Source organism: Lissotriton vulgaris, chromosome 7 (assembly GCF_964263255.1).
Source record: "Lissotriton vulgaris chromosome 7, aLisVul1.2, whole genome shotgun sequence".
Lineage (NCBI taxonomy): Eukaryota > Metazoa > Chordata > Amphibia > Caudata > Salamandridae > Lissotriton > Lissotriton vulgaris.
In genome coordinates, this window is record NC_141695.1 from 1,563,754,501 (window position 1) to 1,564,042,858 (window position 288,358).

General features: G+C 46.3%; 1 protein-coding gene across 1 annotated transcript; it reads left to right on the forward strand.

Moving 5' to 3' along the window:
* The first annotated feature begins 20,371 nt into the window (after positions 1-20,371).
* On the forward strand, positions 20,372-188,124 carry ADNP (activity dependent neuroprotector homeobox). The gene is made up of 4 exons (XM_086932458.1): positions 20,372-20,797; positions 115,922-116,038; positions 163,122-163,214; positions 183,818-188,124. The coding sequence occupies exons 2-4, from the start codon at positions 115,931-115,933 to the stop codon at positions 187,166-187,168; spliced, it is 3,552 nt and encodes a 1,183-aa protein (XP_086788584.1). The 5' UTR covers positions 20,372-20,797; positions 115,922-115,930; the 3' UTR covers positions 187,169-188,124.
* Positions 188,125-288,358: the final 100,234 nt, after the last annotated feature.

Consider the following 288,358-nt stretch of genomic DNA (forward strand, 5'->3'; position numbering starts at 1 on the left):
CCTCCCGCCGAAAGCGGGACGAGTCGCAAAGCAATTCTCGGCGGCGGGTTAGCAAAGTTCTAGCAGCAATATCTGTCCACACAGGGACTCAATAACAGGCTTGTCCCCCACTTGTGCTCCCGATCTGCCAGTATGAGCGTGCCGAAAAGCGGCCGTTCTTTGCCACTCCGGAGCCGACCGGCCCCTCCCAGCCACCGGCGGCCGCTGTTGTGCACTCGGTGACCAGCCTCACAATATGGTCGAGTCCCCGGTCTTAGGGCTGCTGCGGGCCGCGAACGTCGTTGCCTGTTTCTCGCCTCAGCAAGCAGGCACGAACCTCGGGATTGCGCCCTCGACGAACGGACGTGTTCATGTCCCCATGCACTCCGTTGTGCTGCAGGATTTCACGCAGGATGTGGTTCCGGGAGGAGATGATACTCGGAGCCGAGGGACTAGGCGGCCATCGCGGTCGCGGCTCCTCCCCCCCGAATTTGTCTTTTGACCAGTGTGCGTGCTGCAAGAAATTTGGACATTGGATTTCTGACTGTCCAGTGCTGCGTGCTCAGCAGTGTCCACGTGGTCGGACAAATGAGAAATCGTTCAGGATATCCAGGGCCTAGAGGAAGCACGAATGATCGTGCTAGGTTTGATGCTAATACATGTGGGCAGGATGGGCTTAACACTTTTGACAGAGGGACCCAATATCAAATGTCCGACTATGTGCAGTTTGATGATTTTCAAAATTCTGCTTATGCATAGGATTGCCTAGGATGGGGTAAGGAATCAGTTGAAGTTCCAGTAGATCAGAGGAGTCCCTATGTTACAGCACATGTTTTGTGTTCTACTGATCAGTTTCTGGTTGATACAGGAGCTACTCGTAGCGCCTTATTTAAACAATTAGTTCCAAGGGCTCCGCTGTATGGCTCGACCATTACATCAATAGGGTTCGATGGAACGCCTTCCCTTAGCCCACTGTCACAACCACTCGCATTCCATGTTGATAAGTTTACTGTTCCATGTCCATTTTTGCTCTCTCCGAACACACCAGACAATATTGTGGGTCTTGAAATGCTCAAGTATTTCAGGGCTACGATACGATGTTCTCCAGAAGGAGTACGGGTTATATTAAATGACAATTACCCCGTGATAGAGCGATCCTGCATTGTTAAAGAGGACATTGCATTAGCTTCACTCCCTAGTACTTTGTGGGCTACTTCAGACACCGATGTGGAGCAAATGGTTATTCCGCCAGTACATATTAGTGTCAAGGAGGGTGCTTCTTTGCCAAGACTGCCTCAGTATAAAATTTCTAGAGAAGGAGAAGAAGCACTTACACGCATTGTTCATGATTTGATGAAAGTGGGGGTTGTGTAAGAAATTCCTTACAATGTTTGCAATAGTCCTATTCTTCCTATTTTGAAAAAACTACACTAGGGTTTACAGATTCATCATTGATTTGAGGGAAGTTAACAAGATTGTAGTACCGCAGTACCCTGTGGTTTCTGACATAACGACATTACTTACCTTAGTCCCTCCAACAGCGACTACATTTTCTGTGATCGATTTGAAGAATGCTTTCTTCTCGATTCCTATTCATCCTGAGAGCCGATATTTGTTCGGTTTCACTTTGAATAATCGATCATACAGATTTTGTAGCGTTCCTCAAGGGTACACTGAGAGTCTGAGTATTTATAGTCAAGCCTTAAAACGACAACTTGATTCCTTTATTTTACCTGAAGGAGTGGCTCTCATACAATATGTCGATGACACCTTGTTGGCAGCCGATACGCCTGAACTATGTGAAGGGTGTACTTTGTCTCTACTTTCTTTTCTTGCTACACACCATCATAAGGTATCACGGAAGAAATTGCAATATTGTAGACCGAAGGTAACCTACTTAGGTCACCTTCTGTCTAAGGAGGGCCGTGCACTTACACCAGATCGCATACAAGCAATTTTAGACACACCAGTACCTTCCACCCAGAAAGATGTACTTGCATTCATTGGGTTGACTTCTTTTTGTAGGCAATGGATATTGGGTTTTTCACACGTTGTTAAACCCCTGCTAACCTTTTGACGAAAGACACTCCGATCTGGACAGATGAATGTCAAAATGCTTTTCGTCAGTTAACACCTTAGATGCGGCGCAAATATCCCTCCCCAGTGCTGCGCTGTCCATTGGAACTAGTGCTGAATGGACGTCCAATGGTCGTGCGCAGCACTGGGGAGGTAGTGCTGCCGTCGGCCAATGCCCCGACGCAGCACTTAAGAGGTTAAGACAAGCTCTTTATTCTGCACCAGCGTTAGGCACACCAGATTACACGAAAGGCTTTTACACTCTATGTACATGAGAAAGATGGATGTGCAGTATCAGTTTTAGTGCAGACACACAGTGACAAGCAGCGCCCCTGTGCATATTTTTCAGCCGTCCTTGATACTGTTGCTCGTGTTGCTCGTGCATTGCCTGGGTGTTTTCGTTCAGTCGCAGCAACAGCTGTGTCCATACGTCAGAGTGAAGGGATAGTTTTGTCACACAAACTGTTGGTGCTAGTACCCCATGCAGTAGATGCCCTTTTGAATCGACCAAGACACAACACTTAACTAGTGCCCGTTTGACAGGATACGAATTGACACTGTTAGTACCTCATATTACCTTGAAGAGATGCGCGACACTAAACCCAGCCACTTTGTTGCCATATCCTGCGACTCAGTCTTAGTCAAAGGAGCCTCACAATTGTATATTCCTTACTGAGGAACAGACAAAGAGTTGCATCGATTTGCAAGATACGCCCCTTCCAGATGTAGATGGGGAACTGTGGGTTGATGGGTCCTGTTTGAAGTTACCAGATGGCACGACCTCAGCTGCATATGCAATCACAACACTTGAGACAGTAGTGGAAACAGTTTGCATACCACAGAAGTCGGCTCAAGCAGCTGAATTAATAGCTTTGACCCGAGCGTGTGTACTTAGCACTGACTTGTGTGTGAACATCTACACGGATAGCCGCTATGCTTTTGGGGTGGTTCCTGATTTTGGCCTAATCTGGAAGGAAAGAGGCTTTCTTACATCCCACAGGATGCAGATAATGCACGGAGAATTAGTACATAATCTCTTGACTGCACTTACATACCCAAAGAAAATTGCTATTATGAAGTGTAGCGCACACAAGAAAATCATTGACAAAATAGGACAAGGCAATGCCTTTGCAGACCGCGTAGCCTGTGAGACTGCGATGCAACGAAGCACTACATCCATACGCATAGTGAAATCACAAGCTGAGCGTTGGCATGATGCTAGAGAGGAAGTATTGGATATACAGAGATCTGCCTCTGTGAAAGAACTTGAGCAATTCTCTAAAGAAGGAATGTTAGATGATGAGGGCTGTTGGCGTAACCAAGAAATGAATAAGTCGAAATTGCCTGCTGCTTATTTACAACCTATGGTTCCAATGGCACATGGGCTGGCACATGTTGGAGCTCTAGCAATAACTAAATTGCTTACGCAAGTTTGGGAGCATCCTGAAATTGCCAGCACAGCTAAAAGAGTAGTACAGTCCTGCTTGATCTGTTGGCAGTATAATCCTGGTAAAGGGACACAGACTTCTACAGCAGGGTTTGCTACACCAACCACACCTTTTGAAGTTTTGCAGATGGATTACATCCAACTTGAACGCTGCAATAATCTGAAATACGTCCTAGTGGTGGTATGTGCCTTCAGTAAATGGATAGAGGCATACCCTACAAAGAATAATACTGCTCTCACCACAGCGAAGGTGCTTCTAAAGGAGTTTTTCCCTAGATATGGTGTTTGTAAACTTTTGTGGAGTGACAATGGACCTCATTTTAGTGGGCAAGTTGTTGAGCATGTCCTAAAAGGATTAGGGATCAAACAGAAATTTCATGCAGTCTTCCACCCACAATCAGCAGGATTAGTGGAGAGGTACAACACCACTTTGCAACTAAAGTTGGTGAAAATACTGGCTTCCACGTCTTTGAAGTGGCTCGATGTACTACCCTTGGCATTGTTGTCCATAAGATCAGTGCCACATTCACGATCCGGCCTTACGCCCTATGAGGTGGTATTTGGGAGACCGTTGAACATTTGAGGAGTTCCTAAGCCACACCCCATACATGATGTACCTTGTGTTCTGATGAATGATTATTTGGCACAGTTAACCAACAGTTTGATCTCTATTCATCAACAGGTTCGAGAAGCTCTTCCTGACAGATCTACAGGTGAGGCCCACGAACTCCGACCTGGTGACCAGGTTATGATAAAGGTCTTCGACAGATCAAACACCTTTGGCAGAGGTGGCGAGGACCAGAGCAAGTGCTCCTTGTGACTAGGACTGCAGTTCGAGTGACAAACAGAAAGAACTGGATCCATAGCACACACTGCAAACGTGTGTCGCCTACCTTGGTGGAACCTGCTGTGTTGACCGACCATCGAGAGATCCTGGAAAAGGAGAAAGGCCAAGCAATTTCACCTGCCGAATCTGAAGGAGTCTTCCCGGACCACACGATCGCTGGAGAATCCCGATATCAGCTGAGACCAAGGAAAGAATCTGCTTTGCCGAAAAAGACTGGTTGAGCTACCACCCTGGGTTAGTGAAACGGAACGCTGATGTGTCAAGGGGGGGATCAGTCCTACGTAGTGTAGTGACACCCATCTTGGCCCGTGGTGAAGAAATCAATGGTTGCCCAGGGATAAGAGCTCCAACGATTATTTTAAACGACGAAGTGATCATGGCTACGGAAAGATCAGTTGTTGCCAGGATCTGTAGTAATAGGATAATTTGTGCTGTAGGGTTTGCTGTTGCTCTGGTGGTTATGGCAATAATCACCTGGTTTGTTGAGAAAGTGGCTCCTGCTCGACAGCTTTTTGTTGGCACTACTACAGTACCAATGGAACATCACTACTTCACGCTTCCCTATCACGAGCAAAAGCATCGACAATCCTACTTAAACTACACTTTTATTCAAATGTTGCTTCATACACATAATGCCACGAATACCACCAACTGTTGGGTGGGTGGGATGATACCTGCTCACCAGAAAAAGGGAGGAACACCTTTCATTCCTCTTCCATTCTTGCACAATGGTTCTTGTCAAGCTTGGTATGTGCTTTTGTTTGCATCTGGAAAGCCTTCAGTAGGTGGGATTAACTTTCACCTCAATAAAGTATGCTACCAAGATAAAGAAGGGTATCCACAGGCTAAAGTGACTAAATGGAATGAGAAGAGTATCAACCTGACAATATTTCGACATCATATGTCTTTACGAACATGAGAAATATCAAGAACAATGGACCTTTTGTAATTTCTGTGACAAGAGCAAGCAGATATGTGTATAAGCAGTGTTGGGAGAATTCCAGTGGGACGGAGTGAATGTATTTTGACACTGACTATTGAAGGAGCTAATAATAGTAGTTTCACATCTTCGCACAATACCTATATTGTTTGTGGTAATAAAGGATACTATCAATTACCTGCTGGGTGGTCTGGGGTATGTTACTTATCATTTTTGTTACCACCTGTGTTCTTAGCACCTCCATCGTATCATCAGGATTTTAAATTATACAACGATATCTCTAAAAACAGATATAAACGAACAATAAGTACTGACGAGGTTGATCAGTCTGATACCACTTTGCAACAATAGGTCGATTTTAATTTGGGTTTGTTCGTCTTCGTGGTTGTTGCATTAAACAGTAGGAAAATAAGGAGACTCACTCGTGTTGTGGAAGCTGTTACCAATCAGACAGCAATGGCACTTGGGAACATTACCGAGGAACTGCAAATTGCAAGGATTGTAGCACTCCAAAACAGAATGGTGCTTGATGTGATTTTGGCTAATCAAGGTGGTGCATGTCGCATCATCGGTAGCAGTTTTTATACCAGATCACTCACCTTCAGTATACGACGCAATATCAAAACTGCATACGATTGCTGCAGAGATTCACTCAGAGACTGGTGCATTGACATTTTCGAACTGGATATGGACACTCTTTATCACTTGGGACTGGAAGTTACTGACTATCTTATGTATACTATTGATGATACTATTCACATGCTGTACTTGTATACAATGTGATCCTATGCATTGCTCTATTTGCATTACTGCTTGTACACCTGCCAAAAGAAATGTTGCAGAAATGAAAGCCCAACAAATGCTAACTAAAGAGATCACTGAACTAATGAGCATCGAGGTACAGGATGCATGTCTAGATTACCCCAGATAAACAAATGTCTTCAGCTAACGCTAAAAGGGTTGTCTGTTGTAAATTGGCAGCGATCAGGTTAGCATTAGCAGAAGCCATCCTGTATTTAGAGACTATCTTGTCCGTTTTGTGGAATCCATTTTGTATTTCTGTCAGCCATTTTGTTTGCCATATGCTACCATGTGCTCGCCATGTGCTCTGTCCTACCTTTCTGTTAACTGCTCTTGAAATCTGCCTAGTGACAAGGTACATGTAGCCTCTTCTGCTTCGCACATGCTGAGCTTGCAGCTGTCCTTGCAGCTGCTGTTAGTCTGTAACTGTCAGGATGTGTTCACCAGAATTAGCAACAACTAGCTCCTCCCACTTGTTGACTGTGCATTTTCTATATGACCTTATATGTACCTAAAACCAGCATTTTGTACTTGTACCACCTTCTTTTGAGCCCCTGTGTGGGTATAAAAGGACCAACCTCATCCAATCAGTGTGCTTCTTCCTGCATTACTGAAGGGTGCTGTGTGAATGTAGTTCCACCTCATGAGGTTTAATAAATCTTCTATTTTCTATTCCAGTTTCTGTGACAACTTCTATTCTATGGTCTGAGGACTCTGTGCAGAGAAGGGCGAACCCCTTGCACTGGTAGGCCTTGCTGAGGTATGTTGTTGACTTTGTTGAGTCGTAATCGCACTCAAGGTTGAATGATGTTGCTGTATGTTTACTTGTGTGGGTGGTGCTATCGAAGTGCAGCCCACTGTGCTCTGGGCGTTATAATGGTTAAAAAGCGGCAATTCCCTCAGGAGTGACGTCCCTTCGATGCACACTAAAATCAATTATTCATCTCATTCATTCAATAATGTTTCTTCAAAGGTATTTTTGATGCTTAATTCTGTTTTATTTCATTTGTCTTTGATGCGCGTTATTCCTTCATAAAGCTTTTAAAGCATTCATCGCGATTGTGCCCAATGCATTTCGGGCATGTGCCCTTCATCAGGGGACTTTTTAGTCCAGTGGCTTGTGCTTGGTATAACGCGTCTTTATCCTGTTCACACTCGAAGTTCAAATCGTTCTGAGTGCAAGCGTGTTCGTTTTCGGGTTCGGGTTCCGATCATGGTGCCTTGCTGAGGCTCACCACTATACCCGGCTGATGAGCACATAACTAGGGTGAAAACGGTCCTGGTTTGCCTGTGTTCTGGTTCAGGGAGGGCTGGCAGATCGGGCTGGACTGTTCCGACTGGAGTAGGGTGAAGACTGAATAAAAAATTAGCTAGCTATCGCGCCAAGAATTTTCAATTCTATTAAGGACACGGAGGCGAGGATTATGCTTCTCTTTCATTTATTGCTACGGACCGCAGCCAATGAAACTTAGTATTTGTATATCAAAAACGACATTTCCCATGATGCACACAACACATCACATCCTGAAACAGCCCATAAGAGCCAGTCAATACCGGATATCCTCCTCTTTTTTTGCTTCGCACAGTAAAAGTCCAGTAATAACTCCAGTCCAACAATAACATCCTCCAACGTGGAAGAACATCCAACTGGAAAGAAACTCTTCTTAACCGGAAACATAATTAGTCCATCTTCTTGTCAGAACCTGGAAGAATGAAAAATAGAACCTGTAACTTCTGCATAAACAGATCATAAACACACGGGTGGGTAAAACATAACAATACTTGTAATATAACCGGGTGGGATAATTCTTGCCTCCGTGTCCTTAATACAATTAAAAATTCTTGGCGCAATAGCTAGCTAATTCTTTATTCTATTACAGGACCGGAGGCTTCGTATTATGCTAGTTTAACGCTGATGAAACACTACGGAGGAAATATCACCCACTAATAATAAAACTGTTTAAAAGTAGATTCTGAAGACCAATCAGTAGAATGCATAATGTCTTGAACAGTAGATCCTAACATAAAACATTTTGAGGCCATGGCACCACGAACAGAATGTGCCCCAAACACCTGGGTATCAATACATGACATGACATATTTCAACCATCTGGCAATTGTGGCTGCAGTAACCGGTTTGAAAGTTTTCTGCAAAGCAATCAACAATTGCACAACACCAGAAGGCCTGATGGACTTGGTACATTCCTCTTAGGCCTTAAGACATTGCACTACACAAAGCTTAGCATTACTAGGAAAATCATGGTAATCAATACATCGAGACATTGTCTTAGTTCTAGACGTAATTTTAAAAGAAACACCTTCCGGAGTAAATACTCTACCTGCTATGTCCAAGGCCTTAACATCAGATGAACGTCTACATGGCGCAAGACATAAAAGCATGGCCAATTTGGCTGAAAGTTGTTTCCTAGTTAACATGTCATTATGTGGCCATTGATTAAACAGGGAAAGAACTAGAGAGAAATCCCATAATGAAGTATATTTAGGTTTAGGCGGATTCGCTACCCTAATACCTTTCAAAAGTTTACATATTAACGGATGCATACCTACCGGTTTGCCCTCAATCTGGGAATGACCCGCCGAGATGGCGGAACGGAAATTATTAATGGAACGATATGCTAATCCCTAAGAGGCCTTCTGGGAAAGAAAATTCACAATGCAGGATAATCCTTCCCCCACAGGATCCACATGTTGTTCCACGCACCAGCGAACCCAGCCCTTCCAGGCTGAAGCATATCTCTTTCTGGTAGATGGGGCCCAAGCCTGAGTAATAAAGGCTAAAGCTTGCTCCGAAAATCCTGGCATTTGCCAGTATTGCCGGAAAGTCTCCAGGCCATCAGGGACAATTGCCCCAACACTACCATCGGGTGCATCTCTCCATGAGGGCCCTGGAGCATCCTCGGGGACTCTGGAATCCTCCTGGAGAAGTCACAGCTCACCTCCAGGAGACTTGGGAACCAAGGCTGCGACTTCCATTGGGGAGTCACTAAGATCACTTCCTCCATTTGACGCGTTACCTGTGTGTACACTCGAGGAACCAATATGAACGGGGAAAGGCATAATTTAGAGACTGAGACCAGTCCTGAGTGAAGGCATCCGTCGCAAGAGATAACGGATCCGGTCTCCAGCTGAAGAACTTAGGCATTTGCCGATTCAGTCGGGACGCAAAAAGATCGATCTGGCATGGACCCCAGATCGTCTGTAACCACTGAACTACTTAAGGTTGGAGTTGCCAATCGCTGTAGTCCTTGAGATGTCAGGAGTGCCAGTCCGCCACTATGTTTGACTGGCCCGGAATATATTAGGCTATGACTGAAATCTGATGACTTAGGCAATAGTGCCAAAAGTCCTTCGCTATCTCTACTAACATGGAGGATCTTGTGCCTCCCAGTTTGTTTATGTAGCGCACTGCCGATATGTTGTCCATCCGGAGGAGGATGCAACAAGACTTTTCTGGGCGAGAGAATCCTAATCGTAAATGAGCCGGCGAGCAACTCTAGGCAATTAATGTGGAGATCTAGTTCTTGAAGAGACCATCGTCCTCCTGTGGAAATATTTCCGCAACGCTCCCCTCAGCCCCAACAGCTGGCGTCGGACTCCAGAACAACTTCTGGAATGGAGCCGAAGATCGCTCGGCCGTTCCACGCTTCTACGTGGGCTAGCCACCACTGAAGTTCCTCTCGGAACTCTGCAGACAGAGGAACCAGGTCTGTGTACGAGAGAACCTTCTGCAGATGTTGAATCTTTAATCTCTGAAGGGCCCGATAGTGAAGGGGACCTGGGAAGATCGCTTGAATGGATGACGCCAGGAGATCCACTATCCTGGCAATGACTCTCAATGATACTATCTGTTTGGACAACAGGGAGCACAGCTCCCTCTGTATGTCCCGGAGTTTGGAACGAGGGAGACTCAGTCGAGCCGTCTGAGAATGTATCACGAAGCCTAGAAAGTCTATCTGTTGTGACGGACACAGAACAGATTTGGCTTTGTTGACCACAAATCCGAGATTTTGCAACATAGCAATGGTCATGCGCAAGTGTTGCACCGCTATCTCCGGCGTCTGTGCCATGATCAATATATCATCTAAATACACTATCATGCGTACCCCTTGTTCCCTGAGGTAGGCTATCACTGACTTCAACACCTTGGTGAAGCACCATGGTGCTGAGGAAAGTCCGAAAGGAAGGACCAAATATTCGTACCAACGGTCTTTCCACTGGAATTGTAAGAATCTCCGATGTAGAGGAAATATTGGAATGGACAGATAGGCGTCTTTCAGGTCCAACCGGACCATTCAGTCTCCCTGTTTCAGAAGATCCGCCAAGAGATGGATACCCTCCATCTTGAAATGTTTGTATATCATGTAGTGATTGAAATCTCTTAAATTGAATACCAACCTGTAACCTCCGCCTTTCTTCTGAACTAGAAAAATATTGCTGCAGAAGCCGCGAGGGCCCTCGTCGCAATGCGCTATTGCGTGCTTCTGCAGCAATCCTTCGATTTCTGAATCTATAAAAGTGCATTCTGTTTGGGAAAAAGACAGCTGCCTGGGCTGTATGTCCTGATAGGGAACCTGAAAGAAATCTAGATGAAACCCCTGAACTGTCTGTATTATCCAAGCATCCTGAGACAATTGAACCCAATTGTGAAAGAAAACTCGAGTACGACCCCCCAAAGGAAGTAGGAAGGTGTCCGGAGCACTCACCTGAAGACTCTGGGGCCTGGAAGCCACCTCGATATGCTCCCCTACTGAAGCGACTTCTGTTGAAACACTGCCTGGTAGGGTAGAACGTCCCCCCACGGGTGTAATCCCAATCGCCTCTGCCTCGGCCAAAGTCACCCTGGTGAGGACCTTGGGAGGACTGATGGCCAAACGAGCGTCCCGGCCTCGTTCGGCCCTGTTAAAAACACCAGCCTGAAAGACTCGCTTGATCCCTGACTGGGCCTTATCTAGGGTCGTGAAGGTGCCCACGTACTTGGCCATGTCCTTAACAAAGTGGTCACCAAACAAATTGCCGTCCGCCAGGGGACCCGGTTCCGCCGCTGCCAACTCGGTATGGTTGGAATCCATCCTCACAAGGAGGGACTTCCTGCGCTCCGTGGATATGGCACAATTTGCGTTGCCCAAAAGGCATATCGCCCTCTAGGTCCAACCTGCCAAAACATGCGGATCCATCGCCGCACCAGACTCCTGCGCTTCCAGAGCCATCTCCAATATCTTCGCCAAGGGCCCCACTATATCCAGGAGCTTGTCCTGGCACCCCCGCCAGGCGCGATCAATGCCCTTCTTAGGGTCTTTGGCAATTTTTTTCAGGAACGTCAGCAGGCTGGAGTCTAAGGGGCAGATGTATCAACAACCAGATTTGCGAATCTCAAATAGCGATTTTTTAGAAATCACTATTTGAGATTTGCAAATTGGTATGTATGTAGAAATTCACATTTTTTTGCGATTTCTTAAAATTCCTTAATTGCGATTAGCAAATTGCGAATCACAATTAAGGAATAATTTCCTATTCATTTCTATGGGCCAGGAGGCCCATAGGAATGAATGTGAAGTTATTCTCAATTTGCGATTCGCAATTTGCTACTCGCAAATTGAGAATAATTTCAAGGGTGCAAGGGTGTCTTAAGGACACCCTGCTGCACCCCTGAAATTTACATGTGTGTGCATATGGCAAATATACATGCCGTAAGGCACCTTTGCATTTGTAAAAGAAATCGCAAATTACCACCAACTACAAGTTGGTGGTAATTTGCAATTTCTTAGTGTGAATTCGCAAAACTTGATTGCTTCTTACATAGCATTTAAGGAACCGCAATTTGCGATTCCTTAAATGCTCACGCAATATTAAGGAATCGCAAAATGTGTGATTCCTTAATATTGCGATGCGTTTTAAATGATACATAGCATTTTCCTATTTTTTTGTCGCAAACGCTGTTTTTTAGCGAATAGCAGCGTTTGCGACAAAAAAATCAGTTCATACATCTGCCCCTATGTCAGGAGTTTTTGCAACCTTATCTGCGATGTCCGGTCTAGGGCACTCAGAACGGAGCCTATTCCTCACCTCTTTATCGAAACTTTTGCATAGGTTGTCATGTAAATATGCAGCAACCTCCGGGGCCAGGAGCCAATCGGAAGATCTTGGATCGGCAATGTCTGTGGGATTTAAGGTAAAGGGGGTAGAAACAGGCGGGAGGCTCCACATTCTTGGACTTCCTAGCCCTCCTCCTAGGAGGAGACTCATCAGGGATGTCCGTAGACGTAGTGTCTGTAGCGGTATCAGTGTCTGGAGCCTTGGACTTGCTAGCGTCAGGGGCAGGCAATGAGGACAAGGTATAGGAATGTGGCCAGGACGTAGTCTGAGAGTCAGAGGGAACCAAGTCCTTCGGAGGGACCATCGGAGCAGTGAAGCCATTGCGCTTAGCAAATTTCTCTAACTGTTTAGTGATAGGCTTCAAGGCAGTAGCCAGCGCCTGTTGCACAGTTCCTGGAACTGTCTTTTCAAGGGCCTTGTTGACAGAATCCTGGACCGAAGCGTCCAGGACCTCAACAATGTTGTCCTCAATGGAAGGGTTATTCACTTCCTCCTTGTACAGGTGGTCATCTTCCTCATAGGTAACCCAGTCATCCTTGGTAGCGCCAAATTTGTACATAGATTTGCTCATGAGGCAAAGGTCAAAGAGGAGTAATTGGGGGAGCCAGCCCACAGCACAGAAGTCAAATTTACCAGGTACCTAGCTCCTCAGCCAAAGGCTGTATCAACAGTTCTTCCAGCCCTCAGGGCGTCGACGGAGCAAAGAGCAGTCTCAGATATGTAGGCGGTGTGCTCCCTCCAGGCTCAAGGGTTTCTTTTCAGCCAGCCAGGCGTAGGGGTGCTGCTCCAGGGAAAATTCGAGCCTAACTGAGTGAAAAACGCATAAAAATGGGCAGTAGCGATGTGCGTAGCCCAATCCTACCAAAAAACAGCCCAATTGGGCTACGCACATCGAAACCTTAAAGAAGGAAAGTGAAAGTACTCTGTGCGCCCTCAGCTTATGAGGGGAGCCTCTGCGCGCTTAAAACAATGTCAAAAAACCCTGCCGTCGGCGGGTCGGTACCAGTAAGTCAAATTCACATTTACGACCGAGTCGCGGCTGTACACACACCCGGTCCTGAAGCGGGAAGGTTAACACTGCTCTGTGCGCTACCGCGCACACAACCAAAGCCGCCGGCGCAGCAGAGGGGCTGAAAACACTTGCGCTAGTGCACGCGCACAATGAGACACAAAATCCCTTTGTCGGGCGCCCCCCCGCAGAGCCTGCGTCCTCCGAAAATATCAGGAGGAAGCGGCACATGAACACAAACTAGCACAAGGCTCGCAAACCAAATTAAACAGCAATGCACATGAAATATAACAAGCGCACTAAGGGCATATCAAATAACTTATAATTAAAGCATGAAACATCCAAGTATAAGTGACAATGGTAAAAGCACTTAACTGGCTGCGTGAGCAGCAAAGAAATAGGAGGATATCCGATATTGACTGGCTCTTATGGGCTGTGACAGGATGTGATGTGTTGTGTGCATCATGGGAAATGTAGTTTTTGATATACAAATACTAAGTTTCATTGGCTGCTGTGTGTAGCAATACATGAAAGAGAAGCATAATACGAAGCCTCCGGTCCTGTAATAGAATTGCATATAGCTAGGTCCAATCTGAGGTGGCATGGTGTGCAGAATAACTATGGATGCGATGCGGCCTGAGTGATTACCAGTGGTTGCGATTAGTTCAAGCATTCCAACCATTACTGTTTTGTATGCTAATTGTGTCACCCTAGTTGGGATGGGTATGTCCAGACATGGGTCCCATGCACACTGTATCACTGGAACCAAGCTGTACCAGGCAGATGAGCCCGTAACTAGGGTAATTGGTCCTGGGTTGCTTATGTTCCGGTTCAGAGAGGACGTGGCTTTGCAGATCGAGCTGGACTGTTTCGATTGGAGCAGGGTCAAGACTGATTGGCATATAGCGGAGTCTAAACTGAGATGGCATGGTGTGCGGAATAACAATGGATTAGGATGCGGCCCGAATGATTACCAGTGGATCAGATTAATTCAAGCATTCCAACCATCACTATTTTTATACTAATTAACCAGTATAACCAAAGCAAAGATGTGAAAAGTACCATGAGAGTTTTGGTAAAGGTTATGTACTCCGGTTGTGAACATGTTGGGTGGTTTACGTGGTGGTGTATGAAGTTGGTCAATGGTAGTCTTAAACGTTGCCTTGCATGAAAAGATGAGTGATGATGCGAGTGCTGCAAGAGGTGTATGACAATGACGAGGATTTATCCATGGGAAGTGTGGTCATGGTGGGGTGTTAGGCAATAGAGTTAAGAGTACGAGAGACTGTGTCCATCATAGAAGAAAAGGTGACTGTTAGGTGAATTATATAAGATAATAATGTGCTTTTAGCTTTAGTGTTAAGGAGCGTGTCAGGATGTGCCCCAGCCATCTGATCTTCATGTACATCCACAGTACCCGCACCAACTTAGCATTCAGTTTGATCCACACATTGTACTACTCCTTAGAAGATGCCTTGCATCTATGGTAAACCTGGGTGCTCCAAAACACATCAAGGTACACAAATACCCCTTACAATTGTTTCCTTCCCTACTTAGGAACTGCCCAATCAGATGCCTTTGCCAGACTACACTATTTAACTAGGGGGCTGGGTCCAGTAGAAGGGTGGGACCTCAAACACACAGGGCAAGCATATAGACTAGGGCATGAGGGTGGTTGTTTAACCCTGCTGCCAATCACTGTGGAAAGTTCAGCGCTGGTGCCATCACTCAGAGATGCTCATCACCTGTGCTAGTCGCTAGAGGATGCTGTGAGGTGCTACCCAACACTCAATAATATTCTGTACAGCATCTCTTCAAGGAGGAGCGTTCCGGGGTCATATCAATTGATAGATGGTCATCAGTGCTTCTTACCACAAGAAGTTGTGCAGTGTCCTTTCCGGGATATGCTGATTTGTGTGGTCACTCAACGGAAGGTGCTTGATAATGCTGACTAGCAATGGAGGAGTGCTCTGGAGTGCTACCAGCCAATTGTTGATGATAAGCAGCGCAGTTCCAACAGTGCTGGGACAATCAATGCTACCCTCATGGGAGAATGCTGAGCAGTGCTGCATATCATGCAAGGCAATCAACTGCATCACCTCAGTAGATGCAGCTCGGTACCCTCATGGGAGAATGCTGAGCAGTGCTGCACATCACGCAAGGCCATCAACTGCATCACCTCAGTAGATGCCGCTCCGTACCCTCATGGGAGACTACTGAGCAGTGCTACATATCACGCAATGCCATGAACTGCATCACCTCAGTCGATGCCCCTCGGTACCCTCATGGGAGAATGCTGAGCAGTTCTGCGCATCACGCAAGGCCATCAACTGCATCACCTCAGTAGATGCCGCTCCGTACCCTCATGGGAGACTGCTGAGCAGTGATGCACATCATGCAAGGCCATCAACTGCATCACCTCAGGAGATGCCGCTCCGTACCCTCATGGGAGAATGCTGAGCAGTGCTGCACATCATGCAAGGCCAACAACTGCATCACCTCAGGAGATGCCACTCGGTACCCTCATGGGAGAGTGCTGCACATCATGCAAGGCCAACAACTGCATCACCTCAGGAGATACTGCTCGGTACCCTCATGGGAGAATGCTGAGCAGTGCTGCACATCACGCAAGGCCATCAACTGCATCACCTCAGGAGATGTTGCTCGGTACCATCATGGGAGAATGCTGAGCAGTACTGCACATCACGCAAGGCCATCAACTGCATCCCCTCAGTAGATGCTGCTCCGTACACTCATGGGAGAATGCTGAGCAGTGCTGCACATCACGCAAGGCCATCAACTGCATCACCTCAGTAGATGCCGCTTGGTACCCTCATGGGAGAATGCTGAGCAAATCTGCGCATCACGCAAGGCCATCAACTGCATCACCTCAGTAGATGCCGCTCCGTACCCTCATGGGAGACTGCTGAGCAGTGCTGCACATCATGCAAGGCCATCAACTGCATCAGCTCAGGAGATGCCGCTCCGTACCCTCATGGGAGAATGCTGAGCAGTGCTGCACATCATGCAAGGCCAACAACTGCATCACCTCAGGAGACGCCGCTCTGTACCCTTATGGGAGAATGCTGAGCAGTGCTGCACATCACGCAAGGCCATCAACTGCATCACCTCAGGAGATGCTGCTCGGTACCATCATGGGAGAATGCTGAGCAGTGCTGCACATCACGCAAGACCATCAACTGCATCACCTCAGTAGATGCTGCTCCGTACACGCATGGGAGAATGCTGAGCAGTGCTGCACATCACGCAAGGCCATCAACTGCATCACCTCAGTAGATGTCGCTCAGTACCCTCATGGGAGAATGCTGAGCAGTGCTGCACATCATGCAAGGCCATCAACTGCATCACCTCAGGAGATGCTGCTCGGTACCCTCGTGGGAGAAGGCTGAGCAGTGCTGCACATCACACAGGGCCATCAACTGCATCACCTCAGTAGATGCTGCTCGGTACCCTCATGGGAGAATGCTGAGCAGTGCTGCACATCATGCAAGGCCATCAACTGCATCACCTCAGGAGATGCCGCTGGGTACCCTCATGGAAGAATGCTGAGCAGTGCTGCACATCACGCAAGGCCATCAACTGCATCACCTCAGTAGATGCTGCTCTGTACCATCATGGGAGAATGCTGAGCAGTACTGCACATCACGCAAGGCCATCAACTGCATCACCTCAGTAGATGCTGCTCCGTACATTCATGGGAGAATGCTGAGCAGTGCTGCACATCATGCAAGGCAATCAACTGCATCACCTCAGGAGATGTCGCTCAGTACCCTCATGGGAGAATGCTGAGCAGTGCTGCACATCATGCAAGGCCATCAACTGCATCACCTCAGGAGATGCCGCTGGGTACCCTCATGGGAGAATGCTGAGCAGTGCTGCACATCATGTAAGGCCATCAACTGCATCACCTCAGGAGATGCTGCTCGGTACCATCATGGGAGAATGCTGAGCAGTGATGCACATCACGCAAGACCATCAACTGCATCACCTCAGTAGATGCTGCTCCGTACACTCATGGGAGAATGCTGAGCAGTGCTGCACATCACGCAAGGCCATCAACTGCATCACCTCAGTAGATGTCGCTCAGTACCCTCATGGGAGAATGCTGAGCAGTGCTGCACATCATGCAAGGCCATCAACTGCATCACCTCAGGAGATGCCGCTGGGTACCCTCATGGGAGAATGCTGAGCAGTGCTGCATATCATGCAAGGCCACCAACTGCATCACCTCAGGAGATGCTGCTCGGTACCCTCATGGGAGAATGCTGAGCAGTGCTGCACATCATGCAAGGCCATCAACTGCATCACCTCAGGAGATGCCACTGGGAACCCTTATGGGAGAATGCGGAGCAGTGCTGCACATCATGCAAGGCCATCAACTGCAGCACCTCAGTAGATGCTGCTCTGTACCATCATGGGAGAATGCTGAGCAGTACTGCACATCACGCAAGGCCATCAACTGCATCACCTCAGTAGATGCTGCTCCGTACATTCATGGGAGAATGCTGAGCAGTGCTGCACATCATGCAAGGCAATGAACTGCATCACCTCAGGAGATGTCGCTCAGTACCCTCATGGGAGAATGCTGAGCAGTGCTGCACATCATGCAAGGCCATCAACTGCATCACCTCAGGAGATGCCGCTGGGTACCCTCATGGGAGAATGCTGAGCAGTGCTGCACATCATGTAAGGCCATCAACTGCATCACCTCAGGAGATGCTGCTCGGTACCCTCATTGGAGAATGCTGAGCAGTGCTGCACATCACGCAAGGCCATCAACTGCATCACCTCAGTAGATGTCGCTCAGTACCCTCATGGGAGAATGCTGAGCAGTGCTGCACATCATGCAAGGCCATCAACTTCCTCACCTCAGGAGCTGCCGCTGGGTACCCTCATGGGAGAATGCTGAGCGTTGCTGCACATCATGCAAGGCCATCAACTTCATCACCTCAGGAGATGCCGCTGGGTACCCTCATGGGAGAATGCTGAGCAGTGCTGCACATCACGCAAGGCCATCAACTGCATCACCTCAGTAGATGCTGCTCGGTACCCTCATGGGAGAATGCTGAGCAGTGCTGCACATCACGCAAGGCCATCAACTGCATCACCTCAGGAGATGCCGCTTGGTAGAGCTTGTCATCACTGAAGGATGTTCAGCAGCCCTCAGCATCACTGGACACGGACAGGGAGTTTTGCTCTAAACCAGCTACTCCTCAGTGATACAACGTCCAGCAGGGCTGCCCATCACAGAGGATAATTGGCAGAGCAGCTCGTCAATGGAGGAGGCGCTGCAGTTCACCTCACTGAAGGATTGTTAGCAGTGCTGCAATCGTTGAAGGTGTTCAGCGATAGTGCCAATCTCTGAACGGTACTCAGTAGTGCCAACCATCACTAGAGTGTGCTCACGTGTTCTGTCCATAATCGAAGGGTGCAGTGCACGTTTGCCATCCACTTGAGTGATGCCCATTACTGGAATCATTGCTAAACAACACTGGATGAGGCTAAGCAGTGCTGCTCATCCTTGGATGGAGAGCAGTGATGTACATAATGGTGGGATGTTATGCGGAACTAGCCATTATAGGAACATTTTCAGGAGTGTTACCCATAACAAGGGGATGCCGAGCAATACTGCCCCCAACTGGGGCTATGCTGGGCAATACTGCCCATCTCGAGAGGATGTTCAGTAGTGTTGCTCGTCATTAAAGGATGCTTAACCGTGCTGCCCATCGCTGGAGAATACGTCAGATCACCGGAGCATGCGGAAGCGGGCCAAACAACATCGCTGGATGCCGAGCAGTGCTGTCCATCTTCGTGGGATGCTACGTAATGGTCAGTGCTGCTGATTATCACTGAAGGATGCTCAACAGTGCTGATATTCCCTGTAGGATGCTGAGCAGCGCTAGCAAACACGGAATGATGCTGATCAGTGCTGGCCAGTACAAGGCGAAGCTGAGCAGTTCCGCCCATCACTGGAAGGTGCTTAGCAGAGTTCCTAATTGTTGCAGGGTGTTGAGAAGTGTTGTCCATCACGGAAGGGTGCTGAATGGTCCTACCATCACTAGATGAAGCTCAGTAGTTCTGAAAAGTGCCGTACATTACTGGGAGATGATGAGCCGTGCTAACCATCACTGGAAGATATATCATGCTGACCTTCGCTGGAGTATGCTGAACATGCTGCCAAAGAGGTGGAGCAACGCCTTCTCTACAATTGAGTATGTTGAGCGTAGTAGGTCGTCATTGGACAACGCTTAGCACTATTACCAATCGCTGGAAGATGCTTACTCAGCATTAGTGCCAATCACTGGAAGGTCCACCACTAGTGCCAATCAATTAACGATGCTGAGCAGAAATGCCCATTGGTGGAAGATGCTCAGCAGCGCTTCCTACCACAAGAGGTTGCTCAGTAGTGCCGTCAGTCATTGTAAGATTATTAGCAGTGCTGTCCCCCATCAGTGGAGAATGGTTAAGTGTCAAACAATATCACTGAAGGATGCTGAACAGTGCGGGTCATCACTGACTGATGCTCAAGTATACTGCCACTCACTGGAAGATGCTGACCATCACTTGATGATGCTAAGCCCTACTGACAGTCACTGGGAGATGCTCAGCAGTGCTGCCCCTCGCTATGGGAAGCTCTGCAGTGCAGCTGGCAAGGCCTGCTCAGTGCTGCCTGCAACAGGCCTACCACATGGCTACTGCAGCACCCCACGTGACACACCCTCAGACACAAGTAGTCCCGGCCCCGTGTGTAGGGCCCAGCGCACTGATTCTGCACGATCCGCATGACGGAGACGGCGGCACGGTGCTCGAGCTCTGTATACGTCCGCCTGGCGGCAGGGGAAGGCGCCAGCAGCTGCTGCGCCACAGAGCCCAGCCCGCCAGTGCTCTGCGGCGCCTCCTAGCGGTCAACAGGGCGCAGTACAAGCTGGATGCGGGGGAGTCATCCTCTTGAAACCATCCCAACTCTCCAGGAGCTACCCGCAAGCCGACTTAGGGGCTCCGAGGACCCAGACAACCAAGAGGGATCTGGACGACACCGGACCAGCTCGTCCGCTGCCGGTCTCCCTTCAGACCGGCTCCCCGGCACCGACAATGAGTCCCTCTATGCTAATGAGGGGCTCACGTCACTTCCGCTTTCTCTCGGACGCCATTTTGGCCGGGGCAGGTTGGGGACCGTGGGTATTGTCTGTTCTGGGATCGGTTTGAGCTGAGCCCGCGCCCCCCCTGCAGCCTCCCTCCGGTGACTGTTCTCCCTCCCACCCCCACCCCCTGAGTCCACCCCTGGAGCGGCGCCGCCCGAGTCCCGGCGCTCCCGCGTGTGCTGGAGCCCCGGGCTGTCCGCGCCTCCCCCTGCCGGCCAGCGGCGGCAGCTCCGGTGGAGCCGAGCGGCAGCCAGAGAAGTAGAGGCCATTGTGCGTCCTCCCTCCTGGTGGCAGCGACCGGCCAAAGCCCTCGCCGGTCCCTGGGAGCCCCCAGGAGCCTTGGAAACAGCAGCCCCGACACAGCCACAGGAGCGCTGGCCCCCGCCCTGCAGCAGCCGCAGAGCAACACCGGCACCCGCAGGTAGGCGCCAGGCCCACTGGGGTGAGGGTGTGTGAAGGAAGGGGTTGTGTCTGACAGCCTGATGCTACCTCTCATCCCGACTGCCCCAGGGGGTGGGGTCTCTTCCTGTTACTTTTATGCTTGGGAACGCGGGGTTGGATGCTGCAGGAACTGTTGATGGGGTGGTCCGAGGGTTTGAAAAGTGTATTCAGGCCTTGCTTTTAAGAGTGGTGGGAGTGACACAAGATGCAGAGGTGGCTAGTTCTATCCTACCGCCGATGGGATGCTGAGCCAAGCAGCTGTAGGGTCAGAGTGCAGTAACGCGAGGGCAGCTGTCATCGAGGGGCTCATCCCCCTTTTCGTGCGGTGTTTTGGAATAGAGGGATAAAGCCCTCAATACTGCCTAGTAACGCAAGGTGTTTAGGCACAGTGGCCCACCCCTGTCAATGATTCGTCGGACCCTCTGTGTACCGCTCTCTGCTGGTGATGCTGTGCACTGCGTCTCTTTTTTGGTGCACGATCCCTGATGCCGGCTGAGTGCAGTGATCGAGGGGTGCACAGTAGACAGTTGCTGCGGTGGAGAAAGCGACATAGCTGTTAGATCGGATTCCCACAACCCATCTTAAAGCGACTTGCACCACCTATATTCCCTTGCTCATCACACACAAAGTGTAGTTCTGCTCTTCCAAGGCCCTACTTCTTCAATGGTTGCAGTAGGATGCCGGTATGGATTTGTGATATATTTCTCCAGTGATTGCGGGATTCTGGGCCTGTGATAGAACCCGCCACCGCCCCCTCCCTTTTTGCTTTGCAGTCTGCAAACGCGGTGCAGCTCCGCGCATGGACCTGTAGGGGGCGCGCTCTGGCCCTGACTGCTGCCAAGCACACACCGTTTCCTACAGGGTATGTGCAGGCCGAGCCCAGCTCGCCTGCTGCACAATGAAGCATGCAAGCGACCATGTGACCATCTACCGGCCTGGGATCTCGGCGGGCTCTGCTTTGCTGCGCTCGCACGCTCGTGGAGCTGCTTCATACTTAAAAGCATCACTTAAGCCTAAACTCACCAAACTGCTACACTGAGACCCGAGTACTCGTTGCATGTGGTCTATACTCTCTATGAAGATGGACCATCAGTTCCTTTTTGGTACTCCGGCTTCACTTCACCATTACATAGAAAGTGACGTTTTTGACAGCTGAAGTCCAGTTTTTGACAGCTGAAGTCCAGCACGTGTTTATTGATCAACATTTCAGGCGCACTCCTCTAGGGGTAGGATTTGATAGAATGCTACTGCTCCGAGTGTAATCTTGATTTTGCTGCTGCACTGAAGATCGTTTCTAGTGCAGAGCTAGCAGGTGATATGCAATATTACGTTTAAGGGTCTTATTTTCATTTACTTGGTTATTTTAATAATTCGGCTGACACGTAGAGGTTCTGTAGCAATATTAGACTCTAATTGTTAAGATTGAAGTTTTGTGTGATTTGTTTTCCTCACTTTAGAGTGCGCTGTGAAACCAGGTGCTTTCTATATGGGTTGTGCCATTATATTTTTTAGTACATCTCACGGTGAGCAAATAAAGTAGTTTGAGGGATCACCGCCACATTGCTCTTGTTTCTAGAAAGCAAGGGGTTGTCTTTTTCTTATGACTTTCAGTTTGTTTTCATAAAACCATTTGTGCTCACCTTTAAGTTAATCTTTTTTTAGATGTCTGTTATTGCTCTGCCGAATGCAATGAATGTCAACAGAAAATATCCACACTTGTATCAGTAGTACATTTGATCAAGTTAGTGACAATAATGCTAGATGAGAAAACTTTTTTGGTCTCACAGGCGGAACGTTAGACTCTTGGCAGTTAACTTTGAATTATTGTCCAACTAAAATATATTTTGTTTTCTCGAAACAATCTTGGGAGTTTCTCATTGTTGTTAGTAGTGTTCGTTTTTGTCTGTGCAGTATAACCTGGGACTGAACACTTTTTAGTTTTAATGTACAGAATTGTCAATGTCTGAGTCAACATGGCGCCAAGACATTGCAAGGGCTGTAAACGCAACTTGGAGTTCATGTAGGATTCGCAGTTTCACAGAGCATTCTGAAAGTATTCGTTTCACTATCCTGTTATGTTCGAATAAACTTGAGGCTGGAATGTCTTCGTTTTTTACCACACACGTGTTGGGGATCGTATACTTCCATAATCCTCTGCAGCGAAAGCCAAAATCCTTAAATGCTAATTTTTTATACACCGTACAGTTTAACTTTCAGAGTTCTCTACGTTTTTAATAACTTAAGTTGCTACCACTAGTGGTATTGGAGACCGCAACTTGTAATTGGTGCAGCAGCAAGCTGTTGGAGCATAAATGTTAACCCGAACATAGTTGGAAACTGTAACTGTTCCTCCTCCTCTGGTTGCAACTTGGTGTTGTGAACGAAGACGAGGCTCCTTGCATTTGGCATCGTCCACACCGTTTGTTTGTTTGTTTGTTTCTTAAAGAGTTTTATATAGCGCTGGCTAGACCGGGAGGTATCGGAGCGCTTTACATGAGAACAGTTGAACAAAGTTACATCAGTTACCATAGCATAAAATAAAACAGATACGTCTGTTGCATGATTGTTTTTTCAGTGTTTTAGATCATAAAGCTATAACTATATTGACCGACAATGTGCATGGTTAGAATAGAAGGCTGCAGAACTGTGCGGCAGCACCCATGTGATTTAGATCACTGTTCATTTGTAGCCGTTTTAAACGCACAAAAACCCGCCCTCTCGAGATCTCCCTCTAATTAAACAGCCCTTCTTTCTGTAGTGGCTGTACTTTTTCAGCGTTAACTTGGTTCTTGGAGGGCAGTCTATGCAAATCTGTCTGCCTCTTATTTCTGAATATCTTTTCAGTTGTTCGATGTGCCCAAGTTACCTATAAAATTGTCCCCCTAGGTATCTCCACCTGCACACCCCTTGATGTTTATCTGCTGGTATTTTACCCATGCCTTTGCAGGATAGCTTGATCTATAATTTTCTCTTTGTGATGTTTGTTCCTACATTGGTTACATACACATTCTTTGGGCTCCTATATATCTGTGATATGATTTACTTAACATAGGCGTTTTGCTCTCGGGTGGCATCTTCAAGGTGCCTTTATTCTGGCCATTAAGGCTGTGCTAAAAAGTTTTGACGGCTTTGTGCTCGTACAACCCTTTGATGGTACGACTTTTTTTTCTCCTGTTAGGTCCCTGACAGTCTCCACATGCTCCTTCAATCATTATTTCTGACAGTTAACCCTTACGCAAAAAGAGGACCTATTAGTGAACTTCTTGCGCATCTTAAAGCTGTATATCCCCAAATAAATATTTTTCTCATCCACATATTATTAAAGTAATAGCTTAGTGGGTAGAAGGAAAATTGGAACTACTTTTGCTTTTTTGTCTTAGTTTTGCATGTAAGTAAGGATTGTATTCTACCCATGTTTGTAGGTGAAATGGGCTTTCAAATTTGTAGAGCTCTATGGCGAAAACCATCGGAGTCTAAATATTCTACATAGAGAAAGTAAGTTTACCATATTTAATTTAACAATACAGATCTCACGACCTAAGGTGCAGCAGCAGATCTGAAATAACCACCCAGTCTCCAGTAAGATTTCACTATTGTTCTTCAGACACACACCTAAAACAAACCCTTTTATAGGCGCAAAGCCTTGTGCTCCTCTACATGGTCTTCTACTTGGACCCAACTCTCTTGCCTTTCTAGGATTCATGAAGACTAGGTTCTCAGTTCTTAATGACCTACACCCAATTTTTTTCTCAGAGCAAACCATTGTTGACGTACAAGGGCTGATTTCTGCTTTGTACCCGTGAACATATGATCAACTGTGGCACCTTGACTGTCTGCAACCATCATTTACATCCCACACAGCCATGTCATACCTGTTTCCATGTGTTTGTGTCTGGCAAATTATTTTAACGCTTGTTTTTAGACTGTGTTCCTTTATTCTTTCTATGCATAGATATTTGGAGAACCCATCTCGTTATTAAATCAATGAATGATCTGTTTCCTAGGAATGGCCTTGCTAAATTAAGAACTGGCAATTTTAATCTGAGTTCCAAACATTCTTTGGGTAGTTAGCCACTGCATTTTTAAATATCCCAGTTTCTTCAGTGAGCAGCTTTGCTTTTTCTCCTTCCAGATACTTTACATTTTGTGAATATTCCATTGTGGAAGTTTCCTTACCACCAGCCATTTTTCTTTCTGCTGCCTTCCTCTCTTTATAGTTCCTATATAAACAAAATTGCTAATGCCACAGTTAATCCGATTATGCTTTCTTCCACCTTTTTGTAATGCATCTCCCAATTGCTCTGATCTCACTTTCAGTCTCCTGCTCAGTGCGCGCCATGGCTCGTCCCATTGGTTGTTCTGTCTGTTTTCTGGACATTGATTGTCGTGTCTTTTTTTGGAATGACTGTCTGCTGAGCCAATATTTGTATCTCTAGCTAAAACCTTAAGTAACTGATTAACATGCCTCTTTACCTGTGTGTGGTAGCCAGCGTATTTGATAGTCGGCTTAGAAAAAGAGATTCTTAAAATAAATAATGAACGCCTGTTAGAGCTTGTATTTTTGTTGTTGCAAAAATGCAGCTCCTGGTACATACATTTGTCCTGTGTTCAACTATTTGATCAATGCTTTTATTGTTTAAAGTTTGTACGTAACTTCTCGATGCTCGGCTCCAAATTCTTAGTGACCAAAGCAATAATGCACAACTAAGTACATGTTTGTTTATGACCTTCTGCCCGTGTAATAGTCGAACTCCTCTTCCGTGTGGCTTGTTTTTATGCAGCTCAACATTGGTGCCTTTGCTTCATAGTTACTTTGACTGTGAAGCATAATTTACATACTCTGAATATGAAATTCACTTTATGACTTCAACCTAGGATGCCTCTTGTTTTCATTTATTGTTGATTTAGTCGACGTTTTCATTTTCTTTGTTTATGGGGAAATGTGTGTAATTTTAGTTTTGTTTCAGGAGAAGGACTATTTGAATGAAAACGGGAATCTGTCAGGGTTCAGTGAACCTTGCTCAGCTTAGATGCTGTGATGGGAAATCATGACGTCCTGCAGAAGGTTGTAACACTCTATTTGTACCACAAGGGTGCAGTTGGTATTCAATGCTGAACATACAGATTTAATAAAGTTGCCTGCTTTTGTCGCCCATGTTAGCTAAACAATTTAGATGACATTGGAAAAAAGTGAATTTTGCGTTAATGGTTAAAAAACAAAGAGTAACCTGGTTTCATATTTTTTGCCTGATGCTTGTGTTTAAATATATCGGCAACCTCCATTGAAAAGGAACTGGGGAACGGACGGGTCTCAGGCTTGCACTTTATAGAGCAGGTTGTAAGACAGGTAATATTGTATGTTCATGCGTAACAGTTTTTAGGTAAATAATGCCACAGCAATGTTATAACATTTGCTATCGGACGCTCAAAAAGTAGCGCACTACTGGCTGAAAAAGCGCTTCAACGCCCTATCAAGGGTACACAACGCTATATAAATGCAAACCTTTTTAGGTCTCGCGTGTAGGGTTCTAGCGCAATGCGCTGCTCGCTCTGCAAGAACTCTTGTGATGAAGGAGATTTCAGAAGGGGGCTTTAAGCCCCACCCCTCATTTCTATTGGCTGGCGTCGTCGTTTATGCTAAACGGTGGCTTGCCATTGGAATTGAGGGTTTTTGGTGGACCTCCTTTGACCTCCGATCCGGACTCAGTGGCCTCTGTGAAGGAGGGGGCCGTCTACGTCGCCCCCACCGCTCCCTCGGTGACAAAAGGACCCGCACACAGCGCATCCTTTACAAAGACCCTATGCAGGCGGGGCTGGGTGCCTCTTCCCTGGACCTATCGCAGCACTTGCAGATTTTCACGCCTAAATTATTGTCTGCAAAATGTCTAAGAATGAAGCTTTGGGGAAATCATTCCTGGAGACGTCACCGCGGAGACATAAGGACCACACGAAGTGAAATGACAAAAATACTATTACGATCTAAATTGATATATGAATGAAAGGACAGCCGAACTTGTGTTACACGAGCAATTTGTTTTTTAAAAAACGTTTATTCTAATGTTTTCTCAAGGAGGACTGATGTTTCTACACTTTTATGACATGTGTATCATTATCTGGGATGACTGCATGGATAGGCTTTATTTTATGTGAGGTTATTTTGGGAGATCGATGGAGGGCATTATGGGAGATGGAGTCTTTCTTCAAACGGCATATATAAACTACAAGTAGGGGTGGTGGCTTGTAGCTACATCGCTCACAGGTGTGAGTCTTTTTCTCGTATATAATGAACTGCGCTTGAGGGTAACACTTCTAGAATGTCTGTCACAGAGAGAGTGAAACGAGGCTATGACGCCGAGCGCGACGCCGAGCGCGACGCTGAAAAGGTAAACTAACGAAGAGGGTGGTTAAGATCGTAGCGGGAATTGTATAGCAGGGAGTGAGTCAGGCCGCATTGTACACATCAAGATTAATGTTGATTGTAAACTCGGGAGAGGGGAGTGTCTAGAGAGCCACGGGATGTGTCATCACTTGTAGTCATAACTCGGGTATGGTTGAGGGTAAATCTAAAATTATCAGCAATTTGAGTTCAGCATAATTTCGAGTAGCTAGGTTAACTGTTTTTATCACTTCATTTTCAGTTAAACCCCTGACGAAGAATTTAACAATTCGAAATGCATTGGGAACATATGGCCGTCATTTTAACAGTGCTGAAATGTTTGTTTACACACACCCTCGTAAAAGCCTAGAATGGCAACGTCTGGTATTTGAAAATGATGAATAAACAAGTTAATGCACAGATATAAAGTCTCCGCAGTGATGTATTTAAGGAAGATATGAGAGCCAAAAGGTTGGATTAATAATGTTAAATGGAATAAAGTGACTCGATAAGTAAAGTTAAACACAGGAATGATTTCCCCAAACGCAGTGCGACCGAAAGGGCACAGGAGTTCAGTGTCCCACCAGACTTTGTTTAAAACGTAGCCGTGAAGAGGCTTGACACGGTTTCCGTTCGCACGCACTTCATGTTCAAATTGAGTACAAGTGTAAAAGACTAAGAGAATGAGTGCAACCCGCTCAAACACTTTGAATTGCTTAAGAATGAAGCTTGACAGCAAATTTACAAACCCACACCGAGAAACTAGCCAAAAGAGCGCTTCTCTAACTCAAACTTCTAAAAAAAAAAATGCAACCCTTCTGACACCAAATATCCGAAAAGTGTCGCCCAATCCTGTGTTTTCTAGTGCCTCGACCCTGACAATTCGATTTAAAAAAACATGTTTATGGATCAAAAGTTACTAAAAACGCTGCATCTTGTTGCTGCGCAGTTAAGCCATTCACAAATGTCCGCTTTCAGAAATGTATTACTGTATTCGAGTTTTAAACTGTTACTAATTAGGGATAACCTTTGACAGGACTGTGTAAAAAAAAAAAAGGCAAAATAATGCAGCGATCCGGTCACAAAATATGCAGCTTCAAGTCTCTTAATTTGCGTTTTCTTGCCGCATAATTTAGCAAACCCTGCCCCATAAATATGTACTCCCGTCACATAATTCCATCCTTCTGGGATTTCTTGGCACTTTACCTATTCATTTGAAGTACTACATAGTGGACCATGGGGTGATCCAGACCCACTCCCTTTCACTATCAATAAGTGGTGAACTCCAACAGTTAGTAAGGGCTGCTCCTTCCGACATCTTTTGCCCTTCCAAGACACCCCCCCCCCCCCCCTTTGCGACATCTCCAACCCCCACAAGCCTCAGATATTGTAATCTGGTTATTTACCATGACCGCCCTCTGCCCCACACCCCAAGACCAGCAGTCTGAAGTGGTGGTGGTAATGTGATCTGGTTATTTGCCAAACTCCTCCACTCCCCATGATCAGCTGTCTGAAGGTGGAAATGTGTTACCGACCCAGCTCTCTTCTACTTAAGGGCTGCGACAATCGGGAAAATTCATCCCTTTATGGCAAACCCCACAGCAAGTGCCGTCAGCATGGAAGTAACTTGTGATTGTAAGTAAAGCACTCGGGTCGCCAGGCGATGGCTTCGGAGGGCTGAGGAAGCCAAGGCGGGGGCAACTAAACGCGGGCAGAGAGGCCTGGCGGGAGTGGCGCAGAGGGGTCGGATGGGGACGGTCCCACTAGGGCAATAAGGGAGAAGAGACGGGGGTATATCAGCCTGGTGGGCGCTGGGCCGACGAGAAGGGGGGGGGGGAACTCATCTGCCACCTGCGTAGTCCTCTGAAAAAGCAGCTTTTGTGTCAGCAAAGAGCTCGGAAGATGCGTGAAATTCCACGGGTCAGCAGTCACTGAAGGGGTGAATATGCCATGTCAGGCGCACAAAGACACCGCTGGCATCTTACCCACTGGAATTCCACCGCGCCCCCCCTAGGCCGGACCTGCATGGCATGCCTGCGTTGTACCCAGCCTCTATGCCGGGACTGCCCGTGCCCATGACTTTATGCCATCCTGCTCCTATGCAAGAACTGCACCCTATGCCAATGTCTAGATTCTTCCCCGCCCCCTAGGCCGGACCTGCACGGCAAGGCTGCATTGTTTGCTGCCTCTATGCCGTGACTGCCTTGTGCCCATGTCTGTATTCCATTGTACCCATATTCAAGTACTGCACTACATGCCAGAAATGCACCCTATGCCAATGCTGCAACTGAACGGGGTCCTCATGTCTGCACTCTGCCCGTCCGCCCCCTATGCTGCAACTGCACAAGGTCCCTATGGCTGCGTTCCACCCCATTCCCTATGCTGGACCATCACCCGGTCCTTATGTCTGCATCGCGCCCTATGCTGGAACTGCACCCAGCCCGTATGTCTGCATCGCACTCCATCCCCTATGTTGCGCCTGCACCCAGGCTTGTGTCTGCTTCGCACCCCATCGCTTATGCTGAACCTAAACCCGGTCCCCATATCTGCATTGCGCCCTATGCTGGACCTCCATCGGATCCTTATGTCTGCATTGCACCCCATTGCCTATGCTTCACCGGCACCCTGTCAATATGTCCGCATTCTATCCCTTTCCTGTTTTGGAAGTGCACCAGCCATGTCTTCAACAAGTCCTGTCCACCATATGTTGGAACAGCCAACCACTTTCTATTGTAGTGTAGTTCCTATATTCCCAATAGGCTCTAAGCATTGGAATAATATATCCTATAGGTAGGACCTAGGTCAGTAGGTTTCTATCGAATATACTAAACTTAATTGTGAGTGCCAGCTAGCTCAGAGGTCACTAGAAACGTTCTCTCATTCACAAGAAGGGATTAGTTTTTGACAACCGCATAAACTTGACAACTTTGTTTCCCTAGAACTGGAAAATATCTTCAGTCGTAGAAACAATAGATAAGTATTTCACTCAGTCAATCGTGCATGCTTCTTTTCTGCAGAGTTATAGAGAAATAGAGAGACTGGCGTTTTCAATAAAAGGTTTATTGAACAGTCTTCTTTCTCATGCAAGAAGCAAGAGAGGTGTACTGCTACAATCGTTAGACAGAATGCAAAGTATAATGCGTACAGCGAGATTAGTATTATGAAATAATACTGTAATAGCATTGTATGGTTTCTAAGCCATATAAAAATACATACATAAATAAAACGGGCTAATATACTCAACTGGTGCTTATAAAATATTCCTACCCCAATGTCCCTAACCTTAGGTCTAGTACGAGGGAAGAAGTAAGTATGGTCTAGGTTTAGTTTTCAGGAATCTACCTTAGAATGAAGGAGGTCTGGTATCTCTGTTTCGGGACTCTATTTCCCAACACCCGCAAGGGGAGTCGAACACTGGAGCTGGAGTCTTGGCAGGAGAGGGCAGCTTCCTGATCAGTGTGTCAACTGGAGACTCCGCTTTCTTTGGCACTTGCTGTAGCGAGCTGCTTCGTGCAAGTAGGTCGTCCAACTGCTCCGAATTACCATGCTTTGCTATAGCAAGTGAAGGTATATTTATACCTCGAAGGTGTTTAGGAATGCCATGTTTGACGTAAAGTTGGGCATATCAACATCCTGAATGAACCCCTAAGGAATAGTTGTTCATTGTAAAACCAACTGAGTTCTTGGAGAAATCAATATTCAAGCCAGGGGAAGTCCTTAACGGCTTAAGCTGGTTCTTCAAGAAACTGTTGTGACGTTTGGTGAACGAATGGAAGTAGCCATGCCTGTATTTGGGTTGCTTGGGCTATGCCTAAATAAGGGCTTGATTTCTATGCCTATATAAGGGCAACGTGAATTGTACCTATATAAGGACATGAATCGTGAAAATCCATTCGGAATCTAAAATGCCATACAACACCCACTCCACTTTCTTATGTACGACATTACTAAGTTCTAAACACGTTAAACATATCTAAACATGATGTGTTTAAAAACTCACCCAAAATGCATAAAAATGCAATGGTACTGGTTGTACATAAAAGCCCATTGGTGCTGTACGCATTCAAAGCAGTGTCTTGTTGTAAGCATAAAGTTCACATTTGTAAATGCTGTCTGAATGAATCACAAATACATTTATGAAATGGCTTGTTAATACAGAATAAAAAGGGGCCGAAACCATTTCATGTCATATATATATATATATACGAATGTATGTCTGTCTGTCTGTTTGTCCTTAATGCATTACTACACCATTCATCTGATCGGCATGAAACTTTGGGAAGTTGTTGAGTACACTCCCGCAAAGGTTTCTGGCAAAAAGATAAAATAAATGCATTTGTTAAAAGTAGTTGAGTACACTCCCACAAAGGTTTCTGGCAATAAAAATAAATACATTTGTTAAAAGTAGTTGAGTACACTCCCACAAAGGTTTCTGGCAATAAAAAAATAAAAAAAATTGTTAAATATCTGCACCCCAAGGCCCCTAATCTTTCCAATACTGAATGTTTATAGTTTCCGGTGCGACTCGCTCTTGCAATGACCATCAACAAAGCACAAGGACAATCGCTGCTACTGTGTGGACTAGATTTGGAGAATCCGTGCTTCTCACATGGATGTGGCCAGCTCACGCGTCGGAAAACCTTCTGATTTATTCGTGTACGCACCAGACCGAAAAACAAAAAATACCATGTATCCACAAGCACTCGAATAAATAAACACAATTAAAACAACACTTTAAAATGTTTTCCATAATAAAATGAACACATTTCAATAACAAGCATTTACAATGCAATGGTTTCGCCTTTGTTAAAGTTAGAGCTATTGGCATTGCTCTTGACATTATTTTTATTTATGTATTTTTTAACATAAATAAATGGCATTGTCATTTACAATGCCACTAGCTTTATCTCTCGCAAATGACACACACAGAGCCCCCCCCACACACACAGCCACACAAAGCTCCCCACACACACAGCCGCACAAAGCTCCCCACACACACAGCCGCACAAAGCTCCCCACACACACAGCCACACAAAGCTCCCCACACACACAGCCACACAGAGCCCTCCACACACACCCACATGGCACAAGCAGGCAACAGGGGCACACTGAGGCACAAGCAGGCAACAGGGGCACACGGACGCACAAGCAGGCAACAGGGGCACACTGAGGCACAAGCAGGCAACAGGGGCACACGGAGGCACAAGCAGGCAACAGGGGCACACGGAGGCACAAGCAGGCAACAGGGGCACAAGCAGGCAACAAGGGCACACGGAGGCACAAGCAGGCAACAGGGGCACACGGAGGCACAAGCAGGCAACAGGGGCGCACAAGCAGGCAACAGGGGCACGAAAACTGAGGCACAAGCAGGCGACAGGGGCACACGGAGGCACAAGCAGGCAACAGGGGCACACGGAGGCACAAGCAGGCAACAGGGGCCCACATGTCAGCTGTTGGTTTATATAGCTGGATGCAAGAACAGAAAGCACAGCAAAAACCAAAATACTGGTTGGGTGATACAACCCCCCGCCCCCCAACCTCCAACTATAGAGATAAATATTTGAAGGTGCATCCTACACATATAACATACAGATATTGTAGTGTCTCCTGCATGGTTTACACACCCAGTCATGTCTAGGCACTCACTGTATGGAGGGACTGATACGGTCTACGTCTCATATGAAATCAGACTCACGTAACTTACCGAGGTTGTAGTGCCTCATGCTTCGGCTACATAACAAATCACATCAAGGCACTAGTATTGTAGGCATGTACCACAGCCACTTAGAAACGTGAGTTGTCGCCGCATAATGGGTGCCCATTTGCACTGCGCTACGGACAGGCATCTCTTGACGGTTTGACCCAGGGACTACACACATACACGAGCAGGTAAAGCAGTGTACACAGACACATTCTTGGAGGAACAGCGAAGTGTGCGTGCGCGGAAGGGGGGTGCTCACACGCCGCTGCCGGTAAATGCTGTATGTCCGGATGAAGCTGTGAGTGGGGAATTTAAACTGCATCCCTGACCTTTAGAACGTGCCACCTTCCAGGAAGGGAAGCCAGTCTCGAGTCATGGGCAGTACGGCAAGAAGGGTTTGTGGGACTGGGGTCACAGTACACAAAGTCGGGTACAATGCCACTACTCACTATGCAGCGATCACCTACACTAAAGGCACACACGGAAGCTGATGGCATTCGGCCACCATCCAGGCATTACTAATGCCCATCCAGGGGCTGGCAGCCCAGCTCTGCGTCAGTATGGTGGTACCTCACCGGCGGCACAAGGCAGGGGGCACTGCTCCTACTGTAGGACCAGTCGAAAACATTTCAGTCCTTAGCTTATGGCTGGGAGTAATGCCCCAGGGCACGAAGTTTATCCCTTCAACATGTTCCAGCTGGCATCAATGTGCCGCTCCCTTGGTCTGGGGCTCCTAAGCCGGTCCCCCTCGATCGGGCTGTTGTTCCCACCCTCAGTGCGGATCCGAGTCGTTACCCCTCTTCAAACTATATGGCTGGCTTGCCCCGAAGACCGCTGTAGGGGTGGCCTCCTCGCCATCCCTGCCCCACAGGTAGTATTACTGCCCCCTCCGTAGGGGTTACCTGGCGCTCCGAAGTATGTGTGTAGTTGTTATGAAGTGTCACTCACACGGTGTAGATCTCTCACCACTCACTGCCCCCTCCCGCCCTCGGATCTCTACCTGCCCCGGCTCACCTTGTCCTGCTTGGCCGGCTCCGGAGGGGGCGACGTCGGGGTCGTCTTGTTGGCTGCTGCGGGGCCAGGTGATGGGGCCCCAGGGGACACCGGGGGTGCCGCCTTCTCCGCCTCCACTTTAATGAGCCGGCGGTTGGGGGACAGGAACCTGCCGTCCGGGGCCCCCCCGGGGGCGGACGGGTCGGCGCGCCCCCCCGGAGCGCTGCTGTAAGGGTCCTCAAAGTCCCGCTCCTTCTGCAGCTTGTAGGCGCTGACGATGTCCGGCTGCGGGGCGGGGGTGACGACGGCGGGCTCGCGGGGGCCCCCCGGGAGCGGCTGTCGGTAGTCCGGACGGGGCGGCGCCGGGGGCACGGGTTTGGCGCTAACTGTTTATCAGACACAAAACTCGGCAGAATTAGAGACTGGCCACGTAACCGAATGAGCTCAGGAGCCAAACGCAATCACAGCGCCTCCCGTGACCGCGGCGGCCATTTTGTAGTAGGGAACCCTTTATCTGTCCGAGACAATCAGCCATCAGTCGGCGGAGGCCCCGGTAACTCCATTTTTGCACGGCGTGAAAGTTTGGGACCCAGTATGGACCGCTGCAACAGTGGGAAGGAGGGAGGGAGGGGGAGAAAGGGAGGGAAGGTCACTCACCCGTCCCGAGCAGCAAGGGAGGTGCCGGCAATGCCGGACCAGACACGGGGGCGTTCCCGGCGTCCCGTGACGTCGGCAAAAGCCAAAGAATGTCGGGAACGCCCCCGTGTCTGGTCCGGCATTGACGGACAGGCCCCTCGTCCAATGGCAAGGCTCCGTTTACGGAGCCAGCCAATCAAGGACGAGGGCCGAACAAAAGCCACACTACTCTTCTCAACAGGATTTCGCATGCGCGGAAAAGCTGCGCAGAGCGCAGCTTCCGCTAGGCGAAACCTAAAAATGACACAATTTAAATTGAATGTTGTCATAACAAGTTTCCTTAAATTTCCTTTCTTTTGAGATCGCAGCAACGCGCGAGGGGTAAGCTAGTATTGCATATAACTGGGGGTATGAGGACCAGGTCAAATATTGTGCCTGGAAGTTTTTCAAAGAATTCTAGTTCTCTATGAATAGTTCTACTTTAAGCAGATTACTTGGTGGCAAAAAATGAAAAATACAAATTTGGAAAAATTTATAATAACCCTTAGAAAAAAAAAGTTTCAAAGTTAGAACTTTGTTTTGAAAAAATGAAGGTCGAATTCAGAGTCTCTCAGAACACTGTGTGCCAAATCAAGTCAGTGTTAGTGTTTGGAGAAAACATCAAATCTTCTAAGTCTGTGAAGAATTTGTCTACCATTGTAGGTGAAGTTGTATTACCTCATTAAGATCAACTGCACATAGATGTGAAGCATCGCCGTCAGCATTGGTCGCATTATCAATGTTCGTAATAGATGGTACTGTTTACTCTTGTACCTCACCGTCCGCATTTTGCGTCTGTGAGATCTCAACGAATGCCATCATCAGAATTGGTTGCCGCTGTGGACAACACAGTGCATGGGCTGTTACTGTTTCAAGCAAAGTATCAACATCCGTTGGCATGACTGGGAGTGTCAGACGTGTCTAGCACGCATTCTTTTCCGCATAGCAGGCAGCGTAGAACAGGTAAGATGCAATCTTGCCAAATTGGTCTGAATGATAGAAACCATGTGGTATTCATTTCTCTTAGGCGAGGTAGTCCCAACATTTGGACGATGCGCTCACACAACTTCATCGCCAGTAGAGTTGTCTCCATGGTGAACTGGGTGTTGCTTGTGGTTTGACTTGCCATATCGCAGCAGTAGGAGCAAAAATAGTATCCCTGCAGCAAGTCCCAAAATGAGAGGCAATCCGCCAAACACGGAGTGCACGAAGTTTGGAAATATTCCTAGGACTACTTCAAAGGTGCTAACAGTCTAGAAAATACTGTCTTAAATACATGTACAATACCCCCGTATCAGAAATTTTAAGATACGACTTAACATTTCTGAGAAATGTATAGGGCAATTTGTAGTTAAGAGGGCATGTATCTCTGCAGAAGTCCTTGCGACTTGCAGATCATAGGTTTCTTTGGCCGAGGTCAGTGGCACAGTTTTCTGCAAAAAAATGGCTTTCATACTGCTTAAAGTATCTCTTCGTATAGAAGAGATGTTCAGTGAAGGCCATAAAGGCCACTCCCTGTCTGTATTGGGTTTTTTAAACAATACTTCCATACATCAAGTGACCCTGGCTGACAGTTACTAGATAGGGTAAACCTGGCAACATGCCACAGCAGCTGTGATCGTTCAACATGAGAACTTCCATTAGTAAGCTGTCCAAAAATTGGACCAATCACCGCAGCTGGTGAACCTTGCAGGTGGCTGGATAAGTTGTTAGAGGAACCATTGCAGGCCCTGTGTAAATTAATAACCCGACAAAGGAGAGAAACGCTTAGTGCGTTTTCACAATTTTTACCTCTATGAAACACTTCTTTTCCCCCCACTCCAACATCTATGTGTGTACGGTAATTCCCAGAATGTCTTGATGTATTCTTTACCCAACCTTTCTTATGTGCCTGCTGGTATATGTTTTAGGCAATATTGAAAATGGAAAATTGTAACAGGCAGAGTGATTGTTCTATCTATAATCCATTCTGTGGCTGGTTTTCAGCGACAGTTAATGGCAATCTTTCCAGTTTTTCAATGCTCAGCACAGTATAGTCTGCTCACCTCTGTGCCAGTTTGATCTGTTTATCAGTGAGATGGAATTCTGAAAACCGGGACATAGAATTGATTAAACGCCAAGGCACATAGCCCAAACGTAGGTTTTGCAACGTCCAGCCTAATAGCGTGCTAGAATGTAATTGCGACTGACCATGTTGCAACATGACCAAGTCCTGTTCCATGATGTCTATGGCAGAGGATACTATGCTGTCCAGAGAATATATCCTGGATAACAGTTGTTAACCTATTGTCAACTACAGAGAGAGTATTTTCTAAGTTAATACAATCAATTTCTCGTATTCTTTCTGGAGTCTCTGCTTGCGTAATCTTCCATGCTTCATTATAGGCAGAATAGATACCGGCATATATAAAACGTTTATAACACGGTTTTCTTGGTCCTAGCAAGAATTCCCTAAGATCAGAGCCATCTTTAAGTAAAGATAAGTGTTATTTAACATCCCGAAGTGTAGAACTATGCAGCCATTCAAGGCACAGTTTCCTCACACTGTATGTTGTTACTATTCCTGGATGCTGTCTCCGAACATATCTAATGAATGTGAACCCCCGTGTTTTATTCAGGAATCTATCTTGACAGGTGTTTGTGGGCCAGATTAACCATATTTTCCAATCTGGATCTGTTCTGTTGTGATGCAAAATAGTATGTAGTCGACCTCCCCCTCTGAAGTGTTATCACTAGCAGGTGTAGGTGTAGGTATGGACGGATTGTTCAGTTCTTTTATCTTGGCTAATCCAAGACAAGATGTCTGTTGGACAGTGTCATTCAAAAACATAATTTGCTCTGGGATGTTGCAGGCTCTAAATAAAGCTTTCATCCCCTGCACTTGCCAATCTTTTGTGCCCCAGAAAGTTTTTGACTCAATTTTGTCTTTTCAAAAGTCGAAACCTAGTGAAGACAGCTGAGCATAAATGCTGCAGAATACATTTGCTTGGTATTTGTTAATATACTTTTCATTCCTGTCTTATTAACATTTTTAAAGTAAAATGATACTGGATTGGAAACATTAAAACCTGAAAACTATGGACAGTTTCCCCCAAAAATTTTTGAGCTATCCTTTGGTGGCGTAGGACAATGTTCCCATTGGTTATGCCAATACATTTCTAGGGTTTGCAGATTTGTGCAAGAAATGATGACCATAGTGATTATAAAAATACATTTGTTCATAATCTGATGAACCTTCTAAGTATTCATGATTTGTAAAAATAGCAGACATTTCTAAGTCTGACATCATATTATTAACAGTCTCGAAGTCCCAATCATCAGAAAAGGTACTAGATGAAACAGCCATACAAGGAAATCTTGAACTGGCATGGAATCTTGAACAGCTCCGCAGGGCCAAAAATGTCATTGTCAGTTCTGTTTGGGACAGGTTGTGATGTTCACTGATGACAAGTCTCTTTGTTCACGATGAGATGATTTGTGTGTCTTGAGTAGTAAGTTGATCTTACTTTCTGTGTCTTTTTAAAACATTTTTTTTTTACATATCTTCCATTCATCAGCATTCCCAAAGTTATTGGCAGAGTCAACCAAAGTAGAAGAAAAAGCACACCCAACACAATCCAAAGTTCAATCCATGGTGAAACCAGATAAGTCTTATCCAAGTGATGAAAAAGGTCTGTTACTTGTTCTTTCAAAGTTCTTTTTGATGGCGTTGTTAAAGGTTCGCTGGGATCCTCATCAAACGTATCAAAGTTAATGAAGTAGCCAGAGGCAGTTCTGTCAGTTGTTGGGATTGCATCAGGATTCGTTAAAATCGCTGGAACCATCAGGATCACTTGTTACATTTGTGTAGTCTGATGCTACTTTGTTGTAGACAGGTGTTTCTTGACAAACTGTTATTTGGGCCTCGAGCTACCCATTCCATAGCTTTGTTGCTTAGTCCTTCATTTCGCACTGCAGATTCTTCAAAGGTAATGAGTCTCTCAGTTTGAACCTCTTGGATTGTAGCCAGAGCTAGGCGTCTGCTACATTGGCGGAGTCCACTTGGCCTACTGCTTATGATCGGCCACATGATGTGGTTTGACCAGGTCGATGGACACGAACCTGCTCTCCTTTTTACCAGCAAGGGGTGGCAGTAATACTGTTCTTGATCTGTGGATTGCTAGGACAGGTTTTGTTTGTCTGTAAGAAGGCCCAAATTCCTTCTTGTCTGCGATCTTCTCTCTGACTAGATCCCCAAGCTTAGGAATCCAGACAGGCCTGGCTGGGACTGTTGGTTTCTCTTCAGTGGTGGTTGGCTTCAGGAACACGTTACTTTGGTTTCGTTCTTATGTCATTTAAGTCCTGTAAAACAGCCAAACGGTCTTTCATATTAAAGGGTTTTTGGCCTACCACTGAAGTCTGACAATCTAGGTCCGATACTAACATTCTGGTCCCAAAAAGGACTACATATGGAGTGATACCCTAAAGAATGTCTTGGCAGATATTAAGACTACGTTGGACACTTATTAGATGTTTGACCCACCCGTCACCCGAGCCTAATACCCTAGCTCTTATAGATTGCTTTATGTCCCGTTTTTTTTCTCTCCTCTACCGCATTTCCCTCAGGATGGATTGGACTAGAGTCCCGCAATGCAACTCCCAGTTTGGCCATGGCCTCCTTGTAAGCTCAAGAGCTAAACGCAGGACCCTGGTCAGAATGTAGCTTGCTGACTGCGTATGTGCCGATAAAGACTCACAAATCTTTTAAAACCGTTCGAGCGTCAGCCGAGCGCTGAGGCCACATCCAAATGAATCGTTAACACAAATCCACTGCGACCATGATATATTTATAGTTACCATCCCTCTGTAAGGTACTGCAGTGATCTAGGTAAACGCAAGATAATGGTTTATCTGAAAGTAACAGGGGCGTCTGCGCAGGACGTTCACTGTAGAAACTTTCATCTTTTGGCAGGTTTCACATTCCAAAACATAGTTTCTGGTCTGTTTTCTCCTGTGGGCCACCAGTATCTCTGTTTTAATAATGACACTGTGGCGGAAACACCTACATGTGCCGAGGCGAGCCCTTCATGTGCTGCTAAGATTAGTCCTAATCTAGGTTCCATGTTTGGAATTACCCTATTCCCCACTCCAGGGATTCGAGCAAACTGAACATTGTTTGTATCAGTTATATACGAGTATTTGAGTGGAAACCTTTTCGGTAATGTTTTACCACTGTCTTTGCTGGAAGCATTGACAGCTAGCATTATTTCGCCGTCTATTTTCGTTTTTGAACAAGTGATTGCAGCTACGGAAGCTGTTTGCACAGCCGCCTTCGCGGCTTCACCAGCCAATGAATTCCCTGCAACGTGAATGCCATCATGTTGATGACCCCGCGTATGTATCACATGAGTGTTTTGTAGTCCTTGTAGTAACTGAACTACTTGTTCCCAAAGCAATTTATGCTTGATTGTGCCACCTTTTGCATCTTTGTAACCGTTTTGAATCCAGTTTTGCAAGTTTTCATTGTAAGATTGAACACAATAATAGGAATCGCACACTGAGTATGGGGAATTCGCGATCTGTATTCTCAAGCGCCATCTTGAATGCTTGTAGTCTCCTAGAGATTGTGTTTTAGTGACAATTGGTTGGAATTTGCCATCGCGCCAACGACCTTTAACGATAGCGCACGCCGCACTATAGGCTTGTTTACCCCCTCTTAGCGGGTTGAGCTGATCCGTCAGTATAAATTATACATTCATACTGCTCTAGAGGCAGAATTTCAGTAGGCAGAGGACATTCTTGTTGGTATTGTAGAAATGCTTGTGTCTTCAAATAAGGGTCAAAAACATATTCAACGTCTGTTGCAGCAAGAGAATTAATCCATTGTCTCCATCTCGGATGTAAAACTTTAGCATTTGGAATGCTCACTTTCGTCACTGCCTCTAAGGCAGGTACAGGTGTAACGACCATAATGCGTTTACCCTGTGCAAGGGCTCTCTTTTGCTACTGCAGTTTGAACCGCTGTCAGAATTTTTTCTGTTGAAGGAACTTCATTTCTGCTTGTGTGTACAAGTGTGATTTGCAAGCTATTGGTACTTTCTCACCTTCGTTAAAAGTCAAGTATGTGAATCCGCATTGTCCTCGAATGATTCGGATCACTAAGTTGCGTACGTTTGTGTGTGTGCAAATGCTTAGTTGCTAACATGTCTGTTTGCAATGAACGCAAAATTTCTGTGTGTTTTTGTGTCCAATTTACTGTTTTGAAATCAGGTTTGATTAATTCGTAGAGAGGTTTAATCCTTTCTGCGTAGTTTAGAGTGTACATTCTTCCGAAATTTAGGAAACCTAGAATCGATTGTAGGGTTTTCAGCATATTTGGAGGTTTGAGCAGCACTCCCTTCTCTAGAAAGTTTGCTGCCAGGCTATTGCCTTCACTTGAAAGTTCATACCCTAGAAAGAGGACTTTTAAATGGGCAATTCTAGATTTTTTAAAATTGAATTTGTACCCTTCAGAGGCGAATCCCAATATAATTGTATTCACCCTATTCAAGTGCCTATTCAAGCCATCATCTGTTAGATCGATGTCATCGACATATGATAAGGCTTCATCATCATATGTCTGTAGTAACTCTGTTACCCTTGCTGAGAATAACCCAGAACTATTCTTGAATCCCCGTGGGAGACGTCAGAAGTGACGCAGTGTCCCCATAATTGAGAAAGCGATCAAATACCTACTTTCTGGTGCAATGCTTTGACAGGAGAACCCGTTGGAAATATCTAATGTGGTTTTGTATTTTTTACGCACAATGTTATTCATTAATGCTGCACTATGTGCATTTTGTACTGCAAAAGTTTTGCAACAAGAATTTAGATGTCTGTAATCCAATACTAGACGATACGTATTGTCTGGTTTGGAGACAGGAAACAAAGAATTGTTCATTAACGAGGTGCATATTTCAATCACCCCTTGGTATTCAAGTTGATCTAATATCCACCTGACCTGTTTTTTTAGCTTCTTGCTTAACTGGGTACTAACTTTGTGCAGTTGGCTGATTATTTTTAATTTGGATTTTACGGTGAGGAGAATCCTCATCCCATCATACATGATTTTTATATAAAGCAGGAACTTGGGCGACTGTCCATTTCCTGGTATAAGTATATTTTAAATGAATTGGAATGTGGTTGTAGAAAGCTGGCATAATGATGTCTTCGCCATGTGGGCAATCCCTGACAAATTGTGGTGGCCAGTCTTGTTCAGCGAGAAGGATGTCATAACCCTTAGAAAGTCGCTCCCAAAAGAGTGCTTATTTTTCTTGGTATGCCCCCCTCCAAACGGAGTGTTATTTCATATAACTTCTGTGGACAACTAACCCTGGTATCTGCAGTTTCAACTTGAATGAATTCATTCACGTCCACTGTCTCCAGCTGATCCTTCAAGTTCTTGCGAGCTATGGTGACTTCTGCTGCGCTGTCCAACATTGTCTGAGCCCATTCCCTGTTGTTGAGTTGTGTCCTCAAGATCCTCAGCATGTCGGATTTTTAGACCTTCTACCTTCTTTTTTGTATATTGAGGTTTCTTGTTTTTCTGAACATGTTGATTGTCTTTGGACTTCACACGTTCTTCCTTGTTTTCTGACCGTCCTCTTCTTGCGGATTTCTGTGACGAAGTCTGAAAGGTGCGAGAAGAACATGTATCAGTATCTTGATATCTAACAGGTTTTCTCAAATTATCCCTATTCCTGAGGTTATACCTCCTTTCAGAGGGCTCCTTTTTGAGGAGACCTACCTCTGGATTGAGAACTCTTCTCTTTAGAAGTTTGTTTAGTATTTTACCACTTCTTTTTAATAGGAGTGTTTAGTAAAGACCTTTTCATGACTTTCTGACAGTTGGGGTTTAACTGGTGTCCCATCCAAACTGTCTCTGCCTAATTCTTCATAGGATTTTTCAATTATTCTGGCCAGTTCTTGTGGTTGCTCAGTTACATCAAATTCCCAACTTTTGACGGATCGCCATAGATGCTACTTCACCTTTTAATATTAGCTAATATTATTGTTGAGACCGTTTTGAGATCTTTCAGTAATTTCATACCTAAATTTAAAGCAGGCTCTGCCCCGTATTCATTTTGAATTTGTTTCAGAACGTCTGGTATTACCGCCATAGACGGAACACAGTGTGTTTTAGTGTAGATTGCAGCAAAGACTGTACCCCAAGTCTCGCAGTCCTCCAGATGTGGTGTGATCCCCATTGGCAAACAGATTGTTAACATTCTGTGTTTCTCATGAGGGCAAGTATTCGGAAATACAGCCTCGCTTTGAGTAATGTTTTGAGCTATCCAGAATGGAATTTGTTCCCGTTTTGCAGTTAATTTACCAACGACCGAATGTAGAGTCTGTGGTGTAATTTTATTTGTGTTCCCCTGGTGAGGGGGATGCTGTGGAATCATTATTGCAGGTTGGACTGTAAGAGTCCGCATGACATATTGAACCAATTATCTATAGATTTTGATTAGCTTTTAGTTGCGTTCGTAGTTCCACATCTGTCATTTTAATTTATTACAGGATGTGGAGTATAGCTGGCTAACACCGGCCATATTGCTCTGGTCTACCTAGTGGACCGAGCCTGTTAATGTGATTTATATGTTTTAGGGCGCCTTTAAACCAGACCCCATGCTCCTGGTATGTTAGTGGAATTTCCATATCCTCGAAATGAATGTATTCCGTTGGTGGTTCATCTTCTTTGTAAAAGTGAAACACCTGTGTTACTGGATTTGCTTCAGGGAAGACTATCCATGAATAGAATACCTCTGTCTGTTGATATTCATGTGCCTCGATCACAAAAACTGCCCTACCACCTCTTGATGTTAGGCCATGTTTTATAGTGATGGCTTTGCTTAAATTTAGCGGAATGCTTATAGCTTCCTCGTCGGTTTCTTGGAAACCTGGGATGTTAAAAGCTGCATCGGCTTGATCAGCCGCAGCTCCACCGGTTTCGGTGTTGTTGCAGTTATTCGACATTGTTTAATGAGAAATTGCAGAGCAAGTTTCAAGGAAACAAAGATAAGGTGCACAATATTTTGGAACACTGTATCCTTCAATGTTGATCAAACCAAAAACGAATACATAGGATTTTCCGTCCTACTCAGCTTATGGCAGATAATATCCTTTTACCCACTCCAGACGTCTATTGGAGTATTACGGAAAACGTAGTCTCTGAGAAAAGCACGACTGAGTTACTTTAGTATCTAGCGTTAAATTAGTGCCTTACCAAGCGCTGGGAGCCATGTAGTGTAGTTCCTATGTTCCCAATAGGCTTTGCGCATTAGAATAATATATCCTATAGATATGACGTAGGAACTAAGGTCAGTAGGTCTCTATCGAATATACTAAACTTAATTGTGAGTGCCAGCTAGCTCAGAGGTCATTAGAAACTTTCTCGAATTCATAAGAAGGGATTCGTTTGACAACCGCATAAACATGACCACTTTGTTTCCCTAGGACTGGAGAATATCTTCAGAGTCGTAGAAACAGTCGATAAATATTTCACTCAGTCATTCATGCATACTTCGTTTCTGAACAGGTTTATTGAACAGTCTTCTTTCTCATGCCAGAGAGGTGAACTGCTACAATCGTGAGACAGAATGTAAAGTATAATGCGTACAACAAGAATAGTATTATGAAATAATACTGCAATAACAGTGTATGGTTTCTAAGCCATATAAAAATACATACATAAATAACACAGGCTAAAATACTCAACTGGTGCTTCTAAAATACGCCTACCCCAATGTACCTAACCTAGTACGAAGGAAGAAGTAAGTATGGTCTTTTGCATAGGTTTAGTTTTTGCCAAGAATCTACCAAAGGTTTCTCTAGGTGCTTATCAGCTCCATACCTTAGAATGAAGGAGGTCTGGTATCTCTGTCTAGGGACTCGATTTCCCAACACCCCTCAAGGGGAGTCAAACGCTAGAGTCTCTGCAGGAGAGGGTAGCTTCCTGATCAGTACGTCAACTGGGGAGTCTGCTTCCTTCGGCACTTGCTGTAGCGAGCTGTGTCAGGCAAGTAGGTCGTCTAACTGCTCCGAACCACTGTGCTTTGCTATAGTTAGTGAAGGTATATTTATACCTTGAAGGTGTTTAGGAATGCCATGTTTGACGTAAAGTTGGGCATATGAACGTCATAAAAGAACCCCTAAGGAATAGTTGTTCATTGTAAAACTGAGTTCTTAGAGAAATCAATATTCAAGGGAAATCCCTAACTGCTTAAGCTGGTTTTCCAAGAAATCGTTGTGAGGGTTGGTGAACGGATGGAAGTAGCCATGCCTGTATTTGGGTTGCATGGGCTATACCTAAATAAGGGTTTGATTTCTATGCCTATATAAGGGCAACGTGAATTGTACTTATATAAGGGCATGAATCGGGAAAATCAATTTGGAATCTAAAACGCCATACAACACTAAGTCTACATTTCATCCTGCCCCGTCTATATTCACCCTCCCCTTAAATGACCCTTCCGCCTACATTCATGTAGGTTAATCTCTCTTCCGCTGCTTCGTGGCGGAATCTGCTATTTCCTGTTTATCTGCGTGGGCAACCCTAAAGCACCTTGCACTTTTAATAGCCAATAGTATGGCAGATGGTATCAGATCTTTGCTCTCCGCCTTATTCATAGTGTCTGCCTCTTATCTTAACAAGGGGTGGGCAGAATATTTTATCCCGCCCATGGAATTGGCAGAATTTGGCAACTCTTTCAGTCTTTAGCATGGAGTCCTGGCCCAATTCCACTAATTCCTGCGTGGCAGAGTTTTTCCCCCACGAGGCTCCAAAATGGGAGCAGGTTTTAGCGAGGTCTGGGTTACTCGGGTGCAATTTTCTAACGCAGGTGGTCGTGGTAGATTTTCTACTCAAGTTGCAGCAAAAGCAACTCAAATGGCAGCGCGCTTTGTGCACCATGTGGTGCCTTTTGCTCTTCTGGCGCTAAATTGCAACATACGTAGCGCGACATGCATATTTCTGCCTGTTGGGTGAACTCTGTGGAATCTCTTGGAGTTTTTATGTAACTGCAAGTTCCACACTATCGCAGCCTCTCTCACTCTGGGTAGGCTCACTATAATGCACTCTGTTCTTGTAACAGTAATGTAATGTAATGGTGCTTTTGTATAGCGCGGCTATCACCCCAGGGAGCATCTTGGCGCTGAGAAACCAGACGGATGGGAGGCGCTGGATCAACTGCTCATCTAGGTGGATCCGTCATTTCAGATTAAACCTTTACACAGTGTGTCTCCAAGCTATAGATCCAGGTTTTTAATGATTTCCTAAATACTAATTCAGAGGTTGTTTGAGGAAGGGGCAGGGGAAGTTTGTTCCAAGCCCGTGAACCCAAAACCGCCAGAGCTTTCCCTCCCTTGGTTTTTAGTCTAAAGGTTGGAATGTTCAGCAGGTTTGCGTTTGAGGATCTCAGATTTCGTGATGGGAGGTATCGCTCAAAACTCCTCTGAAGGTATTTGGGTCCTCGCAAATGAAAGGCCCTAAAAGTGATCAGTAGGACTTTGAACAGTACCCGCTTGTGAATCGGTAGCCAGTGGAGGGCATCCATCGCCGCTGTGGCCGATGATCTCCTAGGCCACCTCAGCACCAGTCTGGCTGCTGCATGTTGGACCATCTGCAGCTTGTGCACAACCACATTTTTGTGGCTGAGAGGGGTAGTAGGTCAAAAAATGTTCTCGGGCCTTTTATGATGCTAAAACAGGTACCTGCCACGGCCAGGGCCTGTTGTTTGAAGGACAAAGCAGCATCGAACTTGATCCCTAGATTCCTGACTACATTGATTGTGTTTGGGGGAACGGTGGCATCTTCAGGCCACCACTACTTGGGACTGAAATAATTATATTGGCCAAAAGGCAGAATTTCCGTTTTCCTGAGTTACACCTCAGGTGATTCTTGCTCATCCATTTAAAGGTGGCTGAGAAGCAGTTTTTTAAAATTTTCTTCAGCTCCGTTGTATCATCATCCAGCACTAGGATGAGCTCCGCGTATAACGAAATCTTGTGCTCCCTATTCCCCATCCAGATCCCGGTGACCGTGGGGAGCTGCCGGACTCCTTCATAGAAATGCTCCATATTTAGCGCGAACAGAAACAATCTGGAAGGGACCAGAGACCACCCATGTACCCGGGTGTGGGCCTCTGGGCCCTGGTAGACACAGTGCACCCATTTACAGAATCTCTCCCCTGCCCCAAACCGACGAAGGACCTGGTGCAAGTAAGGCCAGTGGCCACAGGCGAAGGCCTTTTTGGCGTCCACCGATAGGAGCATCGCCGGGGTCTGGGTGCATTGCGCCTTATCTAGGAGATGACACAGTCGTCTGGTCTTATCTCCACAGTTGTGTTCCGGGATAAAACCTGACTGGTCCAGGTCCACGTCCACCAGGCCTTGCCTATGGGGGGCGAACCGGGAAGCCAAAATACTAGTGAAGATCTTCAGATCCACATGGAGTAAAGATATGGGGCAGTAGGAAGCACACTCTTGTGGGTCCGGCTTGGGAATGACCACCACCTCTGCTGTGGACCTCGATGGGGCAAGTTGTGCTAAAGGTGTTGAACATGCGCGCCAGTAGTGGGGAAATGTCCGAAGCGAAGATTTTATAGTAGTCTGGAAAGACTCACTCGCCTGGGGCCTTCCCAACTGAAAGTCCCTGGATGGCCCGCAAGACTTAGTCAGGTCTGATATCCGCGTCCAAGCTAGACACGGCTGATTCCAACAGCGGAGTCACCGGCGCTATCGAACCATTTAGACCTAAGCCTCTTCCAGTCGGCCCGCAAGAGGTGGGTCTCTTGTAAGAGACCGATCTCGCATTTAGCATCTCTCAACAGGGCAAGAAGCTCTCGCAGCTTTACCGGGGAGTTAAGACCCCTAACATTGAAGCTGTCGATGACTACTTTAAGTTGTGTCATAGGATGTGGTGGGAGTGTATGCCTGCGCACTTATCGAGCACCTTGTGCACAAAGCCAGCAGCACCATGGTACAAATCCCCCCCCCCAGTTTGCATCCCGCCAGTGGACAGTCTCCCATTCACTCCATCCTCACCCCGTGGCTCCACACTGCATCCCCCTATCACTATGGAGCAGACCTCATAAGTGCGTGGGTAGGTAGGTCTCGGGCTCCAGGCCGAACAATCATCATTACCCTCCAGGGAAAGAGCAGACCAAGCACGCAGCCAGTGCGCGACCAGTGATTGCAGCGGCCTCGTCCCCCAACCATATGATGCCCTACCTCTCCAGCCCCCGCTTGCCTTCCCTTGCCACCCGTATCAAAGGTTCACCCCACCTACCTGTAGGAAGCCTGCAGATCTCTCATGGGTAGCGAAGAAAGAGAGAAAAAGTAAAAGAAGAGAGAAGATGGATCATATAAGTAGACTTCAATGTCATGTTCCAACTGTAACAAATCGCACCGACGCGCAGGGGTCCATGTGTCGGACGGTTGGTCATCACCATTCTGCGGGCGGGCCTTCCCCCACCAAGATATCTCAAACCGCTTGGCTTGGACCATTTTTCCTACCACCTGATCTCAGTAGCACGACGGCAAGGATAATTAAATGGCCTGGTCAGCAGTACCCTCTCAGTCCTGCATCTGTCGCAGCAGGGCTTCCCGCTCCATCTGGCGTACCTCCCCGGAAGGTTGCATCTGGGCACCCCTCCTAGGGCCCGTCTCCTGCCCAATCTCTGCGGCTTCCCCGAAGCTGGGCTTCCCTACGTCTGATCTGAGTTGTCGGCCACTGTCAGGGAGCTCCCAAGTACGGCCTTCGCCTCCTGCAGGTTCCGCACCCCATGCATTTCTTTATTCCAGACGAAAGAAAGTAGGAACGGATGCCCCCACCTGTAGCGTATTTCCTGCTCGAGGAGGAAGGTTGTGGCTGGTCATAGCTTTTTGCGCCTCTGAAGGGTGAGGGGCGAGAGGTCTTGGAAACCCCCCACATGGAGACACTCAAATTCCACTGTTGGACAGTCATGCTCAGGCCCGGACTGGCCGTTGCGAGCACCGGGCAATCCCCGGTGCGCCACAATGGTGGAGGCCGGTTTTGGGCCCCTGAGGGCCGTTTTTGTTACAGTGCCGTTGCAGAAACGGTCCAGTAACAAATTTGGCCGAAAACCGGCCCTGCCAAAGAGTGCAGTCGCACCCCCAACCCCCAACCCCCTCCCCGGGGTGAGTGGAGGGGTGTGGGGGGCCGGCCGAGCACTTTGCCAGGGCAGGTTTTGGTTCCCAGTCCAGCCCTGGTCACGCTTGGTAGCCATAATAATCTCCTTCTGCCTGTAGGAGTGTAGGTAAACCAGGGTGTCTTGTGGCTGGCGGGGCCTGGGGTAGGGCCCCCAGCGCGGTGAGTGCGAACCAACGTGACCTCCTTATCGCTCAGCTCACGAGCCATGTGCTTTAAGAGGCGAAGAACGCAGTCTTCTAGCTTGCCGCCGTCCCCCTGAAGTGGCACGCCTTTGATGCGAGTGTTGGAGTGCAACAAGCGTTTTTCCAGGTCTTCCAGCTTGAAATATATCTCCCCATTCCGCTCTCAGAGGTCGATTAGTTCCTGAGCCTGTTCAGTGAGCTCTTCCTCTCGCCTATCCCATTACGCTCCAGTGTGTCACTCGCCTGACCCAGCTCCGCTCTGAGCTGCTTAATATTGGAGGCCATCTCGTCGCAGTCCAGCAAAATCATCCCGTAGCTTACTAAATAGCTGTTCCATTAACTCTTTCGTGACTGTCTCAGCAGCATGTCCTGTGGCTGAATCAGTCGTTGCGTCGCCGGGCTGAGACCCATGGGGTCAGTACAGAGCCGCCCCAGTTTTCTTCCCGCTTGGTTACTGAAGTAGGTCCTTAATGGAGGATTCCTTACACATGTTGTCTATTTTGGCTCATTGGGAGGCCATAGATGTGGTCAATGAGGCACAGGGCAAGTAGGCTCACTTCCAGCTTATTCGCAGATGGGAGACCCGTGCTCATTCAGCTGCCACTGGTCCCAGTTGCTAGGGGTGCCGCTGACTCTCTGTGGGGGTGATTCCCCTGGCCTGTCGCACCTCCGGGATGGCCGTTAAGAAAGTCACTCTGGGCGGGCCAGGTCTCGTCCCCCACTCTGGTTGTGAGAGGGGGTTCCCACGCTGGAGAAATCGATAAGAGCGGTAACCTGCTGCCACTTGGGAGCCCCCAGCTCTTCACCCACGAACCAAGCACAGTTGCTTGACCTCAGGGGGCCGTCTTCACCTCGCTTTCCCCATTATGGCGGTTATGAGGGCTCCAGGTGTCTGAGGCCTCAGAGGTATAAGGCACGCGTTGCAAGGCCGATTTCATGCAGGGCCCTCTAGGGCACCACACTGCGCCTCCCTCCGCAGCTGCTGTGGCAACTCAGCGCATCCTGTTGCGGCGGTGACCACACTTGTCCCGCAGGCCCTCACTGCTCCGCACAAGGCCCAGCCACCGAACCCAGCCTCAGGGGGCTTTGCGCCACTGTGCCCCGCGCTCCTTCGCTGTGGGGCTGCCAAATTTGCCAGTACGGGGGGGGAGAGGCCAGGCCGCATCCCACCCCCTTCACCACCTTTCCGATACTGCCTCCTGAGTCCGAGTCCAGCACCGGCTCCCCGCAGAGACACACCTGGGGGATCCGACGTTTCTCATTGTTAGGGCCTCCCTGCGGCTCCACAGACGGTGTCGGCAGCCTGAAACAAGGGCACCGTGCCCCTCCCCCCTCCTGTGGGTGCCGTACTGCAGCCTCCGCGCTGTCACCGTTGCAAAGGTAAGGCTGCCTCGTAACGCTGGAGTCCACACTTGACTTCGGGATTGCAAGGCCCTCCTGTATTCCGGACGTCCTGGGGTCTCTTTCAGCGAATTATAGGGCTCAGGGCTGCAGTTGGATGCCAGTTTACAGGCCTCTGCGAGCGGAGCCCCAGAGAGGCGGTGCTACTCCGCCGCCATCTTGGCCATGCCCCCCAAACCAATACTTAAGATGGCTACAGTAATAAATGTGGTACCAGCACCACTTTTAAAAAAAAAACAATTTCTTCAAAACAGTAAGAGGGAAAATGAAAGCCCTAAATATCGAATGGGCTTTTTGAAAACCTAGAAATTAGTAGCTGATCTCTAAGGATGGGTACCTTCAGCAAAAAAAAAAGAGAAAAAACCCAGAACGTAGACCCAGACACAATCTGCATGCCATCGGCATACGGTGCAGCCTGTAGCTCAAAAGAGCGGATACGTTTGGCCCGGGAGGAAGACCTGTAGGTTGAACAGCTTAGGACTCAGTGAAGATCCTTAAGGTACCCCACATGGCAAGGAGAAAGGATCAGATTTAAATTAATTTACGGTCACCATCTGGGATCTATCCGTGAGAAAGAAGTTTCAGAGAGCCATATCCTATACCCAGAGCCTGTAGTTGTTCATTGAGTAGGGTAGGGAAGATGGTGTCCAAGACCGCGGACAGATGGCTGATGCTTGATGCAAAGAATATTTATGCTAAAGTCCACTTCCCTTATAGTCATTCATTCTCCCTTGCCCCAAAATTATTTTCAAACTATGAAATAGCATCCTAGGCCAAGATAAGTTGAAGGAGCATGCAGCAAGAATAGTGTTTCTCCTCTGACCTAAAAAACCATCAGACGCTCGGTGTACTAAGTCCACAGGCCTTAACTTCTAAGGCGTACCAATCTGACTGACTCTTGAATTAAAACTGTAAATTCACCTTGTATGGTGCAAAGCCACAGTCTTACAGAATGAATGAGCGTCACTGCGACTTTTTATTTTTACTTTTTATTTTTAGATTTTTTTATTTGTTTATTTTTTTATTGGCAGGAGTGTTTGCGAATGAATGACACAGAAGTTTCATTAATGTTCAACACACACTAGTGTGGGAGAGATGACAGTATGCGACAAAATGCTGCCACTACACAGGTAGAACACAGATTGGAGTGTGGTGTAGATATACACAAGTGCATCACACACACACCTGTAAAATTTACTGAATATTGTCCTGTCACCTTTGGAGTATCTATTCACGGGGGTAGCAGCACGACCCACAATGCGCAAAATATTGAGCAATATGAACAAAAAAATTACAATGGTGGTTTTGTTGTTGTTTTGTCTTTCTACAGCTGGAGTGATCAAAATAACAAACTATTTAGTCACAATTAAGGACCAGCTTTCTGCCCTTATCATATACGTCGAGCCCACCCTGACTTGAGCGTCAGGGTGTCCCAATGATGAAGCATGACACCACTAGGGTGTGTGAGGGACTATTAAACAAAAGGACGTGCCTCCTTTCCCACCTCCTACTGACGCATCATCCACAGCTTCGCATAGGGGCATTCCACCATTGTCAGTTCAGGATCTTTCCTAAACATTTAACCAGTACAAACAGTTAAGTAATCAGGGGAGTTCTTTTTGTGAAACAGTGTTACAACACTGGAGGGTGCACTCCCCACTTGAGTTCCTCTCGACCCTTCAAAGAGAGAATATTTGTGTATCACGTTTTGAGCAGCTCACAGCTGTGGGGCGTCCCATTATAAAATTGGTTCAGAATTTGGAACCTGTAAAATAGTGACCGTGTATCTGTTGACTTTTTCATTGTTGTTCGCTCGCCACACACTGTAAATTTTCTGTTGCCTAACCTTTCTACATCCTGTTTACTTTTAACAATGAGTACACCAGGATCACTGACTACACCGCAGACCCTTGGATTATGGTACTCTGATGAAAATGCATCTGCCGTTTTTGGCTGGCCCATCATTATTACCAGACTCTAATAAATCAAAGTTTGAGCCAAGCACAAAATTGTGACCAGCTAAAAGAGCTTAAACGAGCTCAGATAAAGATCCTGCTTCACGGGGCAATTTTAACTGAATATCTACGGGGCAATGCAGAACCTGAGGGTCTTCTAGTTACTAACACCCCAAAGATTTTTCTGGATGACCCACAGTTCAAAAAAGAATGGTCGCTGATCGCGTGGCGATGTACACGTGATTGACTGATCCTTATTAATAACGCAAAACGTCTCTTAGAAGCCATTATTGTCCAGTCCAAAACCAGTGATGACGCACTGATGACCGAAATAAAGATCACAATCTACAAGAAAAAACTAGAGGAGGTGAATAAAGAGATCAGTGAACACCAGGACTTTCTAATGCAAAGTAAGGTTAACAAGGTACAAAAAGACCTAAAAAAGTTTGCCAATGAACAAGTGTATCCCTACATAAAAGACGACTACAAAGGTTAAGATAATACAGAATCGGGCTCTTCATACCAAGGTGACTCTAGCAACTCCGAATCAGAACGGGAGGGCTGGTCTAGTGATGGTTCGAGCAAGAGCTTGAGAGGCAGACCCAGGAGACCAAGACGGGGGAACTACAATCAAGGTTATCATCCACCCCAGATGTACCCTTGGCCCAGTCAGTTTTCGCCCATCCCCTTACTACATACCACCCCCATTTAATAGACAACCAGATAGGGCCATTCTTCCAGCCCAACTACAATCAAAACTGTTATTTAGGACAGGACAGGGCGGAAGGAGAGGAAGACGTGGCAGAAGGAACAACACGAACAAACAAGTACAATGGGAAGACAACAGCACACCAGTGAGCACTCGGAGCATGACGAAGGGCCCAACAGCAGGCACAACTGCAACCCTGGACTAATGGTGAATCTGACAGACTGTACCCTGAGTACTAAAGAAATTGCCGTCCTCGACAAGGGCCTTTGATTCGTACCGACTGCATTTTTGGACAAGTTCCAGATACGTTGTGAGTTGAGTGAATTCTTCCCAAAAATACGGATAAAAACATTCTTCATGGACAAGAAGTCCCCAGCAGAGGACAATACCCACACTACCTTACGTTTGAAATCCAACTTTTTCCCGCCAACATCCTTGAGGCCCCCAGAGGTGATTGCCTTTGAGGAGGGCATATCTAAGGAGGATGAGTAATTACCCATCGGGAGAGGCACATATGATCACCTCAGCAAAAAAGAGAGAGAGGCCTTAAAAACTTTGAGCACAGGAACTGACATCACCATCAAGCCAGCAGACAAAGGAGAAGCCACAGTAATACAGAGCTCCACAGCATACAGAACTGCCTGTATAAGCCTGTTGGCTGATACTAGATACTACAAACAAATCAATACAGATCCCACTGCACGGCTCAAGAAAACTATAAATACACTGACCACTGAAGCACTGGACAGAGAATGGACTACTAAAAAAAGAACATGAATTTCTGTACCCTGATGATCTGAGAGTTTTACATGATATCTAAAATACATACGGGCAAAATACCACCTCCAGGCAGACCTATTGTGTCGGGGATAGGGTCCCTCTTAGAACCCCTTTCCAAATATACTGATTGGTTCCTATGCGCTCTAGTGACCCGAATCAGGTTATATGTATAGGATACAAAACATCTGCTGAATTTACTAACAGACGTTACAAATGACCCTGCCCTTAACATCTTGGTGTGCTTAGAGGTTGAAGCACTTTACACTAGTATCCTGCAAGAGGAAAGCATCTGGGTCATTGAAAATCTTCTCAAACAGGAAAATTGTACCTGGGACGCCCCAGTGAGCTGGGTGATTACATTGATGCGCCTAGCCCTCACGGAAAATTTCTTTAGGTTTCAGGACCAGTTATCTGCAGGTCCACAGTACATCAAAGGGCAGCACGTTTACACCCAGCATAGCATATCTGTATGTTGGCCAATTAGAAGAATAGCTTATTTGGCCCCCAAACCCTCACTCCAATAACTTCAGAGTGTGGTGACGCTACATAGATTATATCTTGGTGATATGGGAAGGGGATGCTGTCACTCTTGGAAATTTCTGTGATTTAGCTGAACCAATTAAACCCACACTTAAAATTTACCATGACTTACAACAACAAACAAGTTTCCTTCCTAGATGTAAAAATCAGCGCCAGAGATGAGGGCGTGTTCAGTTCCCTCTACACGAAACTAACTGACAAAAACAGCCAGTTACATTTCGAGAGCGCTCATCCCCGGGCCCTCGGCGAAAATTTACCTGTAGGGCAGTTCTTGCGTATCCGCAGGAACTGTCGCTGACCTCAATGATTACAAAGTAGAAGAACAAACTTTAAAGACTCCTAGAGAGAACAAAAAAGAGATCTCTTAATATCCCATCGGAGGCACTGCTAGAGTCAAAAGAGGAGAAAGATACACTTATATGCGAAACAACATATAATGCTTCATCAAATGAAATCAAAAAAATGTACAAAAAGTCGTCAGTTCTGACTTCTAATAAACCCAAGTTCGAAAAACCAATGTTTTCATTCAAGCGAAATAGGAGCCTCCGAGATTCCTTGATGCACACGGATTTCCAAAGATCAAAAACAACCCACCAATTAACACTCTGAAACCAGCTGGCAGTTACTGGCCATTATACGTGTGGTTTATGTGTGGTATGTCCCCTTATGGTACACACAAAAGAAATATACCTTGGTATGCCCCAAGCATGGGAGCAACGGTCACACACTAATTGCAAGAGTGACAAAGTAATTTATTTGATCAAGTGCCCATGCCAATTTATGTATGTGGACATGACAGGGAGCAAAAATAAAGGTGCGTATAAGTAATATAGAAGCTTGATTAGGAGGGCAATCTCAGCAACCAGGCTGACAGCCCACTATAAGGAGACAAAAAACATACTGACACGGACCTGTGGTGGACAGTAATTGAGAAAGTCAAGGGTGATGGTGACATCACTAAAACACTATTGGAACGTGAACGATGGCTTTATAGATTGAAAACCCATATAACACGATCGAATGATTCCATACCATGGAATCAACTCAGCAGGAACAGGTGAATCCGTATATATGACAGCACACATGAAAGAAACTCCTAGATTATCATAGAGGGCGCATACAGACGATAGTTGCCTCCCTAAACGGAGATACGATATGGAAACTACATTTCCCATGACTCCCTTAATATCAACTACAGGTCCCAACAGGTAGTATGACTATGGAAATACATTGAGCACAGGAATTAAATTTCCCTACGTGTGCATAACAGCCACAATTACATCTAGCTTAGGACAGTACTCAAACACCTCAAGATCAATACCCAGAGAACGTGCGGTCACTCCAGGAGGCTCCCTACTACAATTCCCATCAACCCCCGGGTGAACGTTAACAAAATAGCGTCGCACATTTCCAAAGAAAACAGGTTCCTTTAAAAACAGCGGAGTCTGGCCACTGATTGCTCCAAGCCGTTGGGACCCACACTAAATAGGACATACCGCGGGGCAGGACCCATGATGGCGTGAGTAATTTTGGGAAAACAGCAGCAAAGATGTACGAGTGAATTCTACTCCATGATGGAGCAGTCCTGCAACCAAGCCTCACCTTCTTATCTTTTTCTGTTTGCTTTTGTTTTCCACCTTATGCTTCAAACTACGAACTCATGTGGGCTTTGTGCACTATCACGACAAAACAGTGTTTGACTACAGGGCTACCCCATATGTGAGGTCCCACATGGAGTATAAGCTCTCCAGTAAGGCATGCTAGTTCTCAATACAGATTGAATGAGCGTCAAAGAGATTTTTTATTTTTTTATTTTTATTGGCAGGAGTATACGCGAAAGAATGGCACAGAAGTTTCATTAACGTTTACACACTAGTGTAAGATAGATGAGAGTATGCAACAAATTGCCACCACTACACAGGTAGAACACCGATTGCAGTCTGGTCTAGATATACACAAGTGCATCACAAACACACACCTGTAAAGATTTACCTAACGTTTGTCATGTCACCATCTGAGTATCTATTCACAGGGGTTGCAGCACGACCCACAATGCGCAAAATATTGAGCAATATGAACATAAAATTACAATGGTTGTTTTGTTGATGTTTTGTCTTTTCTACAGATGGAGTGATCAAAAAAACAAAAAATGTAGTCACAATTAAGGAGCAGCTATATGCCCTTATCATAAATAGTGTAGGGTAATTACCGTATTACGCCATTTCCAGGGGGTTACAGCCATCACCCTGAAGAAAGTCCAGCACCTTCATGGGTTACAAGTGGGCTGAAACATGTTGGCAATAGGGTCTTAGGACCATAATATCCCATATGACCCAGTTCCTTTCTTATTAATATCCCTGTCAGATCCAAGAATAAAGGGAAACTGGGATCTGACAGTGGACTTTTAATCTTTATCCCCCCTGGCCAAAACTTCTTTCTAAGAGCTCCCTGAAATACGGTCGAGCCCACCCTGACTTCTAGGCGTCAGGGTGTCCCAATGATGAAGCCTGAAACCACTAGGATGCGTGAGGGAATATAAAGCTAAAGGACGTGCCTCCTTTCCCACCTCCTAGTAGCGCATCATCCACAGGTTCGCATAAGGGCATTCCACCATTGTCAGTTCAGGATCTGTCCTAAACATTTAACTGGTCCAAACGGTTAAGTAATCCGGGGCGTACTTTTTGTGAAACAGCTAAGCCACAGTCGTAGTCTTCAGAAAAAAGTTTGCATTCCACTTTACAAGGGCATTGTATCAAATTGGGTTATTGGTTGATGGGATTGGAAGCCCAGCTCGGCCAACAGCCACAATCCTGGTCGCGGTGAACCATAAAAGTCACTAATTTAATCAGTGCTTAACCCTCTGGTAGCTCAGCACAAAGTATTTATGCAGTGTAAAAACGTCAATAAAGTAAAAGTTAAATCCGTTAAAAATTTAGAAAAATTGAGTGAATTTTTATAAGTAAAATGTTTCCAGAATGACAAAAATTCAATCAGGAGAACAAGAGATATGCAATTAAATTTTTTTAAAGTTAAATATAAGGGTTCCAAAGCACAAAGCGTCACTTGCATCTGGTTGTTCTGACGGAGGAAAAGCCGCAAGCTAAGACCGACTGTGATGGACCCCGGGCCAAATACAAGGACCAGGTTAGTCCAGCTGGAAAAGTTAGCATCTTAAGGACCAGTGCAAAGAGTTCCCTTCGCAGTGGAAGACTCTTGAGGAACAGGGAGAGTGCTGTGGATGGTCGTCCCTGTATTGCGAAAAGCTGGCCGGGCATCAAGTGTTGGTCGATGCTGGAGGTTTTCGATGAGTGTCACCGCAGGCTGTTGAAACTGTAGCGTGAACTGCTATCTCGCATTGCTGAGGAGTCGCTGTAGCGTAAAGAGTCAGGTTCTGCGGAGCTGCGCATTGGCAGATGTCGTAGGCGGCAGTCTCTGTGCAAACAGGTCCCTTCGCAGTCTCAAAGAGCACAAAGTTTCAGGGTTTCGCCTTTCTTTGCAGGATAAACTCAACTGATGCCAGCCAAGCGTCCAGTACTTGGGGGAGTATCTCTTGGGGATTAAAACTCACTCCAGCAGAGGCCTGCAGGGTTTAGGCAGGTCCAGTGCAATAGGTGATTTGTACAGTTTCAGAGAGTTCTATTGAACTTGTTGTGTCCCTGTCAGCCAATCAGTTAATCCACCGACCCTTGGAGTCACTCAGGTTGCCTGGGATGAAGGGAGGAGGTCCAGACACCTCGGAGAGTGAGGCTGTCCTCTGGGGAGGTCAAAGAGTGTACTAATGAGTGGCTATGAAGCTCCAATATTTATACCTCATGTCAAGCTTAAGCGGGAGGATTCCCTATACCCCCCCCCCCGCTTGCGCACGCACGCACATTTTGTTCTGGAAAGTTCCTCACTTCCCATGTTAAGGCTCTAATAAGCCGGGGGTGACCAGACTTGTGTTCACTTACTTTGTGTGTGCATGAGGCAAAGCCCATTGAAATGTAAGTGGGGCTGGGTACAGCTCCACCACCAACCGTCCTGGCCACACGCTAACCTCTTTTGTGTTACTCTCTGGAAGGATTACACAATTCAGTTGTGTGACCTAGAATACTGTCACAAGGCACAAATGTTTAGGACAAGGAAATGTCAACTTTCTGCAAGTGAAATTTTCAGGATTGTGGTTTTAATATCTAACTTTATCAAGAAGATTTTAAATCACAATTCGTTTAAGTCTAAACAGCATATCACTATCTGCTCTCAATCACAAGTTATCACTTATTAAATGTAATAACGTTACCCTATGTTAATCAATAGCAGAGATTGGCCTCACAGTAATAACCAGCATTGCCATAGCCAATAGGTCTCACTCTTATTATTATTAATATTATTATTATTAAATTTAATTTATAGGGCACGCAGCTACCCAGTGGTTTTCCGGCGCCAAGGACACAAACATCAGAAGTCAGAATTACTGGTTGAATAGCCAGGTTTTAAGGCTTTTACGGAAACTGGAATGGTTCAATTCATGATGAAGAGAGATAGGGAGGGTGTTCCTCAGTACAGGTGCCAGGTAAGAGGAGCGGCCTCCCATATGTACAGATTTGAATCTTGGGACAGAGTATTTGGCCTGTGAAGATGATCTAAGCGGGCGTGTAGGGAGATAGGGCTGGACTAAGGAACCTAAGTAGTGAGGAGCTATACCAAGTTTAATTTTGTGCATAAAGCATAAGGCTTTAAATTTGGTTCGATTTTCAATTCTCAGCCAGTGAAGGTCTCGAAGGGTGCCCGAGATGGATGATGTTTTCGGGATGCGACAAAGCAGTCTCGCCGCAGAGTTCTGTACAGTCTGTAATCTCTGGATTATTGCTTTGTTAGCTACTAGGTACAGGATATTGCTGTAGTCCAATCTCGAGATTATCAATGCTTGGATTACTGTTCTGAGTCGAACTTGGCTGCATCCATAATATCTTCGTAAGTCACCTCAAAATGACAAAGCATATAGAAGCAGTTTTAGTAGCCTGTTGCCTCATGGAAAGTTGATCATCAATCATTACACCCAGATTACGGGCGGACCATATAAATCTTTAGCCAGAGATATTGACTCTGCCTATGTTTTTAAGCTTTGCTGTATATCAGTTTGCAGCATGCTGAAAAGTTATAATAAAGAAGTTTCCAAAGCATTTTTATTACCTTATATATGACCAAAAAAGCATTATGTACAAGTGAAATACCATATTAAACAAGCATTTGCAATGCAATAGGTCTCACATTTACTTGAGTTTGAGCTATTAGCATTGTAAATAACAATGCCTTTTATTTACTTGTTGATTTTTAAAACATAAATAAAAAGCATTCTTATTTACAATGTCAATAGCTTAAACTCTCTCAAATGCGAAACCTATTGTATATGGTCAGGTCAAAACTGGGGTGGCTTGGTGAGCAAAAGAATGATGGATTTAACCCAAATCTCTGGGGGTGAATGTTTTGTTTTGCATTCTGTCCATCAATTGTGTGTCTTTTGCTAGTGAGTAGAGAACTTTGTGTCTGATATTCATACAGCTCCTCCTGTAGTGAACAGAGAGACCATGCTTTTGTTGGATTCTCATAGTGCTTGCACTAGTGAGTAGAGAAACCTTGCGTCATACAGCTCCTCCGGTAGTGAGGGGAGAGATTGTGCTTTTTTGGACGCTCACAGCCTTTGCACTAGTGAGTAGAGGCATTGTGTCTGATATTCGTACAGCTCCTTGAGGAAGAAGAAATTGTGTAGCTAAGCGTTCACTTGGAAAGATGTGTTTTTGTGTTTATTACGGAAAAAGAACATACTGTGATTTAAGCTGTAAATGATGTTCTCCCGCACAAAGCGAACAATTAAATTCCAACAAAACGCACACAACATGATTCAGTCACTTTCCATGACTCTTTTCCCTAATTCAGGAACACCAAAGCAAAAAGCGCGTTAGGCTTTAGGCTCTAAGACTGGGATAAGAAGGGGATGACTCTAAATGTAATTGAAGCCAATCTTTCCGCTTTCCTAGCTCCAGTGCCTTTGTCAGTGCTAACACGCTTTAAAAGAGACACAGGGAGGCTAGATATTCAAAACAAAAACCCAGGACATGACAAAGAAATAGAAATAAAGCTAAACAGTGCACTATAGCATGGATGCAGAAAGACTCGAGTGTTCAACAGAGGTGCGCAGGTGTACCTTGCTTACACACCCTGCAGATCTGGCACGGAAGCAGCTCTCCTGGCCATACGTTGGGCACTCACAGCACATACTCATGTAAAATGGCTAAACTGAAACGGACTATGAAACAGTCTGGATATATTTAAAGAATAGCAGAGGCTGTGTGCTTTATTCCATCTCAGAAGGCTTTCAGAAGCCCAACAAAGAAAGAAGGTGTTGAAGGGTTTCCCAAATTAAAATGATTTGCATTTCTTATGCAGGGAACAAAAAACAGTGCTCCTTTCCCAGTCTTACTACTACAGCCCTTACAAAGAAATGCCTGAAGAAACACGCAAAAGAAAAAAACTGAAAAGTAATGTTTTTTTTTTTTTATTGAAGACCCCTTTAACCCATCCATCCCGAAAGCTCCTGGGCATTCTCTAGTCCTTCACGGCAGACACTGAAACAAATTCACCCCTCATTAACCCCCTGATCATCAGCATGCGAGAGGCGAAGCAGCACAGCGGGAGTATTTCAAGCAAGTATCTTTTTGTCCGCAGTGTAATGCAAATGAGAGGCCACCAGTGGACATATTAACTGGTACGCTCAACCGGCCTTCTAAAAAACGGGGACATTTATTTAACACAGTGACGGGAACCTCATGACGTCAGGATTTTTGTTAGATTGTTGGATAAACTCTTATCAGTTTTCACTTCACTTGCCATTTTGAACTCACAATTCTAGCGCTCTCGTTTTGCCAAACTGCGGAAGCCAAAAACAGAGTGCAGTTTACGCCGTGTCCTCAAGTGAGTTTTCACTGGGCTCACCGAAGCACTTTTATAGCACATGTTGTCTCCAAGATGAAACAAGCTTGTGCGCTGTGCGGGCTTCTCTGCCAAAGGCAAACAGGAAGTGGCACGCGTGGACAGGAGATGTGCACACTGTCCGTATGCGTGCACATCTCCTGTCCGCGCGTGCCACCTCCTGTCTCCCTTTGGCACAGAGAGCAACAACAATAGACTTGCTAGCGAAACCGCGCATGCGCTGCGTTCGCACGCAAGACCTAAAAAGTAGTACCCATAAATGTGTTGAGTGAATTTTGTCCTTTGAATGCTGGCAATTTGTTTCTGCTTGTGCCAATGCTGGCTTGATATGGGTTTTTTTGTTATGAGGCCACCGAGAGAATTCTAATTTTGATCACTGTCAGTAGTGCCCAATCAGGTGGTTTCTGAAGCTTTTCCCAGCAACACACCTTGGTCCTGTCTGTTGCGCACTGCACACTGCACTTGGACCACATATTTTGCTCAGGCTTGAAGTTCACAGGTTTTGTGGAGCCAGGAAATCAGGCTCTTTATTTATACTTATTCTTAGGAAATGCCAGGTCTTTGCTACCCTTCTGAACTTAAGCTGGTATGCCACGCTTTGCGTCTTTGGTAGCAGTTGGTTCAAAAGCTATGGAGTCTGCACTGACCCTGCTCTTCAGTCAATGTTCTTCTTAACCCCTTCAATAAGACTGTCGGCCAACGGCCGTCGCAAGCACCACCTCCATAGTGCTGCGCACGCCGTTGGCCGACGCGGCCCCCCCAGTCAATAAAACAGCCGCACTGCGGCGGAATTGCCGCCGCAGTTAAGCGGTTATAGCAGGGATTTTTGCACTTTGCCCGCCCTAGCCTTGAGTGAAGTGTTTTGTTGTGGGCAGCTCTGTGGAATTCAGCTTGTAGTTTAGGCACTGACGTCACTAAGCTCCCCTCGTCACTTCTGAGATGCGACTCTCATCAGCATCCTTGTCTGCTTTGAGATGCCAGCCCCAGGATCTGCCCTCAATGATGGCCGGTTAGCACATCTCAACAAACGCCCCTGCCCCTCCCCCGAATAATGAATGACGGTGACCGGAAAGGCACCAGGGTGTGCACGTCAGCTACAACAGTGCCAACGTCCAGGCGCTGAAGCCTGCTTTCCCTCTAGGCCATGAGACTCCTACGTTCACCTACATCATGAACTTTGAATGTTCATAAGGAAACAAGTGCCCTATTACTAACCAGCACTTTAATGAGAATAATAATTTGTGAGTGATTCCTTCAGAGCAAAGACATCATGAAACCCGTCTTTCTTGGAACAAACCTTCCCCCTTTTCCCCCAGGATACACGCATAGCTGGAAAAAGAAGAAATTTAGCAATGGTGCCTACCTTTCAATGTGTGTGCCACAAACGCCCACGGAGGCCTGAAACCAGCCACATCACGATTTTGGTGTGTAAAAACTTCCTGGAGCAGTTTTAAGCTCGGCCACTAGGTGGCAGAGTACCCACAGATTGGAAATATGAGAAAGCTAGGTAATAAAAGCTCGAGGTGATGCCAACCCAAATTTGCTTTATCTAGGAAGCTTTTAAAGGATCAATATATTAATTTGAACAAAAGAGAACTACCGGTATGTGCTCAGCACAACATGTTGTATTTTATTTGTGAATAAAAATGGTTTTCTCCAAGTCTGTTATTTGGTTTAATTTATTATTGAAGCGATGTTAAAGCATTTTTTTTTTCTAATGGATCGCCATCTCCATCCTGACGTCACTGTCTTGTGCACAAAATACTCTTCTCCTGAAACATACAATTTATAAGTGCCACTAGGCTTAATAAAATATGAAGACAGACTGAACAAAGTGGAGAGCATGTGAAAGGTTTGCATGCAGTGTCTGCAGTGGTCACGAGTGCCTCATACTGGCAACCACCCTTTTCATACCTCATGATCAAGGACACAACAATTATGCAGTGCTGTGCCCGCAAAGTTTTCGTACTAAACACGGACTTATTGCACTTAATTGAATCATAAACCACAATTTTCTGAATTACTTGCAGACGCGAACAAAGAGTAGTTGCTCGTCAAATGGGTCAAAAGTTACAAAGAAAAGGTGGAGTGTGTTGCGCATTGGCATGCATTTTTCCAAGGTTAATTATGTCCTCTCTTCAGGTTTATAGCACCAACTAAAGAAGAGAAAGTTTTGCTCGGACAATTAATGAGTTAAAATGACAAGCGGCAAAATAAGATTGCCCAGGAATATGCCATTTAATTTAGACTGAACGGAGAGAGGGAAAGACGAGAAGCGCGAGCAAAAAGAAGGCCGAGCGAGTGAGTGGCCAGGACATGTGGGCGAGGTGAGAGGCACGCGAGCTTGGGAGAGCAGTCTGCTCATTTTCAAGCACTGCACTCGTGCCTGTGGCGCTCCCCTGCTCGCTCCCGCAAGGTGGATGCTGCCACAAGTAAGAGTGTGTGCCTGAAACTGAGCAGAGCGACGGCTAAAGGCCCTCCTATGTAGCGCATGCGCGCTGCGCTGCGTAAGCGAGACCTAAAAAAATGAATTGAGCAGTTTTTCACTACTATGATATGTAAAACTTAAACCCACATATCCTACTTAAAAACAACCAAAAAAAGAAACACAAGGCACTCTGCACTATGAGCTTTTACGGCCTAACTTAGGAGTGACGTATGTTTATATTTATTAAAAAGGAAGCGTAAGCCTGGCAAAAGGTTTGTTTCCAGTTTGAAATGGCAGTCTACAACTACACTACAGGCTGCAGTGGCAGGCCTGAGATGTTTTAAAAGGCTACTTTAATGGGAGGGACAGAGTTTGCCGCAGGCCCACTAGTAGGATTTAATTTACAGTCCTTGGGTACATATAGTACAATTTATTAGGAACCTGTAAGTAAACTAAATGTGCCAATTGGGTGCAAGCCAATTGTACCATGTTTTAGGAATGGAGCACAAGCAATTTAGCACTGGTTAGCAGTTGTAAAGTGCAGAGTTATAATGCCAACAAACATGGATTCTGCAACAGAAGGCACGCTTCTAGGGGAGACCCTCCAAAAAGGGCCAGATCTAGCCTCCATGACCAAAGACCCGTGACAGAAGCAATTCTATTTCTGAAATGCTTAATACAAATATTAATGTTTACACTATCCTGTATTTTTATCTTGTTTCAGCCCTGTATTTTCCAAAATGGAGACTTTCTTGCGAAGTTTATCAGCTGCAAAAAAGAATCTTGGAATTATTGAAATGTGATGAGGATGTTCTTTGATATATATATATATATCAATATAATATATATATATATATATAAATATATATATATATAACAACTTTGTTACTCCACCCACAGAAACTCTCCTAAAAATCTGCAGATCTGTAAAGTCAGGTTCCCCACGGGACCCTACCACTCCCAAACGCCTAAAAGACAGCCTGGGGGCCTTGGAGCCCTACATTAGGCATCTACTGGATGTGTCTTTTATGACAAAAACGGTGCCTAAAGAATGGAAAAAAGCGGTGGTCCTTCCTCTCAGGAAAAAACCTACCATCAGCTTTGATAAATTAGACAATTTGCGGCCCATCTCTCTCTTACCATATCTGGCCAAGGTAGCAGAAAAAACGGTCAATATCCAACTTATGGATTTCATAGACAAAGCTGCCTTACTGCACGACACCCAATTTGGCTTCCGCCCCCGCCATTCTACGGAATCGGCACTACTGACGGCTGTGGAATCCCTACGACAGGGGGTGGATGAAGGTCACACTATGGCCCTTATCCTATTGGACCTGAGTGCGGCATTCGACACTGTGGCTCACTCCACCTTGCTACAGTGTCTGAATGATGGAGGTATAACTGGAGCCGCACTCCAATGGATCCAATCCTTCCTAACGGGGAGAAGTTTCCAGGTCCGTCAAGGGGACCACTATTCCCGAGACATAGAATTGGGTCAGGGCGTTCCTCAGGGATCGTCCCTGAGCCCAACTCTTTTCAATCTCTATGTCTCCCCAGTGGCTCCAATTGTAGTGGGACACGGACTACAAATTGTTACCTATGCCGACGACACACAGTTGGTTGTATCCCTCTCGCGTACACCCGGCCTTGCTATGGACAGTTTCAGGGCATGCATGCAAGATCTTGCAACCTGGATGTCCACTAATTGCCTGAAATTAAATGGCAACAAGACCGAGGTGCTCGTGGTGGGAGGCAGCCCATCTGTCTGGACGTCGGCATGGTGGCCACCATGTTTAGGTGAGGCCCCCACACCTCGGAAAGAAGTCAGAAATCTCGGGGTCTGGCTAGATACTGACCTGTCTTTCGGACCACAGATCAACAGGGTGACGGGCATTTGCTTCAGCATTTTAAAAACTCTGCGGAAGGTCCTTATTCTCCTTCCTACGGCCGCCCGCAGAACACTGGTGCATGCCCTAGTCACCTCACGCTTAGACTTTGGCAACCTACTTTATTTGGGAGCTACCTGTAAAGCGATAAACCGACTTCAGGTGCTACAGAATGCGGCAGCCCGACTTATCTTAAACCTCCCTAAAAGATCGAACTCCAAGGCCGCCCTCCAGTCACTCCATTGGCTGCCGGTGAGGAGCAGAGTTGAATTTAAGTCCCTCTGCACCTGCCACCGTATCCTCGCTAAGAAGGCGCCAGTACCACTCCAGAACCTTATTACAAGGTATGCACCAACTCGTGCATTGCGCTCCTCGCAAGGAGGCTTGCTTAAGGTCCCTAGGGTGAAAAAGGCCCGTATGGGAGGTAGATCCTTCCGATATCTGGCGGCAAAAAGCTGGAATAATTTACCTCTCAACCTCCGACTGGACCCCTCCGAATCTAGTTTCCGGAGGAAATTAAAAACTTACCTCTTCTCAAAATAGTGGGCTCCTCCCCTACTTCTCTTTCAGAGTGCTTCAGTTCAGCGCGGGGACACGCATTCTGCGTAACCAGGCGCTCTATAAATGCCCCTTAATAATAATAATAATATATATATATCAATGTGTATATATATATATATATATATATATGTGTATATATATATATGTGTGTGTGTATATATATATATGTAATTATATCTTAAGAGAACATATATTCCAGAGCAAGAATTGCTGTTACTGGAAGATGCATATAGTCCATTTACCTCTGCAGTCAATGTAACTAAACCCCCTACGGATAACTTCTGTAAATCAGAGCTCTGATTTCGTCTTCCAGGGAATTTCTGTTCAAATTTCCTGTGTTGTGTTTAGTGGCTGCTACTCCTATAATCATAAGTGGATAAAACATTGCTACTTTACTACTTGTCATGTGTTGGTTTGCTTTAACAATGAAAACATAAGGAACAAGCTCCATTCTATTGCTGATAATACGACACAGATGAACATTTTAGGTCTGAGTTAACAGCTCCGCTTTCAAACAGACCTATAGTTGACCATATATGAAGTGGGCTTTTAGGCTGCCCCTCTCATCTGCTGGCTTTCTTCAACCAACGTAAGCTGTTAGCTTGGCACTTTGTCAATCACGTATTGTCTAAGTCCAGTTGAATGTTCATATCCCACGTAATACTGTTCACTGGGAGTATCCTTTCGCCTTCAGTTCTTGAATTGAAGCACATGAACTGCTACTTTACAGTGAACCATGTCTTCGTTTGCTGCTGCTGGCTTCCTCCTGTGTTTCTTGCTTTAATGTGGTAATGTTATGTGTAGGTACATTACACCCAAACCTATTGTCTTTGCCAGTTCTGCTTTTTGACATCTTTTGGTCAATTCAGTGCTGCCTCAGACTGAATATACTGCAGACATGGTTTAGTTAGTTAAATGCTCTCTGCCACCATCTAGTGAACTACAGGTCACAAGCTCAAATCCTAGTATGGCCAGCTTTTCCATGTCTCTTTCAGAGGTCACACATGTTGTATCTATGCTTTGAGTATTGGGAAGAAATGCCAGAGGTGGGATTTGATAGTAGAGTATTGGGTACTATATACAAAAATGTATATCCTTTATTAACATTGATTGTTTTACTTTTTGGCTGCTTCACCCCACTTAGCCGTGTGCAATCTCATGGACCTTTACACAGAGAAGTGCATCTCTGTTCCACCTCTTGACCTCACCACCATCCTTCTATTCGTTCAGGTTTATATAAAGCCACTTGTGCTGTGCTCTATGTATACGTGTGCTGATTGCCTTCTAAAAATTATCTGAGCACCGGTAGGATAATCTTATAACCGTCAGATGTTTGTTTCTACAATTTGTAGATTCCTGGGTTGGATCATTGGAATTGCGTGAAGGAGATTGCCAAATTATGTTGCAGGAGCGATTTTATTTTGTGGCAAGAAAATGCGATTCTGGGGCATGTTTTCTTGTTGTCTTTCATGTTATTTAGGAAGGGAAACTTACACACAATCGGCAGCTCCTTGCCTCTGACTCCCAGAGAATATTCGTACGTGTAAACCATACAGTTCACTTTAAGTACTTTATTCGGTTTTAGTAACAAACCATAAAAGCATACAGATGACAACAAATATAATTTGGATCATGGACACCAGCAATCGTAAAATATGTACAGTGTAGTTCATCTCGAAATACAAGTCCATTAAAGTGCTTTAGTACATACAAAGTAAAAACATCTAAAGCATTTCACCTAAACAGTATTAAAACAGGCAAGCGTCAAATAATTCATCCTTATTTCCCAACTAATTTCTTGTTTCGTTACCCATGCAATAAATCTATATACCGTTACACAAACTTGCTCAGTGTGGAGCAGTTGTCGATTCCCTAAAGCCTCTTTGCACTTTCTAATGTTAAGAATGCTCATAAGGGACTTTAGAATCCGAATTCTCGGTTCTTTATAAAGCTTTCAGGAAAAACAAACGTGCATTTAAGATTGGAGGCGTAACCGAATTGTATAGGCACGGTGCCAAATCTTTCTCTGCAAAAACATTGGACAGGTAGGACCCCCAAAAAGGGGGCATGACCAAGTCTAAACTGCAACAGAAGAAATCTGACTGGGTACCCATCAGCAGATATGGCTCTATGCTAGATGTAGTTCACAAAGGAAAATGCATCCTCACCAAACACATCTTCTGCTCGCCCTCCCACTCCCTTTTTATCAGTAATCTGGTCTGGCGGTCGATGGACATCAGATCAGTAAACAACTATATCCTACCTATTGATCGAAACTCGTTCTACACATAGTTCAGCCCCTTGATCCTGTGGGCCCCTGATAAATTTATTCAATTAGTCGATCAGTGACTGTCAATGCCACCTCAGATTTTGACCAGACTGAAAGCCAAAGTAACAAGTGCCATCCTTACTTTGTCCCCCAAATACTGCAATGCTAATTCCTCATACGTTATTGACAAGGGAGTGCTGCTAGGAGGGACAAAAGCTTACGCCACATTTTTTTGTTTGGTGCTTATCTGTAATGGTGAATAGTCTCTTGTACCCCTAAGCACCATAAGTAGATATTGCTATGGGCCAAGCTGTATACATGGTGAGGGCTGCAATTAAAGGCATAAACCCTAGTTTAGAGCCCAATATAAAAAGCATTGGAATAGCCAATCGGTCTCACCTTTGGGACCTTATAAGTGTTTAGCCATGCAATACTTGATGTTGTTGCACCAAGGATATTGTGCTGCATAACTAAGCACTTATAATTTCCCAAAGGCGAGACCTATTGGCTATGCCAATGCTTGTTAGTATTGACCACACAAACCTAATCAAACAGGAACTAATACCCCAAGGTGCTCCTTTACTTATTATATGTAAAACTGCTCAACACTATACTCCAAGAGAAATGCTGTCACTTTTATATAAAATATACACCTTTTTAAGTACAACACAGACTCCTGATCTAATATCCTGGCATCCATAGGGTGATAACATGGCTCCTCACCGCTGCGAACCGTGCTAGCCCTTTTAGTACAATTACAAAGAGACTACGACTCCGAAAACACACTTTGTCAAATGGATCAGAGGACTGCAAAAGGGGTGCCCAGTGGCATCTGGTCACTTCAGACATGCACTCAGCTGCCCATTCACATGTATTTAGCCAAACAGACCCATAGGCACCACACACGGAATGAATAAAATCAGACTTTAGACAAATCCCAACAGTGCCATGTGCTCCAACCTACATGGTAAATGATTGTAGATTATAGGCATAGGCACAGAAGCACCATTAGAATAGGAGGGTATCAAGTTTAAGGCGGCCTTATGAAAGGCTCCGGCTCTTTTTCTAAACCGGCACACGCCTGGGGTTTTGCAAGTCTAGTCCAGCTCCTAGTCTACATCAGCTTATTGAATCTAGCCTAAATATCTAAAGCAGCTACTGAAGATCTCGCTTGACCCTGAATCTCTGGAGCATAACACATGATCAAGGATCTCCGACCCATTCTGATGTTCCTGTGTTTTTGCATGTGGGTATTTTCACTTGGCCATGGTATCTACGGTTCTGTAGTAGGGGATCTCTGTGTGTAGTCATAATCTAGTGAATAGTCCCGCTCATTAGTGTGGACCCCGGAGCAATCAAAAATAATCTCTGAAATTGTCAAAAAATGCAGACCTGCACAGACACTTAAGAGAGAATTTAAAGACAGATAATGCAGCCTATATCCACAGGCTACATTGTCCAGTACTTCAACTAGAAATTCCACCAAAAACCACAAACAGCACAGCCTGTCCAGCTTTCCCTCACAGAGAAAACTTCCCTTTTCTCACAAATGCCTTTGGAATGATAGAGATGAATGGGGTGGACAGACAAGCCCCATAGGCTGCCATTATGTGTCTCAGACAGGGATACTGTGCTTTTAAGAAAACTTTCCAGAACTCTCTCAGTATCCCAGAATGCACAGCAGGTCCCTTTTTACTTTCAGTTTTTTTTCCGGCTCCGGCTAGCAGGAACCTGGAGCATTGAGCTCTCCTTTTTTAGGTTTATTTTCAGAATTTTTGCACTTTTGAATGTTTAAGTGTTTTCACACTACGTGTTTTGGTGCCCTCTTCCTTTGTCTAACATCTGAGCACTCTATTTTGATCAAATATGCCTGCATTATTTGATAAATGCCCAAAGTGCTCCAGGAAGAAGGCCAAGTCGGACCCACATGAACTGTGTATCCTGTGTCTCCCTTCTTCTCATTTACCGGAGAAGTGTGAGATCTGCCAGTCTTTCTCCTCCAGGACCCTGAAATGATGAAATGAAAGAAGTCTTATAATGCGCAACTAAGCCCGAAGGCATCAAGGCGCCTAGAGAAACAGAAGGAAGATCAGGCTCCAAGGACTGGATGAATGAAAGGCTGCAGAGTCAAGGTGTGTCTGGAAAGGCTGGATCTGCCTCCTCTGCATGTGCTAAGGCCTCTGGGGGGCTCCCCAGCGTCAAGAAGGCCAGAAAGCGTTGCTGTTCTCCGTCGACGTCGATAGCATAGACGACGGCGTCGAGAGGCATGACGGCGGTCTGTTCCCCTTCTCCCCAGGGCTCTGGGTCGAGACGACGTCGACGCTCGACGTCGAGGGGACTGACAAGACCACTGTCTAGGTCGCCGCCGAAGACAGTATCGTCTTCGTTGTCGTCATCTTCGGCGTCGAGGATTCCAGACGGCGTCGCCGCTCGCCATCGACGTCGACTCGTAGGTCGGCGTCGAGAAGGAGGTCACAGACGTCGAAGCGGAGAAGACTTTCGACAAGACGGTTATCAGCGTCGAGACGGCGAAGTCAAGGAGGCGTTCTTCGGCACCGAGGAGGCGATCAGCCCATAAGAGGAAGAGATCTTCCTCCAGGAGGCGTTCTGGAGCCAGGAGTCCTTCCAGGTCATCTGGGGCAAGACGGCGACGTAGTTCGCCGACAGGGGGCGCTTCTTCTCGATTGCCTACACCCAGGAAGAAGAAGACAGAGTCACCGGGCTCGGTGTAATCTGAGGTGTACTCACCTCCTAAGCCGAGGTCGCCTACTCCTCCTCCTTCTCCACTGCCGAAAGACCCGCCGTCGCTCACTCCTTCACCTCCTCCTCTTCCACCACAGTTGCCACCTCCAATGCCTCCACGTACAGCACCACCAAGGCCTCCGAGGTCGACTTCACTGCCGCACCTTCCAACGTCGCCTAAGGGGGTACCTTGGCCGAGGTCCCCGGTCAGGCCGCTGCCGCAGGTTCCGGAAACGGCTGCTCCTCAGGCACCCGCGCAACGCCCACGGCCTAGAAGACCCAGATCTCGCTCCGAATGGAGAGAGAGGTCTAGGAGTCTCCGTCGATTGTCGACTAGATCCAGAGGATGCCATAGGAGTGGGTCAGTCTCGGTACAGCACAGGATCGTCCAGTACGAGGGAATATTCTCCGACATCTGAATCCCCTCAGACAAGGGTATCCCCGGTGGACGATGTGGTGTCCTTTCAGGAGGTTTTGCTGAGGGGTACTAACAAGCTGTGCATCACGTTGACAGTGCCCACGCCCACGCCCTTCGTCATCTTTGAGACTCTTCACAAGAAGCACCTGTCTCGGCCTCTATTTCCCTTGGTTCCAGGGTTAGTTGAACCTGCACTGGATCTCTTTCTCACTCCGGCAGTGGCGAAGGCAGTCCCCTCGAGTCTGCAGAAGAAGTACAAGGCACCTGATACGGACCCGGCTTTCCTCCGGATGTATCCCATTCCAGATTCCGTGATAGTGACTACGGCGAGAAAGCAGCACGCCACCACTCCATCGTCGCATGTGCCTCCGGACAAGGAGAGTCGCCGGTTGGACTCAGTGGGCAGGAAGGTATGCAGGACGGCTGCTACCTCCATTAAGGCTGCCAGTGCATCAGCACTGTTGGGGCGCTATGATCGGGCTCTGTGGGAGTCCCTCCAACAGTTCACAGACCTCCTCCCTCCTTAAGCCCAACAGAGGGTGGCCAATCTGCCCTTCTCGGGAAAGACCCTCTTCGGGAAGCACACTGACGACGAGATGGCCCGCATGAAGGCGGAGGCCAAGACTGACAACGGTGGGCTTGGAGAAGCCCAAGGATCAGAAGAAAAACTACCGCCCGTTCCAAAGAAAGTACGGGGCACAAGGTAGAGGGCAAGGACAACAGTCTGGACAGCAACAACATCAGCAGTTCCACAGGAAGCACTTCCAGAAGCGTCAGAAGGGCAGGGGTGGTCAACAATCTGCCACCGCGTCCAAAGGCCCGGCTGGGTCTCAGCCCTGAGCGGTTACTTCCCCGTCATCCGTTACCCACTCCGGTGGGGGGAAGCGTTCATTTTTTTTTGGCAGAGTGGAGAAAAATTACTCCGGACAAGTGGGTGCTGAATATTGTTTGCAATGGATACAGTCTCGGTTCACCAGCCCGCCTCCAGCAATTCCACCGGTCAGCTCGCAGTTTCAGCTGCGCGAGCTCCAGGCGGAGGCTGATACCCTGTTAAGGAGAAGGGCTACAGAAGACGTCCCTCTGTCTCAAAGGGGAAGAGGTCTGTACTCGCGGTTCTTTTTGGTTCGCAAGAGGGACAAGAACGAGTTCAGGCCCATTCTGAATTTGCGACAAGCAAACAAGTGGATTCGCAGAGAGAAATTTCGAACGCTGTTGTTGCATTAGATTTACCCTCAGCTGCAACGGGGAGACTTGCTTTGTGCTATAGACCTACAGGATGCGTACTTCCATGTGCCCATTGCACAGAAACACAGGAAGGTCCTGCGATTCCAAGTCGGCCCCAATCATTATCAGTACACAGTACTGCCAGTCGGGCTGAAGTCTGCGCCCAGGAGGTTTTCAAAGTGTATGGCAGTGGTAGCGGCACACCTGAGGAAGAACAAGGTGTTTGTCTACCCGTACCTGGACGATTGGTTGATCAAGGCCTCCTCCTTCTCGGAAGCTCAAGCGCACTTCCGGAGGACGTGCGTTCTCTTGAACAAACTGGAGTTGCACATCAACATGTCCAAGTCTGTCCTGACTCCGGTCCAGTGCATTCAGTACTTGGGAGCCTCCATCAACACGCTGTCTGCAAGCATGTCTCCTTCGGAGGAAAGACGATTATCACTCCTTCGGAAGGCTCAGGCTCTTATGACCGCTCCATATAAAACAGTGAGGACGGTGTCTTCTCTACTGGGGTCGATGGCCTCTTGTATGTTCCTCACGCCACACGCAAGGCTGCACATGAGACCGCTGCAGGAGTGCTTGGAGGATCGGTGGGATCAGAGGAAAGGGTCTTGGGACGACAAGATACAACTGTGTCTACATGCTCTTCAGTCTCTGAAGTGGTGGTGTTCAGCGGAGAATCTCCTCCGAGGGGTTCCCTTCCACAAGGACATTCCAAAACAGACTATTGTGACGGATGCGTCTCTCCACGGCTGGGGGGTGCATTCCGGAGACTTACAGATACAAGGAACGAGGTCCCCGTCAGAGTCCACGTATCATATCTGGAACTCAGAGCTGTTCACTTGGCACTGAAGGCTTTTCATCCGTCCTTCCAGGCCAACTCTCTGCTTGTACAGACGGACAATACGACCACAATGTATTACCTCAACAAGCAGGGGTGTTCGAGATCACACACCCTGTCGCAGGAGGCGCAGACGATCCGGCACTGGCTGCTAGCCAGAGGACCGACGATAACAGCTACCCATCTGCCAGGTGTGCAGAATGTTCAGGCGGACACACTGAGCAGACTGATTCAGGAAAACCACGAATGGGTCATAAATGACGAAGTACTAGGAGAAGTCTTCGCAAGGTGGGGGACTCCAGACGTAGATCTGTTCACCACCGCCAAAAACAGCTAATGCCGAGACTTCGCATCCAGGTACTACCAGCAGGGCACGCTGGGGAATGCGCTATGGATCAACTGGTCGAACAGCTTTCTGTACGCTTTTCCGCCCATTCCCCTGTTTCCGGCGGTGCTCATCAAGCTGTCCCAGTCCAGGGCACGGATGATCCTGATTGCCCCGGAATGGCCCAGGCAGGGGTGGTTCACGGACCTGCTTCACCGGTCTCTCCTTCCTCTCATACGGCTGCCGTGCCGGCCGGACCTTCCCACGAAGTTCGGGGGGCAGATGGTGCACCCCAACCTCTCTTCTTTGAGTTTGGCAGAATGGCTCCTGAGAGTGCAATACGGCCATTTGAATCTTCCTGAAGATTGTATGGACATACTGAACCGATTCATAAGGCTTCGTTGCTGCACCTGTACTGGAAGGCGGCGTTCCTCGTGGTCATTACATCGGCACGCAGGGTGAGTGAAATTCAGGCGTTCTGTTGCCAAGAACCTTGTACTGTATTTCATGCTGCTAAGGTTGTTATACGTACTCACCCTAAATTTCTTCCAACGGTTATCTCTGATTTCCATGTTAACCAGACCATAACTTTCCCTACGTTTTTTTCAGAATCCTTCATCTCCAGCGGAAAGGTCTCTAAATTCCCTAGATGTTAGAAGGGTGTTGCAATTTTATCTGGATAAAACCAAAGATATTCGTAGGTCAGACCAATTGTTTATCAATTATGGATCAGTCAGGACCGGTCTTGCTACCTCTAAACAGTCCATTTCGAGGTGGATCGTGTCCTGTATAGATTTGTGTTACCAGAAGGCTAATAAGACCTTAGGGGGTAAACCTAAGCTCACTCCACCAGGGGCAAAGCTGCCACGACGGCTTTGCTACGTAAGGTTCCCATTGCAGAAATCTGCAAGGCGGCCACTTGGAAGTCGGTCCATAACTTTGCTAAACATTACTGTCTGGACACTGATGCCAGGACAGCTGCTCAGGTTGGGCAGGCTTCACTGCAAAATCTGTTCGCACAGTAGTGGTGTTATTTCTATTATTCTCCACTGCCGCTTTGGTGTGGGGATGGGCTTGCCATTCTATTCACTAGATTGACTATACACAGAGATCCCCTACTACAGAAGGAGTAGTTTCTGTCCTGTAACTCCAGTTCTGTAGTAGGGGTATCTCTGTTATAGTCATAAGCGCCCGCCCTCCTCCCCGGTGGAGAAAGATATTCATGTTAGGAATGCTACAGGTCTGGCGTGTTACGCCTTCAAAAAGAACTGAAACTAAAAGGGACCTGCTGTGCATTCTGGGATACTGAGAGAGTTCTGGAAAGCTTTCTTAAAGGCACAGTCTCCCTGTCTGAGCCACATAATGGCAGCCTATGGGGCTTGTCTGTCCACCCCATTCATCTCTATCATTCCAGAGGCTTTTGTGAGAAAAGGGAAATTTTTTCTGTGAGGGAAAGCTGGACAGGCTGTGCTGTTTGTGGTTTTTGGTGGAATTTCTAGTTGAAGTACTGGACAGTGTAGCCTGTGGATATAGGCTGCAGTATCGGTCTTTAAATTCTCTCTTAAGTGTCTGTGCAGGTCTGCATTTTTGACAATTTAAGAGATTATTTTTGATTGCTCTGGGGTCCACGCCCATGAGCGGGACTATTCCTTAGATTATGACTATAACAGAGATACCCCTACTACAGAACTGGAGTTACAGGACAAACTACTCCACCTCTCTCATGGTCATACATTTGAGCTGGTCTAGAAAAACTAAGCCACCCACCAGTCTAATGGGAATCTCTCACACTTCCTCAATAAAAATCTATGAAGGTCTCACCAAGTTCTGTGAGGCTATGATTTGGCCTATTTGTCTGAAATTGAGCAACAGCAACATAATGGATGTACACTATTTTAACCTTCATATCTATGTAACATGCTCCTATATTTAAGTAATGATTTTGTAATGTGTATTTAAACATGCAATTCTGTAGGGAAGATATTTCAAAGCACAATAGTCCATAAATAAATATTACACTAGATGAAATACTCGCCGAACAGCCTAATCATAGAAGTGTTTTTGAGGTGGCAAGAGTATAAAGAGCTTATGGCACATATGCTGTTCTGCCTGCAATTCACTTGAGAAGATTGGAAGTGAAGAAGCTATATCAAAAAAAGTATCTCAAAATCCAACTGAAGAATCCATTTTTTATTCAGTCATCTAGGAATCCTAACATTTTTGTTCCAAAACACTGCAGTGTTACGGACTTCCAGACCTCGAGGTCCTTCTATTGATGTAGGCAATAGATTTTACCTTTTTCCAGATAAACCTATTTTGTCTTTGATGGCACAAATCTGTTAAAGAAGGGTTCAGTGGCGAAAAACTGCCATTCACATGTTTCTGCTGGAAGCCATGCCTCTGTCTCTGCACCTCAAGGTGCCCCACCACTGGTCTAAGGATCAACAACTGTTCTGCTTCCCCAGATGGATCAAGTGCAGCTTTAAAAAGCTATAGCCATAGTCTGGATCTGATAGGCATCCGTGCGGACAGCTGAGTCGGACTGTAATGCACCCATCTCTACCGCTTTCAAAATAAGGTAACGGATCATTTTAAAAAGAGCAATTAACTACTGCTTGGAACACTTCAATACAAAGCTCAAAAAGGTAGCTTCCTAAGAGGTAAGGTAACTGGTCCCTATAGTAAGGTCCAGCGGAATGAAGCAATTCTTCAGATGCAACTTTTTCGCCTAATTTCCACATGATATTCCATCTTTTGCAGAATTTGCAGATTTCAACGTAACAATAGTTTCTAGCTCAAATTGTTCAAACGTTTGTAATGTAAAGAAAATGTGCAACGTATTGCGGCCCTGTGGCAGACCCACTACAAAACATACCTGCTCGCATTCCGTTCCTGAATGCTTGAGTTAGGCGTTCAACATCTGTCCGACAGTATGAATGCCATTAAAATTACAAAACAATATTGCCACACCAAGTGCTGCATTACGTTACACACTCTGCCTCCTCTTGCTGCACAATTTAGTTAACAAGCTTAACAACAAAGAGAGCGACATGTGTCACGCGGAGAGAAAGAAGGATGCATCCTGCACAACAGCCTAAGGTAAGTCCGCAGAAACCTTACCGCGTCAGGGCAAGTAAAAACAAGCACGGACTGAGCAGTGGGACGTCTCCGACTTCGTGGGAAGTTTAACAATGTACATCAAATGCAAAACCCGGAAGGGGGCGCTTGAAAAAAAATAACAAACAAGCCCAGGAGTGCTGTGTTTGTGCGCGCAGTCTGCTCTTTTTTGGAGCACATATTCGTGCTTGTGGCGCGCCCCTGCTCGTTCCCGCAAGGTGAATGCTGCACAAGCCCGTTAATGAGCTTCGAAAAAGAGCAGAACGACGGCTCAAGGTCCTCCTATGCAGCGCATGCGCGCTGCGTAGGCGAGACCGAAAGGCGTGAGCCTGTTAAAACTATGTAACCCTTACACCTCAAGTGCACCCATATTCTCTGGCTGTCAAATAGAATCCGCAATTATAAAAAAGTGGGAACACTTTTTAGCATGGTATCACCAACACTAAATTGAGTTAGCCTACTTCTTGGATGCCCACAAACCACAGCTTAAGATTTGGTTTTGTTTGTTGAAAGCCCTAGGTCAGACATAAATCCCACGAAACAGCATAGTGTTTTCTGGAGTCCACACAACGTTGGACTTGGCCGGAACTATGCCTACTCTTCGCTTGTTGTAATGGGCCTGCCTTTTTTAGGTCTCGCCTAGCGACGCGGCGCATACGTTGCTCGCCTTGACGAGACCTATAGTCCCCGGTTTCTCTGCCGAAGGGAGACAAGAGGTGGCACGCTCGGAGAGGAGATGTGCATGCGTACGGACAGTAGATGTGCACATCCCTGTAGGCTGGTGTTACACAGCGCGCAAATAGCACGCGCTCACTTTCCCTCCTCCTCTCGGCTCCACTCTTGAAAAGGCACAGAGCCAAAAGAAATACAGCACTTTCAAGAAAATGGAACAAACCGCAAAGGAGACTGTTTCTTTTATTGTGGCAGATAAAGTGGGAATTGCGGGCATAACGTGCCTATGGCGGAATCGCTGAAAGCTGGAAGGTCTGACAGTCAGTGTACTGTGCTGAGGGCCCTCCCAAACAGCAACACCTACCAATCCCCCCCCCCCCCCGCCCCCCCTCAATGCAGAGACACCACTGTTGGTGTATCTGAACGACCTTAGTCAATACATGAAAAGAGAATACACGTGTGATCTGATAGCCTCTCACGCAAATTGGCTTCTTCACTTTTATTTGAAGTTCCAAGTCTGTCAATGACGTGTATCCGACGCATCCCAGATACTCCATTTCAGCAGCACTGGCTGCTAAGACTATCAGTGGACCATGCCTAGATTCCTGGTCAGAAAATGGAACCGTCTTAGAGCAGATATGCTGGTTTCTGCAGTTCGCCCTCAAAGTCTGAAACAGACCTGGTGTTCACACCTTGATAATGTAACGTTTCATTGAAAATTATTTTCTCTATTTGTGTAGTTGTTTAGTAAAGCGCTGAAGGCTGCCTTTTTAAGCCCTTCAAGCCCTTGATTAAAGACTATGGCGCTGAGTGACTGATATGACAGCATGTCCCATAATGCACGGGACACGCATACTGCACTTAGCAGGGCTCCTGATGTCACGTGGGGCCAACATCCAATGAATAAACATCAGTGGAAAAAAACGGAGGTTTCAGCGCCATGATTTGAAGCACAAATGCCTTTGAGAAAGGGGTTCTTTCACCCTGAAACGCGTCAGGCGAACAATGCTAATGGTTTTATGCAGGAAGGCTGACGACAGGCACCGGATGGTGGAGGCGCTCTTGAGTGCTTTCCCAAGCTTCTGGGCACTTTGATATTGATATATATACTCCTTTTCACCACCCGTTGCTCCTCTTTGCCTCGGGTGCCTCCTTACCGCACGGTGAGGTGCGTAAATATTTCCAAAGACACACGGTCCTCGCTCCCGGGACCGTTCCGAAATTAAGGGCACTCACAGCACTTTCACGTAGTTTTTCATTGCCATAGTTTATTTCAGGCGCTGCACAAACGTATCAACAAACTCGTATCGGCATTGTCGCCTTCGTCCGTGTCACTTTGTATGAACACATGCTTACAAAGTGACTCCAGTGCTACAGACAGTATACGGCCATTATCTCCTATACGAAATTTTATTCACCTGTAGTAAATACTTTTGATGGATTGGAAGCATAAGGATGCTTTTATCTATGGGCAGTTTGTTCTGCCATCGGAATAAACAGTTAAAAATACAATGTTGCACTTGGCAGAAACGCTTACAGTTATGAACTTCTGTAAAAGGACTGCTCGTTTATTCTTTGTATCACTGACGTTAGATTACTAGTCTTCAATTTTGGATTTCCCTGAGTTCCCAAGATAATGAGTGCCTCAAGAAGAACCTCTTTCCCTTTAAGGAGCAGTTCCACTGAACAGCCTTGTACACCGATTTAAACTTTTTTTTTTTATTATTGTATCAGTCACCAGCAAGGATGTTAACATTCAAGGCATTATTTATTTAAAATATATGCAACATGTTTGATTCCTCTAGTCTGGGAACCAGGTTTACCCAGAAATGACTGCTGAAAGACATTTCTCATGGTGTGCATGGGAATTGGGGATGTGCTACCTTCATGTAACTGCATTCCTTGTCCTGTGCTTGAACATGACCGTGACTCAGAGTGTAAGAGTCATAGTGGTGCCCTTAGCAATGCTTTGCCCAGTGTGCCTGCGTGGTAGAGAGTTTTAGTTGTTAGTGATTGGTAGATTTTGATGTATAATTAAGTTTATGGCGTATAACTCGGATGTGAAACCAACATGCAGTCTAGGTGCACTGCATTGGTATGTGTGTATCAGTTAGCTATGGGTGTTATCTGTGATCTAGAAATAACTGAAGTAATGTTACAAAATAATAGATTAAACAAGCATTGACATTGCCAAAAAGTCTAACTTACAACGAAAGTGCCTCTTCAATCTCTAAGTTTAGAACATTGGTTCTCGCATACATTTCCCCAGGGGTCCACAAAGTACTGTCTGTGGCATGCCAAAGGGCCTCGCCAATGCCAGCAGGGTGAGGAGAGTTGATGAATGGTGGCCCGCTTGGGGGTGGGGTTGGGACGAAACAAATGCATGGTGTGAACAACAAATCCAGTCTTATGTAACTTCTGTCTGCCACCAACGCTCTATTTTCATGCACCAAGAATAAAAACAAATCATTAACTTCCTATGTAAAATGAGAGGGAAAGATACTTAACTTACCTGGTGGCTGATTTGCAAAATGTGAAAATAGAAAACTTGATCAGTCCTGGCTTCCCCACTTGACTAAATTGTGTGATCCTAGACAATTGGTTAATTTCACTGTGCCTCCTTTTTAGGTCTCGCCTACCCAGCACACTTGCGCTGCATAAGGGGACCTTTAGTCGTTGCTCTGCTCTTTTGGATGCACATATATGTTTGTGGCGGCATCCACCTTGCGGGAGCGAGCAGGGGCGAGCCACAAGCACGAGTATGTGCTTCCAAAAACAACAGACTGCGCACGCACCACTCCCACTGTTGGTGCCCTGCCTGTCTCTAAACCCCTCCCGCTTAAAGTGGAATGAAGAAGATACTGATGGTGGGTGCTTTTGTTCCCATTGACCTCGCAATGCAATTGATACTTAAAACTGTTATTTGTGGCATATGTATGAAACGGAGTCATCCTGCGAGAGAAATCAGTCCCAGCTATAAACATACTGAGCTCAAATCTAAAACTTGATGCAGGGAGTGGAGAATGTTACAATTCGAGCTTCACAGAAATAAGATCCCGGCTTAGCGCATCATCGGTTTCCTTCAAACAAACAAGCCCTGCTTCTCTACGCTCCACCTCGGCACTGAAAAAATAAAACTGACTCTTGTTCGGAAATTCCCCCAGACTTTGTGTAGGCTGCAGTCGTGCATATTTCGTATCCATTATCGCAGGTTCGTCCCGCCATCTAGATTTTAGCTGTCACCTCTGAGGAGCGCCGCAAGTGGAGGCCTTGCCGCACACTTCGCTCTGTGGCCTGGCCCAATTTGAGGAGTTGAATCATTGAAGTGTTTTTTCCGACCCTCCCACTCTCTCTCGGGTCTGACCAGGGTTAATGCCATGAACCATTTATCTTGCTTTGGAAGTCTTGTTTACTGGGCCTTATACAACTGAATCATGTGCTTCCCGGGCCATACATATTCTGGGAGCTGCTTGTGCTATTTGTAGAACGGCACTTCTCAGCGGACCTTAATGAACCGTTCAGTTACTATTTTGCAGCGAAATAGTGTGGTTGTAAATTGTAAAAGTAAAGTGGTCCACTGATAGTCTTCCCCATGAAAGGAGCTCATGCAACATGCATTTTTTGCATGGCGGTTGTGTGACACAAAACAAAGTACCTATCCGGTCATCATGTGTACTACTAGAACACTTCCCCCTGGGCTTGGCCACACTCTGAACTCACACCATTCCCCCCTTTACCCTCACTACTCCCTTCTTCAACGCTTTCAAAACAAGCATTGGCATTTCCAATAGGCCTCGCCTTTGGGACCTTATAAGTGTTTAGCCATGCAACAGTTGATGTTGTTTCACCAAGGATATTGTGCTGCATAACTAAATACTAATAAGGTCCCAAAAGCTAGACCTATTGGCTATGCCAATGCTAGTTCTTCATTACCACACATGCGAACCCCCTTGAAATACATGAGTTCAAGATGTGTGCTGTACAAAGCCTTCCCTTGTGTTTTGTTTAATCCACTATAATCTTCCAATTATATAACATCCGAGGCTACACATAGGTGAACTTCACAAATAAATTTCCTCTTGCTTCAATAGTGGCATTGTTTTCAGAACGACGCTAAAACGCTCATGTGTGTTAATAAAATACACTATTTTTGAAGTTTGCAGAGTTTATCATGTTTTTACATGTTTAGTGTAAGATGCCTTTAAAACTAAAGGTGTTCCAAAAGAAAACATTTCTAGGACTCCTTCTCTGCTTCTTTATGGTTACTTTAGTTAACGTGTAAATAAAGTATGCCCCCATTTGGCAGTTTTCTGCATGTTCCTGCTCTGTCAAGTGAACAGCGGCCCAGTGCTGTTGTTCTCCAGGAGGCCGCATTTCAAGGTCAGGAGGGCTATGTGCGGCCCCTGGGCTTTATTTGGAGTATCCCTGGTTATTATACACTCAATAAGTCATCATGCATTCTGTGACGTTCTTGCACTCGTACATCCACTCATTCAATTACCCACAGACCCATTTGTGCATTCACCCACGTACCCACCCCCAGCAAGCAACTAACTCAACAAGCCTATGGATGATAAATTGAAACAATAAACATAGGTGAAAGAAACCCCGCTGAGACCTAATATTTGTGTGCATATGCTTGCAGTACAAAAATAAAATTGAACATAGCAGTGGGTGGCCGTCCTGCAATGGTATTGACCATAGTGTATCAATGTTTTTAAGTTTTTGACACAGCTGTCCTGTTTAAAAGCAATGTGTTGGTCATCCAGAGTGCTAAAAAAAAAATGATACTCTGCACAATACCATTCTAAGATGGCCTCTCGGTAAACCTCCCATTGGGCAGCCATGTACAAATGCTAAAGCATATAGTGCATCACTAATTGTACTGAAATAAGCTGGGCAGCATAATGCGTCTAAATATGGTGGCCATCTTGAACAGTAAAGCAGTTATATGCTATGCTCATCGTTAAGTTGTTTGCAGTTTAAAAATATTAGCTGCACATGATGCAGCACTTTGCAGATGAAATGAGTGGCAAGAAAGTGCCCCAGTAGGACTGTCTTTAGGAGCTCTTAGAACAAGCATTAACCAGCATTTACAATGCAATAGTCTCGGCATTATTAAAGGTAGAGCTATTGGCATTGCTCATGACATATATATATATATATATATATATATATATATATATATATATTTTAAAATCATAAACAAATGGCATTGTCATTTACATTGCCAATAGCTTAATTGTTCGCAAATGCATCACCTATTGCATTTACACCCACACAGAGCCACACACACAAAGCCACCCACACACACACAGACCCACACACACACACAGAGCCACCCACACACACAGAGCCACCCACACACACAGAGCCACCCACCCACACACAGAGCCACCCACCCACACACAGAGCCACCCACCCACACACAGAGCCACCCACCCACACACAGAGCCACCCACACACACACAGAGCCACCCACACACACACACAGCCACCCACACACACACACACAGAGCCACCCACACACACACAGAGCCACCCACACACACACAGAGCCACCCACACACACAGAGCCACCCACACACACACAGAGCCACCCACACACACACAGAGCCACCCACACACACACAGAGCCACCCACACACACACAGAGCCACCCACACACACACAGAGCCACACACACACACAGATCCACACACACACAGAGCCACACACACACAGAGCCACACTCACACACAGAGCCACACACACAGAGCCACACACACACACAGAGCCACACACACACACAGAGCCACACACACACACAGAGCCACACACACACACAGAGCCACACACACACACACACAGCCACACACACAGACAGAGCCACACACACAGACAGAGCCACACACACAGACAGAGCCACACACACAGACAAAGCCACACACACACAGAGACACACACAGAGCCGCACACACACACACACACAGAGCCGCACACACACACACAGAGCCACACACACACACACACAGAGCCACACACACACACAGAGCCACACACACACACACACAGAGCCACACACACACACACAGAGCCACACACACACACAGAGCCACACACACACACAGAGCCACACACACACACAGAGCCACACACACGGACAGAGCCACACACACGGACAGAGCCACACACACGGACAGAGCCACACACACGGACAGAGCCACACACACGGACAGAGCCACACACACAGACAGAGCCACACACACAGACAGAGCCACACACACAGACAGAGCCACACACACAGACAGAGCCACACACACAGACAGAGCCACACACACAGACAGAGCCACACACACAGACAGAGCCACACACACAGACAGAGCCACACACACAGACAGAGCCACACACACTCACACTCACACACACAACCACGCAACGTTCTGAAACTCCAAATGTTAGATTTTTAATACAAGGTGTTCTGTCTCCTACTCCCCACAATGTAAACATATCAGTGCGCTCCCTGTTTTACCTGATAGAAAAGCTGCCTTCCACGCGGACAGTGTGGGGTTGATTCATAAACGGATTCGGTATAAGTGTGAGATGGGGGTCACCAGCACTCAATTGCTGCCCAATTTTTCTCGTGCTGCGGCCGTCACATCGCTCTGTGCGTCACTCACTCATTTATCTCAATTGCCACAACTGTGAACACATTGTTTGGTGCTAAGTGCTGGATTTGGGCGCTATATCAATACCTTGCCAACCTTCTTCAGGGCATATCACTCCACTGGAGCGGTGCTTCAATGTTGTGCTGATTACAGTGCTTGTGATGTCATGACCAGGCGCGTTAAGAAACTCTCCAGAGGCACTGGCTCACATTGTGTGCCTTATTATTGGCAGCGTTTTGAATATGTATGAAATGGAAAGAGTCAGCAGCGCGGCTAAAACTAGTTGAAAGCCCCTTTGACGAAGCCTCACCTGGTTAGAGGAGGCAGACCCAGAAGCAGAGGTCAGCCCGGGACCAGGGTTCAATTCCCGACGCGGCAGGGTTTGGAGCCCAAATGTCCACGGACCTGATAATTCTCGCTTCGGTGCCTACTTGAATCAGGGGTTCACGCTCTGCAACTCTGGGCAATAGCTTGCTCAATCTCCACTACGGCCCCCGCGGCGGGATGCCTGGCTTTCACCTTGGGGGTGCCCAGCTGGGCTATCCCACAGGGTAAAACCAGGACGGGTTCCCAAAGCAAGCGCCGAGATACCCTTTGTGGTGATACGTGCGGTATAAGAAACTACATTTTTTTTATAGTGTACATTACAGAGCCACATAGAGGAATCGGGAACATTAAAAGGATGGACGTGCCATACATCACAGGCCCAGCCCGGAGCTGCGCAGATGCTGCGAGCGGACCCAGGGGACAGAGGAAGCGGCTCCCTGGGACTGCGCTAACGAGCGCACCGTGCTCCCTGGCTGACGCCACCGCCTCCAGGCACATGTTGCTATGAGAGCAGAGCTGCTACTGTAATGCGCCTCCGCGAGGCGGCCTGCCCTGCAAAAAATAAATAAATGAAGCCACGGAAGGCTTAATGAGCGCCACCACGTTTCTCCGAAGTGAAGCAAGAATGCCTCTGAGAAACCAGCGTCATTTTCCGATTCGAGGGCGTGGTTTTCGTTCTCTCCACTTCCCATTGGCTGGAGGGTAAAATTCCAGCCAATGGGAAGAGGACAGAAATTAAATAGAAAAAAGCTTAAAAAAAGCCCCCAAATCCGAAAAAGTCTGGGCTTGAACAGAGTGACGCCCCTCTCCTCCAATGGCTGGCCAGCATTTACTAGGCCAGCAAATGGAGAAGAGGGGCGGGTTCCAAGCCCCCTCTAAGAAACATACGCAGTGCGACGGTCCTCGACCTAAAAATGCATTAGGTCTCGCCTTTGAAGTTAAAGGCATTTGCTTTGCTATACAATACCATTAGCAAAGCAAATGGCTTTAACTTAATCAAAGGCGAGACCTATTGCATTTTCAATGCTTGTTTAGCCAGCCTCCCAATTACGGAATCCAGAGCAAGGTAAAATAGAGGCTCTAAAAAGTGGAAAATCACCCCAAGTGGAAGTCTTTGTTTATAATGTTCATGGATGTGCGGGGCAAAATGCTCATCAGCGCGGCCTCATAATGTTGAATCCGAAGCAAATTCAGCATTTCAAAGCCGCCTTATGACGGCAGGCCTTGCTCACATTTGAATCAGTATTTTGCTATGAATGGCAACTGCACAGATTGGTTTCCCTGACGGCCATCGTGCGTGTGGGTCATGCCAGCGCATGGCACCCACCCTTGTGAAGTAGGTCAAAGAGGACCCATCTCTACGGGATATACTGCTGCCACTGGCCTTTGTAGAGATATTGTGCTGCCATTCGTGTGGCGAATAAAGTAGAAATGTCTGGGAGGGAGACTTAGCAATTGTTTGGCCTTTTTTGCACTCACTCAGCTAGAAAATGATTGATTTAGTTAAAGTCATCGGTTACAGCTGCAAGTGAATAGTGAAACTGCTGAAGGTAACAGATGCTCTGAGGGTTTCCAGCACTGGTCCTTAAGGTGGGGTAAGGAATGTTAACACCGCATACTGCACGTCACTGCATGCGCTATCAGAGGTAAACCAGCTCGGGCACATGTGGCAACAAGCACCTCGGGCTTCAACTTTGGAGTGCATCCCACTCCAGTCAAGATCGCTTCAAACAGATGGCTGGCACATTTGGTTAACATAGGGGATGGGATGCCCCAGCTCTTATATACGAGTTAACTATAAATGCGAGGTGTATAAGGAGAGAATTTGCAATGGACACAATTGTTTCAGATGCTTTTTCATGCTGTTTTTCAGTTAGACTGCACAGAAACACAATAAAAGTTAGTGCACTGGGGAAGACTTAATAATAAAGATAATTTTAAGCTCACGTTCCTTTCTGTAGTCATGCACAGCGTCGGATGGTGCTCTTAATTAGAAGTAAAAGAAAGGTGCAAGGTTTTCCGTGTATAACCGCTTGCTGTCGCAACAGGCCCTTGTAGGTGTCCAATAACAAATATATTATGACTTTGCTACATCACGCTGGGCTTTACCACTGAAATCACAATCTACCTTTAAGGCATTTCCCAAAGCAATCTGTACACAATTTCTTAAATCGAAAGAACGACGGGCTGCGAAGACTACACTGCTCTTAGAAGCGGGTGCATTAACACGTGGAGCTAGATTTTATTTTTTTTTAACTGTCAAAAATAGGTTTATGAAGTATTGATCAAAGAATGCAACTCCCAATTACAAATGCACGACCAGCGATACAGTGCGCTACAAAAAAATTATGTTAACTACATTAACACTATAGATACATATATATTCACTCCGGATTGAGATGGCAGAGCTCAGGGTGCATATTCGTAACCATTCAAACGTTTTCTCTAAACATGTGTTTTGGCGTTTTGTTATAGAAGGTAAACCGCATGCGTTTGCCAGAAGAGCCTATAGGGCAAATGCTCCCTCGGAGACAGCATGCCAGGTGTTTATGTGCCTGTAAGTAGCACAAAGCAGCCTCCTGAGGGAGTCCGTGCCCTACAAATAAATAAATAGGCTAACACTTGAAGTATACAGGACACGTGAAACTTAATATGGCACGCATCAAAAGCAGACAAGATATCCTACACAACAAAAGACAGATTTAGAGGGCCTGAAGTTCAAGTATAGTTCACAAACGTTTTAGCTAGATATGCAATAGTGTTAGCTATTCATGTAGCGACCAGAAGCCCATCTTGTTGAATACGTATTCTAATCTTGCAGAAACTCATCTGTGATGATTTGGCATGTGAGACCCAGACAAGAACGTCTGTGGGAAGGGCTGATTCGTTTCCGCGCTGTGTACGACCCCTCCACAGTGGAAACCGAAGAACAGCGTTAATGTTTACAAATTGTTACACAGAGTCTCTTGTTTAAAAGTCTTGTGGAGCATTGTTTTTTTAAATTTTTATATAAAGGGGAGTCGGTACATGTTGGGATACTTCCAAGATAGATGGTAGCCAGTAAGCAGGGTCAGCCCTAGGGAAATGTAGACATGGCCAGGCAGCTAGGCAGCTGCGCACGTCGCTGCAGGAGCGTCATTTACACAGCAGGCTACAACCCCTGGACCAGGAGAGCCACGGATGCAGGTCTTTGGAAGTAGAGCGCGAGCGTCCACCCTCCAGGATGTCCGGAAATGGCGGTGCACCTCCCTGCGCAGCGCAGAAACTCGGAAACATCCTCTCACTGCTTGTCACACTGCTGCCCAGATTCCCACTTACTCTTAGCCTCGCCACAGAAAAACTAACGTGTGTTTAAAATCCTTCCCCTTCAATAAACCTCATCACCTCTTTACAGTGAGATATGATCTTCCACTTAACTACGGTCACCATTTCTTGACCGCTTAACCTATTCTCAGGCTCCCAAGTGAACCCAAACACCATTTCCAAAACATCAGCCCTTTTCACCCCAAGAGGGAGAAAGGAGAGCCTGACATGTGAAAGAGTAGAGCAGGAGGCGGATAAAAACATTGTGAGAATGAGGTGCACTTGCGCATGATGTTTTGCAGTGTGAATCTTTCTGGATTCGCTATGCTGTGCAAAACTTCGTCGGCTGCAGCTGCATCCAAGGACGGAGAGCCCAGCGGATCCTTCGAGAAGGACTCCCAGGCGGCGAAGTCCGGTGAAAAGCCACGGTCGTCGAAGCACGTCCCCAAAAAGGAACGTTCGACTTCGAAAGAGAAGGCCCCGAAGGCCGCCTCGACGTCGACACGGGAAACTAGGCCCGTTTCGACAATGGTTCCGAAATACACGGCAAAGAGACCAGCAGAACAGTCCGACGCCGAACTGGAAAGGAAGAAAAGACGGATCGAGGCCGAAATGGATAGCATCCTACAAAGTAGAAGAAGAGAAGGAGGATTTCGAGGCCGCAGAAAAGCCCCGAAACTATAGAACATCAAGAGGATGAAGACGTCTACCACGATGAGGAGGGTGACGACGTCAGAGGACGATCCTCGGGTCGGCATCCTCGGGGACGCAGGACCTGGAATGGCAGGACCTGGATACCGAAAGTCCAGAAGAGGGCGTAGACACGTACCCTTTGAGGCCTTCACCGCCAGACGACATTGGGGCGTACAATATGGTGATCAAGAACGCGGCAACTGCGTTTGAAGTCAAACTTGACGAAGAGAAACAAAAGTCTGACTTCCTATTGAAGACCCTACTCCCCACGCAGACCAGAAGCCAGTATCTCCCAATGCTTGAAAGTATCATGGCTCAGGGGAAGGAGGCGTTCAAGGAACCTGCGACATGCAGGTCCGTTAAGCTGAGGACGGAGAAGAAATACAAACACTCCACGAAAGATCCTCCGTACATCAGAGGGACCGTCCTGGTGGACTCCATTATCATGGTGACCGCAAGGAAGAGGGCAAATGTGCCGACAACATCAGGGCCACCAACAGACAAGGAAAGCAGGAGGATTGACCTGCCTGGGAGAAAGATAGAGAGGAATGCAGCAATGCATTGGCACATGGCGAACTCAAACGCCCTACTGAATAGGCACCAGTGCCAAATCCTGGACCGAATTGGGCAGCTGACGAAGCACCTCCCACAAGAGTACCAACATAGAGCCTCCCACCTCATGGAGGAGGGGAAGAATGTGGCGAACGCTTGCCTCAAAACAGCCTTGGATGGAGCAGACCCATCCAGCACGCTGATGATGTTGGGAATAACTGAAAGAAGGCGCTTGGCTCAGGATCTCCGGTTTCAAACAAGAGGTTCAGCACAACATTCTTAGCACCCCATTCAATGGGAGACACTGTTTGGAGCGCCGGTGAATGACAAACTCACCCAGCTCAAAAAGGAAAACTACACTGCAAGGTCCATGGGGGCTTTGCAATTCAGAGGAATGAAGAGGGGTACCCATTCACGGAGACCAAACGGAAGTGGGGAAACCAGTCAGGAATGTCGCACCAGACCTTCCAGCAGTCCAACCAGGGATATAACCAGGCACAGCAGGGAAACCAAAAACAAACCTGGCACAACCCGCAAAGGGGCCACTCCTTTCGCGGGAGAGGAAACGGACGTGGCCAGAACAAAAGAGGCCATCAAGGCACCTCTAAGTGACGCAGTCACACAGTATGTGCAAGAGGACCAACATAGGGTTACACGGACCAAATACCATGGAACATGTAACACCAGTATGGGGCAGGCTAAGTCACTTCGTCAGAGAGTGGAAGAAGATAACATAAGACAAGTGGATACTGAACATCATACAGTTCGGATACTGTATAGAACTGGAAAGGACACCGCCAAACAAAAGACCAAAGAAGAGCACGCAGTCAGGAAAAGAACTCGAACTGCTTCAAAGGGAGGCGGAGGAACTGCTCCAAAAGGAGGCCATCGAACCAGTAACATACCAAGAAAGGAACAAGGGAGTGTACTCCACCTACTTCCTGGTACCAAAAGTGGACGAAACACTAAGACCCATCCTGGACCTCAGTTTCCTGAACAAATACATAAAGACACAAAAGTTCAAAATGACGTCTCTACATGAGGTCATTCCCCAGATAGGGGACGGAGATTTCATGGTCAACATAGACCTCAAAGACGCCTACCTAAACATCCCGATGAACAGGCGGCACAAACATCTGCTCAGATTTACCATCAAAAAACATCACTACCAGTTCACAGCCCTAGCGTTCGGGCTAAAATCCGCACCAAGGGTCTTCACCAAGTGCCTCGCAGCTGTGGCAGCACACCTGAGAAGGCACTACATAGAAAGAACAAAAGAACACAGGAAGACAAAACAGTTCTTTGTGTCCTTCGCAAGCAGTTTCCTGGGTAGACCAGTAACAAAGGGGACCATCGCACGATGGATCGCATAAATTCAATTCTGTCACAAAAAAGCAGACCAAGAGCTTGCGGAGGGGGCACGTGCCCACTCAACTAGAAAAAAGGGAGCTACGATAGCTTTCCTGGCTAACACACCCATTCAAGACATTTGCCTGGCGGCAACATGGGCTTCAGTGCACACGTTCACTAAGCACTACTGTGTGGATATACAAATGAACAAGGAAGCACACGTAGGACAAAAAGTGCTTCAATATATATTCAACAGCCAACGCTCATCTTCCACCCAGCCCCACAAAGGTAACAAACCGCTATAAAGTCTATGCACAGCATAGTGAATCCAGAAAGATTCATGCTGAAAAAAGAATAGTTTCTTACCTGTCGGTGTTGTTTTGCAGCTTGAAGATCTTTCTGGATTCACTAGCGAACCCACCCACCTCCGCCAGAAAGATGAGGCTGGAGAATCAGGTGGTAAAAGATAAGGTCAATACTGAAACAGATACCTTAAACGACAAAGCGGATTAAATTACTTACTTGAACATTGCCAAGGATTCACAAAAACACAAAACGAGGAAAAAAGAATCCGAAGATGGCGCCTAAGGGTAGGAGTTTCCGCAGCAAGTGTGCAGACGTCACGGAAGAACACCCAAAGGTGGGACGTCTACGGAAAAAAAAAGGAAAGACTAAGATTCCGGACCCAGCCACTAGACCACGGAATAATGCACAGCATAGTGTCTCCAGAAAGATCTTCAAGCTGCAAAACTACACCGACGGGTAAGAAACTATTTGTTCTCTCTCACCTCAGACCATTCCTGGCTCTAGGCACCGGTTCGGCTCTCTTGAGCCCGGAGGTCTGAAACCTGTCACAAGGATCACACCTGCGCCTCCATCTTACAGTTGGCATGGAGACGCGACAAAGCACTCCCGAGCGCCATGGTAACGATGGAGCACGGAAGGGGACTGGTTCAGAAGAGAAGTGTTGAAGAGGCGGGGTTTGCATTTAAACCACAACAGGAAGTAGAAGCGACGTATGCCTGATGCGATATGGTGGCTCTAATGATGATCTTACGTTTCGTGGCTCAGGGGAAGGGTGGCGATGAAGCCGTGCACGGATAGAATGTGGTTTTTCACACTCTTAAAGACGGGCCACTGGAATTATGCAATTGTGTCCGTGACGATTTTCACATAATGATATAGATTAGCTGCATTTGCCTTTTTTTTTTTTTGTGGAAATGTTGATTGTCTAAAAGGGAGCAGGCGTTACACTTTATTCATGTGGCATTACAGAAAATGAAAATAATAATACATGTGGATCACATACGTTACCTTCCGTAGCATAATAACAATACTGGTACCATCTTAATATCTATATCCACACGTTTCTGCAACCCCTCATCTGTATTCTCCTAGTCCAACATTATTAGCGCGGTACCGCAAAGTCAGCCCTGATGTGAAAGTAAACACGCAAGAGGAAAAAAAAAAGTGCTTAGGGAGTAAATGAAGGTAAAAGATCATATCCCGGTGGCCGTGGCCAAAAGGAGATAAGGCGGCAACAAGGCGGGACTAAGAAGCCTCCTTTTCAATCGCAAGCCTGCGTTTTGCATGCAGGATGAAGCCAGCCAAAGGGAAAGATGGGCGGGGCTTCAACTCTACCTCCGAGAGCTTCGGAATTTGAATTGATTCCATGAAGCTCTTGGATGGCGAGAGCAGCGCATGCTCACTGCTTTCGACAGCCGAGACCTAAAAAGGAGATACATAGGAGTAAAAACAAGCATTTGCAATGCAATAGGTCTTGCATTAACAAGAGTTTAAGCTATTGACAATGCAGTAGCTTAAACTCTCACAAATGCGAGACCTATTGCATTGCAATTTCTTTTTTTATCTAACGCCCATGCGACGCTTTGACATTCATGGAGGGCGGGTCTTTCATTAAAGTGAAGCCGTGGCTTGGGGGCTTTTAAAAAAAGAAAACATCAGTTTGTCAAGTTTCCAAACTGATGTTTCTATTTTTAGGTCTCGCCTATGCAGCGCACATGCACTGCATAGGAGACCTTTAGCCGTCTTGTAGCTCTTTTTCAAAGTACATGCTCGTGGTTTTGGCGGCATACGCCTTGCGGGAGTGCGCGGTGGCGCGCCACAAGCACGAGTATGTGCTTTGAAAATGAGTAGGCTGCTCTCCCCAGCGCGTGCGCACTACTCGCAGGTACACCCCTCTGCCTCTTTCCCGCTGCAGCCTGCACACCCTTTTTTTTTTTTTAAGTTTCAGCCCAAGGCGAGCTCTTGTTCTTTATTTATTTATTCATCACCAGCTTCGCCCTTTCTCTTCTGCTTCTTCCCATCGCAATCTGCTTTTTATATTTTCGACTTCTTTCCTCTCCAACTCTTTCCATTTTACTTCAGCTTTTTCCACTTTTTTTTGCCCCTCTGACTCACACCCGATCTCTCGCCTTACTTTCCGCCTTATTATCTCCTTTACGTGCTCTCACTTCAAACAATTCTACCCTTCACTTCGACACTTCCGCCATTTCACCCCTCGTTCACTCATTCACACTCAGTTTCCCGTCTTTTCTCCTTACCTCTCATTTCTTTTTTCCGCACACTCCGTCCTATCTATATTTACCCATCTCCAGCCCTACTCTTCATCTTCTCGCTCACGGTGGCCCTACAAACATTTCTTCACACGCACTCTGTTTTCCTGCCCATGTCTTACACGCTGCCCCCAGAGTCTCTTCTCGTCTCCGGCAGCCTCGCCTTCTTTCTTCACCCTTCCTTTCCTTCGTCTCTCTTTTACACGCTCCTGTTTCTCTTTTCATTTTTCGCCTCCCATCTCCACCCTAAGCTCCCTCCAAACTGTCTGCCCGTATTTTTTTTCTCTGTCCCCATTCTCTCTTCCTCTTGTTTCCCCATACTCATCCTCCTCTGTTTCATATTTCTCTCCCAGCACCCCCCTCCCTCTCAGGCACGCACCTTCCATTCTTCCTGCCTTTCATTCTCTCTCTCTCTCTCTTAATCTTTCCCTTCCACCCTTTGTCCCTCTTCCACTTTTTCACTGTCAGGCGTGCTCTACTCATTCAATCCAGATGCAACGCCTCTAACACTTCCCTAGACAGAGGTCGCAGCTCCATAGCCAGGAGCAGGTGATTAGGGGTTGTGCGTCTAGTGCGGCCACACAGTAGAAGCATGATCCCCCTTTTTTGTTTTTTTTAAATGAACTATACTTTTTGGTGTTTTTTGGGGCACACTTATTACCCTACTGTGGAATCCCTCTTCTGTCCTATGCCTAGAGTAGATTTGGGTTACTGAGCCCAGAAGGGACCAATCCGAGGCTCTTACTATGGATGCCCCAGGGCTTTAGGGCTTTACCCTACAAAGCATACCAAAACTTAGCACCAGGTACACCCTGTTAGCATTTTACTCTAAGGGTACTAAGTTAAAGAATCTAATGCTTATTCTGGAACGTGGTGTAGGGTAGGAATTCAGACCTCAATACATAGGGTGACTATATCTTGAGGGCAGAAATAAAATGACTCAAGCCCTTTAGTCTCACTTTTATATCTTGCATTTCTCATTTTTTGGCGTAGCCTTGTAAATGTGCGCCTATACTTATGCATGTGTGTGTGTGTGTGTGTGTGTGTGGGTTTGTGTGTATGTGTGGGTTTGTGTGTGTGTATTGGGGGTGGAGCCTGCTATCCAGTCATAGGATCAGGCAGGACATTTAAATCGCAACAGATACCTGAGCCCTGAACATACCCCTGGCGCTGAGTAAGGCGACACAGACGCCAAAATGCCTTCCCCACCAACAAGGATTCTATTCTGCTGAAATAAAGGTGTCTCCATCAGTTTCCCCGCTTGTGACCTCATTTCTTAGTTTGGAGAAGTTGTTTTGCATATATATATATATATATATATATATATATATATATATATATATATATGAGGTACGTTCAGTTCTCAGCAGATGTGGCGCAGCGCAGTAAGCCGCAACGACAAGCAGGAATATATATATGTATATATATATATATACATACTGCAAATCCTCAAACCTCCACGCAGGCAGCGCGGCGAAAGAAGAAGGAAGACCCCACGTTGAACAGGCAGGATGTTATATTTATTTAGGACCCTTCAAATGACGCGTTTCGAGTACGTTGTACTCTTGTTCACACACCGTTGAAACAGTCAGCCTTTAAATTTATATGCTTTTTTCCCTGACCCTTCCCAAGGGCCACACCTCCTGTTGTGCATCACATGACTGTGTTAATAAACATAGAAATAGGTGCAAATCTTCAGATGGAAAATATAGACGACTGATTCTTAGTGTAATCACAACATTATAATACAAAGATAATATATATGCATATAGTGTATAATACAGTATATACAATAATTCATATTATAAATTCATGTAATATCAGTCATAATGTTAAAAACCAAAAATATACTTTATAACATTTTTGAACATTGTCCTTTTTCCAGAATAGCGGTATTGCACTAATTTCATTAAAGGCCTAAATGAATATCGTAACTGCTTGAATGCAGAAATGCCCGAACTACGGGCTAATAAAGTGACTGGTGCTAGATGATCCCTGCCTAAATGCAATAGTCCAAAAGACAGACATAAAGTGCCCAATGCAAATTGTGCAAATTGCAATCCAGTATCAAAATTGAGCATGAAGGCCTAAAATCATGCGATGTTTCATATAGGTAACAACTGTATTGTGTAATGCCCACGAGCTAGTGTCTATAATATTTATTAAAAATTCATGAATTTACACATTTCATAAATATTAAGACCTATATACAAATATTTACAAAAATATGTGACTAAATATTTACACATGGTGTACCATAATCACCTCTAAATTTGTGCTCCTATGTGTTTGTGCCAATGTGGGTGACCAAAATAATAAATTGGGAAAAATAATATATGTGACATTATGTAAATTTGTGCTCCTATGTGTTTGTGCCAATGTGGGTGACCAAAATAATAAATTGGGAAAAATAATATATGTGCCATTTTATATATATATATATATATATATATATATATATATATATTCATATATTCATATTCGAAGCTCCGCTACTCGCAACCGGCAGCAGAAAGCAACAAGACGGCACTCTCAGCAGATATTTAAACCACGTACGGTTTATTTAGCGCAAAAGAATCGTAACAGACGCGTTTCAGCACTTGCCTTCGTCAGTGTCAGCTGGCGCCGGCAAGGCAGCAATTGATAAGGCTCAATTCATTGAAACAAAAGAAAGTTCATAATGCAAATGAAAGCGCCATCTTGGAACGATGGAATAACGCTATTTACAATTCAAATTCAACATTTTCGAGCAATGGGTGTAAGCTGTACATTTGATAACACAAAATCATATGTTTTTTAACGTATTGAGCCCTGGATGGGCTAACAATTAAACACAAAATTGTGAATCAGCGTAAGAGACATTGCTCAACTAATCTTACACTCGTGTTGGTATACAGTTAAAATGACCCAATCCCCATGATTTCTGATACTACGGTAACGATTGAGGCCTGGATGGCCGTGAATACAAGTACCATTATTTACAATGCCACACTAAATTAACCCTAACTAGAGGAAAGGGGAGGGGGGGGGTGTATTCTTCTGTAAACCAAATAATATCAACGGCATTTCCAGTACAAAGAAAAACTCACTACAGACAGTTATGTGGTTCAGGAATAGGGGACAGTGATTACAGGTGTGATAGTAGCTCCTCCCCTGCATTAAGTCCTCCTGGTGACTTCGTTTGGAGGTCGATAATATATCAAGACTCCAAGCGTCTAAGTCGCCTCTTTAGATCTCCACCCCTGATGTCTTGAGGGATGCAGTCTAAGCTGAAAAAGCTGAGTTGTGTCCTATCGCTATTGTGGTGACTAGCAAAATGCCGGGCCATCGGATAGTTTACATCTTTGTTAGCGATGGCCCGTTGGTGCTCCAAGATCCTCAACTTAACTGCTTTTGTAGTGCTTCCTACGTACATCCGTCCGCAGGGGCTCTTCAGGCAGTATACCACGAATGTGGTCGAACAGGTAATGAACTTGTTAATTCTGATTTGTGAGTCCCTGTGTGGCACCTGGTAGCTCAGTACCCTCTGACTATTACTGCAGGCCTTGCATTTCCCGCATGGATACGAGCCATGCATTGACTGCAGTTCTCCTTTGGATTTGCCCTTCAGTAGGTGGCTGGTGACCAGTCTATCTTTTAAAGATCTTAGTCTTCTAAAAGTAATCATGGGATGTTGTTGCAGATCCTTTCCAATTACATTATCGGATTTGAGGATCCCCCAATTCTTGACCATGATGGCTCTTACTTTGTTAGCTGCCACTGAATAGTTGGTGATAAGTCTAATGATACCACTCCCACCTTTGGGGCTATCCACCTTTTTATCCTGTAAGAGGGTATGTCTGTTGACTTTCTCTGCCTTCTTCTCAGCTTGTTGGAGGGTAGTAGCAGAATAGCCGCGAGATTTGAAGCGTTTCACGCTTTGTTGAGCGGCCTCTGTATAATCTCTCTCCAGAGAACTGTTGCGCTTAATCCTCAACAGTTCCCCATAGGGGATGCTTTTGACCAGGGAGGTCGGATGGCTGCTACGTCCGTGGAGGACAGAGTTGCCCGCCGTCTCTTTTCTAAAGAGGGCGGTCTGGATTCTGCCTGAGTCCACGAAAACCCTGAGATCTAGATAAATAACCTCACTCTTGCTTAATGTACAGGTGAAATGCAGGTTAAGATCATTGTCGTTTAGAATCCTAATGTACTCTAGTGCTGTCTGCTCCGACCCCCTCCAGATGAGGAAGAGGTCGTCGATATACCTTCTCCAGCATATCACATTCTCCACCCAAGGGGTTTTATCGGCTGCCCAGGCCACCTGCTTCTCCCACCAGCCCACGAAAAGGTTCGCGTAGCTGGGGGCGAAGCAGGTGCCCATCGCAGTCCCCCTTACTTGCCTGTACCGTTGATTTTGGAAAATGAAAATATTGTTATTCAAACAAAACGATATAAAGTCCAAAATCATTTGACTGTGCTGCAGGTAGCGGGCGGGTCGCAGATTCAAAAGTGTCTTAACTGCTGCAATTCCGTCATGGTGTCTGATGCTCGTGTAGAGGCTCGAGATGTCCATAGTTATCATCAATACATCCTCCTCCCACTCCACATATATATAAAACGGCTTCGTTCGTGGGATCTCATTCCCGAAACGCATTTGTTTTGTAATAAAATCCTTTGCTGAATGCTGAAATACCCGTGAGTGCTGTATTTCTTCGAAACCCGGCTGGGTATCTTAGAGGAAATTGGAGCCGTCATTTGTACACGCGGACACCACTGGGTTACAGCACCCGCTTGTAAGAGTGACTCGTGTAAGTGGTGTAACAGGAGCCTGGGGATAAATAAATATATATATATATATATATATATATATATATATATATATATATATATATATATATATATATATAATATCTATCTCTACATATACATATACATACCATTAGCTATGGCTTGACCTCCCTGGGCCTACCCCCCTCTCTCTTCCCAGTCTGTTTCTCTGCTGGGAGCAGACGGCTGACTGTGTTGCTTGGTAGGCTGAAACAGATTAATTACTTCAATTATTTCAGACTTTGTAGGTGCACGTGAATGGAGAGCATGCCTTTGACTTATTCTTGGCTCAAAGACCAGACCTTTGTACCAAAACCAGGACATTTATTTAAAATTACGAAAAGTGTTGGGACACCGAGACCGGAACTGTCTGGTGAAATCCGGGACGTCTGGTCCCCCTATCAATATAGCATTTCATAACAATCAATAAATCAATGCCCAGCCAGTGCTTTTAGGTAGGGAAGAAAAGTACTTTACTTTCAATGCAGTACTATACATACAAAATCAGAGGGCAGAAATAAGGTACATAATTATCAAGTCAGCAATCACTGTTTGAGTGAGTTAACAAATATTAGGGTGTTTCCAATGGTACTGTACAACAAGCATTGGCATAGCCAATAGGTCTTGCCTTTGGGACTTTATAAGTGTTTAGTTATCCTGCACAAAATCCTTGTAACAACATCAACTGTTGGACGGCTAAACACTTATAAGGTCCCAAAGGCAAGACCTATTGGCTATACCAATGCTTGTTTTCTTTGTTTTTGAGTGAAAGCCCCCATGCTGCGCTTTCACTTTAATGTTGGCCGCGTACCTTTCTTCAGACACGGTTTGTGTAAAGAAAGGGGTACAGCCTCTATGAATTAGAAAGCGCCGCATGGGCACCAGTAAACAAATTAAATAAATAAACAAGCGAGGCCGCTAAATGTGGACCAACCTGCTAAAATTAGTAAATAAACAAGCACAGCTCCTAAATGCGGCCTGCGCTGCTAAAATATATAAGAAAACTGCAGCTGCCATAGTTGAAGTGGATTGCCATTAGTAAACATTAAAATAAAAACAGCGGCGTGGTGTGAGGAAGTGGGTGGAATAAGGAAAGAGCATTAAATAAAATAGTGCTCACCAACTTGTAAAGGAGACCATGTAACGCCAGTAAACGGTCCAGTCGTTATGGGAGGTAACAAATGCAGACAATGTTGGTACCAAGGAGGACTAACAAGTCCAATAATGAATCGGAAGCTAGCGTTTGCGAAGGACAATGACGCAAGCCAATTACAAATATGGGTGGAGGGTTGGCGGGGCTTCGGTTTCATACTCCTCTAATGCATGCCTCGCAGCAGCGCATGCGCTGCCCAGGCCTACCTAAAATAGGGGGTTCAATAAACAGTAAAGGAAAAAATAAAAATGAAGACTGGCCATAATCTCAGACACTCAGGGACGCTCTTTTTCAGGCACATGTGTGCAGATCATCAGGCAAAATCTGGCTTCTCACAGGGCAGTAGAGTTGGTGCCGAAATGATCTAACCTAATCAGACGTGCCTTTCTGCTAACTATAGCAGCTAGGCCCTCTCAAGAGATTATAGCACAAATTATCGAAGTCCTTATTCTTTCTCCATGGTTTGTCAAAGGAAGTAACCAATGCAATCACCTTTGCTTACTACAGTAACCTATGTGATTCTGTGTATCAAAATGCCTGTCTCCAGGCATTCGTAATGTGTACTGGCTGTTGGCTCATAAATGCTGTTACACTTTAATTTATTGTGTTTGAGCATGCACATTCTCTCAAGGCAAAACGGCCAGTGCAAACACTCTCCAACCCCCTCCATCTCCCTTGGCTCCCGTTCTGGGGCTTGCCTAATAGCTCATGCAAAGTTACTTCAAAAGCTTTTCGTTATTATTTGCACGTTTGTGTTTCTTGCCTTGAACTGCACCCTTAGGGCAGCAGTGGGCGTGGCAGACATTGGTAGGTCCAATTTACTATTCAAACTCCTGTCCTAGAATACTTGGGGGTAAGAGCAGCTTTCCCCCCAAATACCCAGGGAGGCTTATTTAATATTCTAACTCTAGTCCTGGAACATTTGGGTCAAGTTATAAAATCCATAAGTATTTTTGGAAAGGGTCTAAAATTCGAAATTTTGAATTGGAGAAAGTGCCATCCTGATGATGGAGGTCCAGACAAAAAGCAAGCTTTGGCATAGCCAATAGGTCTCGCCTTTCTGACCTTATAAGTGTTTAGCCATGCACCACTTGATGTTGTTGCACCAAGGATATTGTGCTGGATAACTAAACACTTATAAGGTTCTCTTTGGGACATTATAAGTGTTAAGCCATGCAACAGTTGATGTTGTACCAAGGATATTGTGCCGCATAATTAAATACTTATAAGGTCCCAAAGGCGAGACCTATAGGCTATGCCAATGTTTGTTAAGAAGAGGAATCACGTTGGGTCCTTTCCAGTCATCTAGTAAAACACCTGACTGGATGGAAAATAAAAATAGCCTCTTGTTATATATCGTAGCAATAATGTCCAAAATGGACTTCAAGACCATCATAAGCACTGGTGTGGACAATTAAATGCCAGTGCAAGCACCAGAACCCACCAGCTCAAATTAAGCAATGCACACAGGAACAGCTCCTCATGACAAGAGGGCAGGGAGTGATGCCATGTGGCCTCAAGTCAGGTGTGAACTTATCTGCCAGTCCTGGCTTTATTAATCCAAAAGGACAATGCATGCTGGGACTTTGAGCCCATATTTACAATCTTAAATAAAACCACAAAGACCAGAATGCATTTTTCTTGGCAAGAATAGTGTACGGCTCGCAGATTTCCCCGCCTAGGACGAGGTCACTTGGTTGCTCCTGGGAGGTGGGCAGACTAGGCACAGTGAAGGCTGGAGGAACAGACAGCAAATAGGCAGAACCCAGGCATGAAGGGCACCGAGCAACTCAGAAAAGACTAAAGAACTACTCTGGGTCTGATGCATTGGCTTATTAATAGTGCAGCAGGTGCAGTGCCACCAGGGCCTTAGAGTGTGAGGGGCCTACCGCACGCCAGTATCCATGGCAACCTTGCCACACTACAGGGCCTGGAGCTGAGTAGGCAAATACTCACTTCGCCTGCAAAGGAAGGAAGCCATCTGGGGACATGAGGTCTGCCGGGAAAGGGACGCGATCCTTACGTTTGAGGAAATGCGGGCATGAGTCTTTGCTCCGTAAGAATAAGTTCACATGCCTGCTGAACCAGTAACCCCTGGCGCATTGTCTGGGAGCTGAGGAGGTGAGCGAGCCTCTGCAAACCACAGCGCTCGGCTTGCATTGAAGGATACCATTTAGCAGGCTGAATTACCTTGCTGTGCTCAAGGCGCTTGATCCTTAGTGTTTTGTTTGGTGACAGGATCATCTTGAAAATTTACAAGCCATCTGGAAGACGAGTCCTAGGGTGCATGCGTTGATGCGCAAGAAGAAAAAATACAAGAAGCGCGAGCAAGACGGAGAGGCGGAGCGAGGCACGCGCCCTTCTCTTTCAAAGCACACTCGTGCTTGTGGAGCGCCCCTGCGCTCTCCCGCAAGGTGTATGCCGCCACAAGCACGAGTATATGCTTCGAAAAAGAGTTGAACAATGGCTAAAGGTCTCCTATGTAGCGCATGCGTGCTACGTAGGCGAGACCTAACTAGGAAAACTGTATTATTCCTGGACGTGCAATGCACTTTCCTACTTTTAACACTGGCCTATGGCTTCTTATTTATGTTATTTGTATTGATACTTTTGTTACCTACAACCACAGCTTTACTATGCCACTCCTCTAAGCCCCCTTCTCTACTCTATGCCACTCCACTAACTTTTAGCCATGTTGAACACGCCACAGCTAGCTAAAACACTTTGGCAAAGCTAAAGGCTTGTATGTAGGCAAGACCTATTGTCTTAGCCAATGCTTGTTTTTCCAGTGGATGCAAGCCTGTCCAATCAAAATCTGTATTCAGGAAAGCCTACATTTGGGTGGAGTAAAACCCCCTTTGGCTTGTGCCTCTTAAAGCTGTTTTTCTGTTGATCACATATGGTCTGGCAACATTTGTGTTGATATATTTCCACCCCAGGACGAGTTCCAAGGGTGATTTCAGTTTCTTAAGCAAGCAGCATAGGCTACCAAGTTGCAGACGTGATGCCTAGTGTGTGAGGTTTAGTTTTTTTTTATTATTAAACCAGTGTTGTTTTTTTAAATGTGATATACACACTGCAGAATCCCGTTCTGTACAGTCCTTTAACAAAAAGATGTATCTATATAACCAGCTGGTTTTCTTCTTATTCCTAATTTTAGAGTCTCTTCACTTTACTTTAGAAATGGATGGAATATCTGCATTAAATTTAGCGAATGCACAGGTGACAGTGGACCCTGGTGCAACAGCTGAAGTTCCACGCGAATTGCCTCACATAGCTCTCTCCAAGTGAATTTAGGTAACAAAAAGTGAGGAGTTGGAGTGATGTAGCTACCAGCAAGCATGGGGGTGTAATCCACTTGTGGAGCATAGACTAGTAAAAGCTTTGCTATGTAATCCTTCGAATGTGTTTAGAATATAGTGTTCATTAGGGCAGCATAGAGGAGTGTTATTAGGTTTTATTTGTGTTTCTTTTCTTAAACCAAAAAAGACCCTAATTTTTTTTTGTAGTGGATGTTAAAAAGGGGCCTGTTCTGTTCTTAAAATTTTCTTGTTCACGTTATCAGAAAATAACCTGTGTACATTTTAGTCAAACTATAGTGTGTTGTTTACGTTTGGTATATTTCCACCAGTTCTTTTTCCTTTAACTTAAAAAGTAAACCTCATTTATACAGCTGTATTAACTTGTCATTCACTGAGTGACGATGGGGTCTTCGCGGAATAAACCTATAGCTGGTAAAATACTAATGATGAAAGAAACAGGGATGCAAAGAGTTTCCAATTCCAAAGACTGTGTGGTGCCTGAAATTTTAAATTGAATATTTTTTCCAGGAATTAATTGGGGCTATTTGATAACCACTGCAAGTCCTATTGGTATCCTCGGCTGACACTGCCACGCCCCACTGGTGTTTGCTTCTGCGACATTAAGTCTGACTGCAAAAACTCAGAATGAATCGTACAAACTGATTAGACTCTGTAAAAAACAAATAAGAACCGACCTGCATGGACATTTTCTTCTACAGCATCTACGGGCTGGAGGTCTTCAAATTCGGAATCCCAGAACTTTTCACTGACCCAGAATATAAGAAGGGATATAGTTACATCGAGACTAAACGTAGCAGTGACCTGATGGTCTTGACGGTTGAGACGGCCCACAGGAAGAATACAGAAGAATGTCATTAGCGTAGAGAGATCCTGTCCGACCAGTCCGGAGACCAATTCAGTCCACGGATAAGGGGGTCACCTCTAATCCACAGCGCCATGGGCTCCAACAACGGTGATAGGTGACAGCCCTGACTTGTACCCTTCCCCAACTCACAAATCTCCGATCTGGCACCGTTTACCGAGATGCAGGCCAGGGGCTTAGCATATATAAGACTCACCCAGGACATAATTCGTTGGCCAAAACCATACCTTTCCAGAGAAGCGAACAAAGACATACATTTTTTATTTACCATCACATGCACAAAAACCAAGCTTTACACTTCTTACAATGTTTTCATCCAGTACAGGGAGGACCTGGCCTGGCAGTTCGGGCTGGACTGTTCCCATTGGGTGCTGGGCCAAGACTGATTTGCATATGGCTGGGTCCAAACTGGAATAGGATGGTGAACAAAAAAACAATGGATTTGGGCTCAGATCTCTGTACTGGGGTGAATGCATGACATTGTTCTGCATTCTGGCCATTAATTGTTCCTTTTGTATTTGTCACCCCGAGTGGGACGGGTATGCCCAGACGTGGGTCCCGTGCTCTCCATGCCGCTGGAGTCAAGCTATCCTGGCTGATGAGGGCTGACAGCCCGAAACCGGTCCTAGGATTCTTGTTTCCAGTCCAGAGAGGGCCTGGCAATCCGGACTCGACTGTTTCCATTTGGAGCAGGGACAAGACTGATTTGCATATGCCTGGGTCCAAACTGGAATGGCATGGTGAGCAAAAAAATTATGGATTTATGCACACATCTCTGTACTGGGGCGAATGCATGATATTGTTCTGCATTGTGTCCATCAATTGTTCTTTATACATAATAAGAGGCCACAGAGTTGAAGGAGATAAGTGATTATCTCCAGAAACATTAGTGGTACCCTGTGTCAGATGTGGAGAGACAAATTAGAAGAACCCATGGAGACAGCAGAGGTAATCGCTGCCTTTCACAGGTTGAAAGTATATAAGGTTCTAGGGCCATATGGGTTCCCGGGAAAAATTTACAAATTGTTTTATGCCTCGCTTGCACCCATTCAGAGCATAATATTTAACAAGTTTGGCGACATCAGAAAGTAATGAAATCCATGAAAGTGGTGGCAATTGTTGTGATGCCCAAGCCAGTCATAGACTGGTCTATGTGTGCATCACATAGAGCAATCTCGCTGTTGAATGTAGACGTTCATTTATTCACCAGCATCCTTGCCGCCCAACTTCAGCAGGAGTTGCCAGAAGTTAGACGTGCTGGTCAATCTCTTACCAGAAAGACAGTGTGGGGAATACACCAAGAAAATCACCATATTGGAAGTATCAAGGCGAAACCACCTCTTTTCCCTTGACGCTGAAAAAGCAATGTGGATGAAGAGGGAGAGAGAGCGAGATCAATCAACAATCCTGTCGAAAGAAAATAATTTCTTCCAAACTCTTCTACTAAAAGAATACACAGCACAATTTCTATTTCAGTTGCTAATAAACTCCTTTTTGCAGCGTTAATCTTTCTGGATTCAATATGCTGTGCATATTCCGCAATCTGGTGGTTGGGTCCGGGATCGTAGTCTTTTTTTCTTTTTTTTTTTTCGTAGCCCAGGTGGGCGTCTATGTCCCACCATTTGGTGTACCTTCCGTGACATTGGCATGCTTCCTGCTGAAGCTCCCACCCTTGGGCGCCATCTTCAGATTCTTTTTTCCGCCATTGGGTCTGGATCGCTGCGTGAAGCTCCAGAAGTTTTGGAGGAGAAAAGAAGAAGATAAAGCCAATTTTCTACAGAAAAGGACTTGAGAAGACTAGGAGAAGAAGACCATCAAAGCCGGGGCGACGAAGGAAGAGAAGTAACTTGAAATCTTCGACGTCCGACGGGGAATGCGCGCACAGGGGGCCCCTTTAGCGCAGTAATGGACAATACACCCTTTAAATTCTACCGTAACTGCCACCACAAGTACGCGCAGAAGGACCAGCACCCGGTCTGCAACCTCTGTCTGCCAGTCGACCACGGGAGCAAGGAGTGCAATGCCTGCTCCGTCTTCACATCGAAGACACTGAGAATTCGAGAGAAGCAGAGGATAGCTCACCACACGATGCAGGCCAAGGGCCAGGCACCGTCGCTGTACGAACTAGGCCTCTCCACCGACGACGAGGACAACCTCGCCGAAGGTCCAGATGTCTCCACGGCCGCAGAGACCGATAAGAAAACATCAGACAAGGTAGGAGAGTCTACGACCCCGAAACCCTCGACAGGGCCTCGAAGGCCTGAGGCAGACAATCGAAAATCAGAGTCTAGAGCCTCGAAGGGAGCACAGGCGCAGAAAACCCGCGACGACCGAAGCTGCATCCTCCGAAAAACTGCCCAGCGGATCCTTCGAAAAGGACTCCCGAATGAGGAACCTCGAGGGAGAAGGAGCCGAAAACCACTTTGTCGCCGCCGCCGTCAAAGAGGGCGGCCGAAACGCTGGACGCTGAGCATGCTGCGCAGATGGAGAGGAAGAAAAGAAGGCTCGAGGCTGAGATGGAGAAAATCCTCCAGAGGAAGAAAGACTTCGAAGAAAAGATGAGAAGCTACAGGATCCCCTCGAAGCCCACGACGGCCGTCGCCGAGGTAGAGGAGCACGAGGAGTTCGACGCCGAAGAGCCGCCGAAAACTCCGGAGCCCTCGGAGCAGGGAGAAGAGGAAGACCTCTGTTACACAGAGGGGGAATATGGAGATCAGCGTTCGAGCTACGACTCTGGATCCTCGATGGCACAAGACCTGGACTGGCAGGACATCGATGCCAAAAACCCGGAGGAGGCTGTGGAGACATACCCCTCGAGGCCTTCGCCGCAAGATGACATTGGGGCTTACAATGAGGTCATCAAGAAGGCAGCAGCAGCTTATGGGGTTATATTTGAGGAAGAGAAGCCTAAAGCAGATTTCTTGCTGGAAATCTTGCTCCCCACGCAGACAAGAAGCCAGTTCCTCCCCATGCTGAAGAGTGCATTGGACCAAGGGAAGGAAGCGTTCAAGGACCCAGCGACTTGCAGATCCGTCACGCCAAGGACGGAGAAGAAGTACAAGTTCTCCCAGGACCCTCCCTACATCAAAGGGTCCGTCACAGCAGACTCAATTATCGCTGCAAAGGCAAGGAGAAGGGCCAACGTCCCGGCAACATCTGGGCCACCACCTGACAAGGAGAGCAGGAGAATGGACCTGATAGGCAAAAAAATCGAAAGAAACGCTGCAATGCACTGGCGGATGGCAAACTCCAAAGCTCTCCTGAACAGGCACCAATATCAACATTGGGACGAGGTGGGGCAATTGCTCAAACACCTCCCAGAACAATTCCAGTAGAGAGCCACACACCTCGTGGAAGAGGGAAAAAACATCGCAAACTCGTGCCTGAAGACCGCTTTGGACGGAGCAGAATCCTCCAGCAGACTGATGGCTATAGGGATCACAGAGAGAAGTCAAGCCTGGCTCAAGATCTCAGGCTTCAAGACAGAAGTTCAGAACAACATCCTGTACACTCCATACAAGGGGAAATCGCTGTTCGGCGCCCCGGTTGATGAGAAGCTCACCCAACTGAAGAAGGATAACGAGACCGCAAGGTCCATAGGGGCCCTGCAATTCAGAGGGATGAGAAGAGGCACTCCGGCAAGGAGGCCAAAAGGAAGAGGCGGTAGGTAACCAGACAGGAACATCGCACCAGCCGTTCCACCAAGGTCACCAGGGTGACAATCGGGGCCCGCAGGGCCAACAGAAGCAGACCTGGCACTACCAGAACAGGCACCAGTCCTTTTGCGGGAGAGGAAACTGGCGAGGCCAGAGAAGGAGAGGCGGTGAGCAAGCCCCCTCTAAGGGACTTCGCACGGAAGGATGTGCTAACCCACTCCAGCCCTCCGAGGGTAGAGCACAAAAAAGCAAAGGGGAGAGGGTTACACAGACGAGACACAAAAGAACATGTAACACCAGTGGGCGGCAGACTAAGATTTTTCCTCCAGGAATGGAGAAAAATAACCACAGACAAGTGGATATTCAACATCATACAGTTCGGATACTGCATAGAGTTGGGAAAAAGGCCGCCAGGCAGAAGACCAATGAAAAAAGAGCATTCTGGAAGGGAGCTAAGGCTGCTCCGAGAAGAAGCTCAGGAACTCCTCCGGAAGGAAGCCATTGAACCGGTCTCATTCAGAGAAAGGAACAGGGGAGTGTACTCCAACTACTTCCTGGTACCAAAAGTGGACGAAAGCCTAAGACCCATCCTGGACCTACGCTTCCTAAACAAACATATAAAGACTCTCAAATTCAAGATGACGTCCCTACAGGAGGTCATCCCACAAATGGATTTCATGTCCACCGTGGACCTCAAAGATGCATACCTGCACATACCAGTGAACAGGCAGCACAAGCACATGCTAAGATTCACAGTAGACCAGGATCACTACCAATTCACAACCCTGGCATTCGGTCTAAAGTCCGCTCCAAGGGTGTTCACAAAATGCCTCGCAGTAGTGGCCGCACATCTGCGAAGAGAGGGGATCCACGTGTACCCCTACCTGGACGATTGGCTGATAAAGGCGAACTCTCGCAAAACGTGCGAGGAACATACACAGCGAGTCATAAAAACGCTGCTGGACCTGGGATTCTCCATACACTGCGGAAAATCATCAATGGAGCCCGAGCAGGTGAAGATGTTCCTGGGGGCTCAGATCAGCACAATTCAATGCAGGGTGTTACCCAGCGAAAAGAGGACACTCAGCCTACTAAGGGAGACATGCCACTACCAGAATGGGCAGGAGGATCTAGTGGTTGTAACGCACGAAGTGCAGGAAGAGATGAGGTGGTGGACCAAGGAGAACATTACAATAGGGAAGCCTCTAACTCCACCAAATCCAAACAGTGACCATCACCACAGACTCATCCCAGAAGGGATGGGGCGCACACATGAACAGGCTCAGAGTGAGGGGTCTGTGGGCACCAGCGTATGCGGTCAGACACATCAATTACCTGGAACTGAAGACCGTGTTACTTGCCCTGAAGGCCTTCCAGAAACAGCTGTACAAACAGAAAGTGTTGATACAAACGGACAACACAACAACGATGTTCTACATCAACAAACAGGGAGGGACTCAGTCATTCCCTCTGTCCAGCCTAGCGCAAGAAATATGGAGATGGGCAATAACGGTGCTAAGATACCTCACGCACTTACTGAAACCCCAACTAAGCTCATTCTCGCTGAGGGTACACCTGGCAGCAATTTTAGCATACACATGGTGAGAGACTGGGAGAAGCTTCTTCACATCGCAGGTAGTAAAAAGATTCCTGGAAGGGGCAAAGAGAATAGCGCCACCAAAAAGGATGCCGCCGCCGGCATGGAACCTGAACGTGCTGCTGACAGAGCTCATGAAAGCACCTTTCGAACCCATCCACAAGGCATCACTGCAAATGCTGACAATGAAGGCGACCTTTCTGGTAGCAATCACCTCGCTACGCAGGGTGAGCGAGCTGCAGGCACTGACACTGCAAGAACCCTACATCCAGATACACATTGACAGGGTCGTGATGAGAACAGACCCGCACTTCATGCCAAAGGTGGTGTCAAGGTTCCACATGAATCAGAGTATTCAAATTCCTAGCTTCTTCCAGAAGCCCACGACAAGCGCTGAGAGGGCGCTTCACACTCTAGACGCAAGAAGGACAGTAATGCACTACATTGAAAGGATGAAAGAACACAGGAAGACAAAACAGTTGTTCGTGTCCTTCGCGAACAGTTTCCTGGGTAGACCAGTGACTAAGAACACCATCGCTCGATGGATCGCACAAACTATACAATTCTGCCACAAGCAAGCGGGGCAGGAGCTAACAGGAGGGGCACAAGCCCACTCGACCAGGAAGAAAGGAGCAACAATCGCCTTTCTGGCCAACACACCAATTCAGGACATATGCCTGGCGGCAACATGGGCTTCAGTGCACACGTTCACTAAGCACTATTGCGTGGATGTACAGATGAACAAGGAAGCACAAGTAGGACAAAGAGTGCTTCAACATATATTCAACAACCAACGCTCATCTTCCACCCAGCCGCCACAAAAGTAACAAAACCGCTACAAAATCCTATGCACAGCATAGTCAATCCAGAAAGATTTACGCTGCAAAACGAAACTTTTCTTACCTGTCGGTGTAGTTTTGCAGCTTGAAGATCTTTCTGGATTCACTAGCGAACCCACCCGCCTCCGCCAGAAAGATGAGGCTGGAGAAGAAGGTGGAAACAGATGGAATAGAAAGCAAGTTGAAGCTTACAAGATACATAAAAAGAATTACGTTGGAAAAAGGATTAACAAACATACCCATGGATTTGCTACGAGAACAGAAAAGAGAAAAAAAGAATCCGAAGATGGCGCCCAAGGGTGGGAGTTTCCGCAGGAAGCATGCTGATGTCTCAGAAGGTAAATGGTGGGATGTCGACGCCCACCTGGGCTACGAAAAAAGAAAAGAAAAAAAAGACTATGATTCCGAGCCCAACCACCAGATTGCGGAATATGCACAGCATAGTGAATCCAGAAAGATCTTCAAGCTGCAAAACTACACCGACGGGTAAGAAACTATTCGATATGGACTAATGAACAACCCAGAACTGCAGCCAAACAAAAGTACCAGTCCCCAAATTATTGCAGACTAAGGATCCCACATATTTGAAACCACCACATAGTTGCTTTACTACAATACTTCATAGAATGAGAAAAAAGGGAAACCAGCGCACAGTGGAGTGATTTGGATTCTTTGATCGCCTCAGTACCTCAGATTACAAGAGCCATATTAAAAGCAAGGGCTACGGTTGGCAGTGAAGTAAACTCTTACCACACCATCTCTTTCCAAATTACGCCTATGAATAGAGGCTTTAGCTGATACGAAATGGAGATACTGCAAATGTGTCATGGTGCCCTCTTTATTAATTGCTTAATGCAACCATTCAAAGACCTTAAGCTAGAAATATCCTCTCCAGAGAGTGAACACTTTGCTTATTTCAAAGTGACACTCTGGATCCTTCAACCTAGTATGTAATAGGGGGCATCTTCAACAATGAAAACACTGAAGAAATGGCTCACGAGCACCCACACTCAAACAAAAATTCCATTTATACATTTCTTTACCAGGACTGACGCATCCCTGAAACCTCGGCAGAGAAGGTGTATGGGCAAACTGGGAAAGACTTTCAAGAATAGGGAGTGGGAAAAAATATGCGCTTGAACCTGCATATCTGGTAAAGCTATTACATTACTGGTAAAAGACACCAGAGAGCACGGTGGAGTGGGACAAACAGAGCGACGGCAAGTGTTGGCAGGAATGCGGCACATTAGACACACTGGCACACCTTCTATGGCATTGCCCAAATAAAAAAAGTTATGCAACACCTCACACGTGGATCTACAAACAGCCTTTGAGATTCCCATAAAGCAAGACCTGCATGTCATCATTCTAGGCTTGCCCCACCCAGGACAGAGGACTTACAAGTCCCTCAGTGGCTAACAACTTGCCATAGCTCACACAGCAGCAATTCAGACAATACTTTGAAAGTGGAATACCCTGTTGCCTCCCTGTCATGGCGACTGGCTCCACAGAATGTTGAACATTCTTGCTATTGAGCATATTGCACAGCATTTACAGCAGCGATCCCAAACAATTGACCATGATTGGCCTCCATTTATGGCTACCTTATCCAAAGAATACTAGGAAATGAGCCACCTTAGATAACTTGAGTACTACAGATTAGTCCAAATTCTCAATCCTCACAGTTTAACAGCTCAACGAAAGACTAGACGTTACAGACAAGATCATGTGAACTACATAACTAGTCATCAGGGATATTCAGGCTCAAACTAACCTTTTCTGACAAGTGGGTGCATAACACATGGCAAGAACATATCCTCCGCACTTACAAAGGGAGGGTGTTTATTTGATCTCCGTATCATTTTGAACACAAGTTCCTCACCAGCGAGTGTTGTAGGTGATAGCATGTTTCCGGTAATCTGTAGCAGGTTTCATACTAAATTTCCTTGTCACCGACCTCTGGAGCAGTTTATTCATTTTTTTTCTTTTTGGCTTATCAAGTCTCATTTGGACACTGGAGCAGATGCAAGTGTTGGCTTTTGATGCACATATTTTAATGAAGGTTTTCCTAAAACGGAACTGTGGATCACATCCACAAGAGTAGCCAATTGAGACCTACAGAATTCCAGGCGGTGTTTGTTATGAACTGCTTCTAACGAAATGTATAGCTTTTGTGCAAGTATAATTTGGGCTGAAGATATTGTTATAATATGAAACTACTTTGTATATTGAATGTTTCATAGCCCAATTTTCATGTTTATAGATTGTCAAATCCAATAAGTCACACGTATCAGACCTGTTGGCTTTGCAATTGTGTTTTAGCCATTCTATATTACACCGTGGCTGCTGTTGAGTATGGTTTAAAAGATAGAATTTTCTATGATACAGCTGCTGCATCACTTTGTAGGTGCACACTTGTCTTCAACATGTTCCTGCGTGTCTTCAAATGGACCAAACTCCTTTCCCACTAAACCTTTGGTGCTTTTAACCAGAGTAAATTGCTAACTTTTTCCAGACTGGGAAGAGGTTGCAGAGGAGTTGGTGACTATCATTAAACGTTTTTGGTTGTTGGCAATTCACCCTTGAAATTGCCACTTCACACTTTCTTCCAATCTGTGAGTAGATTTGCATACACAAGCCCTAATCTGAATAAATTATTTTAGGAGTGCAAAACGAACCGTTTCTCATGTAAGCCAAACCAACCTTTGTAAATAGTTTAAAGATTTTGACACTTCCTATTTTCTCTATAGAAAGATCTTTTTGAGCTTATCTAGATTTTAAATGACCACAGTCTAATTTATTTACAGTAACGTTTTGTGAATGCCTAATAGTAAATTTGTTGGCAGTACACCAGATGCGTGCTGAGAAAGTAAAGTAAGAAAAGGAGCGATGATATAATCGGAGAGATTTTCTTTCTGTAACTTCGGAAATCTAAACTATGACTTAATAGAAGTTATTTCCGTCGTAGCCCTGATGAGATCAGAAAGCTGACCTCAACGGATCCATTCCTCAACTGAGCCTCTGCATCCACAAACTCCGAAGATTTAGAAAGTTGAGCTAAATGGATCCATGTTTCACTTTTAGTCTGGCATAATCTGCAAGGTGGTATAATCGCAGCCTTGCTCGAATGGAAATAGTACCCTAATCTAAGACTTGGCATAATATGAGGAAAAACTCAACCATAATTTTCTAATTCGCTCCACCGCATCGCATCAAAGATGGTGTTTAATATATTATTTATGTATTACATTTTTACTGAAATCAGTACTTTAACGCATTTCGTCCATTGGACAAGTAGATATGTTATAAAAATCTACACCCCTGACTTGTGAAACTACTCGGGGTGCATTTTTTATTGTTGCTGATCATCCCCACCCCTATGCTAATAGATAACTGGAAGAGAATCCTCAGTATGCAAATGGTGTGATTTTGCCATGTGTAGTTTTGGCCAAGAGACTGTTTTCTTGTTCCATTTCCTAAAGGGACAGAAATGGCGACAGCAGGAAACTTGGATAATGTGCTGAGGGTCAATAGGTTTCATTCATTGTAACTGCTCTTCTGGGTGCACGACCAAAGTTCTTTACCATTTGAATACATGATTTCTAGGCTGAACTACCCTGGAAATTTGAAGGAATGCTGCTCTCCTCCCGCCCCTCTCTCCCCCCCCCCCCCCCCCCCCAACATTTTCCTTGATGAGAAAAGGTCTTTTACAGTAATATGTAGTGCTCAGTGGCTGAAGTAAAAAAAAATTCTCTCATCATTGCTATTGCTTCCACTACATCTTTCATAGACTTGCAGGTGGCTGTCACATTGTGAGACTTTGCAGTGGGTGTTATTGCCCACGCTGGTAGTATTTTCTGATGTGCAATCTCGCCCCCATCCAAATATTTTCCATGATAATGCTCCCAAGCAAATTGTAGCCTAAGCTCTAGCCCAGCTGTGATGACTTGTTAGTTGTACAGGGAGAGCTAAATCCAAGTGAGAATTACAGGATAGCCATCCCACCTTCTATGAAGTGCTTGCATTGCAATTGATGAGGAACTATTTTATATCTCGGAAGAGCGTTTAATTGCAAAGCATTACATTATTTTTCTTGTAGATGTTGTGTTTGTAGCACACTGCATCAGACTTTTTTTTACCTTAATAACCATTGCTTACAAGCATTACGAAAATGTTACATTATTGGTGGATATCCTTAACATCTGGCATGGATCCTCTCTTCTAGGAGCTATGTGGGACATTGTTGCTCTTGCCTGTTAATCACTTGTGTTACAATGGCTAGTGTAAGTCTTCCTGTAGAAATCTCACTCCCCCCCCCCCCCCCCCCCCCCCCACACACCCAATATTAAATCCCCTTGTTACTTGCGATTTTATTTAGAGCATACATCTTTTAGAGAGAGGTTGGTAAATGGACAATTATCAAACTATCTAGAGTCCAACGATCTGCTAGACTCCTCACAAACCGGTTTCAGGGCCTCTAACAGCACAGAGGCAACGCTACTGCCAGTCCTGGACAATATCGGATTGCGGACCAATCAGGGAGGAGCTGTAGCCCTGATACTGTTGGATCTGTCTGCAGCGTTCGACACGGTCTCACACAACAGACTGTTGGAAATCCTATACACAAAGGTAACCCACTCTAAAGCCTTAAAGTGGCTCAGCTCGTTCCTAGGCAAGAGAACACAAACAGTTCAATTAGAGTAATTTCCTATCCAATCTAGTGCCATCGGCTGTGGTGTCCCACAGAAGACCTCTCTAATTCCCACATTATTTAATGCCTATGTGTCATCTTTGCCGAAAATTAGGGGAAAAAAGGGAACTCCACATTTTCTCCTATGCAGACGACACACAGCTGATGGTATCCCTTGAGGAAAGACCGGATCGTTCCAAAATAAAAATGCACACCTGCCTCTCAGAGATGGCACAATGGATGTCTGAGCATTGTTTGAAACTAAATGCACGGAAATCAGAAATCCCGCTCTTCCGAGAAGCCAACATAATCTGGGATGCCACATGGTGGCCTCAAACCCTTGGAGAGCCCAGCTCCCAAGCAATGTGCGAGAAACCTAGGCCTCCTCATTGATAACACCCTTTCCATGAAGGACCATGTCTGCGGAAGAGGTTTTGCCACTCTGAAATTGCTAACCAGACTTTTCCCCTGGATCCCACTGGACTGCAGAAGAACGGTTACTTAGGCCTTGCTTATAAGTCAGCTGGACTATGGAAACTCCTTATTTGTAGGCATGGCTGAGTTTTTTCACACTGCTGCAAGTGCTTCAAACCGCCGCAGCCAAATTAGTATGCAATAAAAGCAGACTGAGCTCAGCATCAATGTGCATAAAATATCTTTATTGGCTACCTTTGTGGCAAAAAGCAGTATTTAAACTACTCAGTCATGCACATAAAGCACTGTATCAAAGTGGTCCCAGAATATTACAGAATAAAATTGAATTCTATGTCCCCACAGGGAGCATACAGTCATTCTATCAAGCGCTGGCCAGGACAAAGCATATCAAGAAAGAAAGGGAGGGCAGGAGGGTGCTCCATTTTCATACCTGGCGGCTAAGAAATGGAATGAACTCCCCTTAGACTTACGCCTCACAACCAACTACCCAGCATTTAGGAAAAAAGAGGTTAAACTTATCTGTTCCCTAAGGACTAATATCCAACAGATTTCCCAACCCACCAGCAGCCCTACCACGACCTCTCGCTATTCAGCGCCGTGATATCCCTTGGGATGACTGATGCGCTCTATAAATAAATATTGACCCTTTATTTTAATCTTGTTACCTGTACACTTGCTTTCTGAAGCAGAGATTTCACTTTCGTCTGTGGTTAAAGAGGTGTGTGTGTGTGAGTGTAGTTGATTTTTTAACTAGACTTGTATCGAAGAATGTCTTTAGATTGCCTCATCAAAAGTGCATTTCAGAATTTGCAGGTTTATTGGTTTCGCAAAATTTCATTGCACAGTACTGGTTTTAGAATAGTCTTTCAACTGCCATCATATGTCTCTGGCTTGCTCTGAATTTCTCAAGTACGTAGTATCTCACTTTGAAATTAATGCTGTGGCATACCTATTTAATGCTTTTGGACTATACAGTTTACCAGAATAAGATTTGTAAATAATTCCAATATATTTTTTGTAAGTGTTTAGAATCTGTTCATATTACTTTAATTTACATATGTATTAAAATATTATATTACCTAACACATGCAAATTAAAAATGTTTTTTAAATGACCAAAGGGTTATTAATGAGAATCTGTTATTACGGTCACCTGAGAACTTTTTTTATTTGTTAATTAATCTTCTCATTGGTTGTGGTGATGTTGGTATAATTTCTACTGTATTGGATATTCACTTTGCCTAGTGTATCTTTTTCATGTTGAATCAAAAGAAATTGTAGCAACGTTTAGAGAAATTGCTAAAATCGAATCTTTAAGTGTTGTCTCCTTGTGTTTTTTAGGTTTAAATTATGTTCCAACTTCCTGTCAACAACCTTGGCAGTTTAAGAAAAGCCAGGAAAACTGTGAAAAAAATATTAAGTGACATTGGCTTGGAGTACTGTAAGGAACATATCGAGGCAAGTATAATGTCAGATACAGCTGAAAAATAATACGTTCATCAAGTTCATTGTATTGAATCGGTTACTTTACATCTGATGAGCTAGTTTATCGGCAAACATATTACATTCTCTTTTTTTATTTTTTTAAACCTGTGCGTATGGGATGTATATTTTATTCTAACTACTTACAGATCACAGGGACAGTTTTTTTTTAATTTTAGGGACGCTGGTAGAGCCTTACATTATAAATGCAAACATATTCCTTTACATGGTAACATAAGGTGAGAATATTTTGGTTCACTGCCCTCTCATACCCAAGCTGGATTAGTATTACTAGAATCATTTGAAGCAAATATGATCAAAGATGCTCTGAGATTTTTATAGACACTCAAGAGGATGTACCAGTGTTTGTTTGGGCTGTCGATATTTTACCATTAAACTACGGTTACAGAAATGTATGTTCTTTCTGCTTCCTCACAGACATCATAGAGTGAAGAAAGGTGCATTTCATATATTCTATTGTCCAAGAATTGGATGCTAAATGGATTACTAAATGTTTGATTTGTTTATAGTAACGTAGGTTTGCATTATCATACTGTTACAACAAACATTAATATCAAGTTTATAAAGTGTCAGAAATATAAAAAAAAAATAAAGCAATTTTGTGAAATATTGATCATTGGGCTCATAAATGATTTGTCATATTAAAACCAAATGACGCTCCCCATCCTTTGCAGTCTATTTTTTTTAATGGGCGTACGCCTAGGCCTAACTTTCTTCACACCTGAACATACTTTTTAAAGTTTTCTGTACACTGCAAACAACTGGCAAAACACAGCAGAAAGGAGCATGATGACATGAAGTAAATTGTAAATAGCAGGGTTAACACATTAGTTGGTGCCATTTATTTGGTGCTGCCATCTGACTTGTACATCAGAGTCCGATATTATTTTGTTTTTATTTCTGGCTGCTAAGGTTGTGGTTTTCCTAATACCTCGACCTGTCCATAATTTCATTCCTTTTGTGCAATTTGAATTTTATGTTGAGCATGGCTATGGTTCTCATGAAGTGAATAAATAAAGAGCTAAAATAAAAACGCCATAGTTTGTTGCAATACTGTGTGTCCTTTCTGTCCCAAGTTAATCTTTTTTTGTACAAGTGCAGGGGTTTAAGAAGTGCCTATGCAATCATAAGAAATGTCTTAACAAGGGTGGCCTTATGCCACCTGTAGGTGTAATCTTCAAAGTTAAGGATTGAAGAAAGCAATTCCTTTAAAGCCTTTATGTTTGTGCCTTGTGCCACAATAAAGGTTAGTCCTTTAGATTTTATCTTCATTATATATAGACCCATACTAAAAACGGAAAGAAATCGGCTTATCTCAATATGGTTAACAAACTACGGAAAATTGAACCAGTTTTTATTCCATTAACCATAGCACAAGCCATGTATCCTTGCTGTGACCTGTATGAATTAATCTTTAACTATAACCTGGTTATGTTCCCACTGCAGTTAGTCTGCAGTATATAACACGAGGTGTTAAAATGTTTTTTGATAAATAAACTCGATTTTAGGGGTGATGTGGCTCCAAACATTCTTTCCATATGAGATTGAACAGTGGTGTTGATTTCTCTTAAAATGTCTTATGTTGTAATATTGCTTTTCCATCTGAGCTAGATTTGCCATATTCAGGAGTGATTTATAAGTCTGGGCGGTGAACTCTGCTTGCGGAGATTTCCACAAAACTCCATTTTTTTTTATCCTCGCTCGCATTTGTCAATGTCAAGGTGGTGAACGTGAAAAATCGTCCTCCCGGTGAGATTTCACAACCCAGGTGGTCCGATTTTTCATTGCGAGCGGTAGCGTATGCTCCTGCATGCTTGTGTTGAGAAACTGTCTGTTCGCGTTGAGAAAGCTGCTGCTCGAGTAAAATCGACTCGAGCGGCAGAAAGGAAGCAGCGCCCGCCTACACTGTGCATGGTGCTGTTTGCGAGGATTGCACCTGGCACTGAATCAGTGCAAACAGCATTTATCCAACGCACTCCGCCGCTTGCGGAGTTCTACGTATCACGGCAGAGGTTTTTTTTTGCACTCCGCTCAGGCTTAGTGATTTATCAGCTTGGTGCATGCTCAAATATACCCATTTGTTTAACCAAATTTTCTGCCGCAGCAATTTTTTTTGCGTTTGGAAAGGATGTCTTTAACAGATTTATATCATTGGCGAGTTATTTTCCAGCCTCCTACACATTTTACATTCTGCATGTTGTGCGGGAAAACTCCAAAATGTTCCTTTGCGTAATCCAGTTTTTTCCATCTAACCTAGCATCAGATGTAATCCTTGCAGTATCTTGTTGCACTAAGATGGTCTGTAAACTGCTAGTTAGCTTTGGTTTATCCTGTAAATTATAAACCATTCTTTTTCTTTTAATTTCAAAAGTTTTTATTGGAAATTTCAGGGTTTAGTAGCATACAAATCAAAAGTAGCGATGTACATATAACAAATACATCTCATTATACCTTATTCAAGAGGATATGGCGTAAATATTAACAGAGAAAGGCATTATGTCCCCCGATGGTGTTCGTACCGTTGGTGACGGTCGTGGGGTAATGTGGTAATCAGCCGTGAGGCCTTTCTCGGCTGGGCTCCTGAGAGGATAGAATTCAATAGGAAGTGGAAAGGATCGAAGTAGGTAGGAGGAAGAACAGAGTAGAGAGAGACAGCAAAGGATAGTTATAAGAGGTAAGATACAAGATATAAGATCTGATAAGTTAGGTGGGACACCACGATGCGGCATAGTAGTTCAGGTTATGGGTAATCACGGGGGTTTATGGGTTTTGAAGTATATATCCAGTGAGTTCCAAAGTTTCCTTTGTGAGAGGCGACCTAGTGTGTTTTGAGATATCTAATTTAATTTCACAGCAATGCTGATTTTTAGATATCAGACCTACACTTTGGGCTCTATTCCATTGTGGCGGCCCCGGGACTGCCATACTCTCAGTCCGATCACCAATGCTGGTCCGCCCGCTGTATTTAGAGTGTGGAGGTCAGACCTCCACCGGTGGTGAGCCCGCCATGAAAAGGGTGGCCAGCATGCAACGGAGAGGGCCCTAACGGGGCTCCCAGCTGCTTCTGGGCCTGGGGGTGCATGCCGGTGTGAGGGGCAGTTGTGCTCCCATAGAATTGCACCCTTTTCCTGCACGGTGTAGCATGCATGACATGGTGCATGTCACACCGTGCAGGAACGTGCTGCAGGCAGTGTCACGGGTGGTCTGCTGTTAAGGCTCTCGTATGAGCCTAACTCGGCCACCTCTGTGAGGCTGCAGCAGCTCGGCTCACCCTGGATTCAACTCTGAATCGGCGGTCGGGCACACTGCAGGCTTGACGGTCCTTCTGTCAGAGCAGCAGTGTTGGTGCTGCAGGAGTACGCCAAACTCATAATCAGGCCCTTTGTGTTGAATGCCAGTGCTGGTTGGCTTTGAGTCCCTTTTTTAGACCGAGCCTAGAGTCGGCGCAAATGCGCTGCTCTGCAAGACTTGTTGTAGTAGAGTATGGAATAGAAGCCTCACCCGCTTTCTGCCCATATTTGTCATTGGCTTGTGTCATTGTCTTTCGTAAATGCTGGCTTCTGATTCGTAACTAGGCTTGTCAATCCCTCCTTAGTACCACCTTGTCTTCATTTGTAACCTCTCACGGTGACTGGCCCTTTTACTTCGGTTGTTACATGGTATGTGTTATTTTGTCATGTAAGCACAATTTTTTGCTTTGCCTCTGCTCGTGTACCAGCAGAGTGGCTCCTTCATGTACACCGCACTGCAGGTTTTGGATTTTCATGGCTCGGTCAAATGCAGCATGTCTAATGCCGGTTTATGTATTTATGAAATGCGCTGCTTTCACTTCAAGCCTGGGTCTTTATTTATTTCTAAATTGGCTGCTTTCAATTTAGATTTAAGAAGCTGAGATGAGCACCGTGCTTCAGCATACGCTTTTGTTTCTGCACGATGCTGGCCAGCGAGCGAGGATTTACAGCCCATCGCGCCCCCCCACCTCCTGCCAAGGAGGAGCGTGTAACAAAAGCAGAAATCAATGCGTAAATGCAAGACCGATTGCGAGTTGATGCTATTGGCATTGTATATGACAATGCATTTTAAAAGTTTTAAAAACCAAAACAGCGACAATAGCTCAAACTCGCATAAATGCAAGACCTATTGCATTGCAAATACTGGCTTAAGTTGGGTAGTAGTTTCCTATGTTTTTTAGGAATTAGCATATATATGTGTAGTTTGGAAGTTCTTATTGTGGAAGAGCATAGAGAGCATTCATCTCCGGAATTTGGAGGATTCTCCCTCTTTTGGCAGTGCATTCTCTATTGAGACCATCATGTTCTGTTCAGTTTTACCTAACAAGTGGTTCATTTTGACATTATAAGGATCACATTAGATAGTAATCTTGCATACCTTTAAGTGATTAATCACTAGATTTTGCATACAATTTCAAAACGTTCTGGTGAAGCTCACATGGTCTAAATGCAGAATGTGTAAACTTAGCCTTAACACCAGATATGAATATTTTATGCGAAAGACCGTTAATAGCTTGAGTTTCAAGCTCTACCAATTTCAGAGTCTTTAACCCTTTCGCTGCGGCAGCTATTCCGCCGCAGCGCTATCAGGGGGGGCGGCCGCATGCTGGTGACAGAACCGCTCCGTCACCAGCCGCGGTTGAGCTGTGCTGGTGACGGAGCGGTTCCGTCATGGCCCACCCCGCTCAATAGAACGCGCCACGCAGGCGCGGAATCAGCGCCGCGCAGGCGCGGCGGCCGGGCCAATGCGGAACCGCTCCGTCATCAGCACAGTTCAACCGTAGCTGATGACGGAGCGGTTCCGTCATCAGCATGGAAGGAGTTAAAGCTTAAGATTTGAATAATTCACACATTTCAAAAAGAACATGAAAGCACAATGGTATTCTTCTAAACCAGAAGTGTATCTAAATATATTCGTTCCAAATATATCTGTCTTCAAATTTTCATATGTAAACATTGATATACAGTTTGGAACATTTAACGGATTCTTGGTAGAATGCTCATCTTTAGTCTTAACTACAGGTCTAGATAGTTTTGGCAGTGATTAAAATCTGAGTTTTTAGACGCTCCTTAATATTTTCATTATTAACTATTCCACAAATGGTATTAAGATCCGTTATTTGCTTTGTTTCCTATTGTACAAACCATCTATCATCTTGTTTACCATATTTGATACTGCCATTAGGGTACATTTTGTTTAGGTATAATTTGATATATCCCAAATTAACTAAGTTCTGTAGTACTGAAATTATTACTTTTGTCTAGATAGCATTAGTAATATGTTGTCTGTGAATAAGAGATATTTATACAGATATTTATTGTCTAACAATAGGTAACAATTCAAGGGGTCATGTTGAAGAGAAGAGGAAAGAAAGGGTAACCATGGTTGGCTACATTTTTCTTTCAGAAAAAAAGACCAGTTTGTATTAAAGCAAGGTATTGGGCGTGTCCACATTGCGTTAACCCTGTTGGTGCATCCAGCGCTCTAGGGTCAGCTGAAGCGTGAAGAGAGTGGTGGGGGTGTGCATTGTGCATGAGACCTGCATAAAGATTAGCCTGCCTACAGATCTACAGTAGAGAAGGTTTACTTCTCACTGCAGAAGCACAGACAAAGGGATGAGGAGAAATCTCTTACCAACGGATCGGGGGAAGGTCCCCATTAAGTTACAGATCTGGAAAACCATAATGTAATGAACTACATGAAGGAGAAATTACTACCCTGGATAGCAGCCTCAAACTTGGAAAGTGCTGTGATTATGGTACATTTTGAGGATGTGCACCAAAGTGACTAATGTTCATTGAAAATTCGTAGTGAAAGCAGAAAGAGCTAGAACTCTGAGAAGCTCTAAACCACTTCTTCTCATCCCTCCAAAACTGAAAAAGAAAACCACTGAGTCCCGATCCTTTTCGGATAGTGTAACCAAGTTGTGGAACGCACTCCCTAATGAACTTCAAGGCAACCCCTCCTTCTCCTGCTTCAAAAGGGACCTGAAACTCCATCTCCTCGACAAATACTTTACAGACCAAGCCAACTGAACCAGACTCTTTTTCTCTGCTTACTACCTAGACCTTCAAGAATTGGTGGCCTTCTAATGGTTTCACCTACCTCTTTACTCACCCCTCTAATGTATTGTCTCTAAATGTTTATTGTTCTGCTTATCTCCTCATGTATCCTTATACCATGCTTTTCACTACTTTATTCTTTCATGTTGTAAGCGCTCTGATACCCACGGGTCTAGCTAGCGCTATCTAATAATAAAGTAAATCAATCCTGTCAACATAATTGTTTCAGATATTTTCGTTGAGAAGTGTTAGGCAATTGATTTTAGACTTATTAAAAAAGTATTACTTATAACGGATGTAGAAGAAAATAGTGTACCAGTAACAATTTTATTTTCTTGATAAATGCTTGTATTGGGAAGCACATGTCTTTTAAAGACATTGTACTTTACATAATTTTCACCAATAAGTAGGTTGTTCCATAAATCCTAATTACACAAGTTGGTTATACTTTCCTGAGATTCTAAGCTACATTACTGTATGCTTTAGAATATTCATAACCTTGCTGACAAACATGTTTATTTGTAGTATGACAACCTTGAATCCACTTCCAAATTGTCCAAATCCCTTTCTATGCAAAATTTGTCAGTAGGATTTAATCTGGTAAAAGATTTTTTCCAAGAGATTTTGGAAACATGGCAGCAGGTTTAGGGTGGTTGTTTTAAAAATCAACTTAGTAGTGGGTTTCTTTCCAGCAGGTTAAATCCTTTTAAAGTACCATTTAGTGATTACTGAGGCTTCCTCTGAAGTTATAGTTCAAACACTTAGTGGAGGCTTTTAAGGGTATCTGTTGCCGGTATCGGAAGCTCCAGCATGATAATCATGAGAGACAGCTGACTATATTTTTTGATAAAAGTGACAACCAGGTGCGGGTGACAATCTCTACAAGAATGTGGATAGAAGTTTTTCAATTCACAGTTGAATCAATTTGAGGAGGCAATTTTAGACATATGCCTTTATATACTAAGTGGATATTTTATTTTATCCTGAATGCTTCTAAGTTTTATTCATTTAATGCAGTGCCAAGGAAGGCAGCTGATGTTCTCAAGCCTCTTACCCATCATAGAGACTAAGGCCAACATCTTTGCAGAGGTACTGCAGCTTACTTCTAGTACCCCTGCGCATTTGCTGTCCTTTATTGAAGTTCCAATGGCCCCAGTCTCTGCAGCATGGAAAACGCCACCACTATTCTGTCACAGAACACGCTGATTGAGAGATGATCTAGACCATCATCAGGAGACAGTTTTTCTGGTCTGCCCACTAATCCCTGCAAAGCTTAGTGGTGCAGGCCTCCTCATGCATTAGGCAGAATCTGTAATTATTTCCGGTAGCACTGACTTTGCAGTGCTCTCTAAATGCACCCTGCCTGTCTGCTGGAAGGATACTCCCACACCTTACTGACCAAGACCTACATAGTGGCCCTCAGCATGCCTGACAGTCTTTAGGGCGGGGTCTGCTGTATGACATCTTGCGTTAGAAAAGGGCTTTATTCAGCAGATTATAGTGCTAGAGCCATGTGACCTTCTGTGGTCCTGAGAATGCATGCATGGCTCCGGCCAGTGGGCTTCTCTGTAGATGTTCACTCGACATTGATGAGCATGTTGTTAACTGAGCAAAGCTTTTTTAAGACGAGGAAGATTCTGCATTTCACTTTTTCAAGGCAGGCAAAGCAATGGCCTAGTGAAAGATTACCACCAGTTTAGAAACTTGAGGATTTTCATTTTTGTCAGCGTTCACAGCCTCCGCATTCGTATAACTGATCCTCACAGCATATAGGAACAGGGGGTAAAAGAACCCTGCAGACTTCCTCCTTCTCCTTGCTACCCTTAAAGCCCCTTTAGTTTGCCTTCACTGGAGGTTGAACAAGCTATGTTAGGAGACTGGAAGACTGTCTGTCTGTCTGCTGGAAGGATACTCCCACACCTTACTGACCAAGACCTACATAGTGGCCCTCAGCATGCCTGACAGTCTTTAGGGCGGGGTCTGCTGTATGACATCTTGCGTTAGAAAAGGGCTTTATTCAGCAGATTATAGTGCTAGAGCCATGTGACCTTCTGTGGTCCTGAGAATGCATGCATGGCTCCGGCCAGTGGGCTTCTCTGTAGATGTTCACTCGACATTGATGAGCATGTTGTTAACTGAGCAAAGCTTTTTTAAGACGAGGAAGATTCTGCATTTCACTTTTTCAAGGCAGGCAAAGCAATGGCCTAGTGAAAGATTACCACCAGTTTAGAAACTTGAGGATTTTCAAGATTTTCATTTTTGTCAGCGTTCACAGCCTCCGCATTCGTATAACTGATCCTCACAGCATATAGGAACAGGGGGTAAAAGAACCCTGCAGACTTCCTCCTTCTCCTTGCTACCCTTAAAGCCCCTTTAGTTTGCCTTCACTGGAGGTTGAACAAGCTATGTTAGGAGACTGGAAGACTGTACCATTGGGCAAATAGGGTACTTCAGATTGTGTAAGGGGGTTATGCCCTACCCTTCTAACAGTCCCCTCACCATCATTTTTGTGCTGTTGATTCAGTCAGAGGTCCACCTTTGTATCTTACAGCTGGTGGGGAGTGGGAGTCCTGCTGTAGAAAGGAGCAACGGAGTGTGCCATGGCAGGGTTGCTATTCTCCGTACTTCCTGGTTCCTAAGGACAGTGGTCTCCATCCATTCTTAAAGCTGAGACTCTTGAACACGTATTTCTGCAGAGACAAGTTCAAGATGCTGTACCTGGCTCGAGGTCTTTTGATGCAGGAAGCGTGATTAGAAGGTGTTACTCACCAGGGCCCACTCACTACCAGTTTATGATCTTTTTGTTTGACATTGGCACCGCTAGTCTTAATTGCGGTGATGCAGTTGTCATGGCCCATCTCAGGATGTCTGTAATCTGTGTTCCTATTCCTGGATGACAGACCGCACAAAACTGGTTCACTGACGGAGTATCATCTCCTGCAGGCTTTCACAATTCTGGCCTGTGCTTGCCCATCAATGTGCCCCAGTCTTAGCTTAAGCCCTCTGAGCGCCTTCTGTTCATTGGGGCACCGGACACAACTTTGCTTCAAGCTTTCCTCTTCCAAAGTGGACCCAAGGCATTCTGGATTTAGGATTCAGATGTTTGGGGAGGTATCTCTTATTCTCGTTCTGACTGTTTTTCTGCTGCCGGGAAGTTAAAAGAAATCCAAAAGCAATGGAAGTGGAATTGACAGACCGAAAATAGAAAATAAAAAGTACCTTAAATCCTAGTGCGAGGAGCAGGACACTTGGCAAATAAAATCAGTTGGTACTTGGTCCTTGCTCTAGAGAAATAAAAGGAAGTGACGTGAGATATAGGGTGGCCAATTAGGAAGCAGCTGAAAAGAATAACAGTCAAGCCAGCAAATGGTAAGTAATGGGCTGCTCCAAGACCTTTGCTATATACAATGCCCTTTGCAGCAACAGGGCATTCATGCTGTTAGGCGAGATCTAAAGAGGGCAAAACTGTCAAGAAGAACACTTTGAATAATCTTGTGCATCTAGAGGTGCTCTGCCAATGCACAGAATGGACCCCAAGATGGAATCTGGGCACGTTCCACCAGGGCAAAGTCTTCCACCTCCGCTTTACCCACGAGAGTATACGTGACTGAGATCTGTCACGCGCCAACATTGCTTCCCTTCCTGTCTTCGTTTACATTCATAACTAGATTCAGAGGTGATAAAGGACTATCCTTTTGTGTGCTCTGTGCTCCAGGATTTTCTCGTCTAGGGAATCCTTCAGACTCGCCACCTAGGTGATATTGCCTTAGAATCTGTTCAGTGGGTGAGGAGCCTGCATTTAGAAGTATCCATCCGAAAAAGTTACTTACCTTCAGTAACTGTCTTTCTTGTGAATACTCTACATCAGTTGATGTTGTTCTACATCCCTGCCTCTCACAGCACAGGAAAAAAAGGGCTGAAAATTGATGTTGATGCACTAAGGTATAGCTTCAGGCACAGGGATGAAATCCAAGTTCAAACATAGGAAACCTATTAAAAACTGGAGCATCAGTATATTCAACAGGTGACGTCCTATATCCCCTAGGGTGTCAATGCCAATAAGGCTCCATCTACAGAATCTTTGTAGGCATCCCAAGTCGCCCAGAGCATCACTTACCCATAGTGGCGTTTTGTTATGTCAATTTAGAGTCCCACCCCAATAGCTTAGTGGCTGCGTGCCACGCTCCGGTGACCGTTTGAATATGAACAGATAGATTCCTGCCTCTTTTCCTACAGTACAGGGCCACCAAATACCCACAGTTTCCCATTGCATATAAGTCCACTCTATATGCCGGTTCAACGTCGGATGCGAAAGCCCAGCCATTAATGTTAATTAGCTTGGCCGCCAGGTAGAAGCTACGAATGTCTGGGTTGACTAATCCACCCTCATAAACCCCCAGTTGAAGTTTATGTAAAGCCACTCCTGGCTTGCCACCCTCCCACAAGAGGCTACGCTGTTCCCCTTCGCTTGCCCGGAAAAAGGTATCCAGGATCTTGTAGGGGGTTGTTTTGCTGTGCATAAAGTAATTGCGGTAGGGCCATCATTTTTTACAAGACTGCCCTGCCCATGAAGGATATCGGTAGACGTAGCCAGTGTGTCGCATCTCTCCGCAGTCTCGCCAGCTGGTAGTGGATATTTAATGTTAGGAAGTCTTTTGTTGACTTAGTGATCCATATCCCTAAGTATTTAAATGTATTATGTTGTAGGGCCGCGCAGTCAGCCGTAAGAGGCGGGAGTTCTCCAGTGAGATTAAAAGAGATTTATCCCAGTTTTTCTGGTATCCAGAGTATGTACCAAAGGTTTGGAGTTTGTTAATGAGTGTGGAATGTCTACCTCTGTCTGGGCGTATAGTGATAATTGGGGAGAGTGGGCACCCCTGACTCGTACCCCTGTGTAGCGCAAACAATATAGAAACTGACCCGAACGCAGGGTCTTGGATCACAATAGAGGTGGCAGACCCATGAGTGAAAATTCGATCCAAGGGTCAGCTGTGATAAGCAGTGGCTAAATGGATGAAATCCTCCTGCCTCAGATTGAATGGAGAGAAGACGGAGGTCATGTTACTGGGCAACCCTTCACCTACCAGCCTGGCCTCCTTTTGGCCCACATGTTTAGGCCCCCCTCCCCAAATCTGAGATAAAATGCCTGGGAGTTTGGCTCGATAAATCACTGGACTTTACTTTTCAAGCCACCAAAACCGCATCCATCTGTTTTGGGCTGATGAGAATGCTCCGGAAGGTGCTTCCCTTGCGCCCATTCCAGAAGAGGAGAGTCATGGTCCAGGCCCTGATACTCTCACGCCTGGACTATAGTAATGCTCTCTATCTGGGAGCCCCGGTGGCAGTGATCAATAAACTCCAGGTCACCCAAAACTGTGCGGCCCGTCTGCCTTTTCAAATTCCATGCTGGCAGTCGGCCAAACATGCCTTAAAAAAGTTACATTGGCTTCCTGTGGCAGCTAGGGTACAATTTAAGGCCATATGTCTTGTCCAAAAAGCAATCCGCAGAACTGGTCCAGCCATAATGCACCCTTTAGCTACCCCTTACCTTCCCCTCAGAGCTTTGCGCTCAAGTTCATTGCAACTAACCACCACGACCAAGATAAACAAAGCTCGCTGGGGCGGCCGCTCATTCTCACACAATGCTGCGAGAATATGGAATTCTCTTCCGCTTATCCTCAGAGAACAACAACCGGATGGCATTCAGGAGGCTTCTAAAGACCCACTTGTTCATTAATGCCTGTTAATCATCCTAGTTGGCTGCCTTGGATTTCAGTTAAAGCGCTGCGAGGCCTACGGGTAGTCTATGCGCTCTATAAATGTAATTTTTCATTTCATAAGACAGCTTGCAAATATGCCCACTCAATGCTATTGAATGCCATAAGGGCATCTAGTGACAGTAGTGCTGCAGGTTCAATTGGGTTCGCAGCCGTAGCATGCATTAGACCATATAGTTGTTTAAGGTTCAACCTGGTACTTCTCTGGGGCATGAATTCAGATTGGTCCGGTTGTACAATGGTGGAGATCATGGGGCTAAGCCAGTTTGCTAGCACCTTTGCCAGGACCTTTGTTTCAAAATTCAGTAGGGAAATGGGTTGATAGGAACTTCACGGTTCCGGGAGATTCTTTTTCTTTGGGATGGACATGATAGTGGCCATTCTCAGCTCTACCGGCTCTTCCAATGCAGTGTGGAACATATCTAACATTGGTTGCGACACCCTCTAGTTGCCACATATTTAAATACTTCTGCAGGAAGCTCATTCGGGCCCGCAGCCTTTCCGGACTGTAGGTCCACAATGGCCCCCTCTACCTCCTCCTTTGTCAAGTCTCGATCTATGGCTTCTCTGTCCTCTTTAGAGAGTGTTGGCATGGAAATGCCCCTAAGCAATTTCACAAACACTTCTTACGTCCTGTACGTTGCTGATGGATATAGCGCCTCATAGCAGGTTGCTAAGGCCTCAGCTATATCCGTACCTGACCTTCTTAGTTGCCCATCATCGTCTCAGATTTCTGCGACCCACTTCCGTTCTCTCTCTCCTCTCCAACCATGCAATAAGCCTATTGGCCTTGTCCCCGAGGTTGTACAAATGCTTCTGCACAGCCACTGCATGTTGTCGAGCTGCGTGTTCCTCTAGATCTCTAAGCTCCCCAAAGTCGTTTTCTGTGTTTAAGGTCAGGATCATCCGACTCTTTGTATTGTATAGCTCGATAGAGGGTTTCAATTTCGTTTTCTAATGCTGTGCATCTGAGACTCCTTTTCTTTCTCTGACCTCCTGCTACTGCCTGTAGGTATCCCCTGGCCACCACTTGATATGCCTCCCATAGAGTGCAAGGTGATCTACCGTCCCTGAGTTTTCATTGAAATATTGCTGTGTTTGTTCTCTAAACTTATCTTGGAGTTCCCTATCTTTAAACTGCCCAAGCAAATATACGTGGTGGAAGGGTATGATCCCTCTGAGGGCCCTGCAGCAGCACCACAACCGGCGAGTGATCAGATATGCCGCTTACTTTGAGTTGCGCCCCACAAAAGTGTCCCACGTTCGTGCATTGTGTAAAAATGTAGTCTAGATGTGCTCGGCTGCCATGCACTGCAGAGATGTGTGTGTATTGCCTTGTGGTCGGATAGTGAAGTCTCCATAGATCCAACAGGGCTTTGCCTCCGGGAAAGCCCTGAGGCCCCTGTTAAGTGTCTCCCTTTAGTGTAAAAGGTGCCTTGGGTACCTGCTGTAGTCTTCTATGTCTTTATCTGCTCTCTGGTCTGGCTCGTTCTCCAGCCTCTCCACCCCAGCTTGAAGGGTTTCTTCATCAAACGTGCGTCGCTGTTGCTGGACCATTAGGGTGAAGTCAGGAAAAAAGGGGATAGATGCGTTTTCATAAGGCAGATCGCCTTTGGGCCGGGCCGCTTGTAGGATGGTGTTGCGATCTCGGTAGTTTGGGATCTGCATGATGATGGTTCTTGGTACGGGCCCTGGCTCCGGCTGCTGCACTGGAGCTCTGTGCGCCCTTTCCACTGAAAAGAAGGTGTATTGTTTTTTGGGTTGGAGGTGTTTAAGTATAAGGTCATCTAGGAATAAGTCCACATTGGGGTCTACTGCCCCTTCGGGCACAACCACCAACCTGATGTTGTTTCTTCAGGCCCTAACTTCCTGATTTTCCAGCTGTGCCGCCGTTCTCTTATGTTGATGGTTGAGTTGTTTTATCAGGTCTTCCAGCTTTCTGGTGGTGGATTGTAGATCCTTAATGTTCGTTTCTGCCACCCTGACCTTTTCCGCAGTCCTGTTCATGTCTGCCTGTTGGAGATTGACCTCCATTGTAACGTTGTTTATTTTGGATTCCAGGGTTGTTCGCAGCACATGGATAACCACCATGATGGCCCCCAGGGAGGGCTGTCGTCTCTTGGCTTCCGGTCACTGCTACGTTCTCAACCATAGTAGCCCTGGGCACTGCGTACTTGTGCTAGTTTGTTGGTCTGAGATGGGAGGGCACATTTGGGCCGCATTGCTCCAGCCTGCTTTTGTCCTTTGTGCCAGTCCAGAGGTCATGGGGGAGCACCACAGACAACCCCCTGAAACACCCCTGAGCAGGCCCGATTATTACAGCTCCTTGCAGCCGTGCGCAGCACTCCTACTTGCTGTGTCGTGTATGTTCTTCGCCGGGTCTGTGCCTCCCGGTTACTCAATTCCACCAGTTTTCAAGGATCATTGGATGCTCGTCCGGTGCCAGCCGCATGTCCAGCCCCCAGCTCCTGGCATCCTGTGAGCTCACCTATTCCAAATGCCTGCTCCACCTGACGCCCTTATAATGTTAGTATGCCTCCCGGTGTGGCTCAATCAGCGCCCTGCACTCACATTCCGGCCCCGCCCACACTGCCTCTCTCTCTCTCACTCACCGCTGCACCTCACAGACGAAAGCCCAAGGCCACATCCACTCCGTCGGTACTTTGCGTCATTTCAGCCAGGTAGGCCCCGATGTCTGTAGGCCTCCGGGGGCAGCAGCAAAAATGACTTAATCAAGCCAGGGAAGGAGGGGAATGAAACAACATAAGAGAGAAAACAGAATTCCCTTACCTACCACATAAATTTAATGCAATTATGTCTCCAATATTAATCAAGTATTGGTGACAAAGGCTCAACAATGTTACATTCTTTCAAAAAGATATAAGTTTTATTTCATTTTTTAGTATAAATTCTTTGATTATCATTGATTTTCATATGTTGAGATTTCTTTACCAATTCTTCACAAAATACAAAATTACCATTTTAATTTTTTTTTTTTAAATAGAGTAGAAAGAAGAAGCATAAAAAAATACATACAATGCATGGCTATGTACAGGACTGCGAATTTATACATAGTTCATTAACCCCCTGGTAGAAGACAAAAAACCACAGCAATATCATACATTCACAACATTTTCACCCTATCTACATGCATCACCACACCATTTGAAACAAGGAAGTACAATCGTGAATACAGGTCTCCAAAATCAATGTGAGACCCCGCACTTGGTCGACGCGCGTTTCGGCGGCGCAAGGCCACCTTCTTCAGGACCACTTCCAATAAAACAAACCTGGTATCCAGGGGATACAGAAAGGCAAATATTATAGGCTCTGGAAAGATTCTTGTAATATAATCCTGTATTGGAATTGGATATTCCTATTATGTACGTCCTCCAATATAGTATTCCCTTTGCAGGTTGTTCTTAAAATCTCTTTGACTCTCTTTGGGTCTCTTCATGTGACATGATTCTTATTTTATTTTTAGCTCTATGAGATTGTTGGTATATCCACAGTATCTTGTATATCCAGGTTCTGATTTAATTATGCGTAAATGGACGCCTACCAATCCTCCCAGTGTCCTTGCCTCAGGCTAAATAATCGTGCCGTCGTGTCTTTCTCCTAGTTCGCCCGGTCCGAAGATGGGCAGCACACAGTTGATTTCTCCACTCACCGCAGTGGGCTCAGAGCACAGGACCAAGAAGGCTTTCCGCGGCGGCACCCTATGGGCATCGGCCGAGAAGGAGGGTCCGCAACTTCTTGCTGCCGCGGTGGAGTCTAGCTGTCCTCCCATTGGCCCCAGCGGCGGCAGGCTGGCTCCCCACCGGCCCCGGTCGCGGGTCTCCGCTGGCATGTGCACGGCAGTGTTTCCCAGACACAGGGTCGGGCAGATTATGCCAGGATTTATGGATGAAGGCTGGGCAGACACGGAGCTCTTCTTGTATGTGACCATTTTGGCCGACGCCACTCCACGCCCAGGTAACGTTTTTTTTTGCAGCGTGAATCTTTCTGGATTCACTATGCTGTGCATATTCTGCGGTCTTGTGGTTGGGTCCGGATTCGTAGTCTTTTCTTTCTTTTTTTTTTTTTTTTTTTTGTTTTTTTTCGTCGCCCAGGTGGGCGTCGGCGTCACCCCTCCTTGGGTGTATTTCCGTTGACGTCGGCATGTTTCCTGTGGAAGCTCCCACCCTTGGGCGCCATCTTCAGATTCTTTTTTCCGCAGTCGGGTCTGGATCGTTCCCTTTGGGCTCCAGACATTTTTGGAGAAAGTACTAGGAAAAGATTGAAATTGGAGAAGATATCGAAAGAAGAAATCTACAGAAGACTTCGCCGACCACTGACGAGCGAAAGGAAGGAGAAATCATCGAGAACTTCGACGATCGTCGACGTCCACGCGGCCATGGAGGCCTGAACACTCGATGATGGACAACACGCCGTTCAAGTTCTGCCCTAACTGCCACCACAAGTACGCGCAGAAAGACCAACACCCGGTTTGCAACCTTTGCCTACCGGTAGACCACAGAAGCGAGGACTGCAACGCCTGCTCCGCCTTCGCCCCGAAGACCCTTCGTGTGAGGAAGAGCCAGAGGGTAGCGCACGCCACCCTCCAAGGAAAAGCCCCGACGCCATTGCTGTACGAGCTGGGGATGTCCTTGGAGGAAGAGGACAACGCTGCTGCCGAAGACGACAGCTACACGGTCGTAAGGACCGATTACACGAAGACATCTGATAAGGTAGGAGACTCGTCGTTCCCCAAGAACACGAGAGACTCTGAGTCTCGAAAAAACGAGGGCAAGGCCCCAAAAGCGCCGACGCAGAGACACCTGGCGTCCGCGCCTACCCACAGGCCCAGCGGATCCTCTGAGAAGGAGTCCCTGGCGCAGAGAGCTGTTGAACAGCAGAAGTCGTCGAAGATCGTCCCCGAAAAGGACCGATCGACGTCGAGGGAGAAAGACCCTAAAGCCCCGACGCCGTCCAGGGACCCGAAACCCAGTTCGTCGCCCAAGTCCTCGGCACCGAAAATCTCGCAGCCGAGCCAGGCGACGAAGAGAGGGGCCGAACAATCCGGTGCGGACAACGCGGCCGAGATGGAAAAGAAAAGACGGCGACTAGAAGCCGAAATGGAAAACATCTTGCAGCGGAAAAAGATTTCGACGCCAAGATGAGAGCCTTCACGATTCCCCACAAGACCAAGCCACCCGTGCTAGAACTGGTCGAGGAGGAAGACAAACACGTCGAGGAACATGAGCCTGGCGCCGAAATGGTCGACGACCAGGAAGAGGACGAGAATCCCTACGAGACTTACAGCTATGAGGAGGAAGAAGACAGCAGGTTGGACGCCTAGTCTGCCACCTCTGACCCGCAGGAGGAGGATTACCTGGATGTCGTCACCGAGAGCCCGGAAGAGGAGGTCGACACATACCCCTCGAGGCCATCGCCGCCGGACGACATCGGGGCCTACAACTCGGTGATAAGGTCTGCGGCAGCAGCTTTCAAACTCGAGCTCGACGAGGAGAAGCAGAAAGCGGACTTTCTTCTCGAGACATTACTCCCCACGCAAACAAGGACCCAGTATCTACCTATGCTCGACAGCTTCTTGGCGCAGGGGATGGAAGCATTCAGGAAGCCCGCAACATGCAAGGCAGTTACTCCCAGAACGGAAAAGAAGTACAAGCATTCTTCAAAGGACCCAGCCTACATTCGAGGCGTGGTCTCGGCTGACTCCATCATCACGGCCACAGCAAGGAAGAGGGCTAACGTGGCCACTACTTCTGGACCACCTCCTGATAAGGAGAGCAAAAGGATGGACTTAGTGGGCAGAAGGATCAAACGGAATGCCGCGACCCAATGGCTCATGGCTAATTCCAATGCCCTCATAAACAGGCACATGTACCAGATCATGGAGGAGCTAGGAAAACTGGTGAAAGACCTTCCCCAGGAGGCCAGGCAGAAGGCCGAGAAACTGGTGGAAGACGGGAAGAATGCGGCAAATTGTTGCCTCAAGACGGCCATAGATGGAGCAGACACCTCCAGCAGGCTCATGATGATGGGTGTCACGGAAAGAAGACACGCATGGCTCAGAATCTCGGGCTTCAAGCCAGAGGTGCAACACAGCATCTTGAACACTCCGTTGAACGGCGAGACGCTGTTCGGGTCAACAGTTGACGAAAAACTCAGTCAACTAAAGAAAGACAATGAAACTGCACGATCCATGGGGGCTTTGCAGTTCAGAGGCAACAAGAGGGGCACCCAGTCACGGAGGTCCGGCGGAAGAGGTGGAAACCAGCCAGGTACTTCACACCAGGCTTTCCAACAGACGCACCAGGCGGAGTCGCAGGCGCAACCGAGTCAGCAGAAGCAGTCCTGGCAGTACCAGTCAAGGGGCCAGTCCTTTCGAGGGAGAGGAAATGGACGAGGACAGCATAAAAGAGGGGGCCAGCAGCCCGCCTCAAAATGACTTCAAAGACATCCGTGTGCCCGCCCACAGAAAAAATCCCAGGGGGCAGCACGTACAAAGGGGTCTGGACAAAATGGACAACTACCACCACATAACACCAGTGGGTGGAGGATTAAGATTCTACCTCCAGGAATGGAGAGAGATCACATCAGACAAATGGATACTAAACACCATCCAATTCGGGTACTGCATAGAATTTGAAGGGAGACCAGCAAGCAGGAGACCAAAGAGAAAGCCACTAGCAAACGAACAGCTAGAGCGGCTTCAGGAATAAGCAAAAGAGCTCCTACAAAAGAAGGCCATAGAACGGGTTCCCTTCAAAGAAAGAAACAAGGGAATATACTCAACGTATTTCCTCGTGCCAAAGGTCGACGAGACAATGAGACCCATTCTGGACCTCAGGTTCCTGAACACATTCATAAGAACACAAAAATTCAAAAAGACCTCCCTGCAGGAGGTGCTACCGCAATTGCAGATTGGAGACTTCATGGTCACGATAGACCTCAAGGACGCCTACCTGCACATACCAATGAACGTAAAGCACAAACATATGCTCAGGTTCACGGTCGGAGAAAGCCACTACCAATTCACAACACTAGCCTTTGGCCTAAAATCAGCACCGAGGGTCTTCACAAAGTGCCTCGCGGCAGTCGCAGCGCACCTACGAAGGCAGGGAATACACGTATACCCTTACCTGGACGACTGGTTAGTGAAAGCAAACTCGTACCAGAAATGCAGGAAAGACGCACATACAGTGACGAGCACGCTGATAAACCTGGGGTTCTCCATCCATTGGAAAAAATCGTCAATGGAGCCGGAACAAGTAAAGATCTTCCTGGGGGCACAGATCAACACCTTATAGGGCAGGGTGTTCCCCAGCGACAAGAGAGCAAGGGCCCTGGTGAGGGAAACTCGCCTCTACCGGAAGGGGCAAGCTCGGACAGTGAGGACTGCGAGCAAGATCTTGGGGATGATGGCATCATGCATCCACCTGGTACCAATGTACGACTTCACATGAGACCCATCCAAGAATGGCTCCAGGAACAATGGTCACAAGCTTCAGGAAGTTGGGAGGATCTAGTGGTTGTGACGCACGCAGTGCAGAAGGAAATGGCATGGTGGACCATGGAGAACATAACAAAGGGAAAGCCTCTAACACCCCCAACACCAACAGTGACCATCACCACAGACCCATCCCTGAAGGGATGGGGCGCTCACATGGAGGAGCTCAAAGTGAGGGGTCTGTGGACACCAACAGATGCGACAAAACACATCAATTACCTAGAATTGAAAACAATCTTCCTTGCACTGAAAGCCTTCCAAACAAGACTGTACAAGCACAGGGTGTTGCTGCAGACAAACAACACCACAGCGATGTTCTACATCAACAAGCAGGGTGGAACACAGTCAACAATGCTTTCGACACTGGCGCAGGAGATATGGAGATGGGCCATCCCCCTCAGGATAGACCTACTGGCCATACACCTACCGGGGAAGGAGAACATTCAGGCAGACTGGCTCAGCAGACAGACATCGGCATCCCACGAGTGGGAGCTCAATGCTCAGGAGACGAAGTGGTTGTTCAACAAGTGGGGAACGCCATCAGTGGACCTGTTTGCAACACGCCAGAATGCCAAATGCCAAAGCTTCGCATCCAGACAACCCGAAGAGGGGTCCCTTGGGAATGCCCTATGGATAGATTGGTGCGGGACATTTGCTTACGCTTTTCCCCCGATACCACTGATACACAGAGTACTGAGCAAGTGCAGAGCGAGCAACATGACTCTGATACTGGTCGCACCACAGTGGGCCAGACGGACATGGTACTCGCAGATCATGGCGATGGCACAGAGTGCACCCCACAGATTCGGCAGAAGAAAAGACCTGCTCTCCATGCACAACGGAGAGGTACTGCACCCAGAGCCAGAGAGCCTGAGCCTAGTGGCGTGGCTCCTGAGGACATAGAATTCGCACACTTGAGGCTGCCAGAGAGCACCCTCAGGGTCCTTCGGAGGCACGAAGGCCCAGCACACGGAAGTGCTACGTGGCAAAAGTGGAAGAGATTCACAATATGGTGCAGGAAGGAAAGACTTCACAATAAAATGAAGAATGACTCCACAGTGCTAAAATACCTCACGCACTTACTGGAGAAAAAACTCAGCTCGTCCTCCTTAAGAGTCCACTTGGCAGCGATAGTCGCCTACACAAGGGGTGAGATGGGCAGGAGTTTCTTCACGTCACAGGTTGTGAAGAGATTCCTGGAAGGAGCGAAGAGGATCGCACCATCCAAGCGTGTGCCGCCACCGGCATGGAACTTGAACATAGTCCTGACGGAACTCATGAAGGAGCCCTTTGAACCACTCCACAAGGCCTCACTAGAAATGCTGACCATGAAGACAGCTTTCTTGGTTGCAATAACGTCCTTACGCAGAGGAAGCGAGCTTCAAGCGCTAACGCTGCAGGAACCATACATACAAATACACAATGACAGGGTTGTGATGAGGACCGACCCACACTTCTTGCCAAAGGTGGTGTCCAAATTCCACATGAACCAGTCCATACAAATACCAAGTTTTTTCCAAAAACCAACAAATAGCGCAGAGCGAGCCCTACACACCCTAGACGCCAGAAGGGCGGTCATGCACTATATCGAGAGGACAAAGGGACACAGGAAGACAAAGCAGTTCTTCGTGTCATTCGCCAACAGTTTCATGGGAAAGGCTGTAACCAAGAACACTATTGCACGATGGATCGCGCAAACAATCCAACTCTGCCACAAACGGGCAGGACAAGAACTAGCAGAGGGGCCACATGCCCACTCCACTAGGAAAAAAGGTGCTACAGTAGCCTTCCTGGCGAATACACCCATACAAGACATATGCCTGGCGGCAACATGGGCTTCGGTGCACACATTCACGAAGCACTACTGCATGGATGTTCAGATGAACAGAGAAGCACAAGTCGGACAAAAGGTGCTGCAGCACATATTCAAAAACCAAAGCTCATCTTCAACCCAGCCGCCACGGAAATGAGAAACCACTACAAAATCTATGCACAGCATACTGAATCCAGAAAGATTCACGCTGCGAAACGAATAGTTTCTTACCTGTCGGTGTAGTTTTGCAGCTTGATGATCTTTCTGGATTCACTAGCGAACCCACCCACCTCCGCCAGAAAGATGAGGTTGGAGAGAAAAGAGGTGGTCAAAAAAAACCAAAAAAACCCCCAGAAATGTCTTTATATACAAAGCGGTTAAAAGAAGTTTCACCTACATAGAACATTGCCATCACTTCGGAGACGAAAGAAACACGGAAAAAAGAATCCGAAGATGGCGCCCAAGGGTGGGAGCTTCCGCAGGACGCATGCCGACGTCACCGGAAATACACCCAAGGAGGGGTGATGCCGACGCCCACCTGGGCGACGAAAAAAACCCCCAAAAAAACCAAAGAAAAGACTACGAATCCGGACCCAACCACAAGACCGCGGAATATGCACAGCATAGTGAATCCAGATAGATCATCAAGTTGCAAAACTACCCCGACAGGTAAGAAACTATTCGTTATACCACAGCACATAAACCTATTGAAGTTTATGAATGCTGCTGGGCACCTGAACACCAGCGTTGCACAGGCTTCGCGTTGCCAGTACAAAGCTTAATATTCCCTTTTTTCTCACTTTTTCCCAGAAAGGAACCGGCACTCCAATGTTGCAAGCAATTAATAATTTCTTAAGCTATGCTGCTGAGGAATTACAAAAGCTACAATACCTTTCTTCTTGAAATCCTTGTTCACAGGGCCTTGTAATGGAGCAGGGAGTGGGAGCATGCCATCTCCCCACAAATACAAATTCAGTGATTCCCTTTCCTATTGGGACAATTCAGCTCAGAGAGTCAAGGTGTTACTATTCTGACACCCCTTCCCCCCCATAGGTTCCTCTTGATCCAGAAGTATTCTAAAAGTCTGGGGTATCTGAAAGAGACCATTAGTTGTATATTACTTACCTCAGAATTCCGCCCAGGTGACAGACTGGATCCAGAGAATTTTTTTTTCTCTAGCAGTACCCCTGCTCGTCGGTAGGTGACGTTGGTCGATTCTACGTCCGGCGTCGTGATCGCCGGGATGACGTTGCAGTGCCTATTTAGATGCCGCTCCTGCACCCTGTCTTTCTTTTTCCGTGCCAGCTTTGCCCAGATCCAGAGAGAGCTTGCCCCTTAGTTATTTTTTGACTAAACGTTTGTCGACTTCTTCTTTTTGAGTCTTCTGACTCCTGGTGCATAAGTGATGTCACATCGAAGGACCGGATTCAAGCTGTGTTAGGTCTGTAACTGCCTGATGTTGTTTACAAACCTCCCCGCCTCTGATGCCTGGAGCGCGACCATGACCCGAAGTCGTGCTCCGACTGCCGGGCCATGAACCCAAAGTCTTTGTGAGACTGATCCCGAAAGCTCTTGGAGCCCCAGCAGTCTGCTCCATGTTGTTCGAGGTTACGGTCGAGGGGATGGTCACGGGACCGGTTGCTGAGCCACCATCACCACTCCTCTTCAAAGTCTTTAAGATCTTCGGGTAAGTTGAAGCACAAGAAGAAAGCAAAGAAGCAGCATTGCTCTTAGTCTTCTCCCCGTCCGCCAACCAATGCGACGTGGGAACTTGAGTTATCGCTCTCCAGCTCGGTCTTTGGAGCCTGCTTCAGAATGACTCCATGCTACCCTCCATTTCCCAGTACCGGAGCGTGCCTTGCCCAGCTTCAAGCATTTTGCGAAGCGATTCGCTGCATCTTTGCGCAGCCTGACTCTGCCGGCGCACCTTTGGACCCCCCGGACTCCGTTGAGGGCCCTGGGACTTCGAGGCCAGCGCCAGAGGGCCCCTGAGGATCCAGACCTGGATCCGGCTCGACTCCGGTTGGCCTCACGGTACCTTCCCCGGCGACAACGCCTTTGGCATCGGGCATGCCCCTGACTGGCACCGACCCCAGCCTCACCCCCAACTTGGACCTAGTGCCGGACCAACGTCTGTCAACGTCGGAACCGGCACCGTGTGCCCCTGTTAATCCCTGGCATTCCCTACCGGCCTGATTGGAAGCCAGAGGAGGGTGAGGAGGACTGGGAGGGGTCTGTAGACCCTTTAGCTGACCAGCTTGAGCGGACGGACTGGTGAAAGGACCTGGGTTATGCCAGTGGTCTGGACACCTCCCCAGACCTTGGTATGCTTTCTCCCCCTACTGTGGCTACGGAGGAGAGAGCGTCTTATGCAGTGGTTTTGCGTAGGGCAGCTGAGGCCTTGGGCCTGGAACTTCTTACAGTGGCAGTCAAGAGGTACATCAACCGACAGCAGCTTCTTCCGAACCCCTGCTGCCTTTTTAATTAAGCCCTCACAGATGTCCATCTCAGCACTTGGTCCAAGCCCAGCACAGGGGCCTCTGAGGACAGAATGATTGTCCGACGCCACCGGCTGGCCCCGGGCGACCCACTTTTCCTCTCCCATCACACCAACCCCTGAGAGCTTGGTGGTCGAAGCCTCGTCCACTAAGGGCGCCTACTGCTCCCCCAGATAGGGAATCCAAGAAGCTGGACTATCTTGGGATAAAAAAAATTGCCGTGAGCTTAGCACTGCGTCGAGTGAATACCACATGCCTCTTGGGCCGTTATTCCCATACGGTGTGGGATACGGTGATGCAGGTGCTGCCATAGGGCCATTCTATGCCGCGCAGTTGCTGAGGTTCAAGATGCAGCAAAATTCACAATTCGGTGTGGGCTGGTACCTCCAAATCACTGGGCAGAACGATTTCCACATCCATAGCCCTGAGGCGCTATGTCTGGTTTTTCTGGGGCTATCCAATCCACACTGCTGGACATGCCCTTTGATGGCAGTCGCCTTTTTGGTGATAAGGCAGACTCTTCGCTTGAGCGCTTTAAGGACTCTAGGGCTACGGCCAGATCCTTGGACCTCGCGGCGACCTCTCGTCCCACGCAGTCTGTTTTTCGCCCACTTTGTGACTACATAAGGGGTGCGCCACCACGTTCATCCCAGTTTAGCCACCGGTTCACGCAAGCTCAACGCGGCTTTGGATGTGAGACCCAGTGACCTTATGGGTATGGGGGGTCGATGGGTGGGCAAGTCCACCCATATCCCCCCTGCAGCAGCCTCCCAGGCCAACCTTTGAGGGCCAACAAAGGCCCGTGGGCGGCAGGATTCGCCATGACCTCCCCACTGGCATAATATGTTGGACGGGTGGGTTCTGCAGATAATCTAAAGGGGCTACTCCTTACCCTTCGAGACTACCCCTCTCTCCATGCCACCATCCTTCCATTGCATGTCGAAGAATCACTTGGCTGTTCTGCGTCAGGAAGTTGCAGCTCTCTTAGCAAGGAAGCTATTGAAAGGGTTCCTGTGCCAGAAGTAGCACGTGGTTGCTCATCCCACTATTTTCTGGTACCCAAGAAGGACAAAGGCCTGCGCCCTATCTTAAACCTCAGGGCCCTCAACTGCTTCCTCCTTAAGGAGAAGTTCAAGATGCTCATGTTGGCCCAGGTCCTGTCTGCCCTCGACCCCGGAGACTGGATGATAGCTTTGGACTTGCAGGCTGCGTACTTCCATATCCCCGTCCTGCAGGCCCACAGGCGTTCCCTTTGGTTCACGGTAGGCCACAAACATTTTCAGTTCACAGTGCTCTCCTTTGGCCTCATCAGCACCTCTTGGTTGTTCTCGAAAGTGATGGCGTTGTTCACAGCTCATCTGCGCCGGTTAGAGGTTCCATTCTTCCCATATCTCGACGACTGGCTGTTGAAGGCGGGCTCGCCCCAAGCTGTCGACTCCCACCTCCAGACTACGACGTACATCCTGCATTTGCTGAGGTTCACTATTAACATGCCGAAGTCTCACCTGACTCTCTAAGAAGCTCTTTTTCATCGGAGCGGTTTTGGATACGGCGCAGTTTTGGGCTTCTCCTCCCGACCAGCGAGTCTGGGATATTCGGGTTATGAGACAGATGTTTCAGCCTCTATTCGGATTTTGGTGAGAATGACTGAGGCTGCTGGGCCTCATGACCTCATGGTCTCCTGCATCCTGCTGGTGGATCATGCCAGGTGGCATATGCAGGCTCTGCAATGGGACCTGAAGTTCTAGTGGACGCAGCATCAGGCAAATCTGACTACGTCCAGATCTCGGCGGGTACTGCACACCAATTGCAGTTGTGGTTAACGAACCAACAGTGGGTCAGGGGCGGATTCCTGTTACTTCCCCCAACCAGAGCTAGCAGTGGTGACCGATGCAAAGTAAACAATGGAAGGAGTAATTCCCCGAGAAAATCAGAGTTGAAATCCGCTACTTACCATGAAAGTGAAAAAAGGAAAAAGGATTCCTTTTTATTAAGACACATCACTCACCAACCTAGTTGGTGACCTGCTTCATCATAGGGGTCCCACCTGAGTGTGCTTCAACACCGGATTTACAGTGGAGCTGTTTTATTTTTTTTATTTTTACAAGAGTGCAACTGAGTGAAAAGCGAGTTAAAATTGTCTTCATTGTACTCCCTAAATTCTTAATGCGGAGCAATAAGGCAAGAGTAAAAATAAGTGCGCGATACCCCAGAAGGCTTAAATTGCCAATGGTATCTATAGTGAGTGTGATGGTCTACCTGTTTCAACCTGTAGGTGATAGTACTAGATTTTCTTCAGGACCAAGTGGAATGACCCGAGCGGTATGCACACACTATGGTGCACCTCAACTCTGTGTCACTTCATGGAGACTGTGGGGAGAATGCTGGCACTAGTCACACTCTGTGGGTATAAATGATGCCAGGATCGTTAATAACCAATATTGATTGCAAATGTTTCTAGTGAAATCAAGTGTAGCCCGCCCACCTCCTTAGCTGACCGATGCGTCACTACTGGGATGGGGCGGCTACCTGGGAGAGGTGGAGATCAGAGGACTCTGGTCTCCGGCGGAGTCTGGACTCCATCTCAAGTGCTATAAAACGAGCGCTGCCTTTTCCCCTTATAGAGGCTCCAATTGCTAGCTGCTCATTGTCATGCGATTTTCCAGTGTGGTGAGAGAAGGTGATGAATATATGCAGAAAAACCAAAGGTGATGATGGACGAAGCGTAATCCATCATCGTTCTTTAGCTCACTCCGCCACCCCAGTTCAGACATGGCATATGCAAATCAGTCTGACCCTGTGCCTCATGGGAACAGTCTGGCCCGAACTGCCAAGCCATGCCTTCCCTGGACTGGAATCAAGCTTCCCAGGACCGGTTTTTGGCATTACAGCTGTCTTCAGCCGGGCTTGCTTGACTCCAGTGGCAAAGTGAGCAAGTCAATTAATAAATGAGGCTACAAGACCATTCATGAGTATTAAGAGTCTTATGGGGGTTACCACCTGCACGAAGGAGTGATGTGCAAAGCATTTGCCTCTGAGATGAGCCTGACTGCTCGCCTATATTTTTCTATGTAAAACAAGACCAAAACGATAGAAATCCAACATACAGTGATCAGAATTCGAATAATGCAAACATAGGCTTTATATACAGTTTCTTAAGATTGATAGTTCCATCCGGGGCTATCACGGCATAGTGAACAAGTAAATCAAACAGTGCCGGCTAGTTGTGTGCCAGCTCCGGTGTAGGGAAAACCCGTAAAACAGTACCTTTGGAGATGCAGTGTCCGACCTTGCAGTGCGCTCAGGAGGAGCAGTGTCGACAGGCATCTGTTCCGGAAGTCAGTGCAGGAGTCATTGGGCCCTTGAAGTCCCGCACATTACAGGTTGAACTCCTTGAGTTTGAAGTGAAGAGCACTGGTGTCAGTGCTGGGAATGAAGCGGAGCGGTGCGACTTGCTGTGCCCTCAGGTCAAAGTGCATGCAGCAGCTCTTTGACGGTCATCCAGTGGTGTTGGTGAGACCAGGAATGTGGGGGGGGTGCTTGTTGCAGTGCTGACAGGTCATGGTGCAGCCAGCAGTGCTGTTACTGTAGTCAGTAGACCCAAGGGTGCGGTGCGAGATGGGGCAATGCAGTGTGCAGGGCCCACAAGTCGCAGTGCAGGCAATAGCCTCATTTGACAAACTGGGGGTCGGTGGGCCATGGCTCTGGTGTGGGACGTCTGTCTGCTTGGAGCGTTGGCGTTAGTGTGATCAGGGCTGCAGTGCAAAGGGGGGGACGGTGCTCAGTGTTCTTCATAAGTGATGTCCACAGGTCACGATGCAGGTTTTGGTGACCGTGTTGTTGGGGATACCAGGGAGGCGGTGTGAAGCAAGGCAGTGCAGAGTGCGGTAACCACAGGTCATGGTGCAAGCAGTGAATCTGGCGTCGTTGGACGTAGTCGTCAGTGAGAGCCGGGTTGCAATGCAAAGTGTGGCGCTGCCTTTAGTGGTGAGGTAGCGAAGTTGGTGACTGCTTCTGGTTACCGTTTCTCCTCTGTGGCAGATGAAACATCCAGGTACAGAAGCCAGTACCCAGATGTTGTTGGTCTTTGATTTACCGAAGACTTTCATCAGGAGGCAAGCTCTACATCAAGCCCTAGGAGATACTTAGCATGCAGAAAGAACAGTCCAGTCCTTTCCCTGTTCAAGACAGAATCTGAAACTGCAGGCCAACCGTACAAATCCGCAACAGCAAAGGGGCAGTACTATTCCTGGCAGCTCTTCTTCCTGGCAGGTTCCTTAGTCCAGTAGTAATCCGTTGCCCCAATATTATACCATATTTTCCTTTGAAGTTGGGACAAGCTAATTCCTCTGGCACACAAACAATTTCTGCCTGGCTATGGCCAGGTTCACTACAGGAGGTGGAGACAGCTTTGTAGAAGGCAGCCACAATACATTCAGATGCCAGTGACAATTCCTCCCACTACTCTAAATACAGCCAGGTCTATTCAGCCTGACTATGAGTCACCCAGGAAAGGCAGGCCTCAGTCTACACTTTGTGTCGGTCTAGTGTGAATGCACATCCCCAGCTCCTGTCACTCCAAACCCTGATGGTGAGTACGCAAATGGCAGAGGCACACCGGATGGTTAAGCAAGAAAATGCCAACGTTCTATAAGTGGCATTTTCAAACACACTATAAAAATCATCTTCGCTAAACTCCATTTCTCCATCTTGTCCCAGTGGAAAGTTACACTTGTAAGATGTTACAAGGCAGCTCCTATGTTAACCGTATGGCGCAGAGATGCTTTCAATAGTGAAAAAACTAAATAGTCTAACTCCTTGGACATTTAAAACACCAGTACATGTCCTACCTTTCACATACACTGCACCTTCCTCATTGGTGTACCTTGTGCCTACCTGAGAGGCGCCTTACATGTAAGAAAAAGGAACAAATGGGTCTGGCAATTGGGTGCACTTGCTGGTTCGACATGGTAGTAAAAACTGCATGCAGACAGTGCAGAGGCAGGTCTGAGACACCTTTGAAAGGCTACTTGTGTGGGTGTGGGCACAACCAGTACTGCAAGCCCACTTGTAGGATTTAATTGACAAGCCCTGGGCACAAGCAGTGCACTGTACTAGGGACTTGCTAGTAAATCAAATATCCCAATCATGGAAAACCCACCATACACAATTTACATGGAGAGAATATGCACTTTATCACTGAATAGAAATGGTAGAGTGCTCAGAGTCCGAAAATAAACGAAAAATAGAACAAAAACAGTAGGGCAAAAGGTTTGGGGTTCAACCTGCTAAAAAACAAAGTCTAACACATGCGCTTTTTACAGTTTTAGCACACCCCTTCAATCACTGTTAACACCTGGATAGTGGTCACGCCTTATTAGTAACCAGAGACAAGTCTAGGGAAGGTTATCAATTTCACCAGTTACCACGATATATCCCTGCTTGCTTAACCATTAACTATCTCCTGAAACGTCTGCAGTACCTGCTGCAGAATAGAGGAGGAAGCAAATCTAAAAAGAGTGAAAGCAGACCTGCCTAATCACCTGTAAAAAATAAAAATGACATTAGCTCTGCAATGGTAAATGTTCATTACTTGGTGAAATCTACAAAAGGAAACACTAGTTAAATGTAGAATGAAATTCATGCAATCAGAGCTGACATAATACAGATTAATAGCAGAACTGCTGAAACCAAGGAGTAAATCTTCAATCAAGAAAATTCTGAGGTCAAATCCAACAAAGCCATCAACTCTTTAAACATCGCAACACTTGTTACTCAGCAAAATTTGGCCATCGTGGAAGACAGAAACGGAAGGGGAAATCTTCGCATATTTGGCATTCCTGAAGGTTTAGAGGATCCAGCTGGCTCATGCACCCTATCCTAGAACAAACCGATTCCTCAACACACTGCCATTGTTCGGGCTGGACTATTCCCAGAAGGCACATGGTCAAGACTAATTTGCATATAGCTGGGTCTGAACTGAGGTGGCGAGGTGAGCTAAAGCACAATGATGAATTCAACCCAGATCTGTGACTGGGGGTTAGTGTCTGAAAAGTTTCAGCGCTCTGTCCATCATCTCCTTGTGTTTGCTTTGTTCGTCCTAAATCGGAAGAGTATGTCCAGAAGTAGGTCCCTTATTCACTTTGCCACTGGATTCAAGCTAGCCTGGCTGAAGAGGGGTGTTACCCCGAAACCGGTCCCATGATGCTTGTTTCTGGTCCAGGGAGGACCTAGCTTGGCAGTTCGGGTTGGATTGTTCCCACAAGGAACAGGGTCGAGACTGATTTAATATGGCTGGGTCCAAACTGGGGGTGTGTGGTGAGAAAAAGATTGATGGATTTAACCCAGTTCTATGTGACTGGCGGTGAATGTTTGCATTGTCCAGCATTCCGTCCATTAATTGTTTCTTCTGCATATGGATTATTCCCATGAGGCACAGGGTCAAGACTGATTTGCATATACCTGGGTCTGAAGTGAGGTGGCGAAGTGAGCTAAAGAACGATGATGGATTCAACCCAGAGATGTGACTGGGGGTGAGTGTCTGAAAGGTTTCAGCACCAATTGTATGCAAGCCACTACGCTATCAGCATGTGGAAAAAAATCCTTACATTTATAAAGAAACCTAACTATATCCAGTGGAATGAAAGTAAGATCTACAGTCCTACAGAACTATGCCAACTGTTGAAACCAGGAAATGCTTCTTAGCCCTTTGTCCACAGCCAAAAGCAATGAACTGCTTATTCTCTTTTGCAGGACTGGCTAGATATCGTTTGACAATCCACGACACAATGCACTTCTTTACTGATCATAAAGTAACCTTGAAGTTTCTTGACTAAAGTGTGGATTCTGAAATGGATACTTTATCACAAAAGAATGCAACTAAAGCCAACAAACGTTAAGTGTCTGCCTTCTATTGTCAAAGCTCCTGTATGACATGGTAACTGATCTCTGAACTGCTTCCTGTACTGAATAGTCGACTCCATGGATTCATGGTTGCTGACAATACCCATAACTAGCAACTTTGTGTACTATGTATACCATAGAGTATATATATTTTGGCCCAGATTTCTGTACTGGGGGTGAATGTTTGACTTCATCATTCTGTCCATCTATTTTTCTTTTTTGCATTTGTTACCCTCAGTGGGACTGGTATGCCCAGATATAGGTCCTGTGTTCGTTTGCCAATCGAGTGAACCTATCCCGGCTGATGAGGGGTGATACACAGAAACCGGTCTTAGGATGCTTGTTTCCGGTCCAGAGAGGAACTGGACTGGCAGATCTGGCTAGCCTATTCCTCTGGGGAGCAGGTTGAAGGCTGGGCCAAACTGAAATGGTGTGGTATACAAAAAAACAATGGCTGTAGGCCCTGTTCTCTGTACCAGGGTGAATGCTTGACATTGTTCAGCATTACATCCACCAAAGTTTCTTTTTGCATGTGTATATATAGATCTTGAGAATACACTTTTCAGGTCTCTTAATCTTAACAATCATTCCAATCGTTTACAATGGATCTATGAACACTTTTGTCCTAAGTGGATTCTAAGTCTTTGTTGATATGCACTCTTGCCTTGAATGGTTTCTTTATACAGTCACTCGTTATTGTGTTTGATATTGTCCTTCCTTAAATTACTATTGTTTTCTCAGTAGTTTATGACTACCGTCAGGTTACCTATGTGTTGCTCACTATCACCTTATGAGCTGTATAAGAACTGCATCTGAAAGAAACACGTTTGTTATAGATTCCTTACCTTAGAATTACCCCCAGGCATCAGACTGGATCCGGAAAGTTTTTTCGTCAGCAGTACCTCTGCGCGTCGGAAAGTGGCGTCGGTCGGCTCCGCGTCCGTTGTCGGCATCGTGGTCGCCAGGATGACTTGGGATACTTAGATGCCGCCCTCGCACGCTGACGTCAGTTCTCTTTTTCCGTGCCAGCCAGCGCAGATCTGGGAAGAGCGGTACCTCAGTCATTTTCTGACTACGTTTTTCTCGACTTTTGTCGACTTCTTCTTATTTCGAGTCTCCAACTCTGAACAGGTGCATGAGGGATGCCCGGCTTCAAGGCCTGCGGTTCCTGTAACTGACTGGTGTCGGTAACAGATCCGCACCGCATGTGCCTCTTTCGCCTAGAGCGCGACCACAACCCCAAGTCGTGCTCCGACTGTCAGTTGATGGCGCTGAAGCCTTTGCAGGAGTGGTCCAGAAAGCACCTTGAACTCAGACAGTCTGCTCCACTCCGTTCGAGGTCCCGGTTGAGAGGGAGGTCGAGGAACCTATCACGGAGCCATCACCATTCCAGTTTGAAATCATCAATGTCTTCGCACTCTGGGTTGGGTAAGTCTAAGCATAAAAAGTAGTCAAAGAAGCATCGTCGCTCTTAGACTTCTCGCCGGTCGGCTGATCCGACGAGGCATGCGGGTGGTGCCACTCCCTCCGCTCCGTGCGCGGAGCCTGACTGGTCGACTCCGAGCTTCCCTCCCTTTCCGGGACCCGGAGTGACCCCTTTGGGCCCAGCGGACTTGGTTGGGGGGGGCCCAAGTCTTCACTTCTGGCGCCGAAGGCCCCCCTTGGATCCAGGCCTGGATCTGGATCATTGCCGCCCCTTAAGGCACCACTACCGCGTTTGGCGCCGGTCGGCTCCTAACCGGTGTCGACCCCGGCTTCCTTCCCGAAGTGGACACAGAGTCGGTGTCATTAGACGACTGCTCCGGCGCCGCGTGGGGTTTTTGTGCCCTGTTCACTCCTGGGGTCCCTTTTCAACCACAGTGGCACTCAGAGAATGATGAGGACTGGGAGGTGGCAGGTGACCCTTTAACTGACCAGTTGGATACTGTGCAGGACTGGAGAGAAGACCTGGGGAAATGCCAGTGGTCTTGGTACCTCCTGACCGTGGCATGTTGTCACCTCCTACTGTGGCTATGGAGGAGGTAGCGTCATACGCCGTGGTGTTGCATAGGGCGACCGAGGCACTCAACCTTGAGCTGCCTATGGTGGCAGTCAGGACTAACCTCCTGACAGAGGTGCTTCAACCACCTGCAAGCTCTTCGGAACCCCTGCTGCCGTTAAGAGGCCCTTACAGTCCTTTTAGGTACGTGGTCCAGGCCCAACACAGGGGCTCCTGGGGACCGAATGAATGCCCCACCTTCCCCTCCCAACACCCCACCCCTGAGAGCTTGGTTGTCCAAGCTTCCACCTCCAAAAGTGCCTTCCCTACAGGTCCACCGGAAAGGTAATCCAAGAAGCTGGACCACTTTGGCAAGAAAATGTTCTCGTCTGCCAGCTTAGGACTGTGGTCCGTAAATGCTGCATGTCTCTTGGGCCGTTATTCACACTCTGTGTGGGATATGGTGGCGCACATGCTGCCTCAGTGTCCGGAGGCAACCTGGGCAGTGCTTCTCAGGCTGTTGCCGCCGGGAGAGATGCAGCTAAGTTTACAATCCGTTGTGGGCTGGACACCGCCCACTCTCTGGGCAGGACCATTTCAACGTCGTCAGCGCTTCGTTGCTACGCATGGATGAGGTCCACTGGCTTTTCAGGGGATTTCCAGAACACCTTGATGGACATGCCTTTTAATGGCTCTCGCCTTTTTGGCGACAAAGCAGACAACACCCTAGAGCGCTTCAAAGACTCATGGGCTACGGCCAAGTCCTTGGGCCTCTACACCCATCTGGTGCAGTCTGCTTTTTTCCCCTTTCGTGGCCACAGAAGGGATACCTCGCTACGTCCCTCCCAGGGCCACAGGCCGCAGCAAGTTACCCAATCTTTACGCGGCCGGGTACGTGGAAATAACCGGTATGGTTCCGGGGGCCAGCGAGCGGGCCAGTCTACCAAACCCCCCTCCGCTGCAGCAGCCTCCAAACCCTCCTAGTCCGACTTTTCAGGCCCATCAAACGCAAGTGGGTGGCAGGATTCGCCATCACCTCTCCACTGGTGCACCATCACGTTGGACAGGTGGGTTTTGCAAATAGTCCATAGGGGCTACTCCCTCCCCTTCGAGACTACCCCTTCACCCATGCCACTGCGATACCACTGCGTTCCTGTCCCAGAAGTAGGTTGTGGTTGTTACTCCAACTGCTTTATAGTCCCCAAGAAGGACAATGGCTGCATCCTATCTTGGACCTCAGGGATGTCAAACACTTCCTCCGGAAGGAGAAGTTCAAGATGTTTACGCTTGCTCAGGTCTTGTCTGCCCTCGACCCGCAAGACTGTATGGTAGCATTAGACTTGCAGGACGCTTATTTTCACATCCCCGTCGTGCCGGGCCACCGGCGTCACCTACGGTTCACAGCAGGTCACAAGTACCCCTTTGGCCTTTCCAGCGCCCCTCGGTTGTTCACGAAAATGAAGGCAGTGGTTGTTGCTTATCTGTGCAGATCAGGGGTTCCAGTCTTCCCCTATCTCGACGACTGGCTGTTGAAGGCTGGCTCGCCCCAGGCAGTTGTCTCCCACCTCCACACTATGGCCGACCTCCTACATTTGCTGCGGCTCTCCATCATTGTGCCGAAGTGGCCCCTGATTCCTTCTCAGAAGCTCCTCTTCATCGGAGCAGTTCTGGACATGATGCAGTTTCGGGTCTATCCTCCCAGACAGTGAGTTCGGGATATTCGGGCTATGATTCCAATCTTTCAGCCTCTATCCCGGGTTTCGGTCAAAATGACCTGGAGGCTGCTGGGTCTCATGGCCTCCTGCATCCTGCTGGTCAATCATGCCAGGTGGCATATGCGCGCTCTGCAGTGGGACCTGAAGTTCCAGTGGGCGCAGTATCAGGGTAATCTGTCCGATTGCGTCCAGATCTCGGATGGCACTGCCTAACAACTGCAGTGGTGGCTTACGAACCAGGTTTGGGTCAATGGCAGATCCTCTCCCTTCCCCAACCAGACCAAACTGTGGTGAGGAACGCATCCCTTCTGGGATAGGATGGCCACATGGGAGAGGCAGAGATCAGAGGCCTCTGGCCTCCGGCAGAGTCCAGGCATCACATCAACCTTTTGGAGCTCCGGGCGATTCATCTTGCACTGAAGGCATTCCTTCCCTCTGCCCGGTGAAGAGTAGTGCAGGTGTTCATGGCCAATTCCACTGCCATGTGGTACTACAACAAACAGGGTGTCGTGGACCCTATGTCAGGAGGCTCTCTGCCTCTGGACATCAGGGCGTTTCCTTGGTGGTTCAACACCTGGCTGGTTCTCTGAACGCCAGGGCGACTAACTCAGCCGCAGGTGCTGCATGATGGATAATGAATGGTGTCTTCACTCTGACGTGGTATACGGTCTCTTTCAACAGTGGGAAGAGCCTTGGTTAGATCTATTTGCTACCGAAGAGAACGCGCAATGTCAGCAGTTCTGTGCATTGGAATTTCCAAGGTGGGACTCGCTCGGCGACGCTTTTCATCGCGAGTGGAGTTGCTGTCTGTTGTATGTCTTTTCACCTATTCCACTTCTGCCTAGAGTGCTGAAGAAGATCAGGCGCGACTGGGCCCAAGTCATTCTTGTGGCTCCGCGTTGGGCTCGAAGAGTTTGGTATCCCAAACTGCTCAACATGGCCATCGATCCTCCGATCAGACTGCCTCTTCGGGGGGATCTTTTGTCGCAGCAGCAGGGGACGGTACTCCACCCGAACCTGTCCAGTCTCCACCTCCTTGCGTGGAGATTGAGTGGCGGCAGTTGAAGTCTTGCAACCTGCCTCCTGAAGTCTGATGTTATCTTGGCGGCTAGGCGGCCCTCCACTGAGACGGTATACGCCTGTAGGTGGAGCAAATTTTTTGGCATGGTACACAGCAAAGGCTGTGGACCTCCTTTCTCCCCTCTTCCTGAAGTACTCTTGTTTCTTCACTCTTTCCCAGCAGGGCTCTGCTCTGGGCACTATCTTTCAGCCATCTCTGCCTTTCTTCGGTTGCCAGATCAGCCTTCTCTTTTCAAGTCCCCTGTAGTTAACGGTTTCCTAAAATGCTTACCGCATCTTTTTCCTCCAATCCCCTTCGTTATGCCTCAGTGGGACTTGAACCTTGTGCTATACTATCTCTTGTGTGCTCCCTTTGAGCCATTGCATAACTGGCCTTTACCCCTTCTGACTCTTAAAACTGCTTTCCTTGTAGCCATCACCTCTGCTAGACTGGCGAGTGAGCTCCAGGCTCTTTCCTTAAAGCCTCCTTTCCTATATGTTCATCCGGACAAGGTGGTTCTCTGTACCCGTCCATCCGTTCTTCCTAAGGTGGTTACTGCCTTTCACATCGGGCAGACCATTACTTTGTCCACCTTCTTTCCGCCTCCGCATCCTTAAAAGGAAGAAGAGAGGTTCCACCGTCTGGACCCAAAACATGCGCTCTCCTTCTATCTGGATCGCACAAAACAGTTCCAGGTGGATGATCAACTTTTTGTAGGTTACGTGGGTGCATAGAAGGGTCGTGCCATTCACAAACGCACCATTTCTCGATGGGTGCTGTTGTGTATTAAGGCTTGTTACTCTCTGGCTAAAAAGGAGCCTCCAGTCTGGCTACGCGCTTACTCCACCAGGGCGACAGCAACCACTACTGCCTTGGGAAGTGTAGTGCCTCTGAATGACATCTGTGAGGCAGACACGTGGGCATCACTGCACACATTCACCAAACTCTACTGCCTGGGCAGCGAAGTCCGGAGGGACGGCTTCTTTGGCTGTTCTGTTGTCCAGGACTTTCTGGTGTAGTCTTGGTTCGCAGACCCAACACTGGGGTTGGTATCGCTGGGGTATCTATTCTAAGGTAAGGAATCTATAACTAACATGTTTCTTTCAGATGCACGAGTTACTCACCTTCGGTAACTATGCATCTGTAAGAAACATTAGTTAAAGATTCCTTACCGCCCCACCCATCCTCCCCGTTCTGCTAACTGATTTCTAGGGTTAAGGACATCCTTTCAGGGCCCTAGTTTTTTTCACCAAGGGTCAGTGTCTTGCATGGCGCTGCGTTTCTGGCACGGAAAGTCTTGTACAGAACTGATGTCCGCATGTGAGGGCGGCATCTAAGTAGCTGCTGCAACATCATCCCGGCGACCCCGATGACGGACGCGGAGCCAACCGACGCTACCTTCCGACGCACAGAGGTACTGCTGATAAAAAAACTTTCTGGATCTAGTCTGACGCCTGGGGGTAATTCTAAGGTAAGGAAGCTATAACTAATGAATGTTTTTTACAGATATATCGTTACCGAAGGTAAGTAACTTGTACTCATGCTCAGTTGCTTCTATGCGTACTAATTGTGACTAGCCAACTACTTTAACCTTGACTTTTCGATCGCTGTTAACTATGAACGCCATGTTACTTCTACTAATGTATACCTAATAGTTGGCTGTGATCTCTTTGACAAACCGGTTAGCCTCAGAAGAGTAGTTTTCCTCTTTTTGCCATGCCTGTTGCGTACATTAGGGGGTAGGAGGATGGGAGCGGGACTGAGGAAAGGGAGGATTTTATGGTTTTTAAGTTTGATTCAGTACTTTTTACTTTGTACTGTTATCACATGTTCCTTTCTGGAAGAATGATGTACTTATCATGAGTAAGCTCTCTCGTCTTCAATGCTTATGATGTATTATTACCTCTTACAACCCAATACATAATTCGTCACAAATTAACCACCTTTATGAATGCTCCTCAAACTCGGAGACATATCTGTGACTCAAACCACAATTTTATTTCCGTCCATAAAAGCATATGCAGCAGCACATTGACCAAGCTTTAAAGTCTTCTCTGAGGCTAGGATTTCCCTAATACATTCTGATGACTTCCACTTAGCAAAATACAAAGATTGTATCTTTAAATGTTAAATGTAGTAACCATCCAATCAAAAAGAAGAAAGTTATTGAATACTGAATTCCATAGTTATATTATCCTACTTCAGGAAACCAAGGTTGATACTATATATTTCATCTTTTAGAAATGTACAATTTGGTGATGTAGCCTGTTCTCCTTTTTGGAAGTTACCTTAATCTGGCATAGCAGGGGATAGTCCTAATCTCGAGAGGTAGAGAGTTCAAGATACCAGGGGCAAGTACAGAGAATCTTGAGTCTCAGCTTTTCTTCAGTTTGAATGGGGTGATAATGAGATTAAAGTGAGTGGATTGCAGATTACGGAGAAGGTGTATTTTTTAATACGACTACAGAGGAAGTCTAGACTGCTGCAATGGAGGGACTTGAAGATAATACAAAACCCTTCGGTGCTCCACTGTCAGCCAGTGTAGTTAGCTCATCAGGGAGGTGATTTAGCAATTTCTGAGCATGATCTTGGCAAATTTTTTCTGGGATCTCTGCAAAGTATTCTGATTCATTGCAGTTTTAGTAAAGAATTACCAATGATCCCTGTAATCTGTATCTACCTCCTTCCTAGATTTTCAGGCAACACTTAATAGTATTATTTTTAGTTGTGATAACCGTATACCTTATGGTGTTTTTGAACCATAGCACAATATTTCTATCATTAGTTACCAGGTCATTACATTTGTGATAAACAATGCTCAAGCTGTGGCTCTGTCTTTCAGGGAGATCATATTTAGTTGTTCTACTAAACTATTTTTGTTGAACATCCAAAAGGCCACTACAGTTTGATAGCATTAGAAACTGCAGCTTTAGATGAATTCAATGTCCCTCCCTATCTGACCATCTTAAGCTCAATTGAGAGCTAGCACTTCTGAAAACATGATAATAAAGTGGCACTTCAGTGATTCTTTTGTGCTTTATTGACATCCAAATGACATTTTGATGGATAATATTTTCACTATAATTCATACCACATTTTACCTGTATAAATTGGAATACGTGTCAAATTTCACTATTAGGCCCCATCGCTGATTGGCTGAATGCCGAGCAGTGTAGTGTATTTAGGTCTTTTAATCTGTCACTGTTCTCATATAAGGCTGGAAATCTGTCTTCCAAAATATGATACACCAGGCAAAATGACTGTGTTTCTGGCACCTATGCAGTGCATCAGAGAGCAACATGTAAATGCCTATCTGTCATCAGGCAGGAATTGTAAAATTAAAAGGCCAGCCTAAGGTCGCAGTATAATTCCAGTGTTTGGACAAAATACCAGCAAAAAGGATCATGAAACGAAAATATTGTTGCAAGAATATCTCAATGTCCAAAATATCGTGTACCTAAATATCAAAGTTAAGAATATTGTTTTAAGTGTTTTTTTAAACAATAATATAAAAACATAGCAACATTTTCGTTGAATATAAAATATTTTTAAAATCCATTTGTTATGGTTTTCGTTTTTGTTAATGTTGAGCTTTTTCATTTTTTATTTATTGTAAAATAAAATCGTTTTTAAATTTATTTTAATATGAATTATACAATTTATGATTTAAAAGTTCCAAATGACTTTTTGATGTGTAATATTTTCACTATAAATCATACCACACTTTACCTGTATAAATAGGACTATGTGAGTCAAAATGTACTATTAGCCCCCTTCTCCTATTGGCCTGGCTGCCTGGATTTGTGCTAATTGAAGTCTAGGGTTGCGGCCCTTCGCAAGGCCCAGGTAGAGGAAATTTGCATAGTCGATCCTTGAGATGAATAATGCGATAATGACCTGGATAAGAGCTTAGAAGATGTGAAATTTGCCTATTTTTCTGATTTTGCGAAGTTTAAAAAAGCAGGATAAGGTTACAGCCTCTAATTGGGGTTGCAAAGACAAGTTCTTGTCAATGTGGTTACAACAATTTGTCTGATCAGAATTTAATTTAAGATGGTTGCTAGTCATCCAGTCATGAATGAATAACATTGTTTTGGTAGGTTTCTTTTGATTTTTTATGAGTTATTGATAGCAAAGAGCAGTTGCATATCATCCTCATAGTTGTAGATTCGGAGCATTTTCTTCAAGGAGTGCTTTAGGAGATGCATTTACAGATAATGGTGAGGAGGCAAAGAAGATCCTTGGAGATCTCCACAGTTAATTGAACACTGGGAGAGCTGATCATGCAGTCCTGGGCTGACTGAGATCGATCTTTAAAGAAAGATAATCCAATCCAGCACTGTACCCTGTGGCTCCAACATGGTCCAAAAATAAATAGCTCATGGTTGACCTCGTTGAAGGCCACCAAGAAGTTGAGAAGTACCAGCGCCTGAAAGGTGCCCATGTCAGCTTTTTCCCCACCTGTCAACCACAACTGAGAGGATGGTAGCTTCTGTAGGGTGGGCTGGCGGGAAGCCTGCTTGGTGGGGATCTAGGGATGAGGTTTTTTCTAGGAAGGAACATTTGCATCAGGCCACATGGGCCTCTAGCACCTTTGCTAATAAAGATAGCAGCAATATAGGGCAATCATTTTTCAAGATGAGTGAATCATTGCCTACTTTCTTCAGCAGTGGAACCACTGTCGCCTGCTTAAATGTTATGTTAGCGGAATTTGTAGAGCGCACTACTGCCTGTAAGCATCTATGCACTACTGGGTAAGATGCCTAGTCTCAAGGACTGGCTAAGGAGGGATATCGCTGGGTCAAGGAAGAGAGAGAAGACTTCTTATAGGACCTTCGGAGGGAAGGTTTCCTTGGGGGGGGGAGCGTGATTTCTCGTTGGTCAGCAGGTCCATGTGGCACACCTTGCTGATAATGGGCAGCTCAGACATTGTGGTTGGGTTGCTGTCTTCAGTAGCTGTCGCCGAGAGGAGAGAACTCTGTCTGGATTTGATCATTCAAACACACATGTGAAAATTTCCTTGGACTTTTTTGTCGAGTTGATTTTTGTCTGAGAAGGTAGATTTAGCTTGTAAGATAGATTTTATTTTTTTGTCATTTTTTAGATGTTCCAGATAGACTTCCTTTTCTTGTCGTAAGGGTGTGTGTGTATCGCTGGCTTTTGTTAGTTTGTGAATACTTCTTCGTGTCAGTCAATACTAATGTTAGTGTTGGGTAGCGTTGTTGCCAATGAGTTGCAGGAGTCTATATTGACTCGGGCTCTATTTCTATCTTAAGATTCCTGAGCTGGGGTGGGGAGGACCTGACCGGTAAGGCGGAATTTAATTAAGTAATGGTCTTAACATACACAAGGTACAACCAAAAGGTTTGCTACCAAGAGATTAATGAACCAACCTGATCTAATGTGTGCCCTTTGCTGTGGGTAGGTGAGAACATGTGTTTGAAATTCAGGCTACTGAGCAGGTTAGTTAAATCCGTTGATGATTGCCTGCCCATTATTTCATTTGCCCAGTAGTTGAAATCCACGATTATCAGTAGGTTTACGTAATCCATTTCCAAGGGAGAAATGTGTTTTGCCAAGGATAGAGAGAAATGAGGCATTTGGCCTTAGGGGTCTGTATACCAGAGCACAAGTTAGGGAGGCAGTTAAGCAATCCAGTTTAATTAAAAGTCTATTGACCACTAGAATATCAAAAGATACAAGATTGGAACCCAAGAGGTGTTCCTTAATGTTTGCTGCTACATTTCCACCTATTTTGTCTATATATTGATTGGTTTGAAGTAGATGATAATTATCAGGGAAAGCAGATAAGATGTCAGGGGATGATTTGGTTGTTGGCCAAGTTTCTTTGGAAATGGGAGATCCAGATTTTCAGAGTCTGCTAATTGAACAATTTCCAGTTTGTTTGACCATAGATCTGTTGTTCAGAAAGAAAACCATAAGCTAGTGGGCGAAGTTGGGGATCTCAGTGGGGGCAAAGATTTGTGGGGGATAGTTTGTTTAATCAGTTCAGTGGAAGAACTGTTTTTGTTTAATAGTCCTAGTTTTGATAGCTGCGACAGGGTTGAGCTGTCTAGTTGGTAGTCTACAGTGTGTTAGAGTCTGAGGTCTTCCGAGGTATCAGTGAATTTTTAGGCATAACTAACTCTGCCAGTCATGGACGGACGCAGAGACTGACTTGCCTTTGGTGCACCTATTGCCATGTCTGCGCCGCTGCGAACATTTAATGGGCTTGGAGCTCTATCAGGTTCCAACCCATTCTAACTGATTGGTTCAACCTAACAAACCAGAGAAGAGCTGGACACATCTTGGTTAGGAATAATCACAGTTCAAATGTCTTGAAATAGTCCATCATATGCTTCATCACTCATATTTTTATAGTGGCCATCAGTTTGAATGGTAGCTGCATTATCTTCCTCCTTTGCTTTAACCTTTTATATTCCTATAACAAGGTGCATGATAATGGGCTTCTGCAGCCACGACGTCCCTACTACAAACTGCTAAGATATTTGAATCGCAATTAATGGTTATACATTCTTGAAACCTTTTGTTAACTCTAAGCTATGTGGTCTTGAATAATTACTCACGCGTTGATGTTCCCTTGTAGCATTTTATGTTTCCACAAATTATACATTCTTAAGCAAACACGTTTGAGTTTATTAATCTTCTGGTTAAGCGTTTACTCGTGTACTCACTCGTTCCAGCATTATCACTGACACTTGCTTCAGCTTTTTGCTTAATACTCTGTAAATATCCCTTCATAGTAAATGGGCTCCTGCACTTCTGTAGTAAAATACTTGGGGAACCATATTGCTTTTCACATTTCTCGCAGTGTCTAACAGTGGAATGTGATTCTTTACTTGAGCTGCCTCTAACAAAGTTTTCCATGATGACTAGTCCTGTGGAATTGTCAGCGTAACTCCATGTTGGACGTTTGACTATAAATAAATTATACAGTGGGGATCAGAGGGATGGGGTGTGCTTGTTTCAGTCGTCTTCATGATGCTGCATGGTTGTTCACCACCAGCTCTGAGAAAACAAATTAATTAAAACACTTATAGATTTTGCTTGAGGTACTTAATATAATCATGATTACTATTATAATTATCGCTTTATATAATCACATTTACTGTAATTGTAATTTTTTTCAAATAAAATTCTCATTAAGTATTAATACATGTCCATTTACCTCGAGGTATTTTCCGCCTTACCGGTCAGGTCCTCCCCACCCCAGGAGAAGTGTGGCTCACTGATTAGAGCGGTGATGGATCAAGCCCTGATCTTTGGACTGGGTAAGAGTGGTCTGCTTAATTCAGACACTCTGTTCATCACCCGCCCCTTTTCTGAATCGTTTTTGGCCACTATAGGTGTGGCAGAGTATACTCCGACATGAGTCCCTAGCTCACTGCACCATCAGGATTCAAGCAAGCCGGGCCGACGACGGCTGAAATGCCAGAAACCGGTCCCCGGAAGCTTGTCTCCTTTCTGGTGAAGAATTGGCTTGGTAGTTTAGTCTGCCCTGTTCCCTTGATGCACTGGGCCAGGGACAGACTGATATGCATATAGCCAGGTTCTGAGCTGGGATGGTGCAGTGAGCTAAATAACGGTGATGGATCAAGCCCTGATCTTTGGACCGGGTAAGAGTGGTCTGCTTAATTCAGACACTCTGTTCATCACCACCCCCTTTTCTGAATCACTGATTAGAGCGGCAGACCCTGATGCAGAGGTCTGGCCCGGGACCAGGGTTCGATTCCCGACGCGGCAGGGTCCTGAGCCCAAAAATGTCCAGGGGCTCGATAATTCTCGCCTCGTGCCTATTCTAATCATGGGGTGTCCCACGCTGCAACTCTGGGCAATAGCTTGCTTAATCTCCACTAAGGCGGCACACCCGCTGCGTGATGCCTGGCTTTCACCTTGGGGATGCCCAGTAGGGGCTATCTCACAGGGAAAAAGCCAGGACGGGTTCCCAAGGCAAGCGCCTTGATGCCTTCGGGTGATACGTGCGCTATATAAGTCGCAATACATACATACATAAACGTAGTGGAGTGGTAACAAAAAAGCAAAGAGTTATGACTTGCTATCACATATTTTCCATCTCCAGGCATCCATATCTTGCCAATGAATCATATCGAAACCAATCCCCACCCCACCAGTGGTACCGATAACATGGTTGGCTCAAAGCCTCCTAATACCTCAAAAGATAAAAGAAAATGTGGCCTATATCTCCGTAATGCTAGATTACTTAAACTGACAAATGAGGGGATGGAATAAATGGACCTATCTTGAAGGAGGAATTATAAAAACGAAATGAAAAAGCACAACCAGCAAAGCCCCATGGCCAAACAGGTACATTACATAATTTATTATAACTTTTTCCTCTACTGTTACTCCCCTCCCCCCTTTATTGAATCTATTCACACATTTTTCTAATACCAGCCAGGTCTCAGGCACACCAGCAGAGGCTATCATAACTGTTATTCCTAAGGAAGGGAAGGATGCAATGTTACCAAAAAACTAGAGACCAATTTTAGTATTAAACTTGGACTGTAAGCTCTATGCAATGATACTATCCCCCAGATTACAAAAGTACATCTCAAGTTGGATTCTTAAAAAATACATTATCTTATGATGATGCCACATCATTTAAAAAGCCAAAACTCTCTACACCCCAACAATAGCTATTACATTAGACCCAGAAAAAACTTTTGGTAAACTCAGTTCGCAAGAAATTCAACTTGGGTGAACAACTTATAAGAATGAGAATGGAACTATTCTACTAACAGATTGCTATGGTTAGAGCTGGATGCAGCCCCCCTCCTTTTCTCAAGAGGCTTTCCTTCACAACCTGAGGGAAAACTGATTAATACCAGGTGTCAAATTTGGGAAAAAACACTATAAAAACGACTGCCTACGTAGACAAGATCCTAGTTGTCACTAAAATCGCTCCCTCCTCTATTACCGCTTTAATGCCATCAATCAAAATTTCCTTAGTCTTGGACTACTCGATCAAAAGATAAATCTGAGTTTAAACTCTTAAATATGCATCACAAAAAGATAATGGATGCACTGTTGAACATTGTCAAACATTCACCCCCAGTGACAGATCTGGGTGCTATCCGTATAGTCGCCGCCAGGACCCCCCAATCGGAAGGCGAGCACAAGAAAAACATCAGTGACTCCAAGCGCCTCCGCACTGCCATCAACATGAGGGCACCTGCGTGTCAGCGCCCAGAAGCCTACAGATCCCCAATGTAAATGCAATTGACGCGAAGCTAAGACTGCCAATGCGACCAGAACCATCAACAGACCCCCACCTTGAGAACCACTAATCCCAATATACAGGTTATCAACACATCACCTACTGGGCATCAGCAGCACGTAGCCCCACATCAAATAGGAGGTTCCTCACAGCTTAATACTGGAAGCTCACTCTTAAATAGCAAGAGATGTGAAAATAGAAAACCGGAAACAGATAGATAAAACACATTAAAGGTCCACTTGGATACCTACATGGCTCCCTGACGAAGGCCCTCAGCCGAAACGCGCGTAGAAGACATACTTAGCCATGTTTTAATGTACATATGTGCCAAAACAAACCTCCGCTTTGTCAATCATGAAATATGTATAAGATTTAACAATATATGTCTGTATATGTAGATAAAGTCACATATATAATGGAGGCATGCACACAATAATCATGTATACTTAAACAACAATGTTTTTTTACCATAATGAATATTTAATAAAATAATTTTGTACCATGCATTTTGTATAATCACAGTTTGTGCTGTCACTAGTCCGCTTATGTCCTTTGTTTAAATATTAGTTCCTAATTATTTCTTTTCAAATACCATACCCATCCCGAATTAGGAACTCTAGTCGGGGATACCCCTTCTTCCTTACATATACAGATCTGGGTTTTATCCATTGTTATTTTGCTCACCACGCCATTCCAGTTTGGACCCAGCCCTGATCCTGTTCCCCATGGGAACAGTCCAACCCGAACTGCCAGGCCAGGTCCTCCTTGGACTGGAAAACAAGCTTCCTGGGACCGGTTTCAGGCATCACCCTTAAATAACCAGATCTAAAGAAATGTTAGGAGACTTCGGTCTTTTATCTACATCATCAAACACCATGAATCATTTACCCTCAAAAAGATTAAGGCATTACTAAACGATTGGTCACTCACATTGTTTTCCTGGTTGGGGAAGAGCTGAAACTCTGAAAATTATGACTCCAACTTATCAAATATCTAATTAGTACGCTCGCGCTGACAATCTCTAAAGACTTCCTCTGTAGAACGGACATAATATTTAACAAATTCTTATGGCAAAATAAAAATCCAAGAATCTCACTTAACCTCCATCTACTTAAAGACATGGATGGTATTGGCCTTCCTAGCTTCAAGAATTACCAAGCTGCATTCCTTTTCAAATAAGGCATTAAATAATTTACTAATGAGGTAGGCTACACACCAATATGGATTGATTTGAAGAAGTCCTTACTAGAAGACAGACCCATTATTACATGTCTGGCGATGAAAAATTCCCATCCTCCGCACTCTAAATGCATCATAACACTAAAAATGCTTTATTAAGAATGGGCTACTTCTCTGAAATAAAAATCAGAAAACCAATTTGGCTTCCCTTTGGCACAACCCGAAAAATTAACTTGACGAAAAACCAATTCAATGGTATGATTGGTGGCAGAAAGTTATTAACCTATTTAAACACCTATAAACTGACACTGCTCCACTCCCCTTCTCCAGGTTCCAAAAATGTTCTCTATTAAATAACCTAGACCTCTACAAGTTTCTAAAACTAAAGCTACAGCTATCTAAGTACTCAGTCTTTATTAAGGATCCATTTCAATCCTTACTTATTTCCAACTTAAGTAAGTCTAGCCACATACTCTCCATGGCCTCCAAGCTGCTCTCGCCAAAATCTACTAAACACCTACAAAATTAACGAAGATTGGGAGTCAGAAATACACAAAAGCAACATAAACTCACATGATACTACTATTCTTTACACCAAACTACCTTCAAATAACTATTCCTTCACTTCGTCTAGTTGCAACAATGGTTTGTTGATCACTCCAACCTAATTATTTTCCATTTGCCGAATAAATCAACTTGAAGCGGATAGGTAATTAGCTTACTCGCATTTAGTGAGACCATAACTGGGTAATTAGCTTACTCTCGTTCGTTAATATGAGAACTTAACTGCTTACTGTTATATTCAATTGTGTGCTGTAAAGATGAGATTAGTATATTGTACCTGTAACTCAACCTATCCCTACTTCTTTGCTCTCGTTTTCCGTATGTATTTTTCCCCCTCTTTTTCCTTATTTCCTCTCTTCCTATTTGGTCTGTTTCTGTTTGTGCTCATTCAACTTTGTTTGCGATATTGACTCCATGTTTATGTACAACTGTTCCTTTTTGTTATCACAGTGTCTCACTTGTTTGATTATGCAAATAACTGAGAAAAAATGTTGAACAAAAAATTATAATTTAGTGTCCCACAATGTGGTTGTTGCGTAGTGCTCCACGAAGTAGTGGACTCAATGTATACTGTATGGAGTAGGCATTCAAGGCTAATCTTCATTAAACGGACAGCTAATAAATGCAGGTATATAACTTGAAGTACATTGAATCAAACATGCAACCTTTTGCTTATAAACTGTTTTACCTTATACCTTTCAGGATTTCAAATCATTTGAACCAAATGACTTTTATGTGAAGAACACTACATGGGATGATGTAGGATTATGGGATCCCACACTTACTAAAAATCAGGTTTGAAATGTTCCCTTTTTATTTGCTACAGTTTCATTGTTCGAAATAGGTACACTGTAAAACATTGCTTTTATTTGCTAGCGTTGCTGTTCATTGTACATTCACTTTTGAAAGTATCCATGCTACAAACCAAATTATCCATGATTTTGCTACTTTGATGCATGTTAGTATAACAGAGTTCAGGACCCCAAAAAAGTAGGTTCAGAAAGTGTAAGTAGTAATCGAATTGTTCCCTTCTCTACCCCTAACACCAACTTTATTATCAACTCCTACAACTTTAAATATTTCATGGCTCCTGTACTTTTTACACCCTAATAATCTATCAAAGCTTATTTTGGTTTAAAAAAAACATCAAATAACAAAAGTGCACACGCATGCTTAATTGAGAAAATTAAGCACTAAATAATCACTATAACCGAATGAATTAAACAATAACAGCTATCCCCATCAAAGAAGAAATTAATTTTATAAAGTAGTCCCCGAGTATACGTCTATTAAGTCATAATTAATAAGCAGCCCATAGCATGTCAGAGGAGTGGATAATATTTGAAAATATAAATGACCAGTGAAATTACCTTGTTTTTAAGAAGCTAGATAAGTACAGATTTGGAAAACTCACAAAGAAAGTGTATCAAGGTTTGTACTGAACTGCTAACAGCTGGCCACAGGATTGAAGAATCATCAGGCTCCCACCTTTCAGAAAAAGATGTGGTGTGCAATGCTCATTCTAAATCTTAATATATTCCACTCAATCAAATTGGAATCAAATCCTACCTATGACTAGGCCCAAAGTGTTTTAAGAATACTAGATAACTTTACTCTCAATTTATTTTACTCCATTGCCCAAATCTTGTTTGAACTCACGATCTTCCAGGGGTCAGATGCAGCTCAATTAGCCCTTAATCGGAACATACATCATACATGTATATTAATTTATGCATGCAGGCTAGGATGATCTCGCAGTTCAAATGAGACTCCAGATTAGACAACACAGATCAATACAAGAAGCACCAATGTTATTACTACTTCCGGGTAACTGAGACTTAATTCTTTATGGCCAACAAAATGTAAGATACTTCGATATAAGCCCAGTGCACTACTGAAAATCTTTTCCCCCACTTGTAAGTTAGTGCCTCAGACTCCTGTACTATAAGTTGTAATGGATACACACTTTAGTAAATATTTATCATGCATTTACTGGGGTTAATTAATTGAGTGACAAAATTAATCACTGTCCCAGAGACTGGAAAATTTAAGTTTCCTGGACTGCAACAAGTGGTTTTACCTCTTACTGTTATCAAATGATTTACCTAAATTCTAATGGATACTTCTAACCACAGATTCCTCATCTTGTGAAGGTCCTTAAATTCTAGACTGGATCAGGAAAACTGTTAAAGTGGGGCAAGCGCATGCCGATAGGTGGCATCATGCTACTCCGTGCTAAGCATTTTTCCCTTCGGAATTTGCAAGCAGAGTTTCATGTAACTACCACCCATGCATGCAGGTATTACTTCTTTATTCCCCCTTCACTCCCTGGTCCAGAGCTCCGCTTCGCCCCTTCATTCTGTGAAGAGAGATTTTTCATCAAAACATTTCCACGCTGCAAGGGATTGTCTCCCTCTAAAACCACATGGTTAAAACTTGTAGAGACTGCCACATATAGAGGTCTCTGAATGATCCGGCCCCACCACACACACAAGTTGTGCCTTTGGTGTTTAGGTGTCGCAGGCTGCAAGGCTTGCGACCACAGTGCCCAGATGAATCCAGTAGCTATCAGAAAGAACTAAAAAGCTTCGCAAGGGTCCATGCAGGTCCCGTTCTATAAAAACTCAAGATTTCAGATCCTAATCAGATCTTCGTTGCAATCGAAGTCTTAAGGAAAGTCTAATTAAAAAAAAATAAGTCCAAGAAAGTTGCAGCCCCATCCAGCCATTCTCCTCCTCCTGTGACGGTGCAATGGTGTTGTGTCTCTTGGTCTGGTTCCACTGAGGAGCTGATTCCATCCTTCGTCCTGATGCACCATGAATTCCAGGTCCACCAGCGACGTTATAGGTGATCGAAGCCTTTAGGGAGACCATGCTGCAGATGTTTAGCATGCTTCTGGCGTGTCTTTGGGCCCTAAAGATTTGCAGGAATCTCCGATCAGATTACTGTTGGCTATCCGTCCTGGGCACAGTTTATCGCTATGCCCATTGATCCCACTTAGGGTTTCACCTCTGAGTTGGTGTCAACTCTGCACTGAAATCTGTGCCATTCCCTTGAACGTCAAAGGCACTGGAGGAGGGGCTGCAACCTATTATAGTATCCAACTCCATCACGACGCCACCAGAGGCCTAGCCCAGATCTTGATGTTGCGCAGTCAATACTAAGTCCATCGGAGGGACACTATTCCACTGCTGCACAACGTGCACAGACACCAAACCACCTTTTTGGCCCAGACTCTGACCAGAGCCAGCCATATGGAAATGACAATAGCGGAAATAGTATAGAGTCCCAATATGATGAATTCATTTGGTACATGGACCTACAAGATGTCAGTCTTTTGGATATTGTGGCTCTTAATTAAATTGGTTTCCCTAACTGAGCCAGTGACTAAGGAAAGAAAGTATTTATTTCACAACTAAAAATAGAAGGGCTTTTGCCGTCCTTGACCTCCTAACTGTGGTGGTAAAAATAGATGTGTTCATTGAGGTCCTTCAGCCTGGCCAGTAACTAACTGAAACTCTCCTACCCTTCATCGTAGCTCTCCCTGACTCACTGTTTAGCATTTTAGATTAAACAATGCTCTTGCTCCCTCAGGTCAATCGACAAGTCACTTGTTGCCATAGACCAGTACCAGGCAACTTTGATTTCTTGAACGAACATCCAACTCCTGAAAGTTTGGTGGTACAGGCATCCACCAGCAGAGTTCAACCGTAACACCTTTCTGACTACCCCTGCTGACAGGGTGTCCAAACATATTGAAACTTTTGGTGAACAATTGTTTTCCTCAGCCAGCCTTGCCTTGAGGTCGGTCAGTGCCAGTTTCCTACTTGGGCGCTACAGGTGTGCTGCTGTGGTACATGTCTGGTGTGATCTTGGCAGCAGTCCTAGAAGCCTTACAGGCTTCTGTGGCCCAAACTATTCAAGATGGGCCTTTTTTGTCATCTGCTTCAGCCAATGCTCTACAGAGTATGGTGCTCCACTGCATTGCATGAATGAGAGCCATAGGTGTTTCCCGGGCCATCCAGGTTTCCTTGATGGACATGTCCTTTGATGGTTCCCACCGGTTTTGTGAAAAGGTGGGCTCTGCCCTAAGCCATAGTAGACTTTTTGGGCCTTTCGACTCTATGTGACAGTCTCTCCAACCGTTCCCCTCTTTCCGTGGATATGCCATGGGCTTGCCTTATCAACCGCATCGGGCCCCCCTGTCCTGCACAGCGGGCCTCCTAGCCCTTTTGAGGTCAGCACTGTGGGCCCCACAGACCACAACCAGGCCATCCGGGACGGTGTATGTCAGAAACCCCACCCATCCAGCAACTATCTCAAACCTCTTTAGTGCACACTTAACCGCACACAGCCATCCGGTAGGAAGCATGGTCAGCCACTTCTTCCCGGGGTAGTATTACATTACATCCAACAGTTGGGTCCTTGACATTATCCAACAGAGCCCTATCATTACCTTTCGGCCTACCACAACAGTCATATCGCCGCAGCTTTCTCCTCCTGCCCATTTTGCTTCAGCGGTGCAGTCTGTGTTGGTTAAAAGAGCCATAGAGATGGTAGTAGCCTCTGAAGTAGGGACTGTATTTTACTCCTCCGTCCTTCATTATGCCTTCAGACCTATTTTGGATCTTCACCCTCTCAACACTTAACTGCGAAAGTACAAATTTAAGATTCTCATGTTGACCCCTTTCTTTCTTTCTTTCTCCTCCAATCCTGGAGATTGTGGTGGCACTGAAACTGCAGAAAACCTACTTTCACTTTTTGTTCTGCAAGCCCCATAGATGCTACTGGCTGTTCATGGTGGGCCACGGGCACTTTCAGTTAGTATTGCTCTCTTTCGGGCTCACCAGTGCCACTTGAGTATTCACAAAATTGATAGTAGTAGTTTTGCAGCTGGAATCTTCCTGGATTCACTATGCTGTGCATTATTCCGCGGTCTAGTGGTTTGGTCCGGAATCGTAGCCTTTTATTTATTTTTTGTTTTTGTTTTTTTTGTAGCCGAGGTGGGCGTCAACTTCCCACCTTTTGATGTCCTTCTCGTGACGTCGGCACGCTTCCTGCGGAAGCTCCCACCCTTGGGCGCCATCTTCAGATTCTTTTTTCCGCCGTTGGGTCTGGATCGTTCCACGAGGGGCTCCAGAGTTTTGGAGGGAAAGAAGACACTGAGAAGCCACTGCAAGAAAAAGCCTGAAAAGACGACGAGGGATAACAACCTCGAGCCGGGACGACGAAGAGGAAGGAGAACTTCGAAGAACTTCGACGTCCAACGGAGGATGCGCACAGGGGGCCCCCTGAACATGCGACATGGACAACACACCTTTTAAATTCTGCCGTAACTGCCACCACAAATAGGCGCAGAAGGATCAACACCCGGTTTGCAACCTCTGCCTTCCGGTCGACAACGAGAGCAAGGACTGCAACGCCTGCTCCGCCTTCACACCAAAGACTCTCCAGGTTAGAGAGCGACAGAGACGGGACAACTACAACATGCAGGGCAAAAGTCAACAGCCGTCCCTTCGGGACCTGGGGTTCTCGAGTGACGAGCAGGATAACGTCGCCAGAGAAGACGACCGCTACACTGTCGTAGAGACCGATAAGAAGACTTCTAAAGAGGTAGGAGAGTCGACGACCCCTAAAGCCCCAACAGAGCCTCGACAATCTGAGGCAGACTCTCGAAAAACAGAGTTGAAGTCCTCGAAGGTAGCACTGGCGCCGAAAATCTCGACTGCCACAGCTACATCCAAGAACAAACTTCCTTTACTGAAGAAAGGGGACTTTCTTTCTACACTGGATCTAAAAGACGCTTACTTTCATATCCCAATTCACAAAGCCCACAGGAAATACCTCAGGTTTGTCGTAGAAGGACAACATTATCAGTTCAAAGTCCTTCCGTTTGGGGTCACAACAGCACCAAGGGTGTTCTCAAAATGCTTAGCAGTGGTTGCAGCTCACCTAAGCAGACCACAAATACATGTCTTCCCTTACTTGGACGACTGGCTAATAAAGGCCAAATCACAAAAAGAATGTCTTCAAAACACACAAAAATACATTCATTTGCTGCACCAGCTAGGGTTTACGGTGAACTACACAAAATCACACCTGCAACCAAACAGAGTTCAACAATATCTAGGGGCTACTATAGACACATAAAAAGCCAGAGTATAACCCAATCCAGTCAGGATTCAAACAATGCTCACATTGATTCAAAGATTTCAACCACAACACTCATTAACAGCTCGAGTGTTCATGCAGCCATTAGGGATGATGTCCTCTTGCATACTGCTAATACCATATGCCAGACTACAGATGCGTCCGCTGCAAGAATGTCTAGCAACACAGTGGAATCAGGCTCAAGGTCAGATTACAGATCTGGTGTTGGTAGACGACCGCACACATTGCTCTCTGAAGTGGTGGATCATAACAAACATTTCCAAGGGGCAGTCGTTCCTAGAACCAATTCCACAAGTGATACTAACAGCGGTGCATCCCTCACCGGATGGGGAGCGCATATGGAGAAATATACAGTACAGGGAAGATGGAGTGTACAGCAAAAAAGACTGCACATCAATCATCTAGAACTACTAGCAGTGTTTCTAGCATTAAAAGCTTTTCAAATGCAGATTCTCAACAAAGCAGTCCTGATCAGAACAGACAACATGACAGCAATGTATTATATTCAAAAACAGGGGGGACACACTCTCTCCAACTATCCAGACTAGCGCAGGAGATTTGGAGATGGGCCATTCCTCAAAACATCTATCTGTTAGCCGAACACCTACCAGGAGTTCAAAATCAGATAGCAGACATCTTAAGCAGAGAGTCAGAACAAATACACAAATGGGAACTGCACGACCAAATACTGAAGCCATTCTTCCAAAGATGGGGACAGCCAGAGATAGATCTCTTTGCCACTCATCAGAACGCAAAATGCCAAAGCTTCGCATCCAGGTACCCACACCACCTGTCGCAGGGCAATGCATTATGGATAAATTGGTCCAACAAATTTGCATACGCTTTTCCCCCTCTCCCACTAATTCCATTAGTGGTTCGAAAACTGCAACAACATTCAATGACCATGATACTAGTAGCACCCACGTGGGCACGACAGCCGTGGTTCACCACGCTCCTGCAACTCTCACAGGTGCCACATCAGAAGTTAAGAATATTACCCATGCACCTTACACAGAACCATGGAGAAATAATGCACCCAGATCCCAAACAATTTAACCTAGCGATCTGGCTCCTGAGGTCATAGAATTTGGATACTTGAATTTACCTACAAAACTGTATGGAAATCATTAAGCAAGCAAGACGTCCTACCACCAGAGCATGCTATGCAGCAAAGTGGAAAAGGTTTGCTGTATACTGTAACAGTAACAACATCAACCCTCTGGACGCATTCACAAAAAATATTATTTGCTACTTACTACACTTACAGCAATGTAACCTTGCTTACACCTACCTTAGAGTACATCTTGCAGCTATAGCAGTGTACCTGCAAAACAGGCAACATCTATCCCTGTTTAGAGTGCCAGCAATAAAAGCCTTCATGGAAGGCCTCAAGAGTCATTCCACCAAGACTACCGCCTTCCCCGGTCTGGAATCTCAACATAGTACTCACCAGACTAATGGGACCACCTTTCGAACCTATGCATAAGTGTGGAATACAATTCCTTACATGGAAGGTGGCCTTTCTTATAGCCATTACCTCCCTCAGAAGAGTGAGTGAGTTACAGGCATTCACAATACAAGAACCATTCCTACAGTTACACCAAAATAAAGTGGTTCTTAGAACAAACCCAAATTTCTTGCCTAAAGTAATTTCATCATTCCACATCAATCAACCAGTGGAACTACCAGTCTTCTTTCCAAAACCACAAACGGTAGCAGAAAGGGCCCTACATACATTAGATGTCAAAAGGGCAATATTGTATTTCATAGAAAGAACACAAACTTTCAGAAAAACCAAACAACTATTTGTAGCGTTTTCCCCAACACATAAGGGGGCAATCCTATCTCTAAAGCAGGCATTGCCAGGTGGATTGTAAAATGTATACAAATATGTTACATAAAAGCATTCTTAGGAAACATTCCCCTAGATGACATATGCAAAGCAGCAACTTGGGTTACACAGCATACCTTCACAAAACACTACTGTGTTGATGTGGTAACACAACAGGCTAGAGTGGGCCAGGCTGTACTAAAAACTTTATTTCAAACTGTTGCAACAGACACTGGTGACCACCGCTAGGGAGGTAACTGCTGTATAGTCTATTCATAAATGTACCATCTGCTGCCCATATGCCTCGAACGGAATATGCTACTTACCAGTATGCATTTGTTCTTGGCATAGAGGGCTGCAGAGTGGTACATGCCCTCCCTGGGAACCTGTGTCTGTTCCAACACTATCTTATTTAGATACACTTACATGGGCATCTCTTTCTGTATTCTATCATACTACTCCATCTAACCCTACTATGGCAAAACAATCTAAGGATGGAGCCGATGCCCATGCGCACTAGCACCCAAATGAGGAGTCATCGGTCTTGTGACGACAAAAAGACTTTTCCAAGAGAAAATCAAGTGCAATCATCCGAGCCCAACACCAGATGGCGATCTATTCATAAATGTACCACTCTGCAGCCTTCTATGCCAAGAACAAATGCATACTGGTAAGTAGCATATTCCTTTCTAAATTGTCACCCAGAGTATGGCCTCTATTACATGTTGGCTTTCTTCTCATCAAAGTGGGGTTTGATTAATATTATGTAGTAACTGTCTAATACAGAATGCATCCTTCCCTGGTTGACCTTCCACACCCCGCTGATCATGACTACAATTGCACAGAATGACTGACGCACAAGTGCTTTCACCTGCTCAGTGTGAAGCTGAATAACTGCATTTCTTGGTAGAGTGGCAGATTAGCCATTAGATTGTAAATGGCTAGTTAGCCCTAACACATTTCTTGCGAGTACCTCAAGACCAGGCTAGTCCTTTCCTTAAATTAAACTGGGCCCTCTTCACGCAACTTAAAAGGAGGGCGGGCGCCTTTATGTACAGGGCTTGTTCATTCATTCTATTTCAGTCAAGGCACCTTGTTGAAAAAGGTTCTGCTATTGAATACTTGTAAATTACCTGTCCACATTCCATTGGAATTCATTCAGAATCACTCAACAAATGAAGTAACCATGCTCACAGTGGGGCGGGAGGAGGCAGAAGGAATGACTGAACAGTGTGTGTGTGAGCCACGAGGGATAGGAAGTGCGTCCACTAGTATTAGAGACTTAGCTTTGAGCCATGTTTGTTGCCCACATGAGATGCGTTTCTTATTTGAGGATAGTCATCTAGTGCACATCTGCCCTCTGTCACCTTTGGTTAAAGATCACTATAGAACTACCACTTCTGATGGTTACATGTTTCCACCGATTCCTCGTCTTTATGAATACTCCTTACAGACTTCAGCATGACCTGGAAAGCTTGTTCCCAAGCTACAACTCCCAGGTACTGTCAACTGCCACCATTCGGCTCCAGCCAAAGCTTCGCTTGCTATTTTGATGTCATCATAATATAGATGCTAGCCTGCATACTTACATTAGATTCTGTTTTTCTCTACTTCATTGCTGCCATCTGAATCTCTTTCGGTGTCCTACAGGGTTTTTAGTCCTTTGGCAAACTCTGCAAATATTGAACTCTTAAATAAGAAATGCTAGTTCTGTAATAGGGGATCTCTGTGTATAGTCATAATCTAGTGAATAGTCCCTCCCATGTGCGTGGACCCCGGAGCAATCAAAAATAATCTCTTAAGTTGTCAAAAAATGCAGAACTGCAAAGACACTTAAGAGAGAATTTAAAGACAGATAATGCAGCCTATATCCACCTGCTACACTGTCCAGTACTTCAACTAGAAATTCCACCAAAATAACCACACAAACAGCACAGCTTGCCCAGTTTCCTCACAGAGAAAACTTGCCTCTACCAGCAAAAGCCTCTGGAATGATAGAGAGGAAGGTATGGACAGACAAGCCCCATAGGCTGCCATTATGTGGCTGAAATAGGATACTGTGCATTTAAGAAAACTTTCCAGAACTCTCTCAGTATCCCAGAATGCACAGCAGGTCCCTTTTACTTTCAGTTCTTTTTTCCGGCTCCTGCTAGCAGGACCCTGGAGCATTGAGCTCTCCCTTTCAAGGGTTTATTTGGTGATTTTTCACTTTTTCTTTTGTGAAGTGCTTGTTGTTAAGTACTAAGCCCTTTTTCTTCACTATATTGTCAAAATGCCTGGCTTATTTGACAATTGCCCAGAGTGTGATAGAAAAAAGGTCAAATCCGATCCACATGGAGTGTGCATCGTCTGCCTCCCCTCTTCTCACCTCCCAGAGGAGTGTGAAATCTGCAAAACCCTCTCTGCCAGGACCCTGAGAGAGAGGATGAAGATCAGGCTCCAAGGCCTCGAGGAAAGACGTCAGAAGGCACAAGGTGGGTCAGGGCCTGCTTCAACTGCCCATGCTGAGGCCTCTGGGGGGCTCCCCAGGGGCAGGAAGTCCAGCAAGCGTCCCCATTCTCCGCCAGCGTCGACTGCGGCGTCGAGGGGGATGACAACGGTCTGTTACCCATCTCCCCGGGGCTCTGGGGAGAAGCAACATCTAAGTTTGGCGTCGAGGGAGCTGAACAGACCACCGTCGACAGCATCGTCGAGTCATCGACTGCATGAAAAGGCCCGGCGTCGGCGCTCGCCGTCGAGGCGACACCGCCGCTCGCCGTCGGCGAAGATGAGAAGATAGGCGTCAAGGGGATCCTCGCCGTCGAGGAGGCGTTCGCCGTCGATGAGGCGTTCGCCGTCGAGGAGGCGTTCGCCATCGAGGACCGCTCGACACCTTACGAACCCATACAGTGTGGACCCCCGCTTCTATTCCAAGAAGCGGACGTACTTAAAGCAATTTTAGAAATGTCGAACTACAAAGCCCCAGGCCCGGATGGTGTCCCAGCGGACTTTTATAGTACCCTACCAAAATTTTGGGCAAACATTTTAACAATTGTTTTTAACGCCACTAGCGAAAATGGGTTTCCGGCATCGTGGGCAACCTCTGTTATAGTGCCAGTATTTAAAAAGGGCAGAAGGGATGAGCCCGCTTGCTATAGATCAATCTCGCTGATTGACTCTGCAGTTAAGATCTTGGGCAGAGTCATTCTGAGTCAGCTGAGGGATTGGTTAGAGGAAAGAGGGGTTCTCTCCAAAATGTCAAAACATACGCATGCTGATAGGAAAATATACTCAGGCTAAGGATTGGCTGCTTCACTTAGGTTTTATGGACCTTTCCTCGGCCTTCGACCTGGTAAACAGGGCGAAGCTCTGGGCCATTTTAACCGCATCCGTGCGGCGCGAATTCCCCGCCCATGCTGACTCCGCCTTGCGCGGGCGGAGTCATGACGGAACGGTTCCGTCATCAGCACAGCTCAACCGACGCTGATGACGGAACCGTTCCGTCATTAGCATCGACAGGGTTATTAAGTTTAGGGGTTGACCCTCCCCTGGTAAACTTTCTAGCTGCTCTCCATCAAGGGCTGTCGGCATCAGTTAGGGTGACGAGAGAGGGCGGACGCACTAGTCACTTTAGTTCGAGGAGGGGGGTCAGACAGGGCTGCATCCTGGCACCCCTCCTCTTCACTATGTATATAAATGCCTTGGACAAAAACCTGGAGGGCGCCTCACTGGATGTTCGCGTATAGGAATGTCTGCAATACCGGTCCTCTTGTACGCGGACGATGCAGTGCTCTTGGCTAGGACGGGCCTTGGTCTCCAGAGGCTCTTGTATTCCTTTGGGACATTTATGGACTCCCTAGACCTCATGGTTAACAACTCTAAGTCCCATGTTATGATCGTGGGAAAACGTCCAAGGGGGCAAAAACGTAAACTTTTTTTTGCGATAGTGCGAAAATCTCAAGGGTACCTGTATTCACGTACCTCGGGGTTTTATTAGATGGGAAAGGCACATGGGGCCCACAGCAGAAGCAGAAGGCGAACGTTGTTGCTAGATCAATGGCCGCACTTATGGGTTTTGCCAAACGCTTGGGGGGGGAGACCCATGGAGGCTCTTTTGAAGGTATATAGAGAAAAAAGTTTGGCTATTGCCACGTATGGGGCCTCTTTTTGTGGCTATATATCTCAGGAGAAGATTCAGATAGTCGAGAATAAATTTTTACGAACCCTCTTGGCGGTCCCACAGTCTACCCCCACATTCTCAATTCATACTGAATTGGGGCTGGGACACGTGAGTGATCAGCTGAGGGTCGCCCCGCTGGTGATGTGGATTAATACTTGGTTGAATCAGGAGATCTCATTGAACCATTTGATACTGAGAGATTGCATGGGCCTAGAGAGGGTGGACAGGGTACCCTGGTTAGTGTACATAAAGTTAATGTTTTTTAAACTCTGGCGCCCTGACATTTATGTATCACCAGAGCTTATTAGGAAGGCAGATTTAACCTGGGTAAAGAAGAATGCCCTGGGCATGTTAGAATTGGAACGGGAAGAACGGGAAATGAGGAAACCTTGTGTCCGGGCCAATTATGCATTGTTAACATCTATGACACTAGAACCTTATTTGAAAATTGTCACAATCCCGTTTCACCGACACCTTTTAATTAGATTCAGGTTTGGTATGATTTATTTATTGTTAGGTCACTTCCCAGTCTGGGGTAGACCAGGAACCTCCCAACCATGTAGCTGCGACAACTTCTCTACTCAAGACACAATGCATTTCATCATGTTCTGTGAGCATTACGCCAACCTCAGGAAAACTTATTTAAAACCGTTACTGGGGGAAGCTGGGTTTCTACAAGTTAGACCCGCTTTGATTTATCTGAAACTGTTAAACAATACTCGGGTAATGTTTGGGGTTGCAAGCTTTTTGGTAGCAGCTGTGCGGAACAACGCCAAGAGTCTAGCCATTCGCATTAACCAAGACTGATTTATTTTATCATTTTGCCAAGTTTTAAATATTCTTGTGGGGGAGACTTTTTAAAGTGTTTTTTCCTCCACCTGTGCCTCCTCCCAGGACGGCTTCGTTACCATGCTATCCAACACCTCTTAAGGGGACACCTCGGCCGAGGGTCCCGGCCAGGCCAACATCGCCTGCTCCTGCGAGGCCTGCGGATCGGCCAAGAAGATCGCGCTCCCGCTCCGGCTGGAGAGGGAGATCGTGGAGCCGTGGCCGGTCGTCATCTCGATCTAGACGACGCCACAGGAGGCGCAGATCCAGGTCCCACACAGGCTCTTCCACCAGGGATTACTCACTGATGCTGGGTCTAGGCCCTGAGCGTTTACTTCCCCCACCCACTCCGGTGGGGGAAAGCATTCAATTTTTTCTGCCTGAGTGGAGAAAAATTACTCAGGACAAGTGGGTGCTGAATATTGTTTGTAATGGATAGTCTTCGGTTCACCAGCCCGCCTCCAGCTATTCCGCCGGTGAGCTCGCAGTTTCCGCTGAACGAGCTCCAGGCAGAGGCCGACATCCTATTAAGGAAAAGGGCGATAGAAGACGTACCTCGGCCTCAAAGGGGAAGAGGTCTGTACTCAAGGTTCTTTGTTGTCCGCAAGAAAGACGAGAAGGAGTTCAGGCCCATTCTGGACTTGCGGCAAGCAAACAAGTGGATTCGCAGAGAGAGATTTTGCATGCTGTCGTTGCAGCAGGTTTACCATCCGCTGCAGCAGGGAGACTGGCTTTGTGCTATAGACCTACAGGATGCGTACTTCCATGTGCCCATTGCACAGAAACACAGGAAGTTCCTGCGATTCCAAGTCAGCGCCAATCATTATCAATACACAGTACTGCCATTCGGGCTGAAGTCTGCGCCCAGGACGTTCTCGAAGTGCATGGCAGTGGTAGCGGCACACCTGCGGAAAAACAAGGTGTTTGTCTACCCGTACCTGGACGACTGGTTGATCAAGGCCTCCGCCTTCTCTGAAGCTCAAGCACACTTCCAGAAGACATGTGTTCTACTGAACAAGCCGGGGTTGCACATCAACATGTCCAAGTCTGTCCCGACTCCGGTCCAATGCATACAGTACTTGAGAGCCTCCATCAATACGCTGTCAGCAGCGTGTCTCCTTCGGAGGAGCGACGGTTATCACTCCTTCGGAAAGCTCAGGCTCTTATGACCGCTCCATCTACAACAGTGAGGACCGTGTCTTCTCTACTGGAGTCGATTGCCTCTTGTATCTTCCTCACGCCTCACGCACCGCTGCACATGAGTCCACTGCAGGAGTGCTTGGAGGATCAGTGGGATCAGAGGACTGGTTCTTGGGACGACAGGATACGACTGTCACTGCATGCTCTTTAGTCTCTGAAGTGGTGGCGTTCAGCGGAGAATCTCCTCAGAGGGGTTCCCTTCCACAAGGAGATTCCCGCACAGACGATCGTGACGGATGCGTCTCTCCACGGTTGGGGAGCGCACTCCGGAGACTTATAGATTCAAGGGACATGGTCGCCATCGGAGTCCACGTACCACATCAATTTCCTGGAACTCAGAGCTGTTCACTTGGCACTGAAGACCTTTCATCCGTCTTTTCAGACCAACTCTCTGCTTGTACAGACGGAAAATACGACCACGATGTATTACCTCAACAAGCAGGGGGGCTTGGGATCACGCACTCTGTCGCAGGAGGCGCAGGCGATCTGGCGCTGGCTTCTGGCCAGAGGACTGACGATAACGGCTACCCATCTGCCAGGTGTGCAGAATGTTCAGGCGGACGCACTTAGCAGACTGATTCAGGAAAACCACGAATGGGTCATAAACGACAAAGTGCTAGGAGAAGTCTTCGCAAGGTGGGGGACTCCAGACGTAGATCTGTTCGCCACCGCCGAAAACAGCAAATGCCGAGACTTCGCCTCCAGATACTACCAGCAGGGGACGTTGGGGAATGCCCTATGGATCGACTGGTCGAACAGCTTTCTGTCCGCTTTTCCACCCATTCCCCTGATTCCGGCGCTCATCAAGCTGTCCCGGTCCAGGGCGCGGATGATATTGATCGCCCCGGAAAGGCCCAGACAGTGGTGGTTCACGGACCTGCTTCACCGGTCTCTCCTTCCTCACATACAGTTGACGTGCAGGCCGGACCTTCTCACGAAGTTCGGGGGGCAGATGGTGCACCCGAACCTCTCGTCTTTGAGTTTGGCGGCATGGCTCCTGAGATGGCGCAATATGGCCATTTGAATCTACCCGAAGATTGTATGGACATACTGAAGGAGTCTAAGCGACCTTCCACTAGGACTTCTTATGTTTACAAGTGGAAGAGATTCTGCATCTGGTGCAAGTCCAAGAACTATGACCCTACGACGTGTAAGGAGGATGTCATCCTTTCCTTTCTTCTACATTTGGCGCAGTCTGGCCTTAATTTTCATTCCATTAAGTTTCATCTCGCTGCATTGACTGCCTACAGACTTCCTTCTTCCAGATCCCTGTGATCAAAGATTTTTTGGAAGGCTTGAAGAAAGTATTCCCTCCTGTCCGGCTTCCTTCGCCTTCATGGGAATTGAATGTGGCGCTGTCCAGATTGATGAAGGAGCCTTTCAAACCTATTCATAAGGCTTCGTTGCAGCACCTGTCCTGGAAGGCGGCGTTCCTCGTGATCATTACATCGGCCCGCAGGGTGAATGAAATTCAGGCGTTGTATTGCCAAGAACCTTGTACTGTATTTGCGTACTCACCCTAAATTTCTTCCCAAGGTTATTTCTGATTTTCATGTCAACCAGACTAAATCTTTGCCTACGTTTTTTCAGAATCCTTCATTTCCAGCGGAAAGGTCTTTACATTCCCTGGATGTTAGGAGGGTGTTGAAATTTTATCTGGATAAAACCAAGGACATTCGTAGGTCAGACCAATTGTTTATCAATTATGGATCAGTCAGGACCGGTCTTGCTACCTCCAAGCAGTCCATCTCTAGGTGGATTGTGTCCTGTATACAATTGTGTTACCAAAAGGCTAATAAGACCGTAGGGGGTAAACCTAAGGCTCATTCCACCAGGGGCAAAGCTGCCACGACTGCTTTGCTACGTAATGTTCCAATTGCAGAAATATGCAAGGCGGACACTTAGAAGTCGGTCCATACCTTTGCTAAGCATTATTGTCTGGACACTGATGCCAGGACAGACGTTCAGGTTGGGCAGGCTTCGCTGCGAAATCTGTTTGCACAGTAGTGGTGTTATTTTTCTTCTCTCCACCGCCGCTTTGGTGTGGGGATGGGCTTGCCATTCTATTCACTAGATTATGACTATACACAAAGATTCTCTACTACAGAAGGAGTAGTTTCTGTCCTGTAACTCCAGTTCTGTAGTAGGGGTATCTGTTATAGTCATAAGCATCCTCCCTCCTCCCCGGTGGAGTAAGATATTCATGTACAGGTCTGGCGTGTCACGCCTTCAAAAATAACTGAAAGTAAAAGGGACCTGCTGTGCATTCTGGGATACTGAGAGAGTTCTGGAAAGTTTTCTTAAAGGCACAGTATCCTATTTAAGCCACATAAAGGCGGCCTATGGGGCTTGTCTGTCCATACCTTCCTCTCTATCATTCCAGAGGCTTTTGCTGGTAGAGGCAAGTTTTCTCTGTGAGGAAACTGGGCAAGCTGTGCTGTTTGTGTGGTTATTTTGGTGGAATTTCTAGTTGAAGTACTGGACAGTGTAGCAGGTGGATATAGGCTGCATTATCTGTCTTTAAATTCTCTCTTAAGTGTCTTTGCAGTTCTGCATTTTTTGACAACTTAAGAGATTAATTTTGATTGCTCCGGGGTTCACGCACATGGTCAGGACTATTCACTAGATTATAACTATAACAGAGATACCCCTACTACAGAACTGGAGTTACAGGACAGAAACTACTCCTTCTGATGACCAGTGGAGTGGTGTGGCTTACTGGTTAGAGGTGGCAGACCCGGAAGCAGAGGTCGCCCGGCCCAGGGTTCGATTCCCGACGCGGCAGGGTCTTGGGCCATGGTCAGCGGACTCTATATTTCTCGCCTCGGTGCCTACTCCAGCCATGGCTCCCACTCAGCAACTCTGGGCAATAGCTTGCTTAATCTCTACTAACGGCCCCATCAGCGCCGGGGATGCTTGTCTTCACCTTGGAGATGCCCAGGAGGGACCATCTCACAGGGAAAGCCAGGATGGGTTCCCCAGCGGTATACAGCGCCGGCCCCTTTGCTGGGGCAGCTGTGCGCTTTACAAGTATACGACATTTAACATTTAACTTCTAGTTGCAGATTCCTCGCCTTTTGAACTCTACAGCATCAAGCTGAATCCACGGCTAGAGGGTGCTCCTTCCACTTTAGTGCCAGAAGCCTTGAGGTGTCACTGGAGCAATTAAGTGCACCAGTCATCGTATTCACAGCAGTTCCCTTTTCTCTGCATTACCGACACAAATCTGTATCTCAGTTCTCCTGAGGAAATTGTAGACTTTCTCTTTAAACTTGTCTTCTCAGTTGCCAATTCTTAATGTTGCCCTTGAACACCCAAGGTTTAAGCAGTGCAGGGTCTGTGATGGTCAACATGAAATTTGCTTATGGTGCTTGGGTTCGGACGACAACGTTCAGGCCTGTGACTCCTGCTGCAGCATACACCCCAAGGCCAAAAGAAGCTTAGGCCAGGATGTTAATAGATGGCCTGGGCTCTACGTGACTCTGCGCCGCTCCTGGATATGTTACAGTTTGCAACACCCAACCTGAGGCCACATTCTGGTCAGCTTTACATGAAGTTCTCATCTCCTGGGGCAGATCAGACACAGTTTCTGAACGCCATGTACGATGTATTTCGGATATCCCTAGTCCCCACTGGAGCACCTGCCAGCCCCTTTGGTCCAATAGGATATGTTTTTGCTGCCCATCTGATATCATATCAGACTGCTCTTTGTTCCCTTCCATTGCTGTTGGTTACCAAGGCCTCAACTTCGACCACAATGCCGGTTCTGCCTACAATTCTGTACCACAGTTGACACCACCTTCGCTCACTATTCTAGACTCATTTAACTCTCTGGCAGCACAAAGGAGCCCACCAGCTTCACAGACTGCTAGACCAGATGCCTGGCGTTTTCTTAGCGTTCAGGTCGGGAGGCTTAACACCTCCTAGAAGTGGGCGTATTCTGTTTTTGGGGACTGATCATTATGAGGACCTCAACCAGGATACAGTTGAATGTGGCAGGCATTCCATGACCCAGAACCCAGATTTTGTGGGTCTTTAAGATAATGGCCTGGGTACCTTGCTGGTATGTGAATTGTACTCCCCAACTGAGTTGTCCCCATCTACGGTTGCATTCTATTACTTTTAATAAGAAGGCAGGAGAAATGTTTGACCTCCAGCTCCCATTTACTGAAACTTAGGTTAACATTCTAACATAAGTTCTTCATTCTATATTGCTTATTACAGAGCCCCTACTCCCTTTAATGAGGGAAAAGGTGAAAGCCACCCCATTGTACAGTCCCAGATTTTCTGATTAAAGCCTTTCCTTTTGTAGTCGGAGAAAGAAAAGTAAACACCAAGCTTCCACAGAAGACAGGCCCTGACATTTGACATCTGCCTTTGAACGCACACCAAATGTGGCAAGATGATAACATTTAAAAGCCTTTTTTTAGAAATCGAGCACTTGTGGAAAAATGCAAAGATCGATGGTACACAGGTTATACACTGGAGGAAAAATAAAGACATGGTGGACAGTCTGAAACTTATTAAATATAATGCTAGCAAACGTGAGTTACGCCAAGGTTAAACAGTGGGCTGGATGGATTCCTAGGTCAGCTTTTTGAATATCCCCAAGATGTCTTTAGCAAACCAGACAACTGCACTCTTTGGTAGGCTTCGACCTAAAAAAAGATAGGGGAGGAGGGTAGGAGCCCCAGACCATTTTCAGTAAGGGAGAGGGGGGTAAAAAACAGGCTGCCTAAAGAATAAGGATAATAATGTGCTACACGGAGATAAGACAAACTTGTTATGAAAACAAAATGGCAACTTTAATCATTTCTGGGGCAAACTGTCTGTTTATGAGTGAGTTTAAAACAACATGTAAGCAAGTTCATTGTGTGGCAATGAAATGGATCTTCTTTTTTGATCCTTTATCGGTTTTGTGGTGTTGAAACTGCTGTGATCGGGTGGGAGACATCTCCTAAGGACATGCGTTCTAAGGTTTAGAGAAGATTTTTTCCACTTGAGAACACGATCAGTGGCTCTGACAGATTTTTCAGGATTCACATGCAACTCCTTCATATAAGTAACTCCTAATCAAACTCATTGGCTCAAGTTGCACAATATGGATCCTGTGTTGGTCGTCCATGAACCACATGCAATTCTTACCCTGAGCATGCACGACCAAACTCATGGGGTGACTACTGATTTCTAGGTAAGTAATTTGCTTTTTATTCGATTTCACAGTACTCTACTAAAGTAACCACATGTTATTTTTGTGGAGAAGTAATTTGGTTGCGGGATAGAGTTCGAACTAGCGCGTTTGCACCCCATTTTTTCAATGTTGTTATTACACCAACATGTGTTGTGAAGGCTCGTCTAGGATGATGCTTTTAATTTAATTTGCATTACCTCTGTTATTTTGAACATGTCGGTAGCACATTCAAATTTCGTGGCCGCTAATGTATTTCTTCGGCTCGTCCACCAGTGCATGAACATCTGACATGCATCCATGAATTAAAGTTCCATTCCACCCATCTCCATAAGAAGCAACCTCTTTAGTAGAGCCTCCTTAAAGGCAGTCAAATAATGAGCATGCAAATAATTAAGGATTAGAAAGCAGAGTAGTGAAACAGATTAGAATAATGGAGATACAGGAAAAGTAACTTAGTCCTCAGTGCCCTGTTAGTGCTGGTAGCACCATCAATGGGACATATTTCCAGTCAGAAAGTAGACTGGGTGTTTGAAGTGAAATCAAACAGAATGTTTGTTAGGACCTCATGCTTGCAAATAAAATGGTTTCTAGGTGAAGTAGCTGTATTTGAATGCCCTACACATAGCCTTGATCGAACATTATAAAGAAAGGCACAGTTGCTTTTTTATTGTAGTAGCGGGTGCACATATGCTTTCCAGCAAGATAGTAAAGGTAATTGAGGAGTAGATCGCTTTGTGATAGTGCTGCTAACCACCTTGTTGCGACATTGTTGGGTGGTACATCTAAAGGTTTCAGATCTATCAAGGCAGCAGTAGGTTAGTGCATGCTGAATTTGTACAGGTAATCTATAAGACCATATTCTGGCAATTGTTCCTCTTGCCCCTAACATTGATGAGTGCCATAAGAAGTGCTCTAGATACTTGTTAGGCTCTATATATAGGACAGGAGGGCGTTAAAGGGGGGTAATTTATGTTCCCATTTTAATTGAACCTTTCAGCAAAAAGTCGTCTTTGGCTTCAGATCTTCTTGTGTCAAAAAAAAAATGACTTACCCGGGTGGGTTGAGTTACCCTATTAGCTTTTTTCACCCTGAGCTCCAACCTCATAACTTTACCGCTTCTTACTCTGTACTATTTCAAATTCTACTGATGAAGACTGTTATATATGCGACCCCAATACAACCAACCACGTACGCCGATGAATGTAATATGTATTTCTTTTTTTGTACGCTACCCTACGTTACTTATTATCCTTTTGCATTCTTGTACTGTTTCCATTGTATTGCTGTTTGTCCAATGTATGTTCAATGCATTTTTATTTGACACTGAAACACCCAATAAAAATTATTTGAATAAAAAAAAAGCTTAATGACTTCAGACGCACAAACGCAGTTTGCTTTCTTAGTAGTTCATCACTACTGCCAAAAGACTTAACCGTCTATTTAGAAAATTGGGAAGAGGAAGAAGCCCTTGGCTCAAACATGCTATCAGGTCATGCTTGCATGAATTCCATTAGATTTCTCATAAGTTTGTTAGTGGATGACGCAACACTTTCATCATATTGTTAGTGAGAAAGTTTACCTCTGTTACTGTGTTATATTGCCATCCGTTATGAGATCCTACATCATACTTACTTGTACCAAATAATAGTTTAAATCCTTGAACAATGTAGTGAAGATTGACTGTGATGAATATCAGAGTCAAAAAGCAACTAGAAATGAACTTAGCTTCTGAAAACTTTAAAAAAAGGATTTGAGTATTTATAAGCCCAACATACCTTCTGTTTTGTGTGTTGCGCAACATTAATGACTGCCTTTGGAAGTGGTTTCCTGTTTCTCCCCAATGTGGTAAGCCTCAAATCGGTTGGAACTAAGAGACCGATTTTCTAGATTGAAAATTATGTTGCTTCGGATTACCTTTGACAGCACTTGAGATTTGTTACCGTAACATTATCTTTGACCTTTTTGGAATGTATGTGCTGTAATCTAGATCTAACTGAAATCTTGTTTTCTTTTTAAAGGACTACCGGACGAAACCTTTTTGCTGCAGCGCTTGTCCTTTTTCTACAAAGTTCTTTTCTGCATACAAAAGTCACTTCAGGAACGTTCATAATGATGACTTTGAAAATAACATCCTTCTCAACTGTCCATACTGTACCTACAATGGGGCCAAAAAGACTTTGGAAATGCACATAAAAATATTTCATGCACCAAATGCTGTTGCACAAAGTTTAGCCATCAGTAGTTTCAAAGAAAAGAATAAACAGGATGTTCTTAAAGCAAAGCAGGCTGACAGCATAGAACAAGCAGTTTATTACTGTAAGAAGTGCACTTACCGAGATCCTCTATATGAAGTAGTTAGAAAGCACATATACAGGGAACATTTTCAACACGTTGCAGCACCTTATGTTGCAAAGCCAGACGTAAAGTCTCTGAATGGTGCAGTCTCTATAAATTCTAGTCCCAGAGAAGAAAGTAATATTCACTGCAAAAGATGCCTTTTCATGCCGAAATCCTACGAAGCTTTAGTGCAGCATGTAATCGAAGACCATGAACGAATCGGATATCAGGTTACTGCAATGATAGGGCATACTAATGTTGTAGTTCCAAGATCAAAACCATCAATGATGATAGCCCCGAAAGCACAGGATAAAAAGCAATTGGGAATGCCTCAAAGAATTGGCCCAATGTCACCAATGTCTCCCATGTCTGGTGGAAATGTACGAAATCTTCCAACCCAACAAATGGTAAATCGACTTAGCATACCAAAGCCTTCATTAAGTTCACCAGGGGTTAACATGCTGTCAAATGTTCACCTCCAACAGAATAGCTATTCAGTCAAATCTGTACAGCAAACCTATGGTGGACATCAGATGAGATTGTCTATCGGTGGAAACATAACAGGCTCTATTAACCCTCAGTCTCAAGCAATGAAACAGTTGATGCCTGGTGGTAATGGTAGGCCCTATACTCTTGGAACAGATCAGCGATCCCCAGGGCCAGTTAGATACTCTCTTCCATCTACAAATTCGCCTGGAGGCCTGCCAGCTCATTTGAAGCATGCATCATTGACTTCACATCAGGCAGCAAGATCACTACTTCAGTCTGGCACAAAACCTACATCAGCAGCTGCAGCAGCAGCTGCAGCAGTTGCTGCTGCAGCTGCTGCTGCAGCAAATCCCTCATCCACGCAGAAGTGGAAAATCTGTACCATCTGCAATGAGTTGTTTCCTGAAAATGTGTACAGTGTACACTTTGAAAAAGAACACAAGGCTGAGAAAGTGCCTGCAGTAGCTAACTATATAATGAAAATACACAATTTTACCAGCAAGTGTCTGTACTGTAATCGTTATCTGCCTACCGATACCTTACTTAATCATATGTTAATCCATGGTCTTTCTTGTCCGTACTGCCGCTCAACTTTCAATGATGTTGAAAAGATGGCAGCTCACATGAGAACAGCTCACCCCACTGAGGAAATGGGTCCAAAAACTGATTCAACTTTGACTTTCGACTTAACATTGCAGCAGGGTAGTCACACAAACATACATTTACTAGTAACCACATACAATCTGAGAGATGCTCCTGCTGAATCTGTAGCTTATCATGCTCAGAACACCCAAACTATCCTTCCAAAGCCACAACCCAAAGTTCCAGAAAAGATAGATGTACCTGTGAAAAGTCCACCCCAGGCAGCTGTACCTTATAAAAAAGATGTGGGCAAAACACTTTGTCCTCTCTGTTTTTCAATCTTGAAGGGACCCATATCTGATGCTCTTGCACATCATTTAAGGGAGAGGCATCAAGTAATCCAGACAGTTCATCCTGTTGAGAAAAAACTTACATACAAGTGTATACATTGCCTTGGTGTTTACACAAGTAACATGACCGCCTCAACGATAACCTTGCACCTCGTTCATTGCAGAGGTGTTGGAAAGACACAAAATGGGCAAGAAAAAACGAATCCTCCTCTTAGGATAAACTCAACTCCAACAACACCACCCGTGAAACGTCCAGTTGACTATGTGGAAATGGCGTTGATGAAAAGGCGGAAACTTGATGATGAGACTGATGCACCCTCCATCTTTGATGAAAAGCCTGGGGAACCAGTTGTTCTTGCTATAGATCCCAAAGGTCATGAAGATGATTCCTATGAAGCAAGAAAAACATTTCTCACCAATTACTTCAATAAACAGCCTTATCCCAGTAGAAGGGAAATTGAGAAACTAGCTGCAAGTTTGTGGCTATGGAAAAATGATATTGCGTCCCATTTTAGCAATAAAAGAAAGAAATGTGTTCGAGATTGCGAAAAGTACAAACATGGGGTGCTACTTGGATTTAATATGAAAGAACTGAACAAAGTTAAACATGAAATGGACTTTGGTGCTGAATGGATGTTTGAAAATCATGATGAAAATGGTACAAGGGTAAATGTTAGCAAAACGGTTGATAAAAAATTGAACTTGGATACCAATAAAGATGAGAGCTCCTCTGACAGTTGTGAAAATGTTGATGACGATCTTAATGAAAGCATTGATGATCATAATAGTAGTATTGAGAAGAGTCCAAAAGGGGGGGTGGAATCTTCTAAAGAGGAGACAGCATCTTTTAAACAGGAACAGATGTCCTCAACGGAGGACTTGGCGTTGTCTCCAAAAGAAAACCTGACATTGTCTCCAAAGGAGAACATGGTATCTTCTCAAAGTGAGAAAGTAGGGTCACCCAATGAAAACTTAGATTCACCAACTGATAACCAAGTGACGTCTCCAGCTGAGGTCTTAAACTCAAATAGCTTATCTAAGGAAACTGCAGCAGAACATTCTGTGAACTGGCCAGAAAAGGCTGACCAAAAAGAGAAAACTTCCATCTGTGTAGAGACTGAGATTGCTAATCAACCCAAAAACACATCTGATGGCTCAGATAGCGAAGGTGCTCAAGAAGATCCTAGTACGTCAGATGATGAAGGTTCACATTCTCCAAGTGGACCGGGGTCGCAACCAGTATCTGATGTTGAAGATGGCACTACTGGGGTAAAGCGAGAAACATGGACACATGATTCATCAATGAGTGAAAATGCCAATGATGATAAACTGGCTGCTGAAACAAATGCTTCTTTCTCTGAAAGTGAGGAAGAGCCATCAAAATGGAAAAAAAGCTCATTTAAAAAGGTAGAAGAATTTTGGTTTAAAAAGCAATCACCTCCTAGAAATGCAACTGAAAATGAAGAAAACTCCTCAAATCAACAAATGGAATGGCAAAACAGCACAATGGACAGTGAAGATGGGGAACAATTTGACAATATGACTGATGGTGTTGATGAACCAATGCTCAGCAGTTTATCTGGGGTGGGGCTGAGTAGCCAACAAGTATAAGCTGTTTAAAAAAAAGAACTTGGGTGTAAACTGTTTTTTCAGCAAGCCTGAAATTGCTACTGCCTCAATGCTATACCATTTAGCTGGTGAAAATGTGGCCACATTTGTGTTCCAGTCAATATTTTTAAACATGCAGTTAGTGGACTGAAGTTGCATGAGAGACGCTGTGATGAACACAGTAAAAATGTGAAAGATGTTGGTGGCTCAAAAACACACAAGTTCATTTTCTTCTTTCATCGTTTTTCACATATTGTACATTCAGTTGTGTCTCTCCTCAAACATCCTTATTCACTTGGTAGTTTAGACCCAGCAAATGAGCTACCAGTTTAACCTGTATAGTCAAATCTACAGTTTTTCATGTATTCATTCTGAATAGTTGAAATGTATATTTGTACAGTCTTTTAGACCTATTCAAGTGAAGCTTATGTTTGTTCTTGTGAACCCAACATATATTTGTTTATCCTTTTAGTGTTGCCCTGCTGTGTAATAAATGCTGTCTCTAGTTTACCTAGCAAAAGCTTGAAACAGCTATAGTATGATCTTTTGACAAACCTAGATTTTGCACATAACCTGTACAATCGCGAAAGAGGCCAGCAACATTAAAATATATCTGGACTCTAAACTGTATTATAGCATTTTCTTCTGAATATCCTTGACATGACAGCTGTTGACAAACTGGTATTTTAGATCAGTTTTCATGGTGTAGTTACATGCAAGAAATAAGTTGCAACTACAATTTTGACACCTTTTAAATCTGTATAAAGTGCATTGTGTTTAGACAGCACACACAAACCAACACGTGCTGCCTTTGGAATGTTTAGTTATTCTTTAGTTAACACCTACTTGGTGTTGTATTCCTTTATACCATATAGTATGACACGTTGTAGTATGTATAATTTTGTGATCTTTATTTTCTTTGTATTCATTTAAGCATCTAAATAAAATGCTGTATTGTGCTTAATGTAAACATTTTCTTTATTGAAAGAATATCAGTTACTTGTATTTCACGACATTCAGTTTTATATCTTATTTATAAATATTCATGTAAGTACAGTTACTAACACTTTTCAAATGAAAAGAAGCCAATGCTTAGAAAAAGCTTGCAGTCATTCTGGCATACAGCTGTTATGCCGAAAGGAATTAAAAAAATAAAGAATTTCGCAATAAACATTCAGGTTTTCTCATTTATCCAGCCAAAAAATGGCATTTTGTAGCAGGGGCCCTGGATAGAAGAAGATCCAAAAGACCTGAATGATCAGTTACATGAAGGTGATATAGCATGGTGACTGTTGGATACAAAATTACTCTCTTGTTCTTGGAGAGGTATGTTTTCTTACATAGAAATGTAGATAATCAATAAAGACCTGCTTCATATATGCTTGCAAAGGAAGGTGGCACAACAAACAGGTGGTCACAGTGGATAGCCTAATCAACAAGCATCACAACACCCATATTAATGATTTGAAGAAAGGAGAAAACTAATTTGAAAGTTCACTTTACTTATCATTTGCATTGTTTAGTCATGCATCATGAACCAACTTAAGAATAGGTGCTCCGGGTAGGAAAGTGCTCGTTGTGAGGGTTTTAGAAACATGAGAAATTAGTGTATATACAATATTCACAATGTCTTTGAGAAAAATACCTGTCTGATGGCCAATGAGGCCAACAAGCATCTTGATATACAATTAGTTATACAGATACAGTAACACATTTACCGTTATCCCAGTTGTAAGACACAATCGGTACAGGCATTAAAATCAACTTGATGTTTCGACCCCATTAATCAATAAGGTGCATTGCGTCCTTTAACCGGGGTCGTCTTCATGACAGAGGGAGACACCTAAAATATGTACACAAAATGAAAAAAGACCTCAATCAATATGGGCGGTGGACATGTACTAGAGTAAACTGACACTGGTAGCAATGAATGATTACCTTATATCCAACCTATTATTGCGGAGGAATCACTTTGCAAATGTGGGCCGATGGGCTCCTATAGTAGAGGTGGGCAAAGGCACAAGTCAGTCCCGTCCGTGGACTGTTGTAGTTTGAAAAAAAAGTTTTAACTTTTACCTTGCGGACTAATTTATAAATGAATTACATTTTTCTCAACTGAAGGTTTCTTACAGTGCGGTCAATGAATCAAACGAGCAGGACCTTGGGAGGTGAAGAAATCATGACCTCTCTGGGGAGGGGAGAGAGAGAAGGGAATAATGAATATAAGTTAAAGAAGGGGCCTTCTAATTGCCTCGTTGCGCAACGCGCTGGAGACGCTGACGGGAAAAATCCTACCTTAAGCAGGAGCGTAGAACCGGTATTCTGACGGTCAGACGGCTCAAGTCAAGTGGATTTCAAACCATTTGCGAGTTAATCTATGAAAGTTTGTGAAACCTCAAGTAGCTCAGAGAAAATGGAGTGAGGAAGCTTGTGTAGAGAGGCAATAAGCACGTACGGACTTCTGCTCTTAACCACTTGGATGCTAATGACAAGGGTAACTTGTCATGCACTGCCCATTAATTTCAATGGAAATCTCATTATATGAGAAGTCTACCATTAGCATCCAAGTGGTTAAAAATCTGCTTGCGTACAGTAGCACATACCTTTCTTCGGCACGTACCTGCCACATCTGAAGGGATTGTAGGTGGCGTACATCTAAAAATAGAAAAAGTGGCGTGCACGCGGCTGAACTCGCGTCGGGAATACAGACGCTGGATGTTGCCACCGGGGACCAGAGCTCATGAATAGGCATAGAAAAATGACTTGCTAATTTGTGTCCTTCAGAGTTTCAAAAAGTGGTACTTAAGCCAGAGACTCTAAATATTAAAGTTATGTACTTATGAAAGCTGCTAATAAGAGTTGACAATTTAAACAGGGCCACGTAAGGTTATTGAAAATTTGTGAATAAGAAATTATCTTAACATCGCTAAACAAAGGTGGCAAGATTAGTCACAAATATATATGTTGTTGTTAAGAATATATGAATAAGAAAAAATCTTAACAGCGTAAAACAATGGTGGCACGATTAGTCACAAATATATATAGTTGTTGATTGCAAAAAGAGGGAGATCCCTCTAACACAGTTCTAAAGTAGACAAATTACGTTATTACATTAAACAATTATGCAGGCTGGTAGGCCTCGTGCCAGCTTAGTAAATGTTTAGACATACGTGAAAACACCTGAACTGAATGCATTGAAGGTGTTTTTTATGTAATCCCACACAAGTGTTCCAATGAATTATTTCTGTAGGCATTGGATCACAGATTATTCAGTCTGAATTCATGACATTTGTCTAGATGGATCATCTAATTCATTCAACCCATTTTGTACAGTATCAAGTGAATGCATTCATTTGCATTTGCGAACATTCAAGATAGCGTTTGTTTCCACCCCTAGGACCTAGTGACATCTTTTCTAGACCCGCCCATCTTAGACTCTCTGGTAGGTGCTGTTGTGTTTTAAAATGTTCCACTAAGGGAGCCCCTTGTACAGAACATCGTACCCTGCTGCAGTGTTGCAGAATGCAAGCTTTCACTTTCTGCTGAGTTTGTGCCACATACATCATGTCACAGGACCAGATGATGGCGTAAATAACATCTAGACTATTACAGTTTGTGTGAGCTTTTAGCTGTAACTTGTGGTGTTTATACTGTAGTTGTTGCGTTTCAATAGTAAGGTTGCATGCTTTACATCGTCCGCATTTAAAATGGCCAATGATCTCAAATAGTTGCCAAAGTGCGTGGAGTGAAGGTTGTTTAGGAATCTCTAAAAATGATCGGGCCACATGGTCTCCAATGCTTTATTCCTTTTTGAAGGAGTAAATTGGCATGTGGGTTAACTCCAGGTCATCCGCTATCAGGTCCCAGTGTTTATTTACAAGAGGTTTGATGTCATTACTGCTAAGGGTTTTCAGTCCGTAGTTTGGGTTGGAGTAATGTTTCCCTTGGATTAAACCAGGCCTTTTTTCTTGCACGTTAGACAAGTTTTCTTGGGTAACCTCTTTCAACCAACCAGTAGTGAAGGCAATCCGATTCCTTAAGATAGCTCTCTTTGTGTGAGCAGTTCCTCCTGACCTGGAGAAATTGCCTAAATGGCAGATTGTCCCTCAGTCCTCTTGGACGGTGGCTGCTGTATCTCAAGAGGGTATTTCTCTCTGTCTTCTTCCAGCATAGGGTAGTGAACAGATTGCAGTCTTCAACCTTGATGGTGATGTCTAAAAAATCAAACCTATGTTGGTTGCAATGCATGGTAAATTTGATATTGTCTGATTGTTCATTTGGCCACGTGAAAAAACCTTGTAGTTCAGTAGCTGTTCCGGTCCATATCATGAGCACATCGTCAATGTAACGCTTCCAGAATGTTATATGCATTAGAAAAGGACTAGTTTCTTGGTAAATGAATGTGAGTTCAAAATCGTCTGTGTGTGTGTGTGTGTATGTATATATATATATATATATAGATTCCAAAACCCCAATCTCACTTGAAAAAAGGGTCCGACACCGCCAGGATACAGTCGTGAGGATTTATTTCAGGATAGGTTCACAGCGCGAACAGAGTAACATTCGGCAGACGCGTTTCAGCGTTTCCGCTTTCTTCGGTGCCTATTACAGATAGCAGAGTCTTACACCTAGAGGCCATTTATATGTACAATTGACCAATCACAGTTAAGTCTTTGCCGAGGCCCCTCCTCTACCTTGAAGATGCATTTTAAATTGCAATGGTAAAGCAGGCTGCTGCATGCTGGTACTTGCAGTCCGTGTGTGGATCCTCCTTTAGTAAGTGGGAAATCCAAAGCAGCTTGCTGTCTTCTGTAATATCCTCACTGAGACCTCTCGATGCTCCCTGCAGTCAATGATGCTCTTCTCTCCTCACGCAGTGGTATCATCACACTGTGGTGCTTTGATCTGCGCGAGGGGGCTCTGCATTTGTGCTTTTAGACACCATTCCAAAGATTTGCTGGCCACCGCGGTGCTCCTGACCGAGAGAGCATGTCGGTAAAGCCATTGCCTGCAAGAATGGCATAAACACAGAGTCCAAAACCTCAATCTCACTTGAAGAAAGGGTTCGACACCGCCAGGATACAGTTGTGAGGATTTATTTCAGGATAGGTTCACAGCGCGAACAGAGTAACATTCGGCGCGTTTCCTCTTTCTTCAGTGCCTGCTACAGATAGCACAGATATATGTGTATATATATATATATATATATATATATATATATATATATATATATATATATATTATGATAGCCAAGTCTGGAGAGAAGCTGGAACCCATCGCCCGACCTTGGTCTGATGGAAAAAATCCCCTTGAAAGAAGAAAACTTTTTAATTGCAGCTACTTCCAATAGGTTGACAATAAAGTAGGTAGGACTATATTGATTTAGGTCTTTTTTTTCATTTTATGTAAATATTTTGGGTGTCTCCCTCTGTCCTGAAGAAGACCCCAGTTTAAGGACTCAATGCACCTTACTGATTAATGGGGTCAAAACGTCGACTGTATTTTAATGCCTGTACTGATTGTCCTCCAACTGAAATATCTGTATTTGTGTTACTGTATCTGTATATCCAGATGCTTGTAGGCCTCCTTGGCTATCAGACTGGTCTATTTCTCATAGACATTGTGAATATTGTATATACACTCCCTTTTCTCACGCTTCTAAAACCCTCACCACAAGCATTTTCCTTGAGCACTTCCCTACCCCGAGCTCCTATGTTTAAGTTGGTTTATGATGCATGACTAAACACTGCAAACGATAAAAAAAGTCAAGTGAACTTTCAAATTTGTGTTCTCCTTTCTTCAAATCAATAACATGGGGCTGTACTTGTTGATTAGGCAATCCACTGTGACCACCTGTTTTTTGTACTACTATTGATCCAGGTACAGGTGGTTGATTTTGGGTTGTCCCTAGTGGATTGTAACATGCACAGGAAAGTGGACATCTGAGTTAACTGACTGCATTGCTTAATTTCATGGGCGCAAGAAGCCAAAAAGCATTGACTTGTACTGCAGTCAGTTGTAGATTCATATACTTTTCATCTGATCGTGTCTTATGCTAAGGCTTTGGAAGCATTTGTTTTTATTGTAATGTTTGTTGGATATCATTCACAGTGATCCCTCTAACATAATCCTGAATGCACGTGACACAGACCACACCATCAAATTAACCATAATCCATTCACTGCGGGCAAAACCTTTCTGGAAGTCTGAATCAAAATGAAGATCCTATTTCCAGTAAGACACATAACAGATGGACTGGACGCGTTGGTAAAGGGCCAGCAGAGCTTCAGTTATTTACTGTCGCTCACCATTACACTGAATGTATTAAAGGCCTTTCACAGATTTTATCAATGATATTGGCCCATTAATGTAAATTATATGAGGAAAAGCTCATCTTGTGGAAGGTTTCCTGTAGTGCAGGAACCTGTTTACATAGGTTGACCCACAAATGTTCTGATCCCTTCTGTTTCAAAGGAATCACAACCATGTTTTCACTTTTTATCCATTTAGACACCGATGTGGTGGTACCACCACACTATGGCTCTGAGAACGGTTTTGTGTGGAGTATTTTTGCACATTTAAGCACTTGACTTGAGTTTGTGTAGTATCCTCTGCTGAGGAAGCATGGCTACATGGATACAATGTCAGAAGAATAACTGAAGGTTTGTGGTATGTGTAGCTGTAGATACACATCATGTGCATGATCCTGCCATCTAGTATTGGGCAAGTTGTTTTTCTTCAAAGAAGTCTTAGAGGCATAACTCAACCTATTATTGGTAAGGCGCTTGGGCATCTGCTCCATTGTTGAGTTGTGTTTTCTCCACTGACTGGTTCGGCTGCGTCTCCACTGAGCTCTAGGTCGGTGCCTCTGTGTCTTCGGACCTGTTTGGATTCTCCAGACCAGTAGGAAAAGCATTCGGAGTGCATAATGCCTTTCGATGTAATCTTCCTACCCCAGCTGTCTCGACAACCGTGATCTCTTCGTTGCCTCATCTAGAACCTTGTTATTGCCTCCTGGGGCCTTGCCTTTTTAGGACCTCCTCCATCGTCTCCTGCGCTGAATATGTCCAATCTGTAATTAAAAACAGTACATTTCACAACTGTCCACAGTGTTGAGCCAAATATCCCTGGACAGACCTTAACCAGGTTTTGTAACCCTCGTGTCCCTGGGCCATAATGAAGTCTTCTGCTCCATCTGCCTTGTCTTCGAACTAAAAAAAAGACACTGCAATATCACAGAGTCAAACACCTTGCTTGTCGACCCATAGCACAGCAGGAGGAGGAAGAGACCTCTCATCTGTTTGGCATCTAGAACGTCTAACAAGAACCAGAGCCAGGGTCTTTGGCTTACCAGCTTCCTACATATCCGTCCCAAGACCAGTTCCCACTCTGGCTCTGAAACTGAAGACCCCATGTCCTGTCAAGATTCAGATGAGGAAGACATTGGTCTTATGTTCCTGCCCCACCTTCCTGTTACCAAGCGGAGGCCGAGCACCACCCTCTGGTTCAGGCATCAAGCCCTGAAGCCCAACATCAAGCTTCGGGTGCACCACTGCTTAGACGCCATGGTCGGCACTTTAAATATGCTTGGATGCCAAACTAGCTTCCAGTGTTGAAACATACTGAAGCCCGGACTCCTGGCACCAACAGTGCCCTCAACAACTCCTCCCATGCCGGCGTCAAGGACACCCTTCAAATTGTCTTCGGCTCTGAAGACTCCTTCAGCGCCAGTGAGTCAGAAACAACCATTGGCACTGAAGCACCCAGTGCCCAGAGCTCCGTCCTCCACTGCATGCGAGGACCAGAACCAACCTATGTTGCAGTGCCTTCAGGAAGAGCTCGATGGCAGTCAAAAGCAAACTTGATCCACCAACAAACTGGCAGGATCCTCACTCCGCCTCCACCAAAGACTTAAGTGCCCCTAAAGAAAATGTACTATATATGAATCTCTTGAGCTGCAGCCTGAGTCATTGTCCAAAATAGAGAAGCACCATACTGGGGCACAGGTCCTCTGCTTTCCTCTCCACCCCCTTCCCCTCTTCCATCCTTCCCACCCGCCCCCATGTTTTACCTCCTCTGCCTACAGCCCCTCTTTCCAATTCACCAAAGGGTTCCCCACACACTGCCTTGGATAGGACAGCCTAGGATGTCCACTTGATCCCTAGGACGCTCCTTTTGACCTGCAGCACACTCCCTGTGGTGTGATTATGATATAGACACACCCGGGGATACTGATTTAGACCTTTATCTGGCCAAGCCATCCGCACCAGATGACACCACCTCGTACCACGAGGTCTTGCATCGGGTAGCTTCTTATCACAAATTAGAAATGTATAAAATTCAGGAGGATGAGGATTACCTTGTAAAGGCGATATCTTCCACCCTGCGCTCCATGCAGTTCCTCCCTATTTAAAGAGAATGATGAAAACTGCTCACCAGGCATTCAAGTAGCTGAAAAAGGCCAGGGTGGTCACCCCAAGGGTGGACAAAAAATACAATTCCTCACGCTCAGAACCAACATACATTAGGGGAAAACTCTCAAGACTCCCTGGAAGTGCGTACAGCCAGGAAGAGTGCCAGTGCCCAAGGCACCAGTGATGTGCCTCCACCGGTCAAAGAGAGCAGGATGATAGATGCGGTAGGTAAGCGGGTTGCTGCTCAGTCAGCAACCTCTCTTAGAACATAAAGTGAGGCCAAGGACTTGTTGCAATGGGGAAAGTAATCTTAAACTGCACTGTTCGGTGTGTCCTGAACACTGACACTACAGCGCGCAGCATTAACTTGGGTGTTCTTAACCAGCGCCAAGTGTGGCTGCTTGTTTCTGGCTTTAAGCCAAAAGTATAGCAGCATCTGTTCAATTTGCCATTCAGTGGGGAGCATTTCTTTGGACCTCCGGTTGAACCGATACTCAAAACAATTTAGGAGGACACGGATACCGACAAAACCATGGGGGCTAGTTAGACTCCTGCTCGGGGTGCCTATAGCAGGTATCAGTTTAGAGGAGGTGCTAAAGCCCCCCCCTTCCGAGGCCGCAACCTATCATAGGATGCAGCAGCAACTAATTCCTTCCCAAGGATATACAGGGGGAACAAATTGAGGGGTAGAGGAAAAGGCGACACAGCTAAGGGAGTAACTACTGCCAAGCATTGACTCATTTACACACACTCCCAATCAAAGTACCTGTCTGGGAAAACTCCAGAGGGAGTTTACTAGTTGGTGGCAGCATATATCCTCTGCTCAGTGGGCCCTCCATCATATGGCAGGGTTACTCTAGAACTCACTGCAACCCCTCCTCTGACTCTCCACACACCCTTTCCCCAGATCATCAACGTCTCCTTCAAGTGGAAGTAAACTCCCTAATTGCCAAACAGGCTATAGAACCAATATTGCCAAGTCGATGCAGCAAAGGGATGTGCTCCCTATACTTCCTGATCCCCAAAAAGGACTGATCCCACCACCCTATCCTCAATCCCCTCATCAGATACATTGTCAGAGCACGTCTGGAGGGTGACCATGTGGATGTCATCCTGCTACTACAGCAAGGAAACTTTTGGACTGCCCTCGACCTGGAGGACATTTACTTCCACAGCCCAATCTACCCTGCACACCACTAGTTTATGGAAAGTGTTTTAATTTGATTTTAATTTCAAGGTTCTACCCTTCGGGGTCACCAGGGCCCCAAGGGTGTTTACAAAGTGTTTTGCTGGTGTAGTCGCCCACCTAACGAGGAGTGGCTCCATGTATTCCCTTACTTGGATGACTGACTGTTCAAGGCTGCAAACGAACAACAATGACTTGCTCATACCCAAGTAACCTAGGGTTCACCATCAACACGGTATAGTCCCACCATCAGCCCCTTTAGGTTCAGCCATTTCTAGGGGCAGTTCTCAACTCTGTCACCAGAAGAGCTTATCCCAGTGTATCAAGAATACAAGCCTTCCATTCTTTACTGCCCCCTTTTCAGCCACATCATCAAATAGTGGTCAGGAAGGTACTGCGCCTCCTCTGCATGATGACCTCCTGTATTGACATATGTCCCCCATCTCAGATTATGCATACCCGAGCTTCAAGAGTGCCTAGCGGCACAGTGATCCCGAGCAAAGGTTCCCTGTGAATATCTAATGTTTATTCGGGCCAGCACACAATGTTCTCTGCAGTGGTGAAACCGATCTGTTACAAGGACGGCCCTTTCAGGACCCAGTACTGCAAGTGATCATGACCACAGACACTTCAGTAGCCAATTGAGGTGCCTATTTGCAGGATCTGACCATTCAAGGCAGTTGGACCCTGCACCAATTAGGTCTCCGCATAAACTATCTGGAGCTTCTGGCCCTCCAGTTAATACTCAAGATCTTCTTACACATTCTGCCCAAGGAGGTTGTTATCCAGAAGACGATGACTTTTCATTTGCTACTTCCAGAAACCAAGAGCACACACTCTACAGTTATCTGAGTTAGCACAGTGCACTTGGTGGTGGGCACTGCATCACCGTGTTCATCTTCTGGTGGAGTACTTACCAGGAGTGGACATCTACTTTGCAGTTTTTATCTCCCAAATACAAGTCCCTGAGTGGCTGCTCTACCTGCAAGTTGTACTCCATCCTTGTTGGATTTCGCCATGTAACCTTGTGGCCCCTACCGAACATGCCAAAGCTTCACCACCAGGTGTCCCTGGGCAATGCTCTATGGACAAACTGCTCGGGGATATTTGCCTATGCGCCTATGCTTTTCCACCTCTCCCACTTATGTTTGTTGTTCGGAAGCTTCAGCAAACATCCCCTATCTTATCCAGGTGTCTGCATCTGGGTGAGAAAGCCATGGTTCACCACCATTCTTGAGCTAGCTATATTGCCCCCTCTCGGCCCCACGCAGCTCGAGGCCGAGGGACCGGTCGCGGGACCATAGTCATTACAGCTCGGCTAGTCGACACCACTCGTTGGTCTCCAAGTCCTCACGTAAGTCGAGGCACAAGAAGTCGAAGAAGCGACATCGCTCTTCCGACGCTCGCGCAATACGGCCAGGGGTTCAGGCAACAACTCGCCGCAAGTGCCGCGTCCAGCTCCACACCTGCCGGTCCCTGGGCTGCACGCGATGCCGGAGATAAGCGCCATGAGGTCGCGCTTCCCTCCGTCGGAACCCGCTGAAGGGTCCGTCTGGGAGCTCAAGCGGGCCGGCGGCTCTCGCCCCAGCGCCGTCGGGTGCTTCAGCCCAGGCGTCGTCGACGGCTCTGGTCCCGACGCCGCAGGGCCCCTCAGAATTCAGGCCTGGATCCGTGTCGACGCCGGTCGACCTTACAACCCCTCCGCTGGCTCCGTCACCAAGGGTGTCGTCCCCGGACTGCGTCGTTCCCGGTCCGGATCCGGCATGGGACCGGCGCAGTCTTCTACATCTGAAAGAAACAGGTTAGTATTAGATTCCTTACCTTAGAATATCCCCAGGCGTCAGACTGGATCCGGAAACTTTTGCGTAGCAGTACCCTTGCGCGTCGGTAGGCGTCATCTGCGGTTCCGCGTCAGTTGTTGGCGCCGGGATGACGTCGCCGGAGTACTTAGACGCCGCCCTCACGCGCTGACGTCAGTTCTTTTTTCCGCGCCAGCAAGCGCCGATCCGGAAAAAGTAGTACCCTTAGTCATTTTGTGACTAACTTTTTCGATCCTTTTTGATCATTTTTCGAAGTTTATCGACTCCGTCGGTGCCGGTAAGGATGCCCGGGTTCAAACCCTGGGTCGACTGCAACCGACTGATGTCGGTTACCGTCCCCCATCGCCGGTGCCTTTACTGTCTGGGCCCGACCACGACAACAAGTCCTGCTCCGACTGCCGGGCCCTGACATCCAAAGCTAGACGGGAGCGGTCCCGCAAGCGACTTGAGCTCCGGCAGTCTGCTCCGCACCGCTCTAGGTCCCGGTCCGCGAGGAGGTTGAGGATCCGGTCGCCGGGCCAGAGTCACCACAGTTCCGGGAGTCGTCATCCGTCTTCGGGCTCGAAGTCCTCAGGTAAGAGGCACAAGAAGTCGAAGAGGCGACATCGCTCTTCTGACTCCCACCGACGCTCGCGCTACACGGCCGGGGGTTCGGGCGACACCGCCCCCGCGGCTCCGCGGCCTGCTCTACACCCGCCGGTCCCTGGGCAGAACGCGACGCCGAAGGAGATCGAGGCCTTCCTCGTGGCCATGAGGTCCCTCGCTCCTCCGTCGGGTTCCGTGGTGCCTTTGGGTCAAGTAAACCCGACTGGGTCCCCACGCGGGCCGGGTGCTTCGGCCCCGTTGCCGTCGGCGACTTTGTTCCTGATGCCGCAGGGCCCCGCCGGATCCGGCTCCGGGCCGTCGACCTTACGACCTCGCTGGCGCCGGCCCCCAGGGTGTCTCCTCCTATGCCGTCTCCGGACGACGACGTCCCCGGTCCTACCCTCAATTCGGGTCCGGCGTCGGAGCGGCGCTGCTCGGCGCCGTATTCGATGCCGCTAGGAGATTTCTATTTCTACGACCCGGCCCCATTCTTTGAACCTGAGTACCAGGTGATGGGTGACAAGGAGGATTGGGAGGGGTCCGAGGACCCTATGGCACGTGAGTGCCAGTCTTCTCAGGACTGTGCAGGTGAGCTTGGGGAGGCCAGTGGCCTGGACACTTCGCCCGACCCTGGTTTAGTCTCCCCTCCTACTGTGGCTACGGAGGAGGGGGCTGCCTATAGTGTGGTGCTGACGCAGGCCGCCAAGGCCTTGGGCCTTGAGCTCCCCGTCACGGCCGTGAGGACTAACCTCCTCACTGAGGTCCTTGAACAGCAGGCAAGCTCGGCTGAGCCTCTGCTGCCGTTTAATGAGGCCTTGTCAGACGTTCTTCTGGGCGCTTGGTCCAAGCCCGCTACAGGTCCGCCTCTAGATAGGAACGTGGTCAGGCGCCGGCTCCGGGCGACCCTTGCTTCCTGTCCACCCATCCCACCCCCGAGAGCCTGGTCATCCAGGCCTCTAACTTCCAGCTCGCATTTCCGACGGAGGTATGAGCAATACGGGAAAAAGGTATTCGCCTCCCTAAGTTTGGGGTTGCGTCAGTCAACACCGTGTGCTTCTTGGGCCATTACACCCACTCTCTGTGGGAGATGGTCGCGGACGTGCTGCCACAATGTCCGGAGGGGGTCCGGACTAAACTCGCCCAAGCCCTTGCGGAGGGTCGAGATGCATCTGGTGTTGGCTGGATACCACGTACTCACTGGGCAGAGTGATGGCAACGACGGTGGCGATTAGTCGCCACGCCTGGTAGAGGTCCGACAACTTTTCAGCTGATGTCCAAAATACCCTTATGGACATGCCGTTTGCTGGCCGTCGCCTCTTTGGCGAAAAGGCAGACCATGCGCTTGAGCGCTTTCAGGGCTACGGCCAAGTCCTTGGGCCTCTCGGCCCCGCGCCAGCAAACTGTTGCCTTGCGCTCATTTCGTGGCCAAGGAAGGGGCACCCCCACACGACCTGCCAGCCACGGGCCGCAGACTACCATCCAGCACGGTGGCCGACGGTTAAAACCGCTGTGGCGGCGGTCGGGGACAACGGCGGGGCCAGTCCACACCTGCCCCTGCAGCATCCGCCTCGAAACCCTCCTAGTCCGAGCTTTCAGGCCCATGTGACGCCAGTGGGGGGAAGGGTTCGCCATCTCCACCTCCACTGGCGCACTGTCACATCGGACAGGTGGGTGCTGCAAATCGTCCGAAGGGGCTACTCCCTCCCCTTCGAGGTGACCCCTCCATCCATGCCACCGCAGTACCACCGTGTGTCGGGGGATCACTTGAAACTACAAGAGGAAGTTACGGCCCTCTTGGCCAAGGGGGCCATCGAGCGCGTTCCTGGGCCAGAAGTAGGGTGTGGTTGAAACTCCCACTACTTTCTGGTACCCAAGAAGGGCAAAGGGGCCTACGCCCTATCTTGGACCTGTGGAACGTCAACGGCTTCCTCCGGAAGAAGTTCAAGATGCTGACACTGGCTCAGGTCTTAGCTGCCCTGGACTCAGGAGACTGAATGGTAGCGTTGGACTTGCAGGACGCTTATTTCCACATCCCCGTACTGCGTCTCACCGGCGTTACCTGCGGTTCACGGTAGGCCAGGAGCACTTTCAGTTTACCGTGCTCCCCTTCGGCCTTACCAGCGCCCCACGGGTGTTCACGAAAGTGATGGCGGTGGTTGCAGCTCATCTGCGCAGGTTGGAGGTTTCAGTCTTCCCCTACCTCGACGACTGGTTGTTGAAGGCGGGCTCGCCCCAGACAGTCGTCAGCCACCTCCAGACTACAGTTAACCTCCTGCACCTGCTGGGGTTCTCCATCAATGTGCCGAAGTCACACCTGTGTCCCTCTCAGAAGCTCCCCTACATCGGAGTGGTTCTAGACTCTGCGCAGTTTCGGGTTTATCCTCCCGAACAGCGGGTTCGGGATATTCAGGCTCTGATTCCGATCTTTCAGCCGTTATCCCGAGTCTCGGTCAGGTTGACGCTGCAGCTTCTGGGGCTGATGGCCTCCTGCATCCTTCGGTGCATCACGCCAGGTGGCGGATGCGGGCTCTGCAGTGGGACCTGATGTTTCAATGGGCCCAGCATCTGACCATGTCTTGATCTCGGAGGGCACTGCAAGACAGTTGCAGTGGTGGCTCACGAACCTCGATTGGGTCAGCGGCAGATCCCTCTCCCTACCCCAACCGGAGCACATAGTTGTGACTGACGCGTCCCTCCAGGGCTGGGGGGGCCACATGGGAGAGGCGGAGATCAGAGGCCTCTGGTCTCCAGCGGAGTCCCGGCTCCACATCAACCTTCTGGAGCTGAGGGCGATCCGGCTTGCACTGAAGGCATTCCTCCCCTCTGTCCGGGGGAGTGTAGTGCAGGTGTTCACGGACCACACCACCGCCATGTGGTACTGCGACAAACAGGGCGGGTGGTGTCGTGGACCCTATGCCAGGAGGCTCTGCACCTCTAGCAGTGGCTGGAACATCAGGGCGTGACCCTGGTGGTTCAACACCTGGCAGGTTCCCTGAACGCCAGGGTGGACGAACTAAGCCGTCGGTGCATGATGGATCACAAATGGCTTCTGAACTCTGACGTGGCGCAAGTTCTCTTTCAGCAGTGGGGAGAGCCTTGGTTAGATCTATTCGCCACAGAAGAGAACTCGCAATGTTATCAGTTCGCGCGTTGGAATTTCCAAGGCGGCACTCGCTCTGAGACGCTTTTCGTCACGAGTGGAGTTGCGGTCTGTTGTACGCCTTTCCGCCTATACCACTTCTGCCCAGAATGCTGAAGGAGATCAAGCGCGACCGGGCCCAAGTCATCCTTGTGGTTCCGGACTGGGCACGAAGGTACTGGTATCCCAAGCCACTCAGCATGTCAGTCGATCCCCTGATTCGTCTGCCTCTTCAGGAGGACCTTCTGTCGCAGCAGCAGGGGACGGTCCTCCACCCGAACCTGTCCAGCCTCCACCTCCGTGCGTGGAGATTGAGCTGCGGCAGTTGAGGCCATTTGACTTGCCTCGTGAAGTCTGTGATGTGATTCTGGCAGCCAGGCATCCCTCCACAAAATCGGTTTACACCTGCAGGTGGAACAAATTTGTGGCATGGTGCACAGCAAAGGCTGTGGATCCTCTCTCTGCCCCCCTTTCAGAGGTTCTCCTCTTCCTTCTTTCTCTTGCCCAGCGGGGCTCTACTCTGAGCACTCTTAAGGGCTACCTCCCTGCCATTTCTTCCTTCTTGAGGCTTCCTGATCAGCTTTCTCTTTTCAAATCCCCTGTTGTAAATAGATTCTTGTAGGGCATCACGCACATGTTTCCTCCTGTTCCTTTCGTGATGCCTCAGTGGGACTTGAACCTTGTTCAAACCTATTTGATGTGTGCTCCCTCCCTTCACAATTGCCCTCTCAGTCTTCTGACTCTTAAGACTACATTCCTGGTTGCCATCACCTCTGCCAGGAGAGTGAGTGAGCTCCAGGCCCTCTCTTCTAAGCCTCCTTTCCTTTCTGTCCATCTGGACAAAGTTGTCTTGAGGACTCCTTCTTTCTTGCCCAAAGTGGTCACAGCCTTCCATATTGGGCAGTTAATCACCTTGCCCACCTTCTTTCCGCCTCTGCATCCTTCGACCCAAAACGTGCGCTTTCCTTTTGTCTAGATGTGGACGACAAGCTCTTAGCTGGTTACGTGGGCGTGAAGAAGGGACGGGCGGTGCACAAACAAACCATCTCTCAGTGGGTTGTGTTGTGCATCAAGGTCTGTTACTCCTTGGCTAGAAAGGAGCCCCCATTTGGGATGAGGGCCCATTCCACTCGGGCCACGGCAGCTACAACTACCCTGGGTCGGGGAGTGCCCTTGCAGGACATCTGTCAGTAGGCTGCGTGGGCCTCGCTGGACACGTTTGCTAGACACTACTGCCTGGACAGCCAAGTCCAGAGAGAAGGCTTTTTCGGCCGTTCTGTTCTCGAGGACATTCTGGTGTGATCTTGGTTCGCAGACCCACCACCTGGGTTGGTATTGCTGGGGTATCTATTCTAAGGTAAGGAATCTAACACTAACCTGTTTCTTTCAGATGCACAAGTTTCTTACCTTCGGTAACGATATATCTGTAAGAAACAGTAGTTCTTGTTGAATTCCTTACCGCCCCTTCCATCCTCCCCTTTCTGCGAACCGATATCTAGGGTTAAGGACATCCCTTTCAGGGCCCTTGTTTCATGGCACCAGTGTCGGTCTCTGGCATGGCTCTGCGTTCCTGGCACGGAAAGCTATGTACAAGAACTGACGTCAGTGCGCGCGTGCAGCATCTAAGTACTCCGACGTCATCCCGGCGACCACGATGCCGACAACGGACGCGGAGCCGCAGACTACTCCTACCGACGCGCAGGGGTACTGCTACGCAAAACTTTCCGGGTCCAGTCTGACGCCTGGGGATATTCTAAGGTAAGGAATCTAACACCAACTACGGTTTCTTACAGATATATTGTTACCAAAGGTAAGTGACTTGTGCTTTTGCGCCAGTTGTTTTCTAGTTGCGTTTCGTGGTTCTAAGTTCCGAGGTGTACCAGCTGGCATTTTTGATGAAACTCTTGTGTTTGGTGGGGTTGATGGGGGGCGACTGTCTGCGCAGTCTTAGACACAGGTGGTGAAGTTCTTGACAGCCTCTTCAAGGTTGTTGGTGGTGGTGGTGGTGGTGACTTGGTGGAAGGTGTTGAGGGCATCAGTCCATTGGATTTCAGAGATTTTGTCTCAGCTGTAGTGTGAAGTGCCTATGTGGTCTGTCGGCGGAGTTAGGGGCTCCTGTGAGGGTGAAGTGGATGATTGGTCAGTTCAGGTGAGCTCAGTGACATGGCTGTACTTGGCTCTGTTGACAATGAAGGTGGGTTCCAGCGAGTGCCATGTTGTGTGTGGTGGGTCGATGACTAATTGGGTGACGCCAATGTTGTTCATGCTGTCCTGAACGTTGGCTGTGTTGGTGGTGTCGGGATCGTTGAGGTATCCGTGGAAGATGTAGTGTTTTATGTGGATTCACTAAAAATAAAAGGCTCCCTTTTGGGCTAGAGGTTTCTTAACCCCTTCGCTGCTGGCCCGTTTCCGCCGCTGTGCGGTAAACGAACAGGGCGGGGCCGTGACGAACCCCAGCCGTCATCGGCACACGAGCACCGCGGAGCGTGACGGCTGGGGTTCGTCACCAGCATACAAGGGGTTAAACAACCAATAGTCTAGCAAAATGCACTGTACCAGATGTATATCGAAAAAATGCATCATTCTTTTTCCTTTTAAAAAGATTTTTTTATAAAAATTCGATACCAATATATTTATGAAAGAATTTTCATATTTAATACATAAAATCAAAATAAGTTCAGAAAATATCGCTTACAAATTGTCCTTATTCAATTAAACTTGCTTAAATATCAATACAATCCAACTTCTAATTCGGATAAAAACCTTTAAAAACTTTTTTTTGTTCTTGTGTAATAAAACATATGTCGACTAGGCGTTTCGGGCGGCTTGTTAAATCAGTTTCTGCCGCCTTCAGTACAAAATAGAAAATATATATATATACATATATCTATCTCAAAAGAAAAGCTGAGGTCCCCACAATAGAGAAGCCTCAAAGCCAGCAGGTCATATTTTAGTTTCATATGGCTTACTATCAAGACCTGGGTTACATTTACTTTCCCTGATCAGTTACCTTTTAGGATTATAAATATCCTCGTTCTCTTGAGTTCGTGGATTATATCTAGTAGAGTCAAATTAGGTAGTTTTGACCTGTGAATTATAAAACCATTATTCTAATCACCCTTTTATATCTAAATTAACTGCCGGTACTAAGGGTGCCTTCTTCTAATAAACACTTACTCAATTTAACGGCACTACTGGCAACAGTGGGCACGTACATTTTGTCTCCATCTGTTGGACTGTCATTCACCTATTAAATACCACATGTATTATGGTCACTCTAACAATCCGAGAATAAAGCAAGACCCTACTGAATTTCAGGCCTCAGCATAAATTTCACTTATCATTCACGTACTATTCGTTTCTGGGTTTTAAAGGGTCCTATTCCATACTTTAAACCACCAATTCAGTTTCCAATAAATTAGCAACCCCTAGCCTTGTGTCAGGCAGGATCCTGAAGATATTATTAATTTACGGGTTAATTACAGACACAGGTTATAGATTACAGGCAATATACTCTTTTTATATGGCTGTATCGATCCCATGGATCGTCCTGTAGTGGTTCAACTTATTCACATATAAATTGGCTGCTATTCTTTACATGTAAATGGTCTAGTCTGTCAAAAATTCCCACATCAATGTACACTTGACGTAGCCATATATTCAAAAGTAGACCGCATTTGCTGATTACAAAAAAAAATCTATATATATATATATATATATATATATATATATATATATGTATATATATATATGTCGGGATGATAAACTAATGTAGTCTCTTGTACCACCCATCCCAAGATCTTATATAATACTGTCACCACTACGTCCTAATTTCCTATGTCCTCCTCCTCCATATATTACGAGGTAGGCAAATTGAGTGAGGCGCGACGTATACGTCTATTATTGCCCATAACCTCGATCTGGCATAACAGCACCCGCTCGCCTCTAGTTTGATGAACTTGTCCAACGTTTTCAATTCTTTCATCTTAAAAAATTAAACTACAGGAAGTGTATAAATACATATCCGGCTGCCGGCATGTATTCAGATAGTTGCGGGAGTCATGATGAAATCAGGCAGAAGCCCACCTCAAGATACTTACTCATTATTATATACTATTATACATAGTTTCCTACTCCCCCACATATTTTTAGAAAGAGGACCTAAACACTGGTCAAATATCATTAACATAAATGAATGTATATAAATGTAATGGGGCAGGGGTAGTGGGAGTAACTGAGTCTGAGGCTTTGATTAAGGATTAAAATTACACTAGCGGTCGGGTTTATTCAGCTGGTTGCAGACGCCGTCCCACCCAACCCGCTACCTTGCCCCGTACCTCTGAGAGCCACACTTCTCCCGCGGGAGCGTGGCGGGGCGGCTCGTGGGGTCGTTGGCCTCCTGGCTTGCTGGAATTGCCTGGGCTCGTCTCGTCCTCTCAGTCTAGGCTCTCCTCCAGGCTCCTCGATAGCACACTCCTTCTCCGGTCGCCGACACCTTCTTCCTCCGGGGATACGCCGTCCGTCCTCTTCCGGGGTCGTCCTTCTTTTGGCTCGGCTGGGCCAATGACGTCAGTGGGGGGAGGAGTCTCATCACTCTGAGAGGCGCTGTTAAAGGCGCCCGGTCCCTTGTCTTCCTCGTCGTCCCAATTGTACCCGCAGTCCTTGGAAAGCCAATCGTCCTCTTGGCAGTGGGAATCGCGCTGTTGAGAGGGGAGAGACATTGGTGACAAGGGAGTCGCTGTCCACCAATCCAGGTCCGCCCCGTCACAATAAAATACATAGAAGTACCTAATACCGACTCATCTTAAGATGCAACGTCTAAGTGGTGGCCATCTTTTAGTATATCCTTGATCATAGTGGCGGCCATCATAAAGTGTATAATAAGAGATATAAAAATAGTCCATTCATCAGTAATTAGCAGTATATAACCCTTATTTCTCAACCTACGGGAGTGTAATTGTTCTTCAACATAGGTGTCGGCAATGGCTGTAAAGAGATGTATAAATGGAAATAGAGACAAACATTCTAAACTGCTCCTTTTCATATGTCTCTATTATGTGTTGTATGTCCGGGCATGCGACGTCTAAGTGGCAGCCATCTTTTAGTATTTCTTTGATCATAATGGCAGCCATAAAGTGTGTAAAAAGAGGTAATTGGCCATATTATACAACAAGAATTAGCAGTAAATAACCCTTATATTTCTCTACCTCCGAGGGTGTCATTATTCGTCAACATTGGTGTCAGAAGTGACTGTTAGGAGATATATGAATGGAAATGGAGACAGACCTTCTAATTTGCTTTTTTTCATATGTCTCTAGTATGTGTTGTATATTCCCTTATATGCTAAGGCACCACACTGTCTAATGAGGATATTAACTTAATATTATCTCCCACTTATCTCTATTATTGAGCCCATTACTATATGTGCTAAATTTGGACATAAAGAATTGTACTCTTTGCTTTCTCATTTTGTCCAGGTGGCCACCTCTGGTCGATCTGTGTACTTTCTCTCAAATAAACCATTTGACTTTCTGTTCCTTATGTTTCTGTTCTACCCAATGCTCTACCAGAGGGGCATTTCTATTCCACGTCCTTATGGCGGACCAGTGAACATTAAGTCTTTCTCAGCTCCCTACCGGTCTCACCTACGTATCCTTTCTGACAAGAGCAGATTATAAGATAAATTACATTCTTGGTCTTGCAATATACTAGGTCATTTATCCAGTGGTACACTCTATTTAGTTCTGTTTTGTTTTGCTTAGTAAATGAGCTACAGTTTGTACAAGAACCACATGAAAACGTTTACTACAATGCTACTGTTTGCTTTTTTGTTTTACAATAATGATTTGATCAGCACACATTAAAGAGAAATAAAGAGTTCCAACAAGTAAAGTCGTTGCAAATTTCTTTTATTCTATACATTCTTTTCTCCGCATTTAGCCAACACATTTTGTCCGGTTTAAGGACTACTTCAGGACTCACCATCTTTTCGTGGTGTCCAGTATGAAAGAGGGACGAATGCTCTGAATACATCCCTAAATCATGGTTTAATATGATCATAAATCATCTAAAGGATCTGACCTGCAATACCAACACGACTGAAAATTTCAAAATGAAGACGTACAGCTACTGATGCTACTATTTATTCCCAAGAAATCTAAAATGAAGATAGTGACAAGAGCGTCTTTAGGACAAGGATTCCTGTACCGTAGGGAGACAGGATTATTGCAAGGTCTGCTCAATCTGAGAGGAGGGATCATTCGTACAATAGAACGGACATTTAATGAGCCCTGAAGAAGTCCTTAAACAGGACGAAAGGCGTTGGCTACCTGCGAAGAAAAGAAAATGTATAGAATAAAAGAAATTTGCAACAAATTTACTTGTTGAAACTTTTTCTTTCTCTTTAATGTGTGCTGATCAAATCATTGTAAAAGTTTGATGTGGAAATCTTTCACATTTTAGGAAACTATGGGGTCTTGTTTCCTTTGATCTCTGCACCATATGTTACCTGATTTTCAAAAACACAAATAAGTGCAGTATTAAATCCCAGACCTCGTATGTAAATCATTTATTTGCTTTTTTGTTCTCTGTAGGTATGCACTAGGTGGTTTCTTACGGTTTTACTTCTGTATGAAAATATCGGCTTATGAAGGGGTTCATTGCCTGGGATATTTAAATGAGACCAATCCCTATTCACTAAATTCTTTACCTTAGCACTTATGCTGGTAAAGTTCGTAATCATCACAATTTTCTGATTCTCCCTCTTATTAGATTTGTCTTTTTCTTCAAACAAACTTTCACGATTATAGTATTTGGCCCTCTTACATGAGTTTCAAATCAACCATTTAGGGTAACCTTGGGCCACCAGTTTTTCTTGTTGAATCTTAGCGCGAGTCTCAAAATCCTTCATATCAGTACAATTTTGACGAATACTAAGAAATTGACAAAGCGATACTGTCTTTCTGGCACTTGGGGTGATTACTCGTATGATGTAGTAATATGCTTTTATCTCAGGGTTTGAAATATACCTCAACTAATAGCTTTCTTTCTTTTTCTCTAATGGTAATGTCCAGAAATGCACATGTTGATTGGCTCATGGTAGAGGTCAATTTCAGGTTGATATCACCACAGTTAAGCCACTCAACAAATGAAATCAAATATTCTTTCTTTCCCTTCCACATAAAGAAAATGTAATCTATAAATCTCGACTAGTTTTTGACATTTTCATAGTATGATGCCATCTCATTCTATATATGCATGTTCTCGAACATACCTATGTATAGACAGGCTAGTGTAGGATCACAGGTTGAACTCTTGCTCATCCCCTTTATCTGGCAATAAAAATTGTCGTTGAATATGAAGATAATATTTCTCAGAATAATTTCTGTACATTTAACTTTGGGGATAATGTTTTATGTTGATTGCTGGAAGAGCAATGAGTTCTGGGAAGGCATCGCAGAAGCTGGGGTGTGGTCCAGGAAGTTTGTAGGCGAGGGTGCCTCTGATGGTGGTTTTGCCATCTTCTCTTAGTTGGAAGTTGTGACGTTCCATGATCAGGGTGGAGTCGTGCAGGTGCAGTGGATGGATTCGTTGTGGATGACTGCGATCCCACCTCTGTTAGTTGATGCAGTACCAGGGTGCATTCTTGCAGCTGCTGCGCATGGCAGTGGTGCATGGTGCAGATGCCATGTTGAGCCAAGTCTGTGTGAGGAAGACTACGTCTGGTATAAGGGAGATGACGATGTCCCAGATCCCAGTGGTGTATTTTCAGAGTGATCTGGCGTTGCGCCGGAGGCAGTAAAGTTGTCTGGGTGCAGACTCAGTCTGCGTGACTGCTGTCTTAGGGGGTGCTCCCGTGTTGCAGGAGAAGCAGTGGCATGCCTAGGGTCCCACTGGATTGTTGAGAGTTGCAGCAGCAGTTGTTGTAGGGTCTGGGGTCCAGTGCCCTGAGCTCTGCACCGGTGTAGCTGTGGGTGGCGGGAGATCCAGGGTTCCTGGCACTGGACGGGAACAAATGGGTTTGCTTTTGGAGCTTTTTTGGTACACCAGTTGCACAGCCGTGCTTCAGTTTCCTTTAAGTAGGTCCTGGGAGGGACACTGGAAGGCGAAGACAGTGGCTGGCTCGCTGAACAGAAATGGGCAATAACAAGGCTCAAATAAAGGCAATGACAAAGTGATAATAGTCTCAGACTCAAAAGATGAGGCGCAAGATACACAAGTGAAAGGAGACTGGAGAGAGACGTAGCACAAGTGACAGGGTGCCAAACCATAGATGCAAACGGTGACTAATGGCACAGAATGCAAACAGGCTCAGAAAGAGAATAGTGGTACAGAGCTAACAACTGGCTCAAAGCAGTGAATAATGGCACAGAAAGCAGAGGAGGGAAAGGAACTCTGGGGCCACCTGGAAATGCACACTAGGCTTGGCTGTGAGGTGGGAGCGAGCACAAGACCTCAAACTACCGTTCAGATTAAGCTACGCCTGCAGGTTCAGCAACCCCCATGCCGGTGGCGTATATCCCCTTGGCTCCTCCGAGACATTCAATATGAGGAGACTCTAAGACAGACACGCCATTGCGGACTATCTTCAGTTAAACCTAGACGCATCCCCATTGCGTATAAGATTGTGTGATGCCATCAAGCCGTCGATTAGGGGAGTAGATTTTAGCTTCCGCACAGGCGAGAAACGCAGACGCCTGACTCAGGCACTTGAGCTATAAGAGCGTCAAACCCAGTTGGAGGTGCAAGTATTAGAAGGGTCGGACTCAAGCTCCTGGCGCAATCTCCAACTTGCCCAACAACAAATTCATCAGATTCTCACTGATGAAGCTAAGGAAGCGTGGCTGGTGACTCAATATAGGATCTACCAATGGGGCGATAAGTCCAGAAAAATGCTTCATCGGCTATGCCAGGCTAGGTCAGCGCCTATACAGGTACACCTCCTATGGGGCCGTGACAGTACGCTTTGCACTCCCTGGAAACAGTCCTCGATGCTTTTGCATTCTTTTACTCCACTCTCTATCAACGGCTGGAGCTTATATCGGAGACTCTTGTAGAGGAATTTCTGTTGGATATTCCTCCCAGAAATCTCTCCGATCAAGTACGAGATTTGCTGGATTAGCCCCTAACAATAGACGAACTGAAGGCGGCTTTATCGAGCATACATCCCGGCAAGGCCCCAGGTCTGATTGTCTTTCCCAGCGATTTCCTATTTCCGCATATGACGACGTTAGGCCCATATCTGCTTGAGGCCCTGCATGAGGCTTTGGAGCAGCGTATCCTTCCTACGGACTGGCGACATGCTGAAATTGTGGTGTTCCTCAAGCCTGGCCGGCCTCCTGATGACCCGGCTGCGCACCGCCCTATTTTGTTGATCAATTTTGAGCCCAAGCTCTTGAGGAAGGTCATTGCGGACCGCCTTCGCTCATTCACCACCATCAGTCTGGCTTTATGCCACAGTGCTCCACCAGACATAATGTAAGGCCAGTTCACAACGTCATTCCAGGAGCTCATACACCTGGTCGCCCAGCGGCCGCTCTGCTGGCCGACATAGATCAGGCATTCGACTCCCTGAGTTGGACCTACCTCTTCAAACTCCTTATCACCTGGGACCACGGTTCATAGCATATACTTGGCTGTTACATACTGATCTCCATATCTGTCTGTGTGACAGGATATCGGTCGGCCCCTTTTCCATCCGCCGGGGCACGAGACAGGGATGCCCCCAGTTCTGTAGTAGGGGATCTCTGTGTATAGTCATAATCTAGAGAATAGTCCCACCCATGTGCGTGGACCCCGGAGCAATCAAAAATAATCTCTAAAGTGTCGAAAAAATGCAGAACTGCACAGACACTTAAGAGCGAATTTAAAAACATATAATGCAGCCTATAAAAGGCTACACTGTCCAGTACTTCAGCTAGAAATTCCACCAAAAATCCACAAAAACAGCAAAGCCTGTCCAGATTTCCTTTGTCTTCAGTACAAACCCCTCTGGAAGATAGAGAGGAAGGCATGGACAGACAAGCCCCATAGGCTGCCATTATGTGGCTCAGAATAGGATACTGTGCCTTTAAGAGAACTTTCCAGAACTTCACAGTATCCCAGAATGCCTTGCAGGTCTCTCTTACTTTCAGTTCTTTTTTCCGGCTCCTGCAAGCAGGACCCTGGAGCATTGAGCTCTCCCTTTTCAAGGGTTTTGTTGGTTTTTTTTGCACTAAATTCGATTTTGTGTACTTTTAAAGTACTTTGGAGCTTTCTTCTTGGTTTCTTGCACCCCTTGTTGTCCATAATGCCTGCATTATTTGACAAATGCCCGGAGTGCTCCAGGAAGAAGGCCAAGTCAGACCCCCATGAGGTCTGTATCCTCTGCCTTCCCTCTTCCCACATCCCTGAGGAGTGTGAGATCTGCCAAGGCTTCTCTGGCAGGACCCTGAAGGACAGACTGAAGATCAGGCTTCAGGGACTAGAAGAAAGACAGAAGGCGCAAGGTGGGTCTGGAGGGGCTTCCTCTGCCCATGCTGAGGCCTCTGGGGGGCTCCCCAGGGGCAGGAAGCCCAGCACACGTCCCCATTCTCCGTCTGGGTCGGTGGCACCCACCACGACGTCGAGAGGGAAGTCCAAGGCCGGCTCCCCGTCTCCCCAGGGCTCTGGGTCGAGGAAACGTCGCCCGTCGACGTCGAGGGACTTGCATAGGCCGCCGTCGACCACAGAGACATTGTCATCGTCGCTGTCTTCGGCGTCGATGTCGAGTTCTCGGCGTCGGCGGGCCCGGCGTCGACGCTCGCCGTCGAGGCGATACCGTCGATCGCCGTCGAGAGACAAGGCTTCGTCGTCGAGGGGATCCTCATCGTCGAGACGGCCGTCGAAGCGGTCGCCGGCGAGACGGAAGCGTTCGCCGTCGAGGCGAAAGAGGTCGCCGTCGAGGCGAAAGAGGTCGCCGTCAAGATCGACGTCGAGACACTCCAAGGCGACGTCAAAGCGGTCGTCGTCGAGGCGCAAGAGATCGCCGTCAAGACACCGAGGATCGTCGTCAAGATGGTCAGGGTCGACGTCGAGGCATGGCAGGCGTTCGACGCCGAAGAGGAGGAGACGGTCGACGCCGAAGGGACGCTCGACGTCGAGGGGACGACGTTCGACGCCTGAACACCGGTCAGCGGCGTTGAGGGATCGTACTGCGCGGCCTAGGGCTGTGGGGGGCTCCCCTCAGTCCGGGAAGGATGGTGGGTCACCGGGATCGGTGCACTCGGAGGTGTATACTCCAAAGAAGTCTGTTTCACCTCCTCCTCTGTTACCTAGAGGCCCGCGTCCGAGGACTCCTACCCCTCCTCCGTTGCCTCCTCTGCCTGACAAGCCTCCACCGGTTCCGCCGAGGTTGGTCTCGTTGCCCAGGCTCCCGACTCCACCCAAGAAGACTCCTAAATCTAAGGAACCACGTAAGCCCAAGTCGGCCACCCCGGAGACTCCGGTTGACCGTCCGAGGCCCAGGAGATCGAAATCTCGCTCCAGACGGAGAGAACGATCGAGGAGCAGGCACAGGTCCTCCACCCGTTCCAGGCGGCGCCATAGGAGACATAGATCCAGGTCCGATACGACTTCTAGGACCCGCTCCTATTCACCTACTTTGTCCGATTCCCCGGAGACTAGGGTGTCTCCTATCGATGACATTGGTACATTCCAGGAGGTTCTCCTGAGGGGGGCTGCGAAGTTGGGTATCAAGGTGACGGCTCCTACACCTACGACGTCAGTGATATTCGAGACTTTGCACAAGAAGCACCTGTCTCGCCCTCTGTTGCCTTTGGTTCCGGGATTGGTTGAACCGGCACAAGAACTGTTTCTTACACCTGCGGTGGTGAAGGCTGCCCCGTCCAGACTTTTGAAAAAATACAAGGCACCGGACTCGGACCCTGCCTTCCTGAGGATGGACCCAGTCCCCGACTCAGTGATAGTTACGGCGGCCAGAAAACAGCATTCTACCTCCCCGTCCTCCACCGTGCCTCCAGACAAGGAGAGCCGCTGGATTGATTCGGCGGGAAGGAAGGCATATGGGACTTCTTCCACCACAATGAAGGCTTCCAGCGACTCGGCATTACTGGGACGATATGACCGTGCGCTTTGGGATTGGCAGTTCGCGGACCTTGTGCCGCGCGACAGGAGGGAGGACTTCATGGAAATCGTCAAGGAGGGGATGCTGGTCTCGAACCAGGCCATCAGTGCCGCGGCGGATATCTCCTTGTTAGCTGCACATGGCTACTGCCACGGTATCAACCAGCGCCGCCATGCATGGCTCAGGCTTGCGTCTCTCAAGCCTGAGGCGCAACAGCGAGTGGCCAACCTGCCGTTTTCCGGGGACACGCTCTTCGGTAAACACGCAGATGACGAGATGGCCCGGATGAAGGCCGAGGCAGAAACCCTGACGGCGGTGGGCTTGGAGAAGCCCAAGCGCAAGGACAAGAAACCCTACCGCCAGTTCCAACGGCGGTTCGGCTCGCAAGGGAAAGAAAGAGGACAGTCTTCGGGACAACAGCAGCAGCAGCAACAACAGCAGCAGTTCCGAAGGCCTTTCCAAAAACGTCAGAGGGGTAGAGGTGGACAGCAGTCCTCTACCGCGAACAAGGGCCCGGCCGGGTCTCGACCCTGAGCGGTTACTTCCCCGTCATCCGTTACCCGCTCCGGTGGGGGGAAGCGTTCAATTTTTTCTGGCTGAGTGGAGAAAAATTACTCAGGACAAGTGGGTGCTGAATATTGTTTGCAATGGATACAGTCTTCGATTCATCAGCCCTCCTCCAGCGATCCCTCCGGTCAGCTCGCAGTATCAACTGCGCGAGCTCCAGGCGGAGGCCGATATCCTGTTGAGGAAAAGGGCGATAGAAGACGTACCTCTGTCTCAAAGAGGAAGAGGTCTGTACTCCCGGTTCTTTCTGGTTCGCAAAAAGGACAAGAACGAGTTCAGGCCCATTCTGGACTTGCGGCAGGCAAACAAGTGGATTCGCAGAGAAAAGTTTTGCATGCTGTCGTTGCATCAGATTTATCCTCAGTTGCAACAGGGGGACTGGCTTTGTGCCATAGACCTACAAGATGCGTACTTCCACGTGCCCATCGCGCACAAGCACAGGAAGTTTCTGCGATTTCAAGTCGGCACCAATCATTACCAATACACGGTGCTGCCTTTCGGACTGAAATCTGCACCCAGGACATTCTCGAAGTGCATGGCAGTGGTAGCGGCACACCTAAGGAAAGGCAAGGTGTTTGTCTACCCGTACCTGGACGATTGGTTGATCAAGGCCTACTCCTTCTCGGAAGCTCAAGCAGACTTCCGGAAGACGTGCGTTCTCTTGAACAAGTTGGGGTTGCACATCAACATGTCCAAGTCTGTCCCGATCCCGGTCCAATGTATTCAATACTTGGGGGCCACCATCAATACGCTGTCAGCAAGCGTGTCTCCTTCGGAGGAGCGACGGAGATCGATCCTTCGGAAGGCTCAGGCTCTTATGACCGCTCCATCTACAACAGTGAGGACGGTGTCTTCTCTACTGGGGTCGATGGCCTCTTGTATCTTCCTCACTCCTCATGCACGACTACACATGAGGCCTCTGCAGGAGTGCTTGGAGGACCAATGGGACCAGCGGAGAGGATCTTGGGACGACAAGATACGACTGTCTCTGCATGCTCTTCAGTCTCTGAAGTGGTGGTGTTCAGCGGAGAATCTCCTCAGAGGGGTTCCCTTCCACAAGGACATTCCTACTCAGACGATCGTGATGGATGCTTCTCTCCAGGGCTGGGGAGCGCATTCGGGGGACTTACAGATCCAAGGCACGTGGTCTCAGACGGAGTCCACGTATCACATCAATTTCCTGGAACTCAGAGCTGTTCACTTGGCGCTGAAGGCCTTTCATCCGTCCTTCCGGACCAACTCTCTGCTTGTACAGACGGACAATACGACCACAATGTATTACCTCAACAAGCAGGGAGGGTCGAGATCGCGCACCCTGTCTCGGGAGGCGCAGACGATCTGGCACTGGCTTCTGGCAAGAGGATTGACGATAACGGCTACCCATCTGCCAGGTGTGCAGAATGTTCAGGCGGACGCACTGAGCAGGCTGATTCAGGAAAACCACGAGTGGGTCATAAACGACGACGTACTAGGAGAAGTCTTCGCAAGGTGGGGGACTCCAGACATAGATCTGTTCGCCACCGCCGAAAAAAGCAACTGCCCAGACTTCGCCTCCAGGTACTACCAGCAAGGGACGCTGGGGAATGCACTCTGGATCAACTGGTCGAACAGCTTTGTTTACGCTTTTCCGCCCATCCCTCTGATTCCGGCGGTGCTCATCAAGCTGTCCCGGTCCAGGGCACGAATGATCCTGATTGCCCCGGAATGGCCCAGACAGTGGTGGTTCACGGACCTTCTACACCGGTCCCTCCTTCCACACATACGGTTGCCGTGCAGGCCGGACCTTCTCACGAAGTTCGGGGGGCAGATGGTGCACCCCAACCTCTCATCCTTGAGTTTGGCGGCATGGCTCCTGAGGTAGTGCAATATGGCCATTTGAATCTACCAGAAGATTGCATGGACATACTGAAGGAGTCTAAGAGGCCCTCCACTCGGACGTCCTACGCTTACAAGTGGAAGAGGTTTTGTATCTGGTGTGTGTCCAGGAACTTTGATCCTACGACGTGCAAGGAAGATGTCATCCTTCCCTACCTTCTACATTTGGCGCGATCTGGCCTTAATGTTCACTCTATTAGGGTTCATCTCGCTGCATTGACTGCCTACAGGAAAAGCCCTTCACAGACTTCCTTCTTTCAGATCCCTGTGATCAAAGACTTTTTGGAAGGCTTGAAGAAAGTGTTCCCTCCCGTCAGGCTTCCTTCGCCTTCATGGGAATTGAATGTGGTGCTGTCCAGTTTGATGAAGGAGCCTTTTGAACCCATTCATAAGGCTTCGTTGCAGCACCTGTCCTGGAAGGCGGCGTTCCTCGTGGCCATTACATCGGCCCGCAGGGTGAGTGAAATTCAGGCGTTGTGCTGTAATGAACCTTATACTGTATTTCATGCTGCTACGGTTGTTATGCGTACTCACCCTAAATTTCTTCTCAAGGTTATTTCTGACTTTCATGTCAACCAAACTATAACTTTGCCTACGTTTTTTCAGAATCCTTCATCTCCAGCGGAAAGGTCCTTACATTCCCTGGATGTTCGGAGGGTGTTGAAATTTTATCTGGATAAGACTAAAGATATTCGTAGGTCAGACCAATTGTTTATCAATTACGGATCAGTCAGGACGGGTCTTGCGACCTCTAAGCAGTCCATTTCTAGGTGGATTGTGTCCTGCATACAACTATGTTACCAGAAAGCTAATAAGACCTTAGGGGGTAAGCCTAAGGCTCATTCCACCAGGGGCAAAGCTGCCACGACAGCCTTGCTCCGTAATGTGCCGATTGCAGAAATTTGCAAGGCCGCCACTTGGAAGTCAGTTCATACCTTTGCTAAGCATTACTGTCTGGACGCTGATGCCAGAGCAGATGCTCAGGTTGGACAGGCTTCGCTGCGGAATTTGTTCGCACAATAGTGGTGTTGGTTTCTTTTCTCCACCGCCGCTTTGGTGTGGGGATGGGCTTGCCATTCTATTCACTAGATTATGACTATACACAGAGATCCCCTACTACAGAAGGAGTAGTTTCTTTTCTGTAACTCCAGTTCTGTAGTAGGGGTATCTCTGTTATAGTCATAAGCGCCCGCCCTCCTCCCCGGTGGAGAGATGTTCATGTAAAGAATGCTACAGGTCGGGCGTGTTACGCCTTCAAAAAGAACTGAAAGTAAGAGAGACCTGCAAGGCATTCTGGGATACTGTGAAGTTCTGGAAAGTTCTCTTAAAGGCACAGTATCCTATTCTGAGCCACATAATGGCAGCCTATGGGGCTTGTCTGTCCATGCCTTCCTCTCTATCTTCCAGAGGGGTTTGTACTGAAGCAAAGGAAATCTGGACAGGCTTTGCTGTTTTTGTGGATTTTTGGTGGAATTTCTAGCTGAAGTACTGGACAGTGTAGCCTTTTATAGGCTGCATTATATGTCTTTAAATTCTCTCTTAAGTGTCTGTGCAGTTCTGCATTTTTTCGACACTTTAGAGATTATTTTTGATTGCTCCGGGGTCCACGCACATGGGCGGGACTATTCTCTAGATTATGACTATAACAGAGATACCCCTACTACAGAACTGGAGTTACAGAAAAGAAACTACTCCTTCCCACTACTGTTTGCCCTAGCCATCCAACCTCTAGCGGTGTGGGTACGTCAGAATCCCCTGATCAGGGGGATAGACTGGACTCGGGAATATTCGGACAGAATCGTGCTGTATGCCAATGCTCTCTTTTTGACGGACCTGTGGTTCTCGGGGCCTTGTGTCCTCCAGATACTTCAAATTTTCAGCTAAACGACTGGGTTGAGTACCAACCCATCCAAATCCACACTCTTCTTTATTTGCGGAGATCAGAAAAGTCGTCCGGCATGGGCTTCACAACTATCTGTGGCTACCGCATGCTTTAAGTACTTAGGGCTTTTTATATCGCCGTGCCCTATGATCTCATGGGCGCACAATATCGCCCCACTACTCCCGGCTGCTCGCAATGAGACAACAGTTTGGTCACAGCTGCCTTTATCTTTATAGGGACGATCTGCTATCTTTATGATGGTGTCCTTCCGGCGTCTGCTATATAGACTTCCAAATTTTCCATTTAATATTCCTCCTTCATGGTTTACACCACTCAATGCGATCTTGAATCGATTCTTATGACGGGGGGAGTGATCCGGGTTGCACTCCGTACATGCACGCAAGCTACATACTGCGGCCGTAGCGCAGCAGCCGACGACCATGCGTATTACTCCATCTCTCACCTTTTGGTGATTAATGAATGGTGGTATGGGTCTCGGTCAGATCCGGCTTATGCAGTCGAGCAGGTGGCCATGGCTGGTCTGTGGCGGCTCCCCCCATTTTAGGTTTCTGCTTCTCACACTGCGAGAAAGCAGAAGTGACTGGTTAGGAGTGGGCGGTCCTGCTAGAGGGCAGGGGGTACCAAACAGTCAGTACCCATAACCGTGGGCAAGCCACTTCCCCCCCAACCCTCAAGCACGACTGCCCACTCTCCCTTTTTCTCCATGTAGGCTGTTGCATGCCTACATAGAGACTCCTCCAGAAGCGGAGGTGGCGCAGGACAGTAAGTTTTATTATTATTATTTTTTTATTAAAACCTTCCCTCCTCCCCGCCCTCCCCCGCAACAAACCCATTTCCACCCCAAACCCGCCCTTCATGCCAGCCTCAACATTCTTTTATAGGCTTCCAAGGTATCCATCTTAAGTTTCAAGTGTTGGCATACGTAAAGGTTTGGCTCATAGTTCTGAATACTCTGTGCACAGCAGACTCGCCTGCCATGGGCATCGAAAGTCTTTATGAAGTTGGGAGACATTTATGCATGGCTGAGTTTTAATTTCCAGTGCTGCCTCAGTACTTGGCTCCCGGTGTCCAGTGTGTGTGTTACAGATTTTCTAGGAACAGTTGCGGTGCAGTCATCAGAGACAGTGACCCAATATTTATTAGTTAACTTGTGGGTGCATTCTTTTCATGCAGTTTAGAAATAGAAAGGAAGCAAATTATTTTAAATCAAAATCTATTTTTTTACAGAGTTGAAAAAGTCGATTGCTCAATTTATGGACTGGTAAATATAATAACCCACTCCAAACGTGCATTATTGCCTGTCTGCCAGCAGCTGCCGTTTTGGTTGATTTCTTCTCATTAATGAGGTCATTCACAGCCTTTCCAAGGAGCAGTTCCAAGATCAAAATAAATAAAAATTTTGAAAGGAAGTTGTGTTAAGACTAAGCTTTATTTTTGTTATTACCAGTTCATATGGTATCTGGAGGCTCTAGATATTTAAGTACTTTTAGATATGCATCTAATTGTAATAACATCATGCCTGGCAGCACTAATATTTCAACACAATATCAGATAGAACATCAGTATGGCGCGTTCTGCCACGCATGAGCGTTGGATGATCAAGAAGTGCAGGGGCTTGTGCAGTGTGTGCAATGTGGTTGAATCTGCTGTTTGAATATCTGCACTGTCACTTCAACCCTGCAGTGTGGCTTGGATCCGCACATTGTGCTGGGATCCACGCTGTGTGGCGCTATATAAATACAACTCCAATATAATCTGTGCAGCGTGGCTTGGATCAGCGCCGTATACTTTAACTGTATGCAGTGTGGCTTGAACCTGTGTGCCTGTGTAGTAGGGAAAGGAGCTAGTATATTTCGTTTGAGGCATTACATTGTATGTGCGTGCGTTTCCTTGTGTCTCCTCGTCCCTATTAAAAAACAGGGCAATGTGCGATTGTAAAATAGTACCTTTTTAACAGTATAATGAATGTGCACCTCTTAGTCCCAATGAAGCACGTATTTTAAGCCCATGCTCAGGAATATCCCAGTCAGCCCCTCCCAGTGGCTTCATATGTAGGCCTAGAAAACACTCTCCGCCAGCTCCTAAAATCCTGCGTAGGTGGGCGTGTGTCTGCCCAGTGCCCGCTCCAAGGCCCTCGGCTCGGATTACAAGGTAATGTGTAAACTGTATAAGACAGCAGCATTGCACATGCTGGCGTGCCCTCTTACACAATTTTGTTTTTTGAGAATGTCAGAATTTAGCTTTCTGAAGTGGCCGCAAAGTGACTTTTCAGAGGTATACAAAAGGCCTTGAATAAATAATGCAGCAATTTAAGAACGAAAGTTATAGGTCGGAGACACCACCTGGAATCACTTCAAACTGCCTATCAGCATGGCACAAGTCTAGAGGCCAAGTACACAACCAGGAATCTTGGCTCTTTATGCTAAACTTCGTGATCTTGGACTTATTCCTCCACATGCAGCAATCTGTTATCCGACAAAAGTAGAAACTCCCAGAGGGGAGTTAGTTTGACCTATACATTAAAAACAATTAACAAGCGATAGACCGTTTTGCCAGTCACTGTCTTTGTTAGAACAGATTCACATTTGTTTTATTAACCTTCCTGCTTTCTCAAATTTGTTTGAAAATGTACCATTTGCCCACTCTTCAACATTTTCTTGGGGGGAGAACCCCCAAATCCCCCCGTAGGTGGTTCAGGCTCACTCGCCAAGCTCGCTCGCTACAGTGCTGTACGGCAATTGTTTTACGCCTCACCAATTTCTCAAATATCACCAGCCGCCACTGTGGCTGACACCTCCTTGCACCCCCTGTACTGTAACACGTCCCTTGAAACACTACCTTCAGCCTGCTAGACAGTTATACAAATTCGGAGAGACACAGTCATATCGATGATTTGGTGGGGAAGGTTGACGTGCTCCACTCCCCTCTGGCAGGGCACATTTCTACTGTCCTTTTCTGCCCTGGGCGGATTCTGTAAAAGGGACCTTATGGGGATCTTTATGCTTGGGGATGTTAAGCAGGGCTCTACCCTTAAGTCCTTTCAGCGGTTGCAAACCGACTACAACTTACACAAATCTCAGTTTCATCGTTATTTGCAACTTCGGCATACCTTAGACTCCCGTATTCGGCATTTGGAGGCTCTACCAGAACTCCATCTGCTAGAAGGCTGCTAGCTCATGGGGGACATTGGGGCTCACAAAATTAGACAAATTTACCAGAGGCACAACACTCTCACTAAGACCACCATACACAAAACTAGAGGGGCTTGGGCGGGTGATCTGTCGACCCTCACAGATGATGATTGGACTGAAGCCCTGGCTAGTCCTTGGTATGCAGCGGTGTCTTCACGTTACAGACTCATTCAGTTCAAGTACCTTCACCAGGTAAATTACACTTGTAGGTTGTGGAAAATGGGTGTTATTCAGTCTCCCCAATGTCTCCGCTGCAGTAGGGATGAAGGTTCCTTTCTCCATATTGTTTGGAGCCGTACAGGGATTCAACGGTTCTGGATGAGAGTGACGTCTTGCCTGGGTCAGGTATTGGCATGGGTTATCCCGCTAGCCCCCATATTGTTGCTCCTACATAGCACAGATGACATTGGGGGAATTGCTACAAGCAGCACCTTATGTTCCTGGGTCTCACCGTAGCCAAGAGGGATATCGCACAGCATTGGAAAGCTACGTCCCCACCCAGTGTTGCAGGATGGAAAAAGGAAATGGGCAGGTGTATGACTGCGGAAATTGTAGTTTTTCAGGCAAGCGGATACCCACAGAAGCACAGGAAGATTTGGGCCAGTTGGGACACATACAGAGGTATTGATTTGCCCCCACTGCCACATTCAAACTCCCATGATCCTATTGAACAATTGGTGGTCAGAAACTCGCCAGTATAGTCCGATGACTTGATTTTGTATGGCCGGGTATTTGTTAATAATATGCATGCAAAATTCTCCAGGTGTGTTGGTTGTTGCATGTTTTACTTTTGGTCTGCTGTTCCGCAGGTCATATGGTTTTTGTATAAGGTAACTAGGTACTATATGCCAAATGCACTATATGTACCGTCTCTGCTGGGCTTTGCCCATATTGTACCTTGGAAAATGAATTAAAAAAAAAAACCTATCAAACTACAAGTGTTCTTTCTAGACCTAAATTCAGTTGCAGAGAGGACTCCACACAATAGTTGCAAGAGCGCCCTCGTGTATTACATTATTAGAGCAAGACCTTTTTGTAAAACTCAAAGCTTTTTCTCCATCCCACAGAAGGCAATGATCTCTCCAAAACAGGCTCAGCAAATGCATTCAAAGCCAAGAGGCCTTTGTAGACCCATCCCGACCCCACTTTCCCACAAAAAGTGAACCTCTATGGGTTTCTTGGGTAGCATTCCTATAGCTGACATTTGTACGGCATCGTCCTGGTCCACTTCACAAACTTTCACCAAGCACTACTGTGTGGATGTTTTTGTACGCCAACAAGATAGTGTTGGCCAGGCTGACCTACACTTTTCCAGTCTTCTACAACATCCTCCGGCTAGCCGCTGCTTTGGTGAAATCTGCTTTACATTCTATACAGATGTATATCTGCAGCTACACATGGCACTAATGGAAAATGTAAATACTGTAATTATCTGTTTGTGACATTTGCTGCTGTGGGGTCCCCCCCGGAAGTTGCAGGTTTTTATATATTCTTCTTTCTGTACTTGCTCTGTATGGTCTTCGTTTTGTGTGTCTCGGTGTTCCATTTTCAGGTTCACCCACCGTGTGGAAATAACAATTGAATAGAGGCGCAGATTCCCATGCACATTACCAGTAATAGGTGTTGACTATCCAGAAACAAATAATATTTGTAAAGAACCCTGAACCTTATACTCAACCTTTTGCACAAAATATAAAATTGACCCATGTTCAAGTTAGTTTTGATGGGTACATTGTGATTTTTTGCTTCCTATGAGTGGGAAGGGGCCCAGTTACTCACCAGTATTTTTCATTATGCTGCCAGGTAAATCCCAACAATGTGTGATTGAGTCTTGTTGTAGAGATATGCTTTACCTATCCTAGCTAAAAAGTAGAGGCAAAAAGACTTATTGGAGAACTACTTTGGGTTCTGCCTTTATTTAAGGCCTCAAAGGAGGGACCGGTCACCTTAACTTTCTGACATACCTGGTCTCAAACAGGTCTAATTAGCACCCCATCTTCCTTAGGATGAGCTTATAATTCATAACTTTGCTGAGGAAGACTAGGATACAAACTAATGAAGATTATCCATGAGTAATTGGGACACAATCTTCCTGATCCAGCCGGAACGCAAGGATATAACCAAGCAAAATCAGTTCATATGGGCTGGGAAAATACTCTGTGCAAACTAATAATGCACCACCAGCTAAAGTTTTATTAACATATTATTAGAACATGCAGTGTACATATTTTCTTGACACGGGTACTTGTGAACCAAATCTTGTAACAAAACCGTCACTTACTTGAAACCAGTAATGAGTCCTGAAAGTGTGTGGATGCCCACATGGCTGCATTGTATGTCCTTCAGGGAAAGGCTTGCCGGGAATTGAACACTCAAGTTTTAGATCACTCCTATTGTACTGCGTGAAACAGAATTGACCAAACAAAGCCACTGATTGAGAGTGGCTGTGAATCGGCAATAATCTTGTCTTGCCAGACTATGACAACAAAAGAATCATTCTTTCAGAAAGCAGATGAATGAGCCCAAAAAAAAAGAGAAAGCTTTATGACCCCTAAAGGGATGGAGATCTTCCTCATTCAAGGAAGGAGAGTAGGATAATAAACAGCAGAGCTAAATCCTGAGAACATTGAAAGCCAAGTTATTTTGAGGAGGAAGGGCCATTTATTCAGGAACAAAAATTTAACAAGTCATTATCAGTCCACAGTGTTCGATCTCAATGCCATGAACAGATTGTAAACTTTTCTCCAGACCATTTGTCTTTGGGGCCAATCTGCTGGATCTAGTGGTTAAAAAGGAACCCCTTGGATACCCAAGCACCAAATGAAGGCCCTTGGGCTTTACTGCACAAAGCAGCAGAGGTCGATGAGGGAAATAACTCAGGCGATGATCATCTAACTCAGATACTGGCAAAATGTCTGTACTTCTCAAATCCTGTATGGTGACCCATTGACTATTTAAAGTAGATACAGCTATGCCCAGGAGAAATTGGTATTGAGAAAATACAACACAGTTGCAGAACCTCAAGAAGCAGCATGTAACTCTCCAGAGAAACAACTCTTCAAAATTATGCCAATCTTGGGTATAAACATGTTTTCTTTGCTAGATACAAAGAGACATTTTGTTGTAGTAGCTTTGAACTTGCACAATTATCCTTTCAACGTGCAGTCTGCGGGTGGAGGATGACAGAGTACTGTGGATGAAAGGGAGGCCTTGAAAGGTAAACCTTGGAAAACTTTATGTTCGAGGCATATAGAGCTGTAGATCATATGCTTGTGCATAGATGACCATCTAATGTTGGGTCCGGATGTTTGCACTTTGTTTTTCTTCAAAGAAGTCTTTCCAGTCACGCGGTAGATTACTCCTTCTGGTGATAGTGCGCATGGGCATCGACTCCATTGTTACATTGTTTTTTTCTGCCATCGGTTTCAAATGTGAATTGTTGCGCTCCGGTTCGGCGCAGTTTCGTTCAGGCCCCTTCGCTGCGCAATCCACTACACTCGACGGTATTGTTTATCGATCGCGTTTCCTATTCTACGCCTTTTGTTTGCTCTTGGAAAGCCTCGATCGGAACTTTGTGGAAGGCTGTTGGGCCTACCCGCACCGGGATCGGTAGCAGCTGATGGTGTGGACTCCATTCAAGTTATGCCCAGGGTGTCATTCTAAGTTCCTGCGCACCAACTTGCAAGAGGTGTGCAACCGGTGCCTTTCCCGGGAACATGGCGAGAAAGACTGTGACACGTGTCTGTTGTTTCGGTGGAAGAGAATCCTCCATGATCGTGGGGCTCGATGTCACGAAATGTACCAACCAAGCTGCGCTGCGCCGGACCATCTTGGAGTAGAGTCCGACATGAAGAATCGATAGCGAAGTAAGCCGAGATGGAGGAACAACACATCTCCCTGTTCGTAGCAGACTCCAATGCTGAAGACCTCACACCCGGACAATGGATTGTGAGTAAAGAGACCTCCTTCCCATACCATCTCCTTTACAAAAAGGCTCCGGTCCCTCCTCCGGGCCAAGGTCGGCATCAACACAATGTTTTGAGCGCCCTGCCTTTGAGCTCGGCGCTGAAACATAAACAACAGCCTTCCGGCTCGGGGTCTACCCGTTCCCATGCCGGTACCGACCGAAACCTTCGGTGTCGAAAACAAAACATCTTTTGGTTTCTGTGCTGCAGGTGCACAAAACAAAAGCTTTGGAGACGAAACCTTCGGAGCCAAAACGTTTGGCGCCAAAAACGGCGTCAAAAGAAAGCACTGCAACTAAAGAGCCTCGGACCAATAACCCACCTTTGCATCTGAAACAAAAGGAGATCGTGATTAACCCACAATCTGGACATATTCATACCAAATTACCAGAGAAAAGGAAAATGGGACTACCAGAAGACTACCACATTCCTCTAAAGAAGAAAAATGTGGGCACTAACCCTTCTCCACCTTCTAATCCACCTTCTTCACCCACTGATCCAAATTTGTTTAATTAAACCTACACACGCTCCTGCACGACCGTCACCTGACCCACAAGATACAGGGGATGGGGGATATAGATGACTATGCCCACTAGATGCACCACAAGAACCTGATCCATGGGATCATTATAATGTCCCTCAAACAATGACCCTGACATATATCCATCCAGACCTTCACCTCCAGATGATAACATTGGGTATATTGAGCTCCCTAATAGGGCTACACAATATCATGGAGTAGAGCTCCATAAAGAGCATTTAGATGAGGATTTCTTATTGGAGACACTGAGTTAATCTCAGAGGGCTACACAAACATTACCAATGTTGAAGCCGATGCTCAAATACACACAAGGACATCTTTAAAGACCCTGTAGGGGCTAGGATCATCACTCCCAGGGTGGAGAAAAAATGCAAAGCCGCACCTAATGACCATGTGTATCAAAGGCCACTTACCCTTAGACTCTCTGGTCTGTTCTAATGCTCGTAAAATGGCAAGCTCTCAAACAGGGGAAGCCCCTTCTCCTGATAAGGAGTCCAACTATTAGATGCTTCGGGCAAAAGGATAGCCTCACAAGCGGCTAATAATTGGCGTTTGCCAATGTTCAAGCAGTGTTGACAAGATATGATAGAGCTCCTTATGACGAACTTGAAAAGCTCATTGAATTCCTTCCAGATGAGTATAAGTCTCAAGCCAGTGAACTTATCCAGGAAGGTAAATTAATAACTAATACTACCATCAGATGTGCATTAGCTCAAGCAGATACAGCAGCTCGGGTAGTGAACACTAGTATACTACTCCATAGACCTGCTTGGCTAAGAATGTCAGGTTTCAAGCCTAAAGGGCAAGCTTCCATTCTTAATCAACCTTTGGATAAGGAACAGCTCTTTGGCCCATCTGTATCACTGGAAAAAAATGAAAAAAGATACTGAGGTTGCTAAGTTTATGGGGGGCCTTGAAATCACCTTCAAATAGGGGTTCCTTTGTCGCTCATTCTGTAGAGGCAGCCCCAAAAATGTTTCTACAGAAAATCCCTCCTCCTCCTTACAAAGGCAACAATCAATCCCCCTCTTCAAGAGGTTATTTTAGAGGAGGATATAGAGAAAAAGCAAAACGCACCTTCAGTGCAAACAACAAACAGTGACTTATTTCCCATACCCCCCAATCATACCACTCCTGTCAGGGGACGTCTTTCAAGGTTTCTACACATTTGGAATACGATTACATCAGACAAATGGGTTCTACAAATTATCCAATCTGGTTATTGCCTGGAGCTTACACGCACTCCACCGAATATTCCTCCTTAGGCTCTCAGAAGCGGTCGCTCCCCACGCTCCCTGGTCTCCACTGGTATCGTTGGGCTGCGCTCACTTTGCTTTGCGCTTTCAAGAACTGCCTGCTTAAATTAAATAGCGCTTATCCTCACTTATACATTGCACATTTTTGCAGTCCTAATTTGTATTGCTTGCTTGTGCAGCTTAGACCATAATCTGTATTGCTCGTTTGTGCAGTTGTTATAGTAGCGCTCGCATCACAGATTTAAAAACAATTGTTAGTGCCTGATTGTGCCGGTGCCCACAGCGTAATCCAACTTTGTGCCCCATCCTGTTTCGGTTTTGCTTTTGCTGCCATCTTGTTGTTGTGCCTCGGAGCCCGTCCTCTCCACCCCGCTCCCGCCTCCCAGCTGCTCCTCCCTCGCTCCGCCCCCCTCCACTATCCACTTATGTCAGATGCATTTGCGCGCAGCGTCCACGCGCAGCAGACGCGCTCCATGCGTGCCGAAGGTGCGCCAAAGGTAAGCCCGTCTACGCCCGTCCGCGCCTGGACCGTGCCCAGCGCCAGACCCCCTGGCCCCCGCAAAATCCTCTCCACCCGCATAACGTACGACACCGCCACCCTCTCAACACTCAACTCCGGCCATCTCCCAGACTGCTACCAAGCCGCCCCAGGACACACCCATGGACCCTTAACCTGGCTGCCACTCCTGCAAGTTCGACTGCATCAGGACCCACACCAAATCCACTGACTCCAAACACTACTCTGACACTAACCATCTGAAGTGCATCCTACTCAACACCCGCTCGGTCCACAGACACGCCATTGAACTTTGGAACCTACTCGACACCACATCGCCGGACGTCGCCTTTCCTACAGAAACCTGGGTGAACGCCTCATCAGCGCCCGACATCGCCATTGCCATCCCGGATGGCTACAAGATCATCCGAAAGGACCCCCTCAACCAAACAGGAGGAGGAATCGCCATCGTTAATAAGAACACCATCCGCATCACGACCAGTTCCGATGACAACCTCACAACCGCCGAACACCTTCACTTCCAGATTCACACCGACCCTAAGACCACACTCAGAGGCACCCTTATCTATAGACCACCCGGACCCTGCACACAATTCAGCGAAGACATCACTGACTTCATCAGCCCTCACGCCCTCCCCTCCGAGGACTACATCCTACTGGGAGACCTCAACTTCCACCTGGAAAAGAACAACAACAGCAACACCACCACCCTTTTGGACAACCTCGCCAACCTCTGACTCAAACAACTTGTTGACACCCCCACCCACTTTGCCGGGCACACGCTCGACCCAATCTTCACCTCCAACAAGCACATCTCCTGTAATCACACCACAGCTCTCCATTGGACGGACCACAGCTGCGTTCACTTCAACTACAAAAAGACTACGACCCACAACCACCCACAACTAATTCCCCGGAGAAACTGGAATAAAATTGCCACCGACCAGCTCTTCACATCGCTTCACCAAAACCCTCGGGCAAAATCATCGGACCCAAACCAAGCAGCCACCAACCTCACACAATGGATCACCCACAGCGCTGACGAATTAGCACCCTTGAAAAACCATCAAATCAAGCAAGGCAGGAAAAAAGCTCCCTGGTTTAATGACGACCATAAGAAATCCAAGAAGTACTGTTGCACCCTCGAGAAAGCCTGGCGAAAAAAACCAACCACTGACAACCTCACCACCTTCAAGAACGCCACCCGCAAACACCACCAACTGATCCGATCCACCAAGAAATCAGCATTCAAGGATCGACTCGACAACAACGCCCACAACAGCAAGGAACTATTCAACATCGTTAAAGAGTTTACCAACCCCACAGCCGGCACCAACGACATCACTCCATCCCAAGACCTCTGCGACTCTCTAGCCTCGTTCTTCCACAACAAAATCGCTGACATACATAACAGCTTTGGAGACCAGCCCACCCCACCTACCTCCGAACTTAACCCCCCCTCCAACAACCTTTGCGCCTGGAACCCAATCACCACTGAAGACACCATTCGCCTTATGAACACCATTCACTCAGGATCGCCAACCGACCCATGTCCCCACCACATTTTCAACAAAGCACACTCCATTATCGCACCCCATCTCCGAGACGTCATCAACTGCTCCCTCAACTCCGCCACCTTCCCGGAAAGCTGGAAACATGCCGAACTCAACGCCCTCTTGAAGAAACCTACAGCAGACCCCACTGAACTTAAGAACTTCCGCCCCATTTCACTCCTCCCATTCCCTGCCAAAGTCATAGAGAAAGCCGTCAACAGTCAACTCGCCGCCTTCCTCGAATGCAACAAATCCCTCGACCCTTCACAGTCCGGCTTCCGAGCCAAACACAGCACCGAGACCGCCCTCATCGCAGCAACAGACGACATTCGAACTCTACTGGACAACGGAGAAACTGCTGCCGTCCTTCTACTCGACCTCTCCGCAGCCTTCGACACAGTCTGTCATAACACCCTTATACAGCGCCTCAGCAACGTCGGAATACAAGGAAAAGCATTGGACTGGATAATCCCGTTCCTCGCCGGAAGAACCCAGAGAGTCCGCTTCCCCCCTTTTAGATCAGAGGCCACCTCAATCATCTGCGGCGTACCCCAAGGATCGTCACTCAGTCCCACCCTCTTCAACGTATACATGAGTCCCCTCGCATCCATTGCGCGACAACACAACCTCAACATTATCTCCTACGCAGACGACACTCAGCTGATCCTATCCCTCACCAAAGACCCAAACACCGCCAAAACCAACCTACACGAAGGGATGAAAGAAGTAGCCAAGTGGATGAATAACAGCCGTTTAAAACTAAACTCGGACAAAACGGAAGTCCTCATCTTAGGATCATCCCCCTCCGCCTGGGACGACTCATGGTGGCCTCCGGCCCTGGGAAACGCACCAATACCAACGGACCACGCACGTAACCTGGGCTTCATCCTGGACTCCTCCCTCTCGATGACCAGAAAAGACAACACCGTCTTATCATCATGCTTCAACATCCTACGTATGCTCAACAAAATCTTCAGTTGGATCCCCACCAAAACAAGAAAGACGGTCACCCATGCACTGGTCACAAGCCGACTAGACTACGGAAACACCCTTCACGCCGGAACCTCAGCCAAACTACAGAAAAAACTCCAACGCAACCAAAATGCCTCAGCCAGACTCATCTCACATTTCCGGTCACCTGAAAGACCTCCACTGGCTCCCCATCAACAAGAGAATAACGTTCCGCCTCCTCACCCACGCACACAAAGCCCTCTACGACCTAGGACCCGAATACCTCAGCACACGCCTGTCCTTCTACAACCCCACCCGCCAACTTTGATCGTCCAATCAAGCCCTTGCCGCAATTCCACGCATCCAAAGATCCACCATGGGAGGAAGGTCCTTCTCCTACTTAGCGGCCAAGACCTGGAATTCCCTCCCCACCCACCTCCGCCTCACACAGAACCACCTCTACTTCAGAAAACAACTAAAAACTTGGATATTTGATAAGTAAAGCTCCCCCCCTCCCTCAAGCGCCTTGAGACCCTCTGGGTGCGTAGTGCGCTATACAAATTCAAACTTGACTTGACTTGACCTCATGTCACAAGAACATCTAGCCCTTCTAAAGCAAGAGGTTCTTTCCGGTTTGCAAAGGGTGCAATAGAACCTATACCTTTACAATACCAAGAGACAGGAGTGTACTCCCTCTACTTCCTGATTCCCAAAAAAGAACAGCTCTCTGACCTATATTGGGCCTCAGGTAACTAAACCTATACATTCAGTCAGACCATTTCCATATGGTAACACTCCAGCAAATGCTTCCTCTCCTTCAGCAAGGTGACTTTTTATCCACTCTGGATTTAAAGAACGCTGACTTTCATAGTCCAATACACTCTGCGCACTGCAAATATCTCAGGTTTGTGGTAGCAGGCCATCATTATCAATTCAAAGTCCTTCCCTTCAGATTGACAACCGCTCCCAGGGTTTTCACAAAATGTTTGGCAGTAGTCGCAGCCCACCTGAGAAGACATGTTCACGTCTTCCCATACTTATACTGGCTAATAAAGGCCAGTTCGCGCAACAGCTACCTACGTCACACACAAAAGACTACACCTACTTCACCAAATAGGATTCACAAGAAATCAGACTAAATCCCATCTCAAACCATCCGTGTCTCAAGATTATCTAGGAGCTACTATAGACGCACAAAACGCTCTAGCCTACCCAACTACAGCCAGAATCAGGAATATACAAAACCTGATGTCTCATTTCCAGCCTGAACACTCCTTACCAGCTCGAGTGTTCATGCAGTTACTGGGAATGATGGCATCTTGCATTTGCATAGTCCCCTATGCAAGACTTCAAATGCTTCCCCTACAGGAATGCTTAGCACGTCAGTGGAACCAGGCTCAAGGTCACTTATCAGATCTAGTGTTGGTAGACGGCAGCATCCATCGCTCTCTGCAGGGGTGGAACACACAAAATCTTTTGAAAGGGTGACCCTTCTGCGACCCAGTTCCACAGTTAGTGCTGACAGCAGACGTATCACTGACTGGTTGGGGAGCACATCTCCAAACCCACACAATTCAAAGCATACGGAGTTTACAACAAAGACAGCTTCATATAAATCATCTAGAGCTGTTGCCAATTTTTCTGGCTCTGAAAGTATTTCATTCTCAGTACCCAAGACTACTAATTCATACAGATAACATGACAGTCATGTAGTACATTCAAAAACGGGGGGGGGGGGGGGGGCGGGGGCACACTCCCTCCAACTATCCAACCTAGCCCAGGACATCTGGAGATGGGCAGTTCATCACAAAATCTATCTTCTAGCAAAACACCTCCCAGGAGTAGACAATCTGATGGCAAATCTGCTAAATTGTCAGACACAGTAATTCCATGAATGGGAACAACACCCTCAAGTTCTCCTCCCAGTCTTTCAAATGTGGGGCTTCCCAATAATAATAGTGAATTTTGTAAAGCGCCTGGTTACGCCATGTCGGTGTGTCCCCGCGCTAAGATAGGTGGGAGATGCAGAGCCACAGTATCTAAAAAGGCATCAGCATAGCTATTATTGTGAGAACAGATCAGTTTTGAGATCCTTCCTAAACTTCATCCCGGATGCCTCCAGCCGGAGGTTAAGAGGGACTGTATTCAAGCTCTGGGCCGCCAAGAGCCGAAAGGACCTACCACCCCCCCTGGCCTTCTTGACCCTCGGGACTGAAAACAGGCCAGTCCCGCTAGATCTGAAGGCCGTGTAGGCGTATATGAGGTGAGGAGACTACGCAGATACACAGGGCCACTGCCCTGGATAATGCACTAGCACATGCAGAGAGCCTTAAATAGCACTCTCTTCCTAACAGGAAGCCAGTGAAGCAAGTTTAAGGCACTTTTGGAGGCAGACCTCCTAGCTAGCATGAGGACCAACCGTGCCGCAGTGTTCTGCAGCACATGAAGTCTGTTTACACAATTAGCAGTAGCACCAAGATAGAGTGTATTGCCGTAATCCATACGAGAAGTAACAAGAGCATGTGGCCAGCGTCTTCCTTGCCTCAATTGGGAGGAGATCCATGGTTTTCCGTAGGCCTTTGAGGACTTCAAAACACGTCCCCACTAAGTGTTTAGTATGTAGTTCAAAGGTAAGGTCCGAATCCAGCCAAACACCAAGGTTCTTCGCCTGGGTGCATGGTATAGGGGTAGGACCCAAACTTGCTGGCCACCATGCCGACGACCACACTGACAGACCACCTCCTACCACAAGCACCTCGGTTTTGGCTCCATTAAGTTTCAGACAGTTATTTGCCATCCAGGAGGCAAGCTCCTGCATGCATGCCCTGAAATTGGAGGCTGCCAAATCCGGGGCCTGCGATAGGGAGATCACCAGCTGTGTATCGTCTGCATATGACACGACACTGATTCCAAAACCCTCCACTATTTCCGCCAGGGGGTTACATAAAGGTTAAATAGGGTGGGACTCCGGGGGGAACATAGACCTGTTTGCCACGCATCTAAACGCAAAATGCCCAAACTTCGACACCAGGTACCCACACCCACTGTCCAAATGCAATGCGCTATGGATCAACTGGTCGGGGATCTATATGCTTGTGCTTTTCTGACTCTCCCACTCAATCCATTAGTGGTTCGGAGGCTCAAACAGACGTCCCTGACACTAATCCTAGTTGCTCCCACATGGGCACGTCAACCATGGTTCACAACCCTATTGGAACTCTCAATAGTAGTTCCTCATCAAAAGCTACATCTTACACACAATCCCCTCACGCAGAGCCATGGAGAAATAAGACACCCAGACCCCAGTAAACTGAATCTGGTGATCTGGCACCTGAGATCCTAGAGTTTGACAATATTAATCTACCGCCAGACTGTATGAATATCATCAAGGAAGCTAGACGTCCTATCACAAGAGCCTGCTATGTACAAAGTGGCAGCGGTTTGTGATTTACAGTAATAACAACCACATCAACCCGCTTGATTCGTCTGTACAAAACATTACTTGCTATTTGTTACATATATGTTCCAATTTAGCATAAACGTCCATATGCTTACATCTAGCTGCAAACCTCCAAAATAACAGCATCTATCTCTTTTTTGAGTACCGGTCATTAAAGTGTTTATAGAATGACTCAAAAGAGTTATTTCCCCAAAGACTTCCACCATCTCCAGTGTGGAATCTCAACATTGTTCTCAGCAGACTAATGGGTCCACCTTTTGAACCACTGCACAGATGTGAACTGCAGTTTCTCACATGGAAGGTGGCTTTCCTCGTTGCTATCACATCACTCGGAAGAGTGAGTGAGCTTCAGGCATTAACCGTAGAAGAACCTTTTTTTACAAATGCATCAAAACAAAGTGGTTCTTAGGACCAATCCTAAATTCCTTCCTAAAGTCATTTCTGCCTTCCATATCAATCAATCAATCGGTTGAGTTGCCGTATTCTTCCCTCAACCAGATTCAGTGGCAGAGCGTGCCCTTTACACATTAGATGTCCAGAGGGCATTGCTTTATTACTTTGAAGGACAAAACCTTTCCATAACACAAATTAGCTATTTGTCGCTTTTGCTCCATCACACAAAGGCAATCCTATATCAAAATCAGGTATTGCAAGGTGGATAGTCAAGTGCATTCAAATATGCTATGCAAAGGCAAAACAAACATTACCAGTTCCCCCTAGAGCGCACACTACACACAAACTGGGAGCTTCTATTGCATTCCTAGGAAATATACCCATAGATGATATATGCAAAGCTGCAGCATGGTCTACACCTCACACATTCGTAAAACACTATTCTGTGGATGTGTTGGCAGCACAGCAAGTCAGAGTAGGCCAAGCAGTTTTACGTACACTATTTCAAACCACTGCAGCAGCTGCAGGTTAGCCACTGCTTTGGGAGAGAACTGTTGTGTCGTATATGCAGAAGCATATGATCTACAGCTCATGTCTTGAATGGAAAATGCTACTTACCCAGTATGCATCTGTTCTTGGCATATAGAGCTGTCGAGTCATATGGGTCTTCCCACCTCCCCGGGTACCTATACCTATTGCAGTAACATCTTGCCTAGATACATACATTCATGGACATCGCCTTTTCACTACTCCATTATCACCCTCTGTGGGAAAACAATCTAACAATGGAGTTGATGCCCATGAGCTCTATCACCGAAAGGAGTAGTCTCCTACCTCGTGACTGGAAGGACTTCTTCAAAGTAAAACAAAGGGCAAACATCCGGACCCATCACTAGATGCGATCTATGCACAAGCATATGACTCTACAACTCTATATGCTAAGAACGGATGCATACTGGATAAGTAGCATTTTCCTGTTGCTGCCTTGAGAGGGTATAACAAGGATGGTATGGAGATGTTAGGAGAACTTTGCATGATTGCCTTGAATCTAAAGTATTGAAGAATTCATTCTTCATATTGAAATATGAAGAATACCTAAAGTATCAAAGTGAACTGGGAAAATTGTGCAGGAGATCTCTAGGTCATGGGAGAGAATGGATTATCTTCCCAAGAACCAGGTCAGAGAAGAAAAGGGCAAAAAGAGGAGAGAAGTGTATTCCGAGCTTAGGCAAAAAGATCGAGGTGGACCACCTGATCTGTTATTTCCCAAAGCTGACTGGAAGATCAAGCTCAAGTGATCGTTGGATCTATTCTCCCTCCCAGAAGATGAAAGGCAGTCAAGAGGAGATTGATGTCTGATTGGCAGCAAATATCCTGAGCCAGTGTTTCTAATTTTGGAGTTCATCTCCCCAACTGCTGGTTGATGTGGGCCAGTGCCAGCTGGATGTCCGTCTTAATACACACAGAACAACCTTGTGGATGAGCGGAAAAATATAACAGTGCTTGGTAGAACACCACAAGCTCACTCCAGTTTGAGGAATTATTTACCTGCACTGCATCCAAAGGCCTTGTGCAAAACTTGCCCTTCCAATTGTATGTGCTGTCTGTATCCAAGGAATACCTAAAAGGAGTTCTCTGTTCTCTGAACCAACCTCCACAATAGGAATTGGTGCATTCACTGGAAGAAGGATTTTGTAGTTTTTTGTGACCAGACTCCATTAGTGAAGAAGATACTGAACCAGAGGTTGATAGTATAGTTGGGCTTCAGGCAAACAGGGCCTACCTGTACTATCAACTAGTTTTGAGCCTTACTTTGGTTTCTGCTAGAAGGGAGGAAAGATTAGATACCAATTTTTATTTTATTGAGAATGATTGCAAATGATTGACCCAGTTCTGTGAGGAGCACTCCACTGATGATCTATAAGTGCTTAGAGAAACTGTGGGGGGAAACAATGCCAAGAATACCAGACCTAACTTTTTGTCTTCTGCCCTCCTCTTTGCTGGCTTCGTTTTGCTGGCCTAATAACTCTGCAAACTTTTCCACTGCTAACCAGCGCTAAAGTGATTGCGCTTTCTCCTTAAAGCATGGTAAATGTGTGTGTTTCGATTTATGTAGCGCGCTATAACCCAGGGGTCTCTAGGCGCTTGCTTAGGGAACCCGTCCTGGTATTCCCCTGTGAGATACCCCGGCCGGGTATCCACAAGGTGAAAGCCAGGCATCCCGCAGCGAGGGGCCGTAGTGGAGATTAAGCAAGCTATTGCCCAGAGTCGCAGAGTGTGATCCCGTGAGTCGAGTAGGCACCAGAGCGAGAATTGTCGACTCCGTGGAATTTTTGAGCCCGAGACCCGCCGAGGTGAGGAATCGAACCCTGGTCCACGGCCGATCTCAGCTTCCGGGTCTGCCGCCTCTAACCACTGAGCCACACTTCTCCAAGAATTGGGTTATTCCCAAATTTACCTTTAAGTCTCTAGTACAGTGGCGCTACCTGTGCCCAGGGTCTGTAAATCAAATGCTACAAGTGGACCTGCAGCAGTGATTGTGCTACCCACTTAACTAGCACTTTAAACATGTCTCATGCCTGCCATTGCAGCCTGTGTGTGGTCTTAAACTGCCATGTCGACCTGGCAAAGGAAACCATTTGTCAGGCCCAAAGGTTTCTTTTTTAATAAATGTCACCCCTAGGTTAGGCCATGGACAGCCCAGAGGGCAGGGTGCAGTGTATTTAAATAGTTGGACATGTACTTTTAACTTTTACATGCCCTGGTACTGAAAAGCTCCAAACTGTGTTTATCTGATAGAGACATGATCTAGCCACAGATATCTTACCATTAAATTTCCCAGGCATCAGACTGGATCCGCAAGATTTTTCTTCGAGTGTTACTTCTACGTGCCGGTTGACTCTGCGTGACTTCAGCGTCACTTATATAAGAACCACCTCGGCATACTGATGTCAGTTCTTTTCTTTCCGCACCAGCCTGCGCAAATATGTGAAGGGAGCTACCCTCTGTCACTTTTTGACAGGCTTGTTTCAACATTTTGCCGACCCCCTTTTTTGGCATATAAATTTGCCTAAGCTGTCCAAGAAGACTTCTGGATTTAAGCTGTGCGGCGCCTGTCACTGCGCCATGTCAGTGACAGACCCACACCTGATTTGTTTCTGGTGCCTGAAGTTTGACCACAATTGAAAGTCGTGCTCAGACTGCTGAGCCAGGGCACCAAGAGCTTTGTGGGAGCGGTCCCTAAAGCTGTTTGTGGCCCGGCGCTCTGCACCGTGTTGTTCTCCCCAGTGTACTTGGTCGAGAGGAAGGTCCCAGCACTGCTCCGGGAGTCTAAAGTCTTTCAGCCTGATTCATGAAGTAAAATTGCGCCCGCAATCGCTGCGAAAATGCAATTGCGGGCGCAATTTCCGTAATCGGCATTTAACATCAAAATAGCGAATTCGCAAACACAGAATAGCGAATTCGCTATTATATTCGCAGAATCCCGGCAGGTGAGCATTAGCGAATCGGAAAATGCGAGAAACCACGGATTCTGTGAAATAAATAGCGAATTCGCTATAGATTCGCTATCGGTATTCAAGAAAAATCGCTATTAGCGAAAAACCCAAAAATCGCATTTTGCGCCGCGCAAAATAAGGACAACTCAAAGCAGGTGGTAACCATAAAAGCCATGCAAAAATTACTTTTAAAAAACCGTTGTCCAATCACCAACAGGTTCTGGCCTGACCAATCACACATAAGGACAATCATCAGCAGCAGCATTAGGAATCCCACAATGCCAGGAATGTACATGGTGGTGAGGCGTCGAAGGCTACAGCGATTAGCACGGAGGAGACGCAGGATCCAGGACAGGATATTCCGCCAGCGGGTCACCTTGCTGGGCCAAACCAGAGAGCAGATATATGCTAAATACAGGCTGAATGGGGAAATGATAATGCAGCTAATACAGGACCTTGACCCCCTGATGCAGCACCCAACAAGCCGTACCAATGCGGTGCCTACACATGTGCAGGTATTGTGTAGCCTGCACCTCCTGGCCTCCGGGAGTTTCCAGGGGATAGTAGCGGCTGCTGGGGGGATATCCCAGCCCACCATGTCACGCTGCCTCCACACTTTTGTTGACGCCATGCTCACCCAGCTACACCGTCACATCAAATTCCCCGCCAGCCAACAGGAATTGGACATGACCAAGCTACAATTCTACAATGTAGCACATATTCCACATGTGCTCGGATGCATAGACTGTACCCACGTCGCCATCTGCCCACCAGCTGCCATGGAGTATATGTTCCGCAATAGAAAGTCCTACCACTCCCTCAGCATCCAGATGGTCTGCAATGCTAAGACATACATCACTGACATTGTCGCACAGTACCCAGGGAGTACCCATGACTCCTTCATATTCCGGCACAGCGGCCTCCACACACGAATGGTCAGGGGAGAGTTTGGGCAAGGACACCTACTTGGTAAGTACACTTTGTAGAAAATGTCACATTGCTAAGATGTAACAGCGCAGCACAGGCAATCACCATCTGCTCCTCTCATTCAGGTGACAGTGGCTACGCCCTCCGTGAATACCTCCTGACCCCATACCTCAACCCTGCTACACCCCAGCAACGGCGCTACAATATTGCACACATACGGACAAGGAATTGCATAGAAAGGACATTTGGCCTGCTCAAGAGCAGGTTCTGCATACTGCACAAGACAGGTGGGGCCATGTATTACAGTCCTGCAGTGTGCTGCCGCATTGTGGCTGTCTGCGCAATACTACATAACATTGCAACCAAGCGCTGGATACCTGTTGACATCTCTGGCAGTGAATCTGAAGGGGACAACCGGCCACCTGCACATGTGCGCCATGCACGTGGGGAGAACCCAGCAGAAGGGCACAGACGTCGCAACCACATCACAGTGAACAGTTTCTAGTACAACCTCTTCCATCACCCCACAAATCAACAATGCATGCAAAATGTAATGATGACACAACGCTGTGTGTAGCAATATAAATGTATTTGTTCAAATCACAAAAAAATAAGGTTTCAGTACAAATATCTCCCACTAACAGTATTACAGCATACTGCTGTGTCATAGGACATGGCAGGCTTAACGTCAGCCTGTGCCAATGAAAGTCAAATGTTCTCAAGTGCGCCTACTGCGCGTTGCGCCCAAGCGCCTCTGAGGGGCATCCTCCTCCGGGGCATCAGGACCTGGCGTGGGCCTGGTGCTGCGGCTGTGTGGTGGGATTTGTGAGGCTGAGTGGCTGCTGACGCTGGACGCCCCCTCACTAGCATCATCACCCCCCACAGTGGATGGTATTGCTGGAGGGTGTAGTGCCGTAACGGCCGTGGTGAGGTGCTCCAGGACCCTGGTCATGTCCTCACTGCACTGGACAAGTTGGTGCTGCTGTGTTAGGGACCGCCGCGCCAACAGAGAGGTTGCATTTGCAGCAACATAATTCGACCTGCTGTATGAGGCCAGCCGGCTCATGAGTTGACGGTGGCGGCGGCGTGCTGCACTGCGCTGTGTGGACATCGCAGCGGTGTTGGCCTCCATGGCTGCAGCCATGCGGGCCATTCCCTCACCCACACCTGCCATGGCTGCAGTCATGTTGTCTATGCGCTCCCCCACACCTGCCATGGCCGCCGTCATGCCGTCCATGCGGTCTGCCACTGTGGCCACATTGCGCCCTATCTTATGGAGCTGCAGCTGAATGGCTCCTTGCTGTCGTGCCTGGCGCGGGTGTATCCGCAACATGCGTCTTTCAACGCTCAGACGCGCCAGTCCCTGTCCATTGCCCCTCCTGCTTGCTGGAGTGGTGTGCTGGCGAGACCTGCCACGCCTGCCCTGCTGGCCTGAGTCTGTGGCTGGCTGCTGTGTCGCAACTGGTGCGGGCCCAGATGTTGTGGCGACAGCTGCTGGGGGTGTGACAGCTGGCGTTGCTGGTGCGCCAGATGCAGGGGGTGTGACAGCTGGCGTTGCTGGTGTGCCAGATGCAGGGGGCACTATGGTAGCTGGCCTGGCTGCGGCTCTAGGTGGTGCAGCAGTAGCAGGGGGCACAGTGGTAGCTGGCCTGGCAGCGGCTGTAGGTGCTGCACCAGTCGCAGGGGGAACACTGCAGGTGGATCTGGCTGCTGGTGTTGTAGCAGCGGCAGGGGCTGGTGCCTGGGTTGGTGGTGGCACCTCCTCCTCCTGGACCTCCTCATCAATTTGCAGCCTTTCACTATCGCTGCTTTCGCCACCTGTGGGGGTAAGTGGAGGATCATTAGTTGCATGTATCTGGCAGATGTGCAGTTGCTACATGCATGCTGGGTGACATTCCCTGAATGGCTGTGGCTTTGTGTACTTTGGGACCTGTCTGGCTGCATTGTGGTACTACTACATTGTGGCCACACTACATCGCCCACAATGCATCAGGACATTCCTTGATGTGCAACTATGGCATGCCTATGGGACATTAGGGGAGCCTATTTGGTCATGGACATTCATAGGGGGCAGGGTCGCAGTTGCATGCCACTTGTCTTGGGTGGTGCGGGATGAGTCGAGTCGTGTGAAGCCTATACAGGCCTCCCTCTCTAGGGTGTCCTCCACCTGGTCCTCCATGGCTGTGTTGGGAGGGACTGTTGGTCCACCACCTCCAGTGCCCGATGACTCTCCAAGGCGCGCCGCCACCTTCTCCTTGGCACGGCCTCGGAGGTCATACCACCGTTTCTTCAGCTCCTCTAGGGACCTGTCGGCCACTCCCACGGAGTTAACAGTGGAGGCAATCCCCTGCCATATCCTACGTTTCTCTTGCTCAGGGGCCCTCCTGGAATCTTTTCCGAAGAGTTTCTCGTGGTTGGCCACCACCCCCTCAATCAAGTGTTCGAGCTCCTGCTCTGAAAATTTGAGCTTCCTTTTGCGCCCAGAGGAGTTGCTGGTGCCAGGAACAGGTTCCTCTGACATTGTAGCAAAGTAGTGGATGTGTAGTAATCTCCTGTATTGCAGCAGCTCTCCCACTTGCTCCCTCTCAGTCAGCCTCACTGTGGAGAATGGGGGTGGGAACTGGCAGCTTCCTGGTTGTGATGTCATCACTGGGCTCGAAATGCGACTTCCCGTTTTCCCGATCTCGCGAGTTTGCGATATCGCAAATAGCGATATCGCTATTTGCGAGTCCGCAATCCCGGCGCGGGTAGCCGAAAATAGCGATTTTTCTGCGATTATCGGTAATCGCTAACGGAATTTGCGATCGCGTGCAAATCGCTTTTTTTAATCGCAAATCTTCATGAATTCGGATTTGCGATTTCTGAATAGCGATTCGCTTTTTTTCGCTATTACAGAATCGCAAATGCCGTTTTTCATGAATCTGGCGGTTTGTCCTCCCACTCGAAGTCATTGAGTCGGTCAGATAAAAAGCACAAAAAACCCAAGGAATCGAAGAGTGCTTCGACTTCTTCCCATCATTCATATGATGGGGGAGTCTTGGCATTCTAGGCCTCATTCCTCTGAACCTACGCCTGGGTCGGCTCTGCGCTTCCTCCCCTTCTCAGGAGCCAGGGTGACCCCCACCCAGCTCAAAGAATTTTATGATGCCATGTTCATCATATCTGGGTGGCCTGCCCCTACCGGCGTGCCTTTGGACCCCAGAGGCTCAGAGGAGGTTCCTTCGGATTCTGTTGGCGGCTGCAGTGGCGATGACCCCTGATGGATCCAGGCCAACATCGGTTGTGCCATTGTGAACCCAGAGACTCCTGACAATGTCAGTGCCCCCCAGCAGCACCGGCACCACTCTCATTCCCAGTAAGCTGGGGCCAGATCGGTGCCTGGCTGACAGAACACTTAGGTCCTAGGTCAGAACCTCAAGTTTATTCTGAAGAGCTAGGAATGGAGGAAATTAGGAGGGGGTCACTGGCCCTTTACAAGATCAGCCTTGTTAGGAAATGCAATGGTATTACTATGAGGAATTGGGTGAGACCAGCTGACTAAATACCTCTCCAGATTCTGGCTTGCTTACTCCCCCTATAGTGGCTACAGATGAGGGAGCATCAAATGTTATGGTGGTGTGAGGGGCAGCTGAGTTTTTGAACCTTCACCTTCCCTATGTGGCAGTCAAGATGAATATCTTGACAGAGGTCCTGCAGCCAGGTGTCTTCCAGATCATGGGTGGCGAGGTGGTGGCAGGATCAGCCATCACCTCTGCCACTGCCAGAACATTGATTCAGACAGGTAGGTTCTCCAGATAGTCCAAAGGGGCTACTCCTTCCTGTCGAGACTACCCCATCCAACATGCCTCCAATTTATGATCCGCTGACAAAGGATCACCTGACTTTGCTTTAGGAGGAAGTAATGACTCTTTTGGCCAAGGGAGCCATAGAGAGTATTCTAGTGCCAGAATTAGGCTGCGGTAGTTATTCCCTCTACTTTCTGGAGCCCTAAAAGCAAGGGTCTTATTCTGGGTTGCTTGTGTTCCATTTCAGGGAGGACCTAGCCTGGAAGTTCAGGCTGGACTGTTCAAACTGGATTGTGGCCTAGAGTGATTTGCATATTGCTGGGTCCAAACTGAGGTGGTATGGTGTGCAAAATAATGGACTGGGATGCAGCCCATGTAATTGCCAGAGGCCGAGTTTAATTCAAGCAATCCATCCATCACTTTTTGTATACTTCACTTTTAGAAGGCTGGCATTTTCCTGTCTTAGTCGTTTGGTGCATGCTGCCTCTCTGTGGGTCACATGACTGGGTGTAGCTGACAGTTGGGCTTGTGTATTCGTCCTAGAGAGCCACATGCAATAGGGAGCTTAGGTGTGCATGGAAGGGCCATGACTGGCAGGATGGTAATGGAGAGCTCGGCCCAGCCACACTTACACTTGAATGGACTGTGGACTGCCTCCACAAAAAGGGCTGCATAACCCCTGTAGTTATTCTGGAGCCAGGACCAAAACGGCAGGGCACCTGTGCACTCCCAAGGGCTGCCTCTAGAAGCTTCCCCCCCACTTCAAAGGCACGACTGGGTAAAAATACTGGACCTCAGACAGCAATTCTTCAGTGCACTTCTGAATCTGTGGATACTGTGCCAGGAAGGATTGCTGTGCTGCTGGAAGGGCTGTCACTTTGCTGGACTATTGCTCTGAGGGACTGCTGCTCGACTGAGAAGGACTGGACCTGCATCTCTTGAACCCAGAGTCCCAGGGAGACTCCAAGGGCTAGTTGGATGGCCTCCTGGTTTGAAGTCACAAGGACACAACAGGCTTCCAACAACCTTGCAGCTGCACTCTGCCATCTGTGAGTCTACGCTGCCAATTGGTGCCACCCCAGTCCTGGACCTTTGGAGGTGGGCATAATGTGCTCTCCCAGCCTCTGTGGACCCAGTTGAACCAACACATTTCCTCTATTTTGCGGCGCAGCCTCGATCAGAACTGATGCATCACTGCTGCTTTGTGGTTTGGAATCAACACAAAGAGCCACTTTGAATCGCAACATATATGAACATCTGCTGCACATCACATCCTCTGCACCAGTGCTCACCGCCCCCCTTCTATGGCAGCCTCAGCAGCTATGCTGGACTCCACACCGCAGCCTCGTAGCTTCTTGGAATCAACGCATTACCTCGACAGTGCAACGCATACTCACCGCTGGACTTCATCACTGGCCCTCGTTGACAGGATCCTCAACAACTTTACAGGATCGTGCACCGCAGCCTGGCTGCCGACGCATCGCCCTGACTGTATAACATATCTTCAAAGGGGATCCTCACAATGCTCCACAAACCAGGATTTTTTTTTATTTTTTTATTTTTTTTTAAATGTCTTTTTATTGAAAACAAAGCAATGCATATACAAAACAGAAGAATGCAAAGACTTTACGTGGGTCGAGCATCATATCATCAAACGTTACAATAAACAATATATTGATGGGGGGGAAGAGAACACAGAAGGATTACAAAAGTAATCAATAAAAATAAGGGGTCAGGGGGAAAGTGGAACATCAAGGACCGCAGTAACTGGTGGTACACATATATCCCCTCTATATCTATTCCAAGGGCCCCAGATCTTGTTCCATTTCCAGGGGCGACCCCGAGCCAGGTACACCGCTTTCTCCCGGAACATACACCAGTCCATGTTTTCTACCCACACATCAAGAGTAGGAGGCCTCTGGGACCCCCACAACTGCGCAATGTTCCGTTTGGCAATCATGGCCCCTAGAGTCACCCATTGGGTTTGTGCCACATTATGATCAGTAGGCTCCCAGACATTCAGCAAGCAGAGTCTGGCCTCCGGTAAGAGAGCCACGCCCGTGCCCTCCTGCATTACCGCATGGACTCTACTCCAATAATCAAACACTTCCCGGCATTGTTATGTAATGTTATGTAATTTCTCTTTTATAGCGCACGGCTACCCCGAGGGGTGTCCCGGCGCTTTGGGAAAGAGAACTGAGGAAGAGAAACACAACACAGCTACTCACAGAGGTCGCTAAGGATCATACGGAAAAAAGCCAGGTCTTCAGCTCCTTTCTAAAAGAAAGGAGACTGTTAGCTTTCCTTAAAGAAACAGGAAGCTCATTCCAGCAACGTGCAGCCAAGTAACGGAAGGAGCGACCTCCGATCCGGGCGAATCTGATAGGAGGAACAACGGCTTTGGCCAACAAGGCCGACCGTAGAGTCCTCCTCGGCGCATAGAAGGCCATGCGCTTCCCGATGTATTTAGGGTCAATTGAATGAAGGGCCTTAAAAGCAAGGGTCAAGATCTTAAATGTAATTCTTTTAGAGATAGGCAGCCAATGCAGTCTATTGAGCAATTCGTATGCTTTTGCCCTGCACGGAAGACCAAAAATGGCTCTTGCCGCCGAATTCTGCACAATTTGCAGACGGGCCAGCAGATATTTAGGCAGCCCTAGATAAAGGGCATTCGCATAATCCAATCGCGATCCTATTAACGCCTGTACAATGATTTTTTTGTGTTGCAGGGACAGCAGCGGAAGAAACTTCCGAAGCATTTTCAAAATGCCAAAACATTTCCCAGACAACCCGATGATCTGGGGTCTGAAAGAAAGGCCGTCATCACACAACACACCAAGGTTTTTTGCTTTTGTAGAGGCCACATCAGGAGGAAACATGTCCTGGGGCCACCATGTTTTCCAGCAGGGATCAGGCGGACATCTGAAAAAAAGCAGCTCCGACTTATCAGAGTTGCATCTCAGACTGTGCCGCCGAAACCAGTCAAAGACTGCACCCAGGCAATCTTTGATCCTACTGCCATCGAAAGCCTCTCCCTTCTTGCACGTAAAAAGGAGCTGGGTGTCATCAGCGTAAGATATGATCTGGGCACCGAAGGCCTCCGCTACCGCTGCCAGAGGGGCCATATAGATATTAAAGAGGGTAGGGCTCAGTAGGGCTCAGGATAGACCCCTGAGGAACCCCCACCTCTAGCGGTGGCATTTCAGCGGAGAACGGAGGTGCCCAGACCACTTGTCGGCGGCCGGACAAGAAAGATTTAAACCAGTCCAACACCGTCCCACGAAGACCAATCTCCCAGAGTCTTAAAAGGAGACCGTCGTGGGGGACGGTGTTGAAAGCCGCCGACAAGTCTAGCATAACCAGGATAGCCTTTCCCCCGAGGTCAAGAGTCTCTCTGATGGCGTCGGTGATCTCAAGAAGGGCTGTCTCAGTGCTATAATTAGCACGGAAGCCCGATTGAGAATCATGTAGGATGTTGTTGCTCTCAATAAAGTTGGTAATAGAGAGCTGCCATGTTTCTCAATCACCTTTGCCAGAGCAGGGAGAAGGGAGATCGGCCTGTAGTTAGCATGAACAAGGGGATCTAAAGTAGGCTTTTTGAGGAGCGGCAAGATCAAAGCATGTTTCCCCGCCAAAGGAACCTCTCCCGTACTCAGGGAGAGGTTGAGCAGTGGATTAAGCAAGATGTTAACTGCCGGCGCTACTCTACCCAGGCATTTCGCTGGACAAGGATCCAGTGGCGAACCAGAATGAAGCCGGGACAAAAGATCAAGAGAGGCAGCAGAGGACAAAGGCGGAAAAACCGAGAGAACAGGACCATTCTCTTCCGATGGTAAGGGGAGAGAGGTCGGTTTACAAACCGTTGGAATAAGGCCCGCATCCGGGAAAGAGTCCTGAATAGACTTAATTTTATGTACAAAAAAATCCCCAAGTTGGCTAATCCAAGCTTCGGAATGAGAATGAGAGGGCGAGCTCAAGGAAGGGGAGACAAACTCCTTTACTATCCTAAAGAGTTCTTTACTGATATTTTCCGCTTCATCAATTCTGCGCTCCAGATATACTTTTTTACCATCAAAGATGTGCTTATGATAAAGCCTGATCGCATCCCGAGATTTTAGTTTATCATCAGGATCATATTTGCGGATCATATTCCCAGATGATATGGAGGAACGTCCCCAGCTGACCGCAACCCCTCCGACACAGACCTTCATCAGATAGCCCCATAAGGACTAGACGGGGACCTGTGATGTACACCCTATTAAATATTTTAAGTTGAACCAATCTCAGTCGCGCTGGAGTCGCGACCTCCTTCGGAGAGGAGATCGCCGACTGCCAGTCTTCATCATCAAGTTCAAGGCCGTCACGGGTCCACTGATCACGTAGCTGCAATAAAAGGTCCGCCCTATAAATAATCAATTTCTTGCACACCTGGGATATGGTACTATCAGGCATATGGCCATCCAAGATACGATCCTCTAACGGGGTAGACTCCGGTATCTCCTCCCTCTCCGGGAAAACAGAAGTAAGTGCATGTCGAATCTGAGCATAACTAAACTATTCCATCCCTCCCAACTCAAACTCGGTCTGTAAGGCCGCAAATGATTTCACCTGTCCCTTCACCCACATGTCTCCCACCTTGGAAATACCAATAAGATCCCACTTGTCGAACCCTTTAGTATTCCACAGTTTGCCAAACTTATCAGAGCCGAAAAGTGGGGTAGCCAAAGTTAAACGGTCCTTCCACCCTAACGAATTGGTAGCATCGCGCCAGACCGCACTGCTGTCCTGGTCGGCCCCGTCAAAGCCTTCACCACAGACTTGGAATACAACGCTCTATAATAATTACCACCAGGAAGTAACCACCTATCCATGACGAAGCCAGATTTAACACAGGGCCGTACATACCGTGATTGATGGCTGTCAACTGCGATGCCCAATAATATCTCTTAATATCAGGGAGAGCGATGCCCCCGTCATACCACGGGAGCGTTAATTTAGCTAGCGCAATACGCGGTCTACCATCCCATAACAACTTCCTCTGTAAATCCTCCACCAAACGAAAGTAACTAACTGGGACGATATCAAGTGTGTTCTGAAGGGCATACAGAAAACGAGGGAGCGACATCATTTTAAAAACAGCCGCCCGCCCAAGCATGGACAATGGGAGTTTCCGCCAGCCCGCAACATCTCGCTTTAACCGAGTCAAGGGAGGGAGAAGGTTCCTCTCGTAACGAACCACAGGGTCCATGGAAATATAAATTCCGAGATATTTGAATCCCTCTTGAGCTATTTGTATAGGACAGTTACACGGCAGGGTCGGTATCTCGCCACTGAGAACGTACAAATAAGATTTCGCCCAATTAATGACCAAACCAGAGTTTCTTCCGAAGGAGGCCAGAACATCACAGAGTACCATTAAAGATTTCTTGGGGGAGGTCAAATACAGCAAGATGTCGTCCGCATATAGGGAAATATGATCCTCAAATTGCGGAGACCCCCATGTAGGCGCCTAAGGTTGAGTGCCGTATTTCTGTGTGGGATAAAGCCAGACTGGTCTGGGTGAACCAGATCGCTAATAACCTTTGTTAGTCAATTAGCTAACAACTTAGCAAGAATCTTAGGTTCAGAGTTCAACAGTGAGATCGGCCGATACGAGGCACACCTATTCTTTGGTTTCCCTTCCTTATGAATTACAACTATCGAAGCCAATCTCTGATCACGGGGGAAGCGACCACGATCTCGGGACTCCAGGAACATGTCTCTCAAATACGGAGCAATCCTATCTGGGCGAAGCTTATATAGTTCAATCGGCAGACCGTCGGGACCCATAGCTTTACCTGAATTCAGAGAGCGCACCGCCAACGCTACTTCATCAGCAGAGATCCTACCATCCAGAAGGTCCCAGTCCGCCTCGAACAGACACGGGAGCGCGATATCTCGCAACAACAAGCATGAATCTTCCTCCGGTCTATCTGACATGGAGGAGTGCACAGAGCGAAAATGCTCAGCAAAGCATGCCACTATCTCTTGCGGGTCGGTGACCAGAGCCCCATCCTCCGTCTCAATTTCAGGTACCACACGACTGGCTCTGTCCTTTCTATCCAACCATGCAATTAATTTGCCAGCCTTGTCCCCAACATCGTAGATACGCCCCTGTTGTTCCCGACTAAGGGCCCTCGCACCATCCGTTACCAATGTTCTGTAATCCGACTGCTTCAATTGCAGGACATGCAATCTAGAGCGGGTAACCTCTCGCTCCAATTCCAATTCCATATCAGCTATCTCCGTTTCTATCTTCACCACCTCCTCTCCCTTCTGTTTTTTAACACCCACAATTAAAGAGACAGCCTGACCTCTAATCACTGTCTTAAAAGTTTCCCACAACGATATCGAGGAAGAGTCCGACCCCTCGTTCTCTTGGAAATATATCTGTTTTTTAAACCCACAATTAAAGAGACAGTCTGACCTCTAATCACTGTCTTAAAAGTTTCCCACAACGATATCGAGGAAGAGTCCGACCCCTCGTTCTCTTGGAAATAATGTTCCAATGCCTTAACTAGTGAGCTGCGAGTCTTGGGATTACGGAGATACGAAGGGTTAATAGGAGCTATCCTCCCCCCAGAGCCTGGCACCAGTTCAAACCGAAACCAAAGCGGGGAGTAATCGGAAATACCCCAAGCCATATGTCTGATCTCAGCAATATAGGACGCCTGTGCAGCTGGCACTAACACATAATCTATCCTGGAAAGACTACTGTGGGCACCAGAATGAAAAGTATACTGTCGTTGAGTAGCGTGTAGCAACCTCCAGCCGTCCACTAGACTCATTATGTCAATGAAGTCAGGCAAACAACCCTGAGCCCCCTTGAGAACCCGAGGTGGGTGCCTGTCTAGCTCTCCAGATACCACTGCATTAAAATCACACCCCAGAATCAGAAACCCCCCAGGGAGATCTAGTAAAACCCGTCCCAGGTCAGCAAAAGTCGTAGACTGCAGGCCAGGAGGAACATAAACAGATACAAGGGAAAGCATGCGGCCCTCCCACCTTCCAGAAACAGCCATGTAGCGCCCTCTCTCATCAAGGACCGAGGACTCCACTTCAAATGGAAAAGAGTTCTTAAGGAGGATCCAACCCCCCGGGACCCAGATGAGAACCCAGCAAGAGCCACCAAACGATATCCCTTTCTATTCATGGCATGACACGTATTACCCACTAAGTGGGTTTCTTGAAGTAAAACCGCATCCGGAGAGTGTCGTTTCAGGAGTTGCAACACCACCCCGCGTTTAATCTTGTCCCCCAACCCATTCACATTCCAGCTCATCAACCTCAACCCCCTACCCCCATCATAAAACAGAATGAAAACCCATCCCCCCTCCGAGTCATTCACATCAATGAAAATGTCTTGCAAAATGGCGCCTTGCTGAAAAACGAAACTGAAAGCCAACACCTCCTCACTTCCCCTTCCCGAACAACCCGTTACAACACCCCCACCCTGCACCTGTGGTACTGAAAATTCTGGACCCTGCTATTATGTGGTACCGAAGCTCTACACTCGTGTCAAAAAATATCATCGTATCATGACGAATTTGGTATCAGCAGACCGGTAATGATTGAGATATTATACTTACGCATTTGCGTCATGATTAAGTGACGAAATCACCCTGAAATCGTGGTTTCTGTCTTGAACCCTCGGGTTCCATTTTGTGAGCGGCATCCATTTTGTGATTGCCCTTACATAGTCAAAATGACCAAAGCCGAAATTGATCTAAAAGGACACGTACACCTTTGCTGACTCCTCTGTGACCTGGGCGAGCTGACTCCCCTGCCTCAAGCCAAACCTGTTCGGGCAGTCCTCATCCCAATGGCCGAGCAAGATTAGCATCAAAGCACAACATGTCATAAACCGTTCATCGCATACAAACCATGGCTAATCTCACACACACCTGTCCCTGTTTCTTCTTTATGGTCTGTTTTACAAGGAGGAGGTGCCCGATTTTATTGGGGGTCCGTCGATATCTGATGAAAGGTCTGGGCCTTGCTGGGTAATCTATCACGAACTGGACAAACTAAAATATGGGCTTGCCATCATGACTTTGCTTTTTCTTTGTAGTAGAAATATTTATATGACCAACTGTAAACAGAGGAATTCTTGCCCAAAGTGTATTATTTTGTATAAAAGGAAGAGGCTGGTTCTGTAAAAACGAGCAGTCTCCTGAGAACATACATGCGCTACATGCTGTTGTACTTCTAGGATACCTGTTACTGGTTGCAGCCAATAAACTCGATCCTTGACATTACCTAGAAGACTCTGTGTTTCTGTGGTCCAAAACAGGAAGGACTCAAGAGGTCTTTGGGTGTTCCCCTGGCACCGCCGGGTCCATAAAAACCCGGTACCTCAGTTGGCGCCCAACTCGGGGCGGTATCAAGCGGTATCGGTCCAAGCCAGATGTTCGTGAGGAGCTTCGTGTGAAAATTCCGGTGGACGGCCAGCCACTTCAGCTACCCCTGTATGTTGACGTGGTTCCGAAGGTCTTTGCTGCGAGGTTCCCCGCGTCCCGACGGCTACGAAGGACTGCTGCCCTGACTATCGCCCTGTTTTGGACCCTTGATGATTGGTAGAGCGAAACGATAGACGAGTCTTCTGGTGATGCCATCGATCATCGATACTTCAGTTAAGTATAAGTGGAGCATCTCCCAGTCCTTAGTTTGGTTCTTAGTTTGATATCCTTTGGGATAGCTTTGATTTGGAACTTGCAAGCGCCAAAGCCGGGGGACTCGTGTATTCACGAGACTATCGTATTCGATAATCCTTTGAAGTTTGAAGCTAGACTAGAGAGCGAAGATGCCTTGTCTTAGCAGACTTGGAAACTTGTTTTGTCTTGGTTGTAGTAGGGACTCCCGATTGGAAGACTCGTGTCCGGTTCCTCCGATTGGAACTCCAACGTATGAGCTCTATGTGAAGCATGGCGTAGGCCCTATCACATATAATGAAGTGTGGATCCGATACACCAGAAACAATGGTGTTTTAAAATGGCCCCAATATGGTAGCTTTGACACAGAGATTTTAGATAATCTAGAGGTAAAACTTTTCAAGAAGAAAGCCCGGCCGGCGATGTTTGACTCCTTTCCCCTATGGCGCAAAGAAGCCAAACAGAAAGAAATGAAATTAGCGAAGAAAAATAAACGAGGTATGTCAATGGTACAAGCTGCCATTGCATTCAGAGATAATGAGGAAGAGCAAGAGAGTGAACAAACACTTAGAAGTAGGAAGTTAGCAGTAGACAAATGCTTCCCAGTTTTGCCACGTAAAGGACGAGGATCAAAAGAAGAACTTGATAAGGATCCTTTAATGTCTCATCTACTGAGTTCTCCACCTCCATATGCGCAGAGTGCCACAGCACCACAGCAACCTTTGTTTGTACAACGCCCTATTGTTGGACAGCAGGTTCTAATACAATCACCAGCTCCTCTTCAGCTGGTTCCTACTCCTCCGGCGCAGCCCTCTCAAGGCCCGTCGCCTTTGCTACATACTCCATCTGCTTTTTCTACGACTTCGCCTACTGCTCCAACTGCTTATCCTAATACTGCCTCCACTTCTGCTTTACATCAGCCTGTCTTTTCTGGCGTATCTGCCTTTCCATCAGCTTCTCCTTCTGTTTGACAAAGAGTAGCAAACACTGTCACTGGTCTTTTCTCACCTTTCTTTGGGTCGCCTAATACGACCCCTAACACAGAACGAAGACAGTTGCGGAGTCGACTGCCTGACTACCAAGAGAGAAAAGTACTGAATGAGTTAGCGCGTAAATGGGTTACTGATACTGTAAGATATGACGTTCAGTCCGACATGGAAGTCTTCCGTCAGTGGGATGCATTTACACAGAGATATGTATTTGAACAAATGTGTGTATATCTCCTTGAAGATTTGAGGGGAAATGATCCAGAGCACGACATGCCTGAATTATTCCGTGTGCGGGTCAAGTTCGCAGAAGGCATGATTGTGGGTGCCGATGTTGAACAAGCGATTGAGACGTTGTTGTCTTATAGGAGTAAGGGAAGCAATTCTCGATCACTATCTGAGCATGACATGCCAGGTAGGAAAAAGATGCGACAGTATCCAATGAGAGAGGTTCCCCCAGTTTGGAGGGAAGGTGATGCAAATGCTAATCCAGCCATTCCGCCGCATTTTCAGCGTGTGTGGGTACATGTTCCTTGGAAGAGATCTGAAGTTTTGGCTCTCAAACAGACATTGCCTGATCCCCGTAAAAATCCTGCAGGGTATTATAAGGAGTTATCACAAACTGCCAGCTCCTGTATCATGAATCTAGCAGATGTAGACTTGTTGTTTGGAAATGTTGTTCCGCAGCCTTTATGGGGAAAACTTCGTCATGCAGATCATGATCAAGAGTTAGTTGATACATGGGTTAATATTGCTGCTGCTGATGCTAGACAAGTTGGTGGCTCTAAGCCCGAGCCTTTAGTAGCAGAACTTCCTGGTAGAATTATTGCATATATGAAGACTTTAATGCCCGAATTGCGTGTGAATTGGGACAAGTTGTCTGCGTGCAAGCAGAAAAAAGATGAAAATGTGTCTGACTTTTTCACGCGGTTTGAAGAGACTTTCGTCGATCATAGTGGTCAGGATATGGCTACTGAGGGTGGGCAGAGATTGTTTGTTGACAAATTTGTACATAATTTGCTTCCTGAACTGTGTAATAAGTTGAAAGATTCAGAGAGTGCATGGGCTGTTTCCACGTCAGCACATATTTTAGCCACAGCCCAGTACTATGAGAATAGGCGCAAAGATGAGTTAGAGAAGGCAGATAAAAAGACTAAAGAATTGAAAACTAAGGTCCTTCTGCAGCAAGCTTATCCACCCCGTAATAATAGTCAGCGCGACTATCAGCAACCCCAGCAGTATTCGAGAAACTCGCAAAGAAACGAGTCTTCTCAACAGCGTTTACCATATGGTCCGAATCAGTGTGCGTACTGCAAGGAAGAGGGTCATTTCAAGAGTAGTTGTCCGGCTTTGTTACGGCGTATGAATGGTGTTCCTGGTGCAAGAGGTAGAGGTGTTCAACATGCCCCTAGAGGTAGGGGTCGTGGAAATTTCCCCCAGAATGCTCCTTCTTTTCCGCCTCAGAATTCTATGAATAGTTTTGATCAACAGAATAATGCGTCTTCCAGGACAGCTCAGTACTATGCTGATGACTACTATGCAGAACACGAGAATGAGGGTAATGATTGCTAGGACAGCCATGGACAAAGAGAGGGAGTTGTTTCAGTTCCAGTAGATCAGAATTGACCTTATGTTGAGGTGATTACATCAGGTGTGTCAGAGCCTTTTCTGTTGGATACTGGTGCTACAAAGAGTTCTATTATGCACTCAAAAGTTCCTGGCGCACCTTTGTCTGGCGAAATGAATGTTTCAGTAGGTTTTTCTGGCGCCCCGGTTAGGAACCCGATCTCTAGTCCTATGCCCCTTTCTGTTGGGCCATGTGAATTAGAAGCACCCCTCATTCTTACAACAGGTTGTGGTGAAAACTTGTTGGGATTGGATCTGTTAAAGAGATTATATGCGACTTTGTACTGTTCTCCTTCGGGAGTACAACTTACACTGGGTAAGAAAGTGGTTTCTCCAATGTATTTGTCAAGGGAAAAACTTCAGACAGAATTGTCTTCTCTTCCAGATATACTTTGGGCTACTGGCTCTAATGATGTGGGTCTTTTGGAAATAGCGCCATATGTTATAACATTGAAAGCCAATGTTAGAATGCCACGTATTCCCCAATACAAGATCTCTAGCAAAGGTGAAAAGGCGTTGTTAGCAATCATTTATGATCTGATTGAGAAAGATGTCATTAAAGAGACAATGGGCAACATCTGTAATAGTCCTGTTCTGCCGGTTTTAAAGCGTACTGATCCTTCCCAACCACCTGTCTATAGGTTCGTGATTGATCTTAGAGAAGTGAATACGATTGTTGTGCCACAGTTTCCAGTTGTTCCTGATATCACTGCTTTATTGACTATGATTCCAGCTTCAGCGACTTGGTTCACGGTGATTGACTTGAAGAACGCTTTCTTCAGCATCCCGATTGCCGAGGAGAGCAGGGATATTTTTGGCTTCAATTTAGGAGGCCGAAGTTTCCGCTTCAAACGCACTCCTCAGGGCTACTGTGAAAGTTCATCAATATTCAGTCAGGCTCTGAAATCACAGCTTGACATGATTGTTCTACCTGATGGCGCGACCCTTATTCAGTACGTCGATGATTTGCTGGTCGCCGCAGAAACTGAGGAGATTTGCAAGCAAGCCACTTTGTCATTGTTGCGTCATTTATGTGATCTGCGCCACAAAGTCTCTCTTTCAAAATTGCAATATTGTCGACAAGAAGTGACCTACTTAGGTCACATCTTATCGAAGGAGGGAAGGAAGCTGACCCCAGAAAGAATTCAGGCAATTGCAAAATTGAGTGTCCCAAGGACACAGAGAGAAGTGCGTGCTTTCTTGGGCATTACATCATATTGCAGACAATGGATACCGAATTTCTCCTTGTTGGCCAAACCTTTGGTGGCATTAACTTGCAAGGATACACCGAAACCCATTCCGTGGTCTGAAGAATGTCAGAAAAGTTTTTACGAATTACGTGATGCATTGTGTTCGGCTCCCGTGTTGTCTACCCCCGACTACAGTAAGCCTTTTGCATTGTATGTCCATGAGAAGGAAGGTTGCGCATTATCAGTCCTGACACAGTCCTTTGGGGGCAAACAGCGTCCATGCGCGTACCTTACAGCGACTCTAGATCCGGTGGCTAAGGCATTGCCAAGTTGCTTGAGAGCCACTGCGGCAGCAGCTGTCTGTATTCGACAGTCTGCTGTGATAGTAATGAATAATATGCTGATCGTCATGGTCCCACATGCAGTAGACATCCTGTTAAACAGAACAAGGACACAGCACTTAACTAGTGCTCGATTGTCAAGTTATGAGCTGACACTGTTAGCGAGTCATGTACACATAAAGAGGTGTGATACACTAAACCCAGCCACGTTATTGCCCATTCCAGTAGAGACAGATGAGGTCGAAAAACATGACTGCTGTTTTAGGACAGAAGAAGAGACAAAAGGGAGAGTAGATTTACAGGACACGCCTCTTCCTGAATGTAATGATACCTTATGGGTCGATGGTTCATGTTTCAAGTTGCCGAATGGTGATACGACTGCAGCATATGCTGTGACGACTTTGCATACGATTTTTGAAGCTGCACGTATCCCACACAATTCTGCGCAAGCAGCAGAGTTGATTGCGCTTACAAGAGCATGTGTGTTGGCAAAAGGAAAACGAGTGAATGTGTACACGGACAGCCAATACGCCTTTGGCGTAGCTCACAGTTTTGGACGATTGTGGAGAGAACGTGGGTTCCTGACGTCGCATGGTACCAAGATCCAACATGGTCAGTTGGTAAACGAGCTTCTCGAGTCACTGACCTTGCCACTACAAGTTGCGATTGTGAAATGCAGTGCACACAAAAAGGTGACTGATGATGTTGGTCGTGGGAATGCGTTTGCGTATGAAGTTGCGAAAGAGACTGCAAGGAATGTAATGAGTCGAATGTATGTTGCAGGCCCTGCGAGATGGATTGGTGATGTGGGTATGTGTGAAGATACGATTGAGAGTGTGAAGTCCATCCAAGCCGTAGCCACAGAGAAAGAGTTGAATGAATTGAGAGAAAGAAAGGGTAAATTGGATGCGAAGGGTTGTTGGATTGAATTGTCAGAGCATCAGAGATGGTTGTTACCCGATGCGTATGTGCTTGCAGTGGTGACAATGGCTCATGGAATGGCTCACATCAGTGTGAAAGGGATCTGTAAGTTGTTGGCTCCAGTATGGCAGAATAGTGTAATCCCTAAGTATGCAGAGAATGTGGTCAAGAATTGTATGGTGTGTCTGAAGTACAATCCTGGTAGGGGAACCCCCAACTCCAGCTGGTCATTTTGCGCCTCCAACCTATCCGTTCGAGGTTTTGCAGCTAGATTTTATCCACATGGACAGGTGCAACAACCTGAAATACGTACTCGTTGTTGTTTGTGCCTTCTCCAGGTGGGTGGAGGCGTATCCCCTTAAGGACAATACTGCCTTATTCATAGCTAAAGCCCTTGTCAAAGAGTTCTTCCCTAGGTTTAGAATGCCTAGAATGGTCTGGAGTGATAATGGGAGTGAATTCGTGGGACGAGTGATGAAGAGAGTGTGTGAAGGGCTAGGCATACAACAGAAGTTCCACGCTGCAAATCACCCCCAATCAGCTGGACTAGTAGAGTGCTATAATGGCACGTTAAAATTGAAACTGGCCAAGATTCAAGCAAGCACAGGTCTTAAATGGTCTGACGCCCTGCCTTTGGCACTCCTATCGACAAGAATGACTGTTCACTCTAGAGTGGGACTTAGTCCACATGAAATCGTGTTCGGCCGCCCAGCCAACATATGGGGAGTGCCAAGGCCCACTAGGTTCAGTGAAATAGAGCATCCTGTACTACTTGACTATCTGTATGAATTGACAGCTAAATTGCGTGTTTTACACCAACAGGTCCATGACAGTCTACCTCAGGCCTCTGAAGCTCCAGGACATCCTATCGACCCTGGATCCTACGTGCTGGTCAAGTACTTCCAGCGGACAAAGAATGATGAGCCCCGCTGGACCGGTCCCTACCTAGTTCTCCTATCCACGAGATCGTCAGTTCGAGTGGAAGGAAAGAAAAACTGGATCCAAGGGACCCATTGCAAAAGGGTCCCGTTACCTCTGCCTTATGACCGGTGGGTCCAGGAGGGAATTCCTGACTCTGAGGTCGAGACTGTGCCTCGCTTCCTACCCTTTAGTGATGCACGTTTGAAAGTAACTACTTCTGAAAACGAAAGCGATAACATTTTACAAGAAGCTGTGCCTCCGTCAATTCGATTGAACACTGCTGAGCCTGAACTCTTGTTTCTAGACCACACAGCACCTGGTCGAAATCGCTACAATCTGAGGCCAAGGCCTATGACTATGGACAAATAAAGGTTTTTCTTTTTGATTGTGCAGCTCTCTCATCCAAGAAACTTGCTCATTTTTGATTTTCGAACCGCCATCCGGTTCTACTGCTAGGGTCGTGGTTGCCACAGCCTTTGGAGTGCAGCTGGAGACGGTTAGGTCGACAGTTCTGTTGGTTCAAGGGAGTTACCCTGGATTGACAGAAGCACTCCTTAGCAGAAACAATCTCCCACCGCGGGCAGCAACTTAGAGGATGGAGTTTCCCAAGATAGAGAGACCTGCCAGATCAACGAACTTTGAAACGAGAATATGCACTGTGATGGCAAAAACACGATTTTTAATAATATGCATTTTCATGTTGTGTAGTATAATGATGTTTTTAATTGGCTATGCTCTATACACCTTTCGAGTTTCAATTGCACCCACTACACAACCCATACCTCCTCCTACTGTTTCCCCGCACTCTTTTCACCCTCTGCCTGAACACGAGTCTGCCAGAAGATTAGAATTTTTGAATAACTCATTCGTTCAGCTCCTACACCAACACCAGTTTGTAATGAACACGACAAATTGTTGGGTATGTGGACTTATGCCACACACGACAGATAAAGGTATCCCGTATTGTGTCCTGCCATTTAGCTACTATGGTTCTCTGTGGGCATTTCAAACAATGTTCCTATTCGCCATCGAACCATATCCCCCACGTCCCACAGGAAGCAACTCGAGCAACAAGGCACTAGTGGCAGGAATCAGAAATATGAGCAGAGATATTGACACGTATAGAACGATTCCCAGAGATGAATTGGAGGCTTACAGTAGATGGAATGTAACAAAATATGGAATTTCCCTGAGTGAGAGCCAGCAAGCAAAGAAATCCTCCCCAATCTGGATAGTACCCCATCAAGGTCACCTATGTCTGCAGGGAAACTGCAAAAACCCCAGAGCTCAGTTAGGGAAGAGTGTTTGTACCGAAACTTACGTTTTCCCGTCTCAGACCTCCCCTTCATTCTGAGCAGCTAAGGGTACCTACTTCGTCTGCCATGATAGAGCATATACATGGCTGCCCCCTGACTTTTCGGGCACATGTTTTATCTCGTTCCTGTTGCCACCCACCTACACAGCAGCGGCAGATTACCATAGGACAAGGACAGTTAGGGGTGTTGTGAGTAAAGACGACACTGCGGAACAGGAGTTTGGGGAGTTCGCAAAAGGTTTTCTGCCGTTTTGGGGGCCTATGGTGAACAGCAGGAACATTCGCCAATTGACGAGAGTAGTTGAATCCGCCGTGATTGAAACGGCTGGTGCCCTTAGTAACTTGACTGCGGAGCTCCAGTCGGACCGCCTTATGATTCTTCACAACAGGGTTGCCCTAGATGTCATACTTGCAGACCGTGGTGGGGTATGTAAACGGATCCAATCCAGTTGCTGCATTTTCATCCCCGATAACGCTCCGACAGTATACCAGGCCATCTCCAAACTGCATAAAATCTCTGAATCCATCCACGTGGATAAAGAGGACTGGTCCTTAATGGGGTGGTTCTGGGAACTGATATCTGCCTGGGGATGGAAGATTCTGATAGTCATTGGAATGGTCTTAGCCGTTCTGTTCATGTTCTGCCTGTGTGTACAGTGCGCTCCTGCAATATGTGGCCTCTGTGCTACATCATGTGTAAGGAAGCCTGTATCAAGAGATGAACTAAGTAACAGGATGATGCTACAGCAGCATCTCAATGACTTTATGTACACAGACCTGGACTCAGATTAGCATGAGTATAGGTTATTGCCTATATAAGGGCAAAAGGAGGGTCTGTGGTACTGAAAATTCTGGACCTTGCTATTATGTGGTACCGAAGCTCTACACTCGTGTCAAAAAATATCATCGTATCATGACGAATTTGGTATCGGCAGACCGGTAATGATTGAGATATTATACCTATGCATTTGCGTCATGATTGAGTGACAAAATCACCCTGAAATCGTGGTTTCTGTCTTGAACCCTCGGGTTCCATTTTGTGAGCGGCATCCATTTTGTGATTGCCCTTACATAGTCAAAATGACCAAGGCCGAATTCGATCTAAAAGGACACATACACCTTTGCTGACTCCTCTCTGACCTGGGCGAGCTGACTCCCCTGCCTCAAGCCAAACCTGTTTGGGCAGTCCTCATCCCAATGGCTGAACAAGATTAGCATCAAAGCGCAACATGTCATAAACCGTTCATCGCATACAAACCATGGCTAATCTCACACACACCTGTCCCTGTTTCTTCTTTATGATCTGTTTTACAAGGAGGAGGTGCCCGATTTTATTGGGGGTCCGTCGATATCTGATGAAAGTTCTGGGCCTTGCTGGGTAATCTATCACGAACTGGACAAACTAAAATATGGGCTTGCCATCATGACTTTGCTTTTTCTTTGTAGTAGAAATATTTATATGACCAACTGTAAACCGAGGAATTCTTGCCCAAAGTGTATTATTTTGTATAAAAGGAAGAGGCTGGTTCTGTAAAAACGAGCAGTCTCCTGAGAACATACATGCGCTACATGCTGTTGTACTTCTAGGATACCTGTTACTGGTTGCAGCCAATAATCTCGATCCTTGACATCACCAAGAAGACTCTGTGTTTCTGTGGTCCAAAACAGGAAGGACTCAAGAGGTCTTTGGGTGTTCCCCTGGCACCGCCGGGTCCATAAAAACCCGGTACCTCACACCCCTGCTTCCGACTATAAAGCCACCCCAACTCGCAGTGTGCCTGTCGCCCCCACATCTACAAATAGTTAAGCTGTGGAGGAGAGAGACCCTCCGGTAGCCCAACTACCCCCCATTCCATCCGCATGAAACTACACATTAGATTAGAACCCTCAAAATAAGAAATACCCTAGCAGCCCCGGGGCCCAGGCATTTGATATTCATTCCTGATCCATGTTTCCGCCCTCAGTCCCGCTAGATTGTCTCTCCAGATCTTTCTGGGCTGGCAAAGTGTCCAACCTATCGGCCACCACCTCGGGCTTATCGAAGAAATAGGTCCGTTCATCGTGTTCAATCCTCAGTTTGGCCGGAAAAAGCATGGCATATTTGAGACCCATGTCACGAAGTCTCCTCTTCACCCTCAGAAAGCTGAGTCTTTGTTTTTGGACCGCCTGTGTGAAGTCCGGATAAAAGCTGATAGATGAGTTCTCGGACTTCAGGGGCCCACCCGCTCGGGATGCCTGGAGGATAGCATCTCTGTCGCGGAAGTTAAAGATCCAGGCTATAATAGGCCTCGGCGGGGCGCCCACTTTCGGTCTTCCACCAGGAACCCTGTGTGCTCGTGCCACGGTAAAGAACTTACTCAGTTCCTTGAGCTTTAGATGGTTGATGATAAGGTCTTCGGTAAACAGATCGGCCGCTTGATCCTCCGCCTTTTCCGGAACTCCAATTATACGGATATTGTTCCTTCGGGCCCTTCCTTCAAAGTCCTCGAGGCGACGGACAACAGTGTAATTCGAGGCCCTCAGATTTCGAACCTCTGTCTGCAATTCGATGACGTCATCCGTTAGACTCGTTGTCTTAATATCTAACTATTTGACCTTCTCATTTGTCTTTGTGAGGTCCGTGCGAATCAGATTCATATCAATAGCCACTGTGTCCAACTTATGAGCCAGAGTCTCCATCTGCTTACTAAGGGACGACCTGATACCGTCAATGGCGGCCATAACGTCCTGCAACGTCGGTTCAGTAGCCGGAGCCGCGGAATCCTTCACCTCCTCCTGCGACTTACCAAGTCCACCGGGCGACCCCTTAACCTGGGCATATCGATCCATGACATTGGACTGGGTATATCCGCCCCTCCTGGTGGTTTTCAACTTCTGCTTGTCCCCCTCTGGTTTGCTCACCATTTCAGAGTAATCTCACGTCGGTGCCCAAGTCAGGAGAAGGGGGAACAGGTCTCCGGTCTGGCAGGCAATTGATAGGAACTCTTTTCCAGGATATGCTCCCAATGTCTCTTATTCGCCCAGAAGTAAAAAATGGAGAATGTAAAACGGCTTCTGAGCTATGCACTCAAATGAGCCCAGAGAAAGAGGAGGGATGGCGTGTTCCCAAGGCCAAAGCACGACACGTCGTATATTGTCCAGGACGCTCAGGCACAGCAGGGGTATGAGCCGTCGCCACAATGAGACGTCTTCTGATTCAAAGAACAGTCCAAGTGCTAAAGCCGAAAGTGAAGGTGAGGTTAGACCGGCCGCCTCCGCCGAACCGTGCCGATGTTGCTCAATTACACCTCGGGCACCATGCCAACCCAAGCGCCGGGCTTTCAGGAGACGTGGGCCTCAAACTTCACCACGCCACAACTCCGGCCTCCGGGGTCCGATCGGGACGCAATTTTCAGCGTTCAACTCTTCTGTGGTTCATCTACTCAGAGATGTCGACAGCAGACAGGATCAGTGACAGGATATATGCAGGAGGGTACGAGGGTCTCGGGAGCCCCTTGCTCACGCGGCCATCTTGGATGCGCTGTACTTTGTTCAGCTGGCCTAACTGGGTCCCTGTTGCCAGCCCGGGCTCCATCGAGGTTGGCATGAGCTTGTGACTCGGTCTCAGCCCGGCTCAACCTGATATCCACAGTTAATGCTTTGCAATTTGGCATTATTTCCACTACAATCTTTCAAATTGCACATCTCTGGTACTACTGATTGGAATTTTATTACTGTTGGAAGTGTTTTACAAATACTTTACACATTGCCTCTGAGTTAGACTGACTACTATGTGCCAAGCTACCCCAGGGTTTAACACGTTAGTTTGAGGTTTCCTTGTGCCTTGCCCTGTCAAGGATGTGGTTGCTGCTTCACCATGGCTCACACCCCAGTCAACCAACAACACAGTTTCTTATGGAAACCGCATGTGATCTTGGCAGGTTTAGTCCTAGAGCACTTCACAGGCTTGTCACACATTCTCAACATCACCCCCTTCCCCCACCCACACACCAACAGACAAACACCTAAAAAACAGAAAGGCACACATTTGGCAATTACCCGGAGAGAAGAAATGCCGATGACTGTAGCATGTAGTACCCCCATCAGTGGAGGCATGGTCTTTTTAAAGACCCTTGTGGTCATACACAGGATAAACGCACCTCGCTTTGAAATTGCTGGCCCAAGACACAGATTTGAAGAAACGCCTTTGACTGGAGTAATTCGTTCTTAGAGGTAAACAATGGGTCCAGAGAAGCCCTATATAGTTATTGGGCATAGCCATGTGCATAGTAGACTGAAGAATTACCACTTCAAATGCGCAATGTGGAATAAACAAAAGTCCAGTACTGGACACATATCTCTTAATGATTTCTGGACAAGAAACAGGACTCTTGTCTGACAGCAGCACCATGACAACTGCTGCTTTGTCCAGATAATCCTTTATTCAAAAAGAGCCTGACGAAGAGCACGAGCAGAGTCAAACAGAAAACCTTCCATTAGGAAGCTGAACACTATAGTCTGATCTTTTGACCTCCTTGACCCCAAACTGAAGAGTGACCGGAATAGAGAAGACTGAGCCAAATTGCCATGGCTCTTGGGGCTACGGGAAGAAGGATGTCACGCTTTAAGAGGTGGAGTGGGAGGGGTGGAGGAGGGCTGAAGCTGCCAGCAATCACCCTTTCAGTAAAAAATATGGCCCGAAACTCTGGGTACTGAAGATCTGCATATTTTTTCCACTGAATCTTCCAACTGGGCACAAAAGAGCTTTGCTCTACTAAAAGGAAGATACAGAAGGAGGATGTCTAGGATTATATGTTTTACAAGACCTCATATGCCTTTGAGCCGGCAATTAATTTGCTGATGATTTGATTAGGGTTACCAAACACCCTGCACCCAGGCAATTAAGCACACAGTACTCTTTTCCTGATACGATAAGACAGTTCAGTGATCAGAGGCAGATTTGACCTGCACAATGGGAGAGCCACAGTTCCAAACATCCAACCTAAATGTGCTTGCTATGTTAAGCTAAATGAATCCAAGACGAGAGTACCTTACACGTCAGATGCCTGGACCTTTTGGATTTCGGTCTACCGATATCAGTAATAGGCTCAAGTCTTTTAAGTGGAGAAAAACCTTTCCAGGATTACAAATCTGTTTCTTGGAAAGGGTCTTTCGGATTATCCACATCGCTTCTGTGTACTTCACTTTTAACAAATTGACTACCGCTTGAGCATGCCGGCCGATCCTAGATACAAGAGGTCCTGTTCACGGTTTCTGATGTGCGTATTCCAGTTTCATCTGTTTCTCATTTGGCCTTGATTTCTAAATACCTTTCGGTTTGTCATACTTGTCTCAGATCTGATGGAGACTTCTAGCTGCAGATTCCTTACTTTAGAGAATTTCCCCAGGCGTCAAACTGGATCTGGAAGACTTTGTGAGCAGTACCCCTGTGCACTGATAGATGGCATCGATCAGCTCCATGTGTGATTCAGTTGTGAAGAAAGTGACAGTTACTTAGCTTTGGTAACGCCTCATCTGGTAGAGACTATATCTAGCTGCAGGTTCCTTACTGACCCATCCATCCTCCCTGCTCTGCCAATGGATAGATAGTGACAGGACTGATCCCTTTCAAGGTCCTAGTTTTCCACACAGTGGTCCGTGTCCTTCAAGGCTCAGTTCATCTGGCATGGCAAGTTGTGAAAAGAAACTGACATCAGCGCACCTGGGTGATGCCTATATTTGTGCCACGGACAATGCATTCTGAGCCGATCAACACCACCTACTGGCTCGCAGGGGTACTGCTCACAAAATCTTTCAGATACAGTCTGATGCCTGAGGAAATTCCAAAGTAAGGAATCTGCAGGTAGATATAGTCTTTACCAGATAAGGCATTACCAAAGGTAAGTAATATGTTCTTAATTGACAGAACTGATTTGCCATTTACTTCTTTAAGAACACATTCACCTGTAATCACTGCATGTTGTAAATGACCTTTGCCAGCAAGTCTTTTCACAGTTCCAGTCGTTAAAGCTTTCCTAGCGAAGTTTGGAAAGATATGTATTCCAGTCAGATGACTTTCCCTCTTCTTGGGAAGTGAATATTGTTTTTTCAAATCTAACAGGCTGTATTTTTTTATGTATTCATAGGGGTTGTGTGTTACTATATCATCTGCAACTACATTGCAGCACAGCTGCACTGCTAACTAATTTCTATTTTATCAGTACATTGTATCCTTCTAGATATTTCTTTACAGCAGTTTTAAAACCTTATCTGAATTAACTTACAGATAAATGTGAAAGTAAAAAAAAGTACACTATAATTTGACCTACAAATCAGTGTTACTTGTAATGATAAGGCCAATTTAGACATGGGGTCCTCCCACAGCGTGCTTTCACCAGCAAGTGGGGGGACCAATTCGATAGGGATTGGCCAGCTTGTAGTAACTCAGAGGAGACAGACATTTGTGTAATTTTTATCTGCCAAGGATACAAAACGATACGGATACGTTGGTTTCGCCGGATTTGCAGAAATGTGGGCTTTAGACACTGCATAGTGGCATACAGATTATTGAAATATGATACACACCCACCCATTGCGTTTGCCATCTCATGTTTTTTATTCTCAATGTTGTGGGCTCGTAGTGCCATTTTAAAGATAATTCGCTAGTATAGGAGAACACGTATCATATTGTCCTGAACTGGCTCAGTTTTTAGTCTAGATATCCCTTTTAAAACTGAAAGAAGTGAAGTTGGAATTGTTTTATAAACTTTTTCCAACTATTATGTTGAATTAGCAAGTGTTTTCAGTTGTCAAAGATAAGGGACAATGGATATTGTATAATGCACACGCATTTTATTATCTGGAAGATTGCTCGTATGATGTATAAGATCTTTGTGTTGGTGTCCCCACTGAGGCAACGGCCCATGACAATGCTTGAATGTAATGACATCGATTTTAGCTGTTTTTAACAAATGTAATGCAGTTTCTCATTCGTGCTTTTATGCCCATATTTGGCCGCAATAAAGTTTTTATGATAATGATGGTAAGCCCAATAGGGTTTGTTTTTCGAATGCTAGCGCAGAGCCACTGTCTTTGCTAAAGCTTTTTGCTTCCCAGATAGCCACCCTGTGTGTATGCACTTTTGCCATCTTCCAATTTCTTCTTATAGTTTGAAAAAAGAACATTTTTAAGATGGCAGTCCATTTGTTGAGTTGTTGACAAATTTGAATGGTTCTTTTTTTTTCATTCTTTAAATTTCATCAAAAATCATTGCACAATGGCTACTGGTGCATGAGTGCTTGACAGCCTTATTTGTTTATTGGTATACTTTATTATTAATTTATCCTCTCAAGATCATGGGCAGGCATTTTGAAAAAAATTTAAATGTAAATGTAGGTGTACTTATATAGCGCAACCTGTCACCCAAAGGGCATCCTGGCGCTTGCTTAGGGAACCCGTCCTGGTATTCCCCTGTGAGAGGCCCCGGCAGGGTGTCCACAGGGTGAAAGCCAGGCATCCCGCCGCGAGGGGCCGTAGTGGAGATTAAGCAAGCTATTGCCCAGAGTTGCAGAGTGAGACCCCGTGAGTCGAGTAGGCACCGGAGCGAGAATTGTCGAGGCCGTGGAATTTTGAGCCCGAGACCCGCAGAGGCGGGGAATCGAACCCTGGTCCACGGTCGATCCCAGCTCCGGGTCTGCCGCCTCTAACCACTGAGCCACACTTCTCCACAAACTGTAAATTAACTGCTTTAATGTGTTGGACGAGCCATCCATGTCCATCGCATTACAGCTGTAGTGTGATATGTGAACAGTTTGTTTGCCTTTCTAAAGCAGAGAATCCTCCTAGTGCAAAAAATGTTATTGCAAGGAAAGAGTTTACCTCATGGCCAGATTATTATTTTTTTGATTGTCAGCAGGCACAGTATGCTGATGTTACGCAATTGAAAGTGAAACTATTAGGTGGCAATTGAAAGTGAAACTATTAGATGGCAACTGTTTGTTCGTTTCGTGCTCGGGGAGAGGGGGCATAAGTTTCCTTGCCAAGTTCCAATCTGTGCAGATATCACTAGAATAGGGACAATTTCCAGTGCATTTCCCAGTGGTTTCACCAAAGTGGGGTAGGATTGTTTTTTGGGAAAAGTGTGGAAACGCTCGCCTGTAGAAATTTTGTAGATCCCTGCAGGCTCTAGAATGTTTCTGCACAGTAATCTGAGGAACAGCTATGATTTTAACTAAATTTCGAAGTTTGCACGGCATTGCGGATAAGAAAAGAGTGGGATCCACCCAAGTCACACAACCCCAGGCTCCCCTGGGTGTCTAGTGGTACATTCTGGGCCTCAATACCCACATCGCCTAAAGTGTGTTAATTTTCAAGACAAAAAAAAGGTATGTCACCACACTGCATTTTGGATCCTTTTCTGTTAAGTGTGCTAAGTGCATCGGCAGAAGCGTGAAAATTCAGAATAACCTTATTTGTTTTTAACAATTGAATTATTCTCAATTTGTGGCTTTTAAATCTTAGCCGTTGTGAAAGAATGTTTTTTTCTTCCCAAAATGCCCTCTGAATTGCATAATGGTGTGAGTATCCCAGATCACAGTACAACCAATAAACTCAGTGGGCACATTAAAAAAATACATAGGTTTCCTTCATACCTATTTTTGATACATTAGATTTTACATAATGAATTGCTGGACAGATGGTGCACAATCAAAAATCATTGTAAGCTGCCACTCGTTGGCTCTGTGGCAGTACTGTGAGTTTTTAGACATCCAGCAAACGTTCTATATCAGTGCGGCCAAAAGGGTCTGACAGGCGTAACAGTATATTACCTTGGCCAGTAGGGCAAATTTACAGATGAAAATATCACCTCTTTTATATTTTTTTAGTTTTACCATTGTTTGAGTTTACATTGTTTCTTTGGTAAAACTATGATTTTTCTTCACAAATACTCCTGGCTAAGTTCGAAATGTATACTTTTCAGAAATGTATTGCTTTCCATTCTCACCCATAGATTTCACATCCGTTTCCACCACAGACTGCAAGTAGGTGAAACCACAAAAATAGGAAAAATAGACTATCACTTGGACAAATGCAAAAACACATATCTATATAACTGTTTCTGAATGAAAACTGGGAAGATGGTGATCATAGCACACTAAACCTTTTGTTAATTGCATTTTTTGAAATAATAAAACTTTCTTGCACAGCAATTTTTCCCCATCCCCCAAATATAATTATGCCACAACAATTAGAAAAGGAGCGTCCACTATATTGTTTTGTTTCTGGCCCAAATTCAGGCAATCCAATGTTAAGAAATATAACCATGATGAAGAAGAAGTGAGAAACAATTGTTAAGTGTCTTAAGAATGCGTCCATTATCTAACTTTTATTGATTTTACAATACATTACATTTTACAGTCAGCCCAGGCATTGCGTTATATTTTCTATGGACTTCATCAGGGCTGTAAATCAAATTAAAAGATATGTACACCACTCCTATATAATGCTGTTTGACATTATTACAAAACGATTAATACAGACGCATTCAGACACCCGCAAGAGGAAAAAATCTGATGTAATAATCCAGCCCAGAATCTTACACACAGCATAATATCACAGAAGTTGACTTCACCAGTTGGACTCCACCCTCCCCAGTAATTGTCTTAAATGTAAAACGGAGGAAGCCACTTTGAAGTATGTGTTGTGAGAATGTAGAAGGATCCAAGACTTCTGAGAAAAGTGCAAAAAGAAATATCAAAAGTAATGTATAAAAGTACATATAACGCCAAAACAAAAAAATGTTGGGAATCATAGGAGTGGAAGGCTTTACTAGGTATAAAATAATATTTTGTGTGATGGGATTCATAAAGAGACCTCATGAAGTATGGAGAGTTCCCAAACAGTGCCTACAATAGAAGAATGGAAAAGAGGAATGGCTATGTCTATGGTAGCTGAAAAACTGTTATATGAAGGAAGAGGGTGCCCAGGAAAATATCAGAAGACATGAGAATCCTGCAGAACACATAAAGGACTGTAAAAGGGACAGGGGAGGACGAGAAGAAGGAAGGGGTTAAAGGAAAGTATGTGACCTAAACAGAATTATTAAAAACAGACAATGTGTGTGTAATGGTATAAATGGCATATTAAAAAGGCACAATATTCCTTCATTAGAAAGCAAATGTATGAACCTGTAATATGTCCCAGATAATTATGTCTTATATGTAAATTAATTGCCTTAGGGTGAGGCACACTGGGAATATCCTGTAACATAGGAGTCACTGCTCTCCCGCTCATATTACGTAATCAAAACTACTTTTCCTTACCACCAACAAAATCCAAATTTGTCACCATAATATGCACTACATCATACTCCAGTATATCCAGAAATTCTGAGAATCCAGAAATCAGGGGAATTGTCGTAAACTATCTGCACTGCTACAGCAAGTGATGAAAACTATTTGAAAAACATATCCTCCAAAGAGTTTATACACCAACAACGAGAAATAATAACCACTAATTAGTTAAACAACTATGTCGCTATCTAAACCTTTCACATTTCTGAAGAATTTACTTATTTTGCAACTAATCTTTCCTCTTTTCGGTACTTTCAATTGTGTTGTCTGACCTCAGCCAAATGTTTGTAGATAGTAACTGATATATGTTATCTACTATTTCGGAAAGCCTATTGGGTTGATTGGCTTCTGGTTACAAACATTTAAAACATTAAAAGAAAAAATTATTTATAATATAACCCACTTAATAAAACCAAATGTACAGCATATTGCTACAGCCTGAGGAGAATACCTGACATCTTAGTTGGAGCAAGTAGGAGATAACGAGGAGAAATAAACAGTTTTCCCCTCAGTAAGCATATGTTGGGATGGGGAACCAATTTGACGCATTCCCATGTTTACTATTCTTAGTCAATCCTGGAACGCTCCCAAATCCATGAATGCATGGGAATGTCCACACTCCACCCATGATATAGCTCCCCCACGCAGAGTAATGCAAAGCAGCAATTTGTGCTGCCTTACTTTACTCTAGATTTACTAAGCAGAGTCACGCAAGTTTTTTTTGCGTGGCTTAGTAAATCATACTTAAGGGCTTGCATTGCCTTGGAACACCGTGCGTCACCTTGCCTGACTCAAATCAAGCCCTTAGTAAATCTGGGCCAAAGTGTTTCATTCGAAAGGCAGACCCACAAATCTTAGTGTTCAGTTCTTTCAAACTTAGTGACCTATGCAGTAACATAACCTGCTACAGAACTGTTATTGTCTGCAAGAAATTTACCATCAGAGTTAGGTTCTAAATATTAGTGATAATGAGATTGTATTCTAGGATGAGTCTGATTCTTTTCCCACAGAAATTCTTCGTTTTTTGCTGATGTTACTGCCGATATAACTTTTTTTAATTTCTCCCTTTTGAAGGTTGGTTATGTTAAGTCCTAGTTAACATGTCCTAGTTAAGTCCTATTGTCTGCAAGAAAGTTACCATCAGAGTTAGGTTCTAAATATTAGTGATAATGGGATTGTATAACTTTTTGTAATTTCTCCCTTTTGAAGGTTGATCATGTTAAGTCCTAGTTACATTTGGTGTTTGAGAATTCAGGGTCGTTGGTGGGAAAGACTCCTCCTATGGCAGTCAGAAGGTACTAGGCCCCAACTGTAAAATTGGAGTTCTGTTTCCCCTGATGTCCCCGGGCTGCTATACTCAAAGCCCAACAAATTGGGAACCAAGGGAGTAGGGAAGATGACCTTCACCACATGGGACTTTCACCGCAGTAGGTTTACAACACGGGTTTTACAACGCAAGTCGTTTCAATGACTTGAGCTGGTGGGCGCTGTGAGCTAAGGAATGGCATGATTTACTATCCAACACCTTCCCTACTGTACGTAGACTGGTGTTGGAATAGTAAATTGTACATTCCCTAAGTCCAGCGCCCTCCAGCATAAATTGTTGAAACGACTTGCGTTGTAAAACCTGTGTTGTAAGATACCGCGATCAACATGATCGCGTAGTATCGTCATATATTCGGGAGTGGTTACTATACGGTCGGAAACGGCTCCAGTGTGACCAGTGTGTGCACAACATCACAGCCTCATATGTTGAACATTTCTGTGTAAGAGCCTAATTTTCATATTAAATTAAGGTTGTCAAGCAAGCATGGAACTTGACATCCCAGCTCTACTCACCCTTAGCCTCTAACCTAAATCCTCAGCACCAGGAAGACTTAAAAAAACGTGGAAACTCACCCAGGGTCATACTTGTGACCTACGAAATGTAGGGTGCCTCATGTAAAATCCTAGTACAGGTTTTGATGGCGTCTACTGCTTTCCTTGTAGCTCCCAAACGTTCATAGACACTTTTGGCACCATTCAGGAAAATAGGCAAATATTTGTCCTGCCCTTATGGCTAATGTGGTAAATGTTCTGACCTACAACACTTTTTTTGGAGTGGCTGTGAGACATGTGTTTCACTTTCTTTATTTTTCCACAAAACTCTCACAGGTGCTGGATTTGATCATCTGGGCTACACAGGCATAGCTTGAGCAGTGTCTGCATGAAAGCTCAAACCTATGCAGCTATTCTGGCTCCCCTTTACTTCGATGCCAGCAGGGGAGCTGACTCATTTCTGCCACTCCCAGTCTACTTCGCTTTCCCCATACTTCTCTCCTCCACTGAGGTCAGATGCTGGGAAAGGGGCACACACTTTTTACGAGTGTGCTATTTGTGCACCAAGGTTTCGAGCTGCATGAGCACTTTTACCCTGGGTCCATTGGGGTAGGATTGCATGGCCTGTGGCCCATGTGCATGTCAAAGGAGAAGTTGGAGCATGCTGTGCTCAGAATGATCAAAACTATAGGTGTATTGGCCCTTCCATGTGGTATTTCATTCTTTTTGCGATGATGTGACTGCAGCGGCCCGTCCATCTTGGGAAAGTAGCACTTTTCCTTGGTCGTTTTATATAGCTTATTATGGAGACTACTCTTCCTTCATTGAAGACCTCGAGAACCAGCCCACTGGCTACAGCTCCTGGTAGTCTGCCTTGGGGTCTCTCACAAGCAGCACCCCATGGCAACCAAAGTGGGCTACTCTGCCTGCTTGTGCTCTGCTTGTCACACAACTTCTCGTTCCTCTTGCAGGGCAATTTGTTGTCTTTCAGAAGCTTTGACAACACCTTTTTCAGAGCCCTCAGAAACTCTACCCTCTACTGTTCACCAGAGGGAGTGGGGCCCAGTGTCACAGGTCTCACTACTCCTGTATGGGGGCAGTAGGAAAGACAGAGTCTACAGACCTCTTGAACAGGAGTTTATGTACCCAGTTGGTCCTTAATGATAAAATGTAAGTAATGACAATTTACAATAAATAGTCTCTTTAATTTAAAAAAATCATCATGTCTGTTTCTACCTGTCCTCTTACACAGAAAATAAACTAGATCAGGAAAGATCAGTGGCTCTAATATCGTGAGTATGTCGCAAAAATTATGAGCGTCTTCCATTTATTAAACAACTGCTGCCATTAACTTTGTAAATCTGCTTGGTAGTGGATTGCACTAATGAAACCCTATATAACTGGTTCATGACATATTCAAATAAACAATTGCTTAAAAGGGATTCTGAAAAATAAATATATTTAATGCTGAAGGGCTCCACAGCAACATAAAACATGTAAAATGTTTTCTAGTGCATTCCCTAATAGTTTGCAGGAGGCTAGCCTAATATTTTGCTTCCTTGCTGTTGGTGTTTACCAAGCTTGAATAAGCCAAAATGCAGCCTTGCGTAGTTTATTTTTTATGTACAGTGGCATTGACTCAAAAAGGTATGGTTGAATATGGCCTTAAAAAATATGATTTTATTGCTAGTCTTGGATTCTTCAGTTTACTGAATGATAAATTATCCGCTTCAGAGGATTTTAGTTGAAATTGTAATTTTATACTTGCTTTGCTGTAGATAAAGTCTATGTTATTTTCCCAGTTTAGAAACAGATCTATCATATCTAAGGCAATTAAGTTATAGGATCAATGACATAATATTGTGGACAAGAATATCGACACAAATATATTGCCAAAGAAATCTTAGTTACAAAAATATCACCATTCCACACATAATTAGCAAACACAATATTATGAATTATCAAAATATGGCAGTTAAAAAATATCTATTTTTTAGGCATATTGAAAACACAAATCTTGGAAACAAAAATATAGTTGCCTTTAAATAACTATATAAAATAACCAAACTATCAAAAACGCTATATTGACTACAATAATATCACTAGAAATAAGCCAACATATTAGAAAATAATATAAAAAAATCTTATTTACATTGTAGTACAAACAAAATTATACAGAATATGAATAGATCATAAATATTTATAATTTAAATATAATACCATCAAAATAATTCTTAAACACATATACAAATTTATTAAATAAATAAACTAATAAAAAAAGTATTAAAACATAATAAAATAAATATAAGATACATTTTACACATATAAATCTAACATTCAACACCAAAAATATTTTCATAACACAATACAATACAAACACACATTTCACTTGAAAACCGAAACACTAATTAGAAGCCACCATAAAAGTGAATAACTGAAAATAAATTCAAACTACACGAACACAAACTAAAACAATTTATTGTTGAGCAAATTAACAAATAAAAGTACTAAATTAATTAACAAAACAATATAAAAGAAACAGACAAAGTGTCAAACAAAAATCACAAAACCTGCAAGAAAATGACAACTTGCTGGATTCCAAATAGTACACCAAAGAAGAAAACTGGAAAAAAACAAATACCTTAACAAGTATGTTATAACATTTGAATTAACACAATTTAAACTAATTTACTCTAAAGATGGTAAACTATATATTTAACAACACTTGCTATTTTTATGTTTCTACCAATCTTTAGATACTAAACGACAAGTGCAGCAAAATCAACTACCTACAGACCCACCAATTACATTCCACACTAAAACACCTGGTTAAAGGCATGTTATTATTAAGTACATTCAGATAAATGCTAAACATGAAATGAATCTTAAATGTAAAAAAATAAAACTAAAATCCCACAACCCTTATAACCAAACAACAATAAACATTTAAAATGTTACTAAAATTAATGTATTCCTCCCCAGTCAGAAAAGAAACCACCAGACCCACATTTCAACAGCTTCAGTGCAAAACTGAATTAAAGGAAGCAATTATAGTCAGTAACACATGGGTAAGTACAAAATGTCAAATGATTGATGTAATGTTTTGTATAAATTAACAAAATAGTTAGATTTTTGTAACAGTTTTTATTAGAAAACAAAAGCAGCAATAAAGACACTACATCAACAGCTTAGGTAAAGATGCTCAAGAAATTACAGCATTATCTTCCTTATATTTAATCCGGCAGAAGCCCAGGGCAGCATATTCCAACAATTACGGGACAATCCAAGGTGGGTCACTTATATGTTCTCGGGTCAAGAAACTTCACCAATGCATAACTAATCCTGATTGCCCACAGTGTGTGCCGTAATCTCATCCACGTCCTCTTCCAACGCCAGGAGTCTTTCCCTTCTCAGTTCCACTGTCGGAGAGACACATATCTCCCCCTATACTAATTCCAGCACCCCCACTTGTGATCCCATTTACATGGACATCCCCTGTCTATATAAACTGTTTTTTCGGCGATCATGGCATGATCCATACCTTTTCCCAATCTCTCAGCAGTTGTAAGGTATCTACGCCCCACCTCTGAGCTATGTTTCATTTCGCTATGCTCCACCCCATCGTGGCCCACGATTGCTCGGCTTGCGTGAGGTCTGTTGCATCCCAGATATTGAGGAGATACAGTGTGGGAGTTGGGAGGATGGACTTGTCACACTTCCTAGTCAGTTGTCTTGTCACGTCCGTCCAGTATTGATGTATGTGAGGGCAGCCCCATAGGATATGCAGGAATGTTCCCGTTTGGTTACAGTATCGGAGGCAGAGAGCATCGGGTCGCCTACCTAACTAGTATAGTAGTGTTGGATCAAAATATACACGATGAAGAATTTTAAGCTGCACCAGGCGAAGTCGCATTGGGATTGCCACTTCTCAGGATGGGGATAACTCTTCTAGCCAGTATTCATCAGCTAGTTCTCCCAATTCACCCTCCCAAGACGCCCTCAGCTTCATCATTGGATCGACTCAATTATTGATCAATTTCCTAAATGTGAGAGAGACTGCCTTACGGGTCATAGAATCCAGCAAGATCCGGTCCTCCAGGGGAAAGAGGTCCGGAACGGGGGTATCCCTAGGGAGAGCGGAGTCAATGGCATGACTGATTTGGAGGTAGCAAAATTTCTCCGTCGGTGCTAGCTGGTACTTAGTTTGGAGGTCTGAGAACGATGCCTTCTTGCCCTTGATCCCCACATTGCCCACTGTAGAGATCCCTATCATATCCCATTTATCAAATCCTGCACAGGCACTAAGCCGTCCCAGGATGTCCGGTTCCCATAGAGGGGTAGCCTTTGTGAGGCGCCCCTGCCAGCCCATCCGCCTCTGCGGTCCGTGCCACACATCCACTGTACGCGCCATAGGGCCGGTCAAGCCCAATTTCTTGTGGTTCGTATACAGTGCTCTATTGTAACCCTCTTTCCCTAGCAACCAGTGGTCAGTGCGAAAGCTGGGATCATCATGTCGCCCGAACGCCCATTGATTGATGGCTGTCAAGTGTGAAGCCTGATAATAGAGGCGCAGATCTGGTAGTCCTATACCCCCATCATACCATCCCATAGTAAGCTTGGCCATGGCTATGCAAGGCGGTCTCTTGTCCCATAATAAATCTTGTACTGCAGCATCGATCTGCAAGAAGTAAGATTCGGGCACCGGAATGGGAGTGGTTTGTAACGCATTTAGGAAGAGTGGCAGAGCGAGCATTTTAAATAAGGACGCACGTCCTAACAAGGTAAGGGGAGTGTTTTCCAATATGTGACATCTGAGCAAAACCTCTGTAACGGCCCGAACAGGTTCCGTTCAACAAATAGTGTGGCATCGATAGTGATAAAAATCCCTAAATACCGAAAGCCTTGGGAAGCTACCGGAATATCGTATCCTCGAGGACTCCACAGTGGCTTTCCCCAAAGGGGATACATCTGGGATTTAGACCAGTTTATTTGATACCCAGAGTGTGCCCCAAAAATATGAAAAATATGGAGTACACGATGCAATGAGCGCGTTGGTGAGGCAAGATAAAGCAGAATATCATCCGCATACAGTGTATGCAGTCTTCGTGTTCATTCGTCCATCTAATGCCTCTAATGCCCGGGTCTCCCCTTATCCACACCGCCAGCAGCTCCAGAACCATGGCGAAAAGGAGTGGTGACAACGGGCATCCTTGCCTTGTGCCTCGACACAGGGGGAAAGGAGTAGAGCGATGATTGTTCACTGAAACATGAGCCATGGGTTGCGTATATAACAGTTTGACCCACCCCATAAATTTGAGTCCAAACCCGATGCGGCCAAGAACTGCGAACAGGTATTCCCACGCTATAGTGTCGAATGCCATTTTGGAGTCAAGTGCCAGTAGAATCGCTTCTTCTTCTAGAGTGCCTACACGGCCCAATACACCGTGCAGACGACACAGGTTGCGCACAGTGTTTCATCCCAGCATGAATCTTGACTGATCTAGATGAATCAAGTTGGTGAGATAGGGGAGAAGACGAGTCGCCAAAAGATTTCCGAGAATTTTAGCCTCCACCGTAATCCGAGACATAGGTCTATACGAGGCACACTCATCTACCAGCTTACCGGGTTTATGAATGACTACAATAGTGTCCTCTCGAATATCATTCGGGAGGAGGGCATTCTCTTAACTTTCGTTGTATAGATTTAGTAAATGAGGTGCTAGTTTGAAAGCCATAGGCTTGAGCAGTTCGATCAGGCACCCGCTCGGGCCCATCGCTTTACCCGCTCTAATGTCTTGAATTGCCTTATGAATCTCTTCAACCGACAAGTCAATGTCCAAAGCCACTCTATCCTGTTCTGAGAGGCACGGCACTCCAATAGGGGCAAGGAATTCGGTCGCTCTCGAAGCCTGTGAGTCTTGCGGGATACCATACACAGTCTTATAGTGGTTTGCAAAAGATTCAGCGATGCCCCGTGGGTCCATTATCAGAACATCATCAGATCCCTTAATCACGCGCACCCATCTCGCTGATTGTTCTTTACGTTCGAGCTAGGCCAGCAATTTGCTAGTGTGTTCCCCTTGTTCATATATACGATGCCGGGTGGCCAGAGCGCATCTACTGGCATCTTCTAGGAGCAGTTGTTTATAATCTTGCCTTTTTATGCTAAGCAGGTGTTGAGTGTCAGGGTCCGGGGCCCGAGATATATCAACCTCAAGATGTAGGATCTTGGCTTCCAGCTTCAACACCTTTCGACGGCGTTCAGCCCTGTGACCAGCCATCACCGATAGTGCCCTCCCTTTGATCATTGCACCATATGCCCCCTAAAGCGTGATGGCCGATTGGACCGAGCCTATATTTTCCTCAAAATAGTAAAATGTATCTTTCCGCAAGGTATCCCTAATATGCTGGATCTTAAGTGCCCAAGGTTGAATCCGTAACGGACCAGGTTGCGGCGGGCATTGCACTCCAAGGCCAGTCGGCACCGGGGAATGATCCGACACCTCTCGCGCCAAACACATGGGAGGGCGGGATTTTTGATCTCTATCTTATCACTCTAGATCTAAACCCCGTTCTGGTCGATTGAATCTTTATTGCCTTTCATTGAGGAAAGAGAGTGCATCCAATACCAGGTTAGTTTGATCAATAATGGGCTCGACTCTGAAAAACCACAGACTACTTCTAAGTTTTAAAGGTTTATTACAGAGTCATTGATAGCTGCAAATACAGGCATCTCAAAATGAGATTCAAAAGATATAGAGGCACTAATACAAACATGTGTTCTCTGAAATTTCTTAAGCGAGCAAAGAACACTACTAGGACTAGCTCCAGAATCAGCAGGGATGCAAGCATAGACACGAATTGCGATCTATCCGACATTTACAAGGGAAGGAAGGAATCAGGTTAGGCTGTCCCTACCCTGTACTAGATGGTATCCCTACTTAACAAAGTCCCAACCTATCAAAGGTGTCAGCTGTGAATGTCTTCCTAAGAAGATCACCCACTCTTAGTCTCTAGGTGAAAACCTATGATCTCCAGTCATGACCCCTCTCTGCCTACCCATCCGCTCTCTGAAGGGTCCTCAGGCATCTGCTCTAACTCCCCCCAGGGGTGCTGTCCCTAATACGAAAACACAGTTACAGTTGAAACGCCCCTCACGAGACGCCCCCTCACGTGGTGTTGATTCTGGCTTTTTCCATGATGATCTTCCTCTGGGCCTTGTGTTCAGCGTTGACCTTGCTTCTCAGGCTCTTCTCCGGCCCGCTGATACCCCCTAAACATTCCGGAATCCTCCTCCATGTCTGTACCAGTCTACTCGAACAGAGCTCTATTCATTAAACTTTAATCGAAACCCCCTCGCACCTGCAGACAGACATCCGCAGCTTGAATCCCAATTCTCATAGACTTTTAACAGAAGTTTGCAACTTATGTCTCAATACAACTCGACATGTATCAGCACGTACTGGACTTGTAAATGTATGTAAATGTACTGGACTTGTAAAGCGCACAGATGCCCGTAAGCGTCCCGGCGCTTGCTTAGGGAACCCGTCCTGGTATTCCCCTGTGAGAAACCACGGCAGGGTGTCCACAAGGTGAAAGCCAGGCATCCCGCCGCGAGGGGCCGTAGTGGAGATTAAGCAAGCTATTGCCCAGAGTTGCAGAGTGTGACCCCGTGAGTCGAGTAGGCACCAGAGCGAGAATTGTCAAGTCCGTGGAATTTTTGAGCCCGAGACCCGCCGAAGCGGGGAATCGAACCCTGGTCCAGGGCCGATCTCAGCTTCCGGGTCTGCCGCCTCTAACCCCTGAGCCACACTTCTCCACGTGCAAATAAGAAACCCTTTTTCTCTCTTCAGGCCTACAACCCTTCTGGCAGAGGTTAAACTAAAATAACATGTTAGCATCTTATTCTTGGATAATGAGAAAACACTTCTATGGAATATAAATCTAACGAATAAACAAAATCACTATAACATTAGTGCAATCCATGTTTACGTATAAGTGTTCATTTCTAAACCCTTCTGCCCTGGCCATGAGGCCTGCTCCCTTCGATGCCTTGCAGTATGACATTCCTCCATTAGCAGCTACATAACATGGATCATGATTAATCACGTCTAATAAGAATACATTTTCCACACATTTCTGCATCAGTCCCACTTCTATATGAATTTTCTATGTTAACTACACACGTCTAAGTATAGGTGAATATATCTTCGACACTTACAGGCACTTCTTATTATAATTGTGCGACTAACGTGTACTTATGGTGCACTCATGCATTTTGTTCAGTTTGCGCTCTCTCAGTTCCCCCCTTTGATGACCTCTCGTGGTCATCACCAAAATTCAAACTGAACTAGTTGCCATCCTCTCTCGTTTCACCATTTCTAGAGCCCTCAGACTCTTGTACTGATTGTCCTGCATGGCAGCTAATCTTCGTTCCTGTTCTCTCCTGGATCTCTCCAACCTATTTGATCTGTACCATTGGTACGACCTCACCAATCCCCACAACATGATCACGCAGATCACTATTATGATGATAGGTTTCAGTATGTACCATACAAAGCTCTTCCCTATGTTGGCGAACCAACCTCCAACTTCACCCATTCCATGACCCACTTTTTCCCAAACATTTACTTTAGTCAGGTCTTCGATCTCTTTGTGAATGTTAGTTATGTTCATGATAACTTTCTCCAGAGGTTTTGAATTGTCTGGAATGTAAGTGCAACATTCCTGGACCTTCAAAGCCTTACAGACTCCGCCCTCTTTTGCTAGCAGAACGTCTAACGCAAGACGGTTCTGAAGCACCATGGCCCTTATCGATTGCATCTCTCCTTCCACCAGCATTAAGGATGTAGCAGTACTGGCAGACAATCTGTCTACGACTGTTGCCAGTCTCCTCATTTTGACATCATTGAGGATCAGTCCTAAAATAGGAAATGCAGCACCAAATACGTCTCCAACTAGTTCTGCATCCCCTACGTCTCTTCTTCCTCTTGTTTGGACCTTGCCCTCTATGATCTCTAAGTCTTGAGCGTGGTATATTTTGGGGAAGACAATTGCCAAATAACATGATCCGTACCAGTTGTCAGGTAGTCTCACGTAGGCATTTCTTCCACAGACAAAATATACATTTGGAATCACTTGCATTCCCTTCAAGAAGTCCTTTGTGTAGTATTCTAATCTAAAAGCATGTTCGCAACTGACCTCCCCTACGAATACATTTTCGTAGTACGTTTTGCTTCTGTGAAGGCATAACTTCCCTTTCTGAGTTCTATCCAAAGCTATAGGACCACTACACCCTTCCTCTTGTGATCTTTTTCCTCCTCGGTCCAATCTGTCTTCCATTGTCCTGATTTCTTCAGAATCTTTTGCCTTCTGTAACGATCATCCACTTGCCCTATAAACTTCTTCTCGACTTCTGACACTTTGCAAGTCAGATTATTTCTGCGGGCATGTGAAGTATCTAAAGTATCCCAAGGAATGAAGAACTTGGCCAATCTGTCTTCACTCTTATAATAGTCCCACTTATTCATTTGCTTATAATTTGGGACCTCAGGTAACACTGAATCATAATTAGAAAAATAATACTCAAAACTTTCTCTACTATAAAATATGCTAAGCAATAAGCTACATGTAATGCCATAAGTCAATGGGAGATGATGATATCTAATGCCTTCATCTACAGATGCAGGCAGCTGCATGCAAACGTAACAGTCTTTGACTTCCATGGCATCGATATACTCATATAATAATTTGGCATAAGCATTTGACCTATAGTCGCCTTGGGGCTCATCCATGTGTAACCTACGGGCTTCTGCTGCTAATAACGCTCTCTCCTGTTCGGTTTCCCCCTTCTTACCAGCAGCAGTGGGTTTTGGTGTCACTACAGATTTTGCATCTGGTATCCCTGCCTCACTCTCGTGTCCCATCACATATGATACAGTAACTACTAAAGCTATAAGAAGTATCACTCCCACTATAAGTGTGCCTATTATACATTTGGCTCTGCGGTTTGGATTACCGGCCTCCATTTCTTCAGACAGTACGGTTCCTTTCTCCTTTTCAACACAAAGTTCTTTCTCTTGAGTTCCTTTACAGTCTCTCTTGTCTCGACTTCAGTCTTTAGAACCACACAATCGGAAGCTGGCAATTTCTTTTTGCAAATTCTTTTTGAACCCTAACACAGACAACCCTAGCCCTTCTCCGTCAACTTAAAGGAAACCCCTAAGTTTTCTCTGCATTCCTAGGCGCTAGGTTATCTTCTTACTCTTGTTTATTTACAAAGTCTTTAAGCATCTACAATGAGGCTTGGACCAGCGGCTTGGATAGCATAGTTCAATAGCTCCAAACGAAGAATATGTTCTTCATGACTTGTTATCGTTGTTCCAAAGTCGGGGAATTGCAATTCGGTGAAGAACATGTGCTTTAACTTGCTCAGGTAGGGAGGGTTGGGGACTTTGAACGTTAGTGACCCTCCTGTTTCGACTCCAGGCACCAACAGCTGTACTTCGACTGTGATGATGGGTTCAACGTTGACCACTAGCGCCGCCCTTATTCTCCCTGTCGTTTGTTCCCAAGACATCTGTCGCCAGATATGTCCACTCAGGAGTGGCGTATCTTCTGCTAGGCACACGTACTCGCCTTGACCTTCTTGAACCTGCTGCTTCAGCGCCCAGAGCACCTTCGTCCGGATCTGAGTCTTCGGATATTGGAGCAAGAGCCCTCTCTGGAGTTGACCTCAGGCTTGACCTTCTCCTCTGCGGCCAGCTAGCCTCTATACGCCTTTCCCCTCCGCTCCTTGTCCTTCTGCTTCGCTCGGGCTCACTTTCAGCTTGGCCCGCGTCTGATTCGTACTCCCAGCTACTTCCTCCTTCTGTGGCGTCGTCGGTTTCACTATTGTACTGACCGTCCTCAGCTTGGTCAGACACACTCCCAGCTTCTTCTTGCACCTCTACAGCTTGGCTGGCCCCCTCTGTGGCTTCTCTGTCCGCAGCTGGACTTACATCCGAGAGAGGAGCTGTTTCTTCCAGAGGTGCTGGAACTCTCCGCGTATGAGACGCGTGGATCCTGTTGGGCAGACCTCCCACTTTCACAGCAGTGTTCGATATTAGGATGATCTGGTAGGGCCCACGCCAGCGGACATCTAGGCAGCTTCTTCTGACGTGCTTTTTGATCAGTACCCAATCTCCAGGGCACAGGTCATGACACAAGTCCTGGCACGACGGGACCTCGGCAGCCTGCACCTGAAGGGACACAGAATGAATGGCGTCAGACAGACCCTTACAATAGTCCAGGATCATATCATCTGTGATATTCAACAAGGCTGCAGTCGGCACTGATGGCAATCTCATTGCCCTCCCCATTAACACCTCATGTGGCGATAGTCCCGTTTTTCTGTCGGGGGTACTACGGATGCTCATGAGAACTAGTGGCAAGGCATCGGGCCAACTCAGAGACGTCGATGAACACATTTTGGCAATTCAGGATTTGATGGTGCCGTTTATCTGCTCCACAATTCCCGAAGCTTCTGGTCGATAGCTACAATGCAATTTCTGGTCTATGTTCAGGGCTGCACAAATCATCTTCACAAGCTCGCTGTTGAAATGTGTTCCCCTATCTGATTCCAAAGAGGCCGGTACCCAGAAGCGCGGAATGAGCTCCCTAAGCAATAACTTGGCTACTGTGAGGGTGTCACACCTGCGTGTAGGGTATGCCTCGACCCATCTGGAAAATATGCAAACAACCACCAGCACGTATCGAAGGCGGTTGCACCTTGGCATTTCAATGAAATCAATTTGCATTCGATTGAATGGACCTCCAGACCTCCCTATGTGACTCAATGCAACTGGTGTTCTCTTCCCTATGTTCAGCTGCTGACAGGTCACATAACGCTGGCACACTGCTTCGGCTGCTACTCTGAACTTAGGGTTGTACCAGGTTTGTCTGAATACTCTCAGCATAGCGTCTCTCCCTAGGTGTACTGGACCATGTATTTGTCTCGCCATTGGGCTCACCAACTCGTTTGGCAACACTGCCCTTCCATCGGCTGAGACCCAAAAGTCTGTGTCTCCCACCACACATCCTGCAGTTTCCCATGTTCTTTTCTCAAAATCAGGTGCATTTTCTTGTACACATTTTAACTCGTCCCAAGTATCTACAGTCTCCAATATCATCGCTAATTCAGTCCTTACACTGATTCCACCCACTTCCACCTCTGTGAAGGAGTATCCCTGCTCGGCACAGTATCGTGCCACCTCGTCCGCGTACCTGTTGCCCTGTGACACAAAGTCTTGGTTTCTTGTGTGCGCGGTACATTTCACAACGGCAATAGCTGCCGGACATTGCAAGGCTTCCAACAATAGGCGTACAAACTCTCCATTTCGAATGGGGGAACCTGAAGAGGTCATGTAACCCCTTTGAGACCATAATTGCCCGTAATCATGAACTACCCCGAAACCATATTGGCTATCGGTGTATATGGTGACTCGAATTTTGTTGCTTGCCAGGCAGGCACGCGTCAATGCAATAATTTCAGCTACCTGAGCGGAGTGTACTCCTTCCAGGCATGCGGCTTCCACAACTCCGGTAATTGTACAAACAGCATAAGCTGCTCTCAACTGACCAACATCGTCTCTTACACATGAGCCATCGACAAAGAAAACTTCATCAGGGTCAGTCAGTGGCTCATCCACGATGTCGGGTCTCGGTTTGGTGCATAGTTCAGTCACATCGAGGCAATCATGGTCTGTACATACATCATCATCAATGTCACTTGGGAGAGGCATCAATGTAGCAGGGTTCAAAACAGAGCATCTCTTGAGGGTCACGTTCTCTGCAGCAAGAATGACTTGCTCATAGCGCGTGAGCCTGCTATTGGTCAGATGCTGTGTTTTAGTCCTGGTCATCAACAGTTCAACAGAATGTGGCACAGACACCTCTAACTGATGTCCCATAACTATATTCTCACACCGCTCAATGCTGACACCCGTTGCAGCAACGGATTTGAGACATCCGGGCAACGCTGCGGCTACTGGGTCTAAGGTAGCCGAAAAGTAGGCAACTGGTCTATGGGCATTCCCATGGATTTGGACCAGGACTGACAAGGCACAACCCTCTCTTTCACAACAGTAAAGCAAGAATGGTTTGTCATAATCTGGCATTCCCAGAGCAGGAGCACGACACAGGTCCTCTCTCAGCTGCAGGAACGCCATAAAACAATCTTTGTCCCATGGTACCGGATCACTCACCTCCTTGTGCGTCAGTTTTTGCAAGGGTTTTGCTTTCAGTGAAAAGTTCGCTATCCACTGTCGGCAATAACCCACCATCCCTAGGAACATCCTGACCTCTCTCTGTGTTTTAGGTGCGTTCATTTTCATGATCGCCTCTATTCTGTCCGGTGACACCTTCCGCTTTCCTTTTTCAATTCTGTGCCCCAAATACTGCACTTCTGTCAGGCAGTACTGTAGTTTGCTCGGAGACACCTTATGCCCGTTTACAGCTAGGTGATTTAGCAATGCAATGGAGTCCTCCCTGCAAGCTTCTTCAGTTTCTGACGCGACAAGTAGGTCGTCTATGTATTGGACCAGAACCGAATTCTGGGGCAGTACTAGACTTTCAAGATTTTTCTCCAAAAGCTGGTTAAAGATCGATGGGCTCTCTGTATACCCCTGTGGGATACGACACCATGTTAATACGCGACCTTCCAGCTTAAAAGCGAAAAGAAAGTGGCTATCCTCGTCCAAAGGGATCGAAAAGAAAGCCTGACAAAGGTCTATCACTGTGAACCATTCAGCTTGGAACGGTATCTGAAACAATATCACTGATGGATTCAGTACCACTGGACAACATGAGACAACTATGTTATTTATTTTTCGAAGGTCCTGCACTATTCTGAATTTCCCACTTGGTTTCTGCAAACCCATAATCGGGGAGTTACATGGACTACCCACGATTTCCTTCAGTATTCCCTGCTTAATCATGGACTCGATCACGGGTTTTATACCTGCAATCGTTTCTGGGGTCAATTTTTACTGGGGTGTTCTCGGAAATTCAGCATTCGGTTTTACTATGATTTTCACTGGGTCCACTGCTTTGACTAGTCCAATCTCTTCCCCAGTGAAATCCCATACTTCTGGTACCACGGTCTCCCTTAGATCCCAGGGGAGCTCATCCACCGTCAGAGTGGGATACAGCTCCACGCACGTTCTTGAGTTTGCGACCTTAAAGTCAGCGTCGTCATCATTAGTCAGTACCTCCACTCCCTGTGGTGTGCAGTATATTGTACAATTTAACTTGCACAATAAGTCTCTTACCAACAGACATACAGGACTAGAATCACAAACCACAAACTGATGTTCATCGCTGTATTTCCCTATCTTCACTAGCACTGGTTCTGTCAATGGGCTTGTCATTCTCCTGTTTGCGACCCCCACCACCTGAATTGTTTCTCCGGACATTGGCAGGCCTGGAACTACGGCTGATCTTATCGTGGATCGAGTGGCCCCTGTGTCTACTAAGAAAGTCGTGGGACACCCTGCCACTTCGGCCTCAACGTACGGTCCCCTCTGGTCCACCTCTAAGACTGCCCCGAGGGTACAGTCTTCTCTCTCCACTCTCTGTCCCGTTAGGGGATCAACGTAGTAACACTCCTCTCCTCCTACGAAAAGAGGCATCTGTCTATAGGTCTTTCCCCCTGTCGCTATTCGGGGTGGTTGAGGGAACTGGGCTCGTGGAGCTGGGGTCCCCCCTTTGACCACCTTTCCTTGGTATGCTGTTGCCCCTTTTCCTGGAGTGTTTTGAACCTCTTCCTCCTCTATTTCTAGTTCTCCAATTTCAACATTGTAGGGACACTCGCGTTTCCAATGTCCCACCTCGTTACATTGGTGGCACCGGGTCGTCTTTTTCAATGTCGCAATATCTACCCTAGGTCTGAAGTTGGAGTTCTCCTCATTACCTTTGTTCTGGTTATTCGGTCTCCTGCCCCCAGTCCCTGTTCCCTGTTGCTGTTGTCCACCCTTACCAGCTGACTGCATCTGTACCACCATCAGTTTTTCTTTTAGCTTCTTGGCTTTTGAATCTATCTCATCGCTGCAGTACCTAGCATATCTCAGAATTTCGTCCAATGGTTTATTCTGCCAACAAATCAAGTGTTGCTGAATCATTAAACAAATATCCGGTCTTAAGCCCAAAACGAATTTAGACACAAACTGCCCTATGTCTTTAGGATCCATTACGTCCAACCCGCTATATTGTTTAAACGCCTTCAGCAACCTCTCATAATATTCATGGACTGTCTCCTTGGGTTCCTGCCTAGTTCGATCTATTTTGACCCAATCTATGTCCTGCATTGGCACCTTATCCTTCAGCCAAGTCATCACTCTCTCATATTTTGCCATTACTGTCTCGGACGGTCCATTAGTCCGTGCATCTCTCTCTGGTTCTGATGTGGGCCATTCAGCACTGACCTTACATGCTGACCACAAGTCTCCTGGTACTACAATGTCAAACAGGGTGTTCAGGTCAATCCAGAGTACTTTGGAGATTTTTACGAACCTCTCTACCTGCTTATACCACTCCACTGGATTCTCCCTCAATTTAGGAAAGGAATTGGTAAAGGCAGCTAAGTCCCCCCTACTCCAGGGCACATGCACATAGCTCCCGTTTGCAACCTCACGCAAAGGGTATGCCTCTATCTTCTGCAGCCCTCCCTCTGGGGACATCCCAAGCATGCTCCTCCTGACGGTCCCTTTCTTGGACCATCTTTCTTCCCATTTATCCAGTGCTCTCCATGTCCTTATTCCAGTGATCAGTTCCCTTATGTGTGTTTTTAATCCTATTGTTCTTCTCTCATCTAGGTCCTGATCTGAATAATGTAGCCGGTGGTTACCCTGTAATGCTTTGGTCCTTGACAAGTCTACCATGTACTTTCCTGCCAGTCCGACTAATTTCTCATGTGCTGCTCTCGCTTTCCTAGTGACGTCCTTTGCCATGAACAGTATCTCATCTTGCTCGTACATGTCCATTCTCTCCAAAGGCAAAGTACCATCTACCATGTCATCCAGATCTGATCTTAAACTGGCGACATCAAGTCTCTTTGCTTTTATCTCGGCTCGCAGTATGTCTTTCTTAGGGTGTTCATTGACATCTCTCCCATCCCAGCTCCGAGTCCTACGCCTAGGCTCAGGGGCGTTAAGGAGAGTCCTCCCTTGTTCCCATCTTTCTAAGTCCCATGCTCGGCCATCTTCCCTTGGAGGGTGGTGAAACACTGCCCTGTTTCCCCCAATTTCATTTTGTCCTTCCTGCCTGTTCTCCTTGGCCCCATGATAGGACTCTCTGCTGTTCTCCACCCTGTCGCTATGTCCTCTTTGTCTAGTGTCACTCAGTATCTGGTAATCTCCTTCTCTGCTCCCCATGTCCCCCGTATTCCGTTCTTGTCCGGGATCACAGGGGTCATGGCGAGACCTCTCGCAACTCTCGTTTTGTCCACTATTGCCAGACGCATGGTGTGTACACTTAAAGCTGTCCCTGTACTCCTGCGTTCTCCTATCCCCTTCACTGTGAATGGGACGGGACACCCCCCACACTCCTGGCTCCTATTCTCCAGTACTGATCTACCTCCACTTCTGGTACGACAAGTATCTTCTCTATTTTCCTGACTCTTCCCGACCCACTCCGGACTGCTTTCGTCAGCCCCGCAGTGAGTCTGGATCCTGCTACTCTGGCTTTCTCTTTCAGCTTCCGCTGCTATCAGGCTCTTGTGAGCCTCTACTGTCGCATCCCATTCTTTCAGGTACTCTCTTAACTCCTGGAAGGATTTCGGTCCTGATCCCCTCAGATCCGTTGGCCACCTCGGGCCCCCCTGATCTCTCGGTGGATCTACTGCTGTGTGTACTGGGGTACTCCAATCTCTTGGTCCTGGCAGCTGTCTTGGGGAATTGATCGTATCGTCCCTCCTCACCATTTCTGCTCTCTCCCTGTCCACTCGTACCTGTTCCTCCCCTCTGGCTCTTTCCGGGTCATAAATCGATACTATAGGACCTATAGTAACAGGTACTTGCAGGGCGTCTGGCAGTGCATAGGATGTGGCACGTTCCGTTTCTGGCACCTTTTGTACCACAAACCTTCCGACTACCCTCTGCACCGGACTAGGTTGAGGCAATGCTTTACTTGCAGTGGGATCCCAATCTGTGCTAGGAAGCGGTCTATACTCCCCTGTGCCAGCCCCCCCTTCTCTGCTGGGCTCGGCAGTTTCTGTCTCTCTGTTGTACGGGGGTGGCCTATCTGTTAGCAACCTATTTATCAGGCTGTCCTCGGTCTCGCTCTCATCATCTTCCTCGAATGGGCTCTTGTTTCCCGCCACCTCTATCACTGGGTACAGTTTGTTTACTTCAAGGTTATGCACTCTCCATCTTTTAGCATCCGCATCCCAT

What these genes read in the sequence shown, in the direction of transcription:
- ADNP (XM_086932458.1), top strand. Translation starts at nt 115,931, where the DNA reads ATGTTCCAACTTCCTGTCAACAACCTTGGCAGTTTAAGAAAAGCCAGG. An exon ending in ACTGTAAGGAACATATCGAG is followed by an intron (nt 116,039 to 163,121) that starts GCAAGTATAATG and finishes TATACCTTTCAG; the next exon opens with GATTTCAAATCATTTGAACC. An exon ending in CCACACTTACTAAAAATCAG is followed by an intron (nt 163,215 to 183,817) that starts GTTTGAAATGTT and finishes TTCTTTTTAAAG; the next exon opens with GACTACCGGACGAAACCTTT.